General features: G+C 42.0%; 6 protein-coding genes across 9 annotated transcripts; 1 reads left to right on the plus strand and 5 right to left on the minus strand.

Annotated features, from left to right (window-relative positions):
* Nucleotides 1–12167: 12167 nt before the first annotated feature.
* Nucleotides 12168–16290, minus strand: CFAP161 (cilia and flagella associated protein 161). Its single transcript, XM_027688698.1, has 7 exons — nucleotides 16190–16290; nucleotides 15970–16059; nucleotides 15530–15765; nucleotides 14808–14892; nucleotides 13856–14014; nucleotides 13134–13207; nucleotides 12168–12352 (listed from the first exon to the last, which is right to left on the minus strand). The coding sequence occupies exons 1-7, from the start codon at nucleotides 16250–16252 to the stop codon at nucleotides 12175–12177; spliced, it is 885 nt and encodes a 294-aa protein (XP_027544499.1). The 5' UTR covers nucleotides 16253–16290; the 3' UTR covers nucleotides 12168–12174.
* Nucleotides 16291–72476: 56186 nt separating this feature from the next.
* On the minus strand, nucleotides 72477–79895 carry TLNRD1 (talin rod domain containing 1). Its single transcript, XM_027688534.1, has one exon. The coding sequence runs from the start codon at nucleotides 79350–79352 to the stop codon at nucleotides 78285–78287; it is 1068 nt and encodes a 355-aa protein (XP_027544335.1). The 5' UTR covers nucleotides 79353–79895; the 3' UTR covers nucleotides 72477–78284.
* Nucleotides 79896–89870: 9975 nt separating this feature from the next.
* On the plus strand, nucleotides 89871–95647 carry MESD (mesoderm development LRP chaperone). The gene is made up of 3 exons (XM_027688127.1): nucleotides 89871–90105; nucleotides 94272–94504; nucleotides 95242–95647. Exons 1-3 carry the CDS (start codon nucleotides 89941–89943, stop codon nucleotides 95504–95506), a joined length of 663 nt encoding a protein of 220 aa, XP_027543928.1. The 5' UTR covers nucleotides 89871–89940; the 3' UTR covers nucleotides 95507–95647.
* A 7932-nt stretch (nucleotides 95648–103579) lies between these two features.
* Nucleotides 103580–162487, minus strand: CEMIP (cell migration inducing hyaluronidase 1). 4 transcript variants are annotated; one of them, XM_027688123.1, is made up of 29 exons: nucleotides 160561–162486; nucleotides 158384–158491; nucleotides 155406–155558; nucleotides 154596–154734; nucleotides 153585–153821; nucleotides 153018–153197; nucleotides 148954–149024; nucleotides 148153–148248; nucleotides 147406–147527; nucleotides 145094–145235; nucleotides 144071–144262; nucleotides 135449–135624; nucleotides 134657–134866; nucleotides 129101–129306; nucleotides 125788–125857; nucleotides 124899–125027; nucleotides 124128–124213; nucleotides 121277–121408; nucleotides 119353–119388; nucleotides 119106–119261; nucleotides 117474–117654; nucleotides 115532–115747; nucleotides 114401–114612; nucleotides 113752–113937; nucleotides 112837–113041; nucleotides 111931–112017; nucleotides 111453–111610; nucleotides 108329–108429; nucleotides 103580–107215 (listed from the first exon to the last, which is right to left on the minus strand). In XM_027688123.1, the coding sequence occupies exons 2-29, from the start codon at nucleotides 158457–158459 to the stop codon at nucleotides 107088–107090; spliced, it is 4083 nt and encodes a 1360-aa protein (XP_027543924.1). In that variant the 5' UTR covers nucleotides 158460–158491; nucleotides 160561–162486; the 3' UTR covers nucleotides 103580–107087. The 4 variants fall into 4 exon arrangements, with proteins under 4 accessions (XP_027543924.1, XP_027543926.1, XP_027543925.1 ...); XM_027688125.1 differs by having other exon boundaries at nucleotides 111931–112014; nucleotides 158384–162487; XM_027688124.1 differs by having other exon boundaries at nucleotides 155406–155555; nucleotides 158384–162486.
* A 2693-nt stretch (nucleotides 162488–165180) lies between these two features.
* LOC113970097 (cell surface hyaluronidase-like) lies at nucleotides 165181–218995 on the minus strand. The gene is made up of 24 exons (XM_027688624.1): nucleotides 218888–218995; nucleotides 216173–216673; nucleotides 211903–212043; nucleotides 211211–211772; nucleotides 210759–210928; nucleotides 210254–210442; nucleotides 209772–209941; nucleotides 208758–208967; nucleotides 204782–204987; nucleotides 203034–203103; nucleotides 202270–202398; nucleotides 201162–201247; nucleotides 199669–199800; nucleotides 199513–199548; nucleotides 198902–199054; nucleotides 197476–197653; nucleotides 191988–192203; nucleotides 185680–185888; nucleotides 174653–174829; nucleotides 172636–172849; nucleotides 171771–171872; nucleotides 169387–169547; nucleotides 168025–168134; nucleotides 165181–165931 (listed from the first exon to the last, which is right to left on the minus strand). The coding sequence occupies exons 1-24, from the start codon at nucleotides 218946–218948 to the stop codon at nucleotides 165711–165713; spliced, it is 4404 nt and encodes a 1467-aa protein (XP_027544425.1). The 5' UTR covers nucleotides 218949–218995; the 3' UTR covers nucleotides 165181–165710.
* A 3295-nt stretch (nucleotides 218996–222290) lies between these two features.
* ABHD17C (abhydrolase domain containing 17C) lies at nucleotides 222291–251234 on the minus strand. The gene is made up of 3 exons (XM_027688384.1): nucleotides 250197–251234; nucleotides 226502–226681; nucleotides 222291–223806 (listed from the first exon to the last, which is right to left on the minus strand). The coding sequence occupies exons 1-3, from the start codon at nucleotides 250727–250729 to the stop codon at nucleotides 223587–223589; spliced, it is 933 nt and encodes a 310-aa protein (XP_027544185.1). The 5' UTR covers nucleotides 250730–251234; the 3' UTR covers nucleotides 222291–223586.
* Between the last annotated feature and the right edge of the window lie 28069 nt (nucleotides 251235–279303).

The following is a 279303-nucleotide window of genomic DNA, read 5'->3' on the forward strand; positions in this document are numbered from 1 at the left end:
AACAAAATAAAGTTCACAAAGGAAACAGTTAAATTTTCTGACTGCCTTCACTGTCACAAAAAGTGCTAAACACATTTGTAAGTTATATAAAACTGCATAAGTTCATATTTTCCCCTCCTGGTTTCACAGTCCAGAACAGCAAAAGGACCTTGTGACAATCTCTAGGCTCTCAAGAGTTTAGTAATAAAAATAAAAATAATCCTCAGCAGAAAACAACACTCCACACCCTGCTACTGCTGAGCAAATGAGTTTCCCATTTTCCTCACTTATCCTCAGACTAAACAATGTTAAATTTACAGTTCTGACATCTATATATAGCAAGCACGCTACTCTAAGAACCACAGAGGTTGGTGTATATCATTGTCCTTAAACCACAGGCCAGCTTTCAACCTGGCATGTCAACTAACTAGGAGAGAAACCTGCCTTAATTAATATCTAAGCAATGTATGCACTGAGGCACGTTATATTCCTAAGCTGGGTGGTGTTCATATGGGGGGGGGTGTTCATCTGTTATAAATTAATCCCTGATTTTAGTTTTTTGTGTTTACTTTGGACAGTAATTGATAATGTGAACAGCACCATGAGCTTGTCAGGGGTCTGCAGAGGCCAGGGAAGATCCTGCAGGAGAGGCAAATTAGTGGGTGTCCAACAGTGCTGATAATCCTGACAGCACACACTGAGGCAACCGAGCTGGGCAGCTGTGCCTGCTGGGAGGGGAAAGTGGGCTAAATAGCCCTGTGGGGAGCACTGGGGTAACTGGTGTGAGACTGTGGAAGCAGCAGAGGGTAGTTTGGGGATATAAGTGTGGGCTACGAGGGGAAGGAAGGGAATGAAAGGGAAAAGGCTTCAAGTTAGGGTGCTAGGCTGGCTTTGAGGAAGTGGGTGAAGACTGAATACATGGTGCTGGCTACAGGCATCAGCTGAACCTAAGCTGGATAAGACCTGGCGCTGGGTTGCGCCCTGTAGACTGGGCTCAGGGGAGAGCAGAAAGGTTCTGTGAAGAGCTGACCCTTTCCATTTTTCTCTGGAGCAGCAAGAAAATTACATTCAGGTCTTGTGCTCGAAAGAAGCTCATCCACAATCTGTAAGCCACTTTTCATCCATTCATGTCAGTAGATATGACAAAATATACTCTGCTATCCTCATTTACAAACTGAGGAGCAGAGAAGCTGTTTAGAGAAAAAACTTTAATTTGAAGGATATCATCATTCTGATAACCTTTAAATTTCTTTCATTTCATAGTTTATCAATGCTTCTAGATCCCATTTATTTTTTTTCCCGTGTGATTCCTATTTCTTTTCACATAATGAAAGCAAATTAACCTAATCTTAAGATTAAGAATACTTAGTTGATGTATTTGGTATTGTTGTTCTTTCCAGTATTATTTTGCAATCCATCTTTAATATAGCCTGACATCTTGCTTGCTTTTTTTGACCACTACTGTGCACTGAGTAGAAGTTTCCATTAAGCTGTCCACAGTAACGCCTAGATCTTTTTCTTGAGTGATTTTGCAAACCATAAGTGTATATGAATAGTTCAAATAGTTCCCTTCAGTACACATTACCTCACACTTGCCTACGCTAAATTTCAGCTGCCATCTTGTTCAGTCCCTTCTTTTAGGTTTTTCTTTTGTTTTGTTTATTGTTGTTTTTGTTTTTTTTTAAGTTGTGGATTTTCTAAATGGTCACATGTAATTTCCCAATTATGCTGTCTCTGCTTCTGCATTCTTGCTTTCCAGAGGAATAGTAAATAGATTAAATTAAACCCAGTTTTGGTGTGGGTCTTGGGATCTCCACTTGTTAATATCCTCCCCAGCTGAAAATAACCATCGACTTGTATTTTTATTCAGTCTTCACCACTTTCTAATTCCTAACATATTTCTTAGTCCTCTGCTATTCTTTACCCTTTAAATGCTTTATGCCATTTAAAATAAACACCTTGGTTATACCTCTAAAATTATACTTTTATGCATTATTTTCTCTTTATTAAAGAATTCAATGGCAATTGGCTGTTAAAACTCCATAGGGACAAGTACAGCCAGAGTAGCTATAGGCAAAGCTATCATTTACCTAGAGCAGCAGAATGGCAGGAGAGAGAAAATCAAAATCTCAATTTGCAAGAAGAGTCCCTTGCAGTCTCCCAAGAGCCTGGAATAATTCGCTCTCAGCTGAATTCAGTAAAGCAGCTCCCAGGTGTTCTTAGTCTGACCACTGAGCCCAGGCATGTTCTTCTGTGCATCAAATGTCTCCACCTTCCCCTTGTTGCTTCCTTGACCCCAGTGGAACAGACTGTGCTGGTCTCAGGCTGCTCAAGCAAAGAGAAATGACAACAGGAGGGGGATTGGAGGATGCAACTCTTTTCTCCAGCAAGCCCCAGGCCACCCACCCTGACTGAGGCCCTGGATGCAGCCTTGAAAATGGATGCATGTGCCAAAAAGCATCAAGGAGGAACAGGATCTTTACTACTGAATAAAGCATTAAATGAGCCACTCCATGTCCAATTCTGGCATCCACTCTTTTTAGCACAGATGGTAACAAGGTGGGAAGAGTTCAGAAAACAATTACAAGAAGTCTGAGGAGTGTGTTTTGCAGTAAGAGGCTAAAGAATTTGTTTTATTTTCTTCCAGCAGATTGTTGCAATGTGATGTCGTTGCTGACTGTGTTCATACCTCCATGAGTCCAAATTCAGAGGGCTGGGATCCAAAGGCAGATGCACATGAATCAGAAATATGGTTACATGAAAGTTCATCATTAAGGTAATTAGACCTTCCTGCTCTATGCAATTTACCATAGCAGTGATATACTGTTTTTGGCAAAGTGGCTAATCTCATTTCAACAACTAATACTCTGATAATCAATTCTGGGAGCTATGTTTCTGTTTAGCTTTTTTTTCACAATCCTGCTCAGTCATTCATATTTTGCAATAATGTTCTGGATTGGAAGAATGCAATATAGTAATTGGCAAGATCAGGTGACATTAATGTACCTCACTAATGGTTTGTTTTCTTTACCTAAATGAAGACATTAATTATAACTTACTAGTGTTGTCCTGATTGTACTCAATATGCAAACATAACATAGATTAATGACATTTGAGACTTAAACCCAATAGACTTTTTATTCCATAACCAGTGTCTTTATCATAGCAGGATCTTTCTGCAGTAATAGGAACTATATGAGGCAAACTCATTTTAATTGTGGCAAAAGTGATTTTTTTTGATATCTAAAATGTTCTTTCAAGCAAACTTTTTAACTTCAATCAACAAGGGAGAAATGTATCAGTACAAAATATCATAGACTGTTACTGAAGAATATAGCTATGGCTGTGGTTGTCTACTAAGTGTAAAGATGATAATTGTTTATTTCTGTGGGGAAAATAACCTATGTTCACCTGCAGAAGCTTAATATCATATTGGATTCTCCCCAGGGACAGATAGTTTTGCAAGTTTAAATATATTTTTTGTTCTTATTTATCTCAGTAATTTTGTGTTCATGAATGTGTTTTCTGAACTCTTTAAGAACTCCTTTCATTACTTATCATTTCAGTCTCAACTTCATTGTCCCACCCTCAGGAAACCCATCTTAGCCAAGCATGCTGTTACATTACAGGCACAAGAACTCCAGGTGCTGAATACTCTCTTCATGACAGTTACACAGGAGGACTGTGCTCACTTAATTACACTGCTCATTTGCAAAAATTGCTGACCTACCCTAGCATGATAATAAGTTCTCTTTTGCAGAATAGCTTCAAATATGTTTGAAAAATCATTACTGTACATTTATATCAATTCTGACATCTTTCTTTACAATATGAACCTTGTATTATTGCAGAAAACCTAAAATTGCCATAGGTTCCATTGGCTGAACAAAAAACTTTCACCACTTGTTGGCTTACATGTAATGCTTAACTTCTAAAACCAAACAGTGAATGGTTGTGCCGTTTAACAGGCTAAATATGTGGTATAAAGTGACTTTGCCTCAATTCTTTCCATGATGAATGAACATTCTGTTCTCATAAATAATTGCTTAGATGAAAAGGTTGCACACATCAACCATATAGTGCAAATGGTTACTCCCTGAATCCTTGTTAAGCTAATTTCATAGGAAGCAGGAATTTGTGTTGGTGTTTCTGAATGCTGTATAAAGTCCAATGTTCAGTAGAAACCATTCAGTAGTCCCAAAGAGGGGCACTGTTTAAAATCAGTTAGCACTTAAGGACAAAATTCCATAACTGCCTAACATGGTGCAATGAGTTGATATATAGTTAGACATTAATTAGCACAGGACAGAGGAAAATGTTGGATTTCAAGTACTTCTGGCAGCACCAAAATTTTCAGTAGGCAATACAAACAATAAGCTGTGTTGTATCAAAGGTCATATGTGTAATTATTAAGACAGCCACGTGGACTCCTTTCAAACAAATTGCAACTTGTTAAACAGGAATGTGGAGAAAAGATAATAGATCTAGAGGATTTTTTTCTGGATAAATTGACAATAAAAATTATTAATTTGATTAATTCAGCCTGGGGAATTTGTTGAGAGCAAATACACACAGAAAAATGTTGTGGTAAATTTTAGAATGCCAACGCACTTCAAAACAATGAAAAAATTTGCTTTGTAATGTTTCTTTGTTTTTCTTAGAAGCACCTCATAAACATTCTCAATGTATTTCTTACTACCTTTATGAAAGAGCTATGCCCAGCTGGGGATATTGATGCACACATATGGCAAATGAGGGATGAAAGGGCATGTGTTACATGTCTGAGAAAGTGCAGAATAGGATTCCATTACCTGTGTTAGCTAGGGAAAGGGAAAGAGGTTTGTCTTTGTTTGGCACAGTGCAAAATGCAAACATGAGGATTTTTGGCCTGACTAGTCTCTTTGCTTTTTACCCCTGCCTACATGATCACTGTGCTCCAGTGGTACCATAAAAACAAAAGACAGAGTTAACTACTGCCCCTTTCCTGAGCTACAGCAATGTACCTTGTATATAAGAAATTAGTCCACCCTCCATTTTTGTAATTATGATTTATTAGACATTCTACTTCATAATAGGGATAAACATGAGTTTGTAATGCCATGCAGCTATGGGTGACTGTCTCATCCCCTGATGCTTGTCTCGGTGCTCACCATAGCTGACTGCTTTCTTCAAGAACTTGCTAGGCCAGAGTTGACTGCACTCTCTGAGATTTGCAGTTTCATGCTCAGACTTTCCCTTTTATCCTGACTGGCTTCCCCCCGCAAGGCAACACAGTGGGAAGCACTCTTTGGTTGCATTTCAAGCTGCCCATTCTGTTAAAGAGTTTGAATGCTGGTGGAGTCAAATATGCTTGCTTGGGACTCCCAAAAAGCATTTTACTCATACCACAGCAACCTGCTTAAATTATTAATGTTAGTTGGATTCAAGGTCTAAATATGTTTTATCGATCATAAATATTTCTTCCAGTATGGTGACTTCTGCCAGAATTCCTGGTTTGATCCAAAGCTGGTATTTCAATAAGGAAGTTCTAAAAGTAAATTTCAACTGCCCTTTGACAGCAAATTCACAAAACACAGTAAAATAAATTAGGAGCTTATCATAGAACTTATGCCATCAAGTTTAAAAGTTTCTTTTGTTGTAATCATGAATTATTGACCACACAGTAAAATGATCTAGGTCCTCCCTTCAACGTGTTATGGAGAGAATTATTGCACTGACTGGCTTAGGAGGAGCCAAGAGCACAGCAAATATGTTGGTCCACCTCTAGGCAAATTTTTGATTTCTCTGTAAGACTATGAGTAGAACCAGAGGTCAGCTGGATTTGAGGACACATTGTGCAGCACTGGGGGAAAGCAGAAAGGGGAACAATGATGGATGAGAAAAAAGGGTACATAGTGAAGTAGTAAGTATGGCTACAGTGTTATTCTGAATTACCATGTGATGCCATAGAGCCATTTATAATCAGACCTGAATATGTCCCTGACCAGGTAAGATTACACTGAAAGAAACAGTTAGTTCAGGTAGTTTCAAAAGAAACCAATTGATACCTTGAGATGAGGAAAGACTGTTCTGCATATGCTGAACTACTTGTTATTTCTGTGTCAGCATTAAAGTTCCCAGGGTGTGTGTGTGTATATAGTGACAATTCATTTATATTTCTCTATATATGTTTATTTATATGGCAAAATATGTCTCTTTTCATGGTCAGTTAAATTCACTGGTTATTTGTGAGACTATAATACATCTTGGGTGTTCTGGCTAAACTGATGCTGCCAAAATTGTCAGCAAAAAGACCGGAAAAGCTGATGAACCCTAAACTTTTCCCCAAACAACTGCTCCGTTGTTTCTCCAGGATATAGAAGAGGCAGAAAGCCCAAACAAGAGGAGTGGTAGGAAACTAAGGAGGAAGAACAGAAATTGCTGTCTGATTTGGATTCCACAAACTGCTGTGTTTAATCTTTTAGAGACCCTATAACAATAATCCATGCTAACTAGCATTTTAGGAGTTTAAAGAGATTTGTTCTATAAAGGAAAAGTAATAAAAGCTTCAGTTCAGTGCTTTGCTTATTCAGTAGTTTCTTGCTTTCATTTTGCTTAGGCATTTAATGTCCTTATAAATCGTACAGGTAACATTTTCAGAAACAGCTAAATGCCATTTTTGAAAATTATTTTCTTAGACTAAGGTCTCCAAAGGTGGATACAAACTAATTCCTAACAGTTTTAATGTGAACAAGCTGCAGAAACAGCACTTCAATTTCTCAGGACTGGTGTCACTTTTCCAAATGGGACTTGTGCTAAGAGCTGGTTGGTATTTTTAACTAGTATGCCATATAATTAAATAACTAAATATATGTATAAAAATAAATACTGCCATGGATAATTCTTATTCCCCTTTGTGGGTTTGTCAGACCCACAGGAACAGCACTGTGGTTTGTGGGCTCTTCTCCTAGCAACTCCTATTAACGTCAGAATTACTTGGGCAGCTGAATCTTCATATCCCACACCAAGAGTTTACTATTTGGCATCAGTTTATGTGTAGATTTCATATGCCCATATCTCTCTGCTTATATGCACCAGGTTTACTTCAGTTTCTTGTCATCTTACAACCACTTTTACTAACAGCTTTATGCTGTTACTGACTGAGCTTCTCTGCTGTAGTTCTTTGTGTTTGGAAAAAAATAAAAGGATGGAGATATGGTCTCTGCCCCAAGTAGCTTATAATTAAAACAAGATCAGCATTATAGAAACATGTATTTTAGATGCCTTCTAACTGGATGGTCTGTTTAGTTTTGTTTTGACGTACTGTATGAAGCAGCATTTAACAGAGGTTGGGAAATTAGTTCTCTAATCTTCTATTATAAACATACAGCAGAGATGCATGTGCATGAATTAATTTCATCATTGAATGTGGGTATTAATGTCATCGGGCATTTTCAAATGTTTGTGCCTATTCTACTGTTCCTTGAGCCCTCCTTGCCAAAAAATATAGAAACTTCTCGAGAGAAAGTGCCTCTGTTGTAGCAACGCTTTTTAGCACTGTACTGATGATTCTCTTCTGTTGAGTGGAAGATGTTGCCTTGTAAAAGCCCAGCAGTGAAAAAAAAAGTGCTAACTGTTTCATTAAATACCTTCTATACACAGTGTTGACCAAAGAAAACCCAAAAAACCCACCAAAACTGAGGGGTCTCCCTCGGTCTTTATACCACGTTGTCCCACTTATTATAAGTAATGCTAACTTACCATGCAAATCCTGTAGTTGATATTCTTACAGCTGCTCATATCTCTGCTGAAATAGCACACATTCAACGAGGTGACAGATCTTCCCACTCCTCCTCTTAGCTGGGAGAATCCAGTGTTGAGGATTAGATTCCCTTTTACAGCTTCCAGGATGAAGTCAAACCAGCATGAAGAGGGGAGCTGGCAAAGCAAGGCTTGCCCTCTCTGGGCAAGGAAATCAGGCAGGTCAGGCAGAGAATGGAGGTAAGACCTGGGACAAAGCCTAAACCAGAACAGAATTAGAAGGGAAGCGCAGCTGACAAAATGACTTAGAGATTTCATAATTGCCACTTGTATTTAATGTATTTTGCATTTCACATCTGTATCTTTTTTTATTTTGTGTCCCCCTTAGTTTAGTTTTCATACATGAAAGTCTTAAGTGTTTCTAAAGCAACAGCTATGATTTTAAAAGATCATTTGACGCCCACCCCACTCAAATTACAATAGCCATGCAATATTAATTTAGGGTGAGTGGGCACAGATGTTATCAAAATCACCCATTTACCTGCCAACTCCACCAAATTTTCCAGCACTTGGATATTTTCTTCCACTGCTGTGTGGAATTTTATTGTAATGTTCTCTCTGCTTTTTCTTTTTGTGCCTTTTTTTTTCTCAGATCTTTTATCCAGTTACTAAACCTGCATATGGCTTCCTTCTCTATCAGCTGTCTGAGCTAAAACAATACTTCATGGCAATCACTGCAAAGAAAAGCAGCCTCTGAAGATACTGATGTGATTAGGTGTGAGGCCAGAGACTTGTGCTGAGTGCTAGAAGAGCACTTTATAACCACAGTAAATCAGTAAGTTTGGGCTAGACAACACGGCAGAGGAGAAGTGGTGTGATGTGAAACATGAGTTGGAGAAGAATGCAAAAGAGAGGGAAGTGAAAAGACAGATTTAAAACTGGATTTTCATTTTCTGGTGTTACCAATGTGTGAGTTAAATAATCAGCTTTTCTTTGTTGGCTTTTCCTTAGTTCACTGTTGTGCAGCTAATACGCATCTGAACAGCAAAACACATGCAGATGTGAGAGCTCTCTGTGCCTCAGGCCTATGAAAACCTATATTAACACAGCACTAAATCTGAACTAATGCACCCTGTCCCTCAGCAAGGACTAGCTTCATGCTAACAGCTTTTGAGCTGCCTGGAATGGAGGCAAAGTGTGTTTTATCTTCCCACAATGGACTTTGTGGAGCTATCCATATTAGGCCTAATTTGGAAGAGGCATTAAAAGCTTTCTTAATATGTGACTTTGCCATATACTGACGGAAAGCAAAGGGCACTGCAAACAAGGCAAGCACCACTGCCCGTATGTCATGATACGCAGTAGTAGGACAGGAAAAAGCTGCCCAGATGTCAGGTCTTGTCAGGAGTATGGTTCAGGTCTCCATTGCCCAATCCACCACATATACTGTGTCTCTAACTGGCAATTGCAGGATTGTTCAGATTCTGCACTAATATTCAATTTCATAACTCTTTATGTTAAATCCTGTGTTTATAAATAAATGTCCACATTGGGCAAATTAGAATAACGGCAGTGCATTCTACACAGCCTGATTTTTTTCCCAGTTTAAAACATGCAAAATCAAAGCAGAATTATGTCAATAGGTTTTGAAAATGTGCATAATCTTAATTTCTGTAACTTGGAGTAAGCAATAACAGTGCCTGTACAAACATATGCATTGCTTGTCACATACCAAGTTTCATATCTTTACATAGAAAGTGAAAGTAAAAGCTCCTAAAGATAATTTCCTCTAAGTATGTTTTGGTTACAGATTACTTAGTGTTCCAATTAGTTTAAAGAAGTTGATTGTATGCAATACATGATGTTCTGAGGGGCTTTGTTTACCTTTATTGCTTAACTTTATTTTCCAAAAACATGATATAACATTAACGACATCTCCTAGCCCAGAATTCCAGCCTGTTTTAACTTGGTTAGCTTCTGTGGCGTTGTATCAGACATGTTGATTTAAAGATGTCAGGTTGTTTTACACATGTAGCAATAATTGTGCTGTTTAGAAAAATGTGGTGCCATCGTGTGGACAATATTAAGAAGTGTAAAAAGCAATTTTTAAAAGAAAAATTGGGAAAGAGATAAATATCTGTATTCCTTATCAATGAATCAGGTGAATTATTAATACGTATTATATGATACAAGAAGCTATGCACAAATCTGTGGGTTTAACACGACGAGTGGAATCAGGAATTATGGATTCGATCCTGTTTATTTTCCAGCAGTTCAGAAAGTCCTTCCCAATGAGCACAGAGTGATCAAAACACAGATGAGAGTCTCCAAGGTACTTTTAATCAGCACCTAATTCCAACATTACCTGCTTTTGTATTCATTTCTGTATCTGTTTATCTCTCTGGTTTTCCTCTAAGACTTTACACAACTTGGTTTTGTACAGCCTGCATTGCTTTCCTTCCACACAAATACACACACAAACACTCTTATCCATAACATTAGCCAGCCAAGGCACTCTGCCCACACAGTTCTCATTCCTGCATGAGTTCACACGAAGCTATGTTTCAGAAAGAGTTTTGGTTTAAGGCCTCTTGTTTCTTACATTTCACCCAGAGGAAAGAGACTTAGCCAGAGCTGAAATAGCTGTATGTAATACCAGTAAAAGTCCACAATGGCCAAATTAGAAACACTGCAGTGTACTTATGCAGTTACAGTTTTACTAGTTTAATGCCTACAAAATATAAGCAGATTTATGTCAATCTGTTGTGAAAATGTGCAGAATTTTAACCTCTGAAAGTTGGAGGATTAAAAGGGCCTCTACAGAAACACGCATCGTTTGCCACACATCAGGTTACATATCTCTGCATGAAAAGGGAAAGAGTAAGTTCCTAAGCCTAGTTTGAGATATTTTAGATCTGTAAAGGTTTGCACACAAGGAGTGTTATTCAAAAACTGTCCTCTGCAGTACACTGCCCCAAAGCAAACCTGCATGTCACAGCACCTTAATGTCTCCTGCTCTGAGATCCTGTATGCCAAGTGCTCAGTAGCTGATGCTGCAGTCTGCTGATTTAATTTAAACTGAATAAAGGCAAGAACTTTTTAAGCCTTGCCAGTGGGTTTGAAACAGATTATTCGGGAATAGAGCTTGAAGATATATTTGGATCAGTCCTATCTTTTGTGAACGTTTAGTGGGTTTCTTTTGGTGAAACTTCAAAAGTTTTATTTGACCTCTATGATCATTGAAGATCTTTGGAATCTTTTGAGAATGGAGCTCTACACAGTATTTTACTCGAGTATTCACTTACTTTGTGCAGAAAGAGCCTGCTCTTGTGGTACAGTAAGAGATGGAATATGTATACATGTGAGTTAACTAAATGGATATAATGGAATGTCATACATTAAAACATCCTCTGTGGCGCTGCTTAAACTTCCAGATAAAGACAGGTAACTCTATGAAATAATGACTTCTGTTTTCCAAGTCTTTGCCTCTTATGCTTGATTGATTTTGTTGTTTAAGAAAAATATGAGCTTCAGCTGAAATTTTTACTCTTTTAAGGCAATTTTTTTAATGTGGATTCTCTGGTGTCAAATTAGGTAGAAAAAATCTTTTTTTACTGGATAAACTTACAGTGACTCTTATTTCTTTTCTGCTTTGGCATTTATTTTCATGAAACTTCTGGGTGCCTCATTTTCTTTGACAATTTTACCTTGCTCTCAAACTTGTTAGAAATTATTACAGATTGAAAAATGCTGTGAGTGAGAGGTAAATGGAATATGGTGATGTATGGAAAAGGTGTCAGAAGTCTCTAGTCTCTATCACCGTGTTCAAGTTCTTGATTACTTGATATTTAGGTATTTAGAATACATGGACTAGCATAGAAATGGACTAGCAATTTATATCCATAAATCAGAAGCCAATCTCAAGATGAAGAAATCTCACTTATGATTTAATAATTGGCAAAATTGTGTGAGACAGAGTGGGGAACAAGCTCAACAACCAGCTTTCTTTCTGATGAACTTTAAATGTCAAAGTATCCCATTACAGCTTTGTATGTGTTTGGTTGTCAATGTTTTGGAAACTGTATGCTTACTCTTTTAAAAAGTGTGACACGTGTTTGGTTTTGGAAGAATTGGTTAAATATATCCTGAAAGCCAATAATTTAATGTAAATCTATTAGATTTTAATGTAAATCTATTAGATTTCCTGGATTCTGGCATCTTTTGCTATCAGTGAAAGTGAAAACAGGAAAATGAACCCTTCCTGATTCACAAATTTTTGATGTGTGGTTCCTCAAATGTTAGTAGTTTTTTTCCCCCCTCTATAACCTTGATGAGTTAATAAGATCATGCAATATTACTAATGGTAGACTTTCATTTCCATTTTTAAAATAAACATCTCTAAAACTAAAATCTAAACAGCAAAAAAACCCATATCAAGAATCAGTCTCTGTCTTTTCATGGAAGTTCTTCGTTCTTATACCCATCTGGGTGAGGTTTGGGTCTATCAATCATTGTACCACCTTCAGCACCAGGATTTCCTGTAATTATTTCCCAGTAATTCTTATATTCTTCAACTTTGTGGGAGTCCAGGTAATTGTGACAAACAACTTCACATTCTTTTCCAAAATAAGACCTGCAAAGTCAAAAAAAAAAGGGGGGAAAGTATAGGCATGGAGAATTTATATATACATATATACACAAATTCAGAAAATCTTCATTATTTGTGAATTGTTCAAGATTTCCTCATGTTTCTCCTGTCTTGTTCAGCAATATCACCACTTGCTTCCAAATATCAGACCCTTACAAGAAACACAATATCCCACTTTGTTTCCTACAAATAATTTAGGAATTTGAAATCCAAGAGAGATGCCATCTTTCTAGCTTCAGAGGTAAAAGGAGCCCCATCAGTATAAGGCAGTGATGCACCAACTCAGTATATACAAACTGTTTAGGTCCCCATCCTCATTTCTCTCTGACTGAGGAAGACTCTGCCTACTTAATAACTGTTTCAGCCTCAAACTTTCAGATCTTGTTTCATCTTGAAATACCTGATACAAATCCTTACTCAGGTCTTGCTTAGAAGTTAATGGGAAACATTGGTATGCTCTTTAGCAGTGATTAATCAATATTAATTTAATGTATATATATTAATTTGAATTGTTGGATTAACTTCAATTTGTTGAGAGATTGATTCAGATGGACAGAAGCAAAACAAGTAAGTCTGAGACAATTGTCTGCAGCAACACAGTGCACACATTACAGTCCAGAAATAAAATAAGGGAAAGGAGAATGGCATTCTGCATTCTTTCCCATTTCCTCAGTGTGTTCCTAAATCACCTGTCCTGCTTCTTACAGTAATTCCTGATGTTGGCACATCATTATGCACAACCCTGCCAGTTATAAATTATTCTTACCAAACACAAAAGTTCCTTGGAATGGCTAAGTTCCGATTAGTATAGCAATGAGTAATTAGAATTTTAGTGTTTGCCTGGAAAAAAAAAACACAAGGGAAGACACTTGGCAAATATTTTTACACCAATACTGTGAAAAAAGACTGTCTTTAACAAATAGATCATTTTGACTGTGTTTATTAGTGAGCTGATTCATGCAGATGAGTCTCAGTTCAAGGTTGTAGAGGAATATTTGTGATATTTTGCTGTACAGCCAACACTTCAGGAAGCCTAACAGTTATCTAGTACAAGAAAGTACTGTATTAACAAAAGGTTAAAAACATTTGGAAAAACATCCACTTATTCAGATGCCTTGAGATTTTCTTTTTAATAATTTTAAATCTAATGTACAGGAGCTCTTATTTAATCAGAGTTCCTAATACTGGAAATGAATTTTAGTACCTCAAAGTCCCGAAAAACAGGTAAGTACTGCATCCTCACAACATTGAAAATTTCTGATGGGAAGAACTGAACAAGTCACCCTCAAAATGAACAGCAGAACCAAATATTTGTATAAGCAGATTCCCTAATCAAAGAGACTGTTCCTTCTCTCTACCGCTTCCTAGAATTAGAGGTCAGAACCGGCAAAAGGGAATATGTGAATAAACCACTTATTTTTTTCTAAGTACTTCATCTACTGTTTCAATTAAATTTTCAAAACACTTCCTACAGTTTTAATTTCTTACAGGAACTGGAAATCCTTCGTATTCAAGACGCAGCTGTGGATCCAGGAAGGCAGCTTGCCAGCAAGTCAAGTAGGAATCCTCACCTGTCAAAAATACCGGCTGAAGGCGAGATTTTTTAGCAAATGCTGTGAATGTTTTGTGGTCACTCCCTAGATAAAACTGTAAATAAAACCATATGTTTAGGACAGTATCAATATAAAAGAAACAAGATACATAATTTTAAAACATATTTTTGAACACAAAACCTTTTCTCTTGGCTCCTGACAAATCAGTCTGCCCAGCTAAAGCTACGCAGACAACAGCCACAGCACAGATTCTATTCTGTTGATAAACTCATTAAGTAGCTATTCTATAGGCAGACTAGTGAATACAAATTTAAAATTGAATTTATATTCCAAATATTTTATCTCACCGAAGTGGTTGTTGAGAAGGAAAACTTTTCCAAAGTTGTGGTGATATATTTTGAGTGCATATGTAACATGTACTGCCTTCTTTGCTTTGAACTTACAGAGGGAAACAATGTTAACATTTAATAGAAATCTGCTGCCTCAGAATGATAGAATAGTACATGACTTCATATACCTACTACATATTATCTTCACAAGAAATGAAATCTTCTCATTTTGGAGCTGTTCGAAGTGTGGGGGGAAAAATCTCCCATATGAATTCTTTCATGATTCACAAGCTAATTTTGATTTCCTTTTTTCTTTTACTTTATAAGATCGCCTTTATCCAGTACTTCTGGCTGACAACCCCCTTGGCCTGCACATCAGACCTCAGGCAAGTGGCATAAACTTTCTAAATAGGTATTTCTTATCTTGCTATATGCATGACTCTGAATCTGTTCTGCAAAGCCAAGACGTTGAACCACTATACAGTTTTATATATCTATATCTAGAGAGTAATTCAATGCATACTATCAGAATATTCATTTGCAACTTTATTGCCTTACCAGTGTGTCAGAAATCCCTCCTGTTGTCCCAAGAAGAAAGTTTTGCCCAAATCTAAGTGGTTCACCCACTTCACTTCCATCAGCACTGTTAAAATTGTAAAAATGAAAAAATATGCATCGAAATAATCAGTTTTACTATTATTGGGGGGTTTTGTCTGTATTAAGTTTACCTTTTAAAATAGGTAAAAATATTTTAACCTAAGGAAGAACCTTCAACTATTGAGCAGGACTCTGTTCTTCTGTTTCTTGTCCCACAGACAATGGCAATTAAATATATATTTGAAGGAGAGAATATGCTGTTTTCTTAGGGTTTTTTAGGAGAACAGAAAAATGTCCATTTCATGGAAAGCAAAGGAATTTCTACTTTAGAGACCTTACTTGCAGGAGAGTGAATATTAATACTAAGTGATATTTGGATATGTTGTGTAATTTACAGCTGAAATACGACCATAATAAAAACAGCTGCAGAATTTACCAAACGATACAGTGAACTCAATTCTGTTTTCACACCTAAGCTGATTTAAAGGTCCTTGGAATTAATCAGAGTAATATGTAGCACAGAATCAAGCTTAATGCATGACCAAAGTCAATGAATCTTCTTAAATATATTAAATTTACTTATAATTCATTTTTACATTAGCAAACTTCATTGTGTATTTCTCTAAACAGGATACCTAAAGCTAAAATAATAACTGAAAATAACTCAGAATAGATCACCAGACCTTACGATACAGAAACTATTTCGACCCACAGGGTTCACGCTGTTGACTGCGCTCAGTCCACGTGAGACTTGCGGTGGGTCATCGGAAAATAGGGATATTTCCTCCATGTCCACTGCCAAGGTCAGGTCACCACGTGTTTCATCGTCCTTTGCCTCCGGGGTTTTGATGTCTGGGTTCATAACCATCACAGTGTCTCCAAAGTGAACCAGTCCATCAATAGACACTGACAGCTTTACCTAAATTAAAATGGACATAATATTTTGCAGAATCATCTGAACTTAATATCAGAAGTGTTTCAGCATATAAAGTCCGTAGCATTCTTAATGCATTCTATAATAACAATATGCCAATTGTTATTGAACATGTAACAATATGAACAATAATAACAGCTATGCCTCTCTATAGGGGGTCATGGGACATAACCTTCTTTATAAATTTACCTTCTTCAAAATATTCTCTTGAAGTCTGGCTAATCTCTGCGTTAAAAGTTGTCCTCGTTCTCTCCTACTGATAAAATCCCTCAGGAGTTCCTGTTGGCAAAGGAAAGAGAGGCAGACAGCGTTATCCAGCACGGAGAATCTCGGGGTTTAAACTGAATTTAAAGCGTTAGGGGGGGGTAACAGCGTGCGGTGGAGAGGTGGGAGGGGGGTGCTCCGATACCTCCTGCTCGTGCAGGTCCTCCAGCCAGTTCCCGACGCGCACCCCCCGCCCGTAGGCCGCCATGGCGGGCCCGGCCCCGCGCGTCCCGCGTCGCCATGGCGACCGCGCTGCCCCGTGATTGGCCAACGGGAGCGAGGCTGAGGGAGGGGCGGGCTGAGGGGGGAGTGCGGGGATGCTGAGGGGGAGGAAAGGGGGGGATCCTTAGGGTGGGAAAGGACCTTTCGGATCATCCAGTCCAACCGTGTATCTTACACTGCCAGGTCTACGCTAAACCGTGTTCCCAAGCGCCACATCTGCACGTCTTTTAAACGCCTCCAGGGGTGGTGACTGCACCGCTGCCCTGGGCATCCTGCGTCAGCGCTTGACAACCCTTTCGGTGGATAAATGTTCCCTGATATCCAGTCTGAACCTCACCAGGCGCAACCTGAGGCTGTTTTCTCTTCTCCCATCACTTACTACTCTCGAGAAGAGACCGAAATGTTAACCATCTCTGGTCAACCGAGCTCGGACAAGTAGCCTTTTGCACTCCGTCAAGGAGGTGCATCAGCTTAACACAAGGGAGTTCAATGTGTTATCGCTCCACTGTTGATGAATCCTGTGAATCAGAGAATAGTTTGGGTTGGAAGGGACCCTTAAAGATCATCTCTTTCCACCCTTCCTCTCCCATGGGCAGGGATACCTTCCACTAGTCCAGGTTGCTCGGAGCCCTGCCCACTCTGACCTTGAACGTTTTCAGGGATGGGGCATCCACAACTTCTCTGGGCAACTTGCGCCAGTGTTTTACTACCCTCATTGTAAAAAACTTCTTCCTTCTCTCTAGTGTGAGAGAATGCATTAAGTGAATATTTTGCTTCCAAATGATTTTGGTTTGTTATTATTTTAGCTTGAAATCTACTATGGCAAGTTAAGCTAAGTGACTGTGCCATGTGTTTACTTTCCAGATATCTTAAACCAAATATCTTCGGAGAATTCTTGCATAGCACATTTAATCCCGTTACAACTGTCATGGTTTTCTTGCAAGCTGTAATGTTTCAATGCTGGACACTTAGAAAGCTTAAAAGAAAATAGTTTTTGTATGGATGGCTGAGCTACATGTTATCATCAGGTGGTTTCAACAGCAATTCACATGAAACCTGGCTCTTTTATGTTGTTTTTTTGTTTTGGTTTGGTTTTTATTTTAAAGCAAAGTTAATACCCAAAAAGTTGTTTAACACATCCCAAACTCTTTAAGGACCAAATACAATCCATTTTTGTTCAAATAGCACCACTCTGTGTTCAGTTCTGGTAAGTGATGCTTTCCCACACCTAGCTGTGCTGGCAGCAATGATGAAAATGTTTAATTTAAAAAAAAGAAGAAACTTTGTCCATCTTAGCCAAATATCAAATGCCAAAAAAAATTTTCTTGTTTCAGAATTAAGCCACTTAAATCAATATTCATTAACAAATCATTGTTAGAAAACTATTATACTTAGCTATGTTAAGAACACATGCACTGTCTTGCTGTGCATGTAGCTAATACATAGAATTCACAGCAAAATTCCATAGTTTTGTAGCCTTATGGACCATCTGTACTTAGATATTTATAGGTTCTGATGCAAATATTACATAGAGAGAGGTATTTTTACTAAAATGAAATTGCATACAGAAATATCTCCATACGTCTCTTAGCAGGATTATGCAGCCACTATCCTTGTCACCTGGAAGGATTTAATTTCTGATTATATAGTATTCCCTGAAAACAAACAAAAATAGCTCTCTATAAACATATTTGCAAATTGAATATCTTTCCTGCAGGAAAGGTTACAGGCCTATTCAAGTCAGTTCAGTTTCCTTTTGAACAGATAAAATCTGTGTTTACTCCTAACTGTTGATTGCATTATTAAATGGTGTAAAGAAAAGCTGTACTTGTGAAAGAATTGACTTATGTTTTGTGTGTTAGCTCATGCCAGCATACAAATCGACCAGAATTAAGGGTGTATGTCATATTCTGAAAACAGTAGTTGTTTTTTTTTTTCTTTTTAAGCCATTGTTAATTAAAATTATAGTCAGGATACTTTCAGAGGCTCTTCCCTTACTATCTGGAGTTACAGCTCTTTTACCCCTTTTATTTTCTCTTTTTTTTTTTTTAAATGAAAGAGAACTAGATGGTTTAGAAGATCCCAAATAGCATGTAGAGCTCTCTAAACCATTAGTTTATGTAAAAGGCTGGACTGGTTGGGCGTTTAAATTGCCTTAAGCTTGTCAGTAATGTGTGGGCTAGAGCATTTTAATACCAAGGCATTTTAAATACATTAAATTACAAATGCTTTGGTATTTATCAGTAGTACAAATTATAATATTCAGTCAAATCTGGCTAAAAGGACAAGGTCTGCATGGTTGTGAACATATATTGTGTCCATGAAAGATGTATGCCATTTTATGTAGAGGAAGTAGCAGAGAAAAAATAGTAAAAGTAAGTCATGGAATCATATGCAAGTTGGATAAGAATTTTTTTAATACCTGGCTTTGCTGCCTTGTAGAGTGTATCTATGTTTTTTCCCTGTTTTCTTTTCTTTTTCCTCTTGAAAATTATGAATATGCCAAATTTGATTAACAATACAGACTAAATAATACTGCGCAGGAGGCTCTCTGGGACAATTTGTCTCCCTTCATTTTATTATTTCACAGTAGCATATTCTGACATATGCTATGAATCATTTTTCTTTGCTCTTATGAGGTTTCTAGCTATTAAAGTGATTAATCTGCTTGTTAATAATATAACTACAGTTTCTTATTCTGACTTATTCCCCAAACACTCATATGTTCACAGAACAAAACGAATTAAGTAGTTTAGCAATAAGATTTAGGGATTGTTGTTTTGCCAGACATCTGTGGGGTGTCTCCCATTTTGGCTGTGAATTCAGTGTGAAGGTTTCCTGTAATGCTTGTTGCTGAGGAGCAGTGAACCTGTTCATGGTACCTTATTTTCTGAACTGTAGTGACCCATTAAACAGACCTTTCAGTCTACTGTTTGCAAGAAAGGGGAGCAGGATGTTTGTGTGTCATATTGGGAGAATGTAAAGGTACACTAGTGTAAAGTTTCACTATATTAGATATTGTTAAAGACATCCAGAATTTCTGCTATTGCTCATTTTGGTGTTTTATAACCAAAGGTTTCTGCTGAAGAAAGAGGGAAGGGGGAGGGAATCATTTACAATGTGTCTAAGACCACCAAATATTTGCCAATTTGGATTGAGTCATCCCCATCTCCATGGTATTTTCATTCTACTGGTCTCTAATTTAGACTTGTACAGATCATTCTCTTTTGAACAATTATATAATGGAATGTTTTCTCTTCAAATTGAGCTGTTCCATCATGACTGATCCTGCTAGCTATTTGAAGATTTCCTCCTCTTCTTGGCTGAATTTCATTCAAGAGATGGGCTTGAAAAACCACTAGAGCTCTGTATCTCTCAGAAAAATATTGTCATTTCAGGAGCAGTAATTTATGAAAAGAATACAGAAATATTAAAGTATGTCTCCAAGTAATAACACTGTATTTCTCAGAGAGATCCATATTAACTCTGAATAAGCTAAAACACTTCCATCAGCAAGAAATAGTTCAGCTGAGAACTCTGGTGTTTATTAGTGCAAGCAGAAACACCATTAACAAAGCTCAATTGCTTCTTGTGTTTATCTTTTCACAGGAGAGTGTGCTATGTATGCCTACCCTCAGGCAATTTAAAAATTCTTATTTCTCAAGCTATGGAGTATTTGTCCAAGGTATCATGACCAGAACAGTGAGATTGTCCATGTCATTGGCTAAGGAAAAGTCTCAGCTGACCTCTTTTAAGTACTACTTGCCAGGGACCTACTTGAAGAGACTTTATTAAATGATGTACTACCCTACTTCCAATATACTGAGTGCACTGCCTGTACTGAACTACAGAGTTCTGTCAGCAGCCACAGGCACTGACACAAAATCATTGTGAGTGAGGCGTGGTCCTATTTATAACGGGTGGAAATCAGGTCACTGTCTCTCTTGGTTACCAATCTGTTTAAACTTTGGTTTCCATGAATACTCATGCTTGAGATTTTGAAATTTGCATTTTGCTAGCAATTTTGTACGTGAAAAGCAATAGCACGATTGTCTGCAGGGAAAAACACAGCCCTAAGCTCCATGACTTCAGCTGACTTTGACTGTGGGGGTTGTTCAGGCATAAAGTCCTGCCAATGTGAACCTACTGCTCCTGAAACTGGGAGGCAACGTTTCTGCATGACCTCTTGTGAACCCAGATCCTTCTGTTTCTTCCCACTTTAGGGCTATCTATAGATAGTGCTTAGGGTTGCCTTTGCTTCCCTTTTTAGCCTTGCCTGCTGCATGATCCTTCTCCTTTGTTGTGAATTGCCTATTGGATCAATCATTCCCTGGTGATGTCACTTCTCTCCTTTTGGACTTTACTGCCCTGTGATGATAGTGTTAAAATAGAAAACAGTCTGTTCCCCTAATTTTCCATGGTGGAAATATCTGCTTCAGTGTCTTGAAGCAAAGTAACGATGTATGCTTGAGAGATGCATGTCAGTACATCTTCAAACCTTTGCTAAATTTGTTGTTTAGAAATGTATCCCACTGAGCACCCGTCAGAAACTCATTTGTGGTAGTTAAGATGTGGAGATAAAGAAATTATAGAGATCAGAATACTTTGGTTCAAATGAATCTGTGTGTTACGTAAAATGAACTGTCCAGAAACAGGAACAGAAACTGATTTATGTATTCCTACCACTAAACATGAATCAGTTAAATATTTCTGGCACAGCAAAAAGGAACGTGATGAGAATCTTTTGTCCTAAGGGGAAAAGAACATGTGTATTGTAATTGTTTTTAACATTTTCTGCCACCATTCTGCTATTTATGGGTTTGAGTTGGCTGACCCTACTCTGGCAGTGTATTTATGTCAGACATCATGGCCTACAGAAAGTATTTTATATGTCTGAAGAGCCTGGCAACTGTTCTAATTTGAGACTCGGAACATTTTGGTATTTCTATGTCACAATAGGTTGGTAAATTAGGACTTCTTAGCTGGTGGCTTTTCTTCGAGCTGTGGGAGAGCAATGGTATTGCAATATGATTCTGAGGACTCAACAAATGGAGCACAAATAATGTAATAAATAACAAAATTGCTAAAATGGTCATTGCAACGTACAGAGTATTTGCTAGTCCATTTGCTAGCCCATTCATTCCATGAGCACCTCTTCTGGGGAGAAGTAACTTTCTTGCTGAAATAACTTTTAAGTATTGAAAAGTGTCCTCTTGTTTGCATTTTTCAGTGGAATGGAATCATATAGAATTGGCTATTTTTTTCTCCAGATTTTACCAGAAGCCTGCTAAACAAACAAACAAGCAAACAAATGGATTAGTGTAGAAGCAAGGGTTGTGGCTCTATAGGAAGGAATCAGAATACCTGATCTTCCTGCAGGAATAGTATTTTGTGCTATGAGCTGAGAGTCCTGCTGTCTTGGGGTCTGTATTCTCACCCAGAACACTGGGCAGCTTCCACAAGGGTGGTCTGTGCTCCCTTCTTAGTCAAGGGAGCTCCTGGAAGCAGCACTGAATTGCACTGGTGTCTCATTAGGTATAGGGAACTCTTGGTTAATGTTCACTTCAGAATAAAATATGTTTAAAATGTGTTATTTATGCTCATTGAGGAAATCAAAGAGCAGCCTTCTCTTCTCCTCCAGCAATGCCTCTGAGAGCAGAAAGATATTTTCAATAATATATGCAGAACTATTTAGAAGGTAAGGAAGCATTGTGAAGATCACCAGGTGATAAGCATTGCCATTATCTAAACTTTTGAGAATCCATCCTGGAGGAAGGAAGCAGATACACAAAAGAATATATAGAATCATCCTAATCCATACAAACTGTTCATATTTGACACGGTCCCTAAGGAAATTTGTTTAATCTTAGTAGGAGTTACTGAGGAGTAAATATCAAAAAAAATGCAGAAATTTCAAGGCTGTTTAGCTTTTTGACTAGTGTTTTCACATTAAAAGTGAAACCCCAATTATCTTTGAGCAACCTTAAGCAGTAGTAGCTGTGTTAAACAAGAAATGAAAAAAAAATTAGTGATATAAAAACTAATGGTTTATATTCAATAAGAGAAAAGATGATAGATTTTGTTCTTGTTGCAGGGTACACCACTGATGTAAATGGACTGATATTTGCATAAGATGATAATCAAAGAGGAAATGCATTTGCATTTATCTCCATTTTGTGTAGTCTTTTGGCATTAAAAACTGTTCTCTCTCTTAAAAAAATCACACGGAGATGGAGTTCTCCATGGAGAACAATCACTAAATCCACGAAGAACTTTTTAATCTCTGTTGATCCTGGCAGCCGTCTTTGGCAAAACTTAAAGCAGCAATGGTGTCTTACAGAATACTTGCATGATTTCCCATGATGTAAGAGGGTATGTAAATGATTCAGTAGAGTCAACTTCAAGATAAAAAAATTCTGAATAGATATGGTTGTGCAGGAATGCAAGTTCCAAGGCTCAAGAGTACAAATATGCAATTAGGGCAACGATGCAGGCTTTTATGTCAAAATATTAGTGAATATGCAAAATAAGAAACATCAGAAAACTGGTTACATTAGCAAAGAAGTTTCATGTGGTAATCTAGGCCACTTGCATATGATATGACTTTGGAAAACTGAGAATAAATTTAGAAAGGAGAAATATGAATAAACTTGGGAGACTAGTTAGATCTGTACACTGGCTGTAAATAGAAAAGTTTGCCTCTTAGTGACTGGAAGAAGGAATAAGTGGCATTTTCTTGATTCTTTGGGGCATGAAGAAAGAATCAAATCTGACCATGGGGTTCTGATTGATAAGGAATGCAATAGTGACATCATGACAGAGAAGGAATCACAGAATCACAGAATATGCTGAGCTGGAAGGGACCCATCAGGATCTTTGAGTCCAACTTCTGCACAGGACCATCCCCGAGAGTCACATCATGTCCCTGAAACCATTGTCCAAACCCTTGAACACTGTCAGGCTTGGTGCTGAGGAGCCTGTTCTGGTGTCCAACCACCCTCTGGGTGAAGAACCTTTTCCTGATATCCAACCTAAACCTCTCCTGACTCAGCTTCATGCCATTCCCTCATTCCCTTGGGTCCTGTCACTGGTCACCAGAGAGGAGAGATCAGTGCCTGCCCCTCTGCTTTCCCTTGTGAGGCAGTTGTAGACAACTACATTCTAAAAGAAACTTTAGAATAAACATATTTTTTTCCTCCTCCTGTTCCCTTTTCTTCCATGATTCTGCTCCTCTCAAATTCCATTTATTTTTGCTACCTCTCAAGTTGTTTTCTTCATTCATTTTGGGTTTTTTACCTAATCCTCTATTTCTCAGAATCTATCAGAGCTGCTTAATCCTTTGCAAGTTCATAGGCACTTCTGATGAGACTCTACTATTACAGGTATTTTTGCTGATATGAGTTACTACAGGTACTTACTGAATATCATATATATTCTTGTTATCCTATCCATTATTTTTGTAAGTATTTCTCTCTTTCCTTCACTTCTTGTACTTATTTTTTATATCCTATCTAAAATGTAGACCACAATATAATTGAAGGGCAGTGCCTTAATCTGTTCTGAAAGGTGCATTGAAAATCCTGTGCTTTCTTACATATTTTTTATAAGCATATCCTATTTGAGAGTGTATTTATAAAACTATTTCTGTAGCAAGTTGGCTGCATTTTAGATATTATGGAGTTTTTAAGGGACTAAAAGCAACAATGATTTTTGGAAATTAGATGTGGCCTTTTCCAAGATGCAGGTACATCCATCCCACAGTTGGGTGAAATTTGGCTAGTTTTTTTCATAACAAGATTACATGCTTTCCTACTTTCAGTAAAAGTCTTTCTATTATGCATTCTGCACTGACTTATAATAATGATTTTTAAATCTGTTTTTCTTCCTCAGAAATGTTTGTGAAGTCTTGCCAAGGAAAAAAAAAGAAGAAAAGGAAGAAAGCAAACAAACTGCATAAACATGTATATGAAAGAAGAAATGGTTGCAACTTAAAGTGTGCCTGATTCTTCTCTCTGTTTATACCTAGGAAATGCCACACCAAATCCTGCAGAAAAGGTTGTTAGGAATGGCCATTGCAAACCTGTAGCAGAAGCTGATCAAAGTAATGAGCTTCGGTCTGTAAAATCATGAGAGATGATTCTGTTCCCAACAGCAAGAAAATATGCTGGAAGCCTGGCAGTATCTGTTACTTCTTAATTTTTTTTTGTATGACATATTTTGTGCTATTAGGAATCCTAGTTAAATTTGGAAAGCTGGGGGACAGCTTTGTTGCTTTAAAAACTTCTGCTGCTCTTGTAAGAGGCTTGTATTTGCATACCAATTTAGCATACTTAATTTGCCACTAAGGTTCACTGTTCTCATTGTTTCATATATCCTGACATGAACCAGTCACTCATTTAATTTATTCCTTTGTTAGCCTGTGTCCAGCTGGTGAACTGCTAATTCTAACAAAGTCTATCAAATGTGCCAAAAATTAAACCAGATTTTTTTTTCAAGAAGTAGTAAAGAAGATATTTAACTACTCTATGATAGCCTTCTCACTTTAATGAAAGATAAATGTAACCATAATCTGCTTAGCTGTGTTTACTTCAAGGAACTGAAATTAAAAAACACCATCCTTATGGTAATTTCTGTTGTCCAGTATCTGTAATTTCTGTTGTCCAGACTGTATCTGTACCAAGCTCCAATGAGTGTTCTCTTAGTGTTCTCGTGCTTGTTGCTAGAAGCAGCTTGCTGGTAGCAGATGGAATCTGGTGGTCTCACCATTCTTTTCAGCAACAAGTTATTCCCATGTGTTTCTCTGCTGTCCTAATCTCCAGGCTTTGCCATGGTAGTATCCTGAATAATATATTTGTATGTTTTCTTTAAAAAGTACTGAGATGCAGTTTTTACCTCGGTTGTCAAGGCAGCACGAAGAGCTAGAATCAAAGCAGGCACTGGAGGTGATGTTGTATGGACATGAAGGGTAAAGACAGAAAATTTGGGGAGAGAAGTTGAAACATGTAAATGAGATTCAAGGAGGGAATGACATATGATGAGTGTCAGGAAAAGCAAATGATAATTCCAGCAACAACTGTGGATAAAGTGGAGAACAAGGCAGGGATTTCAGGAAGGAAGAGGAGGCAGTGAGACAGAATGACTGTTCTCAATGTGGTCAAGAGCAAGTAATGCCTTGGTGATTTTTCTTTTTAACAGTAGATATTCCAAAGCACTCTGATCCTTGGAAATTGATTTGTGCTGCTTGTTACATGATTATTTCTAGAAATTTGCTGAAGGTAGGAATAGGAAAATATTTTTTAGTGGCAATCAGTCCTGCAAATGTTATAGCACAACAATATAATTAATGCCAAATATGTCATCATGCCTTAGTCACTGAAAGGAATTTAGGATGGATGCCTGTTTTCTCAGTGAATAAAATACCATTTCATCCTAATTAGGCTCATTTTCTACTGAGGACAGTGATCAAATTATATTAACAGTACCTCCCCCTTCAACGCTGTGGCAAAGAGAACAGAGCAAATAACAAATTCTACACAAAAAAAAGCAGCAACCATCTGCAGTGATTTTAATTTTTTGTTGTACAATCAAGGGAGAAATATGCTATGTGGATAACTGGCAATGCATGTGTGGAATATGTATTGTCTTCCATGGATCACTGGGAGTTCTGTTCGGCAATCGTTATGGCAAATGCTTCCCATCATTGTTCATACCAGGGCAGTTCCTCACAGGAGGTGCACTGCAGATAAAGCTCCTCTGCCTGTGAATATTTCAGACCCTCTGTAAGCTGGTGAAACGTGTGCATTTGCACAGACTCCTCACACTTTGCACTGGCTTTGGCTTCATTGAGACTGGCAAGGTGAGTAATGAAAATGTCTGAGGTATGTGAAAGCTTTTGTTTCATATCTCAAATGAGTCTGATGTGGTAACACCATCTTTAGAATAAAAATGTAAGCCTATATATTAATCCTGTATCTCTCCAAATTTTTCTCCCTCAAAAGTTATAACTCATTCATTGCAGTCAACAATTCTTAGAAATTGAGGCTATGGGTTATCAACATGTTATGTTTTCTTTAGTGTGTGTATGACTTTGAATGTGACATTTTATTTTGTGAAAGTACCGAGAGCCTTAGACTGTATTGAAGTTGTCAGTGAGCTCAAGAGCAGTGAAGGAATACCAGCCAAACAAGAAGTGAGCATACATATCTTTATAGCTTTTAGCCTTGCAAATTTATGGAATAAACATTTCTTTCAAGTCTTAAAAAGCAGAACTGAGCTTGTTCATGCAATTTTTATGTGTACTTTTCAGTTCATTTACCTTCATATCTGTTGACACTGAATTCTTATGTTAGGTTAAGTCACATTTTATGTAGAGTTTGTTTTCTTGTACTCATGAGTACAGCATCCTCACTCTTTTCTTGTTGTGGAAAAAGATGTCCTCTTGTGAGACTTGAGCAGTCAGAAAAGTAAGAAAAAACCAAAAGACTTGCAAACTCTGAATTATATGACATCTTTCTGGTTTTCTATTTAAATTTTCACTTGTAATGTCAAAATCATACATTCTCAAAGGTGCAGAGGAAGGAAATATAAATCATTTAATTTGCTAGGGGTTTAAGTTAGTTTGAAAATGCTGGCATAAGTGACCATTTAATATGCATGAACACTGAACAAATGTGGTTCAAAAAGCCATGATCTTCCTAAGTTTTCAGATCTTTCCCTGGACTAATTCACTAACAGGCCTCTCCACTTTGCAGATGATTTTACTCTAGGATTGTCAAGCTTTCTCAGCTGGTTTTAGTGATAATAAGTTTAGTGAAAGCAATATCTTCTGTTAAATCTTTCAAGTACATTACTGTAGGTATTTTTGTCTACTGCTTTTTTATTGTGTAGAGGAATGCAATATGCTTCATCCACTGGTGTATGTCTCTTGACCAGTTCCTGTCTTACATGTACTTTCTGTATTTTTCTTCCAGCTTTTGGAATAAAGTTGCTGTAGACTAATTTATGAGCTAGACAGTAGGCCTATTATCTTGCTAGTGTTTGTAATTAAACAAATTCCAGTTGACACAGGGGTAAGAGTGATAGTTGGGCCAACAAATTGTGCTATGTGGCCATATCTACAACCAAAGGGATTTATAGGATTGACTCCAGACTACATGGTTCAGATATCAATCCCATGTGCCATTCAGTTCCTTACGATTTTTTCACAGTTTTTTCATGGTCATTAGTTCAGATTTGGGTCTAGTCCAAAGACACAATTCGGGCTGATACTGTGTTAATTTGTGGCCCTTGTAAAACAAGTTGCTGTTAATGGTCCAATTCCCAGAGAGGAAGACTGCAGCAAACACTATCAGTCCCTGCATTTCAGATGATAGTCTCTGTGAAGAGGGAGAGAATGGATTGGGAGGTACTCCCAATTCCATTGAGATTGGACTGTCACGCAACAGTGTTTTTGGTACAGTTTTTGAATAAAATTAAATGTTTGGAAACCACCTTTAGATGATGAGAGTTATCTACACTAGCATTCTGGTTTGAAGATATAGCATGTTTTGGGGCAAATCCCAGTGTATTGGATCAGATTGCAGAATAGCTTTGGCAATTGTGAGCTAGACTGTTCTTGGAGAAAATTGAAGAAGAAAATTTAAGTTTCAACTCATTTGCTCCAAGCCCTGACGGGGACATTGCAGTCTGTACCAATGACTGATCCTTTGGCTGATGTAAAACTATACGTGTGGGAGACATTTAATCTGGGGACAGGACTAAATCTAGTCCGAAGAGAAACCCTATGAAAGTACCCTTGTGTAAGCATAAAGGCCTCACAATAAATTGTTTTGGTATACTGATCCATTCCTATTGTGCCCAAATTACTTGCTAATGCAGACATAATGTATGTTGACAAACTGGAAATTATTCAATTCTATTTTTATCTTTTATTCTGAGAATTAATCCAAACCTCTGCTTTAGTGTTTTCTGGTAGAAAAGCAACAGCTACATCTGTTTCTACAAACTGGATTTGCTCTTTAGCAGAAAGTCTCCAGTAGAAATATTTCTGAATACCCCACCCAAACATAGATTCAGGAAAGGACATACCAAACCTGCCCTAAAATCCTGGACTTAAATATTTTGCAGCCTTACAGCTGGAAAGATTTACACTGCATAGACACAATGGAACTGTGTCATCCTTGAGATTCCCATACACATCACTCAGTCCCCTGCTCATCATTTTCCCTCACATTTTATGGTATAAAGGTGATTCATTTGCACAGGCACAAAAGAACAAAATACCACTAGGCAGAAATCAATCTGTCTGCACAGAAGCTATTTTTAATGCTGTTTAGAATAGCACACACTTTTTCCTGAAATGTGTTCAAGGATCATCATTCATATGACAGAATTGTGTGTGTGCTCTTGTGTAGTTTGGATTTCAGAGAAAAGAGGAGCTGCTTGAGAGCAAAGAATTGCTAAAATCATCAACATGCTCCATTTGAACTCTTGAAAATGCCCCTAAAAATTGACATGTCAGTAGTGGATTAACATTAAAAACTCTGATATACAACAGGAAATGAGGTTTAAATCTGGAAAAAACAATAGGCGGTAAGAGCCTTTGTATCTGGGAAGGATTTCCTCGTTTTATATTTGCTTGTAAACATGGCATGAATTCTACTGAAACATGTGGGGTAGTTTTAGTGATTTACATGTCTGAGAACTTTCCCTGGTGACAAAAATAGCAGGAATTTTATTTTTAAAACTTAAATAAAATGCTACTTAATCTGATTGCGGGGGGCATAGAAAATCCTACTTCTACCCAGTGCATTCAGAACTATTAAACTGTAATATTGTCAACCAGCTGTGTAGCAATGCTTCTGGTTTTCAAAGCCAGTGAATCATACAGAGATGGCACACCAACCAGGTCTCATTCTTTTTATTTCTAAAGAAAATTAATGATTATTTTAAGACTTATTCCCAAAATTAATCCGGGTGTGTAATTTGTCAGAACTAAAGCAGTGTCATGAGCAAAGTTCTAATCATTAAATCTTAGTTCCCTGTTTTTCTGCTTGCCATATTTGTAAAAAGAAAATTGACCTGGTCTTTTAAATTTTTGAGAATTTATCTTTTGTTACTCAGTGGCACAAGTACTTCTAGCCTTTTAAATCTGTTTTGTGGTTTTAAATTAGTTTCGAGAAGAAAGTGATTTACTTATTGATGATTGAAGACATTTAATAATGTAAGATTTCTTCGAGTTTTGCCAGGTTGGATCCTATCACCTCATATATCAGGATGTTTTATAATATCAAGAAATAATTCTTGCAACAAGTGCTTGAAGTGAATTAGTACTCTGAATTTTAAGGTCAATGGTACTTTTTGTGCCAAGATGCCTACTGTTGCTTGGCACTGCTGGTCTCTGCAGACCAGAATATGGGTTTAAGAAGACAGCAAGCTAAAAATCCTAACCATTGCTTGATGACAAACACATGGTGACTGAAGACATGGTGCTACTGGGAAATTAATCAGTTCCTTTAGTCCTCTCATAATTAGGTTTATAGCCTTTAGGGAAGAGCTATGGTTAGGAAGATAGAGGACAAATGTTTTTAGAAGGGGGGGGGGGGAAGCCAACCTTGAAGCTCTTTCAAAAATATGGACAAATGAAAAACAGCCATCATTTTATCAGCTGAATTAATACCGAAATCTAAATGCCAACCTGGCCTCTCTCTGCAGTTTAAATACTCACTTCACAGCATTTTTTCTTCTGATAAGTGGAGGCCATCGAGGCAGCTGCTAGACAGGCATTTTCATGCCATTATTTCCTAGTGACTGTTAGTTTGCCCAACAGAACCCTAGAGGTCCCAAAAAAGGGCCTACTTCCATTTTATGCTTCCACATGGAAGTCAAAAAGCTCAGAAAAAAAATCACGTCAGAATGTCCAATTTATATGCCTAAAGCTGGACATAAAATTAGGAGAGACGTGGTGGATTTGTTACGTAGGTTCCTCTTCCCACAGACCAGTTTCAAAGGATTTGTTCAAGCTGAGGAAAGACTGATTAGCTCAGGATGCACTGCGGAGTAGCGTGATTTGCCTTGTTCCAGCAGACCAGGTCAGCAGCCTTGCAAGCCTGCCAGACAGTATTTTCTTTTCCCAAATTAGAAGTTGAGTGTGCCAATAGTAGGTTTCCTGGTTAATTCTGAACTGTAAATTGAGGGAGAGCCAGGTGCCCTGGCCTCATCCAGAGTCAAGATAGAGCTAATCAGTGAGTCCATAGTATCTCACTGCCTTCAAACCCAGCAGGAGCTGCGAGCTCCTGGTTGCCATGCAAGGGGTATTTTGGCCAGTCGTTGGTGACAGTACTCTAGAAGGCAACTCCTCTATTGCAGCACCTGGGTATAAAGAGAAAGCTTTGATTTTCAAAAATTTAGCTGATTTAAAAGAAAAAGGAAAACCAAACCAGTGCTGTGGGGATGTGCAGTATCAAGACAGGAAAATCTATGCCATAGTTATAAGTACTTTCTCACCTTGAGACCTTCTTTCAGTTATGAAAAGAGAAACAAAATAATTCTGACACTCTTCTACTATTGGATTGAAACATCAGTAAAGTTTCTTTTTCGGTTCCTGATCGTCTTTCAGTGCTCATGTGGCAGATGTCCTCAGCCCAATCACTACCAGACACTCATTTGCTTTGTGTGTGCACAGAATAATGATTGACAACATTTGGGGGTATGAAATGAATGTTACATGTTGCATTTGTGCAGTCTGCTGCTAATATTAGAACAGAATGAAAGCTCACTTCCTGGAGGCATCAGCAAGCTTTATTTGCAAATTTTTTTCCAGTGGTATCAGACATGTGGAATAAATTATCATAAATTGCTTGTGATTAAATGTAAAATACCAGGAGGATTTGCAATAGTTAATCCCTTTATTTCTGGGGTCTGTGAAGAGCAAATTAAGCTGAAGACTGATACATAACTGGTTTCCATTAAAACTAATGCTCTTATATTATAGTATTGTTTGGTTTAATTATAGAACATAATTTTAGAAATTATAAGCTTCAGAATAAGGCAGTCAGCAATGTGTACTGGCCTATAACTGTTGTTATTCTGCATAAACCACAAGTTTATACTGTGATACTTGTAAAGTGACATTAGAGACATTAAGACTTGCTCCAACATTTCATAATAAACTAAATCTTACTTTGTAATAGTATATTACATGGCTATTGCCAAAAGCAGAATTTTCCCCTAAAATCTCCTGGAAGATAATCCTCTATTTCCATATATTTTGATTTCAATACAGGTTTGAGAAACAGTTTTGCCTTCCCTTTAACTAAAATAGATTAATTTCTCACATCTGAAAGGATTTTAGGTAAATATGAGTCTATGTTAGAAATCCCAAAACATAAAACACCTCAACAAAAAATGAAGTCAAATTTTATTAGCATTCAAAAGAAATTAGTCTCTCTTCTGGGAAACTGTGTGAACAAAACAGAAAGCAAGCAGAGAAGAGTAAATGCACTTAGTTTCTCACTTGGTTCCTTCTTTCTTTCTCCTTCTTTTCCTTTTAGTTATCTACCAAAGGAGCAGACCCCCCCTGAAGTTTGTGATGTAAATGCAGTCATGTCTGGAGCTCTGGACAAGAGGTGCTATGAAGATGGTGTATTCCTCCTTCAGTGGCAGAAAAGGGAGTTCTGGATTTCTGGTGAGTTCTCTGGGTTCACAGAGCAGTACAATCCTGTTGGCTGAGCACATTCTTGTCCTTTCCCTGCAGTCCCTGTAAAGACTGGGCTAAGTGGATTATCTGCGTGGCTCCAGGCATCGAGGTAAAACCTCTAAGCTTGTGGTTTCATGAGACAAGGTGAGCTGATCCAGTAGTTTACCACTGCTGAAAGGATAATCTTTTTCCTTTGCTCCTAGCTAACCCCACCCAGCACTTACTGTGTGTCTTGTCTGGCCCTTGACAGAGTCCTCTGTGAGCCACTTCAACCAGTTCACCCAGCAACAAAAGGGCAGGATTTTCTGGAGTTAATAAACTGAATTGTTTCATGCAAATATTTGATTAGTGCTATGGCTGGTGCACAGAGCAAGGGTGGGACCACAGCAAAGAAGGGAAGAGTGGCATGAAAGAGAATGGAAACAAGATCTTATCCTCTTTTTTTGTTATTTTGTTTTGCTCAGATTATTGTGAAACTGCACCATGAAATACAGTTCTGATTTATTTGAGGGGGTAAATAGAATCATTAATTCAGTTAACTGGAAAATACTTTGTTGTTAAAGGGAAAGCAAAAGATAGTAGAAGAGCGTGGGGTGGTGCTTTGGGTTAGTTTGAGGAGGTGCTTTGGTTAGCTTGTGTGCTTCTTGTTTGCCCTATTTTTAGCAGACATTATATTTAAATAGCTAATTAGGCAAGGTCTTTTCTTCAACTCAATGGCATTTTTTTGTGTGTCACACCTTTGAAACACTGACTTCTGTATCGAAGGATCAGAAAACTGGCATAGAAAAAGGGGAGACTGTGTGCCGACATCCTTCTTGACAAGGGAGAGCACTGGGATTGCAAAGAATCTCTGAATTAGGGTCTGTTTGGTCTGATTTCCCTGTGTGTGTCTTCTTTTTCCGTCTGGAAACTTGTTTGTTGGAGGAATTTGAGCCTTTCCTACATTTGTCTAGGATTTATGGATGTTCAGTAGATTAGGCAGAGACACCGTGCAGCTTGGAGATTCCAGATATGTTCATGTCACATTTTCAGAACAGACACAGAGTGCATTTGCAGTAAGTCAGATGGTTTTTGGGCAGTATCACAGAAACCTGCTGTGGAGCTCGATAATTCCAACGTGAACCAGAAGCACTGGACTGAAGTATTTTATAATAAACATGTAGTTCTCACTGTCCATGAAATCTTGCGAAATACGACAGCCAAACCCTGCTGGAGAGAGTTGTGGGAGTGGGACATTCAGGAATAGGAAAGAGTGGAAACAAAAGTGTAGGATCAGTATGTGCCGTGACCCTAGACAAAACACAAAACATGCCACCTTTTGTAAGCAGAACTTGCCAGGGCTATGTTGAAGGCTGTGAACATCAATTCACATAATGCAACTTTTCCTTGAGGATAAGATTTTTTTTCTGCTTTTCAGCAAATTTTGCCTAATTGGCCGTCCCCTCTGTTCAGCAGGTGCACCACATTCTCAAGCACTGACATGCAGCTCAGTGTGTCTAAACCCTGGGGAACAATATTGCTTAAAGTTTTTGCTGCAGGGTTTCTGTTCCATGGCACTTCACACATCCTTCCCCCCAGGACCCACCCTGACTTGCTGTTGAAGGTGGTACACAATCAGTAGCAGTCTCCTTCAGTCAGATGGGTGTGCTAATAAGCTAAAGACAACAGGCAAAGGAAATACTATTCAGAGGTCTTGAGGTCCCTAGAGCTATGACTCAGATTTGGGCCAGGGTGCAAGGAATTGCTTTATTTGGTATCTGTTGCCTTCTCCAGTGCAGTGTCATTGTTAAAAGTGAAAGACTCGTGTACTCAACGCTTTTCTCCTTGTTTATAAGGGTGAGGTATGTGGATCATACTCCTGTTAAACAAACAGAGTCACACAAGGTTTTCCATGTTCTAGATGTAACTTGGCAAAGGCTGAGGAATCCAGAGTTCTGCTGTTACAGACATAATTAGCTCCATGCCATTACGTGTAATACAGCTCTGCAGCTCCACATGGGCCATCCAGTGCCTACCCAGCTCTGTGGAACCAGCTCAGAACACTTGTCCAAGTGTTCTGATGTAGCATGGGACTATGTAAATACCTCACTACATCTGAAAAATTTCTAAGAATGTGGTGTTTACAAGATAACAAAGTACAAGTGGGTGCCTCAGCTGCAACTGTAGCAGTAATTACCAATGTAATGTGGCATGAGAGGAATAATCATAGTAAAATGATAATTATAATCCTCTGACCTGGCACAGATTCACAGAAGTATTGTGGCTGTAGTTTCAGAATGCTTGGCAGAGAATTCTGAGCATCCTACATTCCTTCAATCAGATACCACATGCTTTAAGTTTTAGGTTATTTAAAAGACTTCTTTATTTGATTCAGCCTTGGGTTAATTTTATAATGGAGACAAGAGTTCATTAACAAAAAAAGCAACAATTTTTATACTCTGTAGTTTTCCAGCTAGTGGCTCTTATGCAAGAGTATGAATGCACTAATATCCACCATAAAGTTTGTAACCCACAGCAAGTTTTTGTACTAAATAAATTTTAACTTTCTTCTGACTGCAGTCAGGACTGAGGTTTGCTTGCATCAGCAACCACGTGTTGCTGCACTGTTAGTAGTTGTGAGGAGTTACTGAACAAACTCGAGGCAGGGACACTGCATTCAGTTTCTTGTACTGCTCACATGCACTAATGATAAAAATGGAATACTGGGAATACTGCATTCAAACCGAGTCTGATAGGAAGGATTAACTGGCACAAGCACTGATTTGAACTTGACTGTGACTATTTCTGAAACATACAAGTAAGAAAAGATAAATATTTAATGTGAGGGACATCCTGATCCTTTTATCTGAGTTCACTATATAGTAGGGAGGGAGAGAAGTTACTTTTACTTTTTGTGAATGCCTAAGGATCTGAGCATGCTCTGTCGAGCAGGATACAGAGCAGACTGCAGCTCTGTTCTGTGTCTGTTAAGGAAATGAGCCCCACCTCTGCTAAAATGGGCAAAACATCCTTGGTAAACAGAGCATTGGGCAGAGCTTACACAATTAGCAATTACTCTGTGAAACCCAGGCTGGCCACTGCCCAACTTCAACTGAACTTTTATCCTCCTGCAACATTTAGTTTAGAAACTATTTTTATGTTTAAACAATAATACTCTCTAGCAACACCCATCCTGGAGGACATCAACTGCTCTGACAGCCATCCCAGCTCCTGCTTGAATTGGGAACAGTAGATGCCATTTCTTTTAAAAGAAATTATGAAAAATCAGTGACTAGTACTTCATGTCCTATACATCTTCATTAATGAAAAGGAAACAAATTGCTCTCACAATGCTGTATTGTTAAACTCAGTCCTGCACAAAGGGTTCCTTACAGTCATTGTGACAATGTGTTCTTCATGATGGAAAGTGAATATGTTGGAAAGCTGTCAGTCAGGGAACAGGCTGAAGCCCCTAAAATCGTCTCTGTCCTTGGATTGGATTCAAATTCTGTGCCAGAGACAAAGACTGTTTTGCTGATTCCAGTTTATGCGAGCAAGATTATGCCTTAGTTCCCTTTCAACAATCAATCTCATTTTGTAATTTGACAAAAAAAGTTGAATCTTCAGTCCTCTGCTACTACCAGTAATGGCTTAGAGCAGCTCCTGGTGAGTGTTAGCGAAATAACTGCTTGCTCTGTGATAGTTTTGGAGTTCAAAGTAGATGGGTACTTGCCCAGAGTTACTTGAAACAGTATTAACCACTGATGGTTTCCCAAATCAAGTATCTCCTACCTTTCCTACAAGCATATTCAGCTCTTCACAACCCACAGGGTTCCCAGCGCTACCAGTGGCTGGTTACACTGTTAATATTGTTATATTGCAGCCATGGCCTCCTCTTCATGAAAACAGAATTGAAAGCACCACATGTGAAGAGGAAGTGATGTAGGGAAAACAGAAGGATAGAATTTACTTTTGTTTCATAATCCAATTACTTTGGATACACTGAATCAATGGGGCTATTCCAGCTCTGAGAATAAGGTCTGCTCATGTGAATACGTGCTTGGAATCCCAAGCTCTGCCAATTCATGCTGGCATGACTAAAGAGATTCCTGCTTCCAGTTCTCTGCCTGTTCTCCTGCTGGATGCTGCTGACAGTGGGAGGGGTGGCAGCCGGGCAGTGTTCCTGTCCTGAGCCACCGCAGTCTGGGGGAGCAGAGGAAGCTGCCATAAAGTTCAGTTTTTACTTTCCTGTGAGCAGACATTGCTGAGGGCTCCAATTCACAGTCCTTGATGGATTTTGACTTAAGCAGCTGAAAAGGTTACTGTCCTGCTAGCACTCCTAACTCTGTAAATGTAATGGGAGCCTCCAACCAAATCACAGGGGGTTAAACCCTGTTCTTCAGAGCTGTCACCAGGATGGATCTGTCAAAATCATTGCTTACCTCCAAGGTCAGTGAAGTCAACTAGCCAATGTGTATTTATATGCATATACACACATGCTTTTAAACACACTGCCCCCCATTAACTATGACCTCCCAGTGAGGGTTTGATTCCTGTATGGTTCTAAAATTAATTTGGTTTTGTCAGCAGTTTGTCAAATCATATACTGACAGTTTTTCACACCAAGAGGAGTAGAAGCAGAGCAGCACTGTGGGAAAAGTGATTTATTGCACACATGTTGTAAAGGAAGTTGCTCTGAAGAATATTTATATTTGTGATTTAAATGAGATCATCTAGGGATTTTTCTCAAGAATGGAATAATAAGAAAAATTTGAATGGATGTAGCTCTATGTTGATGTGAGCAGTGACCACGATTTTTTAGTGGGAACATATGAAAAAAAACCCCAGAACTATTGCTCTGATTTAGAAAAACAATTTAAGATCTATTTTGGGAATATAGCCTTCAAATTCCTACCCGTTGGGTGTAAAGCAGGCAAATGTCTGGATTTTCGGAATAAAAAGTGATGCCAGTAGATAAATGTTTGGAATTATTTTGACTGTAGCCAGCAAATATATCTCATCACTATGGTTGCAAAAACAAACACCCACCAAAGAACTGTATTTGACACAGAAAAAATAATTAAGGGAAATGGAACAATTTGCAGCCTGCATTAAATTCTTTGCATTCCCTCACACAAATGAGTAGTCAGAGGGGTGAACTCTGACCTTGATGTAAACATTCTGTTTGAATTTTTGCCATTCTGATGTGTAGCAAATAGGGCAAACATTATTTAAAAATAGAAAGGAACTTCAGATGTATCTTCCTACTTAGAATCACTTTCCATCCCACTTTTTTGATGATGGATGTGAATTCAGAAGTATAGTCTTGCTTTTGAGTCCAAATAATTTTGCTTTTTACCTCTGGTTTGGATGCAGTTAAAGATCACAATACTTCCAGAAAGTACCTTACTTTTAGTAGTTCTTAATTGAAAATAACTACAATAAAAGGAAGAAAAGAAAGGATTGCATATCCAGGGTTAGATAGCCATAAAAGAAATATAAAAGCACAGATTTTAGTATGAGTATCACAGCTCACATTGGAATGGCTGGTGTCCTTCCTTGATGTGTGGTGCAGCTGCTGAACCATCTCCCTTAGAAGCCAGAGTAAGAAACAGCACAGCTGTCCCAAAGATGTAGGTGGTACCACTACCCCCCTAAAAAAACCCCAACAAACAAACAAGAAAACCCACTCCAAAAACCAGCTGTGTGGATAAGAACCTTGGTCCCCCAATCTCCTACCTATAGTTTTCTGCTCAGACTGAGTTCAATGAATCACTGTTCACTTTGCCATGAGTGATTCTATGAAGACAAGCTATACTAGCAATGGTACTGTCCTTCCTCCTCCTCTTCCTCTGCAAAGATCCAGTTTATCATAATAGTTCTGAAAAGTAGTGCACGTCCATGGGACATGCATCCCATTCTCTGCTAAGAAGATACAATTATGAAGTAACTCATATCAAACTTCGAAATACTGTGTAAATTCTTCCTTTGATAAAATGTGAGTATTTCTTTGCCACACCCCATCATTTATTTGGAGAAACGGAATCAGCAAGGCTGAAAGACATGTGAATCCCTATCAGTAAAAGAGTGAACTCTAATAAATTCCTGATGATGTGCTTATTATTCCAGACTCTCCGACACAAAGAGAAACACTTATCTTACAGAGAGTGTAAACAGAGCTTACTGAAACCAAATATGTGCATAGTTACAAAGGTACTGTAGAATTAAGTAACATAATGATGTATTTTCAAAATCTTTTTGATGTCACCTTATTTAAAATTAGAGTTCCATATTTAAATTGCAGTTCATGGATACTCACAAACTTTACAGAAAATAATTCCGTCTAGGAATGGAGTAAGGATGTAGTTCTACCTTACCTTTTTGCACCAGAAAATAGGTTGAAATATACTGAAATCAAGAATTTTTAAATAGTTTGTGTATTTTGCCTATAAGTTTTAGAAAAGTAAGTAATAAATCCATTCACCCCCTCAGTCAGCAGTAGGGGTGACATCATATAAAGGGAATGTACACAATGCTGAAAGTGTCCTGCTGTTTTTTATTAGCTTCCCTGATCAGGCACATCCTGTGTAGTACCAGTTAAGCTTTACCAGTTTGAAAATAGACAGATAGTCTATGGGAACAAAGAGTGAACCAAGAGTTCACTCTGAAGAGAAGCTTCCCTGCACACAACAAAGAGAGAGCAAAGCTGTTAGGAACATTTCAAAGGTGGATGCACAGTCATTCCTCTTCAGACACAGTACACTCTCCATACAAATTTAACACCTCTTCCTCCTCCTCCAAAATAGTAACACAATAAAGAGCAGGATGGGTGATAAAAGAGGTGAAAGCTATTATAAATAGTCTTTCTAAATGACTCCTTTCATCCAGACAAATGTTGATATGTTTCCCAAAACAGACGGAGAAACTAACCTGGGAATTAAGGAGAAAGTGTGTCCCTAGGCAAGGAAAGGAAAATAAATGCTGTTGTGTGTTTAGAACAAATGATGGGCCACGTTCAGGCCTGATAGCAGAGACTGCTCACAAGGTTTGATTTTGTGGGACTTTGATGGGGGTTCTCTGCAGCTACTTTTACACTAATGTGAACAATAAAACCACCTATATCTTGTTATTAGTTGGAAAAGTTTCATTTTGTGAGGATGGATTTGAAAACCTCTGTGCTGAGAAGGGAGCGTTGGGTGTCATTTCTTCCCTCGATACAAATTCAGCTTCTGATATTGTTAGTAACAGCTGCATGTGTAACTGTGGAACTGCCACAGATGAAATGAAAGGCAACTGAAATATTTTCCTTCCTGAGTCCAGCACCTATACAATCCCTTCTGTCTACCCATTCTCTGTGTGTGTGAAATATATGTATGCTACAATAGTAGCTAACTTACTTTTATTTTCATCTTATGAGATACTTCTTGACTTAATGCTGGACACAGCCAAAAGATGTTTCTATTGTCCCTTATAGAATCCTTTCTTGAATCCTTTGATAGATTAACTATTTGAAAACATAATCTTATCCCTAATTTATAATTCTTTTGGCAAAAGCATGAGCAACACAGTGTTTGTGTGTCTATGGGTGATGAAGGCAACAGCGGTTTAATAGTAACTCATTCAGTCTGTGTGCTACTTGTATCTCTACAGTAGGCAACTAAAATTGTGATGTTCAGCTACTGGCGATAATAAAGGTGGTTGTGTCATTGTAGTTAATCAATGGGTGCTTTGAAAATTAGCACCTAAGGTCTTAAGGCAGAGTAGAGAACAGGAAAAAAACCCAACCTTGTATTTGAACGGGTATTTACTGAAAGATCTTACCCCACTAGCAGGAGGTATATTGAGCAGATGGGTTGGCAGAGACACAGAGACAGCTGGTTTTGTCTGGCATACAGGTGTTTAACTTGGCTGCCTGCAGGTTAGCTACTAAATGCCAGATTTTTTGAGGGGATCACCTTGTTTGAGAAAAAGTGGCTCTTGTCCATTCCCATAGTAACTTCAGTGAATGAGGCTGTGTGGCTGTTTTCACATCCTCCCTACTTACCTCTTTGACACAGTCCAAGAACCCTATTCACCTTCTGCCAGACTTGGATTTAAATGGGAGAGAAAATGGGCTTTGCAGGTATGGTAGCATAGTTTTGTCTTTTCTTGTGATAGAAACAGAAGATGTAACAAAACCAGATGTTACTGATATTCAGTATTCAAACTATTGTTAATGTTTTGTCATTCTTCAGAGAATTCTTTTTGGTTTGATTTTGATAGACTGACAAACATTAGCTGAGCTCTGTGTGCCTTTATTTGAAATAATCTTTTTCAGTAGTTCCCAGATGAGCTAGTACTTGACTGTAAGTATTTTGGGATTCAGTGCTGTGAAAGTTTTGGGGTTTGTCCAAGAGTTAAACTGCAGAAATAGCTGTATAACATCAGCAAAGGCAGTTTGCTCTTTTCCAAGTTGTAGTGAGCCATAAAGTAAATGTACTTCATGCACTGGTAATGGATGTCAGCTAAGAATCCTCACAAATGGTGTCAGATACACGATTAATATGCAGTCTGTTAGAACACTGAGTGTCAAATGCAGCGTTGGTATAAGAAGGTTAAACAAATTTGCCCTGAGCATAATATTGTCATTGGTGTAATTTTCTGCTGCTGCTAAGTGTGATTGCAGCCTGACTGATCTGAGACTGCTGTTGAAGGCAAAGTTCTCCTCTTGCATTTTTGTTTCATATTCCAAACTGACTGCCCTGTCAAGAGCAATCATTTGATTCCTTTTGCAACTTATGTCTCTCCTGTATGGAATCAGATCTGTAAGAGTCTGGGCAACCTTACTTAAATTCAGACATAAATTTCTGACCCTTGTAAAAGGATAATAGTCAAATGTTAATCTGACTTTTTTATCTGTAGTCAAGAAATATGAATATATGTAAAGTAAAATATTTTGTTCTTGCTCCACAACAAAGGCTGCCCTTCATTATTTTAACTTATAAACCCTCAAAATTAAAAAGCTCTAATACTGTTCTTTATGAATACAGCTTGTGCAGTCAACTTCCTAAACAGTGCACTGAAAATGTAATTCCTACCATCAGAATGTACTTGGTCTGAAGAGCTTGTTGCAAGCACCTCTATTTTGTCTTAAAAAAAGCTGTGTGAAGACTCTAAGCTTGTCAACTTAATTTTTTAAGAATAATTTTTGTTGGCACAAGACTGAATGTAGCAGTAGTTATATTCAGTTAACAGGTAACTCCTAATACATGTGTGTATTTGTGTGTGTCTGATTAAACAAGCACATGGATGACCATTCTGTATATACAGAGACAGTTAATTCTATTCTAAAGTTGTCAGACATTAAAATAAAGCTACTGGACCACAAAGACAGCCCCTCCTGAGTACTCTATTTCTATATGTATGATTGGTTTTTCAAGGCTTTTTTTTCCCAGAAAGCAGGGAGTTATCAGATAACTGTAGAAAAAGGAATGTGTTTATGTTTGAGATGAGCAATTCCGTTATGCTATTTCCAAGCCTCCTTTAATGCAGCATGTTTTCATTATGTTTCAGAGAGATTAAAAAAAAAAAGGAAAAAAAAAATCAGTGAAATTGAAGACAGAGCCAAGTAAGAGGAAAATAAAAAGTGAATCAAGAGAAACCTGTGTGTAAAGAAGCAAAGAGGGAAAATGAAAATTTTAATGCAAATAAGTATCTGTGCCAGTCTACTTCTTAGAGACTGTTCTGTTTCAATGGAAGTTCAGTTAGTAGAAAACCAGGATTATTAAAACTAAGAAAAAGGAATCATTCTTTGAAAGTAATATGAATTTAACTGATGGAAGAAACAGGTCCAGGAACTGTAGCAAGCTTTATGAACACAAAATATACTTTGAGAAGCTTGAATTGGTCTTTTAAATATCTTGGTTTCTACTGTACACTTGTAAATCATGACAGTTCTCTAGTTATGAAATGTGTAACTCAGTGGATTTCTCCTAAAACTGCAGTGCTAATTTTTTTAGTCTTCTGCATATTCATATTCCTTCCCTTATGATATAATTAAAGCCTTACACTTCATAGTGTGTCTCAAGAAATATTGTGGCATCTCTTGACCTATAACGCAACAGTCCAATACTGTTAGCTTATTTATCCAGGACATATGTGAGGTATTTCAGCATCTGCCTTTAGAATGTGGACGTGGCTGTAATGGAAATAAGGTGTTTGGGTTGCATTTTAGTCATCCACAGTGCTTTTTCTTATATAACCAGTCTGCTTATACAACATGCTTAGTTACAGCCATGTTACTGCTCTTCACAGGTGTGGTAGGTGTGAAGCCATTAGGACACAGCCTACAAATCCAGACCAGGCATTGGAATACCACGTGGAACCTGGATGGAGTGGTGAAGGTATTATAGTGGGTGAAGTGAAATTTAGAAAATAGTGCTGTGGGTCTGAACAAATGACCTCCCATGTGGGCAGTGCTGTTGTTAGGACAGTGACTTGCCCCCAGCCTGAATGGGTGGGTACAGGTGCCCAGAGCCAGCAAACCAAGGGCTCAGAAGAATCAAAGGGGAACTACAATTTGAAAGGCAAATTGTTAAACGATCGGCAGCTTCTTTTCATAGCTGGTGCTGGAGACTTATCCCATTGAAGCCCCTTAGAAGAGTGGTGTGCTGGAAAAAGTAGAGTTCTGGGAGAGGGAAAGGAGAACCAGCTTCTCACCACAGTCCAGCCTTGGAGGAATTTGAAGAGTCAATCACAGCTGGAGTTTGTACTCTCAGTCTGAGGTAAACCATGAAAGTTTGCTTCTGAACACTCATTTTGCTGAGTGCCTCTAAATCAGTTCTTGCAGTCATGCCAGATAACAGGCTGACAGTCAATCAGCTTAACTTAAAACAGAGAGTGCAAGCCTTGCTGTCCTCAATCCTGTGAGGCTGTTCTGGAAGAGATGATGTCTGCTCTACCCTCCCTCCCTGGGGTACTGCAGCTCCCCATGGACTCTGATGGCTGAATGGTACAAGTTACACCTCTGAACATGTCATTACTGTTGTTTTACTGTAGTGACTGTTTTATTATACAAGTCTGTGGTTGCACTGTAATCAAAAGTCTATATGGCTTGAGGAATAAAGGATAGGGTAACCATCATTAGTGTAGGGTCAGTTTGAACCCTTAGGTGTTGAGTTGTCACCAAAAATATTTGACTTCCCTTTAATATACTACACAGTAGACTGCCTTCTTGTTCTAAGCAAAAAACTGATATTGAATTAAAAGACCTCGTTGTATATGAAGGAAACTCAAAATACTTAAAAGAGGGGAACAAAAGGGCCATAATATAGAATGTGATACCTGAAACAAGAGCCAAGTTAAAAATGATTAGCTGTTTACTGGCCAAAGAAAACAAGTCTCTGTTAGACCTAACATGCTTACTCCTCTTCTAAGGCTCATATAGCAACACATGGGAGCTCTACAGTGGAAATGTACATTTACTTCTGTTTTGTTTTACTTGGCGATTGTATTCCTCCACCATTATTGATTTCAGCATTCAATATTTTGATGCTGCATCTCAATAAAAGATACCTAAAAGCACAGTCAATCAGTCCTGCAAAATAATACAAATAACACTTCCACTTAATGACATGTGTAATTCTTCCCAATGAGTGACTGATGAGAAGAAAGGGGGCCAGAACTGCACATAGTACTATAGGGTGTAGATAAGTCAGGTATTTACATGGTGGCAAAAAGATATTTCTTGTTTTGTTCTCTTTTCTTTCCTGATTCCTCTTTCTTAGGCTTTTCTATGTGAATTTATTCTAAGAGATGTTATTTGACTTTGGAAAAAAAATTGAGAAAACTGGTGAGTATTTTGAACCTACTTTGAAAAGCTTGGAGCACAATAAGATTTAGATGTCCTTATTATCCATGTATTCATCAGAAACCACATAGATTTCTTTCTAGAGTACCTAATTTACTTAGAATGGTGGGTCCAGTGTTCAGACAGGCTTCTGTATTTCAATTAATGTATTTCCAAGGGCTGTTCATTGATACACACAAATCTTTTAAGAAAATGCTATTCACTTTCAGCTGAATTGGTTTCTCCCTTAAAGAAATGCCATATACATTTTAAACCTCTAGCATTAAGTAGAAATTTCATGTAGACTGTAGACAATATATTTGGAAAATCTGTGTACATAACATTGGCTTACACGTGGCTTATGCAGCTCTTTTAACTCCTTCATGTAACAGAAAGAAAAAAAAAGGTAATTTTTTCTTTTAGCATGTTCATTACATTCCACGGGATTTTTGGTAATAGAAAAGTTTTGTACTATTCTAAGCAATTCTGTAGGTTTTCTTCCATAATCTGTTTGCTGCTACTGAATTTTCTTGGTGAAATCATGCCTATTACCACTTCGTATGTCTTTTTTTATCTTTTTTTCTTGTGCCTGTTTCTCTCAGACAAAACTAATCACGTTATAAGATTAAATTAGATTGTCTTCGCTGCAGTCATTGCTTCAGAGCATAAACAATAAAACTAGGTTTACCCAGTTAACTTATTTAAGAGTAGTAGTTCAGAGAATGAGTAAGGAGTTTGCCAGGCTAATTTACTAAATTTCCACAGTAAATCAAAGCTTTCACTAGTCCTTGACCAACACTTATCATGCAAATTTAGGAATGGTGTGAGATATGTCTACATAATGCTATGAATGTATGTTTTCCACTGTTCTTTGGAAGTCTGGCTTCTGTTTTATAAAGTTTGTGTTTTTTTCAGTTGTGAAATCAGAAGAAAGTGATCTCATACTTACCTTGCTCCTTCATATGCCAAACATCTCAAATTGAAATAATTTCTATATTGTAATGACTCATTCTGTCAGAGAAACTTAATGTACTTTACTTGCATGAACATTTTCACCATCGTAATACTTTTGTGAACTAATTAAGTCCTATTAACCAACCCCATTTTACAGCTGAAAAACATGGAGATAAGAGGGACAAGAAATCACACTTTCAAAAATAACCTTTGAAAAACATAAGGGCAAAAATTCAGGAGCCTCTTTTGAATGCAGATTGTCGGTCATTTCGCCAGTGTCACCTTGGAAATTTAACAATTTTGGCAAGGCATCTTCTGAACCTTGCTTTTCAATTTTATTTGCACTTTAACCATATTGTTTCAAAATGGAAATAAATGTATATTTAATTCACTAGCTGACAGATCTACTAAGAGTAAATAACACAACACTGACTTCATCGTGCTGGTGAGTGCTGTGCTCCAGCAGTTTATTTAGCAGTGATGTTATTTATAGAAAGCTCCTTCATGTGATGGTGTTGCCAGTAACGCAGATGTCCCTTGAATGCACTCTATTTTAAATAAAGGTGAAAGGCTAAGGAAACCATAAAAGAACCCACCTTTAATATTTCAATTTAACAATAACAAGCAGGGTGTGGCCGCCCTGAAACTGTGGCTTGTCGAATGCTTGGGAGAAGGGAAGGGTGGGAAAGCTCTCTGCTTACCAGTTCCACAGTCTCGTTAGTAAAAACACATCTGACACCACTGATTGTGGCCTGAAAGATACAGTGAGAATGGGTGGTGCTTTCAGTTATTGATATGAATAAACTGTCTTTCTAGTATCTGGAATGTAGCGTGGAATAAGCAGTTTTATGGACGTTAATGTACTTCATGTTTGAGAAGCTGTGGATGAAAACTCAAGAGTTGTTGCTTGTATGTTTAAAAAAATCAAAACAGTTACTTCTTTAGACTGCTTTTTTTCCCTCCAAGGACACTGTGAGGCTCTTCACATAAAGCTTATCCTGAAAGTTTCTCCTTCATGCTCAATTTGTTGTACTCAAACTGGACACTGTGATATTTTCAATGTTTAAAATGAGACTTACCGGCTGCTGGTTACAGAAAATGCTGTTGCTCCCATTTGACAGTGGTTTGATAGCAAACGAAATTCACAGGAATGTGGGTAAGTCAGAGACAGAAAAAATGCACATTTTACAAATGGATAATCCTCCCTGGAATAACATGAACTTATTCATTTGGGGTTTTTTGAGGTGGTGGCGGCGGTGGTGTTGTTTGGTGGTGGTTTTTCATTGTGTGTTTGTGGTTTGGGTTTTGTTTGTTTGTTTTTAATTAGAGACCAACAATCTGAAGCTTCTGTGAACTGAAACATTCAGGCTTAAATAATATGTATTTACCTGAAATCAGCTTTTTAGAAGCTAGACTAGCTTCATCTTAGCCTTTGAGAAAAAAAAAAATCACATATATTTCCAGCCAGAATAGACTTCCAGTAACCCACAGTCACCCAGAACTCTCCAACATATGAGGTCACCTGGAACACGCACTTGATTTTTTGAATTCTCTTTTTATAGAGGTTTATTCATTTAGTTCTGATCAAGATGAGTTAGAAACAAAGAAAAAAATATGTGTGCTGTATAAAATCATAGACAATGTGCTGTGCTATTCCAGAAGACTCTACCAAATAACATTCAATCTGTTTTATCTAGCTATCAAGAATTTTATTCTGAGAAAAGGGAGTATTTTTCAGAGTATGTAGCATGGTTGATTGTCTGCCATAAAATAGACTGTTCATTCCTCCAAAAATGATACAAGCAGGTTGCAGTGAGCCCAGGATCTAGACAGATTTTGTCTGGGTTCATTCGGCACATGGAAAAAAATATTTCATTTCGTTTCTTCACAGACTGACACCACAAAGCCATTTCATTTATTTTTCCTCACATGTTGTTGTGTTGTTCAATACTGTGTGTAGTCTCCCCTGACTTTGGAACAAGCTGGTAGGCTTGAGCAAAACTCTTTCCTTTGCACAGTTAGAAGAAAAAATGAGATCATAAAAAGAAAGTTCACTACTGAATAACGATCGGGCTCCTTGTATGGAAACTTCACACACACCTGAAGTAAATGACTTTAAGAGTTGCTGGCCAGATACTGTGCAGCTATTTCTGTTGCTTTCTATACCCTAAGGCCTCCTACAATAAATTCTCACCTAGCAAGAATCTAGTGGGCTGTCAACTTGAGCAAAGTAGTAATGCAGCCAATGGCAGAAATAACAGAATTTCCCCATCTGTGTTATCTTCTAATCAAAGCAGGAAAAGATAAGCCCCTTTCCAGAGATAAGCAGCACTAAGAAACTTGCAGGGAAACAAAATATTACAGCTTTTTTTTCCCTGCAACTTCCAATAGGGTGGGGGAAGGGGAGGAGGGAAGATCCACAGCCAGCTCAGAGAAGTCTATAGTGTTTCTGGAATGAATGGTAAGTGCAGGGATATAAAACTTATTGCTGTCTTAGACAGGAGCCAGGCTTTACTTGAACAAGGGAGACCTATTTCAGAGTTCATTATTAGTTGAACTATGAAGGTGCAAAAAGCTTGACCTACCACTGTTCTTTTGTCTCTGTGGTTCTCTTCAGTCTGGTACCTGTGTTGGCAGGTGGGAAGCAAGAAAACCTTTTTTTTACACTGATCCAGCTAATGTTTGTTAAATAGTTTGCTCAAATCACGACATAAGGAGCACCTGAGAAAAGAAGTAGAGACACATCTGAACAAAAAAGTAAATCAGTGATGGGAAAGTTCAGGAAATGCAATGATGGAAGATGATCCTGATAAAATGAAAGCAAAAAACCTGCAAGCAGAGGCAAGACCATCATAAATGTGGGACCATCAGAGCCTCCTCCTTCCAATAAAACCTACTTTGAAGGAGTTAGCAAATAATTTATTCTAAGATGATAGTTCTTACTCTTTTCAAGGGCAAACTGCAATGTGATCACAGTTCCCCTGAATTTACAGCTAGAAAATCAAAGGTCTTTTCATATATACCTTATCAGAACTGGGACTGCTGCTTGCTTGTGGTGACTCAGATGAATGGTATGGAGTTATAGGTCTTCTCTTATGTCTTTTATCATCTTTTGTGAACCAAGATGTCTGCAGATGCTTAGGTATCTGTGCCTCAGAAGTAATTTCTGCTAACTAGAGTGCCAGTAAAATGGCACTTAAGTGGCCCTAGAAAATGAGAAGGGCACAGGAGATGGGTGATCTCTCTTACCTGAAATCTAAACTATTGTTAATCAACCACGAGTTAGCTGCGAGCTAACCATGAGCCTCAGGAGATCTGAGCTTAGTTTCCTGCTCTACCACAGATTTCACTCTCTGAATCTGGTCAAGTAATTTGATCACTTTTGGCCGTCTCCAACACAGGGGTGATCAGCTCCAGCCTTTTGCCTCGGTTGCCTCTCCAGACTAAAGGCTCCTAAAAGGTGGCAGTCTGTCACTACAGTGCCTAAGCTCTGTGCAGCCTGATTAGCCATGGGGCCCCTTGCAAAGTCATCTGGCAAACACTATAACACAGTTCATAAATAATTATGTTTTACAATAGCCCTTTTCTTCAGTTCCCAAGGAGAAGACATAATACATTGTGTTAAAGGAACAACTCTCGTCTGGTAATATTAAAAATGTTCTGAACTGCTCTCTAGTCACCCCAGAAGTCAGATGAAGTTGTAAAATCCCTTTCAACAAGTCGGTGTGATTTTAACATGACTTCAGGTCTGAGCTTGAAAATTCTTCCTTTGAAGAGAGTTCCTTTGAACAACTAAGCCGTGAAATGAACTTCTCAAAATAATCAGGGTTTCAGGTTTTGTTCTAGTGTTTATCAATGCCTTTTGGCTCACCAGAGACTTTCTAGCTTGAATGCATAATTTAAGAGGGGAGGACAAATTAAGCTATTGCATGTACCTTTAATGCAAGGTGATTTATTGCATGTGCACTGCAAAATGACAGCAGTGACTGTCTGAACTGTCCAAGCACAGAGAGCTGTTTCTGTCAAATACTTATGGTATGACTGAACACATGCTCAAAGTAAGATCTTTGTTTAGTAAATATTGACTATTCCCTAGTCCTTTATATCCTGTCGTCATTTCCTTTGTACAGCTTGCAGCTGTACTTTCAAGCCAATGTACAAAAGTCATTGGTTAGGCAGAGTTCATAAGTGTATTTAACTATGTAACAGAGATATTTTTGATGTTTTTCTTCTCAACAAAGTTCTTAGAGTTCTATAGCATGCATCCAAACTAGCCCACACCAACATCTTCTGTGTGCAAGTCAGTAGATTCATTTGTTATCCATTTAAGAAGTATGAATATAATGTAATGCACATATAAACTTATAAATATATACACATATGCAGAAATATATATACAAAAGTAGGGAACTTGGCTGCCATGTAGTCAGTTTGTGGTTTTGGAAAACCACGGGCTCTAGGGTGGAGATAGCCATTGTATTGCATTAGCTATTTTCTCACAGTTTAAGAAGCAGCAGCTCGAAGCACTGTGGTCCAGACAGTAAAATACCCAACAGTAAAGCAGTTCCTCCATGTGTTTCACCAGGCCTCTGAAAAGAGGTGGGTACAAGGGGATGTTGGCAAGTTCATGGGTGGTCACAGGGTCCTGTGTGTTGGGCAGGAATGGGAAAAGAGGAAATCGTGTAGCGGTGAAGCCTTGTGAGAAGGAACATACACTGAGCTGTGTGAAACATGTGGAAGGTAAGGAGGACTGTTCACCCTTGTTGTTCACAGGACTCACTTCACTGTAATGCCTGGGTATGTGCTGGGTTTCAGAACAAAGACGGAAAACACAATATTGCAGGGTTGTTTTGTCAGTTTTGAGTTGTGGGCAGAGCACACAGGTTTTGGATTGAAATCTTAATTTTATTTTCTGCCCAATTAATAATGAAATGGATGCATTTTTTGTGATTTTTTTTTCTGTTATTTTGTCCTCCTCCTGTATGTTTCTATTCTCTGAGTTGAATATGCAAGTGATTAAAACCAAGACAGACTTAATGAATTAAATAGTAAACATCTGTGTTAGGGCTGCTGCCTCTCTCAATTCTCACTCTCTTTTTAAGCTCTGCCAGAGGGTTTGAGCTGTGTAGGGCTAGACAGGAGAGGAGTTTGGATGTTAAGATCTCTAAGTTAGGAAAGGTATTGAAGCAGTAAGCACCATTCAAGTATGCCACTGAACAATTCTTACAAGGTAGCATGATTGAGCTCAGTGGCCTAGAGGTGGAAGGCAAACCATTATTTTCACTTTTTCTGCCTTGTAGAATTGATATGTGCTTCAAAGCCATGGGGTGAAACCTGCAAACTCTAGAAATATTTAAGCTCAGAACATCCTGAGAGTTGTTGTATAAATGATGCCAGAAAAGTCACAGAAAAAATAAGTAATAAAAAAAACCCAAACCAACCGATGAACAACTTAGATGAGGTAGAATTCATGCTCAGTTCTCTGGAAAGACTCCCAGCCTAAGCATAGCAATCCTGAGCGGGTAGTGTTCAGCAGGCAGCATCCTATTTTCCATCCTTACCAACTCCAGTTGTTGTGATTCATCCACAAATGTTTTTTTCCAGTGCTAAGACAATGGAGCAACAAAATCTTCCATGAATATGAAAGTCAGAGCCTCTGTCTGAAATTAAAAGTATTCTTTTGACAGGGTAGCAGAAGACAGATGACAGGTAACATTATCACACCAAGGGAAAGCAACACATTTGCAGTGTCAAGGGTATCAAACCAATGATTAGCGTATCCAGTTTCAAATTAACCTCATTAGAATTTGTAACTATAACATCTCTTTTGAAAAATTACTTCAAAGCTGAACCTTACTCCAGAGAAATAGCTAGAATTTGACCTCTAATAGCTTTAATTTCCTCCCTTTTACTTTATTATGATGTCACCAATAAATACAATAATCTGTGTCTTCTGCCAAAATACTTCATAAAATGTTATCTGTCTTCCAGAGGGAGTGGGGAGGGGAGTTATGTTTGTTTAAAAAATGAAATGAATTTAAAAAGAAAATAAATATTATATAGACTGTGTATTTTATGATTAAACAGTCTGAGGCTATGTTAAGAATTGTTTTATTGGTCTTTGATTGCCAATTCATTTACATCACTAATTATCCTGCAGAAATAAAACTGCTTCATGAAGTGGATCACAGCCCACAGCTTCACAGTCATATCTGCTCATGGGAATTTTAGCACAATATTCCCCCAGGTGCTACAATTGGGTCAGCAGCTCTTCCAAGATCTCAGCAGTAGACAGGGAGTAGACAGGGAGTGGGAGTTGGGCAGCTTTAGCACTGCTCACAGCAGACACCAGCCAGGGTACAGGAAGGGAATATCTATTCATTTTCTCCAGGCAGATTAGGGAGTAGGAGCAGATCCGTGGAGTTTTTCTGCTCCACAGTTCCCCAAGGCTGTTGCTCAGCTGGAAGTAAGGGTGCATGAGTCAGCAGTCTCTCTGTCCTTAAGGTGTCCTTATCCTGTGCACTATTTAACCAATAAAGCTGTAAAATTTTTCATTCAGATTCGTGGTATATGGTGGTGAACACACTTCACCACTATTTCCAGAATAAAAAGTTGTCAAAGAAGGGTAGCTCTAACAGCAGATATTTTGAGGAGTAATTTTGTTTTTCTTTTCTTAAGACTTTTCTTAAGTCTTTTCTTAAGACTCTGGATTGAGCTCTTTTGGTGTTATCTGTCTCTCCCACCTGTTCCAGCTGCAGTAGCAGGGCTGTATTTAGTTTGCAAGATTCAAGGTTAGCTTGAGATTGGGCTCAGACCACGGTCAAGAAATGTAAACATGTGAAAGGCATGTGAACACACTTGGGAAATGCCTTATGGTGTTCTTCCTCCTCCCCATCCTTACGAGTGAAAGCCCACTGATATTTTTGCAGTGAATTCTCCGGGAAAGAACAAATAAGCACCTTGACAAAACTGCAGCATAGCCAGGCTCAAGCTCAGATGAGAGTTTATCCCTTCTCTGAAAGCCTTAATCGAGCAAAGCTTATGTGGGACTGGTGTTTGCTGACTTATTGTTTCTGCCTGTCTTTTGTGACTCATGGAAAGAAACATCACCTCAGTGCTCTCAGAGATGCATCCAGGCTGCTTTAATTTGTTTAGAGTGGGTCTTGGGGTATGTCTGCATTGCATAGTAGAGATACCTGTTGTGGCTACAAGTAAGATTCCTGTAGAGCCAGAAGCAATACAGCTGTGTCAGTGGTGCTTTGCATAAGACTAATTGTCATGTGCTGTATGTCTTTGTGGCCATGCTCTGGGCAGTACAGTCCTACTGCCTGGTTCAGGAGCATGGAGGTAACTCTCAAACAGTTCTGCCTCGTGGGGCACAAAGCTTTGCTGTCCTTGTGCTTGCTTAGGATTTCTCCTAAATTCAGTTTCTGCAAATGCCTCAGCTAATTGTTGCCTTTCATTTCGACAGGAGACAAACACATCCTTCTCACCAGAGACATCAGCCCCCACTGTTTCTAGCAGTGCTGAACGATGGCCATGCAATGGAAGAGCTGAGGATCTCCCAATAGCTCAGTTTCTGATAAAAGAGACTAACATCCCACAGTCGGGTATGATGCAATGCTCATGTTCTTGCTCTAGAGGTCCTGTTCTGAGAGACCAAAAAGCCCAGAATCATGCAGGATTGCCCTGGAAGCCCCACTGCTTACTGGGAATGGCTGCTCTCAGTCCCTTTTTCCCCAGCTACCCTACTAGCCCAGAACTTTCTCTTTTCTGCCTTACCACCTTTCAGACAGCACCTGCTTTCCACCACTAGTGTGTTGTACAGGCTCTAAAAGGACAAGAGGTACATCTTTCAAATCTAATAGAAGTACAAAATTCACAGGACTATTGTTTTGTACATCTTCCACTGAATTCAGAGTTGTACTGCAGTGCCAAATTTCCACAGTTGATTTAAGGGAGTCAGTTCCACAACCAAGTCTCCTATGCAACATGTGACTGCCTGGACTGTACCCTACATATGTCAATTTTCCTTTGAAGAACTGGGCACCCATCTGTAAATTCTAAAAGTTTAAATTTAGTTGGCTATTATTTGGTTTCTCTTGCCTGAAAATTCCCCTGGTAAAAACAGTGCTTGCTCTTATCTCCTCAGCTGTGGTGGGGACACACAGGCCATTTGCTGCTCCCAGCTTTCCCCATCCCATTTAAGTTGTACCTCTTGCCACCCTGGTGCATGTGGGTACAGTCACAGACCTGACCCAAAACCACCTAAGTCAAGGTTAAAATTTCTGCTTTTACTCACATTTTCTAAGGTAAAGCTCACCCACTTCTTTTCCTTCATTCCTCTCCCTGCTGCTTTTCTTTTCACACTTTCAGGCACAGCTCTATGAGAAGCTGGTGTCAGTGTTGATGTAAACTAAAACAGTTTGCATTTGGTCTCACTCCCACTCTGCATTTCTCTTTTACTTTAACTGTGATCCTACAACTGCGTGTGGGCTTGTGTTAGAAACCAGATCACTGACATGATACAACAGCTATACAGGTGGGAATGGGGGAAGGAAGGAAGGAAGGAAGAAAGCAGAAACTTGCTAAATTGACTTCACCAAGTTCTTTTAGAGGATGTTCTTCTCTCCATAGTTTCTTCTCTCCATGTATGGTGTTCTTCTCTTTCTCTATCTTTGCCCACCTGAGGAGTTCTTGTTATCAGCTCTTCCCATCCTGTGTGTACAGGTGTAGAATATCATGTTAACAGACCAAAGTCTTCTGTCTTTGTCTAATAAACCTTTTCACCAACACAGAGAAAAGTGTAATTGTACTACTGGGACAACCAGCACACAGAGAACGAGCAGCACGTCAGGTCAAACCAATTACAGTTCTGAATTGCAAGGAGGATGTGTTAACGGGGCTTTTCAGGCAAGTGAGTTAGCCTCTGACTGCTCACAGGGATGCTGGGTGGTATAGTGAGAGAATTTTCACATGACCAGAATTTCATTACATCATTTGTTAGTATATAGAATACCACAAGGGAGTTCTACTTTATTTAACATAGTAACAACGAACAGCTGGCTGCATTACAGTCCTCTGTGTCAGCGAGGATACAGTCAAAATATATTAGTCTAGTTTAAAACATTCAAATTACTTTTTGTAGGTTGGCCAGTATGCCCCCTGAGTGAGCAAAAGCAAAGCAAAGACAACTCAATACTGGAAATAAAATGTCAAACATAATGAGAGCCTGAGTACTAAACAAAAGAAATGTTGGCATGAAAGGTGTTAGAGGGATTTAACCTATTTAAGGGACATAGATTTTAAAAGTATCTAGTTTCCAGGACTGGTCTGTTATCTACCAGGACTTTAAGCCAAGAGTTATATATGATACAATGTTGATATCACTATTCTGATAAAATTATGATTTTACTTGCCTGAAAATTCCAGTGTTAAAAATGTCAGCTATTAGCTCCTTTTGTACCTCTGTAAGTTTAGTAGGGACATTTGATCATTCCCAGCTACTGGCATTGCCTGGCCTATTAGGGTTGTTCTGCAGCACCTCTCCTCCCTTCTCCTCCATCTATATCACACAGCACCATTGCTGCTTCAGTGAGGGCACGAGACATCTCTGACAATTTTGATATCTACTGTATAGAGAAGCCTAGAACCTTCTGCACATTGGCGCTGTGTGATGTGTCCCAGAAGCTGGTATGTGCAGTTGCAGCCCCTGCTACATTAGCTTCTTCTTTCTCATTCACTCCTGTGTAGCATTAATCAAGTTTCCTAATTTTTCCAAGTCTTAGCTCACCAACTAGAGAATTAGGCTTAAGCATAATTTTCTCATGTATTTTAACAGATGGACAGAGTTCTGTGATCTATTCCACAGCAAAACAGAAATGCTCTGCACAAACTCCCATTCGTGTGGGATTTTTAGTGAAGTTTGCTGAAGTATATACAGTATTATGCAAGTTAATAATAGGAAGAAGGGAACTTACATGTCATCTCTTGACAGTTTGTGGTATTACCCACAGAGCTTCTCAGAGTGCTTTGCAAATGTAGTTTTACAAGCTGAAAAGGACATTGTGTTCCCACAGTCGCTATAAAAGTTTTTTTTGTAATATTAAAACATGGGACTGACAGGAAGCTTTCTCTGATGATCACCCTGATTGTTTTTGTTTTAACTGTGCATGTTTACACCTTGGCATTTTTATTTCTCTAATAGCCAATAGAATAACACTGTCAATTAACTTTTCTTGCCCTTAGGCACAGCTAGACACTTTCAGCATGTCCAGTCTTACAGTGGCTGGTTTTGGACATTGCTTTTCCCCCAGCTCACCTGCTACTCTGCCTCGGAGACAAACAGCCAGAAAAAAGTAAGGGTTTCCAGATTTGGCCTTACAAACCATTGAATGAACAACCAGTTGGGGTTCTGTTGCACAGTTAAGTGTAATTTAGTCACACTTAAATGCCCAGATGAAAGGGGACTCAAAATTGGGAAGGGAAAGAAAAAAAAGCAAAATATAAAAATAGCCTTGGGGGTATCACCTTCAAAGAACATTTTCAACAAGATGTCCCAGTTTAAGGTTGAACAATTGGAAAAAGGAATAAATTATGTCTTACAGGATTTTTTTCCTACAGAAACACTTGTCTGATCTGTGAAAGACACTGAGGGGGAAACACTTTGCTCAGCCCCAACTGAAGTGAAACAAAATTCATTTTTACGGTTCTTCTGAAACAAACATAAAGAGACTGACATTGTCTCACATCTTACAGTCACTGATGGGGAAAGTGAGCACTGAAGGCAGTCAGGGTGGGTGAAATCTCCCCAGTGCATTGACTCTCTGCTGTTTGAATCCATAACTGACAAATGCACTTCTGGAAATGGACTGGAAAACACAAAATGCAAAGGTTCTGCCAGCCTTCAGCAAGAAAATCACATTCTTGCTTTTCAAGCAAGAGATGTTGAAACACAAAGCTGCTCCTGAAATGCAACTCCTTGTGCAGAGGTGTTAAAATGGTTTATTTAGATCACACAAAGCTGACTAGAACCTGTGTGAAGGAAGGTGCCACCTGCAGCATCCCAGCTCAGGAGACAGGCAGCAGGACATGTAGATGATGCCTCTTAAAGGAGGGATGAAAACAGAAAGTTGACTCTCCTGGGTCTTTTGATTGAAATGAGTGGATCAGAATAAGAGATGTAGCATTTCATGTTGGCACAAATGTTTTAAATTACAGAGAGGACACAAATGTAGTAAAAATTTTATTGTCTTCAGAATAATGGAGAGGTTTATTATGGTTTTTGTGTGGCAGCAAATGCTGTAATTAAGACTGCACTATAAAAACAAGCGTGACAAGAGCTATTTTAAGGTCCTCGAACTCTTTGACAAACTCTCCTTTTAAGCTTTCTTGCTTCCTGTAACAGGTGATTAAAAAAAATCATATTCACAAAAACCTTTTTAAGCTTGTAGAAAATTAAACACATATTCTGATTCCAGTTTGCATCATTTGACAAAAATAGGTTTAAAAACACCAGAGTAGGGTTCAATGGGGAAAAGTAGCTCATATGTAGCATTTTCTATTCCTACTTTTTTTTTAATAAAGGATAACTTAACACAGTTGTGGCCTAAAATTATGCCTCCTAAATGTTTCAGCACCAAAGAACTAATGTGTATTGCTTCATGATCCCCTTTTTACTATTTCACTTTGCCATTATAAGGTGGCTTTGATGTTTGCTATCACTTTAAAAAATTTGCTCATGTGAACGTTTTGCTATACAGGGATGAAGTTAAGCATGTGCTTAATTGATGTGTTGAGTCAGTTTGTCTGCAGTATCTCTGTAAATGCAGTGCCACAATGGAAATTTCAGTCCAGGGCATTCTGGTGCTCAGCAAGAGCTGATCCCAGGTGGGCTCTCCTACCTGCTGGGAGGATACACAGTAATTAAGAGTCGTAGTGCTAAGTAGCCTGCAAGTAAAACATTTAATAAACCAGGCTGTCTTCAGCCTCTGTGTTTTCATTATAGTTATTTTCCAGACACCAAAAGTTTAGTTTATTTTTTGAAAGAGACGCCACAAGTATAAACTAGAGCATAACTTTTTATTATTTGTAAATGTTACATGCTTTATTGTTGAAAAGCAGTATCAAAACTTTACACAGGATATTGAACTTAGTGCTGGTAAGGGAAAATGATCCATCCTCCCTGTGCAGAAAGCATTACGTCACGAAGGGATGGAAACAAAGAGCTCTGAGGGATTGGGATAGGCAAACTTCCCTCCTTTTACAGGAAATGGGTGAAGCCTTGCTAGAAATTATTATTCAGACGTTTTGTGCTGTGAAGGAAATGTCTCCTGATAGCACAAGCTATTGGTTTCCTGTTGTGAACTAACAGTTTTGGCATAACCAAGAATGGACAGGAAGGGCAAATGATTGGGGGTCATTGGAAGAAATTGCTTTAATGAAAAGACCAGATCAAGTAACTGGGAAGAAAACTGGCCCCCCAAAAAAATTGAAATTAAAATGAGGGGAGGGGGAAGAAATGGTGATTGCTACAGAGGAAATAAATAACAACAAAGTTCCACATGAAATGTTCACAGGGTTAGCAGAAAGCACAGGGAACACTGTTGTTGGGCAGGAAGTATCGCAGGGGGAGAAAGCCCTTTGTGTCCTACCTAATTAAGAGCCTGATTCAACAAATATATATCCGGCTTCTACACTGAGGAAAGCAATTTTTGGAAGTTTTCACAGATGCGGAATTGTTGCGGTTTTTTTCAACCAGGACCTTATAAAAGAGGCACTTTCAAGTGCTATTTTTCAACCACGGTGTAAAAATAGCAGTGCCAGCAGGTTCCTGCACTGGGCCAGATGACTGTGCACCTTCCAGCCGGGGGAAACACAGGGAAAGGGAAAAGCACACAAGACATGTTCCTGCCTCAGGCCTTCTTTCCAGCCTTCCCCTTTTCTTTCCTGAGGTCTTTGGGGATCTGTGCCACCTTCATGGGCTTGCTAATGCCATGCCAGGACTGCATTGTTGTCTCATTCAGTTTGGCTCTTCTCTGGAGGGGACAGCACAGAACTGGTCCCAGCTCCAGAGGCCGTGCAGAGCCTCCCTCCTGGGACTGGCGGCTGCTTCGCAGGGACCGGGGACTCCTTTGCTGGAGAATGTCAGGGGATGGCAGGGAGCGCTCACTGACACTCTGTCCTGTGACTTACAGGACTGCATTGTCAATAAATATAAAAATCATTGCCAGTAAATATAAAAATCTCTCCAGTGTCGGGCTTCTTTTTAAGATGGCAGCCTAAATTTCATTTTAAGCATTCTAAGGGATTAAAGGCTACCTGCTTGGATTTTTGTGTTACGTACTTTTGGGAGCAACCATTTTCACCCTTTCGAAGATTATTTTGATTGTATGGGAATTCAGGTTGTAGAAAATGGCTGCCTGGTTCAGAAAACAAAACATGAAAGGAGCCACTTTTGTGTTTGCTGATTCTTAAAAGACTGCCTCTAAAGTGTCTTTTATGATGCCAAACCCACAAGAGTTCATAAAAATGTGCCTGAATTTGTCTTTGGATTGAATTTATATAGAGTTTTTGAACCCATATACAACATTCTTGCTTTCTCCCCTTAGAAAAATACAAACTTCAGTCACATTGGAATCATGCTTTTTTTTTTAACATCTTCTTTTAAATATTTTTGTTTCCATTTAGGACTGCCAACATTACCATGGAAACCCCCAAAAATAAAGACTTTCCCAGCCTTGTGAGAGTACACCTGCAAGAGCAAGACTTGCCTGTCAAAAGCGACCTCTTCATGATGGGTGTCACCTAAGGACTTTTTGTGTGGTCAGTATGACTTGTTACCTAAAAATTTATTGAAAGTATATTCTTAGCATTGATACAATTTGGTATCTTGCCATGGACCAGTAACAAATGTCTGTTGCTATCCAATAGTGTTCTCTTTAATATACTATCTCAGCTTTCAAGAAAAATACCAGCTCTTGACAGACTGTAAGAGTTGAGATTGGAAGCCCTGAAATAACAAGATGAAAAAAGCACTCAGCTCAGTGAGACAAACACACGTAAAATGAAGTCCTAATAAGCTGTTTTAATATAAATCATTCCACTGGCTTCAGAAGGACTTGGATCAGAATTATAAAGAGAATTGCAAGAATTCATCTGCTGCCTCTTTGTAGAGGTGGAGCATATTTACTAGTGAGCAGTTGGCTACTATCAAAACAGATCTGCTTAGACTTTTCAACGTTGCTAATTTCACACTTTTTGTTACAGAATTAAACAGTTTTATCTGAATTTTTTTAATTGCAACCAGTTCTGTGCAGTTTTCAAATTAACACCAAAAAAGAATTTAGTTAATGACAATGGTTTAACATGTACTTTTTCCAAGCAGAAGGCAAGTATGGTGGTAGAACTGAATTCAGATAGTTTGGCTGTATCTATTAATAATGTTTCAAGACAATGTTCTTGAATTAAAAACCCCTCAAACTGACAAGATATTTCCAATTTTTTGGTGTCTACTCTCTGTTCTTAAATATATGAATTGTATATTCTGCTTGCTAAATTGTTAAAATTTCCAGTATATGAAGGCTTTTGATTTGTATATCTCTCTGCACTGTAGTGGCAATTTGACAGCACGTCTGCATCAGTAATGAGCACCACTGGGAAAATAGAGATTTTTTTTTTGTTTTTTTTTCTCTTTATTAAGGACTTTCCATAGATTTCCAATGAAAAACTGAACTTTAAATAATGCTAGAAATACACCTTTGTGTTATTACCAACAATACAGGAAAATCATCTACATATTTTTTGTTGTTATTTAAGCATACTGGAAACTTAATTTAAATGCATTCAGGTCTCACCCAGATCTGCTTTTCACTGTTTTAATGAGCAAACTCCTTGGCAGAACTGTTTGTCAGCACAGACAAAGCTTAGAAATGCTAACTGCAACAACTGCATGGTATGTCTAATAGCAAATGATCCTGTTCAAATCAATAGACATCTTGGGAAATTAGATGCTATTCCACATGAACAGGAGGATCAGACCTCACCTCTCCAGGAGTACTGAAGTACTAGAGGAAAGCATAAGTTCAGGCCTCAAACCAGGTGTTGGCACCACAGAGCTGAGTCTAAAGAGAGTGATTCATTCAGGCAGAACATTCAGCGTATGTGACAAATTAGTGTGATGACTGTTGCACCCTCTCTGACCATAGTCTCATCAGAATATATATATTTTTGCAGGACTGGAGCTCCCTGCTGTACACATGAAAAAGTTTCCCAAAGAGGTCTGGTGTTTGTAAGAAGAAATCTTCCCAGAAGTACACAGGTACGATCAACAGGACACTGGTCATTCCCATGTGTCCAGCTCACTCCAGCTATTAACAAAATCTCTGTCCTACAACAGCATTGAAGTAATTTTTGCTTAATTTACCATCTTGAAGTACTGCACTAGCAAAGTTCTGGATATCTGCAGTCAATAAGGTTTCGCTGCCACCAGAGAGATGTTTTCCCAACAAATGCTGATTCAAATGTTGTACATTCCCACTGCTTCAGTTTTTGCTCTAGGCTAAGTAGATGATTATTTAGTGTTACTACAAGCTGTCATATTACTTATGCTGCTCACCAAAGAGGTGGTTGTGTTTCAGTGCTAGGCAGGGAGTATTCCTGTGTGTGCATTTGTGTTCAAAAGGACCATTTCAAAAGGTTTTTTGCCTATGTGCATTAATACCCTTTAAGGTGCATTGGTGTTGCAGATAGCAGTAAAAGTTGAATTTCCCTGTGAAGGTGAGTAGGAGTGGCAATCAGATGAAACTGGGAAAGGGTTATAAGTGCTTTAAATTCTTCAGTGGCAAATACTGTGGAAACTGCAGATACCTTAAACGCATGAGGGGTTACCATGCGGGGTTGATTCTTCAGGAGTGAAATGAAAATGAAATTAATTGTAGTGGAAGTTGTAAAATGGCATAGATTTGAGCCCAGTCATCATAAAATTATTCCTGTTCCTTTGGCTGAATGCTCTGTGCAAGATGCAGTTCCCCCTCCTACAGTGTTAAAATCACTTATTTTCATTTGTTCATCTCTGGAACTGATGAGATTAAAACAGCATAATACCACTTCAACTCAATAGGGAATGATTGCAACTGAAAAGCATTTATTTATTTGATGTGAATCATTCTGCAGCACATTTCAGTTCCATGTTGAAAAGGAGGTTTGTTTGTCTTTTAAAGGTTTACTTAAATAGGAGAAGAAGCAAGAAGCAGTCCCTGGTATCTTTATTTTGCTAATGCAGCTGACACACACCTCACTTATAGTGCTGATGTACTGCAAAAGGATACCTAGGACAGTCTCAACTATTCTAATATTTATTGTTACCACATCAAATCTTTGCAGTTTTTTATGAGGATGCTGGTCAGTGTAAAGAAGAAATAATAAGGCAATATTAATATCATAGAAAAAATTACAAATAAAGAAAAAAATGGGATTTTGTTGTAATGTCAGTGCCTGTTGGCTCCACCTCACTAGCAGTTTTTAAAATGAACTAGAAATTATACAGCCACAGTTTTGTCTAAAAATAAAGCAGATGCTTTATGGGGAAAGCTTTCTCTTAATTTTGGTTAGAGCATAATAATGCCAAAGTTATGTGCTCGATCCCCATATGGGCCATTCACTTAACAGTTGGACTTGATGATCCTTGTGGGTTCTTTCCAACTTAGAATATTCTGTGATTCTGTGAAGAGGAGGGGTGAATTGTGGAGAGAATAACTTAATATTATGGTAACCACAATATTTGATTTGTAACTGTATTAAAAAATACTGTCACTTTAACGACAGCTTTCTTAAACTAATGCCCAGCAGCTTTGGCTTCTTCCCCCTCCCCAACTTAGCAGTTCAGATCAGATCCCTTTATTCCAATTTACACATATACCAATCATTCCAGGATGGAACTAACAATTGTATTGTAGTAAGAGAGAAACAGAGTTTGTAGAAAAAGAACAGACACAAAAAAATCTTTTTTAGTGGTCTAAATATAATTGGAAAGAACAGGCAGGTTTTTGGGCTCCAAGCCCTTTCTCTGGGTCTGAAAAGGAGTGGCAGAATTTAAGACAGAGACAAGGTTAGGCTCAATTCCTCTTAGTTTAATAGAACTATGTTAGTTAGGCCACTTGAGAGACAGGGGTACTTTGCAAGCATAGAGCAAAGCTCCCTTTTGTGTTACAGCAACCACAGTCTGCTGGGAAAAGGTGTGTTGTAAGGTGAGCTACACATGCCTGTACATCAGTTCTCAGAGACCTCCTGGGGCCCCTAATTGCTGGCACACCCCTACCAATCCTGACAGAACACACAGCATTTAAGGCCAGCCACTGGAATACAGGACCTGGAGCGTCCCCAAACAATCCATGTTAACATCCCAATAGGATGTTTGCACGAAGGGCTCCCTGACCCTGTGGCTTCCTTGGTGGCTGTCTGACTGCTGAGGAGGTCGAGTCCTTCTCAGAGACCGAGAGGAGATCAGTGCCTGGGATTTTGGCAGCCCCTTTGGGACCACTCTTAAGTCTCTCCCTGAGCTGGTGGGTGGACAAGATTTCAATCAGGCAAATGGATGGTTTAGCAGCAAGTCTTGTTCCTTGGCCATCTGGGTGTACTGCTGCCACCAGGCTCATTTTTCAGCTTGATGAATGTAATGATTCTGGCAATGTTTGAGGCTGCTCTCATTCATTCTTTTAACAATTTCCATTACCCTGGCCAGTTATTTTCAGGGTCCTGGCCTTTTCTTTGAGAGCTATGTGTTTTTATATTTCAAGACCTCTGAATAGCAATTTGTATAGTTCTATCCCTTTGTGGCTGCTCCTCATCTTCTTGGAGCAATTTACATACAGCATATGCCTTTTGAACTGGCTTGTGACAAAGTGACTCAGACAATGCTGCTCTGAGTAATCTTCCCACAGATAGTGAGTGAAAAGGAGACAAGTATCAGCTCTCCATTTTGCTGGACAGGGCATGCACACTAAGATACAGTCAGATGGAAACTAACGTGGGTTTCATAGTGGTGTCAGTAGCAGATCCCAGCTGTTCCCTACGATACAGAGGGACTCCCCATACAGGGCTGGTTTCAGCTCCATTTGACTCTACAGTTTTGTCTATCTTTAGTATTTTGTCAGCCCCAACAGGCATCTTCTTGTGTATTTTAAGGTGAAAGAAAAGTCAGTAAACAAATACTGACCGAGTCTATAGAAGCACCCAGAAACAAAGCTGGCATTATAGGATATGCAACTGCTTTTTCTGAAGCATTGCTAAGTCTTATTCTCTCAGATCTGTACACACTGTCCAGCTCACATCTTAGACCACTGGGGGAAGAAAAAGTTCCCAAACGTGCTTGAAATACTAAACTAGTCCCAGGAGGAAAAACCCAAACAAACACTATCTCCCCTGCTGAACACACCCGATCCTTCCCTAACCTAAGCAGCCACTGACACTGTAAGCACTTTTCTGCCAGCAACTCTGACTGTTTTATTCTTTGGAAGTAAGGCTTATATTGCTTGCATAGGTTTTTGCCACCTCTGTACATTGCATGCCTCACTTCCTGAGCCAGCTGTGTGCTGCTGATTCTTAGAAGGACTCATACACAGAAAGGGATTCTGTATAAAAATGCTGCTGCCCTAAGACTAGGTGGTGACTAGTGGTGACTGGTCATTAGGTCACCACCGGTGACTTGTGGTGACTGGTACCATTTATTAAACAAAGGGCCAAACAGCAGACAAAGATTTTGGCAGAATGGCTTCTGAATGCTATGCTTTCTCTTATCAACATTTACCAGTGTATGTACATATCACGGTAAAATAGACCAGGCATCTGTAATTACCATTGCTAACACAAAAGTAGGGTTGGTTGGTCTTAGCCTCTTGACAGAAGAAGCTATAATAAGAATCAAAGCTGCACTTGGTGAAAATCATCAGTTATCACCAGAAATAATTGCATTTCAGATGCCATTTCCTTGAATACATGGTTAATAGTTTCAAATCTTAGAAAGCATGTGCCAGCCCCTCCCCACCATACAGCTGCGCCGACTTCACAGTCTTTGGATTCAGTTCAAATCTTGTTTTCAGTATGACAAGAACTTTTGCTGACACTGTAGTTAAGCAACAAGAAGAATGCCAGTAACAAGACAGACAAATAAAAATAGTAAGCAGGTAAGGACCTTAGGAAAGGCTGGGTAAGTTTTTGGCAAAAACAGGACCATAGCAAATTAAGCATGCTTGCTTAAATTGTACCTGAGAGGGCCACTCCTAGAAAGACGTCTTGAGACACAACCTAACTTCTCCTTTCCAAGTGGCCCTTGCAGACAACCTGAATCCAGACTGCCTAAAAGTGCCATGTATCCTCACTTCAGGCCGTGTCAGCCCTTACTAGAAAGGCAACAGGACGTCTTGTCTGTCTGGCCTCAAACATATGGTCTCATCACAAGGGCAGATGGGATGTAGGGAGGTAACAGGGACAGGTAATGCTCAGAGCCTGCCAGCACTGCAGGATAAGGGGCAGATGCTTGGAGTGAACTCGAGTTTTCTCCAAGTGTGCCATTTAGTTCATCACTTCCAAATGTGATCCTAGGACCTAATGGGGAGTTTAATTCAAAGCAGTAAATTTGTTCTTTAGGCTCTACTCAAGTCACTGAGGTTCCTTATCCACTGGATCAAGGAAACTCAAAAAAATTACACATTAAGTATGCACAGTTTCATGGCAAATGCAAACATGCACTTTAAATGTGACATCAATGCAGTGGATTGCATTCATAGCATGCTGGCAGCCTACTTAAATACTAGCATTTTCTTTTCTTAAGTGCATATGTAATTTATAATAGCCAGCTAACTTCAGGAAGTTCTTCATGCTCCAACGCTGAACTTCTTGTATATTATACTTGTATAATGTACTACCCCCAAAGACTAATAGTAAAACAAAACAGGAAAATTCACTCCCTATAGAGAAGACTCCTCTAGGCTCTAAGGACATAATGTCCAATTAAAGCTTTAGAAAAGGGCTGATACGTGCAATGTGACTAATATATGTCTGTCTGATGACGTGCCTATGGCACTGCTGTAGCATTACAAACGTGTACCAGTAAATCCACCTCTGAACGCAGCTCATCTCTCTTGGGAATGAGGTTCACCTTTCACAGTACAACATGGTCTTCTAGACAGAAGGAGAAAGAAAAAAACATTTATCATTCCTGTGCCAGGCAGAGTTCAACTTGAAAGAAACCGGATGAAATGTGTATCATTCATCTAAGGAACAAACCCACACTACAGATTTGTCTGAGAGACAAGTGAATGTGATCCAAAAAAGCTATCCATTTCAGAATGGGAGGCTTGAATTCAGTCCAACCAGAAAATGCATGCTGAGTAGCATCCATTTATTCAGAGTAGTAATGGTTTCTTCTAACAGCACATTGCCTTGATCATTTGTGTTAAACATCGTATATACAACCAACAAAAACTCTTTGCAAATGCAGGCTATCTGCCAGTTCCACAAAGGGATTTTTTTTTTCTAAATAGGTACTGCACAAGGGCTGTTGCCTGCAGAGCAGGTTTTGTGTGCTCAGCCTACTGCGATCATCGGGTCTGAGTGCACAGTAAATGGAATTCACAAGCCTTTCCAAGTCACCTCCTGTGTAAAGCCCTGAACAGACAGTCCCAGAAGTGAAGTAAGGAACAACTTCCCTCTCCGCCCCTTTGGGCAGCTCACATACATGCTTTTAGCAATACCTAAAACAAGAAAAACACCTACAGCCACTTCACCAGGACTGACGGAAACAGAGCGGAAATGAGACACTGATTAAGTGGTGAGCCAGCTTCACATGTAGGGAAACTTCCAACTTTCTTTCCTAATGACTTTTTAAAAAGGGCTTCATTTTTGCTTGTATTCCCTTAAAAAAAATAAAAATCTTGGCCCACGAGCTCTCAGTGCCTACACAGATGAAAGCTGTGAGAGGCCTTAAATGACTTCAGCAGGAAACTACTGGGAAGGGGAGGGGTCTGTTTTCTGACAGTCCCATTACACATTTCTAGGAAAAATCTTTTCAAGTTCTGCGGATGAAAATGAAACAGAATTACAGCACTGCCTCTCTCTTGGAGACAACTGCAACAACACTTCTCCTGCTCCCATGCTGGAGTGCTGCAAAGTAATTCCCTTCTTTTTTTTATCTCTCCTTCTCTCTTTCTGAGAATCTTGGGGTTAGGAATAGCACTTCAGATTGAAGAAATTGTCAGAATCAACGGATTTAAACTCTGCTCAAATAGGACCCATGTTTGTTTCAGGCATTGTTGATGAATACTTTGTTTTGCAGTTGCATTCATAAATCCCTCTGCCATTACCCAAACCCCTCACAAGCTGTTTAGTGAGCTCAGGAGTTTTCCAGTTAGTAGTGATGACAAAGCACTGGACGACTGCAAAACCCATGGTGGAGAAGCTGAGCAATAACAGGCACCAGCCAGATAGATCACTGGGGTGGAAGGTCATCCTCCAACAGTATTTCCATTTTTCCCCCTTGGTAAATTGCTCTGGGAAAAATCCTCTTTTTTTAGCGTAATGTAATGAAGAACACCACTTACACAGAGCTGCAAGTCCTGGCCGTGCTGGGAATTTTAACTGATGTCTCCACCCAAGCAGCATGTGGAACCAATGTAATGGCTAACACAATTCAGAGCTTAAAATGGAGTGATGTTGCAGCTCCAGCTGTTTTTATACGTCAGTACAAGAGATTTTTGGAAGCATTAGAGAAGAAATAGAAAGAGAGGTAAGGAATGGCACCCAGTGATGATGTACACTAAGGAATATGTGAGTGACGATGCAGAAAGCAAGACAAAATAAAGCACCACTGGACCCTATTACATAGAACCAAGACAGTCACAAGAAAGTGAGGAATGTTGGGGCATTCCTCATGGGAAACAGGTGCATTATTTTTTATCTCCGTTTTTAGAAAAGGCACAGTCGTCTACACGTGGAAAAGTGGAGATACATGGCAGCCTGGGGTGGACAAAACAGCTTTCATTCTGAAGAAGAGGAAAGATTCACTGTAGGTAGGTTTAGCCCAACTGCCTTTAACAGTTCCTGTGACTCGCAGTGCTCTGCAAATCCCTCAATTATCAGAGAGCTTCATCTCCCTATCGATCAGTTCATCCAAGCTACCCCTGCAAGGGCTTTTTTTCTTCCCAAGAAAGAAAACAAATTTCCACCTTCTTTCCTAGTCCTAACATGCAGAGACCCAAAATCAGGGTCAAGGCACAATGATGACCAACATTTACCTTATTACCAAATATATTTTCATGTACCTCCCTGCTTATAAGCAGCAGTTTTCAACTAGATGCTAATTCTGATGCAGATTTTTAGCAATTTAATAATTACTTAGTATTTAGTAAGTATTAGATATTAATTTGGTACATCTGCTGTCCATCCAGAGATGTTATAGACAAAGAATTTAGCCAGTGAAGAGAATCACAATATAAACTCCGTCCCCACTCAAAACAGGAGCTGATTTTCCACCAGCATCAATGGGTCGTATTTGCAATGGGTACTTACTGTGTATTTAGAAAGTAAGTAAATAAACAAATTAGCAGTGGAAGTATTTGAGAGGAACTAAAGAGGGGTGACATCACCATAAAACACTTCTGGGCCTTTCATCCACGAAAACAAAATTAAAGGGTCACTTATAAAAAATATGTGTCTCTCTGAAAAATCTGATACCCTAATCTCAGGTAATGCAGTTCTTAACCAGCATTACAACAACCCCTCTCCCAACATGTTAAACCTGTACATCCCAGTTTCATATCTGCAGGTAGGACTCACTCCGCAAACAATCTACCTGGGGAAATTTTTGCTGAGGGCATTCTAAATGGCTGTAATTCCCAAATAACCTGGTCTGAGAGAGATAATTCTGTACTTTCTGGAACGGTGATAAAATAGTTTGAAAACATGCTTCAGGCTTGCAAGAGTCCTCAACCACAAAAATACAGCAGCATTTAAAATTACTAGGTCGAATTTATCATCAATCTGACTTAGGCAAAACACTTGCTTTTCCCCTTAGAGATAAATTTAATATCATTTCACTCTGTCATTAACCAGGATTATTTGATTCTGAGGAAGAATTGATATAGTCAATATCACTGAAGCACATAAACAAGCTGAGCACTTTTCTAAAATAAAACTCTAGGGCGTCAATGCAAATCAACGGTAAAAAGGTATTTCAGAATGCAGTAAGAACTGGAATAGCTTAGTTACACAGCATCTTAATAAGTAGAAGAAATATTGATTGTTTTGCAGTCCACTTTTGAAAACAAAACCAGACTTTCACTTCGCTTTCTCCCCACTGATTTAAAAACCCTGATTTTTTTGGTATTAAAACCCCCAATGTTTAAACTGTTATTTTTGATAAACAGACTATGAACACAGCAAAACATGAAGGAAGGCTTTCACGTATCTTGTAGATTATCAAGTTTTTTGGTAGCTGAAGTTCTTTAAATACTCTCATTAATTTGGAATTTGTATTCTTGAGGTAGAGGGGCTAGTTCAGAGTTATTGTAAGAAAGTTGTCCATCTTACAGCATTTTCCTATAGATGTACTGTGAACATTCTTTATGTTCCGTTCTCTTGACAGGAGTGATTTTCCCTGGACATTAGTGATTCATGTGAATTCCAAATCACTTCAGCAAAACGCAGTCTCACAAGGAAGAACCTACAGTCTCACAGATCACAGCCTTGAAAAGAATCCAAAACCAGTCAGCAACTGCATCTTCTGTAAGTGAAACCAGTCCATTTTATAAAATCATCTCCTGGGGAGAAGACATCCAACAGTAACATTAAATGCGTGAAACAACAAAACCAGGTAAAACTATGTCTAAGGCAATACTTTTGGGAAAAGCTTTAAAAAAGTACTTTGACTCTTTTTATCATGTTTCTATCAGATAAATTTACTAGTTTTTAGAAGTCTGTTTTACTCAAGTTTCTGAGCACCGTTGTACAATTGCAAAGGATATTTATCATCCAGGGAAAGTCTTTATCCAGGGAAAGACCACCATTATTTTCAAAGGAAAAGGGAAAAATACAGCAAAGGCTTCAAAGATGTGAGTGAATTATTTCATTCAGAAGTGCAGCATGTGCTCTTTCTTCTGTAATGACACAGTACAGAAAACAACATGTAATTAATGCAATTCCTTTGCCAAATGAGTGGGATCTTATAAAGAATTGGCACATAATTCTGATTTGAGCTTCCTTGTTTTAAACAAAACCAAACCTAATTCAGAACAATATAATGTACTAACGGGGTCCTTCAACAGATTTTTCTTTTTTCCTCCAGTATAAATGACTGCAAAGTTCTGGGCCTGTAGTCAAAAGGATACTCAGTGTCCAAACCAGCATTACTGGTGCAGCCAGGCATTTCTGTGTACTGTGGTACTCCTGTGTAAGAGAATCAAAGAAGAACATTTGGCCTTTTGTTATCTTATGTACCAAGATAGAAAAGCATGCTTCTCCCTCTCCTCCACCCAATGAACAGATGTGGCTTTAATCACATACAAAACAAAGTGCTCACAAGTTTCAGACTATGACTTTAAAATTTAGGAGTAAAATTACTTTTCAAAGAAAGTGATTTTCACCTAATTATCTTGAAACTGTCCATAAAAGGCAGATAGGTAGGAAAGTGGATAAATACACCAAGTAGGGTTTGGTTTAGGGTTATTTTCTTCAGAGAGAAAATGAAGGTCATTTTGGTAAACAACAAACTTGTAGCAAGACCAATTTTAAAAGAAGCCTCAGGGTCCAACATAGGAAAGTTATAGGAGATTCATCAATAAATTAGATTTTACAGAGTGGTGTAAATTCAGATGCTACCTATTCCTAACTGAACTCAAAGCTGCAGATTAACTCAATACACATTAGCAAACAGTATAGTTAGTTAAAAGAGAGGCAGAAAATGCCACACAAAAGCCCAAATGCTACTCTTGGGGAAAGGGCACCTAGAGCTGCTATAACTTTAAGCCAGCCACTAACCTACATCCCCTGGTATCCAGCTCTCCTGCCACAACCCCAGCTAAAATCACCTCATAAATACCTAAGTCAGATTACCCTTCTTTCTGAGCAGCATTAGAGCTCTCTGGCAAACTGTGTGTGTGAAATGCAGTTCCAGGGAATGTGGATCGTGGGCAACTCTTCAAGACCTATTTCGAAAGGATGTGGTGCTGAGGTGGCTGGAATTCGCATAGAGAAAGAACAGGTACGTTCCTAATGTATGATCTGGGCCTCGGTTGGCGGGAATTATCTCTGTGTACATGGCCTGGATGGGAAGAACGTGCACAGAGTACAAAGGGATCTCTTCTCCACATCTGGGTGTTGCACCAGGAGCAGAGGGTGGAGGGACGGAGGTGAAACCTGTGATTCTGATGTGAAAGTGAGATGCACAACGCTGGCATCTGGCAACCACACGAGACACATAAGGCAGAGCTGGGCCTCTGGCTGATTGCCAGCCAGGGCGCCTACAGGGATAACAAGAGCTTGTAACCCACCGGGAAAGGTCAGGATGGCAAGAAAAGAATTATGGCCCACATTGGTACTTCAGCTGCAAATTCATACCTTTATAGAGTTTCAGTAAAGCTCTACCGCAACATCCCATAATTAATTTTAAAACCACGGGCATTCGAAGTTCATCACAAATGACCAAGTCCACAAAACACCCAGACATAGCCCCCACTGAAAATCAATGGGAGTTAAGCCCCTAAATACTCTTACAGTTCTGACCAAATATTTTCATTTTTTTCCCATTCAAAACTACAAGTTGCGCCCTCACTTTGAAACAAACCTCTCTTGCTCACAGCTTTTTTCAGTCCTACATTTCACTGTGACTTTTGGAGAGTATTACAACCTGCAGTGCCCCAGCCACTAGCAGCTACCTCTGAAGTTTCAAAGACAGTACTCTTGTCTCTGGAGCTTGTACTGCTCATTTCTACAACTGCTCTTCAGCCTACTCAGATACTTCCAGTTCCATTTACAGGCTGTTGGGACAAACTCCCCTAATACTCTTGTAAGACAAGACAAGATAAGATTACAGGTCCTGAATGAGTCAGTCCTAAAGTCAGTATTAAGGAAATTTCACGCAGACAGTTTTGCTTATGGACTTTCTTACAATGCCTAGGACCAATCCGAGTTTCTAAAAAGTGAGTTTTTAATTATGAGCAGAGAAACAATAGCTCACTTCAACATGAAAAAGAATACACCCACTATTTTTCCATGCTCTGTAATTTGAAAATAGGTCAACTCATTAGCTTTAAAGCTTTTAAAAATACTAAAACTGAATTATACAGCTCAATTTCCTTTTCATTTTTTAAGCCAGACACAGAGATTGCAAAGTTTCAGACCAATGGCTACTTTAAGATGATAAAAGGGGATAAAGTTTTGGAACTATGAACCTAATATTGCCAGAACAGATTGATTTCATAGTAAATTTTTAAAGAGAAAGTAAATTTTTTAACATTGACTAAATTTGAGTCACTTAAGACCAAAGCATTAACAGCACGCCAGTTCAGAAGTGCTACAGGGCCTGTAATTATTCACATTGTACATACAGATCTAGATGACTTTTCTCCCTTTTTTCCAGAGTTTGCATGTTCAGAATGCAAACAGGGCCCAAAGCACACCTGAACAGCACGCCTGGCAATTTGAGAGACTTCCTATATGTAATGTGAACCAGACAGAATCAATACATACTCAAAAAAATTGACTAGGAAAGGGCAATTTTTTACTCTGCACTTTAAAAACATAACCCTGGAGGCCAAAATTGCTCTATTGACATTCTGTAAATTGACAACAACAGAATTATGATTAGTGGGACATTGACTCCCAGTGCTTCCCAAGCAACTTCTGCATGACCTGGGGGAACACCTTGTATGCATTCAGTATGAAACAGAGGTCCCTCAGTTCATCAGCGCCACAGTACCCAACAGGCACTGTGCTTTTGGGAAATATTCCTACTCAGCAGTTTGTGTGAATTTCAACCAAATGAAGCCTCACAATTGCTAAAATCCAGACAAAGCCCACCAGACCTGGCCTGGCTCTGCTGCTGGTGCTCTGTGCACTAAGACAGACCCTGTGAACTCAGCTGGCAGAATGAATCGAAAAGTGAAGAACCCCAAAGTTCAGGGGGATAAAACACCTCATTATGAGCCCAGTCTAGCATCAATATGGGCTCCTTGTGCCCATACTACGATGGTGATGCCATGCTGGTGATGGAGAACCTGATGTCAAATCTCTCCTCCTCACTGACTCACCCAAATGCTCAGAGCAGGGAGCGAGAGGCACTGGAGCTACCGCAGAGACTGTCGGTCACCCAAAGGCTGGTTAAACTAATCCCAGGATACAGATGGCTCACAGCAGGCCAGCACAGCACAGAACCACACCCTGCCAGTGATTTCCAGCAATCCAAACAGCCACTGCAGTCTAAGCCCATCTTGGGGTTTCCACCTGAGGTACAGATCCTGCAAGAAACGCTGCTGCAGGATCCAGGGCTGTGTTCTCTGCTTCTCAGGGTTCTCCATCCTTAGACTAAAGTTCAGGTTCCTGCTGCCCAAACAAAACTGGAGAAAAACTCTTGGTTTAAAATCCTGGTAGGTAAGTCAAACTGTATCAAAATCCTACTGCTCTGAGGTATCTCATACTTGCAGTCACTTCACCTCAAACTAATTTGGTTTTAAAACTGAAGTTAAGCAACTTGTTAGTAATCACTTTTCAAGTATTTATTTATTTTGTTGAGGAAGGAAGGGAGGGAGGAGAGGAAAATCAAGCTATTTAGCTTTCCAAGTATTTAACATAAAACCCAAAAGAGCTCCATCTGGCAACCAGCAGGATTTCTAAATAATATAAATAGTATCTACATAAGAACCAGGCTGTCTATGGAGTGAGACAACTTCAACTTTTACAGCCACAAGAAGCCTTTATTAACATAAAAGGAAATTATAAAAAATTAAGTTAGAACAGGAACAAGAGCCTGGCAAGCTGACAGAAGACCCCAGGAATCTCTGCATTAATCTTGAAATGCTGCTTTTGACTTTGTTGAAATATAGCATCATACACTGTGTGGTTTTAAAAAAACAAAACAAAAACACCCCCTTAAGTTCAAAGGACTCTAGTACAATAAAACCAGTTCTAGGAAAATATTCAGATTAATAAAAATCAATATGAAATGCCTTGCTTTACCACACAAAACAACCCTTAACATTTTAACATAGCTTGGGAAACATTAATATTTAATTACACATTTCATTGAGTCATGGATGAGGCCCTTCATGTCCATAGATGTCTGTCTTCATTAAGAAAATGTTTCAGAATACTGCTAATTATGTTAATTAAATGTAACTCTGAACTATTCTATATAAAAATTTTGATAATTCTAATTCCCAAGTAAATAAACACCTCTCAGAGTACACAGTATTTAATTTTCTGAGTTAGTCATATGAAGGATCTGGCCTCGCACTTCATACTTAGCCTTTCTACTTTTTGGCCCAGTTGTAAGTGATCCAAACCTGGTGGTGGTTTGGTGTCCTATGGGAAACACTTCAATGGTTCTCAATGCCCCTGTCAAATTGCCACTGGGATTTTCTGTCATTTTCTTGGCGAAAAATCAAAGAGAGAAACAGTGGGCCCAAAAAAACATGTTATGGTAATCCTGTGAGGCTAGGGCAGCCTTGAAGCTCTGCATTTTCCGCTATCCCTGGGCTACAGGAAGAGAATTTCTATCTTTATCATTGCCCATCTGGCACCTTTCACAGGCAGCAAGAACAAAGAAGTAAAATGTACTGGCCCCTACCATCTGCTTCTGCTTGTAAAGTCTGGAAAGAGCCTGATAGGGAAGAAAGAAAAAAAAAAAAGATAAAACCCAACCCCTTCGTTTCCCACCAAACTGTTCTGGCAGGTACACATTGTGCCTGTACTTCTTACACATCTTAGGGCCACCCTAGAGACTCCTGGTTCCCCACAGCAGCACAGCTGCTCAGCTCAGAGCATCCCAAACGCTCCCAGCCCCACGTCCTCATCCACAGGCTTCCAGCAGCCCGGGAAGAAAGGTCGCGTTGTTTGAGATTTGCTTTATTGGATCAGCCTCTGTTTTATCTAGAATAGGAAAATTCCTGTGGGTTTAATAAGAGGTATTACCCTACAGATTTTCTCTGGTCCCACCTCCTTTCCCATCAGCCACATCCCCTCTCTTGCTGCAAGGCTGCATACACCATGTGTTGGCTCGACCCCTTCTGTCTCTGACAGAAGTTTGGCCAAAAAGAGCAGATTTTCTGCTACTTTGATCATTTCCTGTGGTAAAAAGTAAAGGGAATTATCTGACCCATGGTCTTTTTTTTCTTAGTTTTGAAAAATAACATGGCTTTACATTTGCAAGTTCCCTTAAATAGTGCACTTGCTTTTCAATAGCATTTTGCTGCTAGTTTACTGGTTGTCTTACAGAACTTACTTTTTTTAGAATCAGAAAACACACTGCTGTGACCTCAATCTCAGAGATTCAGCTGCTGTATTACATCAACAATGAACTTCCCTGTGCTGAAGCAGCAACCAAAAGATAGTATCAAATCCACAGACAATACAAAGGTGACAACTTCTTCCCTATTAAAAAGTTATTACATTTAAGAAGTAAGCTTAATTCTCTTTTGGTGGGGACAGTGTTGTTTTTGGCTACAAATGTGCATTGCATAATATCTTTAGAAATAAGTTAACCCTTTTATTAAATGCACTACTAATCTACTATATATGTGATATAAGCACCACAAAACCTTTTCTTTTGTCAAAAATCATCAAGATTCCAGATCAGAAAACGTGTCTGTTGCTTGTCTAAGCCCATGGTGAAATAGTGACACTACCTGCTGACCTAAATGGTGTGTAAGCATTTGGGCAACAAGGGCCTGAAATATGATGCCAAGTGGTAATCAGTGACCTTGATGGGGCCTGTGAGTGCACCCTGAAAACTTGTCCATTTTGTATTTTTTTTGTCCCAGAGAGTACAAAGTAAACAAACATGAATATACCTACTGAAATAATGTCTTGTATCAGAATTCATATTCTATAGGAATAAATTCCAAATAAATTAGCACAATATACATTCTTTATAAATGTGGCACTATGGCATTTAAAATAGATGTATATTCATATTTAATAGTGGAACCCCACTCTTTCAGCTCAGAAAATGCTACAATATGCATATGTATATATAGACACTTTCCTGTTAATCGTTTAGTCAGAGTGCATAAAAAGTTGTGCTTGTTTGTATCAAAAGCCTTTTTTTTGAGCTTTGTTGTGCTAATTACATGAATAGCACAGATTCTGACAGATACTCTCTTGAGCTGAGGCCAGGGAGCAGCTCATGGCTCCCTTTGTGTGAGTTCTACTCTTGAAAGAAATGACAACATTTTGAACTGTTAAAATTACTATTGTTTCAAAATGTCACAGTAAGTTACTTTGGTGAATTTACTATTTGTATGTACATATATATATATATATATATATATATTTAAGCAGCCTGTTAAGCAAAATCATAGCCTGGCTACATTTCACATTTTATTTTATAAAACTAAACCCTTCCAAAACTCACACAGCTCAAAAGCAAAGGGAGATTTGTTTTCCTTCAGTGTTAAAGAACAAAGAAGATACGTATTTATTTATATATTTATGCATGTACCTCACTTGAAAATATAATAAGAAAGGGGGAAAGAATCTGCAATATCCTTGTTAAAACAAAAATTGCACTAAACCACTTAAAACAAGATCTTACCACAACAAAGATCGGCACTATCATCGTTAATAATATATTGCCTTTCATATGCAGAGGTAATAAGGAGGCTGTACTGTGATCCATATAACCTCAATAATGTATAAATGAATCAAAAAGAACCTAATTAGTTCAGCAGCACCAAAAATTATTAAGTAGAAACATCAAAAGAGCCAGTGGGACGCCACTTTTTTCTGTCATACGCTGCAGAGCTGCCCTTCAGAATCCTCTGGTTTATATCTGCAAGGAGGAGGCCTCACCAATGTAGGTCACAGTAACTCAAAAGACCTGGAGCTAAAGGATGCCATGTGCCCTCTCTGCACAGCACTGCCCTGCAGCTCCTCAGCACCATCCCTGCACGTCCCACACGAAGTTCTGCACCATCCAGGATCTATGCAAAGGAAGGGTGGAGCTGGTTCCTCACCTCCTGTGTGCAGCCGCAGAAGATAGTACATCCTGAAAGCATTACGTGTGCTACAGTCCCTTTTTCCTCCTTCCCCACAGAGCGACTGCGGAAAAGGAGGAAGGGTCGATTGGGAGGGAGTCTCGGCTTCCGCGGAAACACGCTATGAGGCAAGGAGATACAAGGGACAGACAACCCCAAACACCACAGAGACACAGGACCTCCCCGTAGATGGCCTTGACCTCCTGTGAATCCCTCCAGAGTCCTACAGCTGTTCCTGCCATACAGATGGGAAAACGTTTGTCCGTGCACACGTGAGAGCCTCTGAGGAAATACCTGCGGAGGCATCTAAGTCAAAGTTAGAACATCGTGTGCACGAATTTATTCATGAAAAAACAGTAAGAGTACTTTATACTTGTATACTACACCACGTAGATGTGGACATCCACGCCTCTGCAGCACATACTGCTGGGTTCACAGGGCATTATTTGTTTCACTCCACTTAAGTAAAGCATCATATGCAGGAGAAACAATAATGCTGTAAATGGAAGACCTTTTACTACTCCAGGGCTGTTCCATACCCAAAACCCAAAGGTTACCTTCTTCAAAGGAATAAATAAGACAGTACCTTTAACTTAAGTTTTAAGCCGTGGTAGCAACATTTTAAGGTGTGTTCTCCAATAGCTTTCAACATTGCTCAATTTGCAGATCCATTAAAAAACCCCACAATTATGCAATGGAGCAGGGCAGTCAAACAAAACCTCCTTGCAGAAGACTTGCTCTTCTATTTCCCTTTAACACAACACATAGAAGGCAACAGATCCCATGGGTCCACAAAGACTAGGCTGGAAAAAATTCACCACTGCAACTATTGGAACTACAGCAGTATGCTATGGTCCACTAAGGTGGACTCACTAAGGTCCACCCTCAGTTCCCAAGGAATTCAAGTGGAGGTAGACTGGCCTCAAAAGCTGGCTATCTTTTCCTGTAATCTGTAACATCAACCTCAAACTGCTTTGACAGAAATCTCTACTGAGGAGTTTCAACACAAACCTCTGAAAAATACAGAGCCCACTCCAGCAAACCTTCACAATCCCGAGCAGACACATAGAACACGCACGGCCATCCAGCAGGGTGAAGTCTTTCAGGAAGTAATATGGAAAGTCACAAATTTAACACACAGATGGCCCACCAACATCAGCAAGAGTTAAAACACAAAACTCAAAAGATAACACCGAATGCTGATAAAGACAAACAAAGCCAGGCTGTGCCCTGCTGCAGACACCACCAGCGCTCCGCAGAGCAATCCCAGTGCAGAGCAATTCCACTGCCAAGCAATCCAAGTGTATGCAGCACTGCCCAGCTGTCCACAGATACAACTGGAGTAGCTCTGTCAGAGGCTCCTGAGGAGGAGGGGTAGTACTGGGGGAGGGACAGTATTTATAAAAATAAAAGAACTGAATTGAAGCCTGTATGCTGCTGTCTAGAACTCCAGTTAGGTTTGTACCACCCATTCCCTGGGGGAAATGACATACAATGCAAACAGGCCTAGTTGTTCAATTATTCAAGTATTAAGAGATTCACAGAAAGGCATCTGAGAAACATAACATTTTAATAGATGAAATAAATACTCCAGTACATGCAAGATAAAAACTGACATTGGAAAAAAATTAAAAATCACTTTTGTTATAGTGTAATTTTGTTTGTTTGTTTAAACACTCACAGTAGCTTTTCCCCCAGTTTGGAAATCAACACATGGAAAACATAATCACAACCTCCAGTCCTTCCACTCCTACACACCAAATGCACTTCTAACCTAACACTTGATGCAAAATAAAAAAAGTCATACAAAACAAAAACAAACAAAATAGTAGCTACATCCATCATCTATGTGTTGTTGGGTTTTTTCATTTTTTTAAATGAGTGAGAACTGAGGTAACCTTTTTCCTGCACAACCGAACAGCAAAATTTAGAAGGGAAATTCGGAAGACAAGACAAGACAAACTTTAAAAACCGCACCCAGCGCGATTAAAGCTCTTTTTTTTCTCCGTTTTTTTAAGATACCCCCACCTCCCCAAATATAAAAACTTTGAAACAGTTATTACCATTTGTGTGAAGACCTTGTTGAATAAAGAAAAATTTATCTGCAGATACTTGCTTAACTTTAAAGTAAAATAAAAAGAAGCCAAAACTGGCTACCTTTATTAGTACATATACTTTGAATATGTTCTGCTTCTTCACCACACAAAATCAAAGGATTGGGCTCATCCAAGCAAATTCTTTGGTATACAAAAAAAGGGTGAGGAGGTGGGATATTATTTTCCTTTAGCAATGACTGGGATCTAAACAGAAGATGTGGGGGTTAATTCACAGAATTGGAGTTCACTGGCGGTAAAGTCCTGGGTGAAGATCTTTCTCTTAGTGCCTGAGATAGCAGGTTGCAACCATCCGAGACGGCGCAAGCTGAGTTCCTCAACCTTTCCCTGTAATCGCTCATTTTGGTGCTACTTTCGGGGTGTTGGGCTATATCCCTGAGGCATTGGGTCAGGAGCACACAAGCAGATACCACACTCATGGCTCCTCCTAGGATGGCAGTTTGCACAGCTTTGCCCTCTGGATTAATGGTGGCAGCTTTACCCAAAAACTGGGGCTCAGTGGCAAAGCCCACCAGAGCATAGACAGACTGCACCAAAGGTCCACTGAACAAGACGCACCGGTTCCTGGTCAGCTCGCTGGGCGAGGTCTTGACCTCCTTGACACACGCCAAGAGGGCAGAGGCGCTCGTGCTCATACATTTGACACTGAGTTTGAACTGCTCCTTAGCAAATTTATCCTTGGATTTCTCACTGGCCAGCACACAGGCATCTGTCAGGAATTTCAAGTTCTTGGACATGTTCTGAGAAACCTCCAGCAGGAGCTGAGGGCTCATATCTGCCAAAGGGGTGGTCTTCAAGACCCCGCAGCCGTGCTCCACCTCATGCCTACATCGGGTCACCTTGTAGCGATCCACCAAGCCAGGCATAGCAGGCTGGGCCCCCGGAGTCTCCACTGCAGCCAGGTAGGCAGCGTGGGCAGAGCATTCGGTCAGGGAGACCACCAGCTCCCCCATCTCCATCAGGCTTTCCCCCACCTCCCCGAAGCGTCCCATGTTGAGCTGGCTCTGGACGTCATGGGTCAAGATGGAGAGTCCTTTGGTCCTGGCAATGATCGTGTCCCTGCACTTCTCAAAGGACTCACCGAAGACAGACAGACTCTCGGTGTTCACCGGCCTGGTCTCGCTCGACAGCAGAAGCAGATCGGCCACCAGTTGCATCTTGATCTTGCAGTGGTCGCAGATAGAGATGAGCTTCTTCCTCTGCAGGGAGCTGCTGCTGGGGATGCCGCCGCCGGAGACCTCGCTGCTGGACTTGCCGGAGCCACCGCTAGCCATAGCGCCGGGGGGGCACTCGCATGCCGCTCGCTACCCCGCTGCCGCCGCCTCCGCCGCCCGCGCAGTCCCGACTGAGCCCGGCAGGATCGCTCTGCCTTTTCCGCAACATCATTCCATTAATCGCCGGGAGGCAAGAAAAGGCTCTGGGCGCCGGGGCTGCCGCTGTTGCGGGGAGCGAGCTCGGCCGGGGCGCCCGCCCCGCTCCAGCCTCCGCTCCTACGGCGCTCCCGCGGCGGGGCGGCGCTCGCCGGGCGCCCCCGGGCCCCGGTCCGGCATCCTTTAGTTACAAATATCTATTTCTTCCTTTCCTTTTCGCACGCTGGCTCGCCTTCCCTTCCCTTCCCAGCACCTCGTCCGTGCTCGCCGGCCGCGGGGATCCTGCGCGAAGTTCCCTCCAGCAGCCGGAATCCCTCAGGGACGCGCCGCCGCCGCGCGGAGTTGGGGCAGGGGCGCAGCCCTCCAAGTTGCTACCGCGGCCCCGGCGCCTCCGGTCGGGGAGCGCCCGCCGGGCGCAGCTCGCAGGGGCCGGAGGGGCGGCGGCTGCGCACCATGTGCCGCCCCCGGCGCCCGCCGCGGCCCCGGCTCGCAGGAAGCGCCGCGGAGGGTGTGGCCCGCCCGCCCCGCACGGCCCCGCCGCGCACCCGCGGGGAGCCGGGCCGGGAGGGGAGAGGGGCACGGCGGGGAGCCGGGACACGGGGGACGGCGGGGGGGGGGGAAAGGGGAAAAAAAAAAACAGAAGAGAGGGGGGTAAAAAAAAAAAATATTAAAAGCTCCACCGGATCCGGGTGCTGGGGCGGGCGGGCGGATCCGTTCCCCTTCCTTTGCCGCTGCCTCACTCCTTCCTGCCGCGATCATTCACGCGGCCGCTGCGCGCTCGGTCCCCGCCGCCGCGGTCCATCCCCTGCGCCCCCGGGCCCTCCTCGCCGGCTCCCGCCGTGGCCGCCGCCGCACCAACTTAGGCTCTTCCCGCAAACAAGGGTGGTGGCCGCGGGCTGCAGCCGCGGATGCTGCGACCCGCCCGGCCTGACGCTCCTCCTGCCATCTTCCCTGGCTGAGCCGCCAACTCCCAGGGAAAAAAAAAAATTAAAAAAAAAGAAAAAGATAAAAAGAAGAAGGGGAGGAAATCTTCGTTTAAATTCCCTTTCTCAGGCTTTCAGACAAACTACTGGGAAGCGGCGGCTGCGACGGCGCTGCCAGCCAGACGCTGCACGGCTCTGGGGGAGCTCCCCCGCCCCGCTGCCTTTGCTGTAACCTCACTTGAGCCTATCGAAATCTTTTGTGCGGTGTCACCGCCCTTCGTTTAAATCCTGCCCTCCCCCCGCCGCCGCTCCGCGCCCGCCGCCGCTCGCTCCTCCCAGGCGGAGGGGGCAGCAGCGCCGGCACCGCCCGCCCGCCCGCCGCGGGCGCTGCCCCGGCCCCGCCGAGCGGGGGATTGCAGGGGCTCGCTGAACAAATAAACAGCCGGGGGTGCTGGAGGGAGAGGCCGGTGGGAGAAATGCGAGAGGCAGCCGGGGAGCGCCTGCCGGGTGGGCGGTGGCGCGTCCTGCGCTCGGATGTCGGACACGGAGGAGATGCCGCGGGGGGAACGGAGGAGCCGCCCCCCTTCCAGCCGCCGGGGCTGAGACGCCCCGGGTGCCGCTCCCCGGCCGGCCCCTGCCCCGGGCAGCCCGCCAGGTAAGTGCGGCGTTGCGGTCGGAGCTCCCGTCCCTGTCCCCGGCGCGCCGGGGAGCGCCCGTGTCGGGATGTCCCGGTCCCGGTCCAGGTAGAAGAAGCCGTTGCGTGTGTCAACCTGGGCGGGTCAGAGCCTGTGTCACCGCGGGCCCGCCGCACCGCACCCCGGGGGGCTCCGGCTGCCCCAGGTGCCCAGCTGGCTGTCGTGGGTGCTGTACACGCGGGATGGGATATTGCTGCATCTTTATTTACACAGAAATAGTGCCCTCAGCACTGGCCTTGACCCAGTTTTTAAACCAATGAAGATGAATTTGGTTCGTTCCTCTCGTGTCTCTGTCATCGTTTTCGAGCACTGGTTACTGTTTGTTAGACTTTAGCAGGGAAAATGTAAACCTACTGACACTGCTGTGTACAGAAAGACTTTCTCTGGCCTGTTTCCATTCTGCAGCACATCAAGAACTTTATTAGATGGTTCTTGTCAAAGATGTTAACACACAGTAAATCTGAGGCATTCATGTAAATGCCATTAAACAGTAATAAAATTAAAATTACTAATTGGGCTGGAACAAGTTACAAAAAGATGGGTTTAATGCTGCCTGGGATGCTTCCAAAGGGAATGTATAGTTTGGTAAATGATGATGATGAGAACATTTATATCCCACGCATCAGATTCTGTCCTGTTATACAGTATTTCCATCAACATAATCCTGAACCCCATCAAATCAACACTAAATTAAAGTCCACGTTGAAGTCACATCTTACGTTTGCTACGTATTTTGCTGCAGCTTAAGCTGCACCTAAATAATAATATTATTTTTCTCCTTTCAATCAGAATTCCCTTTTTAAGTCAGGCTTCTAATTCTAGGCATTTAGAATGCATTTAGCAGCCTACAGAAATCCAGAAATACATTTACCTCGATTCACAGTTAACATCCTGCTACAGTCATACTACTGCAAGGGTATAAGTGACCTTGAAATAAGTGGAAATGGGACCAAACTCCTCGCTTGCAGTTGCAGGCCAGATCCAACGATGTTGTGGCACAAACCCAGCCCACCTAATGGATTCCATACATTTAAAGAGCTTCAGACAATTTTATTTGTGTATATTTTCAATCATTAGCTAGGGGAACCCTTGGCTCCCTACTTGTAGAGTGGGCCGTGAGCAGGATGAACACAGATGTCAAAGTGGAGGGTTAACAGGATATACACATTTGGGGGGTGGGGGAAGCCCTTGCCATAGAGCCAGGCTTGAGGAAAGGGGCAGATACTGGTCTATGGGTGTGTCAAAAATAGGGCAGTTCTCCACCCATCCCTCCTCACAAAAACAGTGTGAGGGAAATTTTGTTTACTTGAGTCAGATTATAGCAGTTGAAAGGAAGGTCATGATTTAGGCCTAAACAATTTTGGCTTACTGCCAGTAACTTGTTTTCAAAAGTATAAATAGGAATGATTTCAGAATAGTCTGAAAAATAAAAATCAATGGGCAGAAGAATCCAGCTAAACTATTTCAAAAAGATTTCCAGATATGTCCTTAAGTGAGGTGAGATAGTATACAGCACAAGGAATGCTTCTCATAAATATTAACCTAGTTTATCTTTAATGAGGATTGACTACATTTAATTAGGGTTTGAAAGACTTCATTTTAGAGAACGTAGGTCTCACCCCTGGCTAGAAGAGGTGTTACATGACCTAATAATCTTTTCCATTTTTAGATGCTGCTGCCTGCCATGATGATCTGTGTGATTTGTGCCATTCCCCAAGGACAAAGCAGAGAGATCCTTGGTTTGGACAGGTCCTGCGTGGCTCCTCCACCAGCCTTCTTCCACGGGAACACAGCTGGGCCTTAGCTGTGGCCATTCCTATCAGCTGACAGGGCCACCAGAGCTCTTAGTAACTGCTGTAATACGAAGCAAATATTCTTTGAGCTCCTTTAATCCATCCACAAGACTGATCCAGTGCTTATCCGCCTCAGTATTAGGAATGGGGAAAACAGGTAATTATTGTCCTGTGTTGCACGTGGACAGCCTCCAAGGCACTCTTGGCAAATGCCATTCTCCTCCCATAGTAGCTCTGGGTGTTCAGCTCTCCTACATGAGTAACCTGACCTTTGCTGTTTGAAAAAATAATGTAGAAAATACCACCTTATTTGGTCATTTTTACCATGGAAGTGGCGTTTCCTGGAGCAGCTGCCTGTTAGATCCTTCCTACAGACTGCAGCCTGGCTGGGTACAAAATCACTCCTAGTCTGGGTTTACCATGAACAAAGTCTTATTCCAAAAGGCAGTCTTGGAGGCAGATTCTCTTGGGCTGGTAATCTGAGCAGAACTGAGGATCAGCTAGTTACATGCTTTAAAGTGCCAGCACATGTTTCTGTGTGATTTAGGAGGAAACTTTTACTCGGTCATGTTTGGGGTGGGTATTTCCTTCATAAGTGTTCTGCATATCTCTTTCAAGGAGAATGTGTGCATAGCCATTTATTTCATGGCTGCTGAGTGCAAAGGTGATCCACAGGACTTGGGCAGCTTGCTGAATTGGTAGAAAGACCTGGAAGACATGAAAATCAGGTGGCCATGCTTGGCTTTAAAAAGATTTCAGTGACAGAGTCTAAGTGAAATAACTCTCTGGGGTTCAAACCAGCAGGCATTGTCAGATACAAGGGATTAAAAGGCTTTTTAATGTGGCTTAGTAGTGTACAGAAGATTGGCTTACTTGTATGAGCTCTTCTTTTGTCACATTGATCTTTATTTTGCATTGTGCTTAGTACAACAGAAACTGGAGGCTGAAGTCTTCTTTCCTGAATCATCTGACATGACTTGACCCTTTTATTGCTTAGTAAAATATTTTTTTGTGAAGGAAGAATTGATTTTTGCCAGTGTAGCCACTGTTGAGTAATAGCTGAAGAATACCAAGTTGTAATAATTTTATGAACACTGTATGTGGCCAGGTTGGTGAGAGGAAGTTACTATACAGTGGGTTATGCTACTTTATATTACTTTCCTCTATGGATGTATTGATCTAACTTAATAGGGAGCTAGCTGATGAAGGAATAAAAGGCAATTCAGTGGTTCCCCTGTGTCAGCTATATGTGACTAAACCCACGAGGTGGTAATTACAGGAATGATAGCTCCAGTTCTGAGGGATGCAGCTGGTTTGTCTGGCTGAGCTAAAAATCAAAGGAGGATAGTCGGCAGAGACAGATGGAAGAAATAATTTAACACAGAGTCAGACTTTGCAGAAGAGGCTGGAAGAAGCTGGGCCTTCCTTTCTTCAGCAATGGAAAGGTAAGTCATACAGAAGGAAAGGCAAGTGTGTTAACTGGATTATTGTTCTTAGGATCTATTTTGTGTTAAATATTTTGGTGCTAACTAAGTGTTTTGTGGTCAGTTCTTAGAGCCAGTACTTCATGAGAGACTAAAACTGTGAGGTTTGGGTCTGTCTCAAGTCTGTAGAGGTAGCCATGGTTGATACACTGGGGATGCAACCCAAGAACTTGGTCTGTGTGTAGCAAAAAAAGACAGCTAGAGATCTGGAGGAACGTTTAACTGGGCACTTGGAACAGCAAAGTGCAAACAGCCACAAGTTTTGTTTCTTCTTCTGTTGTCTATAAATAAACGGCTTTTAGAAAAATGGGTGGGCTTTTGCATACAGGTTTAACCTTGGTGTTCTGATGTGGCACTTTGTGTTTGTTTTTTTTTAATATGACATAGTCAAAAACACAGTATCAAAGGTAAGAACAAGTTCATTACATAGACACCAGTAATGTAAATATCCCAGTTGTGTCAGAATACTGGTTGGCTCCTGCTTCTCAGCTGAAAGATAATTCAGCAAAAGAGGTTTTTGTTTTGTTGTCCTTTTCTTCACCATTTATTGCACTGTTGTTTTCACCACTTGCCGTATATAATCGATTGGTTATCCCCTGCTGTTACCATGGATATTTAATACATCGACATGGAAAAGAGACACATTTTTATGAAAAGGAAAATGCAACTACAAAACTCCTCTTGTGCCTGTGCCATATTTTATGTGGATACAGCCAGTAATGGCTTTCTGCTTCATGTTCTTATCTACCATCTGCATATGTGGATATCCATCCTGCACCTCCTGTGTTGTGAGGTTGGTGCCTGGGAGAGCATTAGGTGTGAAGTAGCTCCTTGTGTCCATTCTCCCTCCCCAGAGCAAGTGAGAGGGGCCAGGTGCAGGTTTGTAGGTCAGTTGCTTTGAAACTCAGAAGCACTTAATGGAAGAGTGGTAAAAGCTGCTGATTCCCGTGGTCCAGCATAAACAAGAATCCAAGGCTCTCCCTTCAGACTCTTAGATCTGGGTTTTTTGAGATCAAAGGAGAATGCAGTATTTTGAACAAAATGTGTAAGGGCCCACCCTTCCTGAATTGCACTTTTGGTGGTACGTTCTGTCCTCCAGCTGTAATACACTACAGAAGGGTTTGGGTTGCTCCCCTTCCTGTCCTCCTTGACTATATATCATGAGAGAAATTTAATAGATGTTTTTACAGGAGTCTCTGATCCTACACTGTGCTCGTTGGGCCTGAATGTTCAGTGAGGAGAGCTGTTGATCATTAACAGTTTAAGCCTAGCACCTCTAATTCATCAGAAGTTCATGTAATGTATTACTTACATTAGATGTAGGTGCCAAAACTGACCTGTAAACCTAAAATTAAATTGGGACTACAAAATTAATTTCATTTAGATTGTGAAAATTAGACTATAAATGGAATTCCTGTGGGAACTGTGCAAACCTTCTTTGACATTGATTTAATGTAATTCTTTTCTTAATTGGGTAACTTTAAATTGTGTAACTGGTACATAGTTTTAACCAGCACAGATTTGTAGCAAGTCTTGCAGTAAGATGAGTAATAACAGGAACATTCTGTGGTGTTTCTGAATTTAAGGATCACAGTGTATAGCTTTATTGCAGATGACTAGACAGTCAGGGTCATGCTCCCTCCCCAAACCTGATCAGATGGGTATTGATACAAAGCTATCATGTCATTTGTCGAACATCTCCATCCAGTCAATACATTTTAATTTATAAAATGTGCATGCACAGGATAACACAAATTCAGGGTAAAGACTTATTTTATGGTAAAAACTGAATTCAGAATCTGAATTTCAAGGTTGTACCTGAATCAGAATTTCATATCCAAATTATAATCATTAACACCTAATTTGGGAAAATTTTGAATTAAAGACTTAATTTTTCAAATTGGACCCAGGAATTCAAGGTCTGAGTAGCTCTGGAACAAAAATTCGCATTCTCTTAATAGATGGCAAGTGTGTGTGCTTGCTTTATGCATGAAATTAAACTGAGGACTGAAATTATTCTGAATCATTCAAAGGTTCACGCTCTAGATGACAGCGCATTCTGCTTGGTATGCTGCTAGTAACAGTATTAAATTTTCCTTTTTTCTTTAGATTTAGCCATATTCTTGTTGGTTTTAAAGATAACATGTTCAGGTCTGATTCTTCAAGTTTTACTCTGCCTGTGAGTAAATTCAGAGGGCTGCATTAACACTGTCTGTGTACGAGAGCTCGGGCATTAGATTCTCTCTGCAGGGGAACGTTTAGGGTACTTGAGGTAATTTGACCTACGAAAACACTGATTTTGAATGTTTTACTGAAAATAACTCATAATATCCTGACACTCTGTAAAATGTATGACAGTGCTTTTAAACAGGGAAGAGAGTGCTGGGTCATCTCAAAACTTGCTTGAAGTTTTCTGGGGTCTGTTACTCAGCAAGTCTTCTGTATTGTTTAGCACAGTATTGTCATGGTCCTTCTCTAAACTAGTAGGTGCAAAAGCAGTTGTAGTGTCAGTCAGGCTGTGAAGAGCACAGCTGTACACCAGACCTCAATCATTTTATATTTCCAAAATAATCACTAAAAGGCTGCCTTGCGCAACACCTAATTCATCTGGGCACTGTTAAACATCCTTTTATATCACTAGAGTTCTTAAAATGAATTAATTCTTCCAGACACAGCATGTGCTCATAGCAGGCAGCCCTTGCATGTTCATTCTCCCTTTGGCATGCTTGGGTCTGATCTTCTCATCTTGTAGGTTTAATGTCTTAATTTTGTATATATGTCCTTCCAAGAAGGCACTGCCCTTTCCTTGATGAAGTCAAGTTTTTTTTCTTTCTAAGGTTTCATTCCAAGGAATGTCAAGGAACAAGCTTTTAAGGCCCTACTGTACTGTATTTGCAAAGAAAAGTAAAATGTGACAAATAGGAAGACACTTTAAAATGGAAAATTGTACCACCAACAAAGACTTGAGAGAGTTTTTGGCAGCTAAAAATATATGCACATTCTTCTCCCAGCTCATAAGAAATAATGGTATGGGAAATCTGCACAAATACAGTTCCAAAAAGGAAAAAGAAAAAGAGAATCCTCCATTAACAGAAATTTAGAACATCCTGAAACCTCTCATATTACAGCTTGACCCAACCCTATTCAATAATGAAAACAGTTTACATCAAGAGGGGGAGGTAGATTTGCCTTTCTGATAAGGTGTAACTTTATAATTGAAGGTACTACTAATAAAATGTGTGTGTTGCAGAAGCAAAAATGACAGTCACAGCTTGAGACCTTTCCTGGCTTGACTAGATGGGACTTTAGGCTACAAGATAAAGCATTATACACATTATTTTTGCAATCTACAATGAAAGTAGCCATCTATTATTGGATGTGTTCTGTATTGCAATCATAATAGTGTTAGCTGCTAGGACCATAAAAACTGTTAAGGGATATGAAAACGCTTAAGCTATAAAAAGCATATTTGTATGATTCTGTAGATGCTCTGATCAAAACACAATGTGCTTCAATAAAAAGAAAATGCAATTTAATTTTCTCCTGTCAGTGATAACATGCTCCATGGCTTTTGTTTCCTGCATGGGAAAGAGGAACAGCAGAGAACAGAGGCTGAACAGGTGTTTGTCCTGCAGCTGAACCCACAACGGGCAGACTTTGAACAAGTCTTCCTGGACACAGAATTTTGCCTGAACAGAGAAAGTTGCAAGGTCAGAGTCAAGCATGGAAAATATTTCCCTTTCAAATTAAAGCTTTATGTGCACAACAAGGAAATGTATAGTGTTGTTCGGTGCGGTGCTGGATATTCCTAACAACTTGTTCACCTACCAGAGCAAAGTGGATTACTTTTGAGATCCATATCTGAATGTAGTATTAGATATTAAAGAAAGTAAGTTGGGTTGGTTTGTTCTAATAAGAAAAACAGAATTGGAGAAAGTATTTCCTAGTAGAAATGCACTGAAAGTATTTTATGTGGTAAGTCCAGCATTCCAAGATTGAATCTTTAGTCTTTATTTTTTTCCAGTGAACGTACACATGATCCAGTAATAACAAAAGTTAGCAGAAACATATTTTAGTAAAACCTCATTAATCAAGGCAGTCTGATATAGTATACCTGATATTCATTATATTTAATGAGAAATCACCGAGCAGATGTGCTCATTAGTGCCTTAGGTATTGGACAGCTCTGTGAGAGGTCCCTGTCTAAGCCCCGTTTCAGTTACTGTACATTTAACAAGCTCCATGAATAGCTCTGGGCTAACTGCTTCCTGTTCCTCGGGCACTGGTCTCTGAAATGTTATAAAACACGTGGAGGCTGCAGACCAGGCTGGTTGTTTATGGGGGTGCTGAAACTGGGATCACACATCCTCCTGTGCTGTTTCTCATGCTGTGTGTGCTCTTGGCAAGGTGCTGCTTCATGGGCCGTGTCTCCCTGGCGTTCACAAGCCGCATGGCCCTTCGGTGTCTGATCACTTCAACAGTTAGTCCAGGCTTTGAAAAGCCTCCTCAAACTCACACCCCTGCCTACTGACTGCTCTTATTTTGTATTTGCACATTGTGCCCATAAGGGCAGTGGGCTCCTGGTTCCTTGTAGGGTCGCAATTAGATGATCTGGGGTTGAAACTAAATGATCTCCAAAGCCCCTTCCAGCCCAAACCATTCTATGATTATAGGACTATATACAGCAACAGAATTGGGGTTGAACTGTTCGCTCAGTAGAATTAGTTCCTCTGCTCTGAACCTGATCCACCTTGGATGATGGAATGGAAGAACGGTCTGTTCATTTAATCAGCCTGACTATAAAATTGTAGTCAGTAACTGTACCAGTAGCAGTAACAGTGATGGTTCCTTGAATTCCCAAGTTTAAACTTCTTGGAGTCCAAGGTGAAAGCCTGAAGAGAAGACGGTGCTATTTGTAATTAAAACAGCTCCCATGTGGGCAAAAAAAAGTAGACTGAAGACTGAAACAAGGCTATGTGGACATCCATCCGTATAATTTGGTTGAGATAATGGAAAAATAGTCTGTACAAAGAAGAACCCATATTATTATATTTTTTTGTGGTGGTCAGATGTTCTGAAGTTGTAAAACAGCTTTAAATTTAATAATTTTCTAAACCTAGTATTGCTGAGACACGAGTCAAAATCAGAGGACTCATGCGATAGGCCCGGTTCTTATCACATCGATTAGCCAACACGATACTTTTCGTCCTGCTCTAAAAAAAAAAAAGGCAACAAGAAACAATCTCAAGCTTAGATCCCAGGAGCTGGGCCATCATTTATTTACTCGTTTCAACCCGACAATGCCCGGCGTTCGCTCCCTGCAGGGCCGCGCCCGGGGGCGGCACCGCCGGGAGCGGCGCTTTGTGCCGGGACAGCGGCACCCGGGCCAGGCGGGGGGGGGTGCCCGCCGTCCCCCTCAGCATCGGGGAGCCGCCCTCGCTGCGGGGCAGCCGCTGCCTCCTCCTATCCCGAGCCCCTGCCTCCCGTCCCTGCCGTGCCCGCCCCGCTCCGCCGCCTTCCCCGCTCCTCCTCCCGGCCCGGCCGCGCTGCCCCCGCCCATAAGGCGGCCGGGGCCGCCTTCCCGACAGCGGCAGAAGATGGCGGCGGCCGCGGGCTGGGCGCTGCTGGCCCTGGCGCTGTGTGTGAGCGCGGCGGCCGCGGCCGAAGGGCCCGAGGGGAAGCGGCGGGCGGGCCCGCCCAAGAAGAAGGACATTCGGGACTACAACGACGCGGACATGGCCCGGCTGCTGGAGCAGTGGGAGGTGCGGGAGGGGCCGGGACCGGCGGCGGGACCACGCGGAGGGAGCCCCGCGGCAGCCGAGGAGCGGGGCCGGGGCAGCTCCGCGCTGGAGCGGCCGCGCTGCCCGGTCCCGCAGGGCCTGGTGGTGACCGGGAGGGCGGGAGGGAGGGATCCCCGGGCCCGGTGCAGGGTGGCAGGTGGCGGTTTGCTCCCTCCGAGCTTCTGGGTCCGTGTGGGGGGGTTGCAAAGTCGGGGCGAGGGCCACAGACGCGTGTCCTGGGGGAGCTGCCCTCAGCCTGCCCTGCCGCCCTGTCCCGCTTCCCGGCGCTCGGTGCACGCCAGCAGCCTGGTCATCTTAAAAAACAGGGGTTTTTAGAGTATTGAGGGTTATTAATTTTGAGACCGAGGGGTGGATACCAGGAGGAATATTCATTTCACGTTTACGTGATTAGATATGTAGTGGTATTGGTTTGTGTTGGTTTCCTTATCGCTCCTCATAGTAAAGGCTTCTCATTCCAGCTCTCTTAGTCCTCCTTCACCCCCATCATCCCACTGCCTTAACTTTCCTTGGTTTCCCATCACTCTCTTCTCCATGTGGTTGGCATGCTACTGTTCAGTTCCTTTCACTATTTTGTCTTCCATCATCTGTTAAATGCCAGAGCACTCATCACTGTCATTTTCTCTTTCCCATGAGGTTTTTTCATGGAATATGTTGCACAAAAACTGAAGGAAATAATGGAGTGAAACCTTCTGTTTCCAATAACACCAGTTACAGCTGTAAGTCAAGGTGGAGAAGTAGGTTTTGAACGTGAAATACAATTGAAGTAACTTCCGTGAGAAGTAAGGATGCTTGCCTTGGTCCTGGTTTGAAGGTTGGGGACTTGTTCATCCCATGGACTGTTACTGTGTATCTGCCTTTAGGAAGGGAGGTTCTTAGAAAATTGAGTTAAAATTTGAAATAAAATCAGAAAAAACCTCAAAGTTTCCCTTTCTGTTACTGGGATCAGCCAAGGACCTGGTAGTCCTAGCTGCTAAAAAATCAGGGCTTAAATGATAATATTGCCCAACTTCAACCAAATTTGGCATTGTAGGAAAAAATCTTACAAGATGAGCATCTCTGAGTTTGAGCGAGATGCCTGGATGAAAGGGAGGCTCAGGTTAATGCTGTTGTGAGACTGATTGTACTTTTGTCTGTGCCCTGTGGCACGCAGGTCAGGAGGCTGTTGAGGGTTTTTCCTCTTCAGCTGGAGCAGGTCTCTGATCCAGGCCACCATGTGCAGCACAAATGCTTGTGGCCACGTTGTGTGCAGATGTGGCAGAGCGACTGTGGAGTTGCTGCTCAGGCTGGTGTTGCCTCTGAGGAGAGACACAGAGAGCAGAGCCCCAAAGGAACAGAGTTATTACTGAGGCAGGGCTCAACAATTAAGGGCTGTTTGGTCTCCGGGATGGTCAGCTGCATGGCATTTTGCCTGGTGAGAGTCAGGATGCACAGGGAGCATGAAAGACTTGAGGGGGGTGGTGGCTGGAGGACAGAGGAGAAAAAAGGGCATGAGTGCACTTGATGGAGTGGGATGAGAAACAAAGGGGCCATTGTGAATTTGGATAAGAGCAGGAATTATGCTCGGGAGTGAGGGGCACGGGGCATGGAACTGTACAGAATCCGTTCAGTAGAGTGAGATGACTTCTAGTATTTTTTATTTCTCAGGCAGTTAATCTAAAACCCCTGGAGGATGGTGGCTATAACATGCCTGGGTTTGGGAATGAGCCTGGTGAGGCTGTGTCTCCAGCAGCCTTCCCAGCAGGAGCAGCCACCTCTCTGTGCAGGCTCTCGTGCTGCCCCTTGCACCATGTGCATGACTGCCTGGTGATCCAGGAGAGTGATCTAGTGGAAAATGAGCATAGGGAACAGGGAAAAGAGGCAGAGCAGCTCAGTTGCACAACTAGAGCTTGAAGGAAGGCACTGAGGGATTTCCCTCATGGAAAGGGACTCTCCAGAAGCTTTGAGTCCTGGGGAGCTGGAAACAGAACTGAGAATCTGGTCCGGAGGTCTCTCTGTTACTGAAAGGTCACGTGCTTTAAATAGTTCATTGTTGTTATAAGCTCAGGGTTTCTCAGGCTTGACTCTGAGCTAAGGTCATTGAATAGGTGGAGGAATTAAGTGACATATGTTGCTAATGTTTTTAAATATAAAAATCCAGGGCATTTATGAGAAGTGCATGAGAATGGGGAGCTGAGGGGAGAAGCAAGGGGAGGCATATGTAATTATTACTGTGTCTGTAATGCTTTCCCTCTGGAACCTCATGCTGCTGTTTAAGTGAATGAGTCTGCTAGACTTTTCAAAGGAAAAGCTTACACTTCCAGGTTTTTACTTTGTAAATAGCTGTATAAACACTAAACTGCATGATAGTTTGTACAAGATCCAGAGAAGAATTGTCATGTAAGGGAGCTTTTGACAGCTTCTGATAATAGTTCCAATCAAACTGTAATAATACAGCTTTAGGAGCATTTAGTTGAATAGTTCAGGGAAAAGTAGGTGGTATGTGTTAGTAGGTTGTGTTGTCACTAAATACAGTTTCTGTATTGCTTAAGGAGTATTTGGAAACATTTCTTTCTGCCTTTCTCTTTCAAAACTGTGAAATAAGCTGGCTTTGCACTAACCAAACCAGACTAAATTAAGGATCAGTTTGCTTTCAATTCTGAAGAACGTTTTTCATGCAATCCTGTAAGATTTTATATTTTTAGTGTACTTCACCAATCTCAGCATTTTCCAGCTTCCTCCAACATAAGTCATGTTCCCACTTACTGAGAGCAGTGGGACTTTCCTGGGGCTCTCCTTTCCTCCCAGTTCACTTAATAAGGAAATTTCAAAGGCATGTGAACTACTTGAGGGCGTTTCAGACTTGGAAAATTGAAACAGATATTTAGTAAGGAAAGAAAGGATAAAATCTAAGGCTTCTACAACTTTTGTTCGGTGGTACCTAAACTTTAGACGCTCTTGTCAGAAAGACAACAAACTCTATGGAAATGAGATGGGGAAAGAACGTAAGTCACTTGTATAAAACTTTAACCTTTAAAGGCTATGGGATGCTCCATGGGTGTTGTAGGAGGATGATGATGTTGGGTTTGTGAGGGTAATGCATACTAAGTCCTAAAAATCAAGCTTGGCTCCTGACCTTTGAGGCCTCTGAAGGGGATATCTTTAGATATTGCTGCAGTTCATGTTCCTAACAGTCATGTGTATTTGAAGTCATGACAACACCTAAAATATCTGCCTTAATTCCTGCTTATTTACTAGTGCTTGGGTGGATGCCAGTGTAAGACTTCTGGGTTTTTCTGTTCTATTTTTTGCTTTTTAATTCTATGATACAAACACTGTCTAAGAAATCAAGTTCTGGCTTAATGTAAGTTGTCACTATATTCACTCCTCTGTTGTGGGCTGTTTCAAGGGGCAGCAGTTTGAATTGTGCCTTTCTAAATATTTAAATGCCTGTCAGCCTCAGCAGAGCCATCAAGAGGGGTTTCTTTTCTTTTTTGTGAGAGTGATTTATTCTTGGTGATTATGTTGTCAGACTGTGAGCTGCATCTGTGCATTAGAAAAGTCATGAAACCTTTAATAAAATCTTCCTGTGGCATGAACATTGAAAATCTGAATTCATGTGGTTTTATTTGTTTAAAGAAACAAAGAAAGGAAAATTAAATTCTCAAGCAATTGCATGATTCCCAGAGGTGAGTTTTGACCTCTGAAAGCAAAATGCAGATGAATGATTTTTTGTTTATGTGTGTATGAGGGTTTTTTATTGTGACTTTCTTATTTCATCTCATATACTTAATACATTTTTGTGAAACTGTGAAGAAAAAAAAGTGTTATTTTATGAGTTTCCTAGGTGGAATTGTATTGAATTAGCCTTGAGGCTGAAATATTTCTCAGTACATGGTAAAATGAAATTCTACCTGTCAATACAAAAATGTGTATCATTTTGAGGGGAGGGTTATAAATGGAAATGGCACTCCTGGTGAAGTTCCTGAGACAAAAGTCACTGTTTCTTTTGGTTCTAAAATCTCCACCATTAAACTAAAAAATATTTTGTCAAAAAAGAGTTATTCTGTAAACAAAGAAATTTCAAAAAAAAAAAAGAACATCCTTTTGGAACAACTTAATTTAAAGCCTCCTTGTCCTTTTCAAAACAGAAAGATGATGACATCGAAGAGGGAGATCTCCCCGAACACAAGAGGCCTCCAGCACCAATAGATTTCTCAAAAATTGATCCAGGCAAGCCTGAAAGCATCCTGAAGCTGACAAAAAAGGGGAAGACTTTGATGATGTTTGTCACGGTGTCGGGAAATCCCACAGAAAAGGAGACAGAAGAAATTACCAGCTTGTGGCAGGGAGGCCTCTTCAATGCCAACTACGACGTGCAAAGGTAAACTGAGATACACAAGGATAAAGTTCCTGCCTTTGCAGAACTCTTGTTTCTTTCTTCCTGAAAACCTTTTGAACGGTTCATCCTGTGTCATTCCCCCCCTCCCTAATCCCTTACTATTTATTTGTTTCTGTATCACTTTATATTCAAATTTGTTTCAAGTCAGGCTACAAAACCACTGGTGTGGTGCACAAATCTTTTCAGTGCTTACACGTGGTGTGTGTATATATAGCCTGGATTCTTTTTATTTCATTACTTTTCAGCTAGTTATCAATTTTAGCTGCAGTAGTTTGCCTTAATGTGCATTGTGGAAAACATCACACTCAGAAGACTTGTCACCACAAAAGGCCTTTTGTTCCCCTGGCTAAAAAATGTGACTTTTTTTTCTCTCAGACAGAGGGGATCATTTTGAAACAGGAGAATGTTGCGCTCTTGTATTGAGGCTGAGAAGGATTGCAGAAAGTGTATAAGGCAAATTTAGTGCTTATTAATAGATTTTACTAGTCCCAAATTAGTTCTTAAGTTTTCTTCATATTCTTGCCTCCTTATAAACTAATACAATTCATTCTTAAACATCCTAGAAGATTGTTCTCTTGTCCCCATCCCCAGGCAACAACAAGACCAGCATCTTTCTCTTAAATGTGTGCCTCAGTTGTGGAGGTGCTCTGAATTAAGCAAATGCTGTAGTATTTGAAAAGCACAGAGTTAACTGAAAAAGATATGGGTCTTTCCTCTAGGTTTATTGTTGGCTCCAATCGGGCCATCTTTATGCTCCGTGATGGTGGCTATGCCTGGGAGATCAAAGACTTCCTGATAAATCAAGAAAGGTGTGCGGATGTCACTCTGGAAGGTCAAGTTTATCCTGGCAAAGGAGCAGATGAAAATGAGAAAGGGAAAAACAAAACGAAACCTGAAAAAGCAAAGAAGAAAAAAGATGCAGAGAAGAAATCTAATGGCATTAAAGAGGACAACCGAGCGACCAAACAGAGAGAGGAGCTATGACGGACGCGTTACCCAGACTGAACCCTGCTCTGCTGCTCCTTGAAGGGAATCTCCTTATGAGTCCTGGGTTTTTGGGGGTGGAGGGGAGGAAGCAGAGACTACTGAGGTTTAAATTTTTGTGTTGAAATTCACCAGTTTACTCCTTACTGTTGGCCATTTGTTTAGTTACAGGAAAGATGACACTTCATACCGGCAATTGACTACTTTAGTTTGTAATTTTTTTATGCTTTTTTTGTTGTTTAAAATTAACTTACAAATCTGTGTGTCTAACATCAAACTTAATTTAAGTGAAAAAGAAGAATTATGGTCTCAGAATACACTGATGTTCATCTGTAGATATCCATCTTGGATGTGCAGGTTGGTCATTGATTCACAGCTGCTGTGAGACAGCCAAGTGCAGTGCGAAAGGATTCTCTTGGAAGCCAGTTTGACAGACTCAGCTGGTGCAAAACTCCCAAAGTTGCAAAGAACAGTGTTACAGTGGCCAAAGATGCCTGAAATTACAGGGTTTAGGACATGTCTGGTTAGACTGCTTGTTTATTTAAAATAAACTTAACCTGTTCTGTTCCAAGAAATCCTTGGAAGTGCTAAGGAGCGTGGTAGAAGCTAGGCAGGTACTCAGCTAATGCACTCCAAATCCCTGCAGAAAGGAGATTCTGTGCCCTTCAGAAGTTAATGGAATTACAGCACCTGCATGAGCAGTATTGGGGTGAAAGGAAAAGCCAAATTCGGGGCATTCAGAACTGTGCCTGTGGAAGCAAATGTTATGTGTGCCCCATTATCCAGGTGGTGAGTGAGAAGAAATAGCTTTAACTCTGAAGTTAATTGGGTTTATTGATTTAACGGTTTGTTTAAATATTTGAAAAAGCACTAGTCACAATACAGAGTTAAACTTTTAGTTAGACATATCACTTACTGATGCTTAATAACCAGATTTGGGGTTGGTTTTTTTTTTTTTGTTACAAATTCCTGATGATGTGGTTGATTGTAAATGACCACTCGATTTGAATACTATGAAGTTTGATGTATGGGAGCAAATACTTTATATAATTGGGAAGGTTATGTTGTTATTCAGAATGTATTCAGTCAAATGCATTGCTTAGAATTGTTTCCCTTCTGCCTTACTCTCTGTTAGGGACTAAATGCACCTAGTAGTATGGTCCACATAATTTTCCAGAGGATGAGCACAGTATTAACTGTCTTCATTCGATGCTAGTAAGATGTTACTTTAACCCTTTATTTAAGGTGCTAAAATCCAAGTGTTTTGGATAAAAGGTCCTATTGAACCATAATGGTTGACCTTGTGGAATACTTCAGTCTCAAAAGTACGAAACTGTGTTTGTTGTAAAATAAAAGATGTCACTAAACTTATTGTTTCACAGAGTAGTAAACCTTTTAAATAATTCTGCATTTGGTTAGGTATTCCAGGGACAGACTAACTCATTTTTGGTTTCTGTATGTAAGGACTAAATGATGCTGATGAAGGTTCCGGGTGACCCATTTTATTTAATCTTAATTATATTTGTGTGTATTTAAGATTAAAGAAACTTTTCCAGCTGCACTTCATTAAATAGGTCTGTGCCTGTTTGAATGGAAAAATTAAAATCGTGTTTCTTCAGGATTAACTGTATTACTTTTTATATTCTGCTGTTAATCCAGATGTGCAGCAGAGTTGAGAACAGTCTCAGTAGACATTTGGGTAGGAGAGATGTGCAGTCCATTTCTTGTTCATAACTAATTTATGATTTAGTCACCTATTCTGGGTTTGCACCACCCTTTTTAAACAGTATTGCTTCTCATCTCAAGAGAAGAACAGAGGTGAGATGAAACTATAAAAATTAAATATTAATGAGTTTTTTCTTTTTACAACTTAAATCTGTAGTATAGAGATGACAGTTCAGATTTTGATCAAAAACACTGAAAATGCAGTTTTTGTAGTTCTCGTGTTACAAAACATAAACGTGATTTTTTTTTTTTTGACAAATTGGGTTTGAAAATGTTTGAGAAACAATTACTGCATTATAGCTATAGCCCAGCTTTTGAGAATCTACATTTACAGTAGGTTGGGGTTTTCCCCTTTGTAGTTAAAAGGAGCTTTGTCAAAATTCAACCAGGCACTTGACCAGGTTTTTTTGTTTGATTGTTTCTGAGTCATTAAGTTGCCTATGCCAAATGCAGGTACGTCTTGTGCCACGTAGCTTATTAAAATTTCAAAGTGTTTAGGTTTGTTTGGGTTTTTCTTTGTTTGGGTTTTTTTTTAGGTTTTTAATAGGTATGATGACTTGGCAGTTGCTTTTTGATATAAAATACAAAATGCTGCCTTCAAGTAGATTTTTTTGTCTTCCATTTTTCTTCTCCCTTTTTCATGCTTTACACTCAACACATACTGAAATACACTATTAAGTATAATGTGGCACTGTGGCAGGAACTGCTTTACCAGCCAGTCTTTCTCTGGTATCACAGTTCATTACTCCAAAACAACTTAAATTGCCTTTTGAAACTGGCAAAGTCTTTGAGACCCCTGTACTTGTCCTGGTACAGTGTTACGTAAGCAAATTTTATTTGGTGATGATTTAAGAAGCCCAAACGCTATCATGCACATAAATATATGTATATATAAAAATAAACGTCTTCAAAAAGTTACTTAAGGTCACCAACGTTCTATAAGTACCTCAGAAGATGGATTCTTCATTGGAGTCTTATCAGGCTTTCAATAACATTTTTTTGGTTCTACATACAGGACATTCAGATACCTCCTTTAGAACTAATTTCAACAGGTAGGGTGGTAATTATAGCTCTTACTATTTCCTTTTTATTTCAGTTCTGTAAAGAGGTACATGGAAAATCACCTGTTTTCATGACAGCTAAGTGTCTGCTGGCTTTCTCCCCCATAGCTTATTGGTTTGTCTGTTTAGTGCCATAACTAACTTTTCTAAGTTACTGTTATATTTTTAACACAGCTGTCCTTCTCAGAAAAAAACCCAATAGTTTGGCAATGATACTACACAAGATGTGGTTGCACTTTGTGAAAACTTTCCAATGGACAATCAACTTTTTATGTAATAAAATACTGGAAAAAATATTCTGGCTTTTTTTTTTTGTTGGGGGGAGGTTTGTGGTGTTTTGTTGTGGATTTTTTGTTGTTTAAGATAAGGCACGCAGTATATATTAGCATTATCTGTTTTACTAAAAAAAAAAATCAATTTACATTCTGACCTGAAAGATTACAGGTGCATCCACTGTTCTTGAGGGCTTAACTTCATCAGCAAGTAGGGAATTTGATGCTTAAATTGCCAGGACCAGGGCTCAGAAGACCCAAGGCAAGTTCAGGGTGCAGTGAGTGAATGAATGCTGGCAATTGAATTTATAACAAATTGTAGAATCATTTAGGTTGGAAAAGATCTTTTAAGGTCATCAAGTTCACCAACTACTAAATCCTACTAATTAGGAGATGCAAGCAGTGTCCATAATCATTTAAGAAGGACAGAAATTGCAAGTGCTGTTGTTACAACATTGCTAAGATTTATCTGTGATGGTGCAGTGATGTTCCCTCTAATGCCCTGCCTGTTGCCAGCCTTCCCTCTATCTCCTGCCCATCCTGTCTCTTTATACACATCACTTGCCAGCGGGGAAGTTTGTGATTCCCATTTCTTTTTCAGCTTCTCATAGTTTACCTTTAGCTTTGTTACTGTATTTATTATTAGGTGATCTCCCAATTTCTAAAATTCTATCTTTAAGCCTGTTATGACACTTGGGACAGGATTTCTGATCTTTACTTAGAGTGATCAAAGCATTTTTCTGAACAGTCAGGTCAGCCTTGACTTCCAGGAGACTCAATGTTCCTGTCACTGTTCCTGAACTCTTTCAATTTTCTCCTGAAAAGGAAATCGTAAATTAATACACCAGTTTGCTAGGATACAGAACAACCTACTTTTGTCTGATACTTGGCTGCTGTTCTCAAGGGGTTTATGGTAAGGCTTGGAAATTATTTCCAGTCTTTATCTGTGGCTCATTTCCTTTTCTATTCAAGGAGTAGCACCATTTGCCTTTTCCAGAAGGTTTTTTTTTTAATTGCACTGGACATTTATAGAAATTTAAAGAACCTGTGCCTGAATACTGGGAGGCCCCATTTTTAAAATGCCTATTTCATTGGTGCTCTCATGTTTCTCATTACTAAGATTATTGACATCCTACTGCGTCCATTGATTCATTTCCATTTCATAGTTCTTACTCTGAGATAAAATTAAATATATTATTAATAATATCAGTATTTTCTATCTTTCATACTGTGCCATTTTAACGGGACAAAACCCACTGAATTCAGGTAAAATATCAAATTGCCAGGAAGGCTAGAGCTGCTTGGATTCAAGAAGGAAAAACACTCCCCTTGGATTTTTGGATGATGGTATCTTTTCTCCTCCAGTAGAGAAATCAGGTGGTGTAGGGGGTTGGAGCTCTCTGCAGTGCAGGTTTTGATTAGCATTTAAAAAGCTGATGTAACATTGCAATCAAGCATGACATGGTGTGCCAGCCTTTAGCCAAGGACAGCTGGTAAATGCTTTGTTTTTTTCCCATGTAATATATTTTCACTGTTGATACTGGTGTTGCCTGGGTTATCAGTGACATTATATCACTGTTTCTGTAATATGAAAACCAGATCTGTTAACCACCATTTAAATTAACAGTAATAACTGATCTTAAAAAAAAATTTGGGCTATATATATTAATTTTTTCTTATTATTACATAGACATTGGTATTGTGGGAGGAAGAAATGGGACAGTTAAAGGAGCTCTGAAAGAGCAGCACAGAGGTGACCTCTATCAGAGTTCTGAATATTCAGGTGGCTCAGTGACTGCTGGGGCTGTGACAGTAATCCTATTGGTAACATCCTTGGCCTGGACATGGCATAAAATTGGGAAAGTGTTGATTCTTGACACTTCTCAGAAACAGAAACTTCTTTCTTTCTTAGCACACAATTGCTGTGTCTCTGCTCTGTTACTGTTGGACAGAAGAGACCCTCATTTTTTACAGAATAGGGACTAAAATGATCGAATTCATGAGGTTTATAACCAAAATTTTTTTTTCCCTTAAGTAATTTAGTGGTACTTCCAAAAAAACTGTGGGTCCATCTTTACTGCCTATAGCATCTGCTGCTTTTAAAGGTAATTATTAGCTATGTCTGAACAAAGGCTGGACTTCTGCATTGGTACCATGCTCACTAATTCTGTGGGGAGCACTGACCAGAGCACTGAGCACTCGTTAAATCATTAATATTTAAATCCATTTGGGTGCCTTCACTGACAGCAGAGTTACATGTCAACAAGGCTCTGTGTGTGCTGGAAAGAGCAAGGCCCTGGAATTTGCTTGCAAGGTGCAAGGATTGAACAGCACCATGAGGTGACCTGGATCTTGCTGTAACTTATGTAAAGTTTTCTTTGTAATGAGGAAGACTGAATTGTACAGGAATAATTGTACTGCAAGAGTGTATTGAAAAAAAAAAATAGTGTGGTTGAGCACATGATAAGTCAATGAAGAAACAAAGGTTTAATATGTGTATTTATATGATAATTGCTTATTATTTCCCAGATCCCTGCCCGCAGGCCATCCTGTATATTTGGTTGGGTTTTGGTTTTTTTAACTTGTCCTCAGTGCAACTTTATTTCATTCAACTTCTTTTTCAAAAAATAAAAATAAGTCAGTTTTCATCCCCCTCATCTAAACTGATATTTCATAAGTATCCAAAACATTGCATATCTTAAATTACACAATACTTTTATATGGATATTTTATTATTCATCCTGTCAGTTGTAACCACAGCCATACCCCTGTGATTTGATAGTCAGCTCTTGACTTTCAGGTGCTGTAAAACATGTTAATAACTGTGTGGACTTTAGATAATTGCAGTTATAACAGGATGGAGTTGCCAGGGAGATTAATGGAAGCCCAGACATGCAAGTGCTTTGGCATTTGAGGCAGCAGTTGAGCAGGAGATTTTGAAAAACCCAACTTTCTTTGCTTTGATGTGGCTGCCAGGTGGTTTGTTGTGAACTAATGAGCTGTGTAACCTAACAAGGGAAAGGCCACTTTCTGTCTTATCACTGATCCTCCCAACCCCTGTTCCCACGTAGCACCACCATTTAAGCCATATTGGTGAGTTCTCAGATAACCCCAGTGAGGCCTGAAATATATTTCAGCCACACTGTTATTTTCAGCAGTAGTGATAAGCCAGGACAGTTTCTCTTTCTGGGATGAGACAATCAACTTCAGATTTGTAACAGGGCAGACCATGCTCGAGACACCCAAATGCTGTAGTGGTACCAGTTGAATACTGGAACTGGACTATGGGAAAGCAGAAACAGAAGTCAAATTAGCTGCAATTATTGAGGTATTGCTATCAACTGACAGACCCTTGGGTTTCAGGTGAGGTACCTGTGCTTTAAGAAACGTTATCCTGTACAACTCATCCAACACTAACAATAGGAGAGGAGATGAGGTTACGTGGAGCTGGGAATGTCATTTCATCTCACATTACACCCTTAGGCAAAGGAGGAGAAATAGTTTTTTTTAAGTGGCTTCCTCCAGAGCAATTTCCCATTGAGTTCTGTCACTGCTCCCTTATCAAAAGCCCCTTTCCATGTCCTGGTACCACTCCTGACTGTTGAGATACTCCATCTGAGACTTACACTCAGAAACTGCAAATCATTCTGTTTGCAAAGTGATGCAGGTCTCCCTTGGGTTTTGTTTTTAAGTTTATACAGTGAGTGTAAGTGTTGGGCTCATCTCCATGGCCAAGGGATCACCACAGGGAGGAGCTTCTGGAGGTGTGTTTGGTGAAGAAGCCATGCAAGAGGGAGGAAGGGTGTAGCTGCAGTGGTGGTTTCTACACATCCCTCCTCCCCCATCCTTTGGTCAGAAAGAAAGTGGGGTGACGGAACAGCCTCTGGGACAGCTGCTGAGATGCCCTTTGAGGTGCAAAAAGCCTGGACACATCACAGTGGCTTCAGCTTCTGGTGGAGGTGATACACTGGCTGGTCTGCAAGGGTTGCATAAAAAGCACTTCGGGGACATGGTAAAACATTTCTTATGGTCCAGCAGATTTGGAAAAATCAAAGCTCTGTGAAGCAGCGCAGGGAGCATCCCTACCTCCTGTAGCTGCCAGCAGAAGCTGTGAGAGCTCAGTTAGGCGCTTGTTTCCCAGAAGAGACTGACAAGGAGTGTGACGCTCAGCTGGGACATCACTGTCATGTGGGATAGGGAAGCGCTGGGAGAGCCGGGAACGGAGCCACACGGGGCACGGCGGGAGCGGGAGCTGCCCCCAGCGCGGCCACGAGAGGGAGCCCGCGGACAGGGAACGGCTGCGCCGGCCATTACCGATAAATGATATATAATTAATTAATATAATTATAATGTAATATATATATCAGTAATTCGAATTGTACACAAGTGGGCAGGGTGCATTTCCAGCTTCCTGACCTGTCATCTCCTCTAATACACTAGCTTCTATTTTGATACTTGGTTAAAAAATATATGTGTTTGGATGTTAGAAATGCTGATTGCTCTATAAAAAAAAAAAAAAAATCCCATTCTGGTTTTGGACCCTACAAAAGGTTTATAGTAGAGTCTGCCCAGCTGGCACCATCTCAGGGTGAAAATTTTACAGTCAAAGTCTTACTTGATGTGACAGTGAGATTCTTATAAGCCTTAATAGCTGCCCACTACAAAAACTTTATACATGTTTTATATATTTTTTCCATATATATATATCACTCCATGTTCACCCTATTCAATGAAAAAATAAGTTTTGTGAACAAGGGAACAAGATTTTTGTTTTAATCTACTAACAGTCCCCCACCTGCCCCAAATACAGGCCTTTCCAGTGGCTGCCCACTATAATATTCCCCTTCCCATTTCCATTTCTTTCCTTTCCCATCTTCCTCTCTCAGATCTTGCAAGTGTGTGACAGAGCAGACAGTGAAATGTGCTGAGGTCTGTGCGGACCGGCCAGCAAATGCACACAGGGTGTTGTTTGGCCCCCTGGGTTTTGTCTTTTGAAATAAGTAGGGAGACAAAAATAAAATAAGAAATTTGCACTCGATATTTATTTTGATAAACAATTGTGTACTCCAAACAACTACATGTTATTTCATTTGTAAGCCACAATCTGTTGGAACCAATGTCCCAAGAGCTCTTGTCATCATAAACCCGACAGTCAATGCATTACCACGGTCTGCGGACACAGAGAGCTTCCAAGTGCAAAGCAGATTATCAGAAAAGACATATTGCTGACCTCCTTAACAACCTGGACAATGCTCAGCTCCAGTAAAAATGCTTCATATGTCTGCAATTTAGTTGTCTTAGTGCCATTGTAATAAATTAATAGAAAATATATCTTTTTTCATTGGAAAGTCTATAAGAAAATGTACAAACATCTAACTCCGAAAAAGGACCAGCTGTTTCGGCGACAGGTAAAACAAGCATTCAAACAGAGGCAAAAAACCCCCAAACATCCAAACAAACAAAGAGACAAACAAACAAAATGCAATCAAACACCCCCACTCTACCAATGGCAACTGTGTAGGCAAACATGGAAACATCTGCAGCAATAAAACACTAAAAGAGGGTCACTGCAGCTTGTGCAGCGACTGTACAGGATGAACAAGGAACAAGCAGTCAGGTAATTCACTAGTCAGAATGTGCACGTGCAGTTTCTAGAACAGTCAAAGATTAAACAGTAATCGTATGGCACAAAGCTCTTGCTGACTGCTGATGGTATCAGGCTTCATTCTGTCTTCAGAGCAACACACTGACTCCACCCATGAAGGTCAACGGGAGCCCTTTGCATTTCACTGGCACGGCTGTCCCGGTACACGGCCACAATGCTCTGCTATCCCTCGGGATTACAGACTGCAGTGATTCCCTACTCCATATTCACAGCGTGAGACCCACCCGAGCTCCAAAACAGGCCCCATGTGACAAGCTCTGCATGATAGAACAAGCTACTTAAAAGTTTTCTTCTCTTAATAAGAGGAGATTTTTAGGAAAGAAAAAAGTTTTTTTTTCCTAGAGCCAAGTCTTATGATTTCACCCTGAGAATTCCCAAAACAGTAAAATCAGAAGCTACACTTCAGCATAAAGGCAGCTGCTCGTAGAAGCTGAACAAACCTTTCAGGGGATAGACCCACCTGGTGTGATCCTCCTGGCCATGTATACGCTTATAGGGAGCAGGAAAGGGGAAATGGTTGTGGCCAGTGAAGCACCACAGAGGGCAACCCCTGCCCTGGGGGTCATACAAAGCCAGATCCCACTCCAGGCACAGTCCAAGCCCAGTTTTCCTGCCCACCACCTGTTAAGTGCTCATGAAAGAAATACTCCTGCTTTGGTCCATCTCTTGAAAGCAAGTGTGTTCCACCAACACTGGTTCAATGGCATCAATGCCATTGGCTCAGGGCAGTGAAGAGGTTTAGATAACCCAGACTGATGGACTCAAGGGAACTCTTGTCAGTCTGTTCCCTTGACTTCATGGATATGGCTCCATTTTGGCCATCTGAGAACTTCAGATAAACCATGTTTACGTGATCATGGTTGAACCACCAGTGAGACTGACTCTTTCATATTTGGAATAGTTTGTTAAATCCCCAAACCATCATAAAAATTTGGGGAAAAAAAACAATCCACCTTACTTGCCTTTCACAAGTGCTGGCCATTCATTCTGGAAACAGCACAAATGCCTGAAGAACATTCATTAACAGACTCTTGTTGGGAAGCAGGGAGGGAACACTTGGCTCTTCCTTTTTCTTTTTTTTTTTTTCCAAATACAATACACATAACATTCCATGAATTCGAAACAATTATATAATAAGACTGAAAAGACCATTTCCAGTTTCAAAACCCAGGAGAGGCTTGAGAGGAATGTAACTTACAGGATTACCTAAATTTTACTCATGGTTGCTTTGACTTTCAGAGTGACTGATCTAAACCAGGCTTATAGAGTACAGCACCTGCCCAGCCTTTGGAATGACACACAAAATCCTTGCTTTTCAGTCTAGCTGCAAGGTAGCATTTTGGATACTGTGGGGGAAAAGCAATTTAATTACATAAATTTTACTTAAGACAGAGCAAAATGAAGTAGCCATCAGCAACTATAATAATTTATGTGGCAATGGGGACAGGCAGAGATAAAGTGGGGAAACAAACCCAAGTATTATTGGCAAAATTGTCATTCTATGTGCTTTAAAAGGCTCATCATGCTCTCTTTTACACTTCCCCCCTGCCCTCAGATTTCTTAGAACAGCCACAGCCTCCAGAGATACCCTCATGGCATTTCTGAGCAACACACAGAAATATTATTAAACACCAGAAGTGCTTTCAGTGTTTTACAAGGTAGTGTTTACTTTCCCAGCTTCAAGAGATGCCCCTGTAGAGTCCTGATTCACACTAATCTGCCTTCATTACCCAGGTATTGTTTAAAGCAGGGGGACAGGAGGTACGAGACATCCAACTAGTGCATGGGGATTCCCACTTTAATTCTTCAGCTGCCTGGTAAGACCTCTGTCACCTTTCATGCAGGTCTCACGTAACTCTTCCAGGAGGACCAAGACAATAATATCCTTAAGCCTGAGGACAGGATTAGAAAGCAACACACAGCAGAGCAGTCTGATCCTGTTCCCTCTGATGTCCTGGGAAATGCGAGGACATTATTTGATGTTGAATAAGGTAAGTCTCAGTATTCCTAGCTAAAAACTGGAAGCCCTGAAAGGGATGGCTTTAACTGGCAACCATAAACCCTGCAGACTGATCCTGAACACTATTACACAGAGGGGAAAGGTTGTATGGGAAAGGCTGAGAAAATACATGTGCTAATTGGCATTGCTCTCCTTCTAGCAGAAATATGTGGTTTCATCAGTCTCCACTGGCATGTTTTGTCTGCTCCTTTTCTCGTCTCTTCCCCAACTATGTGCCTTGGGTTGCATGTACAAAACACAACCCAAAGAGCTTGATCAAACCTCACAGAAGCTTTAGGATAAACGCCTACTGTCCAGTCACATTTCCCAGCATCTAGGTAATCGTTCAGATATATACTCTTTCTGCCTTAGATTGTCAACCAGCCTTTGAACTGGCATTCCATGTGTATGCGAGCAGCTGGTTACACTATGGAAAAAAAAAAAGTGTTCGGACAACTCAGAGGCTGGTAAAAGCAACAATCCTCGATGGCCTTTAGACCTAGAACTCTCCCTTGGAGAGGCAGCACGTAAGTTAGTCTGTCACAGGGGCGCTGATAAAACCAGCACCTGGTAAAAACAGGTCAAACCTCGCTTAGTAACACGAAGAGTCGACGCGGCGTCGGCGCGCGAGCCCAGCCGGGTGGGGCTGGCGATCACAGGACACACGCTGGTCACAGAGGAAGGCTTTTCTGTCACATGTGGCCACTCTAGCTACTTACAGTAAGATTTCTTTTTGAACAGCAACAACAACAACAAAATGCTACACCCGGTGTGCAGGCTGGCGGGGCGCCTGCGGCGAGCGGTCAGTAGTCCGTCCCATGGGGCAGTGCTGGCAGCCAGGAGGCACAGCAGGATGTCCTCACAACTTCATTTTCTTCACCACAGGGATTGGCAGTGCTTGGTAGATTTTAGCTGAGTCCTCGTTAGTGACCAGCTTCACCCAGACAGGGCGGAAGCTGCCTTTGAAGCCGACAAAAGCCATTTTTTCTGCAAATCAGAGCAAATATATCAGGAGTGCATCAAGGCTGAGCCAGAAAACCACCTGTGTGCACAGCTATGCCCCGTGGCTGGATGGGTGCAGGTTCACAAGAGCACCCTCCTGCACACAAACTTTGGCAACATGCATTCCCCAGGTACTAAAGAAATATTTTCCTAATTTAGCCTAATTAAAATTTTATTTACATTTTGTATGCTTACATTAAGTAACAGGAGAAAGTGAGAAGAAGAAAAACCTTTGTAGCAGGCAGCTTCAGCTCTCTGTTGAAGCTCTCATGAATTTCATGGTGGTTATATTAAAACCCCTTTCCTGCTTGGAGAAGGCAGGGGGATGATCATAGAATCCTAGAATTGTTTGGTTGGAAGCGACCTTAAAGATCATCTAGTTCAACTCTCCTGCCATGGGCAGGGACACCTTCCACTAGACCAGGCTGCTCCAAGTCCCATCCAACCCAGCCTTGAACACTTCCAGGAATGGGGCATCCACAACCTCTCTGGCAACCTGTGCCAGGGCCTCACCACCCTCATAGGAAAGAATTTTGGGACAATAGACAAGACCTATATTAGTGAGTATAACACACACACAACACCAGAAGAAAGCCTGCCAAAAGCTCACAGAGCTGATTGGAGCAACGTGCATATAGAGCAGTATTCTACTGCAATATGTGATGCTCTGAAATCAGTATGCTTTGTGCCATGAAGTTGGAATTGTTTCAAGAGAAAATCAGATAAAAACAAGATCAGACAAGTTAAAAATCCTGGTTTCAGGCACTTAGCGTGGAAAAAGGTCCAATATTCCTATTGTTAAAATGTCTTTTTATTGAAAATTAATCTGGAAAAGCAGACCCTCTAAATTACTTAGTTTTAAGAACAACTGCCAGAGTCCTTTTTCCATCTACAGTTTTAAACTGAGTGCTGTTATCCAAAGCTGCAGTGGATATAACTTTCGAGAATAAATAAATTATTGGTCCCAGGATGTTTGAGCACATGCTGATAGAAACAAGCAAGGCAAAGTTTAGAAGCAGAGAAAAGGTCCCTTTGCTGGAACCCTGGGAGGGAAATAGATCAAAAGGGGTTAGAACTGAGTTTTTAAAGAGAAGTTACCTTTTAACCTAAGCCCTTCTTCTGCTCCAAGTTTCTCCAGTACTTTAGTCCATGGTCCTCTTGAAATGAATCTTCCTTTAGATGTCACCAGCACTATGGAGCTAAAGGAAACAAAGACATGGATAAACTGATGAAGTCAGAACACATTCTTTGCTTTTTTGCCCTGAGGACTGGTGGCTCCTGCCTGTGTGACTCAGACACCCACAAACTACAGTGGCTTCAGCTTTAATGGCTTTTATCAGGGCTTTTCAACAGTTTAGTCATATATTATTTTTCCAGTCAGGCAAAATTCATTAGAAAGCAGACAGAAGTCACTTTTTTTAAAAAACAACACTGTTTTCTAGGATGGTTCCAATGTTTCCAACCTGTAGTTCCATCCTGCATTGCTCAGAAAGACACATGCTCTCCCTGCGATGCTCTTAGCAAGTCTCAAGTAATTTCTTGTTCTTCCATTAGCAAATTAAACCAGAAGAAATTCACTTCTCTGAGACTTTTGTTGGCTGATGCTTTTCCTTTCAGTGCACTTCTGCTTAAAAAGTGCATTATTATTATTATTATTATTATTATTACTACTATCACTATTACTGACTTACTTGCATGTGCTCTATTTCACCTCAAAATTCTTCAGGTGGTCTATAAATGCCAAGTGATAAACAAAAGACATGAGGTAAGTGTGCTGAACTAACGCAAATCTGTGGTTGCTTGGGTAAAATTTCATAACTGGTTAGGCTTAATTCTAGATGGATAGAATAAAAAATCAAACACGAAGAAATAACATGTAGTCAGACTCTTCTGGGGAGAAGCACAGGATGCTTGGTGAATTAAGCTCATTACATCCTACAAGACCCACAGACACATCCAAGGGTCATCTCAAAGCCGACTGAGGAAGAGGTTTCTCCATCCAGTGAGTTCCATGGAAGTTTTGCTATTATGTTTTGTGGGGCTGGGATGTTGTCTTTGTTCACCTCCTGATTAAAGCTGCATGACATGAATTGAGCAAACACTTGCTTAGATGAAATTATTTCATTCCACCTTGTGGGGTTTCCATGAGTGTAACTTCCCTGACTCAAATGGCATTTTCAGTCTTGCAGAACAAGAGCTGTGCTGGGTCTGTTTTACGGCATCATCGTGGACACAAGTCACTAAAATTAATTAGGCAGCAGCTCCCGTGGAGCTCAGACCCTGAGCTCCTGAGGGCAGCAGTTTTATCTTAACACCTCAGCTGGAATTAGAACTGTTCAGGGGAAAATAGCAATGGGTGGTAGCAGAGGAGCAAGAGAAGCAAAAGAGTTATCAGGACCTAAAATAAATGTGAGGTGTTAAAATGCTCCAGTGCTTACAAGGTTGGATTGAGCTGGCAGGCTGGTTTTGATGACTTTGTGAATGCTGAATCACGTCTTTTTTCTTCCTTCAATTCACTAACATCATTACTTTTTATTAAGCATTTCCTGCTACATAAGTTTAAAGTAAATTCACCAGATGTTTTGTTTTCTTATTCCTGGGAAACTCATCAGAAAAATGGATTTATTAAAAAAAAAAAGGCATTTGGCCCGCAGAGAGTTGCTTAAATGAATGGAAGGGCTTATCCTTGCTAGGAACACCTCTTCCCACACCCCTAAATCCATGAACCTAGGAGTTGTTTGAGCAATCTCCTCACGAGTGATGGGCGAGGCTGGTGTGGCCCCAACCCCTCCACAGGCACCGTCTCTCTGTGCAGCCCCTGCCCTGCACCACAGCGGGGAGGGGGGACCAGGAGCTGCCCCTGCACGGCCCCATTGCCTGCATGGTTCCTACAGCTCAATCTGAGCAACAAACACTGTCATCCAGCTGAGGGATGGGAGGGGTTCCATGGCCACACATGCTTCACACAGGCTTCAGCCTGTGCCTGACCGCATCGGGAAGGCCTGCAGGAGTTGGGCTGGGAAAACTTTGGGGAAAGGACAATGATTTTGGGGTTCAATTCTTGCGAACACATAGCTGAGTGAGACCTGAGAGATGCTGACTGCTCAATTTCCGGTTCTAATCCTAATCCTAATCCTAAACCTAATCCTAATCCTATTCCAACACTAATCTGGTCTTGAGAAGACAATGAGGCTCATAAAGACTTAAATACACCTAAAGTCTAATATGATTCAATCTTCCAAAGTAAGAAAGAATCCAGGAGCTGGATGCAGCCAGGATTGAGATTGGATTTTTTGTAAAGCAGGATGATGGCCTCTCTGAAAAGAGAAAATTCTTATTTTTTTATGAAAGAAAAGTGAGCAGCTACCATGTTTTTCTGCAGTAACTACCGTACGTGACTTTTGCAACCTCCAGAATTATTTAAGACAACAGAAACACATCTGATTCCACCTGCATGGCACTCTGCTGAAACTTCCCCCAAGTCTCTAGAGTAAGTGCCAGAACAATATCTTGTCAATCTCCCCACAACTATTTCAGATGATTCATCAACAAAGCACCCATATTTGTAATAAATGTTACATATCAGATTTCAAATCCAAACAGATTTAATAACAATGAAATAGAATTTACTTCCCAAGAGCACTCCACAAGCTAATATGGGAACAACCCCTTTGGTTAACAGGTTCCTGATGTTGTCCCAAATCTCCTTCCAGCAGATGAAGCCGCTGTTCTCCAGGATGCAGGAACATGTGTTGGCTACTTATCACTCATTTGCAAAACTCTGCATTTCTAGCTGCCCATACTTAAAATATTAAAGCATCCAGCCCTTAGGTCTGGACAGGGAAATGTGCAAAGGGGAATGTATTTTATTAGTGGAATTTTCTGCTATTTGAGAGAACACACAGGAAGTAGAAAAATGCAAACTGTGCACATCTGTACTGACCAGTGCTTTGTGAATTTAAGTCTGCAGTTTGTCCGTAGCCCACAACATAAATGTAGCTCTGCAGTTTATCTGGGGCTCAATCAGTCCCTAAATCACAGAGCCTGCATCCTGCCACTGCCTGCACACCCTGCACACATTTGGGCTCTACTGGAGTCATCAGGCACAAAAACACATTGCTGGGCGTCTGGCCCATGTTGGGTGACAAAATCCAGGAAAAAGATGAGTGTTATACACCATTCTTGTACATTGCACATTAGTGATGCCAGATTATTTACTCACTGATCTTTGATGTTGTTGACATAATTTTCTATCTGTGCTGGGATTCCTTGTAGAATGGAGTTTTTGAATGTTACTCGATCAACAACTTTTCCATGATGTCCATCAATCACAACCAGCTGGATACCCTCATCAGTGAGGAAAAACCTGACACCGTCAACCTGTGCAAGGGGGAAAAGTACTCTTGATCTATCATAGTAACACAATTGCAAACAATTACCTGTAAGAAGCACTGATAGACCTGAGTCATGGGACTGACCTTTCTATCAAAGGGCAGAATTCCAAGTCTCTGAGGTCAAGCTGCCCTGCATTTTTACTAGTAGGAAAAGTTACAGCCTTTTTTCCTTTTTTTTTCAAAATACAAATCAGAAGTGGCCCGAAGCTGACTACCCATGGTGACTTTGTAAGCAAGTTTTCCATAAAGATGAAGCAAGTATCTTAGAAATTCATCCCATTAAGTTCATTGAGCGGATCTGCTCACCTCAATGTATGCAAAGTCATCCTTTAGGTGGAAATACTGTTTCTTATAAGTTTCTATTTTCACTTCTGTTAGGTGGTCCTTGGTCTTCTGTTTGGGGGGAAAAAAAAAAGACAAACAAGAAGAGAAAAGAGTTTTTCTAGTGGAAGTGCCCATTACCTGAATGCTGCATTTTCCAAAAACGTTTTAAACCTTGAAATTCAATCAACAGGAAAGCTACATAATAAGCACTGACTTGCCAAATTACATTGCTAATGAAACTGGGCACAATGGTAACCTGCCTGCTCATCCTGTCACTATTTAAATTGTTTCACCAAATGGCAGAGTGATTCTCACTTTACAGAACTGACACATAATTCTCTGAGGGTTTGCTGTGCATTCCTGTTCCAAGGGTGATGAGTGAAAAAAACCAAATAACAGATAAATATCCTGCCTCCCTCCCCCAGAACCAGACTGGATACAGGAGACAATGTTGTGCATTATGTGAATGAGACACTCAGCTATGCAGTCCCCTCTCTGACACTGTTGTTCTTACAGCCTGGAGGAACTGAAGGCCAGGCAAGGAACCTGCTGTCTCTCCAGAGCCACATTCCCTGGACTAATCTGTCTTCCAGCTCATCACTTTTCACCCTGTGCTTTTAAGCACAGCACATCACGTCAGAACCCCAAAAGACCAAGCATCCAACTTCAACCCGAGTCTTGTGTGGCTCTGGCCTTTGTGGACCTGTGCTCTCTGCATGCACAAGAATCTGTTTCCTATTATTTCATATGCCTGAACCATTTCAGAAAATCAGGAACAGGGTATTCTGAACCTGGCACAAAGCTTTTCTATGTCTCTGTGCATAATATGTGCCAGAACTACAGATTTACATGAACAATGGTCCCGTGATAAGAAATCAACTGCTTTACCAGTTGTGCACTGGAGAGCTTCTTTGGCATTGGCACTTCCACTATTGGTGTCTCAATGTACTTGGGATAGGCCATGGCTTCACAGTCACTGACACCAGCTGTCTCTGGGATCACAGCTTTGATCCTTATTCGTTCACAGCCCTTTACAGAGCAGAAAGCAAACTTCTCTTTCTCATTTTGAGCTTTGAGTTTCAGAAACAGCAGCCTGCAGGCAGGAGAAAAAAAGCAAACAGCATCCTTCAAACTCTTGTGGAAAAAAAAAACCACTCCTAGTTTTGGTGGATTCCTTCCTGTGCTTTGCATTAATGTGCATTGAAACCCTTGACACTGATGTCTGCATTTTATAGTGCCCAACATACCACATGCAAATAAAAGGGGACACAGGTCTCAGAAATGGTTTAGAGAGCTCAGGTAACTTAAAACAGAGAATTCAGATGGCACCTAAACTCCCTTTGAACTCTATTCTATAATGATATATATATGTGTAGAAATACATGCTTTGTGTTTTAGGTCTTTCTTTCTTTCTTTCTTTCACATTATCTTAATCCCTTAAAAGAAAATAACAGACTTTACACTCAGTTCCTGTGCACCCCTGTCACAGTGTTTACAAATGGTTCAAAACAAGGGTTGCATGTGTCTTAAGTTTCATAGTCTGCACTTTGCTTTTGTCTTTGATTTATTTTTTTCCTAATTTGTATTCACTTGGCAAAGCACTTCCCAGAGTAATTGGCAGTGCAGCAGAGGCTGTGAAGGACTGGCTGCCATGGAAGTCCCAGGAAAATTAAACACTGGTCACATTCCCAGAAAACCTTCCTGGTTTTGTTGTGATCCTCACCAGTGGCATTAGCCAAATGGCTCACGATTCCAGCAGCATTCCCAAAGCAATGCCCAAATCAGCAAGGTCTGCTTCCTTACCCAGTGTGCTCATCCCAGTAGTAGTATCCTTTGGTAGGGTATCTGTGCTCCAGTTTCTCCATTTGAGAAGTTCTGTAGAAGGTTCCAGTTTTGTACGTTTTCTTCAAGAGACGGTTGTGGATGTCTGAGAGAATGGAAAATGTCGTCCCTTTAGGATAGCAAAACCCTACTTGGATCCAGTCGTTCCTAAAAATAGCAAAGACCCACATTGTAACAAGTCAACTATTATTTTACTGGACATGCTAGAAGCCAAACTAAATAATCCACTATGAAAAATGTAAGTTAATTTTTTCCTGGACAGTTAAAATTTTCACGGTTTGGGATGAATCAATGCAACGCAAATTAGACATAACAACCATGGGTTAGTTAAGCAACGTAGGTCAGATCTGCTCCTGACTTCTACACCTGTGACTTCCACACACCAGGAATGAATTAGCTCTAAACTTTCAAAAATGAACCATGTTATCTTGCAGGGCTTCCCAGGGGAGGAAACAGGAATCTGAGATGTCTAATGAAAAGATGGTGAACTGAATGGACTTCCTGGAACAAGCATGTTCGTTCTGGAAGAGCTCATGAGGTGATGACCTCACCCATTAAAAATGTGCGGTTTACATTATTGGGCTGGAATGCTGGAATTTGGATCACTCACTTGTTGAAGTTGATGAGCCATATGGCCAGCTCTTCAGGGGCTGTCTTGTCCCAGTGGATGGTGTAGCCTTTCCTGAGAGTTATAACTGGCTGATACTGCTGGTAATGAGTGCTTTTGCTTAAAGCCCCTTCCAAGTAGAGTGGGTGATTGTGGTAGTCATTTTTTATTATTTTCATTTTCAGATTGGCTGGCTTGTAGGCTTGGATGTATATCTAGGTGAAAAAAAAAAAGATCACAAAGGGTTTAATGAACTACAGTAAAACATTAAAGGCCCAGATACTCAATAGATGTAAGCTGGTGTGAGCCCTGTGACCGCAGAAGAGACCTGCCTGCCTTTCATTTATCATCAATTTCTTAGGCTTCCTTTTCAACAAAACAAACTGGTTTTAGGAAAAAAAAAAAGAAGGCTCATTTCCTCATCCACAGAGTTCAAGTGCATGTGCCAGAGAAGGCTTCAGACAGGCTGCAGCAGGGCTGAGGTGTTCCACAGTGTTAATGGCAGTGCTAAGCTGCAGGGCAGTATCTAACTCAGACATCTGAGTTCTGCTGAACAAGGATCCTTCTGTCTGGCTTTCAGAAGCACGAAACCCAGCTCAGTGGTTAGAAATTGGCTGTAGTGACATTACACTGAAAAAAAACAACAGTTGCAACACCCAAGACAAAACCAGGCACTCTCAGCAGAGGAAAGTGAGGACTCTCGTGGCAGCAGTGCTCAGAGCTCCTGTGGTGGGAAGAATGGTTTGGTGGTCACACACAGGATGAAAGAACATGAGAGCTGAAGTCCAATTTCGACTGCTCAGCACATTTCCCATAACACTGTGGGCAATGCTTCCCTCCATAAATCAAGCAAAAATAACTAGCCAACAGCCCATGGATTTATGAATATTAATGTGTTAATGCCCATGGAGCTCTCAGGAGACTTCAAGCAGAAGTTGTTGGAGCTGCCAGCAGCCAAGGCCAAAGTATTTGAAAATGTACCACAATTTTCCTCGTGTTCAAAACCACCTGTGCAGACATGCTGATAAATACACACTGAGCACCTTGAGGAAAGTCCATTTCTAAAGGTCAAGTTTTATAGAGCCAAGGAATTAAAAAAGAGTGATAATGATACTGCGAAGTAAGCAGCTTTACCTGTGCAAAGTGTCCACTGCAGATGGAACCTCTCCAGTCGGGCACGTCGATGCAGTCAGGGTGCTTGATTAACCAGTTATCTTCTTTGATCAGGTATGAGCCTGGATATTCTGACACAGAACCATCTACGTCATGAAAAACTGATGTTTTATCACCATCCATATCCAGATCATTGAACCAGGGGCCAGGTTCTCCAAAGAAGACTCTTGAGGTAATCTAAACAGAACAGTGAAAGACATTTTACATCTCCAGAAAGGAATTAATCACTTAGAGTACAAAGCAAAGGATGCCTAGGGTCACTGCAATGCCTCAGATTACCCACTTTCTGACTTTATTTGGCATTGAAAGTAGTTTGGACAAGAGATAGTTTTGGGTTTGTGGGTCAACTTCTGCTTAAAGAAATCTATATGCACTAACATCACCATTTTTTAAATGGCCACAGATTTTGACTGCTCAGCTTGAGACATTGTAGGCTTGATGTTCAATGGTTCTGAGGCCCCATGACTCAGGTGAAGACTGCAGGTCCTCTGAGATCATCAAGCTGTAGTTGATGTGGTAATAAAACTTATGCAGTAATAAAACTGTGTGCTCCTGAAACCAATCATCCAAAGAGGGAGCACCAAAGTCATTTTCAGCTGAGCTGGTCTTATAAAAGGCAGGAACATCACTGCCATTTGGTACAGGCACATTAGGGTTCGCTCTGCCTGCACACTCCCTCTTCATTAAGCCTGAAGTCAGCACAGAGCTGGGTCACACACTTAAAAGGTGTGTTTGGTTTGTCAGGCAGAGCAGACACACATTTCCCTGCTGACCATGGGGGAAAGGCTAAAACAACCCGAATTTTAGCCTCAGTGGTGGGAAATTTGTTTTAAAATTCTGGAGGAAGGTTCAAGAGATGAGGCAATTTTACTACAGCCACTTCACTCATTGTTTGCTAATACAGTTTTAAGGTTCCAAAGCCACATGAAGTCATACTGATGTGGGGAATAGTCAGCAACCTCCCCTGGGAAATGGCTGCTGAGGCAACTTCTGACCAATATTTTTATCCAGCATAAATAAATGTCATGTCACCAGTCTGCCCCATGCAATGTGAGAGCATGACTGACCAACACTTTTAGGGGAATTTTGCCTTTCCCATCACATTTGGCACTAGTCAGCACTTTTCCTGACCTGTGAGTGAGTCTGCTAATTTTTTGAAAATTAAGCAACCCAAATAATTTCAGTCCAACCACTTTATTTATTTATTTGTTTGCAATGTTTGGCAGTTGGATTTAACAGCTGCTAGAGGTGAACCTCAGCAAACCAATTAGAACGTATTTGTGCAGGCAAATATAAAAATACCTCAAAAGCACAGGCCCCAGCACGGGTTCAGACCAGCACCCAGAAGTTCATACTGTAATTCAAAGTTTGGCAAACCCTTTTTGGCTGGGTTTTGATCTCATTTATGTCTGCAGGACTGGAGTCCATGGAATTACCCTGGTGTGCAGGGCTGCAGAATTACCCTGCAGCAGCTCAGTTTCACTGGCTGTTCCCCAAAATCAGTATTTTCTGCTCCTAGGTCAGTTAGACCTTTCACAAAACAGACTTCCTTCTGTTGTTGCTTTAATATTATACTTCTGTTGAAAATAAAGGGGCAGATTCTTCTGCCTTTTTCAGTTTCTGAGACAAACAGAAATGGAAATTATTTTCACTTCAATGTCACTCATTTTGGTTTGGTTTTTTTTTTGGAGCCGATGCCTGCTTCTGCTTTGCTGCAAACCCGACTGAGAATTGGATTTTCTTGTTACTGTACCCATCCAATTTTCTTTCTCTTAGCTGCCACCCTCGTTGTTAAACTTCTGGCAAAGACAATCGGCAACCCTTTGACAATCTCATGTTTTCTCCTTTTTGCCCACAACCCTATTTCCAAACCAAAGAGGCCTTTCTGAGAAGAATAACTCACAGGGACATCTTCAAAGTGGATGTCGGTGACGTTGTTGTTGGGGCAGCTCTGCCAGGCGTTGTTGAGCCGGAAGGCCAAGGCGCTCGTGTGCCGACCATCCAGGGCCGCGAACTTGCGGAAGGTGCAGTTCTGGACGTTGATGGGTCCATCATAGAACTGAATCCCTCGAATGGGAAAATCCCTAAAATACATTTGGAGGAGACAGAGAGACTTGGTCATGACACATTAGCGTCAGGATGAGCTGTATGCTAGACATGAACAGTCCCACAGCACTTGTTTCTCAGCTGCTTTCATTTTTCACGGCCCACAGGATGACTCCTGAGTTCGAGTTTTGGAAGAGAAGGGATTTCCCTCCTTTTTAGGTCTGTGAAGTCTTTTTATCCCTGCAAGTTCAGCTCAAGTTCCTTCATGTTGAACAGATCATCTTTATTTAGTCTGTGCTCCTCCAGGGAACGAACTTATACCAATGCCAAAGCATTGACCTAAAGATGAATCAATTCATGTTTGCCATCAGAAATGAGTTCTGCAGCAGTGAAACCTGAAACTCAACAGAGCTATGCAGACTCCTTGGGCTGAGTAATGGCTGGGCGAAAAGAAGTCCCACCACATCTTTCAAAGGAACCTGGAGAGAAACATTGCAAATGAACTGCAATAAAAAAAAAGGATTTGAAAACAAGGAAAGATCCTACAATCTGTAGGGCTGAGGATAGGTGAAGGGGCAGATTAATGAACCTTTAACAGCCCTTTCTGATATCATCTGCAAGGTAAAGAAGACATCATTTTTCACACAGATTAAGTGAATGAGGTGGTTAAGCTCTTTAAGAGACTAAGATAAGACGTTTCAAATTTCGCTTCTGACAAATAAATTTGATGCCTTCCTCATATGAATGGTTTCCCTTAGAGAAGACTTGCCTGCTCCAGTGCATTTGTTCTATCTCTCTGACTTTCTGCACACAACACCCAAAATGAGATATGCCCACATATATATTCATAAAGGATATTGGGAGAGTCATAGCAGATTGAGTTTTCATTATTGCTAGAGTTAATAATAAGCCTTCTGTATTGCTACTGACAGCAAAGTTGAGGCCCATAACAGCTAAGCTATTTGTTCATTGTGAGGCTACTGTTAGATAACTGTATTTTTAGGAATCACAGCAAAACAAGAGGCCACACACGAAGTTTACTGCCCATGTCAAAACTATTTAACAAAGGCATCAAATTCCTTTGCAGCAGCAACAGTAACAGCAGTGCTGAGGACATCCATGACCACATTTGGGCTCCTAGGAGCCTTCCTGGCAGCTGCCCCAGATGGAGACTGTCACATTGCTCAGCCACTGCTGGCCACAGGTACAGAAATGCCCTGCTAGCACACAGTCCTGTTGCTGTCCTCTCAACTCCGCTTCCAAAGTGGAGGGGAAAGGGAAGAGGAGCTTGATGCTGTCTTGGCAGCCTGCAAGGATGTATCTGCCAGCAGCAGCTGCACAATGAGGACTCTGGGATCGGGAGATGTGAAATCAAATCCTTTCTGTGCAATGGTTATTAAACTGAACAGCACTGAAGAAACCACATTGGGCTGGAGTTTGTGCTGGGAGCAGGAACAGTGAGTGCTTTGATGTGCTGAACTCAACTTACTGGCTAAGGGGCAGGGTCCTTCCTCTGTGATCCAGACCTCCAGGTCCCCAGATCTCATTGTCCATTGTCTCAGTGCCCAGGTTTCCGCTCTCACCAACAAACAGGCTGTTCTTGATCTCTTGCTTTGAGCCATCATCATGAGGGAAGGTCCCACCACTAAGAGGGAAGAGCTGGAGGTGAAAGGGCTGCTCACACCCAGCCCCATCCCCTGTGCCCCAGGCTGCCACACAACCTGAGCCACACTTACCTCGCCAAGGTCAGTCCAATGCCATTGTCAGCAAACCTGCAAAGAGGACAGAGATTCTTCAGAAGAGATTTGGTTTTGCTTTGGTTTATCATCACTATAGCAAGCAAACCAATGAGGTGGAGGACAGCAGGGATTAATTACTATATAGTGCTTAGGGGGAACTCGGATTTTTTCAGGTTTGTTCCCTGTCCAGTTTTGGAAGATCTCTTTTGGCACATCTTGCAGTATATGCAGATCACATGAAGCAGCAGACATGCACCTGACTGCTCCAAGCTGAGTTTCAGACAGTGATTACTAGGCATAGTTTACTTGTCTGATAAAGCTTTATCCCTTTGTCTAATGACCACACTCTTTTCACTGTTAGATTAAAAAATCATGCTTAACTTCCATTCCAACTAGCATTTATTATTTAGTAGTGCTTTGCCTTATGCACACTTCTGTGCTCCTCTGTCTTCATGTATCACATACATGAAAGAGCTTTGCAAGGGGAACTGTGATAAAAAGAGAGAAGCTTGGCTTCTCTTTCATCAACAGGAGAACAGAGATCAGAGCTTCCTTATTAAAAATAAAACCAAAAGTTAGAATAACTTTCTATTTTGCTGAAATTTCAAGCTTTCAGATGAGATATATCACAACTGTTGGTCCATGACTACTACTTATAGAAAGGCTACAATGCATGGATAGAATGAGTCAGTCTTGATGGTGTCTTCACACCAGTGTCACTCCTCACAGGTTTATCCCCTATCTCGGCAGTAACACGAGAGCAGAGCCCAGTGCCGTGCTGCTGTCTGTAGGTGGCAGCCCTTCCCACCCTATCGCCTGCTCGCTTTCCTGCTTGCCACATGAATGTTTGCGTTGTTGATGCGATACATAAGTCTTTCTGTAGCAATAGAAATGGAAATGGCTGTGGCTATAAAGACAATTACAGTTTGATGGCTGCTTCCTCCGATTCGCATACAGTCAGAGATTTGCTGCTGGAAGCTCATAAAGCACTTGGTCTTTCAGCACCTTCCATACGCTGCATTTCCTCCACAAGAAACGTGAATGTCCCAGTGACCTGAGTGGGACCTGCGAGGAAAACTCCTGCTGGCCATGGAGCGGGCTGGATACTCGTGGGTCATAAGAAACACAAACTGCATTGCTCAATATGACGTTTCTGACTGTTCTGCTACAGCCCCACTCTCACCAAGACGACTGGTTGCTTTAGGGGGTTTGGGTCACTCAAAGATAAGGCAGCTCTGGCCAGGAATTGGACACCAGATATCAGCTATTCCCACCAGGGTTATCACAATATGCCTTGTAAAGGGGCTTTTTCCTTTTTTCTCCTCTTTCTTCATTGAGATTGATATCAGGAGCCTGGCTCAGCAGAAGAAACTGCAGCAGATCATCTGTTTTCAAGTGCAAAACAAATATCTGCTCTGAACAGGGCAGGAAATGACCTTCAAAGAGCACAACACGCACTTGCCCAGTCTCTCTCCCTTGCTGCTGTGATGCCTAGTTTTATGTCTGCTTTGGCAGTACCTGCTTATTCAGCATAACAGTGAACCACATAAAACTGATCTGTGACCAGGCTGAGCCAGGGAAGGTGGAGCATTTTGCTGTTTTCTTTTCAAAGCATCTCATTTTTCATGTAAAAAAAATTAGTTATTATTTTTAGTTATTTGCACCTGTGTGCCTGCGTATTGTGACCATTTGTGAGCGCTGGTCAACATCACAGAGAAAAACAATCTAAGGGATCTTCAGCTCAGACAAAGCAGGTTTTGTTTGTATAAAACAATGTCTGTGGTTTAACATTAACATTTCATCTTTATTTCAACCTTGGCCATATGAAAGGTGCAAAGCGATATAAATAGTCTGAACCACAGCTATGCTCGCCATAAACACCAGGCTGAACTCTTAAGAGTTGAAATAAGGCAAAACTCACTGGCAGTTGTTCAGCCACACATCTCCACCTCGCAGCCAGGCCCCGTGATCCTGATTCTTGTAGGCAATAAAGCGCTCGATTATCGCAGGTTCCCTGGGCTTCAAAGGATCAGCATCCTTGTGTGGGCTGTACCTGTAACCAGGAGAGGAGAAAGTTTGGTGAGGGAAGGTAGCCTTGCTCGCTGCATGGCCCTGCTAAACATCTGGTTTGTGGTAACTCAGGAACAGCTTTGGGACAACAGTCCATCCACGTAGCGTGTCTAGTCAAGCAGCGATGGCCAGACCCAGCTGCCAAGGGAAGGCAGGTCCAGGCAAGGCAGTTGTCAAGACCCACTCCAAGTTTCCTTTCACCTTTCCAGTATTGTATTGCTGATATATTGCTGAAAGCATGGAAAGTTTATTATTGCTCCCAAAAGTCTGAGATTTTTTTTTTAATCCTTTACTGTTATCCTTTAGCATATTCCTGTTATTTAGATAAATATCCTTTTGTTTTCCCTTTTGACCATTCTTATCTCCTAACTTTGGCTATACTGTGGCCTTGAGTACCACTGCCAAGTTTTTCTTGCTGCGGAAAGGAATTAAAACATCTCGGAGAGGGGCCGAGAGCATGTCCTTCACTATTCCCACTACACAGGACACACGTACAAGATTTATTAACTCTGAAGGTCTCCATATGATGAAATACTGGCCTGATGTAGCAAAAAAAAGCAGACAGAACTGGAAACTGTGGTGACATGTGCTCTCAGTTGCTCCCTGTCAGCCACCACTCGGGCCACAGGGTCTGAGCAAGGGTCTAGCTTTTTACAGTGATGCTGAGCCCAGCTGTCATTTACCCAGTCCTGAGGCACAGCTCTCTTTTTTCTTGTTGAAGAAGCATCTTCCATCATACTACACAGCTTAGAAAACCTGACAGATGAGTATCCAACGGAGTGCCAGCAACGGATGGTCCAGAGATTAAAATTCATTCCTCACCAACGGATAGCGAGGCCAAGCTGTCAAATTGCTAACAGATATTCAATAGCACTTTGCTTTGCTTAATAAGCCATCATATCAATCTAAAACTGAGCATCAGGCTGATAGGGTTCCAGCAAATGAATATTGCTTTGGCAGCTTCATCACTGTGAATTTGCTTTCAGGGAGAGATTTAGTATCAGCCCTTGTGAATTCCCCAGACATTGTTAAATACAGATATTTTGAGATGGATTCCAATTTCATTCACATCTGTGATAACCGGAGGAACACTACAGGGTACAGAATTTGACTCAGACATTTAATGCTGTAACTGAATGTAGAATAATCTCTCCAACTCTGTAACTGTCCAGCCTAGCTCACAGTTTGCCCCAGCCAGCCCAGCTATAATCATTTATTCAGTTGTTCAGTCTTGACACATGAAAAGTGGAAAATGGAATAATCTGAGCTGCAGCCTATGCCAGTGGGTAATCCCCAAGCATAACCATGACTGTATTATGACTTGTTTGGCTTCCAGGGGTCATTCCTGCCCTTGTATGGCAAGGGAGAAATTGCCTTTTGTAATCACTTACTGTGCCTGTGGCAGCAGGCAGTGTCCCAAGGCACGTGTTCAGCTCTGTGGGAAAACAGCATCCCAAGAGCAGGCTGCTCTTCATAAGTTATTTTTTAGCAGTTACTTTTACCATTGAATGAATCACTTCAATTAACTGAGCATTAAAATAATGTAAATAACATTCACTTTTGAACATCTTTTAGCATCAGCTGCTAGCCAGGGCGCTGGGGTGATGTGGATCACAGGATAACCGATATCTGAGCTCCTGGCTGGGCTCCCCCGGGGAGGAGGACTGATCCTACCCCTGCAATGCTTGCCCAGTGCATGACGACAGTAGTCTGGGTAACCCACACCCCAGAGATGGAAAGGACAAAAGGATAAAGTTGTCATTCTCCCCTGCTGAGCAGAGGTTTTCAGCAGGTTTCTCTTCCTTACATGGTTTCTTCTGTCAAGAAACCCAGTCATGGGGGAATGCAGGTTGGGTGCAACTGGAGGTAATTGGTCTGTCAGGAAAGAAAACTATGAAACTTGAGAATATTTAAGTCCTTTTACGTGTCTGGGGGTTGGTAACTAAGTTAAGAGCCAGACTCAACCTCTAATGAGATACAAGGGTGCAGGTGCAGTCCTTACATCAGCCTCCTCACTGGGGCCAGCTTTGCCTGGGAATTCTCAGAAGCAACCAGACCAAAGTAGGTCTGCTGATATGATACAGTCTATAGAGAAATTTCCAGTATTTCTAAATTACTCCATTACACTGCACAGAGGTTGTGCACAGCAGCAGAGATGAAAGATCGTTCTGTGTATTTAATTGTGATTATTATTGCAGTGTCAGATTTGGAACTAGACTGACATCGGAAATCAAAGCAGGAGCTCCATGACATAAGCAGTCCCTGTTCAAGCAGGTTTTAAAAGAATGAATAAAATCAATATCATTCCCAGGAAATACTTCAATTTCTAATTCCTAAGAAACTCTTGCAGCGAGTTCTGCCCAGCGGGACTGCTGACCAGGCAGCAGTGCACTTCCTTGCAAAAAAATCAAAAAGTTAGAGGAACACCCTAGAGCACATGTAACATCCATGACAGCTCAGCTCAGAGCTAAAGAGCAAGGACAAAACAAGAAGGATGTGGGTGTTGGAGGTCTCTTATAAAGGAATATGCAGAGATAAAGTTAGAAATGCCAAGGTGTGTGTAAGTGAAGACCCTTCCTCAATAAGAGCCACCCTAAAGGCATTGCAGTGATTCTTGTCAGCTTCCTTGGGGGCAATTTCATAGCTTTCAGTCAGTGCTACAGAGAAGCCTTTTCCAAACCAAACTGTGCAAAACACTTTACCTCCCAGAAATCATTGTCAGGATAGGTCTTTTGTCCTTGGCAGAGGCTGGAGTGGTTTTAACGCCGTTATCAATGATCATTCCAGCCTAAAGGAAAATAGAAATGCAACATCACAGTATATTTATAAATATTACAGTGCTTTCCATCTCCAGACTCTACCTTCAGTTGTTCTCCTAATAACAGCTTCTGTTAGTAGCATGTGAAGCAGAGGGCTGCCAGGACTACCCAGATTTGCATATATCCCCCCAAATTGCTGCAAACTTCTAGAACTGCACTTTTCTCATAAATGCATGTATCCCCATACACATACACCCTCTGCTGCAGTCTAAAGCCCTCAGTAACACACAGCCCCACAGCCCAGCATGCTAAGGGGTAAATAAGCAGAGAAGGCAATTAGACACAGCGGCCGTATTTATCCCTCTAGAAGCTGTTCAGTTAATTGCTAACATTGGCAGTAAAGGTGTATAATTAGACAAGCTGCCAATAGATGCTCCTGGAGGCACTATTTTAAGAGTGCAGAGGCAGTGAAGCAGCCTGAGCAGAGGGGAGAGCTGCTCTGGACGCCCAAGAGCCAAGTGGGAGCTGGTGCTGGCCAACTCCGAATGCTCCCACGCCAGCCCGTGAGCTGCTTTATCTGCAGACACAAACAAGCTCGCAGGAACTTTTAGTGAAACAGAAAGCACAGGCACTAATAGCTTGCAGACCCAAAGAGCTGGAGTGAGGAGATGGTGTTTTTTCCAAGGGCAGCATTCCCGTTGCGTGCAGACTCACCCGGTAGTTGGAATGCGCACGGTTGTTGGAGAATTTCCCCATCGGCACATGTTCTGAGTAGCCGGGGGAATACATGCCTGCTGAGGGCCCTGTTGGCACGTGGTGCAGAACAAACCAAAAGCCTGTTTCCTGAGGAAGAGAATGGACACCTGAGACTTTGCTAGTCCACATTAGCCCAAGGAGATCTCAGCAAAGCCCAAGACATACTCCAGATTTCAGGACAAATCACAGCCGGCGGCACTGACCTGGGGAAGCCTCTGCAGCAAAGAGGTTAATGCATACAAACACTGACATTCCCTCTCCCACATCTTCAGGGTGCCAGAAGTTAATCTTTGACATTGATATTGAAGCTCTAAGTGAGACTTTTGAAACTTAAAAATCAAATAATTTTTGTTTAGTTGCCTAAAAATGTACAAGGAGCGCTAATCTAGGTACTCAGGTTTGGAAGCTTTGGAAAGACCACATCTTTCTGTATAAGGCTTGGTTTGCTTGTTTATTTGTCTTCATAGGACAATAAGGAATTCCTGTGGAATTAGCACTAGGGCTGATTGAAATTTCTGAGCACCATTACTGTGCTGCAATCAATGGAATCATTGCCAAAGGTTTCTCTGTAACTCTGCAGTCACATTTATTTAATTTATTCAAGCTGCACACTGGGAATTTTTGTTCAAGCCACCCAGCTCTAGAAACAGCAAGTGACAAGTGCGGAGCAAAAGGAAAAACATTATTTTTACTGGTAGCACCAGCCACATTACTGTATGTCTCAGTCAAGCAGTTTTAAAAATGTCTGTGTTACAGAAGCAGGTTTTATTCCAGCAAGAGCCTCCCTCAGCCTTGCAGGGCTTTAACTGGCCTGAGCTATTACCAAATAAGAAACTTGTGCACTCACCTCAGATCCAGCAGCTGCACAGTTTATAAGGTTGTTGTGTGGGTTTGCTATCCAGAAGGTGGATACAGCACTGCAGGTCAGGAAAACAAAGAATAACATGAGAATGACACTTTGAGCACACACCAGTCACCCATCAACTCCCCCATTACAGGCAGGGCCGATACCCCAGATAAGGGGTCCTTCCCAGAGGGCAAAAGGAATGTTTTTTCTTTCTCTTCTCATTCCTTGTGTCCTCTGTGGTTTGACAGAGAGCATGGCCTTATCTCTTAAAACACCAAGTATTAAATGAGGAATTTTGACTGCAATTCCAAGCCTGCTATGAAGCTGTCAGACGTCAATCATGTTTTATGATAAAGTAAATATGTTGTTGCACAAGTCACAGAAAAGAACTTTGCCCCCAAGTAAGCCCTCAGGTTCATTAGAGACTCATTTAATCAAGGGACCCAATGAATTGCCTCTTAATGGCTTTCAAAGTGTACCCCAGTACCTGTCTTTGCCAAGAGTTGCTGTGATTCATTAACTTTATTTGCTCTCACTCTCCTAAACGTTTCTTTTGGAACAGAAGGACTTCATTTGTCTAATGCACATAAAAGACTCTTAATTGAAAGATTCCCATTAAGGAGGAAAGACCAATCCATCACTGTCCATCCTGTGACATACAGCATTCATTAACCAACAGTCATGGAAAACACCCAGCACTTACAGCCAGCAGACTGGCCCCCTAAATTGGATGGGTGAGATTCACCCTCCTGCAGAGGATGAACCTAGGGAACCCTTATGTCTATTTTAATCTTGTCATGAGGGAGTTCACAGGGGCTTCAGGCCAGCTGATTCTGCTGATGGAGTCCTGTTTGTGCGACTTTATCATCAAAACACAGCAAATTTTTTCTATTTTGGGCCTGTGACTGATCTAGAAAAAAACCCAAGTTTGGATTATTTATAGACTACCTCCTGCTGCATAGGCAAGGGCAAGGGCAAGGACAGAATATTTTCACAGTGACCTGTCTTTCAGCCCAATCCTGTTCCTCAGAGCCATATGGATTGGGCAGGTTATTGTGTCATTTGGCACAATCCTATTGTCTTAATTCCTGGAAGTGGCTGCCTGTCTGTGTCTTCCAAGCTGATGGAGCCACAGCCAGTGCTCATCCCCCGTCCCTGTGCTGGGTGCCTTGGCCACTGCCCCAAGGACAGTGTTAGTGCACTTGTGCACTTGCAAGCTGGATGAACCCCATGCAAAACAAGCTGCTTTTCTGATCAGACCTTGAATTCTTTTATAAAGGAAGACATGTCAGATCAAAGTACCATAATACCTTTCCATTAGAATGCACATATTCATATAACAGTCTTCAAAATGGCACAAAATATATCCCTCTGACTATTAAAAGAATTGTCAGTGGAAAATGAGCACAATGGCTGTTTAACCCTATTTTATGAATGGAGACATTAAGTGTATTTTATAAACAAACACAGATGTGAAAAAGAGCATTGCATGAATTCATCTCTTTCCTTTGCCAAACTAAAAATTTAAAAATATGTTTGTTTGGACAAAACCCCAGTTTGTTCTGAGGACAGAATGGATGATACCGAAACAGTCTCAACAGATTGAGAGTATTTTCAAGTAAAAGAAATCCCCTGAAGAATTTTAGCTGTTAGGCATCAATCAGCTTCTAGCTGTCTCATTTTCAGGATGGAAGTCTGGCTTCACAGCCTTTCTCATTGACTGCTGAAGGGTCAGAAACTTGAAGGTTTTGTTAGCATAGATCCCTTCCCCCTGCAACTACAGCAGAATAAATTTCTGGAGCAAAATCTGGACCACAGGCAGAAGTGCTCCTGTCCCCCAGCAGCTTCAGCACAGCACCAACGCTCTGTTGTCTCAAGACAAATCTTCATTGTGAAAGACCTCCCATGTTGTTGCACAGGGGTCTTGTCCACAAGATGATCCACCATCAATTTTAAAGTCTTTACAGGCAAGTTTGATGCCCAGCTTCTAATGGAAAACACTCTGAAAACAATGTGGTTCCACAGAGCTGCTCCAGATCTCTTGCTATGCTCCCTGCACTCCAGCTGGGGATCTGCTTGCCTAGCTGCTAAACACACAGGTTTGACTTTCAGAGCCTAGTACTCTCTTAAGAAGAGTCCAGGGCACAGGGGAAGAAAAAGAAACCTAATTAGCTGCCTGATATGCATCAAAATGAGCAGGTTCCCTAAACAGCTAGTAATTAGCAATGAAATCATATTCCCAGGTTGACCTTGATTTTGGGGCAGAAAACCCACTGGAAAACCATGGAAAGAAAGGCTAGAGTAGCCTTCAGAGGCTCAGTGAGTCCATACCCTGCCTTTTGACAAGACCAACTACAACCACATTTGTATTTGTGACGGGCATTTCTCTAACTTGTCCTTTAAAATTACTGATAATGAAGAATCCATTAATTCGCCCAAGAAAAAATTTGAATGCTGAATTCTGTAGCCAGGTTGATTGTGTTTCTTCTGTATCTCACCTGACTTTTCACCTGACACTGCAAGGTCAAAAAGTGCAAAAAGAATTTGCAAAAACCCTTCTTACTGCAAATGCTTCTATTTGACAGATCTGCAAGGACACTTAGAGGAAAGGATCTTGCAAAAAGGGAGATGAAAGGCATTTGGAATTTTTCAAGTTTAATAGATTGTTTGTGGCAAACGAAAGTTTCCAGGAGTTCTCATGGAAACATTTTCATGAGCTCATGTACAGACAGACTATTAGAGATCCAAGGGATGTACACAGTCTTTGATCTTATATTGCCAAGCTCCATTTCGATGCTAAACTGCATTTATTATATCACTGTGGTTTCACTTCAGAGTTCGGGCAGGCTGTGCCAAATGAATGCATAATATCAATGCTGTACCATTAAACAATATCTATTCTTCACAGATAACAACTTCTGAATGAATGTGAATCTTTTCAAAATCGGTTGCCATTTGAGATGAGCACAAATGTCAGTACACAGCCCATTGTGAACTCAGCAACTTTTGGCTGAGCCATTGGGTTCAAGACTCCATAAGACACATGGCATCACTGCTTACTTTGAAAGGAAGATTTTCAGTATCTGAGGTAGGAACCATCCCAATGGACTTTATGTAAAAAATGTTAAGTATGCTCTAGGGGTGTAGGCATCTGAATAGTACAAGGATAAAGACCTCAAGGAAACTGCTCTCCCAGCTTTGGGACATACAGCCCAGAGCCCTGCAGATGATTACATGATCACATATACAATGGTATCTGCTATGGCTAAGTCCTGCAAAGAGAAGGAAGAAGAAAAGGAAGGCTCCCACTCACCTACAGTCCTGTCTGGGTTTGGGGATGTACCCTGGGTAAGCTCCCTCTGTGATCAGCTTGCACATCCTGCTGTCCCTGTCGGAGGGGAGCAGCGTGCTGGGTTTAACAAGGAGTCCAAGGCAGTGATCAAACGTGTTGCGCTCTTCTGGTCCGTCCTCCGTAAAAAAGCAATGGCCCAGTGCATCATAACCCACCACATCCGTCACCTGCATGCACAAAACAAAGGTCAGTGTTCAGGTTTCATGCTTCAGCCACTGTGTAATTAAAACAAACTTTACAGTGATGGCACATAGGAGCACCAGTACCCTTCTGAGCTCAGGATCTATAGGCAAAATTAAAAGCAAGATCACTCTCTGCCCTTAAGAGCTTATAGTCTAAGCAATAACTCCAAAACTTAACTAGAATTTGTCATCACCTAGGAAATGCTCATTCCATTCTTTTGTTGGCCTGTGAAATCAGAGACTTTCTTAGCATGAGGCTGAAAAAAACATGGGGTGGGGGAAGACATTAGATGTTGAAATCACATCTGGGCTCATTCATCTTCATGTGGAGTTGCATGAGCAGCTATGCAAAATGCAACTGAAAAATGCAGCTGAGCTGAAAGAATATTTTTTCAGGCTATCAGAGAAGCGGCAAGTTATTTTCCAGACAGGCTGGCTTGTTTTGGGTTTGACCTGATCCTTTTTTTCCAAGGTGTTGACAGAAGCTTTACTTGACCCTGAGACAAATCAGCTGGTGTTAATCAGTGCTGTTCTGGGTTTGGTTTGCATGTTGTTAACATTGGTTGGACAGAACAATACCCATCACACCACTGGAAGATCTGAGAAAACAATTTCAGGAGAAGATACGTGAATTTGAAGCCCAAGGCTGGGACTGGGTGGGAAACAACAGCCCCTGGGCACACAGCGTGTCCAGCAAGTCAGTTGTTAGTGGATATGCTGGGATATGGAAAATTAATTTCAGGTCTCCACTGACCAGGTGAAGGTCTGGATCTCCCGGGCTCTTTCCTTGCTGTTCCCATCAGCCATCACCCATCAATCACCCTGGACTCAGGAAACCTTTCTACCTGCTTCTGATGAAACAGCAATTGTCAAGGGGCAAAAGATAATATTAAACTAGACGGAAGACTTGTTCATCACAGTGTCATTGAGAGACCTGGGTGTTCAAGTGCTTGAATTACTTTTGTAAACAGGTCTCAGACTCCTTTGTCACCTTCATTCCTCATTCTCAAGGCGAGGAGAACCAATTTCAAATAAAATCCCAGGATTAGTGTTGAAATTATTACAAATATGTTTTCACATAAGAGAAAACACTTTTCCTGCCAAATCTATTACTAGCTTACATCCACACAGACTTCTATTATGTATCATCCGTGCTCCAGTGTAAATACCCAAATCTCTGAACACGAGTCATCACAGTAAATTAAACACAGCTAAAATGACCTGCAAAGTAGTGCATTCCTTCAAACTACCTCACTGAAATTTACTGCTAACTTCCCATATGTAAAAAAATGATAGATTTTGCAAGGTTTAGGCTTCTTTATTAAGGTGTGAAACATATGTACTAAACTGTTCTCACTCGGAAGAATGAACTCTCTTAGCCATGTAACAATAAAGGTTTATAGGACAGAAAAACATTTCAGAAGAGTCAGCAATCTTTTCAGAAGAAGTTTTCCAACATTTACAGGAAGTCTTTTAACTACAGAGATGTCAGTATTCCACAGAAACTGCCACCAAATCCTATTAGCCTTCTCTTACAGAACAGTAATACTGAAAAGACACATAAGTAATGGTGTCGCAACATTTAGATGACAGAAGCAGTTTCTGTAGAGAAAGGTTTGCCCCTTTGGCCATTTATCTTTCCAGGCAGCACAGCACAGCACCAGGACTGGGCCATGAACACCTGGAGTGACCAGACTCAGCTGGGGCAAAGCCCACCTATGTGCACTGGGAGTACCATCACAGGGGAACACATCTCCCCGTAGGGTGAGAGAGGGGGGAAACAGAGAGAGGTGTGTGCACTGGCAGAGGGGCTCAGAGCCAGCAAATACCTGCTGTTCTCCTAACTCATCCCTGGAAGTCCACAGAACAACAGGAGTTATCAGCCAGGGACCTGGTCCCTTGGGCATTTTTCACCCTTTCTTTGATTAATTATTTCCCCGTATCTCACCTCTCGGTCAGCCCTGACTTGGTTTCCTGGGCATGCTTTCATGCACAAGCCCAGTACTGAAACGTTTGGATAGCAAATGAGATGCTTGTTCCAAAATCACTTTTCTAATGTATTTAATTTTTTATTTGATTAAAACCTTGCTAATAGTCCATAATCTTACATTAACCATGAGTAATTTAGGGCCAGATAATGCCCTTCCGTGGCAAAACATTGCTGCGAATTATAGCTGGATTAGTAAAAGCAGATACCACTGAAGCTGTTTGATAGCTCAGACTCTTAATCCATGAAGTACAGTTCTCCCCTGCATCCTGCCAGACTATTTATTGATCCCCACTGAATTTCCTTTCCCAATGGGTGTTTCTATTTTAGCTTCCACACTGGGATCCAGTGGAGAGAGTAGGAATCAGAGCAAAGTTTCATCCCTGGGATTGCAGTGGTGTAACAAGGTGAGTTTTTTGGCCAGCATACTAAAGAAAACATTGCGTAATCATTGCATTTTAAAACACTAATTATGGTGAGAAAATAATTTCTAAAGATTTATTTCCAGAAGGACCCTCTGTGCCTTCCAGATAATATGGATTTGCAGACAAGTGCAGAATAACCCATCAATGAAGTGAGCTAATGTTGAAACAGCAAGTCTGTACAACAGACTGTACAGACTCACAGAAAAACAGCTGTCATCAGGAATAACTGGATACTCTTTTCTCCTAGACTTTTCAGAATGAGTATCTCTGAAATGCCATGAGAAAAGTGACAGCAAAGCAAGAAGGGAAGCCTGTATGTAAATTACCAACCTGCTTTAATGACACTTAAAAAAAACTGATGTCCCTCTCTCACTTATTAAAGCATTTACACAGGTACTCTACCACACTCATGCAAGAAGCCCCTCCGAGTTCAAAAGCTTAATGTGAAGGACATCATTAAGTGCTGTGCTATGCTGAGGTTTAATGGTCCAGCTAGATTGTTTTATGGCTATTTCCCAAGTGTGGTTTGTGCACATCATTAAGGTAAATTTTCCCTCAGCAAAGAATGCTTTGGATCCACCTGATCTCAGAGGGAATGAATGTTACCTGGGGAAAGACAGAGCTCATCTCTGTTTGCACAAATGATGTTCTTGCATGTAGAAACAGGTGGTGTTGCCCAAGTAGAAAGACAATAGGCAACTATGAAATGTATAGAATAACTATTGTAATCATCAGAGACCCATGTGCATGTCAGCGAATATATCTGGGGCAGAAGGAAGAGGAAAGGAAGGAAATGAGTCAGAAAGCAGAGGAGGAGATTGCGGTGGGATCACCTGATGAATCAAGGCATGGAGCTGCAGATGCAGATGCCTATCTGAGCAATGAAACAACATCTAAGTGATGCAGCGTTTGGAGCACATATTCTGTGACACAACTGATCAAACTTGATCAGATTGCTTTAGTTCACTGGAGCTTTCTTTTAGCTGTCAGCAATAATTATGAGGTTAAAATAAAAAAACAAGTAAAGTATTATAAGTAGAGTTCAGTATTCACACATTTTGATAAACTAAAATCAATAGGGATTAAATTCTTGACTAACTAATGTCCTAAATTCTAAGATTTGTCTTGGGTGCCTTTTCATGCAGACAAAGCGTGGTCATTTAGGGAATTGTGGTTGTTGAAGGACAGCAAGAGAATCAAGTTGCTTTCATCAGCTACATCAGCCTATCTAAATTTTATCATGCCATCTTGGCTGGAAAAGCCTGAGCACATGGATCCCTACACCATGGATGCCTTATGGCACAGTTGTAACCCAGAGAAAGCACAAGAGACAAAGTTATTTCCAAATGCTTTCTATGAAGCCATCTATCTGACTGATAGGAGAATGTCTGGCTCTGGGTATTTGGTTTGGCAAGTATTAAGCAACAGGGAATGAAGATCTCACATTAGATCCAGAAGTAGGGCTTTAGCTGCTCTGCAGCTCATCAGCTGCTGTGCAACCTCTGTGCAGCCACAGGATGTGTTTATGGTGCCACCGGTGACAGCCCACCATGGTGTGACAAATGAGCCCCTGTAAGACCCCACAATGCTGCCCTGCCACTCTGCACATTAATTGTATACCAAGCCCCTGTACTGGTGGCTTCAGATTGGGCAGATGCCATATGACCCTGAATGACTTATATAATTTATGCTGTAGAGTGCCTTTTTTCTCCAGAAGCCATGTTCACTTGGTAGGTTTTCAGGATCACGTTATAAACTTAGAAGGACAGAGGTCAAACCCAAAACCCTCAGATTCATAAATAGCAGATAAAAGCTGCTCTGCTTCTGGAGCTGTAATTTCAATGTCCTTTGTTCAACTTCTGTGCACTTTAATTACGCCTGTGAGTCTCCCTTCCAATGCTGCCACTTTTAGAGGTATGAACTCCTAGTGCACAGTGACCATCCAGGTTACAACTGCCAATGGTATGTTTCCACTTAAAACTCTCCTATATATAGGAGCAGGGCTCTTGATGGTACAAATTTTCCTCTTCAGGGCTATGATACACTTTTTTCCTTTTGGAATACACTGCCGTTTCACTGAATGGGTGAGAGTCCTTTGCCTAGAGGAATCCTGCACCACTAAGATTTCCTTCCTGAAGAACATCCAGCCTTCCTGGATTCCTCTGCCCTTCAGGAACTGCCTCTCAAGGGATTCTGTCAAACATGCTCCTAAACAGGTCAAAGTCTGCCCTTCAAAAGCCCAAGGTAGCCGTTCTGCTGACCCCCCTCCTTACTTCTCCACGAATAGAAAACTATAATTTTGTGATCACTATGCCCAAGAGGGCCTCTAACCATCACATCACCCACAATTTGCTTTTCTGCTCACAAACAACAGGTCCAGCACCCTTACCACAAAAACAAAGGCACCCCTACATCTGGGAAGAATCTGACCGTGTTCTTAACATCTCTGGTGTGCTGTAACTTGTCTGGTAAATATCAGTTATTTTATAGATTTATCCAGAAGGATTTCTTGTTTTGGAGGGCAACTCTGGCAAATCAGAGCTCTGTGAGTGCTTGATGTTGTGACTGGCATTGCAAACCCAAACCTTCATTACAGCAAAGATGAGGCACACTTAGAGCTTCTGATTATCCTCTTTAAATAGCAAGCTCTGTCTATAGATAGATTCAACTACTCATTAGAGATGGGCTGGTCTGCAGACATTGCTGCACACAGAAAAATGTTCTGCCCACTCTGACTCACACACAGCCCCTACTGCCACACTGGCAGGTTGAAATACTCCTGGCATATCCAGAGCGGGAAGAGTCAGACATTGGCTCTAACAATAAAACACATCATCCTGCAATAATTGAGCTGTACCCATGCTATGAGGAAAATTTTTTTGCTGGTGCCTGTATCTCTAAGGTAGACAGTCAGACTTCTTACCAGTAAACCATTGGATCCATGGACTGTGACGCAGCGGGAGAAGGTGTGGTGGATGGAGGTGTCCTTTACATACGTTGGAGGGTTGTAGCCTCCTTTCTCATCCACATCTCCAGCCATATGGAAATGAATTGGGTAATGTCCCATTGTCTGCTGGCCCATGTATTTCAGTTCTAGACCTTCAATATGGGTAGCCTTAAAATCTAGACCAATCTGGAGAGCAAAACAACATCAGTCAAGAAACACAAAAGCCTTTTGAGGGCAAGAAGAGGGCATACAGGCATAGGAAGGGTTGCACTGTGTCTGCTGGAAAGATTTACTCTGTGGAGGGAAGGGTATGGCTGCAGGGTGAGGAAAAGAGGGTCATGGTGGCTAAGAGACCATAGCTGATCTTTGATCATCTCACTGTTGTGATGGCTACATTTAACTTAATTTCAGAGGGAAAACAGTTTTTATTTAATGTTTTCTACAAATTTCAGCCAGCTGGGTTCAAATCAAACTTCCTGGGTTGAGCACTACCAAAATCTGGGGAAAAGTGAGATCAGGATGTTGAGACTGTATCTCAGGTGGGTTGATAACCAGCCTCATTGGCCGAGCAACGTCTGCAGGGGCATGACATGCACTTCAAATCCAAAGGACAGGCAGCAGAGGAGGGTGGATCTGCTGTACTGTGGGGAGAGTTTGTTTGCTCAATGGCTGACACAAGGAATTTTTCTCTTCCTGCATCTTGGCTTCCTTGGTATGTGAGGGTGTGGCTGGAGGGAGGAAAATGCAAGCAAAGGACTCTAGCCCTACCTTGATGTGTCCCCCAAAGGTGTCGAAATCAAAGAAGGAGCATAACTTGTTGCCGTACTCATAGCACTGCCCCTCCATCTCTCCCATCACCACGACATTGCGGCTCAGCAGCCCAACCTCTGCCCGCATGTCGACGCCGTCAATGACTTCCCCGATGTGGAGGTAGGTTGCTTTTCCTAAGGGAGCAAGATCCAGTTTCAGGGTTACTCTGCCAATGCTGCTGGTTTCCCCTTGTGCCTCCTGTGGTGTGGTTGGCACGAAAATGAAAGGAGTAATCAAGTCAGCAAAATACTGTTGGCCAACACCTCAAAGGAGGGAAGGCTGGAACACAGGTGACACCCAAGTTCTTGCTGAGATATTTGCAAAAGAGGAAGTGGGGTTTTTGGTCTTAAGTTGCTTCATTTAACCAGGGCGTTAAACTAACAGTCTGTTAGGCAAAACACATTTCCTACCTTCAAAAGGGACTGCGAACATTTGAGACTTTTTTATTTTGGACTACAATCAGCTCTGTATGAACATCCAATGCAAAAAAACCTGATGATGTAGCTACTGAAAAGTCTAAAACCCCAAGGTTAGCACAGCATTTCCTATAGTAAGACAATGGGAGCTACTCAGATCCCACAACACTACTCATGGGCAAGCATCAGTCTGATCCTGGTAACACCATGCTTGTTAATGCAAGCAAGGACAGGACTGGGCAGAAAGCCTTGTAGAAGTTGTGGCTTGGGACAATCGCAACCCCTCACCAAGTTTGTGGGCTGTATAACCTCCCACTTCCTCCCCACCCAAACCTCTCAATTTTAGATCTACCCTCACATCTCCAACTTGCTCCTAACGCTTCCTTTTGCCCTGGTATTGTTGGAGTCAATAGGATCTTCCATTTACCCCATGCCACATCTCCCTTTGCCAAGCCAAGTTACTCCTAACATCCTACACATACACGCATGCCTCCATGGAGCAGTTAAAAGCACAGAGAGGAGCTTTCCCTGCTCTGACCAGAAAGGGGTGAAGTCCAGGCAGTGTGGATATCTGGAAAGCAAAATATCTCTTTGCTGTAATTTCATTCAAACGTATTCCTACTCCCTCCTTCCTTCCGCAGCTTTCTGCAGAGAAAAGCCAGTTGGGAAAAGGTTCATCTTACTGACTACATTCTGTATTATTCCAGTAAAAATAAGTAATAAACTCTTTAAGTAAACACTGAACTTTAAGGAATGCTACACTCGCATGTATTTAATTTCCATGGAATCGTTCAAATCCTTAATTAGAAACAAATGGCAAGCCTGAAGCCTGGCTATCACTGCAAAACACTTTATGCTTAAACAGAGGTGCCAAGTCAAGGGGAGGATTTTGAACACTGAAATAGCATTGTTTTTAACCAAACCATGATGCTTTGACTGCATAACAAAAATAAGCAAACACCATTCACTCCCTCTGCTCCTGCAGCTGGGAGCAGTGTGGTTTGATGGTAGTATTGGGATTTGGGAAGGGTGAGTGCTCCACCTTACTCTGATACTGCCGTGCTGTGGGATGAGTTTCACACCACGACATGTGACTTCTGCCTTGGCACCTCCGCCTTCAAAATAATCTGATCATGTGAAAAAACACCCTCTGTTAACTAGAGGAGTGGTGATGACCAAACAGGGGGATGCAGCTTTTTGGCTGCGGTGGGAAGATGAAGCTCCTCCAAGCTCCGCACTCAGCCCAGAAAGGAGGGGCTGCAGATGGGTTTGCACCTCACCCACTTTTGCAGTTGCCTTCCTAGGAAGTCCCAGCCTTACCCAAGGCCCTGTTGTTCCCCTGAAGCCAGTGAGCCCCATCAGGTGTGTGGCCAAAACCAGATCCAACCCATCCAAAAAGCAGCTCTGCTTCCCTTATTCACATACATGAAAAGAGCCACTGCAGTGAGTCCCCTTCATGCGAGAATACTCTGTGCTGGGTCCTTGAGTGAATCTGTTCCTTATGAAACTGTTTTTAAGCTGTTATTTTTCAGTTTTCCCCAGAGCTGACCTTTCCTTGATTTACTGAAATGCAGGAAGAAGTTCAGATAATCATAAGAACATCCTATTTGAAGCCACATCTCCAGGATTTGTGGCAGTGAAATTAGATAGGCAGTTTTGTTATTCCTGTGCTGAGCTCTAGAATAATAAATGTCATGCTTGCATGTATTTAATTTAATTTAACACCAGTCCAGACATGCAAAACAGGGTAAGCCCTGACAGGAATGTTAAATACGGACTAACCAGTTTCTAAATATAACTTCTTGGGTGCATGTTTTTCACTTTGTGCTTTTGCTGACTTGACATGTTTGGAGATAAAGAGAGAGATGGAAAGCAATCCCATTCCAAAGTAAGAGCGGATTTTGAATAATAGCTCCTTTAACAGAGTTTTGAAAAACAAACCTCTCCTCAAGGCAGACAGAAATTCAAGCTCCCCACAGCAACAGGGCTGAAACTGCTTGTGGGAGTCAGAGCCTGGCATGGGAGCCCCTGAATGCTGTACATGCCTGCAGGGAACCAGCACTCCAACACTGAGCACCTCCCATGGGACCAGGATACCATGAGGTGCATTTACAGACATGTGGCACTACCAGAGACCTGCTGAGACATGTTTAGTGATGGGAATATAAAAAAAAAACAATAAAGAGCCTGCTCTGTGCTGAGTTCAAGGAGTTCACACAGGGACAGGAGTGTCTCACTCTGCAGAGTACAAGTTTGAAGTTAGGCTGCTGCTCACAGCTGGCACACAGAGCTTCCCAGAGAGCAGCCAGGATATCTGAGACCCTGAGCACTGACCATGGGCAAACCCAATCCTGGGGTTTGCAAACTGGCACTGAAGTGGTTTGATACTAAAAAGGCAACACTGTGCTTTGAAGGTGGGAGGAATGTGTCTGCTGCTTCAGCATCAAAGCCAATGCTACGATTGCCCAACTATTAACAAGCCCAGAGGCCACTGATTCACCTTCTCCTTTAGGCTCGGGCTTCCTGCATCCCTCATGGATAGATGTTGCCCTGCCAGCAAGCCAGGCTTGTGCCATGCTATAATATAAACCAAACAAAGCCTTGTAGTGACACGGATTATGTCTCCCCACAACAGGGCTGTTTGATGGACGAGGAAAACACCACCCTGGGTTTGCTGCTGTATGTATCATACCAGTGCCTCCAGTTAGCACAATGTAAATTCACAGGGAACAACCTCTTTAATATGTGGGCTTGGTGGTGGAAGTCTTGATTCAGCAAAATATGAGCACATTTCCATGCTTATTACTCAAGACAGTCACTATTGAAGTCACCAGTTGTTGGCAAAGACAAGGTAATTATTAAAAGAAAGTATACATTAAAATAAACATAGATGATCCACTAATTAAGGACATGCTTATGTCAACAAAGAAATTCAAAGCACAGTCTCTCCAAACTGTACAAAGCTCAAGGAAAACCTGCCATACCTGAACCTAGTCATAAAACCTGGGTCTCAGGCCTTATCAAACCTGGGATGGGTGGAATTTTAAAGCTATTTCAGCTTTTACAGACGTGGAAGAGTGCTCAGGTCTGGTGAGTTAGACAGATCTCTCTGAAAATCCCAGGTACACTCAGGCATTCCTAAATCCCTTGGCTTTAAATGACACAAACAGCTAAATCTCCCTTTGAGAAGTGAAACAGGCACTTGAAGGTCTGGGTATGGTGAAGATAAAGTAAAGCTAAGGTTCTCCTGGAATATTTTTTCTCTCGAAAGAGTCTTTTCCTTTGAGCTCTCTAAGGATAAGACCATGTGTCTCATGGTCTTTTAATGTTTCCCAAACAATTTTTTTGAGGGAAATGCTAAACCCAATTTGTCTGCTTAACCCACATAATCCAGTGACAGTGAATCCTTCAGGGCATCTTTAAGTCAGTACAACTCACTGCAGATGCCAGCCCAGATCTGACAAATTTATCATTTTTGCCAAACACTTGTCATCACTGGTGGTAATGCCCCTATTGCCTATATTTAATAACCAACAAATGTTCACAGGGCATCCCTTCAAATCCTCATTATTCTGAACTACCTTGATGGGGTTTGCTGTTGCATCCCTAAGTCCCAAGCCTGTAAGGCAATGCAGAATGGTTTGGGTGAGCTGACCAGCTCCTTGAGTCACACAGTACTACCTGATGTCTAAACAAATAAATATTCCTCAAATTCATAACTTTTACCTGGAAAATTAAATTTTCCACAGCAGAAAGCATGAAACTTTATAAGTAGTTCAGAGCTAACTAAGCCTTCTTGAGACAGTTTCGTGCTGGGTAACTCATCCTGTTACAGCCCTTAATCCCTTTTCTCCTTCAAAATCCTGCCCAGTGTCCCGCAAAGCTCAGAAATACACCTTCTGTTGTAGGAGTGTGAAGAGCCTTGTGTTCTCAAGGATATTAAGTGTATGTTCAAATGCTGTACTGGATCAAAGCCTCGGTAGCTGTTTGGTTTCAGGGCTAAAATGAGCGGACCTTCAGACTGCAGATGGGCACGATATGAGGATTGGGGTGGACTGAGGGCAGTGCATCCTGTGCTGGCTTCAACCGAGCACTGAGAGGTCCCTGCAAGGTGTATCAGTGTTTTATCCCACTGTCTTTCCTAAGGCCACTCCTGTCCCACCTCACACCTTCTTTCTGTAGCAGTTGCTTGGCAATCTACTGACACACTTCTGTAAATGTGGGGTTTTCCCGCTCTGACCTTCCAGGTTTTTACTCTCTTTATTCTGATATGTAAATTCTTGCAGCTGGAATGGGAAGATTGAGGAGGTCTGGTGGACAAACAGTTCAAATATTTACTAAAATCAGGCTCAAACTCAACCCTTCTGAACTGCTATGAAAACCTGAGTGTTTCTCTGTCCACTCAGCTTTTAGGCAATGCCCAAAGGTAGCAGAAGGAGCTCTGAAAGGCTGTTAGAAAGGGCTATTTCACAAGATTTCCAGCCCAGCCCTCAAGCACCAGGGTTGCATTAAAAAAAGAGCTTTTGGCAAGCTGCAGACAAAATGATGCCAACTTCCAAGTAGAAACCCTAAATCTCTAGAAGTATCTGAATCTTGATAGTGGAGAAAGTTCTCCCATCCCTACAGCACCAGATGAATGCTGACACAGTCTGTGAAGTTGTGACACAACTATGTATTAGCATTTTAATTCAAAGTTTCTGCATGAACAAGATCACAGTAAACTCCATATCTCTCTAGTATTTGCAACCCAATAAGCATGATTTAGGAGATGTGTGCTTGTAATCATAGATTCATCAGTATGTGGGATAATTGGAGTAATTATGCCAGGCACAGATAGTTTTTTCATCCTTTATCAAGAGCATATAGGAGCACAAAAGAGCGTTTCATCATTTCTGTTCCATGGTGAAACTTATCAGCATTGGTAGTAACTTCATACAGAGCAACCAAGATGCAGATAAGACTTGTTTCCCAGGGAAACTAGACAAAATACTTGATCTTTCCTACTATCCAATTCTATCATAACAACACAACCCTTCCTTCCTTCCTTCCTCCTCCCTCCCTCTGCCCTTCACTGTCGTCCCTCCCCAAACCTTGTGAAGTTGGAAGATCAAACAGTTTTAATCTGTTCCCACAGAGAAAATAATCTAGGCGCAAAAATGACAAGCAAGAAAAGTTAAACAAAGAAGAAAGTGGAGGAAAAAGTTCCATTTAAGTGAGCGACCATTTCACTGGGAGCAGGACCTGCAGATCTGAGTCCTCAGGCACATCACATTTACCCATGGGAACCACAGCTTTGACATTAGTGTAGTTACTCCAATAAAGGAGTGTAAAAGATCAGAACCTGGGTGCTCTCCCTCGCTTTCTACACTCAGATTTGCCAAAGTCCACAGTTAGACAACTAACCCCTACTAAAACCTGATGGCAATTAAGTATTAATGCCCTTAAGTTGTTTTGAAAAGCTCTAATCAATCCATTTCTAGCAAGTAAAGAAAGTAAAGAGTTTCAGCAGGAAGTATCAAATATAAATAGGACATGAGCTAACTAATGAGTTTGACTTATTTGGCACAATATGCTAAACCATGTCTATTAAAATACTATTAAACGATGAGAACATAAATTATATTAAACCTTGGTATGCCAACTACCTGCCATACCAAATTGACTGTCCACAAAGCAGAGGTTTTCTGCCTTTTAAGAGACTCAAGTAATTCATATCTGACATTTAGGTTTCATTTTTTAAAAAATAGAAAGGAAAAAAATAAAGATTAAAAGGGAAATAAACCATGACGGGTAGGAATGGTTTTATCATTTGTCTTTCAAAGGACAGACTGTTGGAGTTCTCAGCTGCTAAACTAAACCTCTTAGGAAAATTAAGCCATTCTACTTACTACAAATGACATCCCTCTGAGACCCTGTAATATAAATGTGTGGAAGGCTTTACTCGGAAGGAGCAAAGCAATCTCGCGTATGTCCATGGCACATGCAAGACATCCATGATGAACGTCTTCTGCACGCAATTACAAGCCTAACCCAGACCCACAAGGCCAGGCTGTGCTGGGGCTGATAACCTGTGCTAAGACATGGTCCTTATTCTGGCTAGTTGCACGTCATGGCACAGGGCAATGGATAAAGTTACACCATGGCCGGGCACAGAGCAACCTCTTGGCTCCTAAAGACAGGGGACAGCTCAGCCTTGCCCAGGTTTATTTCATCTAGACTGAACTTAGATTCAGGCAGATTATTTTATTTTCTAGTGTGAATGTGTTTTTGTTAAAAGAAAGTTGGATGTGATTTTTATAACTGGACTAGATTTTGCCTTGATTTATATAATCAGTGAAATCCCATTGACGTCAATGGAGTTGCCTGGATATAAGTAAGGGGAGACTTTGGCCCTGGTGTTCATGTTATTTGTGGTAATAAAAGGAATGTCCTAATTCTCCTAAAGAGTAATTGGAGACTGAGAGCACAATTACTTTAACAAGTGTTTCCACTGCTTCTTTACTTGAAATTCACATGAACTCTTTTGTTGTTTTTAACCCATTATTCTTTTCCTTAAACTAACTTAGCTGTCCTTGTTGCAGAAGATAAATGTAACTACATGAATTTCACAGATCCAGTAGATTATGGGAAGCCTAAGATTCCTGTGCCATCTTTATTTGTACTGGTCATCTTCCAAGACCATCTTCATGATGTGACTTGTATCCTACTAGTCTGGGCCCAATAGCTGAAAAGTTGCTCAAGAAAAATATTCTACTTGGAAATGTGTCTTTGAAAGCACTAGTCATTTTAAGTCATAAGACTATGATACATTCAAATGTGAATAACATTTTTCTTGGCTTGATGAACATCTCCAACAATGAATGGCTAGAGCTCTGTGGGAGGGAGTTGCCAAAGGAAGTATATTTGTACCTTCCAGAAGTAGTTGCATCAGAGATAATGTTGAAGTGGTTCATTTCAGAGAACTGAATGAACTCCCTGGTGCACTGGATGTTCCAAGTGCCCTCATGGTTTCTCAGAAAGATCTTACTGTAAATGCAGACAAAACCTCTGCCTAGAGCAACAGCCAGTGTATAAGCAAAAGATAATGTAACATGCATGATTTACCACTAGGCAGATGCTGCCTCTGAAATACAGCCTCAGCTACTACAGATTTTTATGCTGTAAAATAACATTTGCTTTTGAAAACTATAAAAGTAAAAAAAATCCTCATCTATTCAGAGAAGAGGCAGTTCATGTGCTATTTCCATTCTCTGCTTATCAGTGTGCCAAAACATGGTTCTAGAAAGGAAAGACTACAGACTCAAGTGGAAATGTAAACCTCCCACCCAGGATTTCACTTTTATGCTCCTTTATACTGATAATAGTCTGTGCCTCATCACGGTTATGCTACTTAATTGGACTCAATATCTGGAGGCCACTTTACAATTACTGTACTACAATGTCTTTTCATCAAAAGCAATTTGTCTGCATTTGAGCCAGTCACCTTCAAGGGAAAACTGCTGTGGCTCTGCAAAGGCTCCTGCTCCTCCTGCTCAGACCAGCTCAGGCAGCACGCTGCCAACCCCCTCTCCCCAGTACTGTGGCTCAGGACAACTCCCTGGCCATCAGAAATGTTTGGTTAATACATCACCTCTAAGCAATGCTGTCTAGAGACACAGTAAACGAGAAACAGTAGCTTCAGTAGTACAAAACAGTATTTCTAAAATGTAAGATTACAGTTCTTGTTAAATAAAACTTAACAGAACAGCCAGCTGGACATTACTTCATAGCCATACGGTCTCTCACAGTCTGCTCCTGCCTTAGATCACTCTTCACATGAGCTGTGCTCATCTCCTGCTTTCTAGGAAGTGGTATTTCAAATGCAGTCACTGAACATTTCAAATACCTGACCTGTATCTGTCCCTCTTAAATAAATATTCCCACTCAATAGTGTGCTTGGGGACCTAAAATGGAGTCAGCTATGAAAAGAGAAGGCAGAAAGGAACCAGAATCAAATTAGCTGGCTTTCAAGCATGAAGGGAGTTATGTATCCCAAAAGCAGCTAAAAACCAGCCCTCAAATTCAAGTGCCTTTCAAGTCTTTGCAATTCTTTATGGAGTCATCTTGGTGCAAATAACAGAATTTGTGAACTGCAACACCAGCACAGTCAGATGAAGAGCCTTACCTGCTACCTTGACCTGGTTGGGCCTGCAGGTGCTGCACGGCAGTACTTGGAACTCCTCTGCCTGGTACATGGAGTAGTCAGTGCTTGCCACCACTAGCCTGTCTCCAGGTTTCCATGAGCTCACGTCATCCACCAGATTCAGGACTGTGCTGTTCACATTGGTGTCAATGGTCACTGTGAGCTTTGGTTTCACTGAAAACCCAAAATGGTTGGGTGGCGAAGTCAGTTAATCTGATCAGAAAATTCTTGTGCCTTTTTTAAATTTATTTTTTTAATGCCTGGAATGCCCCCAAAATTATTATTTCTTCGGGGGAAGGGGGAGCAAAGTTAACTCTTCCAAACATGTTTTTTACAAGCTTTGGCATGGAAAGCAAGAAAACAGGAAAGTATTTTCCTTCAGTTGCAGGCAGGTGGATTTTCCACTAACCCCAGGACTAATTTTAAATGTAGCTCTTAGTGGCTCATTTTCACCACACCCACTTAGCAGCAGCCCTTGTGGGCACTGGGTGCTGTTGTTTACAGCAGCCAAGTGGTCTTTAATGTAATGACTGTTTTTTCCAGAAAAACAACCATCTTCCACCCTTCTTTTCCTGCCAGCTGAGCACCGAAGAACCCTAATGACCTGTCTAATGACCAGGTTAGGGACAGTGGTGTTGGAATTAATAACTACAAAATGAAGTATTAATTTCAAAACCTGTTGTCTTCGCACATTCTGATTGACTAATCCTACCTTATCCCAAAATCCTTTTGCAGAAGACAAGGAATTTACAGAAAGGAACTTGCCAAGTATTTGCCATAACCTTTTTGGGTTTTTGGGACATTGCCCTGCTGCCTCTGTTAGAGGATGGGAATTTTTCCTGAGATAAATCTTAGGCCATTTTATCTGAGTTCTTGTCGATAGCCCAGCCAAAGTTTTAGCTTGGAGAAATTGCCCGAGTTGTTCTGACACCGAACAAGAGCCAGTCATGGGAGGACAGGATTTCTGCTGTTCTCTGTTCTGGCCTTCAGGCATGGGGCACATACCAGATCTGCCGCACAGGAACCGCACTCTGTAGTTGTGGCAGCCCTCGCCTGTCTGGCCCTTGCCGTGGCACACAAACCGGTAATCGTGGCCACTCTTGTAGAAAACCTCCGTTGTTAAATCAGCTCCATCAAGCGTCATTGCCTGGAATGAGAATGGAAATATAACACAGGTGTTACTGTGAGCTGAAGGGATTTCACCAAAACATCTATGCCATCAGGAGAGGCTTTTGCTGTGTTTTGGGTCGTGCACAACCGTTGCATAACAAAACACTGTGACTCGGCTCTCCAGCTGGTGCTCGCACACAGCTCCTCTATCCCAAGGCTGCATACATCATTGCTAGGTGCATGCCTTTCTCCTGGGTCTATATTGAGACCATGTGCTTTTTTGGGAGGAGTATTCTGAGCTTCAGTAACATCTGCCTCGGTGCCCTAGATTTTCTCTTGACATTGGTTTGAGGGCAGATGGAAACATTGAACACGGATGCTCGCACCCAAATGAACTCATGGTTTCAAGCCACTGCACTGCACTCCTTTAATTGCTTGTGGCTAAGCTCTGTCTGAACCTTGCAGAAGAAAGGGGCAGGGGTCTTATTTCTTCATTGCATGCATCAGTCTCTCTTAAAAAAAAGCCAAAGCTGCTGCAACACCCATTGCTTTAAAAGGAACGAGGAGAGGTGGCTTTTTCTCACAGACAAGTGCCTGCCTGTAAAGCTGCCTTAAGAAAAAAGGCTGTATCATACCAACAAGCATTGAGGTATGTAACCTCTCCTGTGTTCCTGCTGGAGCAACATCACCCCTCAGGGTCATGTTAAATTTCACAGTCTGTCTCTATAGCTTGCATTTCTCTCAACCCTTTTACAAAAATGTGATGCCTTACTTTGAGCGATCCAAATACCACATGCATTTTAGAGAGGCACCAGGAGATAAACCATCTTTCAGTGAAGGGTCTGATCCTGAGTCTCTCACTCATGCAGACTTTTCCTTAGTAATGCACACACCCACTGCTGTGTATGGGATTAGCACCACCAGCTGCAGGAATGTGCCTCTGGTTGTGCAGCACTTCTGTTATTATCATCACATCTTCAATTTTCTTGCATGTAGCAGAGCTGGAGCAGGCCAGCTGCTATAAATCAGTGTAACTTTATGAAAGCAATGAGCAGCACCAGATTACACTACCTGAGGATTTGCCCTAAGATCTGCAGGATAAACTGAAAAATTTCTCACTTTTAATATACATGAGGGGGAAAAAAACACAACTCATTTCACAGAAGAGGAAAAAAAAGTTTGTTTCTTGAACAGAAGAATATCTTTCTTGTTTCTCTTTTAACACGCGGGCTAGAAGGGGCTGTATCGCAACAAACATCTGACCCCTGTTTTGAACTAAGTTGTCACTTCTAATACATGTATATGGGAGCAGAAATGAATGTGAATTTGCTAAGACCTGGCAGAAAATTATAGGGCAGTTTTTTCCTTTCTGTTCAAGAGAGATTCTTTATAACATCTAGCCCTGGAAACTTTCACTCATACTGTCAGCATTCCCGTTTACTTCAATAGCCGCATTCTTGTGAATAAGGACAACTCCACTAGTTCAGAGCATGCAGGAACCTTAGACTCAGCCTTGCACAGATGTGAAGGATTTTATTGTCTTTCTAGGCAATGTTTTGCTGGAGTTGTTTTAGTAGGTAGACATCTAAAGTATATGGTGAACGTATTAAAAAAAAAAACAAACCCTTGGTTTTTGCTGTTGGGTTTTTTTTTGTCCTTAAAGAGGCTTTTGCAGTCTCAGAAAGGGTATATGACTGCTCCTTAGCATGCTGGCCTGATGGCATAATTATAATGTTTTGCTCCAAACAGAATTCAAATTTCTTTCCACAGAGACTCCAAGAAATGGCTGCAAGCTCACCAATATTCTTGACTACCTGCTACAGCTGGTAGTTCTATCATCTCATTACATTTTGTGATTAATTTTTTAGGTAGCATCCATTCCAAGTCCATTTAAAAACTCTGAAATTTTCATGTGCTTGCTCCTTTTAATCTTCCAGTGGGGAACCACATATTTCATGATAGCATCTGTGCTGTCCATGACCCCATCTGTACTCCTTTTCATGCCAGAATTTACTGAAAGGAGCTCAATTCTACAAACTTTTGTCTCAGAATGATACAAGACTGAATACCAGATCTCGTTGTATTAGAGCGGTAAATTGGTGTCTTTTATTTGGAAACAAAAATTACTGACAAACACAATTATTTTGGGGTTCAGTGTCAGTGCAAAGAGGACTTGTCCCTCTAAAGTGAGCAGTAAGTCTGCCTACCTGGATGTCAATGGGCTGCCTACAGATTTTATCAGGATGAGCAGCTTTGAAGTCAGACAGCTTCTCCATGTCCTTAGATCTCACTTTATTAGGCTTCTCAAACCACTCTGTCCATTCTACATCTGGAGACAAGTGCAAACAAGAATAGTCATTTGAAAGTCAAGCTTAATGAGTGCAGCAAAAATGCATGAAGCATAATACGATCTCAGATATCATTCACAGGTTTCTTCACTGATGATCTGATTCCTGCCTCTTCCTGCCAGTGTGTCAGCCACTTTTAATGATGCTGTGAAGTGCAACCAGCCAAGGGAGAGCAGTTATTAAAAGCTACATAATTGGAGGGTGAAGGATGAGCATTATTAATAGATATGGCTTTTGGATCTGTATCCTCCTTAGCTGCCTTTTCTGATCTTTCAGATCAAGTTGCGACCAGTTACTGTGTGTTGTCTGACACATGGACATGATGACGATGCAGTCAAAAGAAGAGATTGTGTGTGATCTCTTAGATCATAGGAGATGGAATTTCATACCCTGTGCGGTAAAGGAAAAAGGATCCCAGTTATTCAGAGAGTCCTGGAGACAACTGGGGAAAGAATCTGTGAGTGTTCTTTACTTGGGTTTGTGGCGACGTAAATAGCAGCTAGCAAGTCCACTCTTCCCAAATGGAAAAGAATTGCAATAAAAAGGATGATTCACCCTATTTGTCAGCTGTCTACCACTGAGTTAAATAGCCCTCAGACCTCTTACCTTGAACCCACTCACTCGTCGAAGAGACGTTAAAATGTTCTCCGTTCTCAGCTTTGAATAGTTTGAATACTTTGGCCACAGCTGAACCTCTGTGACCTGTTAAAAAAAAACAAACATTGGTACAATCACTGAATGCAATCAATAAAAGTCAGAACTGAAAAGGTAATGGTCTGTGTGCATGTTTGAATATTTTGGCTACATTATCCAAAATTAGCCCTGCAAAACATCCAGAAAAATTTACTGATCTTGGAATGAGGCTTCAGACACTTTTATAACTACTTGGATAATCAGGAGGAAAAATCTGCAAAAATCAAGAGAGGATAACCCCCCCAATTATTTGTAGTATATTGCTATTTTTATTTGATGTTGTAGCAAGCCATGTTGTTAATGCCATGAGAAGACAGACTCAAAAGTGTTCAGCTTGCAAGAAAATGGTTTCACAGGAGGATTTGAAACTATAAAATCAGGATACACAGATTAAATTTTCAACTAGTGTGAACTGGGTCTGTTCCACAGCTTTGTGTCTAAGGGAGGCAGTGTCTGAGCTCAACGAAGTTACATGGTGTAGAATCTCACCTCTTGGATAACCTAAGCTATCCCCCACTCAGCTGCTTCAGCTGCATTAGTGGAAAGAAGCAATATGTACAGAGAAAATTCAATTAAATATGTCAAACCATGAATTCCTCAAAACTTCAATGTGATTCAGTGGCAAGTGAAAACACCATCAACCAAAATAATCTCAACCATAACTCCAGTAAGTTCCAGAGAGCATGTCAAGCCAGCATTTTGTGCATTAAATACCTTGATATTCAATGTGGTCTTCAACAGAAGAGGAGGGATTTCCTTTAATGGTAATAAAACTCCATGGGTGCCTAGAAAATGAGAAATGATCGAGTTATGTCAAGTATGAGATGCGTATTTTTCATAGCCCAGTGTTCTTACATTTCTCAGGGGCAGCACATTCAAAACAGTCTGATTAGTGTCAGCTAACAGGCAGCTTAGTTAAAATTAAAAATATCTTAACACTCTATATTTCTTCTCAAAAGAGAAGGAAGTTTGAAGACAAATCCCCACTTAAAACACTCCTGTCACGAGTGTGTTTCTTCTTTAAATGAGTGTTCAAAGAAACTTGTGTGTGACAGACCCATGGGACACAGGCAACTCCCTGGGGAGCCTGAAAATAAATCTTTTGTGTGTGTGTATACAGTAAAGAATATGAAAAGAAACCACTTCTGCTTAAATAAATTTAGCTCATGCTGAAACCTTGTATATCACAATTGTGTTTGGAATGACCCATGAGAATTTCTAATAGACAGACTGGCTGGCAAAGGACAATAAAAAATACTTAAATAGTCTCTGCATATCTAGTTTCCTTATTTTGAACACTGAACAGGGATGAAAGTTTATGACTCTGAATTGTCTATTCAAATCTGATCCCATGTCAGAAGTTGGTTCACTAGCACCTGATGGTTATTGATTGAGTGGGTTCAATATGTATCACTGGAGAATGACCACATGGATGAGAAAGCAATGGATACAGGGAGTAAATTGCCTCCTAACCTTGGAAATGAACCCAATTAGTAGGAGTCAGGAGGAATTTTTATCTTCAAAATAGAAGTAGTTCAGGCATATCTGCTCTTAATGACTTAGAGAATAAAAAAATATGCTTTTAGGGTGGTAGGATGGAAGGGAATTCAGCAAAACCTCCCATAGATTAGATCATTAGATCTATAGTTATAAATATCCAGTCATTTCAGTTGCATCAAGATTTACCCTTGAGTCCTGCAGGTCATCTTACATTGACCATGCGCTGGTATAAGCGAAGTTCCAAACCACTCTGGGACTCCAGGAGAAAACACATAACAGGCATTGACAGAGAGCCACTAAAACACTCACAAATCATCACTGCTGTGAGCTGGGCTTTGCTGGGATTCCCAGCCTCGGGCTTGGGGAGCAGCAGGTTCTGGGTGAGCGCTGGCGCACCCCGGGCCGTGCCATGGCCCCAGAAATGTGCTGGACGCGGCTGCTCAAGGAGAGGGAGTTCCAGCAGCGTGTCCTCAGCCCCAGCACAGGCCAGGCTCAGTGGAAGCTGCCAGCACAACTGCCTCGGGAGCCTGCCAGCGAGCCAGATGCTCCTGCTGGAAAACTTGCCTGTGCGCCAATTGCCGAAGGCACTGACAGGCTGTGATCTCCATCCAGGGAGAGAGGGGGATGGGGGCAGGAAGGGCACTGTATCACTCAGCAGTCAAGATAGATATTTTTTGTTGTTGTTGTTGTTTGTTGTTATTAATATTTTGGTACACCAAAATTGAAACATGACCAAAAAAATGATACCACAAAAATAATCTAAAGAATAAAAGCTATTTAGTTCTGCAACTCAAGGTTTGGCCCCATTTCGTGTGTTAAAATACTTGTTTCTCCCAGTTATTTTACCACTAAAAATAGTTTTAAAGTCGTTCAACCCTGACACATAAGGACACATGCAATCTGTTTGGACTATATGAAATGAAGCGACCAGCAAGTCCGGAGCCAAAACGGTGATATTTGGGTGGGATTCCAAAGAGAACAGCTATGTCATCAAGTGCAAAAAGGCTTTCTCTTCATTTATTAGTAAAAGGAAAAAAAAAAAAGGCTCACACTGAAAGAGTAAACACACTTTTCAAAAGGACAACAATAGAGGAGGAATGCAAGACTTGCCTTTCATTCCTAGTGTTCTGGGCTCAGCAAACAGGCAACTGAAAAAGATGCCAGGACCACAGAAACATTTCTGGATAAATCAGCATTGCTCATCAGCTCTGCTACAGCAAGGGGGAGTTGCACAACTTTACGATCTGGTTGAATTTGGAGCAACTGGAGATAGGAATTTTTCCCTATAACCCCCACCAACACCCTATCCAGAAAACAACACAATATACAGTATGGCTCAATAGCCTGACTCAAGTGGCACCTCACAAAATGTGAAACTGAAATTTCCTGAGCCTGGGGCTTACACTGTTATTGTCTGAGTGGTGCCCATGGCCAGCCCCAGCCACTGGCAAGGAGCTGAGAAGGTCTGACAGCCAGGATTCAGCAGGACCGGCCAGCAAACCCCAGTGCCGGGCAGCGAGTGGTGACAGGCACGTTAGAAAGAAAAATCCATTGGCTCTCCTCAGCCAGAGCCTGCCTTGGCCATAGGGGTTAAAGTCTCTACATGTGTGTGTCATTTTCTTGTTCTGAGCATTGTTTTTTATAAGGTACTTCAAAAAATTTGAAAAAGTCAGGTATATGCATCCTTAGTTATAGGTGTGTCTGAAATGTAAACCAGTACATCTAAATCTTGTTACACTGAAGTGGAAGTTCAATGTGCTCAAGGAGAAAAGGTTGGATACACCTGACAAAGCTGCCTGTCTTCCACTGTGCAATCCAACAGCCTTTCTAAGTCTGGTCCCAGCTGCCGTCCAGACAATGTGTTTTTTGAGAGTTAATGAACTTAGACTCTGAGAACACTCCTAAAAATACGATATTTTAAATAACATACCAGATATTTTTCCACACACAATTATGCTCGTGGAAGATAATATTGACCAACTACTACCACATTATTGTACCCACAATGTCTTAATAATTTATAGAATGAAATATTGTGGTATTTCAGATAACAGCATGGCAAAGATTAGCTTTTTGACTGCAAACAATAAAAATACTGAAAGTCACACTTCCATGGATAAATTTCTATGGTATTTCCATTATAAGCATTGAAGGCAAAGTGGTGAGAAACTTGCATTAAAACACCACAGCAGCCTAAAAACATAAAGTACTATTTACTTTCTGTAAACATATGCAAAACCCATCAAGTTCTTTCTGTTGAACAATTGGGAAAAAAAGTATAATTTTCAAAAATCATTTTCTGTTTCCCTAATTCCAGTATTTGGAAAAAAACCCCAGCAGGCTGCTGGGCTTTAATATGGGGTCTGGATATTTGAGAGCAAGAATTGCACTAATGGAGATTGCCTGATTTTGGAGACCATTTCTGCAGCCTTGGTTGATTCTTTGAAATGTGTTGTCTGGTGCACAGGAGTCCATGTAGCATTTGAGACAACCTCTTCATCAACCATCTCAAATGTTACTCCATCTGTGTGTGCCCAGCTGACACATGTCTGTTTCCACAGACTGCTGTATTGAATCACTTCTCCCTACAAGGCAGATTTTGTGTGTCTGTGTGTGTGTGTTCTGCAGTCACCCTCTTAGTGCCTCATAAAAAAAAAAAAGCCTACATAAATTCAGATAAACACAAAAATTGTAATGGCTACAGTTGGGTAAATAGCAAGTATTCTCAACAATGTGTGTGCCAACACAGACACTGTTTTGGCCACACAAGTATTTACAGTCCACAGCATAAATCCATGCTTGCTAAATTTCTTTGCTGCACAAGTCCCCAAATCTGTATTGGACAAGCTGAAGAATGTGCTGTATGTATGTCTATATGTGTTTAGCCAGGGCTGCACAGCAATTATTCTACCCTCCTTAATGTTCAGCCCATCTAATCCACTGTGTGTGTATAAATATGCCTCTTAAATCTTTAGGGGATGGCTTGAAAATAAATTGGAATACCCAACTTGTGGGAACAATATCTTGAAAAACATCTTTTTTAATGTGAATCATATGCTATTCCTCAATCTGCTAGTAAAAACACCCAGTACAGACACTGAGTGCATCTGAAACTATCTAATTAACTGCTAAAACTTCAGATTGAGAAGTTTCCCTCTTTTTTTTTTTCTCTTCTCATGTGAAAGAACTTTGTGCCTTTGAGAGAGTGGAACTATTTGGACATCTCAGGAAAATAATAAAGCCTCTGTGCTGGGAGAACTGGCAGGACTGGCACATACCTAAACCCAAGGTGGAGGAAATGCTTGCTGCCCAGTTTGGTCATTGCTTTCCTGGCCAAGTCATCCAAGTTTCTGGATCCTTCATCGTTCACTGCAACTGAGAGGATCATGCCATTCGCAACTCTGCCCAAATACTGGGCAAGACGGATACTTTCCTCTTTTGCTCTGTAGGTATCAAACCTGAAGTGATAAAAACACCCGTAAACATTTACTTCCGTGACCACCACACCTTTATGTACTGAAAAGCAATTGCTATTAAGAAATTACTCTTTTGTATTGTTTACAGTAATGATATTATCCCATTGCAAAAGCCCTTATCTAACAGGGTACATGAGGGGTTTCTGTTAAGGCGAATTGTTTAATCTCTAGTTGACAGACTAGCAAGGTAGTACCACTACTAACTAACTCTCTGTTTTTGGAGATTACTGATCTAGAAAGAATTGAATAGACATGCAATAACACCCATTTGAACAAGATGCTAAAATATGTGTTTCTGAGCTTGCTGAGATGCTGTGCCCAACCCATTCCCAAAGATCCTTACATCCAGACAGTCAAAAAGTCACTCACCGATCTGAATGGACAACTGCCCCTGTCTTTGGGTCAATAACATGGACAATGACACCCCGATGGCCCCAGCTCCTTTCAAAGTAATATCCACCTTCTTCCATGCCACCAGGATGAAGAGTCTTGTTTAAGAAAGTCCAGGACAGCTTTTTCTTTCCGTGGATCTCAAGAGTGCCACCTTTACTTACTCCAAGATACTTCTGCCCAAAGTAAGGATCTGGCTGGCTGCCGTCATCGGCTCTGCAGGAGGAAGGGAGCAAAGGTTTGGGTTTGTATCTGACAGTCAAGGAGCCTCTCTCCTTGTGCTGCTGTGGCCCGAGGGGAGAAGTGTCATGATTTGCAGACCATTTCTTTCAGGTACTCCAAGAATCAGCAGCTGCTCACATTGTGCAGAAAATAAATTATTTTAAATAGTACTAGCAACTACTGAAGACCAACAGCAATCTGGAACACAGGTTATACATGTTATATTCATTTTACCCAGGTCAGAGGAGGCCTGGAGCCCAGACTGAGCGACACATCTGTATTTTTGAATTCTGGAGGCAGTTAGGACCCTAACCAGGAGCTAGGAGGTCTAGTAGTTGTTAAATATGAATTTGGCATCCTTGAAATTCTAAGAGATCCTGTAGCAATCTGCAAGATGTAAATGTATTATCCTCCAGCTCACCACTCTCATGCAGAAGGAAAGGATGTTTAAGGAGAGGAATTATCAGACTAAAAGAAATCCCCAGGTTTTAAGCCTGTTCTGGAAAATCATCTTGAGCGGTGGGAAGGCATGCTGATTCTCTGGCATGACCAAGCATCCCAGTGTTCATATCCCAGTAGAAGAATAAAAAAAACCAACCCAAACCTGCACCAATTTTTGTGGGCCATTTAAATGGTCTAAAAAGTTACTGAATTTTCCACAGAGCGCCAATATCCAAGAAAATGTAATTTTAAGGAACATTTTTTGTCCCTTGATGTGGAAGAGAGATCCTAGAAAGTTCAAAGAAAATATTTAACGTGCATACATACCGCCCATATAAGATGATATCCACATTGCCTTGGTAAGGGCACAGTTCACTGCCAATGTGTAACTCTCCATCATTTTCAATGAGTATGTGTCTGGTACGCAGAGTGATAGGCTGCACATCGTCTTTAATGACCAGTTTTCCTAAGTAGAAAAGGTTACAACATTTGCTTTATCACACAGCGGCTCATCAGAGGTTGGGGTATCATTGTGCCAAACCCGGTGCTGGGCTCTCATCTCAATTTTTGAAAAATTCTGCCCGTCCACCCAAAACACCTCTCAATACAAATCCTGAAGACATTACACATTTTCTATTCAGTCCAGGTCTTGAAGACTGCAATTAAGATTTGCGTGGAAGAGGACTCGTTCAAAACTGAGAAAGAAATTCAGAGTTAAGATGAATAAAAGCTACTAATGGCAGTAACACTATGACTCTGTCCTTTTAGACTTGGAGGCACATATGCATCTGTCTGTCCTGAGGCCCTGAGAACACAACTATTGCAGTATGATGTTATCAGGCCAGTGATTTAATAAAAAAATGCTTTTGAATCAAATCACAGAAGTAGAACTGATCATTTTACTGAGCTACTTTTGTAAATTCTCCAGAAAGGACAGAAAATAGGTTGGTTATAACAGCTAAAGAGTCTCAGCATCTCAGTTGCCACCCAGCCTGGGACTGCGGTAAAGCTGTGTTTGCCCAGTAGCCACCCACTTCTCAGCAAGAAGCAGGAAGCTCTCCCAGCATGATGCAGAGTGATGTAAGCAGCCACAGTGGAAAGCAGACTTCACCCAGCCTTGCCACCAGCATGTTTTACCTCCATCGGTGATGTGGATAGAGTGGACAGTCGCAGAAGAGGAGAGGAGGAGCTTCCTGCCATTACTGATTTCAACATGGTTTTCTTCGTTGTGACCTGGGTTCCAGTTTTCTAACTCAGGATCTTTGTCAGGACATGTGACAGCTGCTTCTGCTGGGTAGAGATGCAGAGTGAAGACAATCACCCTTTGTTTGGTGTGAGACAGAAAGCTCCGTATCTGGGCATCTTTACAGTATCATTCCCAGTACCCCCCTTTGCTGGCTCTCTGGAACACAGCAATATCTCAGTGCAGCAGAGTACATGTGGGTCACGACCAAAAGAAAACAAACAGCAGCTTAAGCTGTATGGTTTTCTGTTTTCTGGAGGCATGGAAAATCCCGATGCAAAGAAGCCTTGCGAGGGATGGGGTTTCTAGAAAACTATGAAGAAGGGGTTGTAGCTGAGCCCTTCCTGCAGTGACATTCAGATCCGTTCATACCATCCAGGCACAAAGCCTTTCACAAGCCCAAGGAAGGTGTTGATGAAAGAATAAAACAACTACTACCTTTAAAAATGCCCCCAAAGCACTTGCTTTATTTAATGTAAAGATGTTAACATTTGTTTGCATTCTGTATTTTCACTGGAGATGGAAAGTAAAAGAGCTCAAACTAATGTGAAAACACCAAATGCCAAGGAATTACGTCTAGTAAGAGAGAGCAACAGAAATCTCACAAAAGAGTGTGTACGGGTTTGTGAGCTTTTCCAGGCAGAAGCAATAAGGATTCATTCAGTTTAGGATCACACATCACCAGTCTCCACACACTAATTTGATGATGAGCTGCCATGACATGTTAGTCTAAACAGCTCTCATACCAAATCCAAGAGTCTCATGTTGTAAGTATTGACTTAAGGTAAAATATTTCCCTGATACACCTCAGCCTATATGTGAGCCTCATGTCTTACTCTAATCAACAAAACTGCAATGAGAGTCTCATGTGTGATGCATATTTTCTGAGGGTAGAACTCTTCCTAATCCTAGGAAGCTAAGGTCAGTGGAAGTTTGAACAATGAGCCCTTTGCCTTTAGAAATGCCTGGGAGTTCTCACCAGCTTTCTAACAAAAGCACCATAGAGAAAACTACAGGATTGACAAATCAGTGATGATAGACATGGGATAAACACCTTGATCTCAGCAGCTTATGTCTCTGGCACTTAATGTAGTAAAGTTGGGTGGGTTTTGCCCCACAGATACTGATGCATTCACTTATTGGAAAGGACAATGATGTGAATCCACGCAAGGAAACATTCCCTGGTGCTGGTGTAGTTGACAGCCAGTTGTTTTAGTGCTGCCACTCTGAAACTTGAAGGACGTCTGTAATTCCACAGAAACAGAAACAAAATCTGTCCATCTGCATTCAGTTTCCTCTCACATTCCTCCACCAGCTTCATGTCTTAAGAAAACAATAGAATTGGACCAGCCATGGCCTTAATGTCTCCAGAGCCCCATTAAATACCATCTATTCAAGGTAAGCATGGGATGTTTCATGTGGGCTACATATGCCTTGGCTCTCTGCAAACTTTTTCCATATACATTAAGAAATCAAATCAGAGAGGGCCAATAATCTACCAGGTAGCAAGTCAGATACTGATAAACATCCAGGAATTGATTTTGATACCATTTGTGCCAGCTGGAAGCTGGAAATGTATCAGTAATGTCAGGGCCACTTTTTCCGATTTACAGTAATTAAGAAAAATAAGAAGGTGTTTCTGGGTTCCTACCAGAAGACACACAGAATTAATAAAAGTGAGAAGAGATAAATATTTCAGACAGGAAATGGGGCTTGCATTGTAAATAGATGTTCAAATATAACTATAATACACACTGACAATAAAATTAAAAACAAAAAAAAGAGCTGTTTTTTCTCTGGGAATAAGGATAATAGAAAAATTTGCTCATGATGAGAAGTGATATAAAACCAAAAGAATCAATTCAAATGTAGAGGTATAATTTATCAGCTAGATGAAGTGGACAGGACAAAAACTTGTTCATTTTTCCATTTACTGATTATGCTAGTATGCAAAGATGGCTTCTGCCCCCAAATTCATTATTTTGAAACAGAGAGGTAGACAGTGAAGCCTAAAGGGAAATCAAGAGGAATTTATGCTGATGTTTGGGACGACAATCAGCAAAAGTCAGTGCAACCCAGAGCAAAGGACCCAAATTCCCAATTTCATTAACCAATTTGTACCAGGAGCTGTGCACATCACCCACATCTGCTGCGCCAAGGACACCGTCAGGCTGAGCATCTTCTGCCAGCTGGTCCAGCTACCTTGACAGCTTGATTATTACTCTCATTGTCATTTTTTAAATAAAAGTGCAAATTCCTAGCACGAGGAATTAACTGAATGTTTGCTTCTTGACCAAAAGGGCCTGAGCATGACAATGAAAGGTTTCTTCATGCAGCTGCAGTGTTTGGGGCAAGACATATGGTCTCTTTGTTTTAAACAAATACAAACCTCCAAATTAGCTGTATATAGAATATGTAAATCAAGCTCTCCTTTTCCCCTTCCCCTCAACTGCTTTGTAACAAGACTACGTGGAAGAGAAAAGAACCCAAGGGACAGGGATGTCCCACCCACATCTGAGCTTGGGCAACGCAGCAAAATATTCGGCTTCACCTCCCTCAACCACAGCTACTGGGACCTGAGGTTTCTTTTGTTATTTCTTTGCGGCAGTTTGTTGGGTTTGGTTTAAGAATGTGTGGCAGACTCTGAGGGATTTCTGAGGGTTCTTTCACCTGCTCAGAAATTTCAGTCTTTGCCACTCCAGCTGCCCTCAGCTGGGAATATTGGCCCATCAGAAAACTGCTTTTCTCCTGAGTTTTCTCACTCTGTCCTTGACTTTCCTTATAAAAAGAAGAGTGAAAAGCTGCTCAATCCAAACCTATTAAAAATAACATTACAAACCATGCCCTTTTTCCCCGTGGCAAGAAAACTTACCTGTGCTTACTGAAGAGACTACTAACAGAAAAATAATGAACTTTCCAGCCAGGTACTGGGAGGTAGGTAGAGCCATTGTTCAGGATTTTTAGTTCTCTGGATGGATACCTGTGAAAAAAAAGAATATTAAGGAAATGTCACCTTTTTTTGTTTTGTTCTCCAGCTCATTCACTGCACAAAATAATAAAAAAGGAGGTTATATCCAGCTTTATGCCAGATCACATCCAGTCCCATTCAGCTTGATGGCTGAGAACACCTTTGCACTGCTCGGGGACCAGCCTGAATAGAGAGAGAAGCCATGGGCAGCTCCTAACCCTTTGTTTGGTTTAGGATAAACCCACTCGGGAATCCAAATAGACACTCAGAAAGCAGCCACCAGCTGTAACCAAAAACGCCCTAGGAATGTGGTATAAACACATCCAGTGTCAGGACTCTCTAGGGCTGCATATTCACGGGTGCTAAAAAGTAATGAAACACAACAGAGGAGGCGTTTGCAGAGTGACAGATTTTCACGAAGTAACCTTTCGGCAGCACCTCTCTCCCCCCGAACTACCCACACGTTTTTAGCAATGGTGTTTTGTGTACTCCTGAGATAAACCGTACTCACACTTCCAACCCGAAGCCTGCAGTTTCTTAGATTTCAGATCTAAGAAAATATTGTCTGTTTAGTGTGCCAGCTCAGAATTTTCTTGCAAGACCAAAAGCTGCTTTTGAAACCAGTCTACCTAATGTTGTTTTTGTTTCTTCCATAGCCAACCCCCAGCAAAAACAAACAAGCAGTGTCATGAAAGTCAAAGTCAGAATTAATGTGATTCTCTCTGGTCTCCAGTGATTGATTCTGCAGCTCTGCCTCAGGCTCATGACAATTTATTGACATGTGTATTCACAGGGAGGCAAGGACACCCACTTCTGTATTCATAAGGCACTGTTTAAAATTCACATGTAGTCCTTGGAGCCTTTGGGTTTTATCATATAAGCCAGTGTCTGAGGAATATCAAAGACATTTATTTGTAGCTGTCATGTCACATCCCACTGATGAAACAGGATAAATGTATTTATCACACCACTTAGTTTGATGCAAAAATAAGCATAGAAAAAAAATTCCAGGGTGCCCCAATTTCTTTAGGGCAAAAAACACACGTCATTTTTCATGTCACTTGTTAATATAAGCTAAACAAAAAAAACCATGAGAAAATGACATGGAAGAAGCAAGGAATTCGTTGAGCAAATTTTGCAGTGTATATATGCAAAACACGTCTGTACTTTTCGTAAAGGTGACACAGCTCAAAGTACAATGATGGGTTCAAACCACATGTAATTCAGCGATTGTATTAAAAATAGCATTAGAACCAGATTTTACAGGAAATATATCAGCAGGGAAATGTTTGTTTGCTTTGGTATAGTGTATTTGACAGCCATGAGCTCTGGAAACAGCATAGACTCAGAACTTGGTACAGTCTATCAGGTGCTGAAATGCTGCTACAGAGCAGTAGAAGAGAGGAATGCACTTAGCAACGCTATAACTTTGAGTGATATACATTATCAGAGAGCAATGCTGTCGCCATGGAATTTGTACCAGAACCAGGCTGCACGTGTCTGACATTTTAACAACATTAACCATCAACATTTGATAAGCCAGAGCCCTTTTAAAGAAACATTATTAGAGGTATGCCCAAAGTACAGCAGTCACCATTAAAATGTCAAGATTTATTAGTGATTATTGCACAGCCTGATCTGCAAACCCAGTCACTGAGTTCTGCTTTAATGATAGAGGAAGAATTAAACAAGAGGTAATACCACAGGATGGTCATTGCAGATAAACAGTGTTTCTTAGAGCGTGGACACAGCTGTACGTTAGTGCTGTATAAAGCCAGATTCTGACTGGTAAGGTTTCCATCATAAAATACATTCAGACAATATAAGAGTTCACAGGAATAAAAAGAAGGGACCGATTTTTTGGCAGTGATGGCATGCATTTGCTCTCCTGTTGCTTTGTAGGAAGCAAAGTAATTTAAATGTCTTTGTTCTGGCCCATTACAGGCTCAAAGGAGCACCTCTGCTCTGTCCAGCTCATGACCTTGTTTCTGACACAAACCTGCGGCAAACTGGTAGGAAACTAGTTTAAGAAATTCCTCAGCCTTTGCTTTCTTTAGAGCCAAGAACTGCACAGCACTTACCATCAGGTTGTGCAAAATGGCTTCTGGTTTTATATCCCCAGTTGCTCACCAGGGACAGCTTCCCTGATTGCATCCATCTTCATCAGTAGAGATCAAAACAAGCAATCAGACACTGGAAAGAAATGTCATTTTTGGAGGCGTCAGCTGTGTGCCAAGGCTCCGATGTTTTCGCAGTGTCTGATCTGCCACAGTCCAAAGAATATCCTGCTTATTTTGTGACTGAGGTAGGGTGTTTGATTCGGCTCGCACCGAGCCCAAGTTCATTGCAATGTTAGTATTAACTGGCACTTGGGTTGGAAAGGCTGAGAGCCAAGAGGACCAAGAGGATCCGACTCCTCTGATTCAGCTCTGACTAACACATGGCCGGAAAAATGCTGCTCGGAGGATAATCTCAGGAATCTTCCTTCAAAACCTCTCAATTAAGCATGTTTCCCAAAACATTAGGCACAAGCAGTGACACGTTTGATTTTACCGTTCGGTATAAGAGGGGGAAGAGATAGTGACTCTTCTTATTCCTGTCTGCTGCTGGAGCAGGCTCAGGAGCAGCTGCCTCCTGCCAGCCAGCGCTTCCTTAGCTCAGCGCTCGGAGCCACGTGGGGATACAGCAACACGCTACATCTCGCTTGAACAGGCGCCACGTGGCTGACTCCAGCTCTGATGTAACCACCAATGTCAACAAATCTCCCTGCAGATTCGGGCACTCCGAGAGCATAAGGGCCATACAAGTGTCCGCCTAAGCCTATCATCTCCAGCATTTCTCAAATACCATCTGAGACTTCTCTCCTGGGTGAGAAAAGCATTTATATCTAGCCATTAAAAGCTGCCTGGCAATGGCAAGTGGGACTCATATCCCTGGATCTGGCAAGGCAGACTCTCTGAAATGATTCCCAGCTGCTGAATCTTTCCAAAAAGTGAACAATAGCATCAGACAATGCTAAAAGTAGATGCAGGAAACCATTAGTCTTCAGCTGGCTGCTACTGCAGGTGTCAGCAGTGATACTGTACTAGAAAGCACAGTGCAGAGAAGAATCCCTATCCACTGCCCTCCCTGCGGTTTCAGTGCTGGAGTCAACACACAGCAGACAATCCTGAGAACAAAATGGTGAAGAAATGCTCCAAGGGAGATGGATTGTCACAGGCATCGTGGTGAGGTCACACAGACACCCTGAATCCCAGGGTCAGAGCAGAGCTTTCTGGAACGGTACCACCAGTCATTCAGAAACACACACCAGGCTCCCACCTTGACTTGCCGCCTTGCACAACTCTGGGCCAACCACCCAAGCCTAACAACAAAATTTCTAGAAGTAACTTCCAATATTGAGTGTTTTGAAGTGCTTTTTAAGACTGGATTGACACTCTTTGTAGGATGTACCTTCAGCATCTCCTGGAGATGAGCTCCTTTCAGTATGTCAAGCAGGGAACATTAACGATCCATAACAAACATGACAAGGACAGGAAAAAAAGCAGCAGCTGCTTGATCTTCCCTGACAAAAATATCAAACAGAAGCAAGAAACTGTGTAGCTCCTGCTGCTGCTGCCCAGCAAGAGAGACCACTGACCTGCTTGGGAGCAAAGTGGGGATCCGGTGCCATCCCCAGAGAAGAACAGGAAAAGCTCACAGGAGAAAGGTGCCTTTTAGCCTGATGGGGAGTGAACTCTCGGCAGACGCTTATTTACACAGCTGCTTGAAATGACCTGTGAGTAAAATCTGTGTGCCCCCAGGATCACCTGTGCAAGGTGAAATGCTCTGAGAGACCCTGATGGGTCAGTGTCAGGGCCATGGTGCACCCTCGTGCTCCAGGTGGCCAAACCCAGACCCTCTCACAGCCATTGCTGATGCTGAGGGTGCAGTGATTTGATAGCTGGGTCTGAAGCCTTGCTGCTTTTTTCCTTATGCATATGCAAGGATGCCAACATCGATTTGGAAGCTGATCCTGAGAGAGGGAGGAGCTGTTTAATTAGCACCTCTGCTCCCTTTTTGCTGACATTACATGGTCCCCTTGCACTGCTCGTGGAATTTTGCATTTTAGCCCCAGCTGGGAAGGTAGATATGAGGTGCACATTTGCCTTTCTGACCTGAGGACATGCCAGCACTTGCTACAGTGACATTCCTGTGCAGGGGGAGCTTTTGCACACCCAGCCAGAGGCACAGCTAAAACCTTCAGAAAATAAACACACGCATTTCTGGGGGTTACTAATGAAAATGCTTTTCAGTCCCAACCTGTGGCATCAGTGTAGCTGCCTCTGCTCCACATCTTGCTCTTATGCTTGCCACCCACACATCTGCTGCTCGTTTTTACTAGCAAGAAGAGGAGGATTAAACTCAGGAACAGACTTTAATTCTCAAGGAATCAATACTGGAGTCAAAAGCAGCACTCTGGCTGTTTTTCCAGTGAACCTTGGTTTCTTACAGATTTATCTAATATCTTTCCCAACAAGAAAGAAGGTTCTGCTCATATATTCTCTTTATAAATATAACTGTAAATTCCTTGATTCCAGATGCCCATAAAAATAGATTCTGAATAAGCAGAAGATAGAGAAATTTTTTTTTTCCAGAGGCTTACAGACCTTGAAAAGGAAATTTTGGCTTCACTAAAATAAAATCGTTTGCAATTCACATCACTCCACCCATCTGAGGCTGACTGACTCCGAGTTTCTCAAGCTTTCAAAGTGCTCAGAATTTCAGCATTTCACTGAATTAAATCCTCATCCAATGCATGAAGTTTTCAAAGCAGCAAAGTGTTGGGAAGCTGAGCCCTGTTTGCTGAGGTTCAGGGTGCACTGACTCTGCTGTGCCTGCTGACAGACAGACAGTGCATAGCCAAGCTCGTGCTTCCAGGGAGTGCCAGACCTAGTGTGTTCCCACTGCAGAAATACTCTGGGGATAACCACAACAGCTGTATGCCCTAAATGCCTTAGATGTGTTGAACATGCCTGGATCAGCTGCAAGTTCATGAGGGACAGGCACAGTCTGTGCGGGCTCCAGCGTGCGAGTGGGGATCCTCCCGCTCAGGGAATCCGCAGGAGAAATACGGCAGCTTCCCACAAACACAATGCCCGTGCAACACTTACCCCGCAGCTTCACACACACAGGCTCCTGGTGCATGCCAAGTTAGCAGCAGCCTTTGAAAACATCGTCTTGAATGTCATATCCCAAGGGTCCCTGGAGGAATTGTACCCTCTGCAGAGCGTCCCTGGTTTGAAGGCTTTTTTCCCTCCCAGGTAAGGAAAGTGTGTGCAGTGGCTGAAGAGGATCACAGCATCCTGAATCCTCTTCAAACTGCTGCTTTTAACTACCCAAATAACTGCATCAGGATGTAAATATTTTTCTTTTTGCTTTTGTGGTACTTCACTGTTTGCATCTGGCTCGCCACGACTCCACGCCTTCCTCTCCAGGACATTTGCCATTTGCTCTCCTTCTGGGGCAGGAGGAGGAATAGAAATTTTTCAGAGGTTTAGGCACATTCCTCTCCTTCCTTCACCAGGCTCTTCCTTTGCCAATTGTTTAGTCTCAGCCTGGGGTTAGAACTCTGCAAAGTTTTATTGGGATCCAGGGTCTGGACATGTCACAGATTATCAAATAAATCTCCAAGAAGCTAAATGCTTGCTCTGTAAGTACTTGTTCCAATGCTGGGCTTATGCTCACGAGCCAAAAACATCTTGCTTTTCTTCCCCTGTACAGCCTCAGAAATCATAACAATTAGGTACCAATAGGAGCTCAAAAGGACTTCAGGGAGCTCCTTAGAGGGTCAGTCCCAGCTGCTCAGGCTATTGCACCAATCCTCATCCCCATGATGTCCTGTGCATCACGCTTTATCTAACTTTTACTGAGTAGTATCAATAATTTCTTCACACTTTCTAGCAAGCCATGACCTCTCCCCTGGCCAAACCCGAGTCTCACCTCTCCTACCTGGTGCAGGGATGGAGCCACGGTCTCCTTCTCTGCCCGTAAACCTTTCAGATGTCCTCTCACCCCACGTCCAAGGACCACAGGCGGTTTGTGTCTGGTGGAGTCAAGCATCCCAGCCAAGGCGCTCAGTCCCCGCTCAGAGCACAATATCAGCTGGCCAGTGTGTGGATGCCAGAGCAAGTAACTCACCAGGGAGCAAAAGTCTGGCCAACAAAACACTAACCTTTCCCTGTAGCAACTTGTTTGGCCATTTCTGAGAATTCCAAAGAAACAACGAGACATTAGTTACAAAGCTGTTACACCTACCTGTTTGAGTAAGCCTTGAGAAGAAGACAGGGATAGTCTGAAATCACCTGCCCCTTCACTGCTGTCGCCAAGTAATGTCATGTTTAAACCAAAGTGAGTCTGTCACCATTTTGGGGTAACTGTGTGCTTAACTGTAGTCCGTGAGATCATCAGTTGTTTCTCACTTTGCATGCAAAGCTCTAATTTTGTCTTTACTTCAACCAGCAGCACATAAAAAAGAAAAGAGAATTAGCCACTACTGCTGGTGGTGTTTGAGTCCTCAATGGGAGCAGAAAGTCAATATGAGCATTGCCTGAAAGGAATACAAGACTTTATCCTAAGCAGCACATACTTCCTAGGTCTTTAATTAAATGTTTACATCAGTTGGACAAACATCATTTCACTGTTCATTAGCTTCAGACAGAAACACGTTTATCACTCCTTGTTGCACCCTATGCATGCAGTTCAGTTAGAAGACACTGTTGTAAGATCACTGCACACTGACCAAGCAGATGCTGTTGAGTTCACATAAAATGCCATGGCAGATAGACACTGTGATCTTTTTAAAAGCAGACATTAATGGAGCAAAAACAGGACTGAAGGGAGAAATTCCCTACCTCTGCTGAAGTTCATCTGTTTCCCTGGATATTGCTAAAATTTCCACACAAAATTCCATTTCCAGTCCCAGTGTTACCAGAAAGCAGGCTCTTGCCTTTAAAACTCACCTTTTGATACCAAATCACATATATAGAAACACTTCTCCCCCCACAGGCTGCTCCTGTTCTGCCCCGTGATGCACTGGTTTTAAAATAAAGCTCTACCACAGAGGATGAGAATATATTTATTAGTTATAAAATATACAGGTGAACATCATTGGTTTGGTACAACCTTGTAAGGACAGGACAGGTTTTGGTGAGGGTGGTGGGCTCTGCCTGGCTGGTGCTCCCCAGCAGTGCTAACCCCGGGGTGCCACAGCCTTTGCAGGGATGTGCTCTGAGCGGGTCTGAGAAAAAGCAAACCTTAGTGACTTATCAGCATTAGCTGGACATTGATATTCTTTCAGCTTCAAAGGAACATAATACTGTAGAGAAGCAGCTTTCTGATAACCAGCATGATTAAGGACTTTAATCCAGGAGGGTTTGGCTTGTCCTTTATAACCAAGCATGGCAAAACTCCCTGAAAAACAGACACAAAGAGAGTGACCTTCTGGGTGTGTCAGTTCATTTAGCAGCAGCACAGCATGGACTCCCTCCACACATCATGGAAACGTTTTAGCCCTTCTTTTTTTTCCTTGGATTAATACAACGGAACATTTAGGAGAGAGAAAGGGTGATGAAAGAGGAAATGAGCCTCACTGAAGCCGTAACCTCGCTGCATCACAGATCTGCAGATATTTCAACAGGCTAAGCTAGGTACCCAGATGTCAGCTATCAGGAATATTGTTTTACTGTTTATTTTTAAGTAACACTGGTACTTTTTTTCATATTTGACTACCTGAAAATGGTTAGACACTTTGAATCCTTCTTTTATTAGTTTACATCATTTCTTCCTGTTACGCCTAAACTATCCCCCATGTCGACTCTGCTCTGGTCCTCTCCTGTCCCAAAGTACAAAGGCATTATGTATTCTTCCATTTTAATAATAATGTCTGGTGTTTATATTATGCTTTTCATTGCAAAGACTCCCAAGGCTATTTGCAGCTGGTTGGATCAAGACTATTCCCGTAAACACTTCTAATTTAAATAAGGTTTTGCAAAACCAGGAAACAAGACCCTAAATCCTGATCCCGCTGGGGTCAAGAGGGGTTTTTTGCATTATCCCTGGCAGAAGCAATGTGCACTTGGGAGAAATGCTCCAGCTTGCCATGAAACACAGTCCTCCCTCCTCCCCCCAGTGAGGAGCAGTCCTGGAGCTGTGAAGTCAAATAGTGCACATACCTGAACCAGCAGGAGGAAGCTCGTGGAGCAGAACATAATTACCCAGACTGGAAATCAGGGCAGACACATGGGTGAACACCCTTGCCCTTCGGAAAAGCAAAATAGGGGTGGCTCGTGAACAGCCAGCAGCAGCTTAGTCCCACTGCCAGCATCCCACCGAGGTGGCAGGGCAAGAACGTGGCCACCAACCAGCATGTCCCTGGGAAGGTGCTGGCCCTGCCTGCTGCTTTTTGTGCCCCAGGAGCAGTCAGGACTGGAGGCTGAACCAAGCTCCCAAAACAACCAAGCGTGTGGCACAGCTGGTTCAAGAGGCCAAGTTTTGCAAAACAAAGAAAAAAAGATTCCTTTTTAATCAAAAAATTCCTTCCAAAAGTATTCAGGGCTTTGATGAAAGAATGAAACAATGAAGTTTCAGGACAGAACCAAAAAAAACCCTCAAACTTTTGCTTTTCAAAGGATGAAACAAGAAACAGCTTCTTGGGAATCAAAACAGGCATCAAAGTGAAATCACTGCCTTTCTTGTCTTCCCCTGGAACGGTCATAGCAATGAGCTTTGAAACTTTGACCAGAAATTGATAGAAATTTCAGTAAAGCAATAGGGAAAAAAATCCTCAAACTCCAAAGAAAAAAAAAAGAAGCTGGAAATACAGCTAATTTTCCATCTGATCTCTCTGTGAAGTCCTGAAATCTGAATCAGGCTGGCTGGCTGTTTTTTTGTTCCCTTATCACTCACATTATTTGTCCAAACCTGGACTCAATAGCCCCCACTTTTCCAGGAGGAAAGCCAGCATGAATTTCCTGGACCAGTGCTACCAATGGATTTCTTGCAGCAATCCAAGGTAAAATTGTAATAAGGACTTTCCCAAACTGTTGATTTCACCTTCCTTCTATCCAAAAAATAAATAGCTCCTATTTCACTGCAAGCTGTTTTCTTTTTCATCAACTTTTCAGGTTATGATTTTTTGTCCTCACAGAGCAGTAGAATTTCAGAGATGGAATCCTGATCAAAAGATTCTTTTTTTTTTTTTCTTAGGAAAACAAGCTCTCTTTAGGATGAAAAATTTGCAGCATGCAACTTCTCATGGGTGAAGTAGGGTGAAACTCCTGAAATAACTATCCTACTTCTCACTATCCCTAAGCCAAGAGGTTTTTTACTAGGTTACACTGGCATATTGTGGCAGGAAATATATTGATAAGCACTGTGTAGATGTGTATACATTTTTGATTGGGAAACACCAGAATTACTGGTGTGTTTCCCAACCCAATTAAAGGCAAAACAAACGTGAAAAGCAATAAAATGCAGAAGAAACATGATGGAATAAATATATTTACCTCCCTTGTGGAAGACAATAGGCTTTGCTGAACCTAACCTGGTAAAAACAGACATTTCAGAGCTGCCCACCACGTCTGCGATACTTCTAGAGCACACAAGAACAAGTGATCTGAAAAGAAGGACAGTAATTACTGCATGATTGCAAAATATTGCTTCATTAAGAATCTTCAAGACCTTTAAGCTCCAATTCAGAAAAGTACGTAAGAACATGTACTTTAAGAACATGTTTAAATCCCTTTCAATCACATGTAAGCTTTCACAAGTTTAAGCCTCCATTTAAATGTTCCTAAATTAGACCTGTTCTTCATGTGGAATCAAAAGAAGAATAAATGACTCTGAGTGTATCCATCCCTTATGGGAGAGGGATACTCAGTTGCTGTAAGACTCAAACCATCTACATCCTGGCTCTGATTTTCAGTCAGGCTTCAGCCTGCTTTGGTCCTCAGTGATGTGCTTTTGGCCCCCGGTGAGTTGTACCTGCAGTGAATTACAGGCACAACTGGTTGCATTTAGCTGAATGCCTAGGCTTGCAAAATACTCATCCTACCAGAAAAACAAACCAAATGTACAGACATCACATGGATATATGTCCCTTCATGCACATCTGATACATGTACGTACTCATGTGCATAAATACAGATGTAATAACTCAGTGGTGTTTAAATTGTTGGTCATAAACTGCTCAGAAATGTCTTGGACTGAAAGTCTGTTTTCTGGTTATTTGACCTGCTTCTACCAGGAGCCAAGAATTTATCTACCAATCTCTGTTGTTCCGTGTTTATGTGGCAACACATAAAACCAAAAGGAATGTGGGACAGACACAAACAGAGGGGATCCAGACCATTGCCAGGACACATACAAGGTAGGAGAGCCAGCAGGCAGGCAGGTCTAGTCATTGGCTTACCCAAGAAAAGTCCCACTGGAAAATCTGGCACACCTATGATTTTCATCTGCCACAGGAGGCAAAAACAATCAGGAAGAGTAAATAGAAATCGACTTGTTTCCGAAATGGAAAACTGAATCATTGGCTGCCAGGAAATGGCTGGGCACTGGGATGGCTGTGCAGGATTGCAAGTGTCATTGGGAGGACCTTATCTACTCCATAATGGAAAATGAATGGATTATTTAGAAGAAATTGCCAGTTTTCCGGAAAACCTGTTCCTGACTGCTCTAATCTGTACAATCCTGGGAGAGAGATGCTGCTTCTCCTATTGTCTGGCTGATATTTGGGATTTGTACATGTTTAATCTGTGCCAGATTTCTTCAGAGCACAAGTTTGGTTATGAAAGTAGGTCGTTTTCCTTTCTTTATCTGTCAGCCACAGGTTGCTACATGAACTGGGCTCTCAGCAGTTTACTTACCTCTCTTTTATGGATGTTTGAACGTAATCAGCTATTGCACGGGCAGCATTTTCATTGGCAACTGTGTCAAAATGCCACCTACTCACAACTGCTCCTGAACATGCATCCAGCACCAGGAAGAATATCCCACTGCTATTGAAGAGGAACACTCTGCCATTTACCTGTAATAAAAAAGTAGAGGTAGTTTTTATGGAGGCAGGTTGGGGAGCCTCAGACTACGATCCTGCTCCTCCATAAGGGAACTGTAAGCAAGGAAAATATCTACATTTTAAAAATACCTATAATTTTTAAATGTATCATTAGTACAGATGAAGTGACATCATGGATAGTTGGTCAGTGGCAGGAGGAAGAAAAACCCTTAGTTCTAAAATGGGAACAAAAACATGAGAAATGAGATCATCAGCATCTTCTGTGGATTAGGAAGATGCATTTGGGAAGCCAAGAATCCTGAGAGTAAAATGCTTAGTTCAGCCTTAATACAGTTTCCTTTCATGTGGGGGAAATTACTGTCACTTGGCAAAGTGGATTTGACCACGGAGCAAGGGAGAGGTGCTGAGACAGCAGATGGGAGAATAGAAGTAACACATGCACTTCATTGTTTTCTCTGAAAATTTAAATATCAAAACCAAACTATTCCTTCTTGGTAGGGCTGTATCAATGCCTCGAAGAAGTTGTAGCAGAAATGGCTCCTACTCTTCTTCTTTCCTACAGCAAGAGCTCCTTCCCCAAGTTACACTTCCCAAGATGTGCCACAGTATTTACTTTTAGAAAGCCAAAAACTCTCTGAGGTGCCTGGCACTGGTACATCCCCCCAACATCCTGAGGGACAGCTAATCCTGAGAGAACTCAACCTCCACCAAGGAGAGCAACAGTGTACCAAGGTCAGGCTGAACCCAGGATACACAGGGCTGCAATCCACAGAGAATTCCAAAGTCCACAGGTATCAGGGAGCTCAGATGAATCCCATCAATCTGAGACATGAATGTCTTCAGGGAATATAGGGCCAGACTGAATGAGGGAGCCAAGTGTCAAAAAGTGGCTTCTGCAAGATGTCAGGGGATGCTGAATGCAATAGGGGGTCAAGGGTAAGGGAAACATGAACCTCCAGGCCATGGGTGGCCAGAGGGGAGCGAAGAGGAGCAAAGACAGACTAAATCTTTTCCTGTCCTGGCTGTCTCACACTCCTAAGAGTGGCAAGTGTGACAAAGTCTGGGTGCACATGCAGCAGAGAGCAACCACCACTGCAAACAGACCCAAGTGTGAGCCTCTGCCAAAGAAACAGCTCTGATGTGTGTCCTGTCCCACATCCACGTGCTACAGACCCCTAGAGGAGCCAGCACATGGGCCCCCATGGCCCCCACAGGACTGGGGTGGGGCACACCACACCTGGCTAACTCAGCCCATGGGGAAGCTTGGATCAGAAATTTAAAACAATTCTGACCTTTGCACTTCATTCAGCAAAACAAAAACAAAGCATGTACTTCTTTATTTCCAAATTCTCTGAAACCTTTTAAGATTTAGGGTGAGAATCATCCTTTAGACAGTAATCTTTACCACTTGCCTAGTCCAGCCTTTACTGCAGCTAGGAGTACATGTGTTAGAAATAAAACTTCCTTAGGAAAACAGCATTTTGCATTGAAGCCTAAGAAAAGGCAAAGAAGCTTTGAGGATACTACACCTGTCCCACGAGTGCTGCACACCCAGAGGTGTCTGTGTGAGGATGCTGCCTCCAGTAGCACCTGCTTGCTAATGGCTTTGAATAAACTTTTGATGATGCAGCCATTGCACTAGCAAGAAACCTTGGCTGCTCAGACTTCTTAAGGATGCTGTACCAGCTTTGCTTGGCATTTGTTAGCATTAATTATAATTCAGTAGCACACAGGTATGTAAGCCTGGACAGTGTTCTTGCAAGAATGATTCCAATCACCCTTCACTGTCTAGACAGACATATAAGGCATGTGCAGGGACAGCCTGACAGCTCCAAACTGCTTCAGTAGTGAAATATAGTTATTTTTATCTTTTAGTGCAATGCCAGCAGAGAAAATCAGGAAAACAAACTTGTTTTTTCCCCCACATCCTTTGTAAACAATGACTTCTCCTTTTTCCTCCCCTCCCTCTACATTAGAATGGTGGTGTTAAATCTTCTTCTGAGGTGATAAAAGGCCTTTTTTTCCCATAAAAGCTCAAATCCTCATCTGAATAGAATAGGAACTCCCAGTGACTTTAATGGAGTTAATTGTAAGGGAGAACAATGCACTTGCCTCTTCCAGGGGAACTTCCCATTTCCTTCTGCCAAGGCTCAGCAAGATTCTGCAGTAGCTTTCCTTGGAGATAAAGTTTTCTCTGTTTAACCACTACTTCAAATGCAGTAAAACACAACATACCTTAATGAATGCAGATGTCAAGTGGTTTTGTGTGTCCGCCCTGCCGAGAGATTGGATCTGGATCCTTATATACTTGACTGAGGGTGTGCTGGTGATGGCAACCTGCAATTACACCAGAGACAGAACCTTAAAAGTTGGCTTGCTAACTGGTTTTCATCAGCAAAATGACACCAGGTATCCATGCTTGTATATACATGATTGCAACAAGAGTCCTTTGTTCAAATTGTGATCCTGATTCACAATTAAGTGCTCATTATTAAGACAGCATTATCAAAGGATCGTGGGAATGCTGGTTGGAAGAGACCTCTGATGGTGACTCTGCCACTAAGTAAATTTAAAAGTTGAGTATGGATTTCATATATTTTGCTTGAATATAAACTCAAGTGCAGGTCTGTAGGAGTCTGAAACAGTTCTACAGGATTTGGAGTGGGACAAATTTACACTAAACAAAGAGAAAAGCTGGCTCTAATTTTTCAGTTATTCCTATTAATCAGAATTACTTTCCAGTTTGAAATACAGCCACAATGCTGTACTTCTGAATTCAAAGCTACTTCAAAATAAGCCCTCCCAAGAGTCCTTTTGTTTAAGTTTAAAAAAAAGAAAGGGGGGAAAAGATGCCATGAATGTGCATCCACATGCTTCCAGTTGGGCAATTTCTTTGAGGCAATCTTTGAAGCACAGTACAGAAAGCTGCAGCAATTCAGAGCAAAACCCTCCCCTTTACATAGGTTACGTGATGCTGGGCAGATTCACATGTGGGAATTCCCTATGGCTTCTCCTTATACGCTGTCAGAACAAATTGACCACGCATGGGTTCACATACATTGCACAACCTCAGAGGCTGTTTCATGCATCGTGGTGGTACCTGTGGGGCTCCACATGCCCTGCACAGCCCGGCTGGGTGCTGGGACACAGGGTGCTGGGCAGCCACTGGCCTTTCAGGGAAGGGGTTGGGGTCACAGCTCCAGGAGTCCCCCGGGCTCATCTGCGCCGTGATTTTGATACGTTCGCAGCCTTGCTGAGAGCAGTAACTGTGTCCTTCCCGAGCTTCATGGGCTTGCAGGTGAACAAACAGGTACCTACAAATGGGAGCAAACAGAGGCATCAGACACCCCCCGTGGGCTTAGGGGACAAGCTGAGCAGAGACAGGATCTGCACATCCATTGCCAAGTGGGTCCTGCAAGGATGCAGGTTGAGCTGCCCTCTCATCCTGGTGTGACAAGACCTGCAGCACTTGCAGCCCCCATGCCCAAGCCTTCACCACGCAAGCAGCATGTGGGACAGACCCCCCTCCAGCCCCAAGCACTCCTGCTGCTCCTGGGTGTGGTGGCATCCCACCAGAGAAGGAGCAGCAGCTGTGCTTAGGCTGTTGCTCAGAAGGAGACAGGTTTGCTTGGAATTATGAGCATTGGCCCTTCAGCTCACTTCATGGCAGAGCTCAGCCCTAGGCATGCATGACAGAAGCTCCAAGGCAGCCAGGCCTTCTGGCCTTTGGAGTTCATTTTTATTTCTAGCTGTTCCAAGTATGTTTTCAATCCTCTCCATGCTACAATTCAAGCTGAAGAAATTACATAAACAGCTCAGTTCAGTTTCAGGATCAAAAAGATACATGAGCTTTGCATGGAATTTTCATTCTCTTTCTTTTAAAACTAAATATTTGTTTCTTTTTGTCTGGAAGAAAGAATGAGTAAGCTTGGTTCCTTTCCAAGGATGTAGGGTTAAAAAAAGAAGGGGAAACATCCCACTCATTATGAAATAAAGTCTAAAAAACAACAACAGGAAAAGAAAAATGCCAATCCCATAACTTCTGTGCTCTGACAGGCTAAAAAAATCACTGCTGAACTAAACAGAGAACCAAAACGCTGATACTGCCAGAATTTAGTTAGGTTAGACCCATCAATCTGCATGTGCCAGGTCCAGATGGCTGCTGGCAGCTCATGGCTTTTCCCCCACAGATCCACATGTGTGACCATTTTCCCTGCTATTCAGTAGTAAACAACCTGTTTACAGACTTTGGGCAACTTTTTTTTTTTTTTAATTAAGGAGGATTAATTAGCAAATTGATGTTTCACAATTCCTGTGATGAGAGAGACCTGGCCATCAGCAAGGAGCCTGGTTAGCAAGGAAGGCATTCCGGGATTCGATTACTCATGTGTTATGGTTGAACGAATAAATATATCCCATCTTATTTTCAAATCTGGCATTTGTGGATTGTTTCCTGAAGTAGCTACTTAGTCAGGTGAAGCATCATGGGACTCGTGGTTAAACCACAAAACACTTTTTTTCTCCCTATTTTAGCTGACTGAGAAACACAGTTTCGTAATATGTTTTTTTAACCAAAGGTGTCCTAAAGCCTTTCAAAGATAGTGTAAGATTTATAGGACCATCTTCACACCTTCCAAATAAGAGATGTGCTGTAGTGCTCTCCTTTTTTCACAAAATCTGATTTTTAGAATGTGATTATTTTAGAAATCTCTCTTCATGGGCATATGCAGAAGTTGAAACTTCCCAAACTGTCTCAGTGTTGGGAGCCACAGCAGTTGCAAAAGGGCTCTTTTTCATGGCCCTTTGGGGTACAACGAGTTCAAACAAATATTTACGCTGTGCCCACACCTGGAGTGATCTAAGCAGCAGGGGTGCACAAGATGCTCAGCCCAGCCAGGAAATCAGCCATTCTCTGAGCAGGAATGCAAATCACTGCTTGGATGCAGACATAGACCTGCCCCAGGTACTCCAGCCTGGAAATCCATTTTGACCTGAAATCAGTGAAGAGAGCGTGCAAGATGAATCTTAACTATGAGACAGAAGAAAGGAGGTGCTGGGGCTGATAAGAGAAAGACCCCAAGGGCTTGCTGCCCACCCAGGGGCACAGCAGGGCTCACCCTGATGCTCTGTCGAAGTAGAAGAGCCTCTCATGAGTTCTGTTGAGAGCGATGGAAGGAGCAGCAAGGTAGTGCTGGACACTGTGCACCGTCCCTGTCCGTCTCTGGTAGACATCTCCCACCACCTGGAAAACGGCTTCCCTGGGATAGCAGAGGGTGACACGCAGCCAGTCTCCTCTGTCGGCAGAAAGGGCAGGCAGGGGGAAAGGGAAAAAATGCACTTCAGGGCTTGAGCACAAGAGAGATGGTCTGCAGCCAAGAGTACAGTCTTCAGGGGAAAACAAAGAAATGTCCTTTGAGGTTCTCTTTTTCCTTTAAAAAAACACAACAAATCCTCAAAGCCAAAGAAAATCAGACTTTTTTGCTTTGTCTGCAAACAACGGCTGCTTATTACGAAGGTCTGATCCAGGGACCCCGGCTGACCTCAGAGGACTTTGAGACAGGTGCCAGGATGGCTTAAAACCAGATATTTTCTCTTCCTTGCCCCATAAGGTTGAGGTACAACCAGTCACATACCCACTCACATCTCCTGAGGCAGCCAGGGTTTGTTCCAGTCCACCCGGAGCTGCTGCGGGAGAGGGAACCAGCATCCAGCAGACATTTCACCGGGGGCACAGATTCAGGAATTAGAAAGTAATCTCCGACTTGAACCAGAGCCACGGTCTAAAGAGACCTGTTTCCTCCACTTTACAGCAAAGTTTATTATTATGGTTTCCATTAAAATCTCCCTCTCTGTGGCTCTTTCTGCAATGTCAGTTTAGAGTAACTAAGGGTGAAGTTAAATCATCTTTTGACTCTTGTTTACCCCAATTTCGGCATACACGTTTACAAAAAAAATTGGCCCCGTGGCTTTCCTTCATCCTGTGATTCTGACTGCCACCCTCTTGCAGAGAAAAAACAGCTCCAAATTAGAAACCTTTAGTACAAGACTTAGAATCAAAGATGCAGCTACAGTATAATTCAGATACTGATGGGAAGGCTCTTCCACAAAAGATCCCAACACTCTTTCCTGTCTGTGAGATGCACTTGTGCTGTGCAAAGCAGAAAGCCACAAGAAGTTTACACTTAAAAAGAAAAACTGAATACCAAGATAATTAGCTTTTTTTCCCCTCCTTCCTTCCCTCTGAAGTGGCTCAGCCTGTAACACCAGGACTCCTGAACCAGTACCATAGGTTGCTTTCCTTATGTCACCAAAACCACTGAGGATTTAAATGTATTTTTTTAACTTTCTGGTTAAAATGTGAAAATATAAATTTGGCTTAGAAAAAGACAAACATCACCTTCCTTGTCTGTCTCTCTGCATCCTACACACCTCAGGAAGTAAAAGTTTCTCCAAAGGCTTCCCCGAAGTGACCTGCCACCCATCCCTGACTGCAGAGCAATAAATAGGGGGAAACCACTTCAATTTGGTGAAATCTGGGAATCTTCATGCCTAGACCTCTACTGTGCTTTACACATGGAGAGCAATAAAGCAAAGCTATTTCAGCCTTGTTCTGTTTTTTTCATTAAAACAAAACAAAGCTATCTACAGGATGGAAGAGGGGACGGGCTGTTCTAGGATAATAAATCAAAGCCACACAAAGACCCATCAGCTTAAGCCAGATACTGCCCTCTAGATTTTAACCAACTCCAGCTGTGTCATAACACAGGACAGCTTGAAAACGGATATATTTTCAGATGATCTGGTCTCTGACTAGAGGAAATGAAAGAAATGTACCAAAGCCATATTTATGTAGTATTTTTAGGATGGAGTCCCAAGACATTTGGCTGTTTCATAAGGGTGATTTGCATTGTGTTAGCACATTTCATCCCCTGAAGTCACCATCACAAAAAGAGCTGGTCACTCCCCCAGATGCTGGGAACCAGCTTTGGTGCTGTGCTACACTGATTGCCACCTCCCCAGGGAATGAGAAAGGCATTAGAAAAGGAAACTGGAGGGTGAAAGGAAAAAAAAAAGGCATGAAAAACCCACAGTTGTGACTGTCTTGAGTTGCCAGGGCATTTGGAGATAGGAGTGCCACAGTCTAGTGTGTGCACGTGAGCAGGCTGAGTGAAGTACTGAAATAAATTACACCAGGATTGAAAAGATCAAACGAAAAGCACCTACTTTGGAATTTGTGGAGGAAGAGATGGAAATTAGTACATTCCCACAACAAAGGGCTTGGGATGAGATGTGAGAAGGGAAGGCATTAGAAGTTATCCTCTATGTAAATATAGGAAGGAATAAGGTGGTTATTTTCTCTTTAATTTAGCAGTATTATAACAGCTTCCTATTTAGTTCTGCACTAAAGCTGTTTCTTCAGCTTGTACAAAACCCACCATAAAGCCTCCAAAATACCTGGCTGTGTGGCTGAGCTGGGCTCCGGCACCTCCAGGAAATCAAAGCAAGAGATGTCAGCATAGCTGCTGTCCCTGTGCATAACACAGTCCCTGTGACTCTGCCTTTGAGCTGGGCACTGGGTGGGGGTTAGATGGCATTGCCAAAACTGAGGGAGAAATGCAGCCTCAGGCAAAGCAGTAATCAGGCATGGGACATCCTGGGTGTTGAGTCCAAAGTAAAACAGATGTGTGTGTATCTTCCTCAGCCACTGCACTGACCACCAAGGCCCTCCTGCCTGGGCTGAAGTACAGGAAACCTTCCTCTTTTTCAGTTAATAACTGTGGGTTCTGTTTCTCTGCTTCAATCTCTCAATTCTATATTATTTACCAGCTGCTACTCTGGGGTGAATGTTTGTAGATAGAATAAGAAAAATTCGAACCAGCCTAAATATGTTGTAGGTAAGTCCTAGTTTTGCTGCTCTCAGTACCAGCACATGAGCTGGGAATGTCACAGGTGCCCAGAGGCTTGGGGACACACACAGCACTGCCAGGGAATGAAAACACTGAATTCATAGTAGATCTCAAATTATGAATTCAAAGTAATTTCTGCCTGAAGGTTGGGGGAGTGTGTGTAGCTTTAGGTGCTCTTGTGCTTGAAGACCAGCACAAAGGGGGAAAACTCACTTAAAACACAAGAGTAGAAGTCAGACTTGATAAACAAAATGCCAGTGTAGCAATACAGAGGACTTTTTTTTTTCTTTTTTGGTCTTCAACTTTCATTCTTAGGAATTTCTTGTAAGAGAAACAAATTGAAATATTCTCAGGTAGAAAGTCTGACTTTCCAGTTCAAATGAAGGTCATACTAATATGTGTAGAAAACTAACTTGAGCTATTTATGATCTTTGCACCCCAAAGCTAAGTAATGGTGCCCTCAACCTTTTCTAGTGAAAAAGTTAATTTAATTTTATAAATAAGTAACATTCTTTTTTCTTTTTTTCATTCTTGTTCTTAATCAGGTCAACATTTTTCTTTGTGTTTTTGCAAAAAAACAAAAATAAAATTGGCATTTGAAGGAGAAAAACTAAATATACACTAGCAAAAAGAGTTTAGTAGGTCCTAACAGTTTCAAAGATTACTTGGCAAATTTTTGAGAATCTGCCGACACTGGCATGTATAAAACCTGACACTTCTGCCCCTCTGTCACTGTCATTCAACAATCCCCATAGTTCACTTTATACATTTTTACCAGTGTCTTTAGCCTGCTTATTTTCTTTTGGAAATGGCTCTTTTTTTCACCAGGATATTGGCATTTGCAGCTCTGGCTCTTTCAGGTGAAGCAAAAACATCAGACAAAGTGCTAAAAAAGTATTCTTATGTTTTGGCAATGAGCAGGCTTCCTGGGATAAGCAAAAGCATAAAAAGGACAAGAGAAAGGCAAAAAAGCAGGCAAGAGGTTTCCTGTTCTTGGACATGTGGTAGATACAGATCTGCACGTACACACATACATACCTCATTTACAACCCTCAGAACTTCCCCCCCAGTTCAACCCCAAACTCTCAAAAGCAAAGACACTCAGAGAAACATGATCAAACAGGCAAAGGAGGGGAGACCTTTGTCCGTGGTGGGATGTAAAGTGAGTCATGTAACTTGGAGATGAGATTTGGCTGGAGTAAACACAGAAAAAGTGCATGTCTGCGGCTCTTACTGCCTGTGAGAGGATAAATAACACTTGTTCAACATTGTGAGCAATTCACAATATTGGCTGCACTGGATGGAGTGTGAGTCCTGGGCAAATGGGTATCATCTAGTGCCGGGGTTTCTGGTTATGCTGGATGTCAATCCTGGCTGCATTTTAGCAAAGGGAACCTCTAAGCTGATGAATATCATTCTATTATTGACACGGTGTGTCACGTAGCTGATGACCATGGAAGTGCACGGTCCAAATCCTGATCTCACTGATGAAAATCTGGGGTAAGCTAATGAGGGAATGCCATAGAGTACAACTAAAAATTACATTTTTTTTCCTTGGGTTTGAAAAAACAAGAGAGTTCTATCCAGTGAGTCAGTCTCCCCCAACTATTATTACTCTTATTTAAAAACAACCCCTCTGACATTTTGGTCAACATCTACGTGAGCTGAACTTTCAAAGGGAGTGAGAGAACTGGGATTTTAAAACTTCCCTGTTCCTAATATGGGAACAAAGCAGAAATCCCCACGTACTCCTTTGGTAAGTTTGTCTCTCACAGGCTGAATTTTAAACTTCAAAGGAAAAAAAAAGCATAGCCACCACTGAGCCTCCAACCCATCCCAAGAATAAATCAGAGGAGGTCAATGCTCCTTGCTCTCAGTCAGGACACAGCTGGTTTTTCCCTCAAAACATTTCTCCCAACCTCAGCTTCTCTTCAAGTCAAGTCCATTAAACACACCCCAAACCCCCTGCGATGACAAACATGGCTATTGGGTGAACATCCAGCCAATTTTTTCAGGGCCTTGTTGTTAAGGATAGACTCTTGTGAAGGACTGTTGCAGGGATAGTAACAAGTCAGGTATGTTTTTAGCTAACTAGATTTGTGTGTATTGGGATTTAAATGCCTTTCCTAAATGTTGCTATTTAGGAAATGCCATTAAAAATATCATATCTTAATATAAATTTAAACTTTTTGTTTTATCCACGTCTCCTTGGGCAAAAGGAATGATTTTTGCTTTTGTGAAGCTCAACAAATTACAGGAGGGATCCTGCCCTGAGGTACAGTTCTGCTGATCCTCATGAAACCAGGGTCTGACTCAGACAGCATTTGGCTTGCAGACAAATGTATTCAAGCAAAAATAAAAACTTCCTGCATTTAAATACAGTACATAATCTTTTCATCTTTTTTCCCACCCTACATGTTTTCATGGAAGAATCACATCCCAATTCAATTTCTATCTTTTTAACGTCTTCCCAAGTACTCTATCTCTGCATACTTTGTATTTTCACTGCTGTGCCTTGGATACACATCAGGTCAGGAAAGGCTCCTTCAGGACCCCCAAGCCCCAATCCGTGGGCCATGAGAAAAGTGAAAATGAGGAAAAACCCTCAGGTTTCCAATGCCAGGTTTCAAAGGGACGAGCAGCCTGGTTTACCACAGCCACCTGGGGACTGTCTGATGCTCAGATTGCTCTAGCTCATGCTGTAAAATGATCAGCTCAGGAAGGACATGTCTCCTTGTTAATCCCGGCTGCAGAGGACAGAGGGCAGCAAGGGAGCAGGTGGGGAGGCAAAGACTTTGGGGGCTTTAGCATTGCTGGAACACGGCAACATCAGCACTCGCTCCTGCCCAACTCTACTAAATGGTGCAATCTGCAACCTGGTGTTCTGGCAAATGTTTTAGCTTCTTTCCAATTAAAAAAAAAAATACCCTGTGGCTTTCATCCATGGGTTGATCTGTGGATAATTTAGGAGATTTAAATAGGCAGAAGGGAATTTAAATATATCTACTGACTTCTGTGTTGTGTGGATGATTAACTCTGAATTATAGATGTTATCAGGAGGGGCAGCCTACGAAACCCAAGTAGCACTTTACTTATTATTATTGGAAATAGTGCTGGTGTTACTTGTATTCCATCCAGATCTGGGGGATCCAGGTCAGAACTCATGAATGTACAAGAACAAGAAAGCATTCACAGCCTTAAACAGTTAGCTCCACTTTGAAATACCAATTATACCTTCCTGTGCATTTATCAATCTGGGAAGCAAGAGGAAAAGCTCATTTCAAGCTAGTTTGAAAAAGAAACAATTTAGGAAATATCCCTAAACTGGGCAAGACTGCCACAAGCACATTCTAGCCTTGTCTTGTTATCTTTGTTTTTCTCCAGACCTTATCACCACTAAGGAATTTAATCACAAAAATGACAAGTAGCTGAAAGTATGAATCAGACTGGCATTGAATAATAAGCCATAGGAAAAAAACCTACCTACACAACCTTGGCAAATACAAACATAATGAGTCCCCCAGAGTCTCAGTGCAGAATTGGGCTGTGTAAGTTTCCTTGCACTGAAATCTCCACCTTTGGATGGATTGCAGCATCCTGGAGGCTTTGTACCACTCAAGGTCAAAAGGGTACAGTATTTTTAATGAAAAATTTAGACACAAGATCATTCTGGGCTCTTGAATTTTCAGACAATTAAGATTATTCACTGGTGAATAAGATAACAAGCCCAAGCACAGGTCTTCAGCCTAGCAAATACAGGAGTTGAGCAGTGAACTCGTGCCCATCCCTGCACAAACATGACAGCAGGGGAAAGGCTGAACACGTGCCTGGGCACACACATGGACATCTGCCATTTTGGTTGTTGTTGAAAAGAAATTTGGGCTTTCCCTGCCTTTTTTTATTTTTTAATTTATTTTTTTTTAATACTGTCATAAAGATCGAACTCCTGCATCAAGGCACCAAAGAACACCAATATGATGAGCCTCACTGTGCCCCTCCAGACAAAGCTCAGACGGTACCTAGTGAGAGAGCCTGGGAAATCCTGCTCAGCACTGTCCTTGGAGCCAGCATCTGGCAGGAGAGGTGGAGTACAAAGAAAAGCCCCCTCTTGCAGGACTTTGGCAATCCACCTACAAAACCCACCCTCTTTAAACTATTAACTGCTCGCATTTCCCTGAATTCTCCCTGTCAAACCATGGCAGAGAGCCCTAACAAGGGAAAACCCTTCCCTCTGAGCCTTAGCAGACCAAGAATAGAGGTATTTCTCTGTCCTCATTGAAAGCAAGGAATGCTTAATCTAGCTGCCACTGCTTTCTGGCCACTCCAACAACACAACGTATTACACTATACTTCAGATATGTGCTTTGAGGAGATTTCTTTCTTATCTTTAGATGTGCTGATAGCACAAAGAAGCCTGGCTGACTTATGGAACAGCCCTGTGCCTTTGATAATAGTATTTGCCTTCGCTTCTTCTGTGATTAGAAAATTTGCACAGGCACAAAGCCCAAGTCATTAAATTGAAGGACTTCATTTCTGACTTTGATTAATGTATGAAGTGACAATCTTTGTACTGTTCTCCAGCTCCTGAAAAAGGCAACCAAATAATGTTTTCCATCCTCTTCTCCTGACTTACCAACCTCTCCCCTGTCTTGTAACAAGCTTAATGTTCTCTGTGGACCTTTGTTCTTCAGGATAATAATTTTGAGGAAAGCCCTTAACTCAGTCTTACAGATAACTCTCATACTTCTGTGAAGCAGCAAAAAAAACCCAAAAAACCAAAAACAACAAATGGAAAAATACAAACAGCTCTGAGGGGGCAGACAAGGTGAAACCCACTCCAACAAAGAGACAAAACCCATGGAGAAGGGGTCTGAGGGTTCATGAAGGTTTTGCACACACTTTCTGCCCTGAAAAACACCCTCAATAGATCTGGGCTGATTCTGGAGCACATTTCATTCCTAGTCATTAAAATTCCAGCCTGTGCTCTCCCTCTGTTCACTCGCCAAAACATTTAGAAGTTACTTGTCTTGCACTGCCTCTTTTCAGAAGCATCAATACCCATCCACATTCTCATCCTCACAGGGAGACTCCCAGCCATTAGACAGACAACCCTGTCCATAGCATAAACAGGCATTTCTGCTGAGCCAGCAATGTTCCCCAGCAACCTGAAAAAAGAGCCTGTGGATCTCCACCGTGGCTTTATGTTTGCCCATCAAGCCAAGGAGAGACACAGCTACCCTGATAAATGCAAACCAGTCCATCCCTCCCTGGGAGCGACGCTGGCGGGTGTCAAAAAGCCCCTTTGCACCACAGGACAGTGAGTGGAGACACAGCAATTCTGTTGGTTTAGCCACATATTTTGATGGAAGCGAAGAAATTGAAGGATTGCTCTAGACATGGTTTGAATCAGTGCAAGGAAGACACAAGTACTGCAGCAAGATAGAAAGAAAGAGGTTAGAAAGCACAAGGAAAAGATCTGCTGGGTGACTGCTCTAGGTGGTGTCCTCCTCTGCTGAGCAAATCCACCCAAGCGGTGCCTCTGAACTCACTGGACAAGATTTGCAGCTCACAGCTGCCAATTTCAGCTGAGTCATGTGAATTCATCCCGACCAGCTCCTGCCCACCCCAGGAATCTGGGCGTTCCAGTCTTCCAACAGACTGGCATGACTTCTATTGGGTCTTTCTACAGTGGCTCAGGGGCAGGGAAAGTGTTAATCATGCAAGTATTCAACATTAGTGCTGTGCCTGACCTGCACAGAAATCCCAATCCTGGTACACATCTCTCTGTCAAATTCCTTATTTCCCCTCTGACCTTCCTTTAGCCAGCACAGAGCAAATCACTCCAGAAGCACGAGGGCTGCCTATCTGCAAAGGCAGCATCCCAGATATAGCCATCCATCATCTTACAATGACCAGACTGAAAATAGTTTAACTGTTCACTCAGGTTTTGTCTGAAATTATTAATCCTAGAATATTACTATTAAAGTTCATCAAACATGATTTGGTTTGCATCATATTTGGCACAGATGTTATGATATTAAGAGTTCATTTTTGGGATATTATTCAGTATTATGAATTTTAAAAGAACAAACAAAACATAAAGCCTCTTGGGACAGGTAAAATAATTTCCCTGATTTTTATCTCTGATTACTCTGGGTTCCACAATCCAAGATTTCTTCTGCTCCAGAAATTATTAAAATACAATGCTTAGTAAAAGTCATACGTGGAACTGCTTGGGCAGGCACTTGTTTTCCTTCAAACTCCTAAAGTCTCTTTTTTGCCTCAATTCCACAGGAATCTCTTTTCTCCATGTTTTTCCATGCAGTCTGGACATTTCACTGTTGCATCAGCCTGAAGTCTCACATTAGTGAGCATCCAGCATACTTGAGGTGTAGACAGGGCAGCCACACAATTCGTTCCCAATTATTTCTTAGCAAGATGCTCTAAATGAAATTAAGTAAAACTGTGGTTTTCCTTTGTTACAGTATACTTCTTGTTTATAATTCTTCAAAACAGATATCTTGCCAACTGTTTCTGGATCAGAAAACTCTACAAACCTTTGCCCAGTTCAAATAACTGGTTTCAAACAAGACAAATGGAACCACAACCACATTGTGGTTTTCAATAGTAAAATGTAGTTAAAGTTGCTGCTTGAATAAGAGCTAAAATTCAAGCTGAGATTGACCAAAGACTCAGTGCTGCCTTCAAATTTAAATCTGTGTCTGAAGACTCTGGGCCAAAGCTTTGGCAAGTATGGATTGGCACAGTGACAGAGCAACCAGTTACTTGTCAGAAGATTTAGCTCTGTAATTGCAAGGAAATAGCTCACCATTTTAAGACAGATAATAATTGCAAAGCTCAGCTTGTCTGTGAGTGACTAATGGATTTTCCTCTTCCTTAAAGTGCACAAAGATATATTAATACAGAAAACACTGATTTAATTCTAATAATTCCCCTGTGACAGGAGTGTCCAAACACCAATCACCTAGAGACTCAGTCACGGCCCTACAGCTACGACATCTTTAAATCAAGAGGACCAGCTGGATGTCACTTGCTGGAATGGGCATGTATAAAGAGGAAACATTGCCCTTCTCAGGTGCATTCCCACAGGGCTTCATAGTGGGAACTAAGGACAGTATTTTTCCCCCAGATTTTCTCAGCTACAAGGTTCATAGGAACCGAATAGAACTCAAGCTTTTGCCAAAACTATCCTACGCTAAAACCACAGCAGGGAAACTGCTGGAGGAGCAGCGGATGGGTGTGGGGTTTGGTGGATAGTACTGGAGGGACTTGGGAACCTTCCAGGTTCACCAGCAGTACGTGCTGCTTCACGTCCTCAGTGCCTCTGCCTTCTTTCATTCCAACTATCTAAAACCTGCTTTGGAAACCTGAGCCTCTGTTGTGTGTAATCATGTAAGGTTTCATTTACAAACCTCTCTCTTTTACTGTAGTGGTTTTTTGCCAATAACCAAGGACTCACACAAGCTGCAGAACCCAAGGTGATGGCCAGGCTTTCTTGTGGTGCTCATCCCTTGCAGTGTCTGTGCAGACCATGGCAATGCACGCCCCTGCTAAGCTGACTGGGTTGCAGGACTCTCTCCTAACAGCGGTACCAGTGCAAAGCACAAGTAATTTCACTGAAGTAAGAACAGTACTAAAACCATAACTTAAGCTATGCAAAGTGAAACAGATCGCAAGGGACAAAAGTAGTGTCTAAAATGGATGTACCCTGTCTTTATATAATGCTAGAAGAAAACATGGGAAATAAACACAGCACAGCCTGCAATTTTGCTGTGCTGAAACCTCACATTTTAAAACTTTAGTTAAAAAGAAACACTGATTCCAGGGCTGTTTGGATTACAGAAGATGTAAAGTTTTGAGCACATTCTGATATATTTCTGCACTTTATATATATGGGAGATAAATTATGTGTGCAGCAACCAGTACAAACAAATGAACCAGAGCCAGAGCTCTTCTGGAGGGATTTCAGGGACAGCAGGCCAGGACTTATTTGGATTCTATTTCAAAACTTTCTGGAAAGTGAAACATCTCTGCACATCAAAAAAAGCTGGAATAAAGTGAAAGCAGAAGCATCTCTCTCTGCATCAGTAAGTGCCAACCTTTAACACCTTGCTTCCACGCTCTCAGAACTTACTGAGACCTTTGAAAGGTCAGTTGTGAATAACCTGGAAAAATGATAAAGCTCCAGACCTTTTGAAAACAGCACAGGGCAGTACCTGTTGAAGTTGATGGGGTACAGGATAACATCCTCAGGTGCTCTGCCATCCCACTGGATGACATAGTCCTGCTCGAGCATGACAACAGGCTGGTACTGCTGGTACGGTGCTCCTCTGTTCACGCCCTGCAGCCTCACAGGATGGGAAGGGTTGGCTGCTCTGGCAATGGACAAGGTCAGGTTCTCAGGGCGTCTGGCCTGGATATAAAGCTGAGGGTGAAAGGAAAATGACAAACACATCCATTAAACCAGCAGGCATAGCCTTAACATGTGCATTTGATCATCGTTGCCTGTAAGTGGCTTTTGCCAACGAAGAGTTCAGAGCATTTGGAAAGTCACTGAAACATTTCCAGTTCAAATAAAAAGGTAAACCAGAAATAGCATCTGCAGCCATCCGTGGGGACACCATGAAGTGAGATATGAATTGTACAGTGCCATAAAAATGTTCACTATTCAAAATCTTTAGGGAGAAGGGTAATCACGGAAGTATTGCAGAGTAACTCTTTTTTATGAATTCAAATAACTATACTTTAAAAACAGGCTTATTCCATTGAAAATACAGAAAACTGAAATTATTTCAATGGGCTTTGGGTTAGATCCAGGTATCTAATGGAATCCACATCTTCGCTCTCAAGTAGCAGACTAGGCTGAAATTCTGGGGGCTAAAAATCAGTGGCCTGACTATATGACCTTATGGACTAAATACCATATTCCACAGACTTCAGCAAAGCTCTTCTGTGCACAGACCAACAGATGCCTCTGACCTGTAGCTCAACTCTACAGAACAATTACAAAACCACACTCCAGCTGCATGCTTTTTCTGCCCTGCCATCACTCAAACGAAGGCCAGTTCATGTGGCAAACATTAGTTTTAAGGCTGACACGTGATGTTCCCCTGCTTTCTGCCATGTGAAATTCCAGTGCAAAAGTAGGATGCACAGCTAGCCATACAAATCTGTCTCTGCACGCAAGGCTGTAGCAGGCAGCTTGTCATATTCCCTAAAGGATTTCAGATACACCGAGGACAGATGAGGACACCTATAATCCTGCTGCCTTCACTCTCCCACAGTGTAGAATAAGGCTCTTTGCATCAAGAACTTAAAACATCCAGCACAAAAATCCGTGGTAGCTCAGGAATGTCTAAGCTTCCACATGAGCATACATCCATCAAAATTATTTTTAAACTCCATTTGTGTCTGTGAGGTAGATCTAAATGGAGGTAGTAGTTTCTTATCAGATTTTAATTCCACGAGGATACAAGCCCAGCCAAGACTAGCAGAGAGATCATGACTCCATCTATCAGAGTATCTGCCTTGCAAGGCAGGGCCCTCACATCTCCCCATCTGCTTCTCTTCCTCTTTTTTACACAAACTGAAAGCTCTGCAAAATCTCACCCCCAAATTCAATAGCCTCATGCTGAATGCTCAAGTTAAAAATTTGGGTCTCATGTCAAAGAAGCAATCCAAAAGTGGTTGTAAATGTTTCTTGGATATTCAATCCACTCCTTCTTTCACACCATTACACGTTAATGATGAGAAGCTATCCTGAGTGATATCTGCAGACCCTGAAAGATTAAAGTGGATCCCAGAATGACCTTAACATAAATTTTTCCTGATGGCTGAAAGTATTGATCAAGTAATTCACTCCAAACAAATCTCTGGGCACAGCCCATTTATTCATTCTTGATGGATCAAGGAAGAATAAATTATTTGTACAGTCTGATTAAAGATTTTTTTTAATCTATGAGGCCAAGAAGGAAAACCTATTTTGCATTCATATGCAAACCAAATTGGAAAGTCAGTAACATGCAATACAATAAACCATATTTCAATCTCATCTGGCCACATCGGAATGGGGAAATACTGAGATCAGAGCAGGGGGTCAGATCTGAAATCCCATCAGTATATTAATTTATCTCAATCAAAACAGCATTTTCTAACAAAGAACAGTTGAAATGAACTTACTACAAAATTAAATAGACCAATGATGGAATAAACCAAGAAAAGAATGAGGTGCATTCAATGATCCCCAAAGTTTCCTAAATTACAGACTACCAAGAACAAAAGATTCCTATGTAATTTAAGCTATTTGTGTAAAGAGGAAAAAAAAAAGACAGCAAGGTATGCGTGGCCTAAGCTGCTTGCTGCTGTGGTTAATGGGTCCAAAAAAGGGCAGGAATAGTTTGCAGAATGCTTCAGTAAGATGATGAGGAAAGCATGTCACAGATTTGTTGATAACATTTTCCTCCAGAGGCCTCGGCACCAAGTCACAGGTCTGACATTAAGGATAATGGTGACAGGTGTTTGGAGAATGAAACGGTAATTACTAGAACAAGGGAAAATGTCACATATGTGTTATAGAAACATTTGTAAAATGACTTGTCTCCTGCAGTCACCACCGGTGGCCACTGAACAACTGCCTTCCAGAACTGCCGCCGAGGATGTGATTTTCAGTCCCCTGGGGATACAATAGTGTATCCGGTGGATCTTGCAAAATGTTTCGCACTGAAGGAGGTCCCAGCAGGTAAATGCCCTGATTAATCAATCCAGATTCTGTGTGAAGAGGCTGTTTTGCCCACAGGGAGCATCACTAAGTCAACAGGACTCTGGAATGAAAAAATCCATTCACATTCTAGAATGAAAATCCATCCTCCTTAGCGTCATCTCCATGATTTTTGGTTGACTCCATCAAAATCTTTAAAAGAAAGTGGGTCATAAAGAGACTTTACAATATCAGAAGTGGTGACAACTTAATGTAATAGAAGAAGAAGAGCTATTTAAAATGTTATAAAATGTGAACCTTCTACTTGCCTAGATGGTTTAAAGGACATAGTTGTTATTTTAGCTGCTTAACACTTCATGCTAAAGAGATGTGTCAGATTTCCCTGTGCTTACATGGCAATTTTCCCGAGTAGATTGTGAAACTGAGAAGATAAGTTCTTTACAATTCACGGGAATCTGCTATTCAACTGGATACTGAGTATGGAGATAAGCAACATGCAAAGTACTGGAACTGACAGTCTTGGTTTCTGAGAAAACGTTTTCTTGCTTTCTAGTTTCTTTACCCTTGCTTTTGTTCTGTGGTGCTGTCAGCTATCAAGTTGGGGAGAAACACCTTAAAAATGAGAAGCTCAAAACCTATCTTCTTCCTTTCTGGTTGACTGACTGTTCAAAAAAGGTTAATTTCTTAGGGAGAAACCTTTTGTTGATGAAATTTCCAAGTAAATACTTGAAAAATTCTTTCTTACAGAAATTAAAAAACATAGTTTGCTTTCTCTAAGACATGTTGGGGTGTCACTGACACCGGGAAAACTACTTTGAGTTTCAATTAGTATACATCAGAGATCAAAATTGGACATCTTTGTCCAAAAACAGATACCATAAGCTGAAAACAGACACCATCCCACGGGCTTTTCTTTCTTCACAGTCTGTGAGGTGCTGATAATCCTCAAACACCACAGATAGCCTGGGACTGTGTGGATTCCTTGTGGCTAGAAAAGCACCACTTGCTGTGTCCTGCATCTCTTGCTTGCTGTACATTTAGGAGCATCAGTACCAAAAGCAGCCACAGAGATACCCAGTCCACAAAACCAGCTGTAACTTGGAGGTGCAGGATCAGTGCAATTGCAAACATTCATTGAAAGAACAGAGTTAACAAAAACGGAATCATTTCTATTTCAGCCGACTGCAGTTTGGTGGTAACTAAGTGAACTGGTGCAAAATCAACAGCATTTCCTAAGGTATTTTAGAATTGCAAGGCATCAATTTTTGTTAATTCAAAGCTGACACTAATTTGGCTGTGTGGCAGTCTCTTATGACTGTCTAACACCTTCTAAGCTTATAAAAGAAAATAGCACATACTGCCAAAAACTCTGCTTATTTTAATAAAGAATAATACCAAAAAGGAGAATTTCCACAACCTCCCCTCATGAGCTGCTGTGAAGTCTGGAGGCAAGCAGTAAGTGCACAGCTTCAACTGCCCAGTGGGAGCCAAGGCACTTGTCTTACAATTTATATAAAAATCAGAAAAGGTTCAGGAATCTCATTTACATTTTAACAAGTAATGGAGGTGCCAAGGAGTCTCCAGTTCAGTGCCATTGGAAATCTCACACACCTACATGAAGAAAACTATGAAATGAGCCTCTCCCTACATGTTCTATTACTGGCTTTTGCCACAGGGAGGTTGACAGAATACCAAGGACCTCAGTGCCCTGATGATGGAATCTGAGTGACTCACAGAAGATGTAGTGCTGACAGCTCTTGGGATTTCCCTGTGAGTCTCCCTCTATTTAATGTTCCTCCTCAAAGCCTTGATTTATTTATATTACAACATGAGAGTTTCAACTATCATTAAAGAGGAAAGGGGTTGGTCTTATCTGGACAACAGCAACCTTAGAGGCTCCAGAAGCAAAAGGGGAGGACAGAAAGACCTGATAGTTCTTGCTTATGTGAATTTCATGATTTTCAGCTGGTCCCAGAACCCTTCTTTGGTAGCCTTTTTTCTAGGCTACCAAAGAAGCCTAAGCATGAGATATTATTTAGTGCTCCCTGCTCAAGGAAGGTCTTGGACACCACATGGGAAACATGGCATGATGCTGCTTGGAGACAGTGAGGAGGAAGGCCAAGAACTAACCATAAGAGGGTGGGAATGTCAGCCTGAGCTGCCAGATTAAAACACCCTCAGGAAAGCCTGCCCCCAGGATTTTTTGGAGCTAAAAACACTGCCAGAGGAATTGTTTTTCCCCAGGCGTTTCCTTTCTTGGGCAAATTACATCCAGGAGAAGAGGAGCATGAAATGGGAATGAAAGAAACCAAGCAGAAAGGAATTAAGTGTACTCTAGGCACTTAGCTCAGAAAGGATATGCCTGCAATGTTAGCTGAAGGACTTGGATCTCAGTTTTCCATGCCAAGTTGCCCATCCCTAGACTGACTATCTTGGGCTCTATTCAGCAGTAACATAGGAGTCACTATTTCCTTCAGCTGAAAGGACATTTTCACCTGCTTGAACTAGGGAAGAATAAAAGTTCTTGTCTACCAGAGCTACATGAAAAGGAAAAGAAAAACAGATTTTGTAATAAAGTTGCTAAGATCAAAGCAAACCATCTTTCTCTATAATCGGATTCACTGTTTTAGGCTTTTGATCTGAAGTATGACACTCAGAATTTAGCAGGCAAACAAATCACCACTTAGGGTGCTGAGAATCAGAGTTAAGCTGAAATATTCTGACAATTATACTTTTCAAATTAATCAAACCCTGCTTCACAGGACCAATTTCTTCTACATGCTTCTTCTGCACATACATATATTTCCCTCCCCAAAACCCATAAAGTGAAGCATTTAATATGACCTTTACTCATCCTGCTGGATGCTGATGAGTTGAAAAACTCTGGTAGGTAATGGATCCCAGAGAAGCAAATGTTTATGCTTGCCTAAACCTAGCCAAGGAAATTTTCTATGGTGGAAAAACTGCCTCACCATGTAGAGTGCCATAACCAGGAGTATATTAATAGAAATAAAAACATAAATGCCTACTTATTTGCAATTCTGAATTTAACTGTTAGGTTGCCAGAGCAGGGTTGACAATTTCTCTAGAGAAACAGAGCAAAACTAAGTGCCAAGGTCAAAACCCTAATCCAATGGGTGTGTTTCAGAGGAGCCCAGTCCTGTTTCTGCCTAGCCAAAGCACACCAGGGTTTTTAAGTCCAATGTTTACATACTTAAATAGCAACTCCTGCTCTCTGCTGTGCAACTAAAGCAAATACCTACAATTTCTTTTAGCTTAAGGAGACACGCATACCCTGGATATTCACTGCTGTGAAGGTTTAAGATTGTCCTGACCTAAGGCTGCCCATCCTTCAGCCAGTGATTTCTGGATGGGAAATAAGCGGGAGTTTGCATCTCAACCACCCGTTTCACCATCCTGAACACAAGTAGGGTGTACCAGAGAAGTAACATCTTCCATTACTGAAACTTGATTCACCAGAACTATCCACTAGAATCCCGCAATAGAGTGGACAAATGCCTGGAACTAGAAAACACCAAACTTTCCTCCAACTCAATTTCAACTTGCAGCTTCTTGTGGGCAATGGGAGGAGATGGGGCTCCTTATAGCAGACAACTGCACAACAGGAGCTTTACTGACTCCTTGGAATTAGGCAGAGGACACTGAAAGGAGTAAGATTATGCCAAATTTATCATTCAGCTCTTATCTCGCAGACTATTTGAGGACACTTCACTCCATCAGCCCTCACAGATTGAGGATGCCCACCCTGCACACCCCGTGGTGCTGCCAGCAGCTGCCCCCCGTTACCTGTGCGAATTTCCCTGTACACATCACCCCATTCCAGCGTGGGACAGGGAGACACCCGGGATGATGCAGCAGGTAGTTGTCTGCTCTGCCCACAAAGGTGTCTGGGTACCCTGTCACCGAGCCATCCAGGTCATGGAAGATTGACATTTTGTCGCCATCATTGTCATTGTTTCCAAACCACTGGCCTGGTCTTCCAAAAAACACCTTCAGTCCCACCTAGAGGAGAAAATAAGATGGAAAATCCCGGTCAGCTCAAAGTAAGGACTTGCACTTGCAGCGTTTTAACAGCCAAAACAGTGGTACAGTTGGAACTGGAGAGCTCTGTTGTCTGAGCAAAGAGTTTTGTTTTGCCTCTTCTATTTAGGAAAAATGCCAGCCATGCTGGTTTTCCCTCTCATTTCTTAATCCCAGGAGATGTTTTCACAAAAACTGGACTTTTTGTTCTTTGAAATGCACCCACACAACCATGTGTTGCTTAAAGTCATACAGCAATAAATTGAGTGGTGGCAAAAGGAAGAGGATGCCTGAAAGTGGAGGAAGTACTGGATGATTAGGAAATTTACTGAAGAATATCACAGCTTCTGATAAAGAAACAAAAATTTGGTATATTTGGGGAATTTTCTCATATATTTTCAATATTTGTTCTTAGTGGTTCTGTGAGCGCCATTTTTTTCTAATTGTTCCTCCTAAAGCCCTATAAAACTTTTAAAAGTGACAGCAATTCTCAGAATTGGCTCTTGTGCACATTCTAATTTATCCCATGAAGAATTTATTTTTTTTTTAGGAAATAGAAATAACAGGAAGCAGCATTATCCTCATTATCTCTGTCCTCAAGATTTTTCAGTAGCTAAGTAAAAATATCTGCCCTGATATGAAAATCCAGCAAAACAAGGAAACTGCAGATGTTCAGCAAAAAAAAAAAAAAAACAAACAAAAAAACCCAACCACCGAATATTTTAACGTCTGCAGATAAAATTATTACAGTCTGTGAAGATTAAGTTCTGGAGTAATCAAGAAAATAATTACTCCAGGTCAAGCATTCCGAATGAATCCGGCAGCAGTGTGCATGAAAGCAAACAGCATAAATAGCGACTGGATCACGCCGACCCAAAGGACTGTAATTTGTTCCATTTAGCCCAACTAATTTTAATTGGACTGTGCACATGAGTAAGAATTAGGGTCAGCAGGATTAGGCTGCAAGTTTACTAAAGGCTTTAAAGGCTTTATTTTAACAATAATAAACAGAAGGGCTTAGGAGAATAGGAGGGTTATTGTGATTCTGAGTTAGATGGGAAGTCCATTGCCACAAAAAGAATGACCACTGCAGCAACAACTGCTTGCAGAATAAAAGTCTTTATTCCTTTAAAATTAAATTGAAGCCTAGAACCATTTTCCTGCCACCTTCTTGTCTAACTATGAATCTCATAAACAAACACCTGAAACAGTCTCCTTTAAAGGAGGTTCAAACAGATGGAAATGTAATGTGTATTTTTGAGTTTGTTAGAATGTTTTCTTACTGCACTGCAGGAAGTTTTTCCCAAAAGGCTACTTGGCAAAGTAGGAGGATCCCAAAAGTTGGTTTTTTTCTCTCGTTTCAATTTATAAAAGAGGAGATTTTAAAAAATGTAAACACTGCTGCAGCTCAAAGGTCTCTTATAAATACTTTGTGACAGTGCAGTTCTGGAGTTGAATATGAAAACAGGCACTTCACTGGGGAGGAGAACAAAGTCAGCTGCACTTCAAACCAAAGGAAGGCACAGCCAGTACAGCTTACATTTGATCAACACTCTCAGTGTTTCCATCCAGCAGCAGACAGTTTTGGTGCTAATGCTATTCTGATCTCTAACATTCTCCTCTAAAAAGTCTGAAAGTCAGAAATTAAATGGAAATGTTAATGAGCAGTGTCACTTCCTTTATAAGCCTCAAGGTTACCTTAGTTTGGTACACTGTGGGATAGGGGTGTGACTGGGTTTGCAGTTACAGCTATGGCACTGTATATTTTATTCTAAGTGAACACAGAGGAACAAAAACTCAGCTCCTCAGGTATGTTCACATGGAGCTAGGAATGAGCTAGAAGAGGGTGCAGAGACAGGTCATGTCTAGATACCATACTCCTATTCAGACACCTAATTTTCACTAAGTGTGGATTGCCTCAGAGTGCTATGGTATAAAGGTTACTTGAATTACCTGTCTGAAGCCTGACAGGGAGACCTGACAGATGATGTTTATGTGAGTATGTAATCTCTTAGGAATATGCTAACTCAGCCTGTCCAAAGGCAGGCATCTAACACACCTGCAGGGTAGACCTGACAACTGCACTCTCTAAATTAAAAAATAATAATGTACTAGAAAGCATTGTAATAACTTGTGACTTTATCTAAAATTCAAGTGTTGGCACAAACTGCCAACAAAAGACATATCATACCACTGTATCGCTGTTATCATTTTAAGAAAACCATTTTCATCCAGTGTGAATCTTCCTCTGTTTTACCACCCAAGGACTCTGCCCCCATGGCTTTTGCTCTGCTGGAGTGATGCAAACCCTCACCCTGCCAAGTTCCCTTTGGTCAGGTGTCTCTGTAGGGTTGGGATAATTTTTTTTCTGCCCTCATTTTTAGGAGATAACAGACTTTAACTCAGTGCTTGTTTTTCTTTTTCCCATCCTGAACTCTCTGCAAATGTGTGCTTTGACACAGAAACTCAGCACTAAGACAACTCGGGCTAAACACAGTAAAGTCAACATTAGGAAGTACCCATTTCTTAGCTAGGCAGGACTGCAATCCCATGGGAGCCGCTATTCCATAACCAGAAGTCAGCACTGGCCCCTGTGGGCTTTTCTGGGGACCACAACCCCCCCCCCAGCACAGACCACTGGGGTTTCTTTGGCACAAGTAATTTCTGAGGTGCCGTAGTGTTGGCACAGTTAGGAGTAGAATAGGCTTGAATCCACCCTGAGCTCCTGGCTGCAGGGACAAAATAACCAGAGGGACTTTTAGCAGCAGAGATAAACTGGGAGAATTTGTGAGTCTCCTGCACCTGCATGAGGTGGCCTTGTTCATGGGAGCCCAAAAGGTCATGTACACCCTCTTACTCCTCACCTCACTCTACAGGATCTCTGCCCCAAACGGATGGGGGATGAGTGAGTTGCTTTTTGGTGAATAAAAAGAGATCTGTCAGGTCTTCTTAAGCAATGATGCACAAGTGTTCTGCCTGGGCATGGCTCTGTTCTGGGCTGTGCCATCTTCTTCGAGCTCTCCAGCTCCTGCTGACTGACAGATCTACAGGAGACCACAACCATCAGTCATGACCTCAGCTTGGTGAAAACCAACTACTGCTTCCACTGCTTTGAAATAACTCTTTTAAAGCGCTCTTTTTAAAACAAACGAACAAACAAGCCTAGCAATAATGTTGTTCATGATAAATGCATGGGTAATATGTGGGATTTAGCTTTGTCAAAGGAAAGACCACTAGAAATACTTTTTGTGTAGTGTAATGTTTAGGTCTTCTGTTCTGCTTGACTGTTATTTTTATTCTGGAATTAAACAAGATCTGACTGGCTTTATGATTTTGTTTTCTAACCAATCTTCTGATTAGTCTGATTAATTATACAATTATTCCTTTGGCATGACTAATAGTTTTGTCATCACTATAAGACTTGCAGTAAAGTTTAATTTCTTCTTAAAAAACTATGGTAAAATGATGTCCTTTAGGGAATTACTACTTAGCCACCCTTTAAAAAGTAATAAAATGAAGCCTGGAGATGGAAAATTAATTAAATTGTCTACAGGCTCCATCTTAACAAGTCAAAGATATATTAACCCATATAGCAATGAACAACAATAAACTAGCTGTGGCCCTTCAAGTCTGAAATCAGATGTAGCACATCTGGGTTGAATTCAGATAAAACAGAATCAATGTGAAAATTGGTGGGATGCAGGTGCTTACAAATATAGATGTTTTTTAAGTTGGTAAAATACCAAATTTAAAAATGGGTATTTTTTGGAAATGTACATGCAATAAATAATTTTTGGGATAATGTCACTAGGGTTTGGTTTTATTTAGGTTTTTTTGTAATAGGCTTACACTCCACTACTTTAATTTGCTTTACAGAAGAGTTTAGGATGCCTTCAGGCCATTTTTGCTTTGAAAACCTTGTATCTTAAAGACTTTGCAGTCCTAAACTGCCTCTCAGACAAAAAAATGCTGGATATTTGACAGGCTCATTGGCCTCAATTGGTGTGACTGTATTAAAGAGCTGCATTTTCAGCCATTCAAGGTGTAATCATCCCCTTTGCTAATGGTCATAGATATCAACTGTCTGAAACCATTCTGTTGGACAGAGTCCTACAGCGATTACTGGAGGAAATTTTCCACTCTCTTCTACTCCACTGATCAGACTTTTTTCCTCCAGGCTCCCCTCCCCAGTCCCAGCATGATTTTCTCATTCATGTTCCCCATGACCATCTCATAACCATTTCCCCAAGGGAGGACATGAAGAAGGTACAGCAAATTAGCCCTTATTCCAAAGTTCCATCAGGCATTTAGGGAACTAAGATCTCCTTACCGAAGTACACTGACTGTGTTTTCTTTAGGGGGAGCAGTCAAGTGACTGCAGTCAACGTCATCCTCTCATGAAATACCCTCTGGTTCTTGTTCTAAAGTGTACCAGGGAGGGGACACACAAACTGTCTGCTTGTCAGAGGGAGTGATACTGGTCAGTCTCAGAGCAGTGGAAATTTTCCTCAAGATAAAGCCAAACCTCAAGCCAAAGTTACTACAGTTCATGGACATCCTAACAAGTATAGACCTTGTCTGAAAAAAATCTAAGGAGAGGTCATGACCCCTGGGAGTGAGCCAGGTGGAATCCATCATTTCCCAAGCCAAGTGTCCAGGGTCGTGATCCCTGCAGGAATCCAGGACAAGGACTGGAATTGCTCAGCATCCTACAGCTCCTGCCAAGGCAGAGATACAGAGCTTCATTCTGCTGTCACAGCTCAAAGCAAGTCCCTGTTGTGCTCAACAGGAATTTCACAGCTGATCCCAGAAACTGGGTCATGGCTTTGCTTCTAAGTGCGTTTGCTATTTCTGTAGAAGAACTGTATTGCAGCTCACCAGCTCCTGACATCTCATGTGTGACCCTCTCAGCCTCTGAGGCCAGGTCCTCACCAGGTCCTCAGCAGCTGGCAGTGCTGCACCAGCTAAGAATTGTGTTCTGGGTCTTCTGTTTACAGGGTGAAACCTTTCTCCAATGCAATTATTTTATGTATGTCTGCCCAGGCATAAGGTATCATCATATTTTACTTGCCTATTAAATAACCTTCATTAATTAAAAAAAAAAAAAAAGTGTTGCAAAATAAATTGTTGGCATGCACCAATGTAAGAAGCACCACAGCTTGGAAATCCTGCTGTGGGATAGATCTCTCATCACTTCTGAAAACTTCAAAAACTTGCACATCTCACAGCACACATTTCTGCTTCTCTTACTTACACTTTTCTCCATCAAGATCTGCGAAACATTGTTCTGGGGGCTGATCTGCCAGGAGTTTTTCATGAAGAACCCAATGGCACTTGAGTGTCTGTCAGCAGTTGGGGTGAACTTCTTGAAAGTGCATCTTGCCATCCTGACAGGCCCATCATAAATCTGGAATCCACGAATAGGGAATGTCCTGGGAGATTTAAATACCAACGTAGTCCTGTGTTAAAAGCTTAGGAAAACTCTGAGTCTTCTGACAGCATAGAAGGATATTAACAAGCAGCTAAACCCCCTTTTCTTTCCCAAAACTGGGATCTGAAGACTCCTCACATGGGAAAGATGAAACTCTGCTGAAGATCCTGTACAGGATGAGGCTCAAAAGCCAAAAAACATGACTCATAAGCTTGCCTAAGGCTTGCAGGCTGGGGTAAAGCAGTTCAAAGCCCTTGCCCCCAGCCACCCAGGAGTTCATCACCATGATGAGGACCCAAAGGGCTGTATGTCAGCATTGCCATCAGGTTCCTTATTCCGGGGCAGGCAGGTTTCTCAGGAAAACATGAGCATGACTGGAAAATGATAGCAGTCAGACTTCCTGGAGGCAAGTGTCTCCTTAGAAGCATGTGCAGAAGGACAGATATGAGATGTTCTGTCATACCCCTTTCCAAGAGCACATTGCTTAAAAACGTGATTAGAGCTTGTCTGAACTGCAAAAGAGGGGTTTTTTTCAATTTCAATAAAATCACCAATAATAACTGAGGATAGGTCTGATTATTCTTACTGTCCTACAGAGATCCCATTTCTGTTATCACTTATGGCTAAGACATGTATAGCCAGGGCTGTGTGCATGGCATGTCTAATGAGTACTGCTTATTACTTAATTTTATATACCTTGTGGAAGGTTTAATAATTGGTAAGCTTTACCAAAACCAAACATTAAGGTAGAATCACACCTTGCTGTGAGGGTGGGGTAGGCACTGTGGTTGCTAGAAAGGAGGCTGTGCTGCTGAAAATGGAAAATAACATACAGCTATCAAAAAAGAAAGAAGATGCTATAAAAATGATTTCTCCTTTGTCAAACCAGCCATGTCTTCCCAGCTACACTTGCAAGAGGGAGGGTGTCATGGTGTATGGGAGCTGCACCATCACCTCAACGCTGCGCTACTGAAGCACTACACAAAAGCCATTTGGTATATCTCAGATTGTCTAATCCATTCTCCAGTGACTAATAAACTAAGGAGAAAACTAAATCAAACACATTCAGTCAAGAATGCTCTCAAGCTGTTGGCCTTAAGAGTGAGTTTATTTGGATGGTTATTATTTCTGGCCTGTACAGTAATTTAAACACCTGGTATAAATTACTCATCAGTAATGACATTAATTCCTAAGGCTTTTCTTCTAGCTTATACTCACGCCAGGAAGAAATGGCAGAAGAATAACTCACTTGTTTCTGGGCAGTGTTCTGTATTCTCCATTTGCCCCTTTTCCCCAGTAGCTGTTTTGGCCTCCCTGGGAGCCAAAGTTGCTGCTTTCTCCAACAAAAATTGAGCGTGTAACCTCCAGGCTGGAGCCTTCATCTGTCGGGAAAGTCCCATCACTGCAAGCAAAGAAACACCATGTAACCATGCAGCACAGCACTACTGATTAATTAACACTTTTAATTATACCACAGATGCAGAAGGAGTTTTTCTTTATTTTGGAAGAAGGTGCATGCACTGCTGTAAGAAGCTGCCTTGAAGTACATTTAGAAACCAGCAAGTTAGTGCCAAGGTAGCTTTGAGCTTGAGCATCGGGACCTCCCATTCAGGACCTCCCATTCAGGAGGAAATATCCAGCCATTATGATGTATTCCCCAGACATGCTGAGACAAAGAGGAAGAATAAATTGCCCCTTGTATTAATGGCTGCCCAGGGAAGACTTGATGTGGTCTGAGAGGGAAATGTGAGCTTCTCTCCTGTCTAATACTAATTACCAGGGGAGTGTCTCAGCTTCCATTCTTGAGCATGTTATGCTGAGGAAAAAAAAATGGGAAGAAGGTCCATTTTAGGAAATTACCTTGCCAGAGTGAGTCCAATTCCATTATCTGAAAACCTGGGAGAGAAGAAACACAATAGTGTAAATGATGAGGAATGTCTGCAGTGAATTTGGCCTACAGACCTGTTTATGTCTGCTGTGAGGGGAATGATAGAACAGGTCATTACAGTAACTTACCCTGAGTTGCGGAAAATAATGTCGCCGCCCCTGGCCCAGGCACCATGGTCATTATTTTTAAAAGCAATAAGACCATCAATCACAGCAGGAACTCGTGGTTTTTCAGGATCAGCATCTTGATGTGGGTGAAACCTGAAGCAAGAAGCTTAGTTAATACAGCACAGGAGACACAGGAATTGACCACAGACAGAGGCAGTTGTGCCCAGCAGACCTTGTTTGGCTTCCAAATATTGGCATGGTGGGTCTAAAGAGGTGATATGATCTGGATCAGAGTCAGGCCATTAGCCTGATTTCATTTCTGTGCTTTGGTACAAAGCAGAAAACAAGAAACATTCCTAAGGATTAAATTCTGGCCCCAGTGAAATGAGCAGGTGATTTCTCACTAGACTTCAATTGGCCCACAGCTACTCCTTAATTTGATTCAGTGTGATTTAGAGGCATAGAAAACATTTTTCCCAAGTCACTTGGGTCCTTTCGTAGATGTCCTTACAAGGGCCATTGAGAATCCCTGTGTTGGTGCTAGAAAATCAATTAGGCACTTTCAAAAATCTCATTCAGCAAAGATAACAGAGTAATTGGAGCTGCTCTCCTTGCCTGTACAGACCAGACCTCCATATGCTTCTCTGTCTGCTGAAAGAGAAGCTGTCAAAAGAAAAAAGGATTCACCCTGGGAACTGGGCCCATCTCAATTACCCTCAGGTCTTTTCTCGCCATACTGGTTGTTAATGGTAGATTTGGAAAATTTGGGAAAAAAAATCACTATTGCTTATTTCTGAGTCTGCCTTCACCTCCCATTTCTTCCAGCTGATGTACTGAGGCACATGTCTCCTCAGTGCCCAAGGGGGTGACCCTGGCAGGGAAGTCTCACAAGGGACACATAGTCATCCTTTCCTTTCAGCCTTATGGGAACATCGTATGTGGCATTGATAGGGTATAATGGAGGAGAGAAAAAAACAAGGCTTGACCAGGAGCAGCAGCTGATTTCTCTCACAGCCTCCTCACATACACCCATAGGACTGCAGTGAGTGAGAAAATGGCTTTAATTTACCTGCTTCCACTCTGTGAAAGGAAGCTCGGGGGTTTCCAAGGAGCTGATGAAAACCTTTGAGGCTACTTATTTTCTTCATTAATCCTAGACCAGTCTCAGCAGTCTCTTACATCACGTCTCAGATGTAAGTTCTTCTAAGTAATTAGTAATAAATGTTAGAGTTTACAAACTCACTAATGGACTAATGGGATCTGGATCCTCTTTCACATGCTTCACTGCTTAGTCCTCATAACCCCAAATGCATGTGTGTCCTTTTTGGTCAGCAATAACACAAACAATTCAGTGCGTATCTGTGGAGTATTTTCCTCTGCACATGAGAGATAGCTTGTGTGCTTTTCTCAGACGTTCCAGCCATAATGAGGCATTAATGATCTGCTAAATGCAATGCAGAAGCCAAGAAGCAATACAACCATTCAAAATACTCAGCCATACAGCATGTGCTTACCTGGCATTATCGACAGTGAGATACTCCCTGGGATCTTCAGCGTTGGCTCTTGTTGTCTTTACTCCTTTTCCAATAAACAAACCAGCCTGAAAATGCACATGACTCCAATTACTTTAACAGATCGCTCAGCAGAGACCAGAGATCCCAGATTTTTATCAATGAACGTGGGCAGGCAGTGCGTGCAGGCACAGGGTGCGCCTGCAGCCTGGGCTTTCTCTTCCCTTTCGGTGTCACTTGGCACTGCTCAGCATGACATTAGCACAGGATGTAGCACGCTGAAGTCAGGACAGAGCCTGCCCTGCCATATGTTATACATCAGCATCTTGGGCTGTCTTCTGACCCAAAGCAAGGCTCTGAACTCCCACTCTCTCCCTCCCTCGCAGAAAGCAATAAGGGTCTCTGCCAAGCTCTTGATAACTTTTTGGAAAAAGAGTGTTGTTAAGAATTAAGGCTTCAAATAACAAGTGACAAGTCCCCTGACAGTCAAAAGAGAACATGAGCTGCTGTAGCCAACTTACAGGCTTTGGGCTAGAGCAGCAACTGCCCTAGACCAAGATGTAAAATATACAAGGCACACAGAACACCACTGATTTCAATATGGAATCCTGAGAAAGGAGTTAAAAATGCATTTTATAACTTACAGGTTATGTTTTTATGTAAACAGTATATTGGAGGAAAGTGCTTTTCTTGGAAATATCCTTGAATTTTTGGTCTCATTTTCCAGAGGTGATGAGCAGGCCCTGGCACAAAGGACTTTTGCTCATCCCCCTATATCCTGGCACCATTGTAGCCAACAGGAGTGTTCAGTGTGCTGCCTGTCTTTCCTTAAATCTCATTTAGCAGTAGATGTACCTATGGCCTGAGCACATCCCCACTAATGCAGCCACCCAACTGAAGTGCCTGGAATGAGACCTTCATTCTGCTCAGCTCCCTCTTTAATAATTAAAAAGACCATCACCCCCAAAAGTTGATTGTGTCTTGATATAGTGTTAAAAAGAACTTTATCAGAATGTAAGACACCCACAATCATCTGATTTCAGAGAAGCACACGCAGTCAGCCCTGTGCCATTCTATTATATTGATAGAAACATAAAAATCATCCCCATGCCTTGAAATTGGAGTGGACTCTGTTGTTGTAAAATACTCCCAAGGGGGTATGTTCAGCCTGTCCCTCTGGATATCGCCCCTCGGACTGTCCAGTGGGAACCCGGTGGAAGATGTACCATATCCCGACATCCTAGAAGACAAAGGGAGGTCTGAGAAATGAGACCTTGCAATTAATGATACAGGTTATCTGGGGAATTTAGGGTTTCACATTGTGCTGGCCAGATTTCTAACCTGAGCCTGCCAAACTTGGGTCCTTGAGGACACACACAAGCCCATGACTCTTACACCTCCCAGCTTATCCCTTGGCACGCACAGTGGGTCCCTGGGGAGCACACACATGGATTTAAAAAATGCATTTATTGTGGGTGAAATTCATGTGGTGTATTAGAAAACAGCCAATCTGTACAGGCATATTAAACACAAACATGGTTTGGGTAAACATAAAGGATAATAACGAGGAGAGTGTATATTTATACATACAAATATAAAATTGGATTGAGCATTTAACTATTAACTACTAATAAAAATCAACATTTGCTGAGAGACATAACATACCATTTCCAGCTACAGTTGTGAGAGAAGTCAGTGGAGGAGTGTAGGCAAATACCTACAGTATCTTAAAATAACTGAAGTTCTTAACAGAGACAAAGGTTGCAGAAGTACATATCCAAATTTTACAGTTACTGCCCTCACACTATTGATACCAATAAAAGTGGAATATATGAGAACTGGAGGCAAAGCATAGCTCTGCCATTAAATGGTTACCTGAGCACCAGCCGCTGCATTCTCTATTAAATTGTTGTTTGGATTTGCAATCCAGAACGTGCTGACAGCCCTGAAAAACCAAAATCAAAATGATCCTAAGCAGTTACCAAACAGGAAGAGATATATTTTCATAGCACTGCACTGGACTTGAGCCACAACTCTCCTATTGACTTTAAAACTCCCCATAACCTTTTAATGACACTCTTTAAGGAAAAGAGACCATCTAATAATGTCAGACATGGTCATTTATGGAACCACATGCTGAACCTATTGTAAATTATATGAGAGCATTAACACAAAATCCATGCTCTGTTCAATGCAGCTGAAGGAAACCCAGGATCTTTTTTTTAAGTTAAGCAGCTTTGGAAGATGTCTGAAAGTGAAACTTTTGGTCTGTTTTTTGAAACTTCGTGGGCAATGGCAGGAGTTAGGGGATTCTCTATGAATTTCTGAAGCTTTTGTGGAAAACAAAACAAAACAAAACAACTCTCCTTGCAAGCCACAAATAACCCATTAAGCAGAAGATTAAGAAGATACAATTTTTATGTCTGTCCCAATAAGGAGCTTTTCTTCAGAGGGAAGATCAGTAGTGGTACAAACAGAAGCCAATATAGCTATGAAAACATTGTCATCTGTTGTCTTACTTCATTGGATAACATCTTTGTCAGTAATAAAGACCACATGTAAAAACACTGTAAACCTCCTCTCATGACTGTACCAATTAATTTGATCATTCTAAGGAGAGATTTTTCAAACATTTTTTATCCACCTTAACTGTTAAATAATCAAAAATCCACTAAAGAGATGCAAATAAATCTGTAATAACCACACAAGAAACCTTAGCATTTCAGCAACAATAACTGCAATTAATTCAATTGAGTTTTTCCACTGCATTCTTTTACAGAAAACATGAAAATACAAATTTTCTCTGCTAAACTGTGTTGCCAGCCTATACCAGGGCTGGAGCAACTTGCATTTATCAGAAAGATTTCATGGAGCCTTTAACATCCTACTCGGAAAGAATTGAAAGGTGTTCAGAAATGAGCAAAGTGCTCTAACATATTTATGATTTAGAGAGCTGAAGCACCTCTCCTATGGAGACAGGCTGAGAGTGTTGGGGGTTATTCAGCCTGGAGAACAGAAGGCTCCAGGGAGACCTTAGAGCACTTTTCAGTACCTGTAAGGTGGTACAAGAGAGCTGGAGAGGGACTTTTGACAAGGGCTTGGAGTGATATGACAAGGGGGAATGGCCTTAAGCTAAAAGAGGGCAGGGTTAGATTAGATATTAGGAAGACATTCTTCACTGTGAGGTTGGTGAGGTCCTGGCACAGGTTTCCCAGAGAAGTTGTGGATGCCCCATCCCTGGAAGTGTCCAAGGCCAGGCTGAATGGGGCTTTGAGCAACCTGGTCTAGTGAAAGGTGTCCATACCTATGGCAGGGGGGTTGGAACTAAATGATCTTTAAGGTCTCTTCCAAACCAAGCCATTCTGTGATTCCATGATTCTCTAAAAACAGTGACAGGAATAACCACCAGCAAATATTCCTTGCCTAGGATTCACGCAGGTGTTAGTAGATATCTTCGCAAGCAAAACATGGTCAAGTTTTAAACTGAAAAATGGTAGAAAAAGCTACAATTTCCCATTTCATATTAAATAGCACCTTTCGAGTTTCACCACACCATTCTTCGGGACCCAGCTATAAAGCACAACGTAAGTGCAAAACCTGGCTACAGCTCCTGGAGCACTTACATGCAGTCAGTGCTTGGCACAGGGATGTAATTCCCATGGACGTGGCTGCGGATGGCAAGGCACATGGTCTCGCTGCGATCTGAAGGCAGGATCGTCCCCGGCCTGGTGAGGAGGCCCAGGTTGTGATAAAAGGTGTTGCGCTGCTCCGTCCCATCTTCCAGGAAGAAACAGTGCCCCAGGGTGTCATAGCCAATGGTGTCTTTTACCTGGGAAAAAGCATACAGGCTACAGCAGGAGCTACAACTGGTGTGCTTTGCTTAGCAATAAATTCCCAAAACACTGATGGAGGGTGTTTGCCACCCGTCTGCACAGCGAGAGGTGCCTCCGTCAGTCCCTGAGCTGACTCGAAGTACATGCGGTGTGCATAGCTGTGGACTGATCTGATATAGCAAAACTGCTATTAAAATTACTCTGAAGAAGATCACATGCATAATTAAAGAAAAAAATTCAAAGTACTTGATTTAAAACCGCCCTCAGCTCTAAAAGAGAATATTTGAGTCAGTGTCATGGAGTGACTAGCTGCATAAAGATACATAAATATAAGTGTTTCTCGCATGATAAACCAACAAATTAGCATGGTTAATCCAGAAATTTTCATGACTGCAACACTTCCAAAATAAAGTAAGAAATTCTTTAAAATGCACCATGTGAAGTAAATTATATTAACGAGATTTCTGTTCTTTCTCCTCCATTCTCAGAAGGTGCCTGGCCACTTGATTCCTGTAATGATCATCTTGGGCAGAGATAGTATTTTACTATTTCAGTCTGTTTAATATTAATTGACATGCTCAGGGATATTGCATTAAACCCTAATTCAGCCAAGAGGACTTAGCACAATCCTCCTTTGATGTACAGTCTTATGAAGATAAATTCAGAAATCCTTCTTTTAAATTTAAATACTAGATCAGGCTAGTTAAAATACCGGCTATTTGTTACTAAATCTTACTGAAACCTTAACTTTGTACTCAAATGATCCCTGTCAGCATATATATATTCCCTCTTCAGGCACACAAAATTCCTGTTGACGTCAGTTATGTCTGTGTAAGACTGCAAGATTAACTAATATTAACCTACTTGGTTATTTTTGTATACAGAGGGATACTTGAAATAAATCCATTTCATAGAATCATATCCTGTAATTTCCCTTTAATGGGCTGCAACTGTACATAACATCTGGAGTCACAAACAGTATGGTCCCCATAGGTATATCTCTGCTGGATTTCATTGTTTTCCTGGCAGTCACCCCTCTAACTTGTCATCTGCTGCTCTTGCTTCTGCCTCAATGAGGTGTTCAAAAGAGAGTTAAAAATACACCACAACATAACCAGATACCCAGCCCTGCTGATTGAGTGTTGGAAATCCACTGACCCTGCACACAGGTACAGCTCCTCAGAGTGAGCTGCAGGGAGGGTGACAGAGAACCTACATACAGCAACACTGAACATGTCCCTCCCTGCCAGCTGAGTCTGGGAAATACAGATTTAGGAAATGGATTTAGACAAAAATGCAACTGTCTCTGCCAGCCTACAAAGATCAATAAGCCTGGCTACTTCTACTCTCCCAAATGATGGGCAGAAGCTGCGCTAAGGAGGCCACAGAGGATTATTTTTGGAAAGAACGCTAACAACAAACCACTCATTGTTTTAAACAGCATTTCAATTGTAGAGTTTCATTCTTCTGCATTTAGCTGCAGTTTGGCTAATCTGTGCTTCAAATGGCTGCATGAAAAACCAGACTTGTATCCAAAACCAGATTTTAGCTTTAATTAATATGATTAGTCCCAGCTTCGGAATTGCACGGCAACCCTGAAAAGTTACACACAGGACACTATAAGGATCGCTCTCTTGACCAGAAATAACATGATTAAAGGATCACTTCCATTTGCACTGGAAGATAAGGATCCATGTATCAGAACAAATTCCCCAGTCAATTCCAGCATACCACCAATAGAAAATACAAGCCTGGAAAGGCACCCACCTGCAGCACTGTCACAGTGGCACATTACTGTCTGTGCCATCCTGAAACACTGTCCACAACACAGGCTGCAGCCGTGCTGCTGTGTCCAACAGCAGATGATTAAGGTGCCTCTAAACACTGAATTATATATAGTTCAGCAACACAATATAAGTGACCTTTATGCACTGCAACATCAGACATGAAAGACTGCAGCAGCCTGCACATGCCTGACGTGTGTCTGGCCACAGAGGCAGGTCACAGCCTGCTTCCAGCTTCCGTGAGGAACCCAAGCTGCCGCTGGCTTGCAAAGCAGCACCAGCCTGGCACACGGAGCAGCAGATGGGGAAGGGCCTTGCGGACAGCTCTGCATAACCCGTGCACAGCAGAGTACAAACCACTCCACCAGCGTCCCTCTAAAAATTACATCTTCTAAACCCTCAGGACAGAAATGGGGAAAACCACCTCTCTGGTTTACTCTGCCTCAAGGGCTGGAGTTTCATAATCTGATGCTGAAGCATCAGATGTTATTTAACTGCCCTTTGTGTTATTTAACTGCCTTGCTCTGATACACATACTCTTCTCAGGAACTGCAAATATTTTAATTCATTTTAAAGCAAGGTTTTTTATTACATTTTAATTACTCTTTTTCTTAATGACTGTATATCAAAACCACATTTCTTCCACAGAATCACATATTTTAAATCCCATATTTAAAATCTATTCACTGATTCACAGACTCAAAGCCCTCAGCAATCATGAGTAGGGCTCGATATCACACTTTTGAGTCTTGATTCACGACTATTTCTTCCCACATATCCAGATAAACCTTTGATAACCTCCTTTCTGATAAAAAGCAAGACCATACACCATTCTTTAAAGGACCATTATTAGCATAAAGCTTAGTTTTTCATCCTAGGCAGGTTACTTCAATTCCAGAGGTTTAATACTTGTAGGAGGAGAAAGAAATAAACTACATCCACATGTACTAGACAAGGCTTCTGCCAACCTAAGGGCTCTCTACACAGAATCAGGCTCTGCAGACAGAGCAAATGATGAATATTAGAAGGCAGTTAATAATTGTGAGTGATATGGACAATATAAATCAAGTTTAGAATACATGAACAGTGCTCCCAAGTGGTACAGGTCCAGCATCCCGTTTTCATTAATGCATCCTTTCAGGGGGACTCTTTCACACATAGAGCACATCTGTGTTGTGTCTTACACAGTTTTATCTCCAGGACTGAGAAAAAGTTGTCAGGAAAAACACAGGAGGTCATGGATAACTCAGGGAATGTCTCTGAGTGAGCACATACTGGTGAATGAGGAAATGCCCACAGACACCAAAACACCTCTCAGGGTCTTGCAGAGCACACAGCAACTGGATGTTGGGACTGGAGCAGGAATCTCTCTTTTCCAGCTGAGACATACATGTCTTTTATTGTTAAAGCCTTTTTTTTTCTTTAAGTTCCTCTTTACAATGCCCTTGTGAGGATCTAGGTCAAAGCCAAGTTCCTGAGGTCTTTTCTGGCACTGAAGCGGCCGTTTGGGTCTGTCCTGCTCATATTTCATTCCCTTTGTCATGTGAACATTTTTGGATATATTTCACATTGCTCTGACTTGAACAACCCCTGTCTTTTTTTATCACCATTGAAAATTAAAGGTCCATTGCTTCAGCCAACTCCATTTAAAGTCCATTGCTTTAATTTTAAATGAAAGTTACTGTTATCACAAATTGTCCAGAATTACCAAGGCAAAGATTTCACTTACATCTGATCACACCTTTGATAATATTAATTAGGCTATGCTAAGAACCTTACATTCATTTCAAAGAACTGCACTACCAGAGGAACAGTCCTAATTCCAACACCAGGCAAATAAAGTTGAGAAGTTGGTATATTTCTTGGGTAAAAGATGGCTTGTTTCAATGTTCTGATTTCTCTTTACATCACAAATGGCATGTGCTGTTTAGCACTGGCTAAGCAAAGAGCTGAACTTGGTACTAATAAAATATGTCTCCTACCAGAAGGCCATGAGTTCCATGTATGGCAACACACCTAGAGAAGCAGTGGTGGATAGCCAGGTTATCGAGGTATGTTGGGTGTCCATATCCTCCTCTCTCATCCACATCCTCAGCCAAGTGAAAATGCACAGGGTAACTGCCTAGGATTTGCTGCCCCATGTTTTTTAATTCCACTCCTGACATGTGAACAGAGCTAAAATTCCTTAAGATCTGTTGAAACAAATGTAGAATCCAAGTAAAGCATTACAATAGAAACATACACAAAAAGAAAAAACAAGTTTGGGCTTTTTTTTCTGTCATTAGGCAATATGTTTACAGAGTAAAATGGGGTCTGATCCCAGGAGGAAGTGTCAGCTCCCTATTTCCACTCACATCAGCTCAGGACCTGCAGAGCCCTGTGCCAGCAGCTGCACACCTACGGGCTCGGGGCTGCCAAGGACCAGCTGCCAAACAGCATGTGCAGTGTTTAGCAATAGCAGTGACAGACACGGTACTCCTGCCAACTACAGAAAGGGGGAGCATTTGCTACCAGGCTCTATTTCCTGCCAGCTTTTACTCTTGTCAAGTGATTTTAGTCCAGACCTGCACAGCTCCCTGATTTCCACCGACTGGGGGAGGAGCAGTTTTACATAAAGCCCCCACCACAGCAAGACTCTGCACTTCCGCCTAGAACACGAAGCACAACAGGGTGAGACCCAGGACTTCTCTGAGGGAGTGGGTATGCTCTGCAGAATGCACAATTTCTTCAGTGGTACCCTGTGAACTAACTTCACATTAACCCTACTGACAGCAGTGCTGCTAAAGAATGTTTTTGCAGACACAGTGAAGAAAATGGAACAAACTTACAGCAAGTCCTTTGCAAAACAGGCCAACAAACTCCCCCCTTCTTCATAGACAGGTATACCTTTTCCCCCAGACACAATGTTAGTTTCATGCATTTATCCTTTCACTTGTTTACAAAGGAAAGGAACTATCTGAAACCACCTACAAGCACATGCATTATAAGTTACTCACTTTAATGTGTCCTCCAAATGTATCAAAAGAGAAAAACTGGCATTGGTTTTGTCCATAACAGGAGTCTTCCATTTCTCCTTGAATAAGGATGTTTCTAGTCAGAAGACCAACTTCTGCCCGCATGTCGACACCATCTATGACTTCTCCCATGTGAAGATAAAGTGGGCTGCCTGTGGAAATCACAAACCTTTTAATTCAGAGTGAGCACAGTGTGTTTGTTATTGTATTGTTCTGAGTAAGTGTACATCTTTCATTTAAGAAATCACCAATTCTGGGGATGTGCCTGATCCCAGAAGAGATCAACACTTCCTCAGGCTTCTACAGAGGACTGCTGCCTCTGGACAAACTTCCAAGTCCCAATATAATATTGGGCCCTTCAGCTCTCATATGTACCCATGTGTTAAAAAGGTAAGCAGAATGTAAAAGACGAGGCAATGTAAATAGTTACTACAAACAATTAGTTTGATAAAAATATTTCATACCATCAATTTTCACTTGATTACTTTTACATTCAGGACAAGGAAGGAGATTAAACTCTTCAGCCTGATGCATAGAATAGTCTGTACTGGCAATGACTATACGGTCACCAGGTAGCCAACTTGTAACCTCATCCACCAGATGAATAATTATTCCTTTGGTCACTTCCACTTTAAATCCATTATGAGGCACCCCTGAAAAATGAAGCAATCAATTATTTTTACAGTTGCACATGGCAGAATCGTGCAATTAACTGAAGAGCATACCAATTTAATTTTTATCTAGATAACTCTGTGCATGATAGAAGTGCTCTAGCCATTAACTATGCCAGTGCCATCTCTTTGCAGGCAGATAAAATGTTACTTTGAGAGAGCACTGCTGTTAGTTTGGTCAATGTCCACGCGAGCCAAAGATTATGATATGATTATCATTTCACTGTTCAGATTCACAGCAGCCGAAAAAAGCAAAGCAAAGCAACAGAAGACAAGCAATTGTCAGGGAAAACCGAACCTTTTATCCACCCACTGAAAGCAGTAACAGTGAAACGGGTGCCGTCGTAGGTGAGGAAATCTCTTTGGGCTATCGCTAACCCCGTTGTTCCATTCCCGTGATACTCCCGCTTATCTTCTGCTGTGGAGAGCTGATCGCCTCCTAGGATCCCCACCAGCGCCCAGGGCTGCCTGAAGGATTCAGGGAAGGAGCAAACCAGTGACATCCCGAACCCTCGACCCTGCAGAAATCTTAGGCAGGAGGGAGCAAGCAGCGCGACACGACTTCCCTCCCTCTGGCACGGGTTGCCCACCGCATCCCTACCCGGGGTACCCGCCGCCCCCCGCCCGCGGGCCCTGCCGAGCCCCGCTCCGCCCCTCGGTCGGGACGAGCCCCCGGCGGAGCGCGGCCCCGCGCGGAGCTGTCCATGGTGGCTCCGCTCCCGCCCCCCTCTGCTCCCGCCCCCGCCTCACCTGTATCCCAGGCGGGCGATGAACCTGCTGCCCAGGCGGTCCCGCAGCAGCAGCCGCGTCTCCGGCGTGAGGCTGCGGGCAGCCGAGTCCCCCACGGCCGCCGCCACCACGCTGCCGGGGGGCTGCCGGGCCAGGAAGGCTCTCAGCCGCCGGCCCTCGCCCGGCCGCAGGTGGGTGTCGAAGCGTCCCGCCGCCAGCACCCGCGCCGTGCCGCCGTCCAGGACGCGGAGGTTGAGTCCGCGGCTGCCCCACCTCCTCTCGGAGGAGTAGGGGCCGTGCCGGAGCCCGCCGGGGTGCAGCGTCTTGTCCAGGAGGGTCCAGGAGCGGGTCCGCCGGCCGTGCAGCTCCAGGACGCCGCCGCGACCCACGCCCACGAACTTCTGCCCGAAGCCCTCCACGGCCGCCCCCTCGGCGGCTCGCCCGTACAGCGAGATGGTGGCCCGCGAGCCGTAGGGGCAGCGCTCCGAGCCGATGTGCAGCTCCCCGCCGTCGTGGATGAGGATGTAGCGGGCCCGCAGGGTGATGGGCGGCCCGTGGGGGCGGTCGGCGAACACGAGCATCCCTGCGTGGCGAGGGGAGCGGAGCGGGGCTGGGTGCGCGCACAGCCGGGCCAGGAGATGCCCCCACCGGCGGGCACGGCTGGGCCGCCACCCGCGGTACGCGGGCTCCGGGGCGGCGGCGGCCCCGCTTACCTCCGTCGCGGATGACGAGGGAGTGGAAGGCGGCGGAGCTCTCGAGGCGCAGGGCCGCCCCCCGGCCCACCACGGCGGCGCGGCTGGTGTCGGAGCCGGGTCGCCACGGGGCGAGGTGCGGGACGGCCTCCGGGCAGGGCCCTGCAAGAGACGGGCGGCGGCAGCGGCGGGGTCGGGAGGTGGAGGGGCGCGGAGGGGCGCGGTACCGACCTGATGCGCTGCCGCCGTTCGCTGCTCCAAGGCGCGTCCCTCGGCGGCACCGGGACCAGGACCGTCTCCAGGTCCGGCGCGAAGGGCAGGAGGAGCCACGGCTCCCCGAGGCTCCCCGCGCTCAGCATGTCCCGGGCAGTCCCGCAGCCTCTACCTGCATCCCGGGGCCGCGGGGCCGCCCCCGCCCGCAACTGGTGCGGCGCGGCTGTGCACGGAGCCGGCGAGTGGCACAGTTTGCTTTCGATGTGTTTCGGTTTTGTTGTTTGGGTTTTTTTCCTTCCCCCCCCCCCTCCACTTAACGTCGCAAGAACGAAAGCAGAAACCCCCTTCCCGCTCCACACAACCCCGGACACGGCGAGGCACCAGAACAGTGAGGCGGACAGAGGGAGCCGGCGCGGAGCAAACCCAGCGGCGGATCGACGAGCGGCACTGGCGCGTTCCAAACTTCGCTGCAGACGCTTACCTGGAGCGTCCCGGCAGCACCGACCGCGGACTCTGCCCGACGCCTCTCGGAGCTGCCGGCCCGGGCTGCCGGGCACCCAGCGGGGCAGGCAGGGCAGGGGCAGGCAGGCGCAGGCAGCTCCCGCTCCGCCGCTCCGGCTGCCTCCCCTCCGCCTCCCTATTTATATCCATCTCCCAACCGCTGGCGGTGCCCGCACTGTTTACAGCGGCGGAGCCGCTGGCTCCTCCCAGCCGGGGACGATCCCTCCAGCCTGGACGTATATCTGCGACCGGCGCCCTGATGCCCGGGACCGGGAGGAGCCCCGCCGCCCGCACAGAAAGGTCTTCCCCGGCTACGAGCCCCGGGCGCTGCGGGCTCCTCGCCGAGCTCGCCGGGGTGATGGGGAGCGGCCTCGGGGGGTCTGTGCAGACCCACAGAGCACCCAGCTGGGCTCAGCAGCCCCGTGCAAAGCGTGTGGCTGGGTGCCAGCTGCCTTCCCAAAGGCAGGGGGCTGAGGTGCCCCAGCCCCAGACCCTGAAGTGCTCACAGGAGCTTGGGATGCCTCGGCCCTTCTTGGGGTCAGCTGACCCCTCTGGCACCTTCCCTTGGGGGTGTTTTACCCTGTGCTGTCCTGTGTCTGGCAGATCTATGGACAACACTGTAACCCAGCAGCTGCAAAAGCTCCCCTAACAGTGGGTGAGCAGAGAGGTATCTGCCACTTCACCTCCCATCATCTGCCAAATCAACCTGTAGTCAGAGTCTGCAGTGAGAGGAAAAGGCTTAGAAGATGCTCTGACAAGACACAGCCTCAAAGAAAACCCCCTTTTACCCCCCTGGCCTGGGGCTGCCTTCCTGGCTTTGCAGGCTCCAGTCTCAAAGGACGTGGCACTGTCTGTCACATCATCACACCTCTCACACCTATCACTGACCATCACACACTGGTTCATTTTCCATGTACCAGAACATCACATTTTTTTATAGGCTCTAAAATACAGCACAACTGAGCTTCTGGGTGGCACATAAATACAGGTCTCTGTTTTACTCCAGCCACTGCCTTCTCTCTCCCAGGGTTGCAATCCCTCATCTCCACTCCACAACCCAACATCCAGAGAGGACAAGGTGGAAGTGGGCAGGCAACTGTGCCAGCCACTGCTCCTGCCCAGGGCCAAAGCCAAAGAGGTGCAGAGCCACAGGTGCTGTTGGTCTCTGAGACATTTGTGTGCCATCGTCTGGTCAAACTGTTCCAATCTGTCACCTCTGAAATTTATTCTGGTGCAGGATTTCTTCTGACAGAGGGCACAAAGAGGCTATAGTCATGTTAATAAGGAGCAAGTGCTGTCAGACAAAATATAGGAACAGACTGGAAGCAGGAGGGTGGGTGAGGGGCACAGCCATGCCCCACGCTCCAGACAGCAGCTCTGAAGAGGGAGCAACACTCACTTATGCTAAACAAAACCCATCCACTCTCTTACACCTGGTCCTGGGACCCAGAGAATTGCTGAATCTGAAGATAAGCATCCAGCCCAGAGAAACAAACCCCGATAACACTCCCTTGTTTCAGTACTCCATAAATACAGGGAAACGTTAGAGCTGCCACCTTTGCTACCGGCTGTTCATCTGTCATTTAGTGCTGGCACTTCTATTCCTGTCTCAAATAGCTTTTGTCATTTTCCTTCCAAAAAAGCAGCATTAGTCAGCGTTGTGCCTCCTCCTTATCTGAATATGACACATATGAATGCAGGTCATGGGAAAGCAGAGCTGCTACCAGAAATAGCAATTTTTTTTGAGGAAAATTTATCTACTGGTGGAAATTTCAGGCAATATGAGACATATAGGAGTATTTTGTCTTAAAACACACTAAATTCTCTGAATTCAATGGTTCTAGAAGTTCAAAATTTGAGGTAGAAGAACCTCTATTTCACACCTGCTGGGGTCCTAGAAACCTCATACATTGCTATTTAAAATATTTACTTCGTGCAAAAGATTTCACAGGCTTGCAATCTAAATAAAAGGCAACAATGAATAATCTAACACAGTAATAGTGGAGGTAAATATAAGCCAGGCTTTGGTTAGTGCTAAGCTTTTTGCAGGCCTCATGGAACAATCAACAAAGCCAAAGTCACTCCTGCTTACCTGGGACTTTTCCTGAACAAGAAACCAAAATTTTTGAGGTGTGAGCGCTGTTTACATAATTCAAAACCGTTTTTCCTCTGCAGCCTCAGAATCCACAGAAATAGACTGGTTTGATTCTTTTTCTGAAAGAACTACTCTCAGGTGAATGACTTCAGTGCCATTTCACCCCACATTAAGTTTTCACTGGCCTGAGGAAGAAAATTTCAGACTAAATGAGACTGGATGTATTACCCTGTTTTCTAAAGATTCCTATCTCTTTTTAAGATAAACACGGAAGCACCCATTACTATCTGTAGGTTGGTGCTCAAGAGGTAAACTCTTTTCCTCTCACTCTTTTCCAAATTTCATTTTCCACATTGATTTCTGTTTTGCAGCAGCATTGTGTTGAAGCTTATACCACAGCACTCCATTACAGGATGCATCCACAGCATGAGAACATTCCTGAACATCCTCACACCTGCAAGTGAGAAATCATGACTAATAGTCACTGCCTCCAACACACGCCTGGTGTAACTCTTCCTCACAAAAATAACCAACCCAAACCCTCCTCCGAGTGCTATAGTGAGTTATAAACTTTAGTTTACCTTTCTAACAAAAAAAAATGGATCATTTTCTGTAATGGGTTGCCAGGAACAAGACAACCTCGACTGTCCTGTGTCTTGGCACGTTGCAATGGCTGTGATGCTTTGCCTACAAACACAGCTGTAACATTCAATAACAAATATCGATGGCTGAGAACCTTCATGTTAAGGCAAGGGCAGAGAACTAAGCTGCTCTGAATGAGTCGCCTGACGGAATCCACTCCCAAGGCACAGACACCCCTGCCCAGGGACTCAGCTCTCGCACAGGAATGCGGGGAGTTTCCTTCTCTGAAAGCGGTTTTCCCGGGCACTCCAGGGAGGATGGTTCCTCCTCTGTAAGCGATTTTTTTTCCCGGGCACACTCCCTCGCTGGGCAGTTTCCTGTTTCCTCCTTACTGCTCCGAGAAAGGAAGGAGAAGCGGAGGCAGCATCCCCTGAGCAACACCCCGTTCCCACGGAGCAGAGAACTGGAGGCGCCGCGGGATAAACTCCGGCCGTGTGTGTGGGGGGTCTGGTGCGCTCAGCGCCAGCTCAGCCACCAAACCTGCGTGCCCGGAGTCCCCCACGGACGCGGACACGGACACGGGCCCCGCTGTCCCGCGGGGCGAACACGACCTGTCCCTGCAGAGCCGCGGGCGGGCGGGAGGCGGCGCCCCTGCACAGCCGCTGCCCGCGGGCCGGGAACACCCGCCCGCACCCCGGCGGGATCCCGCCCTCCTATCGCCCCTCCTGCCCAGGGATGAGCGCTCCTCGTCCTGCCTTTTGCTCAGCCCGAACCCCGAGTGCGCCTCCTGGCACAGACCAGACCACTGGGTTGCATCCAGTGATGCCCGGCCCCGCGATTCCCCGCTAAGACAGCACCAGAAAGAGATACCAAACCCACATCTCCTCCTTGTGTACCTACCACTTTGCTCCTCTTCTGGCTTTGACGGCGTTTTCCTTGGTTTAATCATTTGCTTCTTGAGCAGAGAGAAGGCCTTGGACTGCTGAGCTTCAAACAGCACACCCATGTTCCCGAGGAGCCGGAGCACCCTGTGCAGCAGGAACGGCTTCACCTTGTGCTGGGCCACCTTGAGAGGGTTGATATGAATTTTGGGGAGGTTGACTTCTCGATCACAATTATGAAACTGAAAGAGATTCCAGGCCAAGCTAGGTCTAAAGATATCCATTAAAATGTATCTGGAGAGTTTAAGGAGCATATCACAGGACAACTGCTTTTCTTGTGGCTTCTGGTTCAGGTTCTGACTAAGCAAACTTCTCCTTCCGTGGTAACTCAGGAGAGAGCTGCTTCTGAAGGAGCTGGAGGGTTTGTAAGAGGCCACGGTCCCAGAAAGGGTTTTCTTACTGTGCAACAGTCTTCTGTAATCCATATCCCACAAAGAACTATTGGGATTCAAGCCATGTTCTGAAATAATCATGAATACAGTAAAACCTATTAAACATAAAAAGCAAAGAATCCCAGGCAGTTTGTTTCCTGAAAATATATGCATATCTATATATCTGCATTTATGGATGTTCTGCTGCAGCCCTGGATACAGTGCAGATCACTGCACTACTTTGACAAACACAGAATGTTTCAACAGGCCAAATCAATAGATTTGAGATATTTATGTTTTTAGGTACCATAACATAATAATGATCATCTGCAATTTTTAATTTAAACTACTGTTTTCTGTAATGCTCAGGAAAACTATCTTAGTTATTCATACATACACCCCAGAGTACACAGATTCCTAAAATCACCAAGAGTACGTACTACTCCATATAAATTTTACTGAAAAACATTAAGAAAAATAATGATTCTTAATAAAGACTGTAAAAGCCTTTTTCATAGTTGCCTAAGAAAGGAAACTTTTACACTCTCACTGAGCCATTTGCATTTTGGGTCCAGCCCCAGGCTCCAGCACAGTCTCTAATTTTCTAACAGATATAGGTTGGGTTTAAACAAAAGGCTCAGTTTTGCTTTCTAGGTGCCCTCTCTGGTCTCTTCCTGCTGATTAAAGCCGTTATCTCAGTGTAACAAGGTTAAGCCGTAGCTGCTCAAAGGCCACAGTAGCTTCATCCTGCTGTAAGAAGGTATTGGTAAGGGAGAATTGTCACTCTCTGGAGCTCAAACTTTCTTCTAAGGTAGTGCCCCTACCCACCTCTCCTTTCTCCAGGCTGAGCCCAAAGGTTCAATTTACACTCTGAGAATTAATCAATAAAACAATTACATGCAATATAAGTAGGTTGGGATTTCATGATAAGTAGGGCTGCAAACACACAAGAAAGCTCCGATAATTAAAAGGGACAAGGAACCCAAAACTCGATGGCATGTTGCCAGAAATGTTTGGAATGGTGAATGTTTTAGTGTAACAGCATCCTGCTAAAGGCTGGAGGTCATGTCCTGGGAGCCTTGGAATGTTCCTGCAGCCTTTCCTTTCATTTCCAAGCAGAGAACAGGATTTTTAAGACTGTTCTTCTATTTCCGACAGGGGCATCCCAGACCAGCATGTTTGACAAGCTTCAGGTTTGTTGATTTTTGTTTGATTTAAGATTAAAGTTATCAGTTTCAAGTAGTTGTGACTTAGGGTTCAGGGGATTGCTTGCATACTGTAATTGTATTAGTTAAGTATTCTACTATTTTGTTGGAATTTCACATATCAAAATGCCCATTTATGGCTGTAATTCATCCCTGAAATATAACATTGCATTACTTAGAAAATGTAAAATATGACTGGTAGGACTAGATGGCAGCGGGTAACTCGGGAACATGTCATAACAAAAGCAGCATTTTGCATCTTTATGGCATCTTTCATGCAGAGCAATCCACAGGCATTGCAAGAGCCCTTTTTCATAAGACCCCTGAGAGATCAATGAGCTCTTCCATTTAGTTTGGCGATGGGCTGACATGGAAGGAGGTGAACTGCTTGTGTGAGATCCCTGGGAGGAACTCCCAAGGAGAGTGGAAGGAGGACCCAGCTCCAGGAGGACCCCAGTAAGGTGGAGTCCACATTACCCCGTCCTCCTGGGCAGATGCGTTGGAGGGCCAATGGTTCATTCAGAGGAGGCTGGCAGGCACCGCTGCCATCCCACTGGTGCTGGTCTGAGCCAAAGGGAAATAGTCTGGAGGCAGATCCAAAGCATTCCTAAGTGCACCTAATGGCACCGCTGCAGCCAAGCGACTTGGAATGTAAGCAATGTTAAATCTTTAAGCAGGTCTGCAAAGCTTCCAGAGCAAACTGCTTTGCAAAACGTTATTTAGAATAAACAAAACTTTGGATCGATGTCTTGTCTTTAGAGGCAGCCCTTAAACTGAAAAAGGCCTAAGAGACTAAAGGAGAAAATCAATGAAGGACCCACTGCTTGCAGTCACCTCCAAAGCCACAGTCAAACCGAGCCACCTATGTTTGTCCTGAAGTCAAAGTGGGATCCAGAGGTGTGTTGTCTCCCTTCCGCCGGTTCTCCAGACAAAGAAAGGGTCCGTTCCAGCAGCCCTGCGCCTTCTCCTCTCCCGGAGCAGCCACAGCCCGGGCAGCCCGAGCTGGCAGCCGGGCCCCAGCCCCGAGGCGGGTTCAGCCCCCAGGGCTGCAGCACCGCCTCCCCCGGCAGCACCGCCCGTCCCCGGGTCGTCACTCACCGTGTCCGCTCGTCGCCTGCGCCCCGGGCCGGGCGCCCACCACCATCACCATCATCACCATCACCAGGAGCAGCAGCAGCAGCCGGGCGGCCCTGGGGCTCCTCGGGGGTGTCCCGCAGAGCCCCCTCCCAGCCCGGCGCCCCCCGCCCGCCCCCGTACCTGGCGGCATGGCCACGGCCACCCCGGGCAGCCCCGCGGGGAGGGACGGAGCGCAGCCCGGCTGCCCCTCGGCGCGGAGCCAGGCGGACGGAGGCTGCCCGGGAGGGATTCCCCCGCCGGACACAAGGGTCGGTTCTGTCCCGAGCCGCCGCTGGCACGGCCCAGGGGAGCGGGGATGCTCCGGCCTCCGCGAGCGAGGGAAGTGCAGCTCCGTCCCAGGCGGAGCGGGAGAGCGAACACAGCCGCGCTCAGCAGCGCCCAGGTACAGCCAGCCCAGAATTCTACTTTAGAAAGCGACGTGCTGCGCTCGCAGCCCCGCACCGCCGGGCCCTAAAGGAAACCAAAGCACCTTTATAGGTACAAAAACCAGCAGGCAATTTATAACTGACATACTAATGGTGTATGGGTCTTCTTGGGGGTTCTTTTCTTTTTTTTTTTTTTAAGATATCTAGGCATGTCTCCCTAACACTTTCTGCTGACTTAGCTTAGTTACTGCAGAAACCCAGCTTCAAAACTAGACATCGACAGAGGCAGAGTCAAAGGAGCAGTGCTTACTCTCCCACTGCAAGGACCAGCTCCTGCTTTTTACTGTTGTGGCAAAGTTATGAGACCCAAATTCAACCTCTCACTTTGAAATTCACACCCATCTGATCTAAGAACTACCACTGGACTTGGAAAGCAATACAGGCTCCACAGGTAGTTTCTGTGCCTGACCTCATTCTCAACAGCAGAGTGCCCACCATCAAAGAGGCCCCTTACCCTTACCCAGCGCTGGAGTACAAATGACTGCATTTGCCACACAAGAAATTTCAGAGCTGAAATAGCTGGAGAACTCCACAAAAAAGGATATAGAGAAATAAGTTAAATGGGCTTAGACTAGATCATCAGTTTGCATTCACGAGAATAGACCTAAGGGAGAAAACACTTTCCAAATGAGAGCTATCAAGGTTGACGGCTGAACGAATAACCAGAGGAAGCAGATACTTTGGGTCTCTATTTCTATGTTTAGCACCATTTAGAAAAAGCAAATACAATACAGAGTTTATAGAAGATGTGTACAATGCCAAGCATAAATACAGGTTTGGGTATTTAGAGCTAAAGGGCCAGTGCCCCGAGCAGAGCACAAGTTACAGGAATGACATGGAAGAACAAAGAACAAAAACGCGGCAGAGGCAACACAGGTAACAGGCCTCCATGTGAGTACAAGTTAAATTTATAACAGTTACATAAATTTTAAAAGGATACATATTAGACTCCTTGGAAACTGCCACCTTTGAAGTTGTAACAAATATTCTTCTCTGGCTTTTTCAAAGTGCAAGCACCAGACAACTACTGATAGTAAACAGATGTACCACACCTTACCTTCCTGCAAACATCATCGGTGGCTGTACTACATGAACACAAATGGTCAGTCACACAGGAAAAATGGACAGAGCATCCCCATCAACAATAAAACGTTAGTGATAGCTCACACCCTTGGAAGACCCGTTGCATAATTTATCCAGGCACACAGAGCCATTTTTACAGTGACACCTTGATAGCTCTAAAATATGCCTAACAAGTTCTTGTAAAGGCCCACATTATACATTTAAATGACAGAGTGTTAGCAGTTTGCTGGAACAGACTATTTTATTTTTTTTTTAGCCCAAAATTTGTTTTTCATAACCTCACATCATCCCCTTTCCCATCATTTAAAAACTCTGTTCTAACCCTTTTTTCTTTTAAAAAAATGAGGACCTGAAATCCACTGCCATGGATTAACTGCAGCTTCATGACTTGGCCACATTTATTCAATTAATAGTTCTAAGGTTGACCAGCAGTGTTCTGAAATGCCTGAAAGTGATGCTTTGATAAAAGTTTACAATATAAAGCAGCTCACTATCAGGGTTTGTGTATAGCATATGTCAGAAAATTATAAAAAAATCAGAATTAATTTAAGAACTACTGGATGAGAACTGGGCTACAAGGAATATTATTTAAGGGACCAAACAGGTAAACAAATCACTGAATTAAAATAGTGGTAAGACGATCCATACCAGTGGATCAATGATAGGTCATTAACATTTTAATTAAGAGCAAAACATCTGTGTTACTTAAATGCAGATTAACTTCACAAAGCAAAACAGACAATGCAGAAACCAGATTAGCGAGGCACCTCTGAGAATTAGTTAAGCAGGAATTCAGGCAAATATAAGATAGTCCAAGTGGAAATTCATGTTCATCCAGAACACTGTGAACTCAGGCTGCATGTGCAGAGACCACAGGACACACACAATAATGCTGAATTCGGATCTGGGGCTCTCATTAACAGAGGAATACTGATAAAATGCAAAGCAACTGCAAAGACAAGTCACAGAATGGCTGCAGGTGTTGAAAAAGTAGTCATCAAAGAAATCAGTTTATAGGGAAAAGGTTAAATGTACGAGTTTGTATAAGTAAAAGGGTAGCTATAAGGGGTCATAAGGACAAGAAACATTGCAGGCTAAAGTTTCAGAGCAACACAAAGTTCAATGTAGGTATAAAAAAAACCAGTGCCCAATTAGGCAAAAATCCCCCAAGTCACTGCATTGACAGGCTGACTCAAAGTTACCTTGACTACCTGTACCACAGACAGCAGCTTTGTTTCCCAGGGCTACAGTCTCAGGAAGAACACACTGAAAAAAACCCACTGTGGATTTATGAAGGTACAATAAATATAATATAAAATCAAACATGTATCTGAACATTTATTTAAAATACAGAAGGGAAGTGGTGAGCTTGAGGTGATGAATAGGCAAAACTTGCCAGTTTTGGCTGGAAGAGTCACCAAGACAATAGCTAGGGGCCCTGCTGCCTGGGACATTTAAAACTCCCCAACTAGACAACACAGATGCACAGATCCAGAGCCTAAGGACCCAGATGATGTGGAGCTGGATGCATGTCCTCATTTCCCTCCACTGTAAGTGAAAATACCAGTTTTTCTCCTTTTGCAGAAATAGGGCCAAGGCAATAATCAAAGACAATACACACTTGCAGCACTGAAAATTAACTGCTGGCCTATTATAAGGATTCGTAACAACTGTGCTCAAACATTTCTTCCAGGCAACGAATCATGATTTTTCATTACTTCAAACCAGCTGAACACCATTTAAACATAATCTCTTTTACAACTGATTTACATACCCAGGTTGCTCTATCAAGAAATCTGTATTTATACTTCCCTTGTGTATGAAAACTATGCACCAAATAAGATTCAAAACTTGAGCAAGCTCTAATCCATGCATCCTTTATTCCATTACAATCACTGTGTTGCATTGTAGCAACAGGACACGAACTGCAATCAATCGCGATCAATTTATACAACAATCTGAGGCTTACAGTACATTTAAGGCCTTTAAATTTGGAAAAATTAGACCTATGCTAGCAGTGTAACAATTTTTAAGTGTTTTGCATTTCTGATGCATAATCTGTGCGATTCCAGTGTCAAAGAATCAAATTACTTCTAAACTAAAAAGATCAGCTCAATGAAAATTTAGTTACATAATTCATCAAAACATAAATGTGTAAATTTTTTTTTTTTTTTTGTCCTGGAAACTTTATAAAACTTTAATAGCAAAATAATATAGGGATAAAAACATATTTTAACAAAATGTATTCAATCATATACAAACCAGAATTTTGCAGTTTATTGTAACTAGACTTAAATTAAAACTACCAATTAAGAATCTATGCACAATGTAAATTCAAATATGTACAGTACTTTTAAAAAGTCTACAGGAATGCTTTACAGAAGGAAATGTCTGTTATGGCTATTATTCAGACAATCTGAATATTAAAATGAGTTTTCTAATAGTAAATTTACACACTTATTTTTAAACAAAAGCAATTTTGTCCCTAGATCCTTTAAGAATATTCCAGTTATGCTTATACAAGTAATGGAGAGGTCGTTACAGAGTTTAGCCCCATATAGTAGTTTGTTTATTTTCAGGTAAAAGTATATTTAAATAATTTACTTGGGAAGATCAGTAAGTTAACAAAAGAACACTAGAAGGGAGGAGGGGGAACTTCATCACAATAACTTTCCAGTTACAATACCACAGCTAGAAACTTCACAGAGAAAGTACTCCCTTAGATTGAACCCATGATTGTTCAGAACAAGCTGTAGCTCATAACAGTTGTGTTCTCCACACTGAGAACACTGGGGGAAAAAGTCTTTGTAGGACAGAATTATAAATGATCTGAAGTGAGACAGAGAAAACTGATCTTCGATTAATACAGCACTAGGTAAAAAGTGTCCCCATAAGCAGCTAGGATTCCCACTTCCTTCAGGGCAACGAAGCTAAAAATTGTTGGAATTACAGTAGTTGACCATATTTGTGTGCATTAGTAGAATCATTTCCAGATATAAAAGACAAATTTCATCAGATGTTTGATTAGAACACCCTCAAGGCAGGGCATTTCTTCATAGTATAAAGCTATTACAGCTATCCAGTTAAAGCATGTGCAAAAACAGGTAATTTCTTCCGTTCACAGTAACTGAGGTAAAATCAGGTAGGCTTCTTCAGGAGTTGGGGAGTTCGTGAGATATGAACTGTTTTAGTCTCTCTAAGTACTGTGCATAAAGCTCTATGTCATTATGCCCAGCCCCTTCCACCCAGAGGGGCTCCACCGCTCGCGGACACCGCTCGTACATGGCCAGGCCGTGCGAGAAATCGATCACCTCGTCTTCGGTACCGTGGATGACCAGCACAGGAGAGGTCACTTTAGAGATCTTGTCAATGCTGGGGGAAGGAAAAGAAAACACAGCTCAGTTTGGGGCTTTAACTTTCATACCATTAAACGATTGATACATCCAGTTACCACTGCACGTTTTTTTTTCAAATGGCTGCAAATTGTCGGAGTTGTGCAAAAGTGATGTGGGACAAGTCTCATTCCCAAAATACAGGTGTAAACAGGAGCCTGCACTGCCATCACCACCATCCCACCAGTGCTAACAACATGAAGTTTGAATGGGCAGCATGCAAATAAGGTTTGGCACCAAAAAGCCCCCACCAAAACAGAGGGTGTATCTATTACAAAAAACACTGTGAGGCAAGTGAGATTCCATGGGACATGCTGCAAACCTGGACTCTTCATATTACACATTATCACTGTCCAATTTAACAGCTTAGAAACTAATTAACTACATTCCAGTCATAAGATTTCATTTAAAAAAAACCAAACAAAGCCTTGGCTCATGAGGCTTGAACCTCTCTTTGAACCCCCAAATTAGACAGATTCAGCTAAAGTGGGTGGAGAAATGAATATTGGTAATATTTGATTTGACAGAAGGACAAGTCTATTTCTTTATCCTACCTAATAAAAGATGTTCGGATTTTCCTGCTCCTGAATAACACTGAGGCATGCAATTCTGGCAGGACTATTGATTTTACAACATGATCAAGACTGCTTAAAATGATTTAAAAAATACAGATGCCAGCATATGCTGTCTTAAAAACATGTTCAGAGAAGCTTTATGAAACTATAGTTACCTAAACACTAAGATGTAAACTGAAGCACTAAGCCTCACACATACAAACCTCAGCATTCAGTATTCTAGAGAACCGCCACTGGTATTCCAGTAAACATCTGAGTGTAAACACATTTCTGCCTGTCTCAATATTTCTCAAAAAAAAAAAAAAAGCAGGATTCAAGTCATTTAAGGTGCTATTTAAAATTAAAATGTAGCCTATTTCACTTTTCCTGTCTGGAACTTGACTTGTGTGCAACTATGCTGCATACAGGAAAAAATCCCAACATAAGAGAGGCCTCAGAATAATGCAGATTTTGGGTTTCTCCATAATTTTCATCCCCAAATTAATATCATAGCTAAATGTAAACTGCAAATACTTTATATTCAACATGCTATATAAACTGAAGTTTTAAGCCCATGGAAAAGGTCTATCCCAAAGTTCCACAATGTGACAGATGTATCAGCTACATACAGCTACAGAGATATTTATGCATAATTTTCATGGCTAGATACTAAGTTCTCATTTATTGTAGGAAACCCCTTTCACTTCAGTATTCAGATAATGAAACTATTTTTTTTTCACATATATTCACAGACCATTAAGCCAGATAATATTTGCATTTTGCAGAAAATTGGAAGGCGTCCCATTGCCAACTCAGCGACTCATAAAGCAGTATTTAAACTGCACATTAGCCTTACTTAGTATTCTCAGCCACACGACTCTGCAGCTAGAAAAATCTACAGAGACTGAACTCTCACAGAGTCCCAACATAAAATGCACATAATAGCAATTCACTGTAGGTGCACACAGAACTATTTTGCTTCCCACCGTGAAGACAGACAGTTGAGCTGCACACATTCATAAAGTGCACTGCTGTTTATTTTCACTGCTCCCAGTACCAGGGAAGTCAGACTGACAGCAATGAAAAGCTCAGTAGGGCAAGAACAAAATACTCAAGTGCTACAGTACATCTGTTGTCACTGTTCCCCCTTCCACTTTTTCTTTTTAAAACTGTTATTTGATTTGGCTGGTAACAGCTAATCACTGTTACTTCTGTAATCAGAGCTATTTTTAAGGCTTTGTTTTTTCCTGCTCTCGCAGAAGCATTTGTAAATATTGGATTTCAGGTTTGAGGATGATGAATGAGTTGGAGTATAAGTGCTTCAAATTCTGTCTGCACCTCCAACAATTTAATTACTTAATTAATAACCTGTTTGGAAGAATTCTAAACATGGGGACTGGACATGGATACTGTGAGAGCCACTATGACTTGGTCACCATTCCCTCCAGCTCTTCTGGCTAGAGATTTGTACCTACGGCCTCCTCCACCTTCTAATTTTGATCTGTTGTAACCAAAATAAAACAAACATAAGAAATGCTATAAATATTCCTTACTACACTTAGTGCAAGCATGACCTGAAGCAAAGCCAAGTATTGCACAAGACTTCAGTGGTTGTTTTGTCTTCTCCCTTCCATGGACCACCAAGGTTTTTATCTGTGCCTCCCCTCCTCGCCCCGAGGTCTATATGCCCTGCTACAGAGAGACTGGATTCCCCTCTCATATTCTCCCATAACTTAAACTGAGTTCTTAAAGATTCCTGGAATATCTGCTGTTCTCAGGACCTCTACTATTCCCAAATATTTGGATACTCTAATTTAGGTCTGCTGCCATTGCTCTTCCAATGAAACACAACGCTATAAAAGCAACTGTTTTATCCTAAAACCAGTTGTATATAGTTTTCTGTATGTAAAATATTCGAGAGCTTCTTAAAACAATCTCAAAATCTTCCAAACCAGGGACAGCAACTTACTTTGCTTTGGTCACAAACATCAGGATATTACACGATCCCCATCAGGGAGCAACAAATACAAGTCTTGGTATCTACCTGCACACTAGCCCCTTTTAAACACCTAAAGAGCATGCTGAGTATAGAACAACTGTCTTTGCAGCATTTATACGTACCTTGGGAAAGCATCAAAGCAATAGGTTTTCCTAGTGTCAGGAAAAGCTACCCGTAATCCAGACATCAAGGGAGAATGAAGGATTACTGCTGCACACTCGTACCGAGATGCCAGGTCTACTGTAGGGACAGTACCAATACTCTGACCATACAGGATGATGTTCTCAGGACTAACACCATACCTGTAGAGAAAAGAAAGATCCCTTTGAAAAAGACAAAAAAAAAGCCAAAACACAACACATTTCACATCACAGAAGCAAAAACCAAACCAAAGAAACTAAAAGAGTATCCCCCCTTTCCTCTGTAGCTCTTTAAAATCTGTTTCTAGGAGACATGAACTTATACATCTAAATTTTAAAGCAGTCCATTAAAGTAAATAATCAAAATATTACAAAGGTTAAAGAGAACTGTCCTCAAAGAAGGAATGTCAGTTTGTTCCTTAATCTTCACCTTCTTTATCAACAGCTCTTGTTTTTCACTCCACAGCACAGCAAATCAGACCTTCCCCCTATCCAGAGTCACTCTCAGAAATTTCAGTTGGATGTTCTAGGTGCTAAAGACCTTTTCCACCATTAAACACTATAGTTACTCCTCTGCCCACCTTTCCTTCCATGCAGTTGGAACAAAAACTCAAAACTGCCTTGTTAGCGTAGCTGAAGACAGCAAAGACAGGTCTGTTAATTTTTCCAATTTCTGATTAGTATAAGTTATTCCTCATTTTTCTTTTCCAGTTTAAAATGTGTCAAGTTTATTTTGTAACTATAAAGATACATCATTCCACAAAATTCAGGGTTCACAGGGAGTCCTGGATGACTCTGATATTCCTGTTTAGTCTGTAATACTGTCCTAGCCTGTGGGCTGTTTCATACTGCAAAAAAAACTGAGGATGAGACTAACTCAGTTTTCACTTGAAGTATGCAAAATAGAAAGGAATTTGGAAGGGGCACAGGAGGAGGTGACAGTGGATAGGAAGAAGTGAAGAGTATTTGGCCACCACAACTTGTTAGAAAAGCTGCAAATCAAAGCTGTTACTCAATTATAAAATATTTACCCAGAAGATTTTTATCTGTAACTCCACTTCCTACTGCAAGCTGTATAAAGAATAATCAAGTGCAGAAGAGAATGCATTTCTAGTAGAAAATAATTTGTGCAGAACATGTCTTTTTGCCTGTCTACACTGTCGACAGTCCTGCTGTCACTGACAATGAAAATCAAACCCTACAGTTTAGGCCATACCCCCGTGTCTCTGGAAGGTTTCGATTTCCTTGCAAAGCTGCTTGCAAGGTGTATGGTCAGGCCTGGAGAGTACTCAGCTTTCAAGCATGAAATGGTTGATTTGGTATGTGCAGAAGAGAAATTACAATGGAAGAATAACCAATTAATAATTAAAATTACAATTACAATAGAAGAATAATCCAGTACTAATCATGCAATTACAGGCTGTCAAGATTGCCTCGTTTTATGATGAAGTATAACTACACTGGATTGTAGCCTCTGTAAAACTGAATTTTTCTTAGTATTTCTACACTGCTGAGCATAAGGGTGCTTTTGGCATCTACCATAATATGAATAAGCAACTGTATAAAAATATCTCCCTGGAGTAAAATTTTATCCTCTTGGTAACCAAGCAGCAGCTCACACTGGTGGTCTATCACCACAGCCACGGCCTGATGTTCTTAAAGAGATCTTGTGAAGCTCTTCTAGCAGATTTTTTTCCCCTCCCTTAGCGTTAGATATAGTCCAGCACACAGTGGAGCACAGCTGACTCAGTTATGAGATCTTGGAGCAAAGTCTTGTCCTCACAGGCTTCGTTCCATGTGCTGGGTGGGGAGGGCTGCAGGCACCTCCGAAGGCAGCACAGGCATCCAATCTGCTGATGGACCAGCTGTTGCATCGTATTAAAGACAGGCAGAAATGCATCAACATCAGGGAATACAAGAAAACAGGACTGAAACAAGATCTTCTGTGTGGCACTTCAGTGGAGATGGAATGATATATTAATGCTGGTAGGTTTTGCAATACCATCCTGAACTCCAGTGTCGTGACAAGCATGAAGTTCCCTTTCTAAAAGGTTTACAGTACAAGCAGAATATGGAAACAGATGTTTGAATGGGAATCACCGAATAACAGGACAGCATAGGGTGGCAAGAGAATTCAACACATACAATTGCCTAAGTACAGCCATTTTCTTCAACATTCATCTGCTTTGGATTCACTCTTTTTGATGTTATTTTGTTTGAAAAATCTCAATTTCTTAGGATGCCAGTTAAAGTCAGATACAGTTTGCAGAGTCATTAAAAAACCCAGAGATCTCTAAACTTGAAGTAGCCCTTCATCATTAAATAAATGCTACAACTATTCAGCATCCAACTCCATAGAAAGTCAATGTGACAACTTTGACAAATGAAATAATCATAAGAGGGATTAGGACACTGAGTTAGTGCATTCTTAGCCTATCATTACATCAATTGTCTTTTCTATTTTTGTATTCCTACTGACTGACAACTAAAAGAATCTCTGGGACTGTTTTATTTAGGGACAGTCCAACTTTCCAAGACAGACGAGTTACTGTAACAGATTTGTCTTTTTAAGCCCTTCACCATTAGGCCATCAATCAACAAGTGAGACACTAAGCTTACTGCAAACATCAGCAGAAACAGCTACATGTAAAATTTATTTATTGTGAGGCCAAAGGACACAGGACAACTCATAAGTGAGGGCCATGAATAATTGACCTGTGCAAGGTCCTCAGAGCTGAGGGCCAGGGCTTGGCTCCGTGATCCTCTGCGTCCTCCCAAACGCTGCCCAGCCGGTGACTCAGCAAGCACTGCTCAGCTGGGGTACAAACCGACCTGGGGACTTTATCTTTAAAATACAACATGCTTAAAGCAAAGGCTGGGTCCCTCCCTCACTCTCTGCAAACTTCCTTGCGGTATTAGATCCTTGCACAACAGGAACAGTGATACAGAAAGTGAAAGAGAAGAGAGGCAGAGCAGACATGGGTGAGAAGGCGGCAATGAAAGCATAACTGAGCAACAGAGAAAAATGGAAAGAATATGATAGAAAAAGGCAAAAGACACTCTGGAAAAAGAGGAATCCGGTTACAATCTGCCCTCCTATTAAGGAAGAAAGTCTTTCCACCAGCTAAACAGCAGCTCCTAAAAATAACTTCCTTGAAACACACAAGCTTTGGTCTCTGTGGAAACAGAGCTCCATCTGACGGAGCGGGAGAGCCAAGTTAAATTTCTGGATATGCTTGGGCACTTCTCCTGTGGAGCCCATCGGAGAGTTCTAAACAAGCAGGGCAACACTGCAACATGGAAACCAGCCTCCAGCACAGCCAAAGCAGAAAATAACTCAGTGGGCGCATGCAAAACACCGATTTGAAAACAGGGGGAAAAAAAAAAGAATTAGAAAAGATAAGCATGCTTTTTTCCCAGAGGGAACTCCATTACTGAGAACTGCTACATAAATGATGCAAGCACTTCTGCTCCCCCTTACCCACAAACACTTATCAGGTGGCAAAGCTCAAAGCTCTCCAGCCTATTCCACTCTCAGTAACCCATGAGTACATTGTGTGGCTTACAGATTACATTTATGTGTGTAGAAAAAAAAAAACAAACCAGCAACCTTCACAAGCAGTACAGTTGTACCTACAACTTCAGGCCAGGTCTAGGAAAGGCCCCAACACACTCTACAATTAACAGTCACAGTACTTATTTTCCACCCCCCCATGTTACTGCCTCAATTTACACAAATTAGGTTTACCAGCAGTTCTGGTCTCCCCATGCCAGCATGAACTACGTGCACCAAAGCTGGTTATTAAGAATCCACACCCCAGACTCTTTGCTTACTGCACAGAGTAATAGGAGACCTCAGTCACGCCAGCAGGTCAGTGGGACAGAGGAGACTGGGAATATTGCTGACAGTGAGTAAAGCGAAGGAGGATGGGACACAATTACTTGTAGTTCATCTGCTCGGCCATATGGCTGTGGTTTGGGCCATGTCCCTCCTCAGTTTCCTCATATGACATGGATAATGGCATCTACTGCCACTGCACAGTACTTAATGTTTTCTGGCTGACAGCACTATGTACAAACTATGTATTATCATAAAGCACCTTTAATTATAAGCATAAGATACCAAATCCCTCCTCCCCCCCAGGGCTTCAGCTTCGAGCGATACAGATGGAAAGTTTACCACTGCTATTTTTACTCTCTCCTTACTCAGTTGAGAGTGCCAGTGGAATGCTGCTGTGGGACTACAGACATGTCACACAGCTGAAGCCCTGCAATGCTCACGGCCAAAGCTACAGCATCTGTGCCAATCCTCAAAGGTGCCAAATACATATTCAGTAATGAGGCCAGTTCTTTTTTCAGCTTACTGAAATCTGGGAAGTTAACCACACCTTATATTTTCAGTTTGAATTCTTATGCTTCTTGGTGTCCCATTATCCCTTACCTGAGCTGGAAAGCATATAGAGCAGCATGGATATAGCAACAGCAACAAATTAGTTTTCAAGATCAGCCACAGAAACTATCCAGGCAGAGCACTGTGATGGCACAAAACCCATTCCATAACGCTGTTGAGACCTGCTGTTTAACTGCTACTAAACTAAGGCAGCGAGTGATGGTCAAGCTCTTCCTTACAACACAGTACATAAATATACAAGGCCAGGAAAATGAGGTAACCAGCTCCTGCATTCCTGCAATGGGACTGAGTTTGAAACCAGGCAATCCACTCTCCAGCAGAACACCAATGAAATCATTCATTTCAAAGACAAAGAAAATACAGCACACACCAAGAATGACACAAATCATGTCACATTTGAAGGAAATAGTGACTTCTAGAGTACCTTTGCTAGAACACACGTCCTCGGTTCTTCATAACCTATTCAAGTCTGTTTCTGCGTGTTTATACAAACCCATTTGTTACAACATTCTATTTATCCCCTTTTCAAAATGCATTATCTCCAAATTTAATAATCCAGAGGAATTTAGATCGCTTTTCAAGAAACGCAGATAGGTTCTTCTCCATCATCATGATACACTTCCGTAAAATATCCATGTACATTTTCAGAAATAAGTGGCAATTTAATCCGCTATGAATCTAAAAATCTAATTTTGGGGATAGAAAGAAAAACAAAAATCCTCAATTAAGTAAAAGTCACAGATGCAGATTGTGTACCTTGAGCATGACTTTATGCTGTGAACCTTTTATGTTAAAATAAATCAACACTAGCAGTTCAGCCAATAAAGATTATTGCAAGAAATTTACCATATCAGAACAAAACACTGAATTTTGCATTGTGCTTCAGCAAGTACCACTCCAGCATGTCAGCCAGAATACCATAGAAATTACAGCAGATTTGCAACCTAAATGCCAACATTAAATTGAGAGGAAGGCATTAGATTAAGGATTTTTGGAGTTAACCATAACAACAACTGTCAAATGAGAAAAATCAAATTTCAAGATTCACAGGAAACCCTGGCACACAGCTAGAGTTCCTGTGCCAGTTTCTCCAGTTTCCCTGAATTCACACAAACATAGGTCTAAAATTCCTCACTGTTTTACTGACACTGACTCTTTAAATTATGAGATGCCTTCCTCCTCCTCTACCTCCTTCCTGTCCAAGTCTACAAGCACTATGAGATTTCACTTCAGGTACACAACACTTTCTTTGATTTCACATTTTCACGTGTAAGAGCCAAAATGGTTTGTACAGTATTCTGGCTTATGAAGCTGCAAAAAAAAGAGACAGATTTTTTTGGCATATATCCCAGCACACTGTCACAGGAGCAGACAAGCAATTCCACAAATGTGTTCACACTCAAAATAATTTAAATGGCTGCCAGAGAAATTTAATCAAGGAATCTGCCACACCAGAGAGCCATTTGGTTATGCTATGGAGAAACCCCAGTGCCAACCAGTATAGGCTAACTAATGCTGGAGTTACAGAATGAACCTATGACTCTTCAAAATGCCCTCTTAAGGGCTATTTTCTAAATTATCAGCAAATATTACACTATTACAGGCTTGCTGGATTTTGTGACTGGAGCACTAACCCAGTGATGTACCATCTCTTCATATAAATAAAAGGATCAAGTGGAAGCAACTTTTAGGCACTTTTTAGGATGATCCTCTGCAGTACAGTAACTTAATTATACCAAAGCATGAATCACTTCAACTGGTTCTTGATTACTGCCTTGTGACTATCAATGATCTGTTATCAAATACTGAGAACTGTGCTCAAAGTTCAACCCAGTCCCAACAAGGCTATTGAATATCACTGGTGAGCTCAAGCAACCATGACAGAAGCAGGTGATCCACACACTGCTGAGCAGTGGAGCAACTGCAAGTTTGCCCTGAACAACCACATAAATGATATTTCATGGCATTCTCTAGTACAAGCTGTAATGAGATTACATTTTAAATTAACCGAATTATGCTAATCTGCACTGAGTAGCTTTGGGGTGACAGCTGGATGTCTTTTTTTTTTTAATATAAAATCCAAATAATACTGGTCCGTCTAAAAAAATTGCTCCTTTTTCAAATATAGCCTTAAATCACCTTGTGTTCATCCACCTCAAACATAGGCTCCTGAGGATGTCACGTGTCAAAGTGGGAAACACCTTCCCTAACTCAAGTAAAGCTGCTCAGGACTCAGAGCAAAACCAAGTGCTCTTGAACAGTAAATCCACTTCCACTCTTTTTTGGCCCCTTGCTTTACCATTATGAGGAAGTTCCTTTTCCCCCTTCAGCACCCATTTTGTTGGAGGACTTCATACCACACCACAGCAGCACTTCCAAGTGCTTATCTTGCACCACACATTTTTGAGCCAACTTACCATCACCACCGTACCACCAGCCCAGAGCAGCAACCTGCAGGTACAGATCCAGTCTGGTCTCTCTTCTGTCACTCATAAATCAGGCTCTAGCACCACAACCACTTACAGTTAATGATCTCACAGCAGAGATTTTTTTTTTTAACAACTGCAATCAAACTGCATCTATCCGTTCTAAATTTTGAAGCATTTTTCAAAAATAGGAGTCAAAAGTGAAGTGAAACATAAGAGCATTAAAAAGATTCACAGATAGCACACATCATCAGCCAGGAAAGAAAACCTCTGCAAACTTGTGTTCTGGAAGAAATCTCTTCCAAGCTACCTGAACAGTAACAAACTGCTGTGATACAAAAGGCAGAATGGGCATAAAATCAGCAATCTGTGCTTGCAGATCTCTTTGGTATGTTTTTAAGGAGCTAAAAAGTAAAACCCACTTGTTTTCTCTTGTACTGAGAACCCAACTGTATTTATAACACAACTTTTCACCACCACAATAACCCAGGATACTCATTTTGGTGTTTGGTTTATGATAGATTGCTCATTTGTCTACCACATGAAGTATCAGTTTTATGTATAAACAACAAACAGATTTGGAACAGTTGCTTCCGCTTGACTGAGGGTTTGTTGGGGTTTTTTTTGTTTGGTTGTTTGGGTTTTTTTCCCTAGATAGCAGGGAATGAGGAAACAGTTTTCATTAAATGTGCATTGAAATTTAAGCAGGAACTTGTGCCATGGGCATGAGTTTGTAATAGAACAGAGTGACTTTTCCTCTGCAATAATTAATTCTTTCATATCAAGTCAAAGTTAGCAAGAAGGCCAATGACAAGCAAAAAAGACTCTTGTAAAACATCCAGTAAAATGATGTGGCTGAGCCATCTGTTTGAATTCCTACCTTTACCATTCTGCTACTTTATGACAAAAGGCAAATAACACCCCAATACTCAGGGCATATCCATGTAATGAGAGGGAGTGAGCACCTTCCTAAACTCCTAAACCCCCAACATTTAGAGGGGGTTATTTATTTTATTTCTCTAATCACAGCAGCAAATACAACCCAAACCCACTATAAGTTGAAATACAAGAACCTAGTAGCAGTGGAAATTGGAGCTATGTATATATGCATATATATACACATATATATGTATATATTCAAGCATAATTCCTATTGCCCCCAACTTTCTTTGCTTTTGCAACCTTAAAAATCAGCTGGGGTTCTGCAGCCAGCACTGGCATGAGATAATAGTTTTGAACATGCACGGAAGCTCTCCACTCTTCATAGTTTCCTGCTTCTTACAAAGTGCTTTCTTTGAGCAATCCTGATTCACACCATTTAGTCCCAAGCCACAGCGGGTAGATGGCATAATAAAATGAATCTTTCACTCCAGTTATTTTAAAATAGAGCACTGGAGTTAACTTTAACAAAGTATTTTGCATTCAATTAAGATGCTCTGTAGCAAACAAACCTGGAATACAGAGGACAGGAAACCTTTACTGGACACTAAGAACTATCTTTCATGACCAAAGCATCAATAATTCACAAAAACTCAGTCAGTTATATTCTATTACATACTCTTTACTGTAACTGGTGTACAAAACCTATATAGTCAGTCTCTGAGGTACATTCAAATAAGCTGAGACAGCAGAGAAAATTCAGTTACTTTCACAGAGAAGCTCAGTCTATAGTATCTTCTGAAGTGAGGAATTCATTATCTTCACCTCCAGCTTCTATCTCATCTCAATCCTCCTGGGGTATTTTTACTTCAACTGCACACAGCACCCATGCTCTATAACACAAAAGTGCTAAGACAGATGAGTGTGTTCCTCCACAACACTTAACGTGACATTAAATCTGCAACCATCCTTTTACTGTTGCAAAAAGCTTGCACTTTCATTTTGGGCATCCAACACCCAAAAGCTGAAAAATGAGTAGACCACTCCCTAGAACTGTACTCCTAATAAGGGTTGTTATGAAGAACAAGAAAGATCTGATAATATACATCTACCCAAACACACTACGTTTTAATATAGAGACTTCAGTTAAAACAAGTATATGTCAACTAACACAGAAACTGATTCCCTAGGAGACATTAAGAAAACCTGAGTGCAAATATTAACACTGGTTATGCATTCCCACAAGTCTTGTGCTTCATAGCTGTTTCTTAGATTTCAGTTACTTCCAAACTGGAGAGCCTTGCCCTATATCCGAGGCTGAAAATTCACAGTGAGCCACTGCATTTTGGCTCACCTCACCTCCCAAGCCTATCACATAACCCTCCTCACCAGCCCTGGCTCAGCACTGGGAAACCGAGGGTTTACAAGCCTGGAGGAAGCAATCGTGCTGCTCTCCAACACTTCTCAAAGCATTTTTGTTTAGAAGCACTGTATTATTCTTTCAGTATTCCCATCTGTTTGTTGAAGCACCTCTGACACCTCAGTCTCGAGCATTGCTCTTGCCTTGACTCCTCACATCAAACACCAACTTTCTGCTGTATTCCCCTTACCCCTGCACACCTACAGCACCACACTAGAGGTGAAGGCCACCCTGCTGTGGCACTAATTGCCACGAGCTGCACCTATGCCAGACTTAAAGCCTCTGACTCATGAGCTGGGATTACTTATCGAAGGAGCACAGCGGCTTTTGACCGGAGCTGCTGCCTCCACCCACTTCTGACACTTCTACCCTTCCACCAGGTACAGCTCAGCTGCCACAAAGCAGGGAATAACTGCTGAAGTGCACAAACCACAACAGTCAAGATGAAAAGAAACGGCACCAGTTTTCTTTCAATATATCAAGCAGTAATTTCTGAAAAATACTTATCACTGTGTAAGCACACAATGAAACAGGACTAACCCTAAACTGTAATCAAACTCCAAAGCTCACCTAAAAAGTCACACCTGCAGGTTTGCACAGCTGGTTAGCCACACACACTGTAACTAATAAAAAAGGTATTCCTGACCTAAGGATCTTAAACCAGAAGTATATATGTAAATTCTGCTGAAGGCAGTTAGTTGTCTGGATTCTCTAGAAGAATTAAATGGTTTGTTAAACTGGGATTAATCCTTTGGAGATTAATATTTGGAAGGCTAGATGAAAAAAATTCAAAGCACACCACTCAAAAAGTTTGATATCTATAGATCTTGGCCCTTGAACTACTCAGGTAACTAGTCCCACCACTGTTTTAACTTAACTAACTACTTAACATTTTCTTTTGTGGGGGAGGTTTCTGTTTTGCGGTTTGTCTGATTTTGTTGTTGGGTTTTTTTTCCCATTCTTGCCTTCCTTTTGCATCCTCTTTCATCTGTTTATTGTCATTTTATTAATGCTTCAGTCTCTAAGTAAAAGCTATTTAATCTACAGGTTTTACAAAGAACTTCACGTTTTCCAAGATTAACAACATTAAATGACTTTTTGCTAAGATTCTTTGATACAGTTTACAAGCCATTAAATGTGAAATCTGCAGCATTGGTGCAGCATTTTCCTTACATCACTTACAGACAATTGCAACTGTCTAAAACACAAGCTGCTAAAAGATTCAAGTGTTATCACCACAGTGCTAAGAGGGGAGAACAAAGAAAAAGTTGAACCGTCTAAACAAACAGCAGGTGCTTGTATCCAAAATCCTATTACAGCTGACATTTTCACACTGTTCTTCAAAGATCCCTGCGAGTCTGAGTGCAGTGTCTCCCACAGAGCACCAGAGCCAGAGCCCCAGAGGATTACATGGAAGCTGGAATGGATAAGGCCTTGCAAGTATGTGAGCAGACAAGCTGGATGCAGCATTTCTTCCCATCCAGAAGCATTAGTACAGCTCTGGCAGTAATTTGAGAGTCTCTGACAGAAAAGGGATGAGAGGGCAGGCAGGCAGGATGGAGGACAGGAATGGCAGAGAGGTCCTGATACAAAAGTGGTCAATGCCAATGAACTGGTCTAATGTTCCTAAAAGGCACCAACAGCAGATGAATCCATCTGTCCCCAGAATGAATATTTTAGCAGCCAGCATTGTATGAAGATGACTCAGCTGGCACTTGGATTTCTTTCTCCTTTATATACTTACATTAATATGCTCAAACGCTGTAGAAGAACAAAGTTATTAAGTAAGAATGAGCTTCTCTCAAAGAAATGCAATATCTTATAAACACCAAAGGGCTCCATGCACAAGCCAAGCGAAGAAGTACAATGGCCTGTGATCCAGGAGACCATATATCCCACTTGGATAGTACTCTTCAATCCTCTGGAAACACTTCACGTTTCTTTGAGTTACTCTAACCATTTCTACAGACTTGAAGAAAGGCAGTACTTTCTTTTGATTTAGAAATCAAAACAACAGAGGCCCTTCCTCTGCACTGACACGTCTTATGAATCACAAACAGGAAGAAATCCTACTTGGATAAGTGACACTGTAACCTCTATTTTTCTCCCATCCCCAGGTAAGTGGAGAAAACACACACCAATTTACTTTACTTGTAACAAACTGAGCTTTGTTACACCGAGTCTGTATGCATTTAAGCATCTGCTTTCAAAAAGTGGCAAAATCAGCCTCACAGAGAAACACAACCCTCCTGGTAAGTCTCCTCTGTCTCTCTCAATTATCCATTTTCAGACAGATTCATTAAATATTCTAACAAATACCAAGAGTGATAACTGCCAAATGGAAGACAGTCATTTCATGAAAGCAATCTGTTACCAGAAAAGACTCATCCAGCATCTTTCCAGAGACAAGAAAACCTCAGTGTTCTTTCTCTGTGCCATTTTTATATTAGCACTTGACTTTTAAATCAGACTCATCAACTCCTTTCATCCCCAAGTTCTTCCATTCCTGTCACTCAAAGATGGGCTGACTTGACTCTACCAGGATTAAAGACCTGTTGGTCCACGAAATCTATACTTTATCAAGCAAATATTCAAGCCTGCACTGTTTTACCCTTCATTTCCTCTTGCACATTTTTCTTTAATGAACTTTTAGCACAATCAATGTCCAATCCCCAGTAACAGTCAATATAAACCTAAGATGATTAAAAAAATATATAGCAATCACCAGGATTAACAGCACCAGATGTTCTAGAACAGCAGACCACAGATAACTGGTTCAGAGCTTAAAAATCAAATTTCCTAGCCACAGCCTTTATCATCACAGACCTAGGGGCTAAATCCCCCCTCTCTTCTACCAGTAAATACTACTTAGAATTGTGAACAATAAAATTTATCACAGAGCCAAAGCTTCTTCTGTTTACTTCTGTTTGGTTGAAGTGCACATAAAACCTGCCTTGTGCTAAGAACCTGAAAAGACAGCACAAAAAAGTAATTTACTACAGAAACATATATCTGCATTTAATTACATGCAAAAAAATTAGCATCACTAAACTTTACTTGTCTGAAAGCATCAAATGTTATTCTAAAAAATGGAACAGTACTTCTGTATGTTCAGGAAGGTACTAACTTTTTCCATAACTTTCCTAAAATCACATCAGAAAATTCAATCTTGAAACCAGGTCATATATACTTATTCAGCTTATCCAGCTGCCTTATCTGGGATCATCTGAGTGTTCACAGAGTAAAAGACATTTTGCTCAGATTGTGCAAATCAAGAGGTTTTAACGATGGTTAAACAGCACATTTGCATACTGTGTTTTCTGCCAACATACCCAGTTAACAGGGCCAATTGCTTTTGCAGTCTTTTGGTGAAAGATTTCATGTTAGTCAACTTTTTCGCCTAAAAAAAGGATGTTTAACAATTATCAGCTACTCCACAAGAAGCAGAAGTACCTAGCAGTGGATCAAGGACAACTGTTAATGCAATCACTTAAGGTCATTATTTCAGCTGATGCTAAAGGTAGAAACTGACCTGTGGATGCATCTCAGAAATTTAAAAAAATAAAAATGAAAAGCAGCTTCCTGATGTTAATCACTACCCTATTTGCCTCTATTTATGATGCAGTCCTTGTAAAGCACACAGGCTGCCTACTTGATTGCAGTATCACCACAGAACAACTGGTTATGCAGGAAAAAATGTTAACAATTCCAGTCCATGCCTCACCGGCACTTAACTGCCTCCCAATAAACCAGCACAGCATAAGGAAGTCTTGTACTGTCTGAGTTTCTATTTTTGAAATAACAGATAACAGCACAGTGCTTGGAAAAGAAGTATATTAATGTCTACATTACTATCCAAATTGGCATTTGGCCAGGTAGGTTTTCTGCAGTTCACCATTTCACAACATGGGCACTTTTAGTTATAAGCTACTGCTGTTTTCTCCCCCAACACACATTTTTCCTATTTATCCCTGCACATCGTTACATTTTACAAATGAACATAGTGTTTCTCTTTCTCCTAATATCATAAAGCTTTTAAGACAGAGGCAAAATAGAAATTTTTAAAGAGAATTTTAAAAAGTATTTAAAGATGAAATCTGGTCAGTTCTAGAGTGAAGAGCATGAAAGAACATAATTCACATTAGGCTATGGCCCAGAAGTACTGGCCGTAGTGGAAGGAAGAAAAACAGAGTAAAGGATGACAAATGATTCCTGTTAAATCCTCCTCTTCCCCTCAAAATTCCAGTAATTAAATGAGCTAAGTTTAAACTAACATTTGTACCTTTATTTCCAATTAACACACAAATCAACATAATAAAAAAGAAAAATAGAAAATTGCTGTGAAAGCCCAACCAAAGAGAAGAATAATTTTTAGTGCAGTTTCTCCTGCTACTACATCCAGGTAAGAAACATCCTTGGGTTTTATGCTCCTTACTATGAATATTAAAGTGGATTTTTGGATGGAAAGAGTAATTTCCTGAAATAATTGGAAGGTGCCAGATCTTATTTTTATCAATACTGTCTGTTTAATGCTCTACACAAAATGATCTATAAGTCTTAAGATGAGCTTTGACAGAAGGACATCCAATTTGGAAGGGTGGGATACTTGGCACCAACTTCCTTGGTCTCAGGGTAGAAAAGAACTCAATAAATCAAAGAGACTTTACAACCCTCTCTACAAAACTGCACGAACATGGAGGAATTATGACAACCTTATCTTTCAAGATTGTCATATCGTTCAAGATCTATCAATAATTCAGATCCAAATTATATTCAAGTAGATTCTGTCATCTTCGTTCTTGGTTAATGCAGATACAAATCAGAACCACTTCCTTTTCTAAAAGACAACTTTGTGCCTGTATTCCTTTACAGACAGTTGTTTCTGCATTATCAGATTGATTTTTAGTACAAATTTCAAAGACAGGATAAAGGACTAATTGTACTGGGTTTATGCACAGTGGGCTTTAGAAGTGAACATCACATTACATGAATAATTAGCACGAGTTCAGGGGAGAGGGCAGAGGGTTTATCAGAGAAACAGAAGGTTGGACCCTGGCAGAGATACAGCAAAACTTGAAACCTTTCAGGGATATTGGTCAGGCTTAAGGTTGAAACCCCACTTAATACCTTACACTACCAAACTGACTCCTGACAGGGTGCTTTTCTTGCATCAGAAAGTGCTGCCTGCAATGCATTCTAACTCCTGGTGTACTTATTAACCAGTCTGAGGCAAAGGTTACATGTGCATAAACCAGAATGCACAAAAATAGTTGAAACACTACCCCACCTCTTCCTACCACTCTGGTACTTGTACAGTTTGTTAAACTTGATAAGACGCTCATACTCAAACTGAAACACGAACATTTTCCATAATATTAACACACATTAAACCCCATGCTTTACCAGGAAAAGACAAGCTTTTTGCAGTAGGGAGCAATAAAAAAATACTATGTAGAAAATGTGTAACATGCAAGCTGAGGTACATTTCAGTTTTCGGGGAAGGAGGAGATTGACTGGCTCTTGATCAGCTACCTCAAGGTAAAAACTGCCCAGGCAACACCTCCAAAATTAATATCACACAAAATTAACTACTTCATAAAAAAAAAAAGGCACTAAAAAGACACAAACATACACAGGTTTTTGTGAGAAATTAATATAAAGAACAAATAGCATGTTGGAGAAGACCTTTGTAAATTTGCCCTGGAGAACATGCTTCAAAAACAAGACCATTTCCTTGAAAGATGCCACTTTCCCCAGGTTGTCATACAGCCAGCATCTCACTTAAATAAATTCAACAGATGTTGGGGAAGACTATACAGAGCTGGGACAAGGATTAAGTTTTGCACAAACAAACTGATCCAATGCTTAAGGCAGCAAGTTCACTTCTCAAAATTTCCCCTAAAGTATAGATGATTCCATACAACATTTTGGATGCAAAATGCTCAGCAGAAGTCCACTCATTATTACTGTTGGCTTATCTTTTATTTTGTATATTATTGAGGCTTGCAATTTATTGTGTAGTGCAATAGTTAAGACAACATGTCTTGTTTAATTTATTATAAAGAGCAATTAAGATTCATGGAATAATGATAAAATAATCTGAACCTTATCTCAGTTTATCTGCACACTGGAAAAAAACCATACAGCTGGTTTCACTTCTTTGCTGATACAGAAACACCATTTTTCTAGTTCTATGAGGAGAGTCAAAGCAAAGCTAACTAAAAGTTCACAGGGAGGAGGAAAGTTCAGAAAGATCCCATAATCTGAGCAAAACCCATTCTAAACAACCTTATTAAAGGAGAAACATTTCAAGTCATACTATTTAAAGGGTGGTTTCCTGAGAAATGTGTTGGAAGTTGGTCTCAGAACTTTCAGATTTTTTGGATCCCATTATCCATTACTCCAGTTGTTCATTTGCTGCACACAAAAAGAAATGGCCATGTCATTACAAAAAGTTAAATTTCACTGGTCAAACATACAGGGATCTTAAGAATTGTGGCAGCATCCTGGAAAATAGTAATAATGATAATAAAGAAAGAATATCTTTGAGCTACTAACTGGCACTGCATGCCTTGAGAAGGGTTGTTTACCAGACACTGAGCTATGCAGCTCATTTCAGCTGCATGCCTTGGCTGTTAAATAAGGCTCTCATGAGTCAAAGTTCTCAAAGTAATATTTCTATATGTAAGCAGAATTTTTTAATCAGGCACAGCAACACAAATCTTCCTAAAAGTATAGCCCAAACTGTCTAATCCAACAATCAATTCCAAATCAACAGTTAAAAATGACATTTTCACCTAGAGTTTCAAGAGATTGTACCAATAAATAATATTACTGTCAGGAAAGCATACATTAAGTTTTTCTAACAAATTTGCAATACAAAATAAAAACCAGAGGCAATACTTTGAGATTACCTCTAATTTAAATTTTTCCCTCTAGACTTTGAGGCAAGTGTACTAACTTAAAACCTCATCTTTCACATCAACATCATTTTTCATTTGTGAACCCACATGGAATTCCCCTTTTTGAAAGTTGAGAGGTTACAGATTTATTTAATGATTGTAGGGATTTTCCCAAAGACATGCATGTGCTCATCAGGAGACATGAAACCAAGGGTGGGAAGGTGGGTGGGCACTGAGCCAGATCCTGCTGTTTAGCCCAATTTTGTGCCTTTGTATTATCTGGTCTCATAGTCAGAAAATCCAACCACAATGTTTCATGCCAACAGGAGAAGCTTTGTTCTGTAAAGTTAACGGAGTGGTTAAAAAAATATAAAGATATGTATACAGATAATGCCAATATAGTGCTGTCATTGTACAACTGGCCTACGCCTGCACCTTTCTGTGATTGCTTGTGGGCAGCAGAGCTTAGTGTGCAAGCAACAATAACCCATTTTTCTCAAATTAGCCTTTGGAATAAAGAATGCAAAGATGTTCCTCAGGCCTTAAGCTGACACTATGCACCATTCATCCATCCCATTCTACATTCTTAGCCTTCAATTAAAAGCATCTTTATTCCTCTGTGTTCATACAGCATTTCCTGGGTTTACAATCACACACTTCCCACTGGTCCCAAAACCTGACACACTGAAAAAAACAACGCTAACAAAACACTCAGTTGGAGTCAGGAATGAAATTCAGCTTCATCATCAGATGTCAGGCTGAGCATGCAAGACCAATATAAGTCATTCACCTACAAACTGGAAGGCAGGGCAGTCAAGATGAAGCAGCAGCAAATGGGTCACTGCTTATTCAATTCACCAGTATTTGTCTCCAGCAACCTCAATTATCCACTACAAACTGACTCCTAGAGACACAAGAAGGTTGCCTGTGGGTTGGTTTGGTTTGGATTTCAGCCCGTACAAACCCAATTTTGTAGAGTTACACAAAAAAGAACTCTTAATTAACTTCAGACACTGAAGAGTCACTAGCATTCAAAAATTGTAAAAAGATGCACTTTTCCCAGATTCCAGAAAACACAAGGAACCCTCATCTTGCCCACAGGTAAGTGCCTTCAATTTCTCTCAAGTTCAGTGGCAACTGAAGCTGTCTCCTAATCTACAGGGAAGCATTTCTGACCTTTTCAGGGGCTAGTTGACAAAAGCAAGCCTGTATGTGCACAACCATGTTAGGTACAACACATTTGTACCTTATTTTATGACTCATTTCAACTGCTTCCAATGCAGCCTTGTAATTGATTTATATTTGTGAGGGAGGGCAGAAAAGAGTGTTAGTTATTCATTGTATTTATTATTAGCTTTAAGAAAAAAAAGGCTATGTTATTTGCTCATTTCCTTTACTAGTGCTGCATAATTTTGAGACTGTTGGCCTTACAGCCAACAGAGAATGCAACTGCAGAACTAATTTCTCAATATTTTGCTTAAAAGCAGTTTTGAGACACAGTTTAAAAGTTACTATCATCACATTGGCCTCTCCACCAGGAACATCATATTAAAAGGAAATTGGAAATTCAGACCTATGTTCCAGTTAGACTCCAAACAGCTAACTGCTTGGCACTATCCCTTCTACTAGTCTATCTCCACATGAGGAAACATCACAGGGCCAAAAAAATCCCCAGAAAACTGAAGAGAACCCATTTTCTTCATTCAATATGGAAACAGAAATATTCATTTGTTGAATAAGTGTCAGTTTTCCCCACAAAGGCAGTTAACCCACTTTCATAGCTTGAAATGGTCTCCATCTATCTACACCCACAGATATCTACAATCCTGGATAGCATTGCTAATTTTTTTCTTTTTGTTCTTTTTACTTATGCTCACAAGTAATAAACTAGTGTAAGTTTAGCCCAGCACTTAGAAACACTCCAAGGTAGCAGAGTAACGTAGGGTAAAGGTTGAATTTTGGAGGGATTTTTTGGTTTTGAGGTTGTGATGGACTGGAGACCGATCCTGGCTTCAGAGCAAAGCCACTGAGGTTTACACAGTCCAGCTCACACTGTCAAGACCAGTCTGAACAAATCTAACAGCTACCAGCAACATGCACAGGTCAAACAGCCACAGCATAGCAACCATCAGCTCATTCTCAAAAGGTGACACTTCTCCACCCAGTGAGAAAGGCAAAGCCTTCTCCTGCACTTCATGCAATTTAGTGCTAAAGAGCAGATAGAAACCTTCAGTTACTTCAGCATGCAGGATTTAACAACACGTTCCTCTCGAAATCCTTATGTTTAATGCTCTGATTGTGTTGAGAACCAGGTCCTACAACCCTTGTACATCAGGGTAAACCAACATCTCCAGTTCAGGCAGTTGAATTTCAGGACTATCTACACTCAGGATAACATGTACTGTTAGCCAAAGGCTCCTTGGCAGCTCATTTTTCTTCCCAAATAACACCAGTTGCAAAATGTTCTTGATAGTGAAAAATTTCCTTCTTTTTTTTCTTCTTTTTAAACGAGCTTTGATCTTGCAGTCCTGACAGAAATAGGGAAATATTTAACAAAACTGCTTCTACTTCAGTGAAGAGGTAACATAACACCAAAGCTCAGTAAACATTTTGAATAACTTTGAACATCAGAGCACCTGTTTTAAACAGTTGTTGGTATTTGTCCCTGGGACGCTCATCATCTGAATTAATCTCTGCTCATTGCATAGACAAGAGGAGAGGATTCTGTGTGCTTCAATTTTTGAATAAAATTATGTGCAGTTTTTCTTTAAATTTTTACCATAGCAGGTAGAATAAGTTAAGTTTTAGAGAACAGTATCTTTGAACAATCCTTTGGAGACACTGTAACAACATTACCGAAAAACTGGTGGTGGGAAATATCCTAATTAAGTCAGTGACAGAAAAACGTACCAGATGATGCTCCATGAACAAAGGGAACTCTATTACTCCAGGACTATTTATCGTGACTCTGCCAAGCACTGCCTTTGGTCATGTCAGGAATTTAATTGGTAACCTTTTATCAAAACCTTTAAGTATTCAATCTAAAGAACTCAGATTAGATCATGCACAGAAATACAGTGCTAGTGAAAGAAGATTCTGTGGCAAAGAAAATTAAACTAGAAATTAACTATTTTGATTCATCAAGGTAAAAAAAAAACAAACACTGAAGCCATTATTCACCTGGAAAGCTGTAACCACTTCATCACATCAGCATGGAGACAAACTAAACTGACACAACCTCAGAAGATTAGTTATTACTCTAGTCTAATCCAATTAAGTGTATTTCCTGATTTTGCTCAAATGAATACAGTAAGACTTCTCCACCAACTCCTGCAAAGGAAACAGCAATAATCTGCTGATAATCTGCAACACAAATAATAAAATCCCTCTATAACAAAAGGTTCGGTGTGAATTTTTTTATAACACTAAATTTGGGAAAATAGTTTAAAAAAAAACTATTTAAGCTTTCTAAACTATCTGCTACCCAGTGATCAAAAGCCCTTGGAATTTCCTAACCATTTCACAATTCATGCTGTATTTACCAAGAAGGATAAGGAAAAATGGAAGCAAATCAACACTCTCCTATGGACTGAAAGACAAATTCAGATGTGCACGTTTTGAGAAGGAAGTATTCAAACATTACAATAACATCCATCACTTATCAAAAGCTTAAAAAAATACTAGTTTATATTGTGCACCATGAAAAACACATGAAGCTGTATTTTGTTAAATGCAACAAAAACTGCTCTTCTAAGCTATTTATTAATTACATTTTCTTTCCCTCCTTTCAGGATACAAAAGATGGACTAACAGGTTCTCCTCTTTGATACTTTACTCCAGAAGCACAGGGAGTGGGGCAGCAGTGCCTTCTTTCATTTGACTGGGATTTTAAAAGATTTCACCAATCTTCTCCAAATTTTTAGGGAACATACAAATTGATTTGAATATAAATAGTATGCAGTCAACAAAGCAGTGCTGGTTTTGTGCTTAAGCACTGTACCCAAGCCCTACGTGTGTATCCTGTTTTTAAGGACTGTACATTGTCTTAATGTAAAAGTGTTAGAAAGTTCAACCTTCCCATGGGGTATTCAGGAAAGGGGGGAGGACGAGGACAATCAAGTCATTCTGTGCAGATGTTACACTAACACAACCAGATATCAGGATAAGAGTCACATCTGAATGAAAAGCAGGAACTTAAAACCACATGGAACACGAGAGAAGACAGAGTCCAATAAACCTTCTCCTCATTCTGGTTCTGGTTTTGAAACAAACAGAACAGAAATAAACCAACCTGCCTAAAATAAAACACTTCAAAAAATGTCATCTGTAGCAATAAGACAGAAAACTCTTTTTGAGTAACACTGAGATACTAGATGGAAATTTGTTAATCAAGTGGAAAAAAATATATATCAAAGCCCAAATTAATTACTGATTAATACTTGATATCAGAATGAGAACAACCAATGGTACACTTACGACCTCTGAAGAAAAATCTATAAAACCCCATTTAAAGGGAATGAAATTGTATGTCAACATCTCTACTGGGCTGGTAGTTCACATTCAGAATGAATAATTAGTAAAATTATCATTTGAGAGTATACTTTATTCATAAGGAGAGATACTAAATTCTGTTAAATTAAGGCAAATAAGTTTCCTTTACAAAGACTGAAAAAATGGAGAACAGTTGAGACTGATTTTGCAAAGACAGGCTGATAATTGAGACTGAACAAAAAAACTTGATTTTATTTTTTCATCCACTGTTTTCAAGATAGTTTTAAAGTCATTTAGTATGTAAGGTTTGATTCCTAAATGTGTATGTGACAGAAAGATCCTCATTTCAACACCTTGAAAAAATCCAGTCAAAATGTGCAGCCATGTTGGCAAACCCCAGTCAGCTCACCATCATTTCTAAAATTTGACAGCAATCTGCCTTCTCCAAGTGTAGGGTTAATTGCCACCTTACTCGAGGCAACTTTCAAAATACACTGATAAATTAATAGTTGCTAAGTATCAGTGGTACTTCAGAGGCACAATTTAAAAGGAAAAAAAAAAAGAGTCAGACTTCCAACATTTTAATGATTCCTTTCTGCTGCCAGGTGGAACGTCTGGTGGATTCAGAAGAGCAACAGCTTCCCACGGAACTTAGCACAGATGACTAAATGCTTTTGATGGCACAGTGAACCTCTATTTTAAGACTTCACTTTTAACTTCACATTACAGTTCACTACCATATGACTAGAGGCCAAACGTTAGGAATTTGCATCAAGAATGAAAGCACACACAAACTCCTGGAGCTACCAACAAACTGCTGCTGCAGGAATGGTATAACATGACATTTTACCCCAACAGGCAGACTTGTATTTTTACTGCAGAACATTTCACTTAATTGTGAGCCACTTGGACTTATTAAAAGGACTAAGAAATGATCAGTCCTAAAAAGTTCACACTACTCCTTTGAGAATTCATCAGCAGAAAGACTAAGGTTTCAGCTCATACCAGTTATGAAGACAGTCATCTGTTAAGAGAATCAATTAACTTTCTATTTAAACTTACATTTTACAGTAACCAATTTATTTACTAGGCACCTAAAATACCGTAATCATAGAATTGTTAAGGTTGGAAAAGACCACTACAATCATCCAGTCCAACCATTAACCCAGCACCACCATGTTCAGCACTAAACCATATCCTCAAGTGCCACATCCACACGCCTTTTGAACACTTCCAGGGGTGGTGATGCCACCATTTCCCTGAGCAGCCAATTCCAATGGCGTTTTGGCTCCTAAAAATCTAACCAGCGATAACATAACTACTCTAACAGTACTCTCAAGGTAGCACTAAAATGTGGGATTAACAAACATCACAAAGTAAAAGTTGGCAAATTTCAACCCCTCAATTTAAGGAGGAGAGCAGAGCCTAGACCTTGTATAAACCACAGAAATGACACTAATATAAAACTGTAAACTTGTCCAGTCACACTTTCATAGAGGCCAGATCCTCTCCTAACAAGCTGTGTGTGTGTTGGCTTCACCTACTGGGTGAAGCTTCTTGATGGACTCCAGGGAAGGAACCCTTGTTTCTGGATCTATGTAGAACTTAAACACATACTAAATGCCAGTCAGCAAAGAAGAAGCACTTCCAGGCAGATGTGAAAGCACTTTTTCAGAGGTGTAGAAGGTTAAATAAAAAAATATCATCAACTAAACATCAAGTGAAACAGAGAGACAGCACAGCAACCGAAGGACAAACATTAACCAGTTTTGACTTAGACACAGCACTTTTCCGCCCTTAAACCTTATTTATATCATCCATATGTGTAGCAGTGGCATTTAGTAACTTATCCTGCATACATCATATCAAAATTACTTCTTTACGTAAAACCATATTATTTATACTCAAGGAAAAAAAATAAATTTGAAAGTCATGGAAAATGAGCCCAGAATCTGGTTTGCTCACCAAACAGGCAGAACACATGCTATAAAAGGGTAACTTCCCCCTACACCTTTCTCCGCCCTGCTCTTAGCCTGACTTGGGCAGAGCAACGTCAAAAGGTGCTTGGACTCCACGACTAACCAATCCCCGGATTCCTGCAAAGCCAATTATCTAAATTAGTAACAACTCCTGTCACTATTTCTGAAGCTGGCACGTATCCCTAAGATAGACATTAAATACGCATTTCACGCAAGCCAAGTTCGTCCACGCAACGCCAGAGCCAAGCACTGAAAAAGTTCATCGTTCTTTTCTCTTGGCCTACTGCAACAATTTAAGCTTTTTAAAGCTCTCTCTCTCAGGACATGTTCTGCGAGGTCATACTTTAAGAACCACTTATGCAACAGCAAAAGGAGCTCATGGTTTCTGTGGACAGAAGAAGCAGGAGGCCCAGAGAGGGCAATCAGTTGTAGCTCAGAGCCAGAGGCAGCAGCTCTACTCAGGATTTTCTAGAAGCCAAGGGCTCACTATTTCCACTGGCCAGGCTGCCTTGCCAGGGCCTTCTCGCTGCTGCCCTATCCCTTTGGACCCTGCATACTTTGACATCTCCTGGCAGAATCCCCAGCTCCACTTCCAACTGTCAACACTTTTTCCTTCCACCCAGCCACCCTACCCATTGGATAACAGCTGTTTGGTTGCCAAAAGAGAAAGACATCTGTGTGGCACCTGAAACACCAAACACATCACAGAACACCAGCAGTTTCTTGGTAAGCACTAGCCCAGGCTACCGCCAAATTCAGTCAGAGCTTTGGCTCACCTGGGTTACCTCTAACCTTGGACAGTGGTGGGCAAGTCTAGAACAAAAGGGTTTGGGCAGTCTGCAAGTTTAAACTGCAACCAGTGCAATATGTCCTACTCCAGATGGAGATCTTCCATGGTGAAGCAATGGCTAACACATAATACAGATGAGTAATTCCCTAAATCTAGAAAACATCCAAGGATGAAGGTTTGTCCATCATTTTAGCAAATGAAGCCATCCAGTAAATCGCATTGTAACTGTGGTGAGGATGGAACATGTGGTGAGGCCATCAAAGTAACTCAAACCACCTACAAACCCTTCCCCTCCTCTCAGCAGGTCAACTGTGCAGACACCAGACTTATTAGGATTAAAGGGAGATACAGAAATACCTCGTCCCCAACACCCATTTACCTTGTCCTGAGGGCCTGCCAGGCTGCATCAATGTCTGCATACAGGTTTTTCTCGGAGGGTTTGCCGGTGCTCACCCCGTAGCCGGAGTAGTCATAGGAGAAGACGTTGCAGTTGATGCGGGAGCCAAGGCCGATGTAGAAGCTGCACATCTGGCCCAGGTCCACAGCATTGCCGTGCGAGAAGAGCAGCGTGTACCGGCCGGTGGGGGCACAGCGCACGAACATGCAGCCCAGCCTGTTATCCCGGGCCGTGCGGGAGAAGAACACTTCCACGGCATCCAGTTCCCGCTGGGAATACTGCCAGTCCGCCCGCTCGCTCAGGTGCAGACTGCAGGTGCCCGAGCCCGTGGGGGTGCCCGCCCCGGCCGCCGCCCCGGCCTCCTGCTGCTGCTCGGGCTGCAGCACGGTGTAGGTGGGCTCCGGGGGCAGGAAGGCCAGCTTGGCAGCGATGCGGCTGGGGCACGGCGGGCAGCAGAACAGCCAGCACAGCTCGCCCAGAGAGAAACCGTTCATTCTGGGGCCTTGTTCTGGCATCAGAGACGCCGCGGAGGAGGGCTAAACCTATCCTGGAAAAGAAGTCACACGCACACGGAACCGGCCCCAGAGCCCTCCTCCAAACGCAAACCTGCCGCCTTCCCTGCGAGGACACCGGCTGCCCTCCCAGAACGCAAACAATGGCAACCTTGGAGGAACTACAGTCCGGCAGCAGCAGTGCAGCTCTTCAAAGCCTCAAAACTGCTTATACAAACAAAAAAAAAAAAAAACCAAACCACAACCAACCTCACGAAACACAGATGGGTTACAAGCAGCCCCTAAAGCCCCCCGCAACTAACGCTACAGCAAACGCAACTCTCTAGACCCCCCTCACGGAACATGAGCCACACGTACACATTTACAAAATGAATGCTCCGACCCCACGGCTCAGCGCGGCGCTCCAGCACCGGGGCCGGCCCCCCGCAGGGAACATGCAGGAACCCGGGAAGCACCTTCCCGCACCCCCCGCACACCGCGCGGCTCCGCCCGCTCCGCCCCGGCCCCCGGGACGCCCCGCACGGCAGCGAGGGGCCCCCGCAGCGCCACCGCCCCCGGCCCGGCCCCGGCAGGGAGGAGGAGGAGAAGGAGGCTGAGGAAGATGCGGAGGGTCGGAGGGAAGGCGAAGGCGAGGCGGAGGCTCAGCCGCGCGCGGCGGCGGGCAGGGCCATGCCGGCTGCGGCGCGCAGGCAGGAGCGGGCAGCGGCCATGTCCCGGCTCCCCCTCCGCGCCGCCGCAGCGCTTCCGGGTTACGGGCGCGGAGCGGCGCCGCCGCAGGTGCCGGGGCGGGCGCGGGGCAGCGCCCGGCCGTGCCCGCAGTGCCGCCCCCTGGGCGGGGCGCCGGGAGGTGCGGGAGGTGCGGGCGGCGGGTCCCGCAGCGCCGGCCGGGACGCGGGAGGAGCCGTCGGGCCCTTTAAGGGACCCCCCCCCCTTTCTCCGCCGGCCGCCCACCCTCGCGCGTGCGCGGCGGGGCCGGGGGCGAGGGGCGGGAGGCGCCGGGGCCATTTCGCGCCGCCCGAGGGGGTTCTGAGGGGAGGCGCCGGGGCCGCTCCGGAGCTCCCGCACCCTGAGGAGTCCCGGGTGCTGCTCCCCGGCCGCCAGCTCGGGTCACCCTGAGCGGTCACACCTGAGGCAGTGTCGGCCCTCAGAGCGGGCCAAGGTGTGCCCCGTGTGAGGGGGAACCCCAGGGCCTTGAGCAGCGCTCGTAGAGAATTGTCCATGTGGTGCAGAAATGCCAGTGGAGCTGCCCCTCCGCAGTGCCCAGGGCTCCGCTCCCTGGGTCCCAGGCTCAAAAGCTGTAAAGGATGTGTTAGATTTGGGTGAAACTGGCCAGTGGTTTCAAGAGGTACCACGGAAAACTGAAAGTGGTGCAATGGCAGAAGCCTCATTTCTTTAGAAAATCAGGGTAATAACCCGTATCCCAAATAATTCATTGAATAAATTAGCTAATCACTTTGGACATATGGCAGACCCCATGGATCAGTGGTCATGGTATTGTGTCTGCATTCACCAATGCTAAGGGCAGAACGCAAAAGATTGTGGGCAAATGACACATTTATGTGTCACATTCTGTTGGTAACATAGCTTATAACAGTAGCCTTAAATTAATTATCGAGCACTCTGTGCTTGATGAAAAAAAAACAACCCAACATTTAAAGTAGCCCAAGTGAAAATACGGGGAAGATTACACCTGTACAGCTCCTCTTACTGTGAAATTCATGTACACCCAAGCAGTGCCCTGACTTGAAGCATGGCATTCATGGTGCTCTCCTAATATGTGTCCATTACCCAACTTGCTACCTACGAGGAACAAAGTTTCAAAAAATCAAGAACTGAGGTCATTTCATTAGTGACAAGCCTGAGATGAACTTCTCTTGCAGTGCTAGTATTTGCCAACTGTAGGAAAAGTCTGTTCAAAACCTACAAAAGGGTTGGTCATGTGTGATATTCCTTTGCCTTTGGAACATCAAAAATGAGACCAGCCCCCATCCACATCAATCTTTAGTTTTGCTAACAATGGGAATTTTAGAAATGCTAAATTCAGCCAGCAGTAATTGTGTCTACACTGACTGTTAAGGGAGAAAATGAAAGGGAGAAATGTGTATCTCCAACCAGCTTGAATGTGTGGCCTCTGGCATGGACAGACTGTTCTCTAGAGGACAGAGAATACCCAGTTAATTACACGTGTTCCAGGCATGTCCTGCTGGGAGGGTGAGAGGGTGAGAGATCAGGCAGGGTAATGAAACACGTCCCACCTACTGACACTGGGTGCCTTCAGGTGGCAGAGACAGCCAACACACCCCACGTACAGGCTGTTCAAACACCTTATGAAATGAGGAAAGGGACTCCTACTCCACAGAATGCGACAGAAAAATCTGGATAAAGAAAACACAGAATAGATAAATGAGGAACCCTGTGAAATTCCTTGGGTATCACAAATGCCCTCGAGCTCCACCTAAGCTGTTACAAGAGGCACCATAAATAATCTGCGGGAAGACTGATACAACCCTGAGAAAACCCTCAATATACCCTGAGAAGTGATTTGGCTGATGAGATCTGAGAAGAACCTGTCTAGTACTGCCGCTATGCGTCCCTTTCACTGCACACACACTGAAACCAAGATAAGAGCTGGAATTTGGGCATGTAGCACCAACTGAAACTAACATTTCTCAGAACCCTTTCAAAGGGTGTATGACTCGCCCAGAGCCAGCAGAAGCTGTTATATCATAAGTAGATTGCTACTCCAAAGAATAGACAATTAAAAGGACAATGTTTCCCATGCTCCACCCTGATCCTTCCTTAGCTCATGTTTGTAGTAGTGAGATTAAAGTGTCCTCTTTGAATCAAAGGGGAAGTGTTATGAATTTGCTCCTTGAGTGAACAAGGCTGTGCAAACCTCATTAGTTCTCATTAGTTATTAAAGTTATTTCTTCATTGTTCACATCATGCACTCTCTATGGTTTACATTAATCTCAGTCCATCACTCGTACAGTAAAATAATTGCTGCACAGTGGGTGCCTCCTCAAGAAAGATAACATTTGTCAAAGTCTTGGAGAGCAAAATGAAGAAAGGAGCAAGAGGAAGTGGCTGAAATGGATATCATGCTGGATGAGAAGGATGGAGAAGTAAGAAAAAGGAGTTCCCAAATTGCTGCCATCATGGCAAGATGAAAACAGTGTCCACAAGTTTGATGCTCAGGAAAGTTGTAGCTTAAGAAAATAATGCAATCAGGACTCAAAATTAGCATTTAGTGTGTATCTTGTATCCTGAGTTTTCAAAAGAAGCCTGTAATGCACAAGTGCTTAAGAGAGTGAAAATTAAGAGAATTTTTATCTACCCATTTGTGTGCTGTTCAGTGGCAGCTACATCGCTCTCCTTCCAGGACCCACGGTTGTATTGCAGCTTGCAGGGCTGGAGGGGTGGCTGTGGAAAGTTGGACACAGACCAACGTATCTCTCACATGCCCCCTGTCCCTGGTGCTGCCCAGAGCTTGGTTTGCTCTCCTGACATTTCAGACAAGTCTCAGAGCTGTCCTAATTCCAGTAGCCCACCAAACAACCATGCTAGCTACATCCACCACCACAGAGAGCTTTGGTTCCTCATAGCATGCTTCCTCCTTCCTTCAGCTTCCTCTTTTGATAAAGATCTCACTCTTTCCCTGGAATGAGGATGTTTCCAGGATGTGCAAATCTTCTGACATCATTATGTCCAGGTACTCAGCTATGGTGGGCACAGAAGGACAACAGATAGGGAATGTGCCAATATTTCTCTGCTCAACATTTGAAATTGCTACTTGAAGAATGGCTGTTTGGGATTTTTCCTCTGTGTGTTGCCCTGATACCACTACTTCAATCCAGCAGTCCCTCTCATCTCAAATGTCTTTTCCCCTAACTCCTTACTTCCCTCTGCTCTTGCTTCTCCTTTTCCTTTTGCAGCCAGCAGGCATTTGCATAGTTTTCACTTGACCAAATACTGTGAAAATGCTCAAGAAAAACAAGTTTTTCTGCTTGTTCTGTTACCACAGAACTCATCTTTTTAATGACCTGTAAATAAAGACATCCCTACTGCTCTGCCTTGTAGCTAATATGACACTAAGCCTCCATGAAGTACCCTGCTTCTTCACTAAATGTTAATATATGGTCTGTAAGAGAAGAATATGCAAGCATTTGATAATAAACAAAATGTCCAGCCCGCTTAGAGAAGGGATGTATCCTACAGGAAAGCAGGTTATCCATAATGTTTTTACTATCCTTTAGTTAACTAGCCTTTAGTTAACTGTTGATGGACCTAGAAAGATGCTTCAGGTGAGCAGGGAAGATCTTCAAATAGCTACCAAAAAGGCAAATATAACAAATGGAGCACACAGTGGTTGGTTATGTCTTGGTTATTTCCGTGTCCTGTGGCCTCACCATGCCTGTTGCAAGGGTAGAGAACTTTGCACTCCACTTCCTTTTCCTGAACACCAGATAGACAAAAGAATAGATGAGAAGACAGTAAGACTGAAGCCAAAGAAGACACCTGGCAGCAGCTCTGTGAAGATTATATATGTTAAACATTAACCATGTCTGACTTCCTGCTGCCGCTGGCCAACTGTGTGACTGTTACAGCTGGATAAACAGTCCACATCTAATACCTGCACACCTGCAACCATCATCTGATGGCAGGACTGGTTACAGATGCCAAACTCAGACTAGGAAGTTCCTCAAAGCATTTTTGCTCATTTCCTGGATAAACAGTGCATGAAAAGTGCAACTATTATTTCTTATTACTGATGTAAGTTAGTAACTGTGTATCCCAGGCCTATTTTATAAAATGTTAAAGCAGTAGCAACACTGACAGGCAATGTCTCCACCAGCTGAAGCACAAGGCAAGAGATCTCACTGGAATCTACCAAACTCAGGTGCAGGGGAAATAATGAAGCACTATTAATGAGCATACTTGGCTCTGTTCTCATCAGCCATGTCATTGTCAAGTTCTTTGCAGTTTCTGAGCAAAATGTGCTTGAAGGAAGAATTTGAAAGAGAAAAATTAATTTGCTTTGGGGAGGGAAGAAGACCCTCCCCAACACAAGAGAACCAGATGTAGTGGGAAGTGGTGTGTCTGGAAAAGAATGCACAGCAACAGATTGTGGCATCAAGAACTTACTGGAGACATATAATCCTCTGGTGCTTAAGAGAAGATCAGAGAATCAAAGAGTACTTCAGGTTGGAAAAGATCCTTAATATCACAGAGTCCAACCATTAACCCAGCACTGCCAAGTTCATCTCTAACCATATCCCTAAATCCCACATCTACATGTCTTCTAAATACCTCCAGGCATGGTAACTCAACCACTTCCCTGGGCAGCCTGTTCCAGTGCTTCACAACTCTTTCAGTGAAGAAATTAGGTTTCCTAATATCCAATCTGAACCTGCCCTGGCACAACTTGAGGCCGTTTTCTCTTGTCCTATTGCTTGTTGCCTGAGAGAAGAGGCCGACCCCCACCTGCCAACAACCTTCTTTCAAGTAGTTGCAGAGAACAATAAGGTCGCTCCTGAGTCTGCTTTTCTCCAGGACCTGGTCTCTGTATAGTCAAGACTTGAAGATATAACACCTAAATTAATTACCCAGGGTAAGCAAGCTAAATATAACCTTCAGTAGATGGCCCATACTCGTGTTTTTTCTGTTGGGTGTATCCTTCCCTACATTGTGCCAGTGGAAAGAACTTTCATTACTTATTTCTCTTTCTGCAGCCGAGCAAGATCGTAGCCATTTCCTGCCATGTAAACCCATGTAGCACTAAACATATGGGTCTATATGGACAAAAGTGCATCAATTATTTTACCAAAACGAATAAAAGGAGGAAAAATAGAAAACCAATGGAGCTGGAATGATCAATTGCTTCTGAAGTATGAGCCTAAGACAAATGACACTATTCAGGGTTTAAAACAGCTTTCTCTAAGGTTTGCAGGGCTTTAATCAAGACCCAGCTATCCTCAGATTTGCTGTGAATACAGAATGAGAAGAATGTGGAAAGGAAAACAAAGATGTACAAACATCAAAACTTATGGGAGGGATAGTGGGGGGGAGGGAAGTGGCAGCTATGTGATATACAATGAGGGTTTAGAGTCTTGATTTGCAGTGACTGCATTTTATGCCTGTCACTGGCAAATTGACATTTTAAAGATATGTTCTTGACTGCTTTTTCATGTCAGTATCTTTGTTCAGGCTATATCTAGGCTGATGAAAGGAATTTCAATTAAGGATGAAATCCTTTCCGTACTGTATTGAAATGCACAGGGTGGGAGCAGAGGGAGAATGGAGCAATGAAAGCTCTATAGAGAGTTCTTTAAGGCATCTTGCTGACACAGGACAAGATAGTTTAGGAATGCCTGGGGCACTGCACTCTGTAACGTGGTTTACTGTGCCTTTACAAAGAAGCAGTGTGCATTCACCTTAGTGCCTACTGCCTGAGGCCATATATCATTCAAACAGGGGGCTAAGGGTTTAATAAATCCCAATCTAGTTTTATTCTTAAGGGAATAGCAGTCTGGAGTCATTCAGGAGTGGCAGGGAGGATGGCCACATAACCTGGCAAGAAAAGGCTGATTTTCATCCTGTGAATGTAAGCAGCATCCTGGGAAATGAAAGGGGTTGTAAATCTGCATAGTGAAAGCCTTAGGGAAAAGAAGTGTGAAAAATAGTAAGACATGGATATGAAGACATTTCATGAGAGAGGAAAAAAAGAGAAAGACAATAGAAAACCCAGAGCAGGAGAAAAGAATGAATACTAATTGTAGGAAACCACATCAAACCTGCTTTATCTACCTACCTTGCAGTAACCTAATATTTGGGGTGAAAGACAAATTAGTTCCCACCGATTACATTCACATAGATGTATTTCTCTTTGCACATTTGTCCCTGTCCATTACTTTTCCACCTATTCCCCAGTGAGAATTTTTAGTTTGCTGATACATGCAGGAGGTTCACTGGGAGTCCTGGCTTCCAGCTGGGCTCCCGACAGCCGTGGTGACCTTCAGAAGGCAGCTGATCCACATCCACACTCCACTCCCACCCCTCCATTCAGTGTGGGTGTAACAAGTGCATTGCAAAGACTCTTTAGGACCCTTATTTTCATTCAGGTGTGAAACTGAGTACTGAGGCACTGCTACCAAAGTCTGGACAAGGCAGAGCTCTGTGTCACTGTGGACAGACCAATAATCAAGCTATCAATTAAAAGACAGCTTGTGTATGTCTACATGAATGTGACCGAGGCATAGACATACATTTCATTCACTACAATAAATGATCTGATTTATCAGCAAGGGCCGGAATTACTGGTCATGTGGTTTACATTGGTGCAGATATTCAGGGATGAGGCTGTCATATATGAAATCCTGACCTGAGTATCTGCATAGAACTGCCATATCCCATGAATGTTATAGGAACTAAAGTGGAAAAATTCCAAATTCTCCTGCCATAATGTGGGAGCTCTGATGGTGTATCACACTGCTCCCTGAAAAAAAATCAAAACTAAAACAAGTGTTGTTTGTGTTTCCTCATTTTCCAGAAATCATCAGAAGACATACGCTTCATTTCATCATAAACCTCCAGGGCATTTTCAAGGTCAGTGGAGATGGAGCTCAGGCTCCCATTCATGAGTACTGGTCATGTAATTAAAATAGAAAAACACATTTAGTCTTCTGCATTCTACTGTCTGTCAGAAATCAGCAATGCTTTATTGAAACATGTGGACCCTTCCAACTGTCTGTCAATCTTCACATCCAAACTCTGAACCATATTCTTCACCTGGAATAACCCTATGATAATCAGCTTGAATTTAATTTTTAAAAAACACAAGCACAGAATGGCCAAAGGTGATTTGTTTTTATAACCATGGAGATCTATGTTTTTGCTTCTCAGCATCACTCAAACTTGTTTTTCTCAAATCATACAAACCCAAAAATGCCATTAATCTGAGACTATCCCTGGATTCCCTGACAGAGAAGTAAATTTGAAAAGCAGGTCTCATGTTTTCACCTGGAACATGCATTTGAGGCTGGAAACCAGGCAGCCCAACTCTCAAGCATCACCTACTCCTCCCTTCCTTCTATTTAAGCTCTTATCTCCCCTATTCTCCCTAGAAAGCCTGGATAAAGCTAGTTGTTCTGCTTTTATCAGTGCATGAAGAAGCAGAGAACTAAACTGTGGAATATATTTCCACTTTGGTGGTGCCATTGGGGGTGACTTTACCTGTCACAAGGTGCTGGTGACACTCTTTTTGCTTCCTATGGCAACAACAGCAAGACATCAAGAACTGCTGCCTGTCCCAAGCCTCATCTTCATTTTTGCAATACTTATCTGGAATTCTCCACCCTGATGTTCTGAAAGCAAATAGGGCAAACTTTGAGTGAACAGATATCCCTGGCACAGGGAAGAGATGAAGCTACCAAAACTGGTGAGATAAATCTGTGTATACCCCACATGCAGCACTGGCTGAGTGGATTGGGCACGTGGGACCAGTGAAAGAAGTAACTGTAGAGGCAGATGAGCAGAGATGCTCCTCTCTGTGAGAAGAGCAGTAGGAGGCAGCAGAAATGACACATTTCTGACTTCATTCCTCACCGATTCCCTATAACTGTTACCATTACTTAAAACCAAATGTTGCACCTTTTAGCTCAAGGACAAATTCTGAGAAAAGAGAAGGCAGTGAGCTGAGAGTCCTCTGTGCGGTCTCAGAGTTGTTTTGCTGGCACACTCAATCCCTCCACATTGCCTTTTAGTCATTGTGGTTTCCAAAAGGTCAGACCCTGATGTTCATAGTCTAGGGGAAGTTTCCTAGAAAAGTCTTCTACATTTGATCTCTAATGTCTAAAAAAGCAATATAATTACATCCAAGCACAGAAGCACAAAAAGTAGTTCTGAGTAATCTTTTAGGAGGTCTCATAGTCCTGCTGGGAGGCAAACCCATGCCATGCCTAACTAACATTTTATCCTGTTCTTAAATACATTTAGTGAGGCAACCTCAGTCAAGCCATTCCATTATGTTTCCATTCTTCCCACTGGCAATATTTTTGCTTGATTTCCAAGCTATGGATTACTACAATTTAAGCCCACCACTACTCTATGTACAATCAACATTAAGAATCATTTCTTTTCCTCTTTATAACATTTATTTACATATTTATCATTACCTCTATTCTATCATTTCTTCAGATTATTCCAGTAGCTTCAACTTTTCTTTGCAACTTCTGTTTCTGAGTAATTCCTGTTCTTCATCTCTCTCAAGGTGACCCACAACCGTCCTCAAGAGCAAAGCTCCAGGCTGGATGACGTACCCCAGCTGTGGCCTTACTCATGGTGAGTAGAATAGTAGGATAAGCTCACAGCTTAGAGACTGCACTTTCACTGATCTATCCCAGCATGATGTTTGCCTTTTTTCATCTTTTCTTTTTTTTTTCCTTTTTAATTAAGAGCTACATAGGACTACTGGCTCCCAGCGAGCCTGGAGTCCACTCTAACCCCCCCATACCTTTTCAGCCAACTCCTGCTTGCTCTGTTAGCTCTTTACCCCGTCTCTTTGCAATTGGTTATTCCCACCAACACACAGAACATCACAGTTGTCCTTATCAGGTGGCAGTTATCCACTTCTAATACAATCAACACACTCAACACCTGCAGAGTTGCAAACAAACCAGTGCTGAGTACAGGGCTGTGCTCAGGTCAGCCTGGCCTTTTTAGGAAACACTTAATATTCTTATTTTCAGACTCCTTCTTGTCTATAGATGACATGTGCTGCCACGGCTGTTGGCCATCGAGGATGACTGGGAGGGTCTCCCTGGAAGGCCCTTATGCTGCCATGGCTGGGCAAGTGCAGTGCTGCAGGGCAAAGTACCAGCCTTACCCCAACCCATACCCCATGAGCCAGCCTTCTGCTCCTGAGCATCAAGAAGTGACTGGCAGGAGCAAGGTTCTCACATTTCTCTAGAGAAGAAACGTTTATCTTCTTTTTGACACATGGAACCAGAAAAAAAAAACCCAACAACTTTATAAAAACTACTTACCATCTTATGGAAAAACAACTATTTTCCCTTTTGCTGAACCTGTGATGCAACATCCATTGTTATATATGAGGTACTTCAGGGCATATGTACTTACTCAAAAGATCGGGTTTTTTTCTGAAGTATATAAATCTTTCCACAAATTTGCCCCCAGTCTTCCAAAATCTCACACTGTTTTATATATGATTATCAGACTCTACTCATGTGAACACTGGCAATACAGAACTAAAGCAAGCTAGCCCAGTCATTCCTCATACCTTTGTCTGAAGGGAGTGTTTAAAGAGATGTGCTGCTAATCACTTTGACTGCAGGAGTCTGGGTATGTGAGTACACAGACGCTCATTACTTACTGGTGAAGCAGCAGTAATGAAACCCAGTGACAGTGACATGGAGGCCAGATCCAGAAAGAAAATAATCCAAGTTACTGTGATAGCAGCTTGATGTTAAGTATACAGTTAGAGAAGGCAAAATGAATGAAAAAGGAAACAGATGTAAACCAACTTAATAGTTATTTTGTATCTTCTTGCCAAACGTATCTTATTAAGGGTCTGTTACTGCTGCTTTTAAATCTCTGCTAACCAAAATGTATCAGATACAGAGAGCAGTGACATTTTCCATCAGGGTTACAACCCGGCTGCTCTGCCAAGCTGAACTCACTGTGATAACCTGCCAGGGTGCTAAATAGTTAATTAGGTAACAACTACTACGTTTATAAGAAAGAAAAAACAGTAAATGGCTAGTTCCTTTTGGCTGAAGTCTTGAGATTTTAAAAATTAACACCAAGGTACTGATAAAGTACATGGTAATTTCCTGAGGAAAGATTAGAGGCTTGCGCAGAAGATAAAACCCAAAGTGCATGTTTGCCTTCCTGGGCTTTCACGTATTAATCCTATACATATTGATGGTGTCATTGGAACAATTCTCTGTAAGTCACAATTTGATGAGCACTATCCTATAGCTAAGCACACATTCCTTATTCTTCCATGACCACAGGAACCTGAATATCTTACTGCTCTCATTTCGTTCAATAATAAAAGGGAGTTTGGTGCTCATGTCTGTCAGCAGGTAATAAAGACTGGATTCCACAAATGCCATAAGGGATGATGCCTCACAACCCTTCAAAGCAGGGACCAGGCTGACAGATCTTTGTGCACTGCTTATCAAGAGAAGACCCCCCCTTCCCACCGGCCCTCAGCCAGATTCACGCCAGGAAGGCTTTCAGTGACTGCGATAATGCCGGAGCTGCGTCCTCGACCACTGCAGCGACACTCTGTACTGAGGGCACTGGGAACTGGTGGTCCAAGAATGGCACATTGCTCTGTGTATCTGCTGGTCCAGCTGTGCTGTCTCTTTTCAGTCTGACCAAGGCCATTACCAGCTTGCAGTACAAGTATTGCAGAGTTGGAAAACAGAGGAGGAAGGTCTGACAAGTTTGGGAAGGTACTGGAAAACTTCCCGTGTGAAACGCAGCATTTTCTCTTTCTGCAGTTGGGTCACTCAGGGGAAACAGAAGAAAAATCCCTTTTGTCTGAGTCATTCACACTATCATAAGAAAAACACTTGCAACTGTACTCGAGGGAGTAGCATTACACTAGGATATGGCAGTACTTGGGTGAAATCAGGCTCCTTTGTTTTACAGCAAATACCACTACCTGAATGCTGTTGTTCATTTCCAGGCATCTCAATGATTCAGCCTGGGAGGTGTCTGTATTCATAAATTGCAGTTACTGTCTGTATTTCAAAAGGGAAACTGGTACAATGGACTGCTTTAGTTGTATTGAAATGTGATTGTACTTTTTTTCTTACAGAAATTGGATGAATTTTGGCTCTGAACCGATTAAGTACTTAATCTGGTGCTTAACTTGAAACAGTCCAATACTCCCATTGGAATGAATAAAATTGTACACATCCACTAAGTAACTTTCCTGTTCTTCTGAACTGGGTCTTTTTAGAGCTGATCATTTAGCTTAATAAATACTACTCTAAGCATAATTTTATCCAGATCTAAAAAGAAAGTGGTTTCAAGGGTAGATCTTGTGGCTGCTGTTAATTTTTTTTTTTTAAGAGAAAGCTTTCTGCTTCCCCTTTGCGCCAAAATGCAGTTTTTTGAGGGGTAGAATTCCACTCTCACGATTCAAATTTCAACAGTGAAGGCAACATTTAAAGTTTTGTTTACAATAATTTCTTACAGAAGGATTACTTCTCCCTTTTGGCTACATTTGTTTCTTGTGAGCACTTGATGCAGTGCATCCATTTGGCAATAACCCCCTCATTGGGGAGTTCAAATCTGCTGGGTTTTTTTTGCGTCTGAAGTTTCTCAAACAAAGTCCCAAGTTAAATTTATCTGAACCAACACACGCACGGTTCGCACAGATGTTGAGTCACCAGACCCTCCTTTTCCTCGCACCACCTCCCAGGCGTTCCTCCTACGGAAGCCAGTCATAGCCTGTGAAATCGAGGTGATAACACAGCTCCACGTGTTGGCAAAAAGGCTCCTCTGTTGAGAGAGAGTCGAGGAAACCTCCCCCCGAAGGCTCGGTGTACATGATGCACAGTGACCCACTTCTCCAGCTTGGGAGGCTTGGCCAGTCTTCACAGAAATCAGTGAAACCAGGTCAATTAACCACAGTGAAAGATCTGGCCAAAGGAACAAACAGGATGGAAAAGGGATAAAGTGATAAAGGAGCTAAACAGCTTGAGCTGAAGTGTTCAGGGACTGCAATTCATGTGGCCAGAGGATAAAGGTGAAGTTCAATGACAAGGTTCCCCCAGAGCCTTTTTTTCCCCTGTCTCTGCTGTTTACTGTGACCCAGTTCCCCTTTGGCTGTTGGCATTAGGGAGAGCATGGTCCATTCTGATCATGATTTTATTTCTAACTCCACTGGACTGGAAGGAGGCTCCCGATTTACACTGAGAAAGAAACCTGGCCCTTGGGGTTAGAGGGTGGCTTAACACCCCCCTCCTCTTCCCAGTAGTGGATAGCTCTGCAGGAAAATGGTAAAACAATTGGTTGGGCCGACAGATGTTCAGTCTGACTTCAGATGAGGAAGGAAAGCCTGGATCTGCAGATGTCGATAGCTTTCTGATTAAAAATCTTCCACTGACATACACATAGATTAAAAATTAATTCTTTAAAAGCACAGCCCAGCCTTGATTTGCGTATGCACGCTCAAAAGTTGTCACCAGCTTTGATAAGTGTTTCCTTCCCCAGGCATCCCACCAACTGTGCAGGGCAGAGATCCTGACTGTTCTCTCCTGTCAGGGAAGTGCTGGGATCTTATTATGGCCCCTCAGGTCGGGGCACAGGGCATTGCCTGTCATGTTGTATTGCTTCAGCTCTGACAGGAACTGCACTGCTGAAACCCAAAGATGATTGAAATGTTAATTGCTTCCAGGACAGTGTCAGCAGCTGCCTTGCCTTGTAGAAAAAAAAGCCCCAAGGCATTTACCTGAAGGTGGAGAATGATCCTCCTCAGGCCAGGTCAAAGCAGAGCAACTCCATTGAATTTAGCAGAGTTTGGGCTTTTTTACCCCCTGGAAGAGTGAGAGCTCAGAATCTGTTCTCTGTTCATTAGTACAGCCTGACACGGAGAAACCAACTCTGTGAGATGGGAAGTTAGCCATGAAATAAACTGTTAATATAAGTAAGGAAGCAGTGACAGACATCAGAATTACTGCTGCTATGCTTATTTTGTGGAAGATGCCAGAATCCCAGCAGATCATTAGCAGGGGGCAAATGAAGAAGTCCTTAGGCGAAATCTTGCCACTGCTCCCAGTAACTGCCTTTTAAGCAACCACGAGTGAGTTTTTAGGTGAAAGGTCTTGTACAACCAGAATGAGCAGTTCATGACAGTAAATTTTTCTGACTGTAAGCCAGAAGCATTGAGACCCTAAATACACAGTTTTGCTAATGCTAACAGAGCAACACAATCCTTCAGAAGCTGCTTACCTTGATTTTGTTGTATGTTGTACAGCCAATAAACATGCTAGCTTATTGCAAAGATATATTTTCTTATACACAGATGGTTTTAGAAAACATCTCTGTCTATAAAATCTGCAAATACGCAATGAACTAGTGATCTGATGCACAATAAACTACTTTTCTGTGCAATTCCCCCCACAGGAAGCGACGCATGTGCAGTGACTAAAACCAATATTATTACTTGCTTAAATAGAGCAATGCATCCTGTTGTTGTGAAGGGTAAGCTTTGCCTGGAAAGGGCTGTTATTGCAGCTTCAAATCATTCAAAACACTTGTTTTTTTTAATTAAAAAAAAAGTTAGTTTTATTCACTTCTAAGCAGCAACTATTGGCATATTTCCTTACAGAAGACACTGTTGTGTCCGGCTATTACTCAACCACTGCATTAAAGTTGCAGGAAATACAGTTCATCTTTTGCGTAGTTAGAAAGGAGTTGGCTTCCCAATTACCCTGGAAACTGGACTTGCTCCTGGGCAGAAAACCACAATTCACAGAGGAAAATAACAGTTGATATATGAATATCTACCTAAAGACTAATCAGCAAAACAAACAACGCACGAGGAAGATGACCCACATGACGTTGTTTGGAGGAAATTATTCACCATTATTCTTTTGCTTCCTTTTGTTTCAAATCACTGCCCCTCACAAGCTTAGCTGAGAACGGGTTAAAATACAATCTGTTGGGAATAAGAAAGCAAGCTGTTTGCAACAGACAGGCTGTATTTTACAAGCACCTGCTGTTGACCACGTGCCTGTTGACTTCCAAGAGTTAGTGCTTCAGACTAGCCTGTAATTCCAGGTGTTACTGCACATCATGCAGTACTAAGGGTCCTTGCAAGCAATGGCACCATGAAAGATAGACATGAGAAACTGGGGGTTGAGTAGGATCAAGTTTGCCTTGTGCATGGTGCCAACATACCTGCTGCATTCACTGGGTTAATGGGCACACCTTTAAAGGTCTTCTTTTCTCCCACCATTGGCTTCATGGCACACTATTTAGGGAGGATAACTGGCTAAATATTGCAGTGAAATAAACCTCTCTGGATCTGAGGTAACTGCAGTGACTCTGTTTGACTTTCAGCTTAATTATACCAGTGCTCAACCAAGAGCAATGGTCCCACTGAAGCCAACTGTGTGATGTACAGGTAATAACTCTGAAAGTGTATGTTTGCCTCCTTCTCCATTGAGAAACTATGCATAAAATACTCTGGACACTGACTATTACAGGTCATGCTTAACAAACAAATGAAAAAGGCAATGAGTCCAGAACCCACTGATGTCAATGGAAGATTTTGCTGTTTGTTCTGCCTCAGCCGGTGGTTTTCCTGTCCCCAGTCCACAGGCAAGACTGGACAGAGCGAAGTTGGTGCTTGGAGCTTCATGAGTGGTGTGACTTCTCCTTCAAGGTTGTTAACTCCTGTTTATTTTCAAAAAGCCAGTGCATCCCTTAGTTGTCAATGCATGCTGTTCTGAGGCTGGCAACCCCTTTGCCTCTTAAATTTTAATTAGGCTCTAATCTCTAGCAAATTAGCTTGATGGCAAATGTCCACTTTTATTAGAAAAAGGTTTGACTAACACATTGTATTTATAGCTTTCTGGCCAAAAAAAGATCCAGACTCACCACTAGGTTTCCCAAGGTCCACACATAAGCTTTTGGGGCTACAGGCAGCTTTGCCCCACGTCCACTACAGTGCAAAGGCATGTGAGCTGAACTGGAAACTGCTGCCAAAACAGTCCGTTTTGATGTGTAAACCAGAAGAAAGGTCAGCATGCTGAGGAGCAGACAGGCACCAACACCAGTGACGTGTGCAGGAGCTGTAAAAAGCATTAACCTCTGCGGGTGAATATGATGACAAGTCAGTCTGGAGCTGGGCCGCTTTGGCCAGTCTCATCCTCCACCCTGTACACTGCCTGGGGCTACCCGTTGTGGACACTGTGAGCAAAGAGCAGCTCTGGCAGAAGTTTAGGGGTTGTCAACCACTGGCTCTTGTTTTCATGCTTTTTAAAATGTAACTGTTTCATTGAAAGAAAGGGAAGAACCAGACAGAGTCCTCAATCCAAACCCTAAACCACTGTTTTGAAGCTTTGAGAGAAATCCTATTTTCTTCCCACCCCCAGGAAATGACTCAGTGGTAGAGAAACATCCAGAAAAAAAAAATCAGCTTAATTGTCTGTTAGTATAAAAATCAATTAAAAAAACCCAAAACATGAGACGTGCAGCTGGCTTGGCTGAACGAGTCTCCTAGCAGTGGTCTTCCCTTGTCTTGTCTCTTTCTCCCTTGGCCTCCTACCCCACAGCTGCATCTGCTCTGCTCCCTCTCCTTCCAACTGCTACTTCTTCGAACAAATCAGTGCTACCAAGAGTCAGGAAAAGGCCAAGCTCCAGTGCTTTCATCTCATCTCCTGGTGTCAGAAGCTCCTGTGGAGCTGCCTCTCTGAGCTTGCCTCCTCTTTCCTCAGCCACGGCCCCTGGGATCAGAGCCACAGTCATCTCAGTCCTGCAGGAGTTCAGGACAGCCAAAGCTGCTGCCAGCAGACCTGCAGGGAACAGGATCTCCTCCCTGGTTTGCCCTGAGGCCATGATTTGGCTGTCCCAGCAGCAGGCTGTCTTAGGCAACTACTTACTGGTTGTATTCCATGGATATATCCTTTAAACCCCGTGATTTTCATGGCCTGATAAACAATGGAAATATTTTCTGTGATCACTACCCACCCAACATTTCCAGCCTTGGCCATCCACCAGCCCCCACGCAAGCCCTGGAGGGATCACACCAGTCCCTATGGATCACCACACTTCCCTGCTGGCTGTGCAGGGAGAGCTCTGTGTCACCCACGTTAAAGGGCTGCCTGCTGCCCAAAAGAGACTCTGGGAATGGGCCAGGTCCGTGCCCAGTTTGGCAGCTCCCCCAGGAACTGTAGCAGCAGACCAGGGCAGGGGTAATGAGTTTTCAGCAAAGCATCTGGTGTGGATCACAGGGCTGACTTCACTTCCTTCCTCCTGGCTCCCTTGTTGTGCCCTGCCCCACCATTTCACCCAGGCCTGGCTGTTATCCAGACGCTACCTTGTTTCATCAGGGCAGAGCCACAGATAGCACTGGCTTCCCAAGGTGTGGGACAGCTAATAATCACTCCAGTGAGCCTTCATGGGCACATTTTCTTTCTCAGGAGCCATCAGGTCTCCCCAGTGGCATCTGGAGAACATCCAGAGCTGATGGAGCAGTGAACAGGCGCTTCCCTGTTATACCTGCCTGAACTGGAAACCACAACCAGTAAAACAGAGAGGAAGATTTCCAGTCCCTTGGCCCACAAGGCTCTCTTAAAAGCTAGAGACAGGAAACACTATCTTTTAGGGACTGATCAGTATTTGTGCTGCAGTGACTCTGGAGGATACCACTGACATCCTGCTCCTGTTATTCTGGGCACAGCCACCAGATTGAAAACAGTCCTGGCCACAAAGGCTTTGCAGTTGAACTCACCTATGTGAATAAATTGGGTCTGCCCTACCAACAGACCTGCAGCTAAGGGCTTGGCTCTTCCTTTTCAGCCAGGACCACCAGGGACTTGTGCAACCTGCCCAGTTGACTCCATGTCCAACATACCCATCCCCGACCTGGAGAACACTACTGAGTACCTGGAAGGGCAGCAGCAAAGCTGAAGAAAACCCAGGTACCTTCAGCTCTGCTTTCCCTCCCCAACAGCTCCTCATTTCATCCACCAACTTTAGTAATTCCTGTAGGTAACAAAGCTAGACAAATACCAGGGCTGGGTGAGAGACAAGGACCCTAACTCAGGGTCCACAGCACAGCCAAGGGCTGAACCCAGGTCACCTGAAACTCAATCCTGTGCCCAGTCAGCTGAGCAACACCATTTCTCATGCTTTACCAGCCTGCAAGTCTTTTACTTATGTATTTAGAGAAGGGTTCACTTGATCTTTTGCTAAATACCTGTTGCTGGTAACGATGACATTGAAGAGTTATTTGGCTGTAGCTGTGCTCCTGGCAGCTCTCTCAAACAAAGGCTTAAAAAAAATTCACATTGAATCCAGGCATCTGCTCCAGTGACTCTCCTGGTAAGAAACAAGGCAAAGAAAAGAGCTTTGATTTCAATTCTGCCAGATCCTCCCCCTCTTACTCATATCTTTTATAGTCCTCAAACCTGTACAGGGCACACATGACAGTGTTTGTTTCCAGGAGGGGTTCAGTTGCATTTCATCTCTCCATCTAAAGCAGTATCTAAAGTTGGTACTACATTTATGACAAAACCCTAGATATAAAGAAAAGCTTTGTCAGATATCCACCAGTATCCACTGATACCATCAATAATCAATCCCACTTTTATTTAATTTCAAAGTCATTGGTACATGCTTGGCTTGGAGAGGATAAGGGGGAAGAAAACAGAGAGGAGATAAACTAACATTTATAGACTATTGCTGAAGTATTTTCTTCTTCTTTGTGTTTAAATGACAGGAAAAATATTTTGTCAAAGTAATTTCCTGGGGTTTTCAAACTGGAATAAAAACCTCCCAACTCTGCAGACCTACCTATCTGGAACACAGTGCTTCTTGCTGTTGAATGGGAAAGATGGAGTTAATTACCAGGAAGTGGAAACTGCGCTATAATATCCTGTCAAAAGTGTATACGATGAAGAGCTGTTTGCTCTGCTGGTCTTGCAGTGCTAATAACACCCATGTGTCTGCTGGACTAGGTGCCATCAGGAGCCAGCAGTAACTGCAGGACCTGCATGGTATTGGCGTGGATCAATCGTTAATCAAAACCTGGCAGCTGAGCCTGGGGCTGTGCAGGAGGGACAAGGAGTCGGCTGGGACAGGCAGAGGGATACGCAGAGGGAAGCACAGGGAAATGCAGAGGGATATGCAGAAGGATGTGCAGAGGCTCTCCCCACACCAAGCACTGCCTGTGCTGACCCATCCCTGCAGGCAGTGTCAGCATGAGCCAGATCCTGCACAGGGAGACCCGTGGCTGCCTGGATCTGACATCCTTCTCTGGGCTGAACCAGGACACCAGGGCAGAAATATCTGACCTTGAAATCAGTCAAATACATGCATGTAAATTAATAAACTGTCATGAAGTGCTTATCAGTCCCTCATTACTAAAGATTATTCTCCAATGCCTGCACCACTTGCAAAACCCAGAACTGGCTGGGTTTGTTCCTCTCCTGTTCCTCCCATAAGGTATATGTGCAGTCAGCACTATTTAACCATTCCCAGGAAGAGATGAGTTTTCCGATGAGCTTTCCTGAAAGGAAATCAGTGTTTCATCTCCACCCAGAAAAGTCAGCAGGACTGGATAAAATCTGCAGTCCTGTACGCAAGCCCAGGGGAATGGCAAGCGAGCAAGGCTTGTACAAGCACTTTTGGTCCAGATGAAAGGTTCATGAAAAAAGAATTAGGCCTCTGAGTTTCCGTACTTTCAGTGTGAAACAGAGGGCGCCCAGCCTGGTTCTGCTCCCCCCGATCTCTTTTTTTCCCCTTGGCTTGCTGCCATTGTCTTTGGCAGAGCTGGGGTGGCTGAGGGAGCCCAGGGAAAGGGGGCACTTGCTCCTCTTGCCCACCACAGCAATTATTTGCAGCCCTTTCAGGTATTTTCCAGCCCATGTAAGTTTTGCTCAAGAGTCTGTATATACACAGACATACGTGTATACATTTATACATCCACACACACCTACTTCAGACATATATTCCTGCATATAAACACATTTATACAGTGACCTTTGTCCTTCAGAAAGTGTGTCAGAATAATTTCTGCCATGTCCATGTAATTCCATCAGCACACGTGCAACTCCCAATGCTTTTCCTGCAAAATGATGACACAGAAGGGCAGGATGAACACACCATGGGAGTGTAGCCAGCCCAGCTCTGCCTTACACACTGGCACCTCAACATGAAACTGGGGGGCAATGGATGGCCAAACTGGTTTGATGGTTGTGTAACACAGCTTGTCACAGCTCATCTCCTAATTGCTGTCCCCATCCAGGAAGGACCCTGAACACTTACACAACTTTTGCAACAGCAGGCCTTCAGGCCAGGCTCTGGGGTCACTGGGGCTTTGTTTAGTGCACCAGAGCCCTGAGTGCCCTGAGGCAGCTTTCAGCATTCTCCCCTCCCTCCTGGCAAATCCTGGAAGCAGCCCAGCCCCTGGAAGCTGCTTTATTTTGTGTCAAGAGCTCCAGTCCCCTCCATTGCCCACATGCATACTATTTTGGTGTTACAAACACATGCCCTTCCTGGGCTCCTCTACTGTCTGGGAGACCCTGGGTGCAGAAGCAGGTTCCTATAACTGTAGATTTTCAGGCTGCTGAGGTTGGCTTTTCTTCCCTTTCCTGTTCCTTGGACAGGCCAAGGCACCTGGGTTTCATTAGCTTTTAGTGCTCTACTCTAGGAAGCAAATTGTAGTTGAAGAAGGACTTTTTGCTTCTCACATCTTGCTTTGAAGAAACTACTGTTTAAAAAAAATGTTTTCTCATCCAATGTCATCACTGGTAATGCTGAAAGGCTGCTTTCAGCCTGCCGGAAACCGGCCTCAGGGAGACCTCAACACCTGCTAAAATCCTGCCCTGAGCTGGGGCCTCTACAAAAACCCTCCACCACAGCCCTGGTCAGCAGAATTCAGAGCCAGGCCCTCTCCCCGGACAGCTCACAAGGCAGCCAGGTGCTCTTCCTCCAGCCTCAGAGGGCTGAGGAGCCTCATGTGAGAAAGTCAGGTCTGAAGGACCCACCAGCAACCTCATGCAGCTGCCAAGAGCTGCCTGGTCAGGATGGGGTTGGTGAAGCAACAGCATCTCCTCGTGAGCCCCGCACAGATTCCTCAGCCTGGGAACATGAGGCTTCACACTTGTGCACAGCTCATCCTCACTCCTGGTGTCACAGCCAGGGGAGGCCCAGACCTGCCCCCCCAGGGGAACAGAAGAGCTCCCCTGCTGCACCAAGGCCAGGTCACAGGTTAATCCATCTCACTGCTATTGCCAGGGCCCAGCACAGCCAGTGTCAGCTCCAAATCCCTGTTTGTGGGGCAGGTATCACACTCAACACATCCACAGAGGCATTTTCTCACCCACTGGGTGGGGTGACCCCCTGGAGAAAAATCCAGCCCAGAAAGGGCTGAGGATGGGAAAGGGGAGGGCAAGGAAGAAGAGGAAAATTGTGGAAGCAACAGTCCCAGCGGGAAACCCAGATAAGAAATAAGCCATGAGAACTACTTACCCCTGACTTGCTCTGTGAGAAATATCCGCTCTCAGCATTGCCAATGCCAGCGTTATCTTTAACATCCAACACTCCAACTTTCTTCCTGCCTGTACCAGGCATTCCTGCTTCATTAGCATACCTGGAATTTCTGAATCATCTTTGATTTCTTTCACTGTGACTGCCTTTTAGTTTCTATCATCCACTGCCCAACGTGATAGCATCAGTGGGGCTTGCAGGCTCCAACACAATCCCATTGAACAAAGAATCAAATAATTCGTTATCAATGCTCAGAGCCCCAGCCTGAGCTGAGCTGTGCCTTTTTGCAGTGCTTGGCTCAGTACTTACTGCTGTCAGTCAGCCTCCAGCCTCAGAAAACCCGTGTGGACCTTGAAGACCCTGTGGGACAAGCCCGTTGCAGGTGACACAGAAGGTGAGTGTTTCTCTTTCCTGTTGTCGCCGTGCGCTCAGCAGCAGAGGAAGAGCGTTGGATCTCTGGCCCTGCATGGGTGCAGCTCCCTGGGGAAGCCGGCTCTGCATGTAGCTTCTGGAGAGGAACAGAGACAGTACTACTGATAAATGCTGCAGAAACAACATGATACAAGTGTAAGGGCAAAGCTGAGAGCTGAAATGCACTGCCAGAGCCTGCTCCCCTGGATAGAGCATTCCGGTGCTGTGGAGCAGAGTACAGAGCAGTGGGATCACTCAGTGGGATCACTTAGCAACTGCATTGACACCAGAACCTGAACCAAACTGTTTGGAAGTGAGAAATGTCACTACTTTTTGATGCAGCTGTGCCCACATGCTGGAGCAAAGGGAAGGGATTTGAGCCTCGGGCTGCCTGTGCTACCTACACAGCCAAGAGAAGGGCCCTTGACAGTGAACTAGGGAGCAGGTACACCAATGGTTTTTCTTTTAAGACATCAGTCAGTCCCACTAAATCCTGAAACATTTTGTCTCAGAGGAATCAGCTCATGCAAGTGCTGGGACATTTTACTTAACCAAACCCACTGCTTTTTATCTTCATAGTGGTAGTAAACGGCAACCCACCCTCTGCTTTTTATACCAAAATCCAGTGTCTAGGAGGATGGGTCACATTACTGTTAAATACATCCCTTGTTCTTCTGTACCCTGTAATGCAAAGACAGAAAAGAGGCATTTTAATAAAAGAATAAAGATTGGTTGTTGGGTGGCTGGCTGTGTCCAACACCAGGCAAAGTTTTTTCTTCTCATAAATGAGGAATCACAACACTGAACACTGAGGGTGCTCAGACTCATTAACTGATAGCTCTGATTCTGACAGCAACATATTTTTAAGCAGGGGTGATTGTTCATCAGCTGAGGAAACCCCATAATGTGTGTCTTTCCTACCTGCCATATGGGCACCAGCCCATCCACCTCCAAAACTAGCTCTCAAATCAGAAGCCAGGCTAGAAAGTAGAGTCTGGTAGAGGGGAAGAGGCCCACTGTTCAAGGGGAAATGAACTTGGCCATGTCATCAACATTTTCTGTAATGTTTTTGTTTTTCCTCATTTCTCTATTTTTTGTTTGTGAAAATATCATCCTGGAGGAGGGATTGTTGCTTACAAATAAAATAGACTACAACTTGCCTAACGGGAGCAGTTCACTTTTACATGGTTGTCTCTTGACATGTTTACACAGCTGGCCAGATACCATTAAAACATATTTTCTCAGGAGGCAGTGTGGTCTAGTGGAATGAGCACGGTCCTAAGAGTCAGGAACTCCCACGTTGTAATTTTGGGTCACCAGTGACTTGCTTTGGTGCATAGAGTCATTTAACCCCTGTCTATGTCAGTGTCCCAAAAGGACACCTCCTCATCACAGTGTGATGCTGAAGATCAATGTGTGAGTTCTGGGGTGGGAGGGGATCAGAGTCCTGATGTGGTACCCAGGGTTGAAAACATCCAAATAAAGACTGGGGAGGGATGGATTGGCTTTAACCTCCTTCTCCATCTTCACCTTTGGTGGGTTTGGGTTAGGCAGTCTCCGAATCAGAAATGATGCATCTGACATGGTTTTGTGTAAGTTGTCCTGCTCCAAACCGAGACCATCCATAAGCACCCTGCAACAGCTTGTTCTTATTCCCAGCAGTAAGGAACACAGGCCTTCTTGGAGAGATCCCCACAGCTTTGCAGATCCTTAGTGAAGTGAAAAAGCCAACAAGTAGAGTGCTTTTACCTCAGGAATATTAAGGACTAAAAAGCATCAATTTCCAAAAAAGCTGATGAACCTATCAAATACTACATCTGAAAAGGAGCTTGCATGGCAATGGGATTGTTAAGTGCCATGAAATGACTGGCTCTAGTTCCAGCTCAGACAGTTAAAAATCAAATAAAACCTAAATTGATATAATTGATAGTTCAATGATATTGAACTAGGGCCTATACTTTGACACCACTGGAAATTACAGCCTCCCTTCTTAGACTGCATCAATCAAGGATACTTTTGCCACAGCATCGTGCTTCCTGAGTAGACTTCACATTTGACCTACAAATTGCATGGACACCAATCCATAGTGCTTCTGGGTGATGGTGGAAATAATCCTATAGGAAAACATTTTAGCTGGTAGCTAAATTGTGACATTACCTATTAAAGATCCTTGTTTAGTTCTCCACTGGTGTTACGTCTGGCAACTGCTGTGTTTGCGTTTCACTCTGTAAATAACCGTTTTATTTGATGGGATATTGCAGATCCTCCAGCAGAACAACATTCCAAATCAGGCAACAGCTATTGTTTTGCATCAAGATGGTCTCTATCTTCCCTCTCTGGGTTTCTCAGGGCCTGTAACGAAAAGTTGCTTGCAAAACTCAGGGACTGGCCATGCTGATAGGCTGTATCTCTGGGCTCCTGTCAGCAGCCTTGAGGGATTTTTGTCAACAACTTGAGTCATTTCAGAGAACTGATCTGCTCTTTAAAGGAGGATGGGTGTGGGAACAGCTCAGCAGCAGAACATCTGACAGGCAGTGTGTGGTACAGAGCACTTTCTCAAGGACTCTGGATATGGGAAAGGATGAGTCAAGGGGTGAGGAGGTGGTCGCAGCCCAAGAGTCTTGTGGCCAAGTATGTTCAGTCCTGTGGCTGCTCTGCCTGGCTGAGGTCAGATGGACTTTCTAACTGGCTCAGGGTCAGTGACCACATAAAGGTCTTTGTGCCTTCTCTGACTGGGCTGTGCTGAGGGCTGGAGCTGACCCCACCAAATCCCAGGAACACTGGAGGTACAGCACCCATGGACCTCCTCTTCCACCTCCTGGGGAACGGGGGCTCTCCCCAGCTTGAGATCTGGTCAACCAAGGCTCTGTCCAGCCTGGTTCTGTTTCCAGATGGAAACAGTAGAACCCTTGGCAGCCTGTTCTCAACTGCACAAGCTCTCTGATAGAAGAAGTTTTTCCAAATGTCTAAACTGCACCTCCTGAGCCATGGGTTGTGTCTGCAAAGCTCCGCTGTGACCTGCAGTTCAGCAAACAAACCTTCTCCTCCACTACTGCCGAGCTCCAAGTCCAGTGAGGAACAGAGGAAGATGGAAACCATTTCAGCAATATTTCTGGGCACATTAGAGAAAAGCAGTTTTTTAACTCCATGTCATAGGTGACAGGGAGTCAAAAAAGGCAGCATTTAGTGTGTATTCTCTTCATGAGAAACAACTAAAAGAACTAGAAGCTTTTTTTCCCTTTTTTTTTTTTTTGGAGAAAAAGAGTTTCTCTTCTGGCTGGGCGACTTAAATAGCAAAAAAATTTGTGCCTTCAGGATATCTTTAACCCAATTTCAGAACCTCCTGGAAGTTGGAGTTATTAATGGACTTGTTGCTGGAAGCTCAGTCCCAGTGTTTTAAATGGCTGTGAAACATGCTCCTGATGGATGAACGAGCACAAAACCAAGAGGAAAACAGGAATCTGTTATCTGATATTCCCACCCCTGCTCATAAAGTTCTCTTTTTCAATGCTGAGGTCTTGGCTGGTGTTAAAAAGAGTCTTGAAAAATTGCCTTGACACCTTATTAACATTGGTACAAAAATCTACTCACCCTTCACCAACATGGGACAAAATGGGGATTTTACAAACCTGCCAAACGAAATCTGTTACCTGAGCTCGGAGCAGGTGCTCAGTCTGCGATGAAGCGTCATGTGTACCTATAGTGATCTACAAATAACAAATATTGCCTTTGACTGATTTAAGGCTTTTGTCTTTTAGTAGCCTTATTTATATAATTGGCACTTGCTTCAGTGGGTTTGTTCCAGTATTTCATTACCAGCTGATATATCCAGGTCAGCATTGGTAGGTTAGTGCAGAACCCCACTCCCTCAGCAGGATCTGAAAATTTAGGTCAATTCGCATAACTTTTATGAATCTTTAGAACTAAAATGATTAAAGTGACAACTTCCATTGACTCCCTGCTGAGGTCTCTGACCTTAAATCATGGAGGTCACAAAAAATATGTGAAGAATCTAAATAAACTCCAATTCAGACCTCCTTTAGATTAAGCATCTCTGTGGAGTGGGGGCATCAATATGGCTTAAAGGAAGTGCACAACATAGTTTCTCAATAATTAAAACTTTTCATAGGCATTTAACAAATTTCACTGCATATCTTTTTTTTGTCAACCCCATGAAATGCAGTTTTTAAACAGACAATGACAAAGATAAACACATCAAGTTACCATGGTATCAGTTCTGGTAATTTTTCATAAAGCTGTAACCATCATGAAGCTTCAGGGTTGCATAGAATAAAATCCAGACATTTTTCAGTCAAAGGGTTTGATATTTTTCCATGCCACACCAGAATAGATGCAAACATTCAGTGTTTAAGCTTCATGGGTGCAATGACAAAGATCCCTTTCGACGTCACCAAATAAATCATCGGGAAAGAATCTTTCCTGACTGCACAAGAAAACCATGATGACACATGGGCTTGGTATTAAAGGAAGAGGCCATGACTGGTTGATGCTGCATAAAATCAACGTCCAAACCCAGATTTTCTTTCACTATAGCATATTTTTTTCCATTTTGGTACAGGAGCCTTGCAGGAGCTCTGGTGGGCTAAGTCACACAGTGGAGAGCACTGGGGGGAACAGGGATGAAGAGGGAGGAATGTAATTCCACCTCTGCAAGCTGCGCCAAGGAGACACTGCCAGGGGGGCCACGAGCTGGTGTTTCCAGGTACCTCTTATGAAGGTGGGATCCACGCTTGCCCATGTTTCCCAGAGAAGAGCAAGGTAACTGTATCTGTCCCTCACATCCAGAGACCAGCCTGGGTCACCTCAAGCAGCATTCACTCTGTGTGCTCTCTTGGTGGCTGGAGATGCCAGCAGTAGGTAACAGAGGGAGGATGGGATGGACCCATCAAGAGTCACATTTTAAAATGAAAAGTAACTTAATTTATCATCACCAGCACTTTACAGTGTTGCCTCCTGATGACTTTTGCTCCAAATTACATGAACCAGAACCTAATGGTATCTGTTTGAGTGAGTGGAAGGAAGGAAGGAAGGAATCCCACAGCACTCATGTCCCCTTCATGAGTCATGTTTTGGTATCCCTGGGCTGTCACACACATCTGGCTCTGGACACGCTGAAATTAAATGCAGCAAAGGAAATCCAGGGAGCAGAGTGCTGCTTCTGAGACAATTCCACAGGACAAACACCTTCATGAAATGGAAAGTATTATGATCCAGCCTTTGCCCTCTACTACACACACTGCAGTGAAGGCAGAGTGGGCTGTGTGTACATGTGCCAGGGCAGTGTTTTCTCTTGTGTGTTCATTTAGCAAATTAGAGGCCTCAAACGAGGCACGCTTGGGTCTTCAAAATCCTTGCTCCTCAGTGGCACTGGGTCTGTGAGGCCAGTAATTCCAGTGTTAAGTGGAAAACAACTGTACTGTGATTTTATTTTGCAGATTGAAGTCACTTCCCATCAGGGCCACACAGAGAACTGCTTTGGGCTCCAAGGGAAGGGTCATTAGCCACAGCAGCCAGGGATGGGCAGCAACTGTGGGGAGGCTCTGAGAGCCACCCAAAACATGTTTGGGATGACAGGGTGCACCAAAGCAGTTCAACCTTGCACTTGGCTCCTATGTTTCAAGACCTCTTGTTTTAAAAAGCATTCCAAGTATCTAAAACCTCACCTTCTTCACTAAAAAGAGGAACCTGCTATTTCTAAGAGGCAGCAGCACACTGAAGCTTTGGGGGATTCAGTCTCCTGTAACAGGGTGTGTGCTTTGGGGAAGGCTCCCAAGCTGCAGTATGGACTTTCTTCAGCCTCTGAGCTCTGCCTACACATTTGTAATTACAGCAGTGTGTGTACAGCCACGATGTTTTTCTGCAAAAGCCATGGTAATTGCACTCCTGCACTGCTGCATGGTCCAGGTGTGAGCCTTGGGTTGACATTTTCTTTCATTGGGTCCCAAATGGCACATTTTGTATATCAGTATTTAGTGCCAGTCTATAATTAGAAGATAATTTTTTCCAGAGCTAATGAAAAGATGCCCTAGCAACCTCTGGATCTGATCCCACATCCATTAATACAGCTCAAGTGATTCCATTTCATTTTATGTGGGACAGACCACAAAGTTTGAAGAAAGATGCTGCCAGGTATTCCCAACCAGGAATATGATGAAACTTGGTAAAACATGAGGGAAGAATTCAACCTGTATCTCTCCCTGTTACACCCAACTTGGAGAAAATCTGGGAAAGTTAAATGAGTAATACTTCCTGAACTATGACGGTATAATGATGGAAATATGGTTAAGAATTAGCTCCCATGGAAAAATTAAGAAAAATGTATTTCTATCATCATAATGAATACTTGACCTGTTGTTATGAGTCATTAGTGCCAGTTTAAGTAAGTGCAGGGATACAGTGAGGCTTAGCTCCATTTCTTTTTCAATTTCCATTTCATGGTGCCCTGCCGAGCTACAGTGACTACTGGTCACCAAACATGTGGCTCCATCCCACATCCAGCATCTCCAAACCCAGATTCCACACCAGAATTAATATCTCCCAGCACTTCCACACCCAGCTGTCACCACGGTGCCCAGAAGTACACTTGATTTAGCATGTGAGAGCACATTTAATGATGATCCATACGAAAGGAGTGCTAGGTGGGATCCTAAAACATCCCAACCACACTGTACCCTGCTTGTCATGGATGCAACACCCGCTCTGTGTGGGTAATGTTCTTCAAAAGCAACTAAGAGCCTATTAAAATGCACTGGAAAAGCACCGAAGAGCTGCCAGGCAGCTGCATTTCCAAAAGGGACTCAAGGTCTGGCACATGCCCACTCATCAAAGATGCTCACAAACATCTGAGCAAATGCCAAAAGAACATCACTTTGCTGAAAACCCAATTT

The sequence above is a fragment of the Neopelma chrysocephalum genome, unplaced genomic scaffold, assembly GCF_003984885.1.
Source record: "Neopelma chrysocephalum unplaced genomic scaffold, ASM398488v2 Primary Assembly neopelma1_75, whole genome shotgun sequence".
In the NCBI taxonomy this organism is placed as follows: Eukaryota; Metazoa; Chordata; class Aves; order Passeriformes; family Pipridae; genus Neopelma; species Neopelma chrysocephalum.

Excerpts from the sequence above, each read along its gene's own strand:
- CFAP161 (XM_027688698.1), bottom strand. The coding sequence starts at position 16,252 with ATGGCGGCCTACGGGCGGGGGGTGCGCGTCGGGAACTGGCTGGAGGAC. Across the intron at positions 14,893-15,529 it reads AATAGTTTCTGTATCGTAAG|TGCTGATGGAAGTGAAGTGG; the intron begins GTCTGGTGATCT and ends CAATTTTAACAG. Across the intron at positions 13,208-13,855 it reads ACGAAGGATTTCCAGTTCCT|GCAAACACTAAAATTCTAAT; the intron begins GTAAGAAATTAA and ends TTTTTTTTCCAG.
- TLNRD1 (XM_027688534.1), bottom strand. The coding sequence starts at position 79,352 with ATGGCTAGCGGTGGCTCCGGCAAGTCCAGCAGCGAGGTCTCCGGCGGC.
- MESD (XM_027688127.1), top strand. The coding sequence starts at position 89,941 with ATGGCGGCGGCCGCGGGCTGGGCGCTGCTGGCCCTGGCGCTGTGTGTG. Across the intron at positions 90,106-94,271 it reads GGCTGCTGGAGCAGTGGGAG|AAAGATGATGACATCGAAGA; the intron begins GTGCGGGAGGGG and ends TTTTCAAAACAG. Across the intron at positions 94,505-95,241 it reads GCCAACTACGACGTGCAAAG|GTTTATTGTTGGCTCCAATC; the intron begins GTAAACTGAGAT and ends TCTTTCCTCTAG.
- CEMIP (XM_027688123.1), bottom strand. The coding sequence starts at position 158,459 with ATGGCTCTACCTACCTCCCAGTACCTGGCTGGAAAGTTCATTATTTTT. Across the intron at positions 147,528-148,152 it reads GACGAGTGAGTGGGTTCAAG|ATGTAGAATGGACAGAGTGG; the intron begins GTAAGAGGTCTG and ends ACTTGTCTCCAG. Across the intron at positions 129,307-134,656 it reads ATGGATCCAATGGTTTACTG|GTGACGGATGTGGTGGGTTA; the intron begins GTAAGAAGTCTG and ends TTGTGCATGCAG.
- LOC113970097 (XM_027688624.1), bottom strand. The coding sequence starts at position 218,948 with ATGGTGATGATGGTGATGGTGGTGGGCGCCCGGCCCGGGGCGCAGGCG. Across the intron at positions 202,399-203,033 it reads ATGCAGCGGCTGGTGCTCAG|GATGTCGGGATATGGTACAT; the intron begins GTAACCATTTAA and ends TTTGTCTTCTAG. Across the intron at positions 171,873-172,635 it reads GGGCATGTGGAGCCCCACAG|GTTGCCATCACCAGCACACC; the intron begins GTACCACCACGA and ends GTGTAATTGCAG.
- ABHD17C (XM_027688384.1), bottom strand. The coding sequence starts at position 250,729 with ATGCCAGAACAAGGCCCCAGAATGAACGGTTTCTCTCTGGGCGAGCTG. Across the intron at positions 226,682-250,196 it reads TGGCAGGCCCTCAGGACAAG|GTATGGTGTTAGTCCTGAGA; the intron begins GTAAATGGGTGT and ends TTTTCTCTACAG. Across the intron at positions 223,807-226,501 it reads TGCTTTGATGCTTTCCCAAG|CATTGACAAGATCTCTAAAG; the intron begins GTACGTATAAAT and ends TCCTTCCCCCAG.